This window comes from Oncorhynchus keta, chromosome 20 (genome assembly GCF_023373465.1).
Source record: "Oncorhynchus keta strain PuntledgeMale-10-30-2019 chromosome 20, Oket_V2, whole genome shotgun sequence".
In the NCBI taxonomy this organism is placed as follows: Eukaryota; Metazoa; Chordata; class Actinopteri; order Salmoniformes; family Salmonidae; genus Oncorhynchus; species Oncorhynchus keta.
In genome coordinates, this window is record NC_068440.1 from 31,255,169 (window position 1) to 31,543,526 (window position 288,358).

Consider the following 288,358-nt stretch of genomic DNA (forward strand, 5'->3'; position numbering starts at 1 on the left):
CCCAGGGCCTGGACAGCTTGCTATCGTTGACAGAAAAATGAATTCCCATGTTTATCAAGACCTTTTGAAGGAGAATGTTAGGCTAACTGTTCTCCAATTGAAGCTCAACAGAAGTTGGGAGATGCAACAGGACAATGATGCAAAACACAGAAGTAAATCAACAGAAGAAAATAAGCCTTCTGGAGTGGCCCAGTCAGAGTCCTGACCTCAACCCCATTGAGATGCTGTGGCATGACCTCAAGAGCAGTTCACACCAGAAATCCCAAGACTATTGCTGAACTGAAACAGTTTTGTAAAGAGGAATGGTGTTACATTTATTGTTTCTGTATTGTGGTTTTGTTTGTATGTGTGTTTCAGGATGGCTTCCTAAAATTCCCCCAAGCAGCTGATTGGTCGGCCCCATTGCTAATTGGAGCTGACCCCGCCCTCTCGTCAGAGGATACAGCTGTTTCCCATTGGACTCCTCCTGAAGCTAGAAAAGCCTGTGTTCCTTTGTTAGGAGAGAGCTGATTGTTGTGTCCTGTGTTAGTTTGTTGCTCAGAGAAAGAGAGCTTATTAGTATGTCCTGTGTGTGTCAATAGGGCGCAGTGTTTTTCATTCTTGAAATTGTTTACCTACGTTTGTATTCTGTTTCATTTGTTCCCAGGGGGGAAGGGGAAGGCAACTAGGGAGTGCTTCGGCAAGAGGCCTGCGGGCATACATAACCAGTAGTATTTACAGTCTATGCACACTAGGTAAGACCTGGGCGGACCACCCCCTGTATTTTGGTTAGCGCACCAGGAGGTGCTAAAAGGTTAGGTAAGTGGGTAGGCAGGTAAGATAGGAGATGGTAGGTTAGGTAAGTAGTGGGTAGGCAGGTAAGATAGGAGAGGGTAGGTTAGGTAAGTAGTGGGTAGGCAGGTAAGATGGGAGATGGTAGGCAGGTAAGTAGTGGGTAGGCAGGTAAGATAGGAGAGGGTAGGTTAGGTAAGTAATGGGTAGGCAGGTAAGTAGTGGGTAGACAGGTAAGATGGGAGATGGTAGGCAGGTAAGTAGTGGGTAGGCAGGTAAGATAAGAGAGGTTAGGTAAGTAGTGGGTAGGCAGGTAAGATAGGAGAGGGTAGGTTAAGTAAGTAGTGGGTAGGCAGGTAAGATAGGAGAGGGTAGGTTAGGTAAGTAGTGGGAGGGCAGGTAAGATAGGAGAGGGTAGGTTAGGTAAGTAGTGAGTAGGCAGGTAAGATAGGAGATGGTAGGTTAGGTAAGTAGTGGGTAGGCAGGTAAGATAGGAGAGGTTAGGTAAGTAGTGGGTAGGCAGGTAAGATAGGAGAGGTTAGGTAAGTAGTGGGTAGGCAGGTAAGATAGGAGAGGGTAGGTTAGGTAAGTAGTGGGTAGGCAGGTAAGAAATTAGAGGGTAGGTTAGGTAAGTAGTGGGTAGGCAGGTAAGTAGTGGGTAGGCAGGTAAGATGGGAGATGGTAGGTTAGGTAAGTAGTGGGTAGGCAGGTAAGATAGGAGATGGTAGGTTAGGTGAGTAGTGGGTAGGCAGGTAAGATAGGAGAGGGTAGGTTAGGTAAGTAGTGGGTAGGCAGGTAAGATAGGAGAGGGTAGGTTAGGTAAGTAGTGGGTAGGCAGGTAAGATAGGAGAGGGTAGGTTAGGTAAGTAGTGGGTAGGCAGGTAAGATAGGAGAGGGTAGGTTAGGTAAGTAGTGGCTAGGCAGGTAAGATAGGAGTGGAGAGGTTAGGTAAGTAGTGGGTAGGCAGGTAAGATAGGAGAGGGTAGGTTAGGTAAGTAGTGGGTAGGCAGGTAAGTAGTGGGTAGGCAGGTAAGATAGGAGATGGTAGGTTAGGTAAGTAGTGGGTAGGCAGGTAAGATAGGAGAGGGTAGGTTAGGTAAGTAGTGGGTAGGCAGGTAAGATAGGAGAGGGTAGGTTAGGTAAGTAATGGGTAGGCAGGTAAGTAGTGGGTAGACAGGTAAGATGGGAGAGGTTAGGTTAGGTAAGTAGTGGGTAGGCAGGTAAGATAGGAGATGGTAGGTTAGGTAAGTAGTGGGTAGGCAGGTAAGATAGGAGAGGGTAGGTTAGGTAAGTAGTGGGTAGGCAGGTAAGATAGGAGATGGTAGGTTAGGTAAGTAGTGGGTAGGCAGGTAAGATAGGAGATGGTAGGTTAGGTAAGTAGTTGGTAGGGAGGTAAGATAGGAGAGGGTAGGTTAGGTAAGTAGTGGGTAGGCAGGTAAGATAGGAGATGGTAGGTTAGGTAAGTAGTGGGTAGGCAGGTAAGATAGGAGAGGGTAGGTTAGGTAAGTAGTGGGTAGGCAGGTAAGATGGGAGATGGTAGGCAGGTAAGTAGTGGGTAGGCAGGTAAGATAGGAGAGGGTAGGTTAGGTAAGTAATGGGTAGGCAGGTAAGTAGTGGGTAGACAGGTAAGATATGAGAGGGTAGGTTAGGTAAGTAGTGGGTAGGCAGGTAAGTAGTGGGTAGGCAGGTAAGATGGGAGATGGTAGGTTAGGTAAGTAGTGGGTAGGCAGGTAAGATAGGAGAGGGTAGGTTAGGTAAGTAGTGGGTAGGCAGGTAAGATGGGAGATGGTAGGCAGGTAAGTAGTGGGTAGGCAGGTAAGATAGGAGATGGTAGGTTAGGTAAGTAGTGGGTAGGCAGGTAAGATAGGAGAGGGTAGGTTAAGTAAGTAGTGGGTAGGCAGGTAAGATAGGAGAGGGTAGGTTAGGTAAGTAGTGGGTAGGCAGGTAAGATGGGAGATGGTAGGCAGGTAAGTAGTGGGTAGGCAGGTAAGATATGAGAAGGTAGGTTAGGTAAGTAATGGGTAGGCAGGTAAGTAGTGGGTAGACAGGTAAGATGGGAGATGGTAGGCAGGTAAGTAGTGGGTAGGCAGGTAAGATAGGAGAGGTTAGGTAAGTAGTGGGTAGGCAGGTAAGATAGGAGAGGGTAGGTTAAGTAAGTAGTGGGTAGGCAGGTAAGATAGGAGAGGGTAGGTTAAGTAAGTAGTGGGTAGGCAGGTAAGATAGGAGAGGGTAGGTTAGATAAGTAGTGGGTAGGCAGGTAAGATAGGAGAGGGTAGGTTAGGTAAGTAGTGGGTAGGCAGGTAAGATAGGAGAGGGTAGGTTAGGTAAGTAGTGGGTAGGCAGGTAAGATAGGAGATGGTAGGTTAGGTAAGTAGTGGGTAGGCAGGTAAGATAGGATATGGTAGGTTAGGTAAGTAGTGGGTAGGCAGGTAAGATAGGAGAGGGTAGGTTAGGTAAGTAGTGGGTAGGCAGGTAAGATGGGAGATGGTAGGTTAGGTAAGTAGTGGGTAGGCAGGTAAGATAGGAGAGGAGAGGTTAGGTAAGTAGTGGATAGGCAGGTAAGATAGGAGAGGGTAGGTTAGGTAAGTAGTGGGTAGGCAGGTAAGTAGTGGGTAGGCAGGTAAGATAGGAGAGGGTAGGTTAGGTAAGTAGTGGGTAGGCAGGTAAGTAGTGGGTAGGCAGGTAAGATAGGAGAGGGTAGGTTAGGTAAGTAGTGGGTAGGCAGGTAAGTAGTGGGTAGGCAGGTAAGATAGGAGAGGTTAGGTAAGTAGTGGGTAGGCAGGTAAGATAGGAGAGGGTAGGTTAAGTAAGTAGTGGGTAGGCAGGTAAGATAGGAGAGGGTAGGTTAAGTAAGTAGTGGGTAGGCAGGTAAGATAGGAGAGGGTAGGTTAGATAAGTAGTGGGTAGGCAGGTAAGATAGGAGAGGGTAGGTTAGGTAAGTAGTGGGTAGGCAGGTAAGATAGGAGAGGGTAGGTTAGGTAAGTAGTGGGTAGGCAGGTAAGATAGGAGATGGTAGGTTAGGTAAGTAGTGGGTAGGCAGGTAAGATAGGATATGGTAGGTTAGGTAAGTAGTGGGTAGGCAGGTAAGATAGGAGAGGGTAGGTTAGGTAAGTAGTGGGTAGGCAGGTAAGATAGGAGATGGTAGGTTAGGTAAGTAGTGGGTAGGCAGGTAAGATAGGAGAGGAGAGGTTAGGTAAGTAGTGGATAGGCAGGTAAGATAGGAGAGGGTAGGTTAGGTAAGTAGTGGGTAGGCAGGTAAGTAGTGGGTAGGCAGGTAAGATAGGAGAGGGTAGGTTAGGTAAGTAGTGGGTAGGCAGGTAAGTAGTGGGTAGGCAGGTAAGATAGGAGAGGGTAGGTTAGGTAAGTAGTGGGTAGGCAGGTAAGTAGTGGGTAGGCAGGTAAGATAGGAGATGGGGCTTTGACATTTACTTTCTTTGCTTTAGTTTCGTTCAGCCCCTTTCCCCCAAATGTATCGTGTGAAGGAATAAATGACCAGTAAATGGTAAATTCTCTGCCTTTTGTCATCCTTACTCGCACCTACAGTCCCATACAGTCCCATACCTCTTTTACTCCACGGGGAGTTGAGTTGTAGCGTACGTAACAAATGGTCCAAAATTCCTCCTGACCGTTGTGTAGGTCTGATCCGCAACTACAGAAAATGTTTGGTTGTGGTAATTGCTGCCAAAGGAGGGTCAACCAGTTATCAAATCCAAGGGTTCACAAACTTTTCCCACCCTGCACTGTGAATGTTTACAGTGTGTTCAATAAAGACATGAAAACATATTTGTATGTTATTAGTTTAAACAGACTGTGTTTGTCTATTGTTGTGACATAGATGAAGATTAGATCAAATTTTATGACCAATTTATGCAGAAATCCAGGTATTTCCAAAGGGTTCACATACTTTTTCTTGCCACTGTAGGTCATGACATTACTTCTGAGGGTTGCACCATCCAAAGATAGATTAGAGGCAATTAAAGCTTTGCCTAAACCAAGCAGCACATGATGTCTGTTGGGTGTGGCTGGTTACTGTTGACCGTGGTTGAAAGACTATGCAGAGAGAGTTCAACCGCTGCAGGATTGTATTCATGGTAGAAAGATGGATGCGAGTGAAGTTGTGATATGGACTGATGACGCTGAGATGGAATTGGTCAAATTGAAACAAACAATGTCTACCCCTTGCTTGTGTTTGTCAGACCAAAATAAGCCCATGTCCATGTCCCCCATGCTGTGCACGCAATTATTACACAGGCAAGAACGACTCATTAGACACATGCGAGACTGCTAGACTATCAGAACATTCTGTTGACAATGTCTCATGTTACTCCGAAACAATGTACAATTCTTAACCCCTCAACTCTTCTCCCTACAGCAAATGCCGGTGAAGATGATGACTGGGACGTAGCTATTATAATTGACTGTAGCCCTTGAGAGACAATCCAGACTTTGAGTTTTTTGTAGATAGGTCTGCCCAGAGAAATGGAAAAAGGGGATAAATTAGTTGGTTATGCTGTGACTGTTTTGGAAACTGTGGAGAGTGCTCGACTCAATTCACACTTATCAGCCCAGGCGGCAGAACCTTTTGGCCTGACTAGAGCTTGTATTTTGTGAAAGGACATCTCTCTTCACATTTACACTGATAGAAGATATGCGTTTGGTGTTGTTCATGATTTTGGAACATTGTGGAAGGACAGAGGGTTTTTGACCTCGTCTGGAAAACAGATTGCACACAGTAACCTTGCTTCGTCTCTCTTACAGGCGGTCCAGCTACCCTCCTCTGTTTCTATAATCAAGTGTCAAACACATTCTTCCTCTAATGACAACATTTCTCTGGGGAACGCTAAAGCTGACCATGTAGCTAAATTGGCTGCTTCCTGTTCTGTTTCCCCCATCCTACAGATGGCAGCAGTTCCAGCTCCCACCAAGCCTTTCTCTGTTGATGACGTGGTTGCTTTGCAGGCAACGGTTGATGAGTCAGAGAGACAAGTGGGCTGGGTGCTGTCGTAAAGATACTACGGGTGTGTGGCTGGATGAGTGGAGCCGACCAGCCATTTTATTTAACCAGGTAGGCCAGTTGAGAACAAGTTCTCATTTACAACTGCAACCTGGCCAAGATAAACCAAAGCAAAGCAGTGCGACACAAATAACAACACAGAGTTACACATGGAGTAAACAAACATACAGTCAATAACACAATAGAAAAAAGAAGGGCAATAAATAGGCCATAGTAGTGAAGTAATTACAATTGAGCAAATTAACACTGGAGTGAAAGATGTGCAGATGATAATGTGCAAGTAGAAATACTGGTGAGCAAATGAGCAAAAAAGTAAATAAAAACAATAAGCATTGATTGTACAATGATGTAGGTAGATTGGATGGGCTATTTACAGATGAGCAGACCAGCCATGCCCTGTTGTGCTTTCCATTTCCTTGCCAAATTGTGTCATGGTCAAGACCATGTGTCAAAAGGAGAGATAAATAAATATTGGTGTACACTAGGTTCTACTGTGTTTGTAAGAAATGTTTGATTCGCATGACTAATATTGTTGAATGCTGCATTTCAGTATCCCCCACGTCCCATCTAAGGCCTGAAGGACCTTTTGAGCACTTTATGATGGACTTCGTTGAGTTGACCCCTCGTGAGGGGAACAAGTATTGTTTGGTGATTGTTGATGTTTTCTTTTTTTCAATTTAAAGTTTTAATTTTCAATCAACCAACAAAACACATTCCACATTCAGTGACAGACTTAAAAAAATAAAAATAATAATAATATATATATATTTTTAATTATTTTAAAAATTAAAAATGTCACGTTCATCATAGTGATGAGACCAAGGCGCAGCATGAGTAGAGTTTATAATTTTAATAAACTGAAACTCACCTAACAAAACAACAAACAAACAACTAACTAAACGTGAAGCTACTGATGTGCACTAAGGCAACTATACATAGACAAGATCCCACAACACAAATGAGGGAAATGGCTACCTAAATATGATCCCCAATCAGAGACAACGATAAACAGCTGTCTCTGATTGGGAACCATATCAGGCCAACATAGATATACAAAAACCCCTAGACCTACAAAAACCCTAGACATACAAAAACTAGAGTACCCCCCTAGTCACACCCTGACCTAACCAAAATATATAGAAAACGGGGTCATGGTCAAAACAAGGTCAGGGCGTGACACAGCAGCACTATCAAGGTTCTTGTTATTTCCAGCCTTAGCTGAGACGATGAGCAAATAATTTGTTTTTACAGCACCTTACACAACATGTAACATTTCCCTAATCACCCCATTCACTCTGTCCAATTTGAAATATAGTTGCATAGTGGAGACCAGAGTCTATCAAACTTGGGCTGTCTCTTGCGGAGGTCATAAGTGAGCTTTTCAAGAGGAAGAAAGTCAACAATCTGGGTTTGACTCATTGACCCCCAGGAGGGGTCATGACAACACAGGTGTCACTGACCAGGTGGTCACCCACCCAGGAAGGGGGCACCGAGAAAGGACACTGCTGTCATATGCTTTACATACATTTCATTAGGCTTTGCTTAGTCTGCTTTTTTATGTTCAATCCATTGATCAACAGTTATTTTACCAGCACTATCATTTAGTGAGTAAGATTCATTTTGCTTAGCAGTTTACCAGCACTATCATTTAGTGAGTAAGATTCATTTTGCTTAGCAGTTTACCAGCACTATCATTTAGTGAGTAAGATTCATTTTGCTTAGCAGTTTACCAGCACAATAATTTAGTGAGTAAGATTCATTTTGCTTAGCAGTTTACCAGCACAATAATTTAGTGAGTAAGATTCATTTTGCTTAGCAGTTTACCAGCACTATCATTTAGTGAGTAAGATTCATTTTGCTTAGCAGTTTACCAGCACTATCATTTAGTGAGTAAGATTCATTTTGCTTAGCAGTTTACCAGCACTATCATTTAGTGAGTAAGATTCATTTTGCTTAGCAGTTTACCAGCACAATAATTTAGTGAGTAAGATTCATTTTGCTTAGCAGTTTACCAGCACAATAATTTAGTGAGTAAGATTCATTTTGCTTAGCAGTTTACCAGCACTATCATTTAGTGAGTAAGATTCATTTTGCTTAGCAGTTTACCAGCACTATCATTTAGTGAGTAAGATTCATTTTGCTTAGCAGTTTACCAGCACAATAATTTAGTGAGTAAGATTCATTTTGCTTAGCAGTTTACCAGCACAATCATTTAGTGAGTAAGATTCATTTTGCTTAGCAGTTTACCAGCACTATCATTTAGTGAGTAAGATTCATTTTGCTTAGCAGTTTACCAGCACTATCATTTAGTGAGTAAGATTCATTTTGCTTAGCAGTTTACCAGCACAATCATTTAGTGAGTAAGATTCATTTTGCTTAGCAGTTTACCAGCACAATAATTTAGTGAGTAAGATTCATTTTGCTTAGCAGTTTACCAGCACAATCATTTAGTGAGAAAGATTCATTTTGCTTAGCAGTTTACCAGCACTATCATTTAGTGAGTAAGATTCATTTTGCTTAGCAGTTTACCAGCACAATCATTTAGTGAGTAAGATTCATGTTGCTTAGCAGTTTACCAGCACTATCATTTAGTGAGTAAGATTCATTTTGCTTAGCAGTTTACCAGCACTATCATTTAGTGAGTAAGATTCATTTTGCTTAGCAGTTTACCAGCACTATCATTTAGTGAGTAAGATAACTTCAGTCCTCTATAGACTCTACTGTCCCCCTCCTGACCAAGTCTGGACCACATTCAGTCCTCTATAGTCTCTACTGTCCCCCTCCTGACCAGGTCTGGACCACATTCAGTCCTCTATAGTCTCTACTGTCCCCCTCCTGACCAGGTCTGGACCACACTCAGTTCTCTATAGTCTCTACTGTCCCCCTCCTGACCAGGTCTGGACCACACTCAGTTCTCTATAGTCTCTACTGTCCCCCTCCTGACCAGGTCTGGACCACACTCAGTTCTCTATAGTCTCTACTGTCCCCCTCCTGACCAGGTCTGGACCACACTCAGTTCTCTATAGTCTCTACTGTCCCCCTCCTGGCCAGGTCTGGACCACACTCAGTTCTCTATAGTCTCTACTGTCCCCCTCCTGACCAGGGCCTATAAGGCTCTTGTCAAAAGAAGTGAAACATGCAGCTGTAGGCTTTTCAAGGATTTTAATGGAAGAAAACATTTTATCTTTGTATGAAAATTAGTGATAATTTGTATCCACTCTGCTGCTCCCAGCCTGGGTTGTTGACATAACATTTTATGTCATTTAGCAGATGCTCTTAACCCTAAGTCGCTATAGATAAGTGCCTTGCTCAAGGGCACATCGGCAGGGGCCACAGACACCTTCACTGGAGCTGACCTGAAAGCCTTACTGTACAACACCCAGCTAGAGGCCATCCACAGCAGCCTGGTGTTCAGCCTGCTGCGCGTGTCATCCTACAGCCAGGGGGTGCTCTGGGGCTAATGACAGTGGAGGAGTGACATTTCCCACATCAATGTGATGACCCACAAACCCAGTTTTCCAATATGAAATGCGAAATGAGACATACAGTACATTCAATTATATCAAGGTAGTAGTAGTACTGGATGAGTCTAGCCAATTTAATCCACTCCATGTCACCCATGTCTCAAATGGGCCCTTGTCTGGGCAAAGAGCTGTCCAATTTGGGACACAGATATTATTGATAGATTGTACAATCACACACTATCATGAGGAAAGTGAACTAAAGCTGTTTGGTCCACCCCCCTCTCTCCCGGGTCCTAGAACGCCCAGGGTGTCTCGGGCCCAACTCTAATGACCTGACTGGTGCGTCGGTCAGAGACTCTGGCTGCTCCCACCCCTACATGTCCTTTCTACAGGACGATACGAGGAGCTCAGCCATGACCAGCTAGAACACTGCCGACTGGACATCAGCAACATTAAAAGCAACTACAAACAAGCTACTGTTAGTTCCTTATCTAAAATAATGTGTTTATAAAGTACTTTTCATACATTTCTCTAAAAGCACTGATAATATAACACCAAATAAACAACTGTAGAAGATGTCTGTCTGTCTGTGCGTGCAGGAGGACAGTGTCCCAGTCCAGGGTCCAGGGCCCCATCAGGCCAGGTCTGCTCCTGTGTGGATGCCACCAGAGCCTCCCTTATTAGGCATGACTGGAGGAGGTACACAGACCTGTGAGTAGTACTACAGTATTCATTGTACACCTACCAAGTTTGATACTTTTATCTGAAATCGTACAATTCATTGGCTCTTACTCGCTAGAACAGTGTTTCCCAACTCCAGTCCTCGAGTACCACCAACAGCACAGATTTCTGTTGTAACCCCAGACAAACTCACCTAAATCAACTCACTGAGGGCTTGATGATTAGTTGACAAGTTTAACCCCCTAAGGTTGAAATCTAATTACCTTAATAAAAAACATTAAATGATGTCAGTTTAAGCTAGAGATATCTGTTTGTTTTTTTACATGGAATGTTCCTCTATCCACCGCATCTGCCGATGTCTCACTTCCACATCTGCGGTGAAAGGTGACAGAGCTAGAGCATCTGCAGTGAAAGGTGACAGAGCTAGAGCACCTGCAGTGAAAGGTGACAGAGCTAGAGCACCTGCAGTGAAAGGTGACAGAGCTAGAGCATCTGCGGTGAAAGGTGACAGAGCTAGAGCACCTGCGGTGAAAGGTGACAGAGCTAGAGCATCTGTGGTGACAGAGCTCGAGCATCTGCAGTGAAAGGTGACAGAGCTAGAGCATCTGTGGTGAAAGGTGACAGAGCTAGAGCATCTGCGGTGAAAGGTGACAGAGCTAGAGCATCTGCAGTGAAAGGTGACAGAGCTAGAGCATCTGCGGTGAAAGGTGACAGAGCTAGAGCACCTGCGGTGAAAGGTGACAGAGCTAGAGCATCTGCGGTGAAAGGTGACAGAGCTAGAGCACCTGCGGTGAAAGGTGACAGAGCTAGAGCACCTGCGGTGAAAGGTGACAGAGCTAGAGCATCTGCAGTGAAAGGTGACAGAGCTAGAGCATCTGTGGTGACAGAGCTCGAGCATCTGCAGTGAAAGGTGACAGAGCTAGAGCATCTGTGGTGACAGAGCGAGAGCGTGGTTTTTCAGACCATGAGACACCCCAAAAATTGGTCTTCTCACAAAACCGTCTCTAGCGTCCGAACGATTTGGCCTAAAAATATTACTAATATGCCTAATATGACCCCTCTATGGAAAGATGAGACTCTCATGATACACATACATGTTGGTTGTCTATGACTTGTCTGAAGTTCCCCCTGTACCAGTTTTAAAAAATGAATTGAAGTATATTGTATATGCACACTGTTTAGTGCCAAAATGAAGGGGTTAAATACAAAAATAACAAATGTTTCCTGATCTTTCTAATATCTCTCAGATATATGACAGACACTTCAGAAGAAACGTATTTTTAATGTTTTGGGGAACTATCTGTTGTTCCATGTAGTGAATCTGTTATTCAATGCGTTTGTATTGGCTCAAAGTGCTAAGGCCAAATACAATTTTCCCTCAAATATATATATATTTTCATTGGTACTTCAAGGGATCTTAAAAATCAAATAGCTAAATGATCCTTGGTATGACTTTCTTAAAACATTTCCATATAGCTTAGTAGAACCCCCCAGCTTAGAGAGGGCTTAGACTCTTATGGGTCAATCAGGTGTGCTTGCCTGGAGCTACAACAAAAATGTGAGCTTTTGGTGGTACTCGAGGGCTGGAGTTGGGAAACACATTTGCTCTCCATAAAAATGTATCAGATATCAACATTTCTCAGCAATCATTTCTCATGAGTCAAAGTAGATGAAAATAAACCCCAAATGTTCAAATCATTCCTCCTTTATACCTGTGAGTAGTACTACAGTACATCTTTGCTCTGATAACAATGTAGTAGATGTCATATATTTTGATCAATCATACCTCAAGAATCAAAATAGATTCAAACACACACCAAGTATATGTCAAATGGTTGCCAGATCTGTTATTATTGCCTCAGACAACTCCATATTTGGCATGACAACAAGCGACAAAGGAGTTGGCTAAAACAGAAACGGATTGAAACTGGCAACCAGGCCTATTCCTCCATTTCGTTCTGCTACATTTCTGGAAAAAAAACAAAATGTCACAAATAATATTTTGTTCCATTTTCGACACTTCATCTGCTGGGTGTCTCTGTCATCTCTCATTGTCTTGATGGATACGTTGATGTCGAGAGGTGACACCGGCAAGAATATGACAGCTATTGTATACTGTCTTTTCAAGATAGTTTTGACACCATGCTAGCTACGTTATTCTGTTATTCTTACTTTGCTGTTTTATTGTATTATTCTTTTTAATTTGCTGTTGACAAAGAGCTATTAAAATACAAAGCTAAGATAAATAACAAAAAGCATCAACACATTTCTAACTTTTATATGTATGACAAATGTTTTACTTTCTTCCACTATGTTCCTCAAAAGCATTTCTCTTTCCAACATTTTCGTTTTCTGTATTTTCGGTCATTTGGAGCTTCAGGACAAGGTAAGCCTCAGGTCACAGTGACGTTCAAACCCGGCCAAAGAGTAACCCTCACTTAATGACATTAAATACTTAAAAATCATACAATGTGATTTTCTGGATTTTTGTTTTAGATTCCGTCTCTCACAGTTGAAGTGTATGTAACAGTATAATTTTAAACCGTCCCCTCGCCCATACCCGGGCGCGAACCAGGGACCTTCTGCACACATCAACAACAGTCACCCACGAAGCATCGTTACCCATCGCTCCACAAAAGCCGCGGCCCTTGCAGAGCAAGGGGAACTACTACTTCAAGGTCTCAGAGCAAGTGACGTAACCGATTGAAACGCTATTTAGCGCGCACCGCTAACTAAGCTAGCCGTTTCACATCCGTTACACTCACCCCCCTTTTGACCTTCCTCCTTTTTCCGCAGCAACCAGTAATCCGGGTCAACAGCATCAATGTAACAGTATAACTTTATAGTCCGTCCCCTCGCCCATACCCGGGTGCGAACCAGGGACCCTCTGCACACATCGACAACAGTCACCCTCGAAGCATCGTTACCCATCGCTCCACAAAATCCGCGGCCCTTGCAGAGCAAGGGGAACTACTACTTCAAGGTCTCAGAGCAAGTGACGTAACCGATTGAAATGCTATTTAGCGCGCACCGCTAACTAAGCTAGCCGTTTCACATCCGTTACATGTACTTATGATAAAAATTACAGACCTCTACATGCTTTGTAAGTAGGAAAACCTGCAAAATCGGCAGTGTATCAAATACTTGTTCTCCCCACTGTACCTACAGAGTTTTCATCTGTATTTTTCGTAGCTGTCTACATACCACCACAGACCGTTGCTGGCACTAAAACCGCACTCAATGAGCTGTATACCGCCATAAGCAAACAGGAAAACGCTCCTAGTGGTGACTTTAATGCAGGGAAAGTTAAATCAGTTTTACCTCATTTCTATCAGCATGTTAAATGTGCAACCAGAGTGAAAAAAATTCTAGACCACCTTTACTGCGTGTAGTGATCGTGTTTGGTGTGGGGGGAGAAAATTAATTTATGCACCATAGCGCACGAGCGCAGCCGGTTTGGGTTCAGTGTAAGTCTATAAAAAAGCGGTCAGATGAAACAGATTTTTTTATATTTTAATTTTATTTTACTTGGCAAGTCAGTTAAGAACAAATTCTTATTTTCAATGACGGCCTAGGAACAGTGCCCCTGCCTGTTCAGGGGCGGAACGACAAATCCTCGACCTTGTCAGCTCGGGGATTTGAACTTGCAACCTTCCGGTTACTAGTCCAACGCTCTAACCACTAGGCTACCCGGCCGCCCGGGACTGCTTTGCTTGCACAGACTGGAATATGTTCTGGGATTATTCCGATGGTATTGAGGAGTACAACACATGGCTTTATCAATAAGTGCATTGAGGCTGTCGTCCCCACAGTGACTGTACGTACGTACATACCCCAACCAGAAGCCATGGATTACAGGCAACATCCGCACTGAGCTAAACGGTAGAGATGCCACTTTCAAGGAGCGGGACTCCCGCTATCCGAGGAACCATCAAACAGGCAAAGCATCAATACAGGACTAAGAGCAAATCGTACTACACCAGCTCAGATGCTCGTCGGATGTGGCAGAGCTTACAAATTATTACAGACTACAGGGGAAGCACAGCCGAGAGCTGCCCAGTGACACGAGGCTACCAGACGAGCTCAATAACTTCTATGCTCGCTTCGAGGCAAGTAACACTGAAACATACATGAGAGCATCAGCTGTTCCGGATGACTGTGTGATCACGCTCTCCTCAGCCAATGTGAGCAAGACCTTCAAACAGGTCAACATTCACAAGGCCGCAGGGCCAGACGGATTGCCATGACCTCTACTCTTGAGCATGCGCTGACCAACTGGCTGACCAAGTGTCTTCACTGACATTTTCAACCTCTCCCTGTCTAAGTCTGTAATACCAACATGTTTCAAGAAGACCACCATAGTCCTTGTGCCCAAGAACACTAAAGGTAACCTGCCTAAATGACTACCGACCCATAGCACTCACGTCTGTAGCCATGAAATGCTGTGAAAGGCTGGTCATGGCTCACATCAACACCATTATCCCAGAAACCCTAGGCCCACTCAATTTGCATACCACACCAACAGATCCAGAAATTATGCAATCTCTATTGCACTCCACACTGCCCTTTTACACCTGGACAAAAGGAACACCTATGTGAGAATGCTATTTATTGACTACAGTTCAGCATTCAACACCATAGTGCCCTCAAAGCTCATCACTAAGCTAAGGACCCTGGGACTAAACACCTCCCTCTGCAACTGTGGATCCTGGATATCCTGACGGGCCGCCCCCAGGTGGTAAGTGTAGGTAACAACACATCTGCCACGCTGGTCCTCAACGAGTGGTCTCCTCAGGGGTGCGTGCTCAGCCCCCTCCTGTACTCCCTGTTCACTCATGACTGCATGGCCAGGCACGACTCTCCCAAAACCAAGGCGATTTTGTTGTGGGTGCGTTATAGGCCGCCCAAGCAGAATGCATTATTTGAAGTTCTTGAAATTGTGTTGTCAAACTGTAATGATTCGCTGTTGAAGGAAATCATTTTGTTAGGGGATTTCAATACTGATGTCTGAAAAAAGAATAGCCAAACATACAATCTATTTATGCACTTTTGTAGATGACTTGCTCTGACCCAAATGATAAAAGATCCCACCAGAATATGTGAAACAGTGCAAAGTACAATAATCACAGAGTGGAGTAATAGTCTATGGAATCAGTGATCATTTTATTACATTTTGCACAAGGATGATTTTTAAAGATATATTTAAGTGTCACACAACCGTTCGAATCAGAGGACTCAAATACTGTGTTGAAAAGTTTAGGGAGGAAGTGGGAAAAATTGACTGGTCACCTGTTTAAATGTAGATTCCTTGATGTGGTGAATGTGATGGCTCCCATTAGATGGGTCACCTGTTTAAATGTAGATTCCTTGATGTGGTGAATGTGATGGCTCCCATTAGATTGGTCACCTGTTTAAATGTATATTCCTTGATGTGGTGAATGTGATGGCTCCCATTTGATGGGTCAGGGTAAAGCAGAGATCTATCCCTTGGTTTAATCATTTGATTCTAGAATCTATCCAAGGCCTTTGAGGCCTTTAAGACATTTAAAAACAGCATGATTTTGTCCTATATAAGCGTCACAGAAATTAAGCACAGAGCAGTTGTACATGAGCAAATGTATGAATATGTTAACAAACAGGGTCTAATGTATGATTTTCAGTCGGGTTTTAGAAAAACATACTCCACTGATTCATGTCTACTTTACTTGACTGACTTCATCAGGAAAGAGATTGATGAGGGAAATCTGTGTGGAATCGTACTGCTTGACCAAGAGAAGGCCTTTGATACAGTCAACCACTGTCTCCCAATCTCCAAACTGGAAACTTTAGGGTTAAGCAGTATCCCTCTAGGCTGGGTAAAGTCCTATTTATCAGGAAGGGAGCAAGTAGTAGAGGTTAATGTTATTGCTGCTAACGTGGTCTCAGGATTCTGTTACTGCTGCTAACGTGGTCTCAGGATTCTGTTACTGCTGCCAACGTGGTCTCAGGATTGTTACTGCTGCTAACGTGGTCTCAGGATTCTGTTACTGCTGCTAACGTGGTCTAAGGATTCTGTTACTGCTGCCAACGTGGTCTCAGGATTGTTACTGCTGCCAACGTGGTCTCAGGGTTCTGTTGCTGCTGTTGACATGGTCTCAGGGTTATGTTGCTGCTGCCAAAGTGGACTCAGGGTTATGTTGCTGCTGCCAATGTGGTCTCAGGGTTATGTTGCTGCTGCCAACTTGGCCTCAGGGTTATGTTGCTGCTGCCAACGTGGCCTCAGGGTTATGTTGCTGCTGCCAATGTGGTCTCAGGGTTATGTTGCTGCTGCCAAAGTGGTCTCAGGGTTATGTTGCTGCTGCCAAAGTGGTCTCAGGGTTATGTTGATGCTGCCAAAGTGGTCTCAGGGTTATGTTGCTGCTGCCAAAGTGGACTCAGGGTTATGTTGCTGCTGCCAATGTGGTCTCAGGGTTATGTTACTGCTGCCAACGTGGTCTCAGGGTTATGTTGCTGCTGCCAATGTGGTCTCAGGGTTATGTTACTGCTGCCAACGTGGTCTCAGGGTTATGTTGCTGCTGCTGTTGACGTGGCCTCAGGGTTATGTTGCTGCTGCCAACGTGGCCTCAGGGTTATGTTGCTGCTGCCAATGTGGTCTCAGGGTTATGTTGCTGCTGCTGTTGACGTGGCCTCAGGGTTATGTTGCTGCTGCCAACGTGGCCTCAGGGTTATGTTGCTGCTGCCAATGTGGTCTCAGGGTTATGTTTCTGCTGCTGTTGACGTGGTCTCAGGGTTATGTTGCTGCTGCCAATGTGGTCTCAGGGTTATGTTGCTGCTGCCAACGTGGTCTCAGGGTTATGTTTCTGCTGCTGTTGACGTGGTCTCAGGGTTATGTTGCTGCTGCCAACATGGTCTCAGGGTTATGTTGCTGCTGCCAACGTGGCCTCAGGGTTATGTTGCTGCTGCCAACATGGTCTCAGGGTTATGTTGCTGCTGCCAACATGGTCTCAGGGTCATGTTGCTGCTGCCAACGTGGTCTCAGGGTTATGTTGCTGCTGCCAACATGGTCTCAGGGTTATGTTGCTGCTGCCAACGTGGTCTCAGGGTTATGTTGCTGCTGCCAACATGGTCTCAGGGTTATGTTGCTGCTGCCAACATGGTCTCAGGGTTATGTTGCTGCTGCCAACATGGTCTCAGGGTTATGTTACTGCTGCCAACGTGGTCTCAGGATTCTAGACCTATCGGCTGCCTTCGATACTGTGAACCATCAGATCCTCCTCTCCACCCTCTCCGAGTTGGGCATCTCCGGCGCGGCCCACGCTTGATTGCGTCCTACCTGACAGGTCGCTCCTACCAGGTGGCGTGGCGAGAATCTGTCTCCTCACCACGCGCTCTCACCACTGGTGTCCCCCAGGGCTCTGTTCTAGGCCCTCTCCTATTCTCGCTATACACCAAGTCACTTGGCTCTGTCATAACCTCACATGGTCTCTCCTATCATTGCTATGCAGACGACACACAATTAATCTTCTCCTTTCCTCCTTCTGATGACCAGGTGGTGAATCGCATCTCTGCATGTCTGGCAGACATATCAGTGTGGATGACGGATCACCACCTCAAGCTGAACCTCGGCAAGACGGAGCTGCTCTTCCTCCCGGGAAGGACTGCCCGTTCCATGATCTCGCCATCACGGTTGACAACTCCATTGTGTCCTCCTCCCAGAGCGCTAAGAACCTTGGCGTGATCCTGGACAACACCCTGTCGTTCTCAACTAACATCAAGGCGGTGGCCCGTTCCTGTAGGTTCATGCTCTACAACATCCGCAGAGTACGACCCTGCCTCACACAGGAAGCGGCGCAGGTCCTAATCCAGGCACTTGTCATCTCCCGTCTGGATTACTGCAACTCGCTGTTGGCTGGGCTCCCTGCCTGTGCCATTAAACCCCTACAACTCATCCAGAACGCCGCAGCCCGTCTGGTGTTCAACCTTCCCAAGTTCTCTCACGTCACCCCGCTCCTCCGCTCTCTCCACTGGCTTCCAGTTGAAGCTCGCATCCGCTACAAGACCATGGTGCTTGCCTACGGAGCTGTGAGGGGAACGGCACCTCAGTACCTCCAGGCTCTGATCAGGCCCTACACCCAAACAAGGGCACTGCGTTCATCCACCTCTGGCCTGCTCGCCTCCCTACCACTGAGGAAGTACAGTTCCCGCTCAGCCCAGTCAAAACTGTTCGCTGCTCTGGCTCCCCAATGGTGGAACACACTCCCTCACGACGCCAGGACAGCGGAGTCAATCACCACCTTCCGGAGACACCTGAAACCCCACCTCTTTAAGGAATACCTAGGATAGGATAAAGTAATCCTTCTCACCCCCCCCCCCTTAAAAGATTTAGATGCACTATTGTAAAGTGGCTGTTCCACTGGATGTCATAAGGTGAATGCACCAATTTGTAAGTCGCTCTGGATAAGAGCGTCTGCTAAATGACTTAAATGTAAATGTAAATGTAATGTTCCTGCTGCCAACGTGGTCTCAGGGTTATGTTACTGCTGCCAACATGGTCTCAGGGTTATGTTACTGCTGCCAACGTGGTCTCAGGGTTATGTTGCTGCTGCCAACATGGTCTCAGGGTTATGTTGCTGCTGCCAACATGGTCTCAGGGTTATGTTGCTGCTGCCAACGTGGTCTCAGGGTTATGTTGCTGCTGCCAACGTGGTCTCAGGGTTATGTTACTGCTGCCAACGTGGTCTCAGGGTTATGTTGCTGCTGCCAACATGGTCTCAGGGTTATGTTGCTGCTGCCAACATGGTCTCAGGGTTATGTTGCTGCTGCCAACGTGGTCTCAGGGTTATGTTACTGCTGCCAACGTGGTCTCAGGGTTCTGTTGCTGCTGCCAACGTGGTCTCAGGGTTATGTTACTGCTCCTGCCAACGTGGTCTCAGGGTTATGTTACTGCTCCTGCCAACGTGGTCTCAGGGTTCTGTTGTTGCTGCTGCCAACTTGGCCTCAGGGTTATGTTACTGCTCCTGCCAACGTGGTCTCAGGATTCTGTTACTGCTGCTAACGTGGTCTCAGGATTCTGTTACTGCTGCCAACGTGGTCTCAGGATTGTTACTGCTGCTAACGTGGTCTCAGGATTCTGTTACTGCTGCTAACGTGGTCTCAGGATTCTGTTACTGCTGCCAACGTGGTCTCAGGATTGTTACTGCTGCCAACGTGGTCTCAGGGTTCTGTTGCTGCTGTTGACATGGTCTCAGGGTTATGTTGCTGCTGCCAACGTGGTCTCAGGGTTATGTTGCTGCTGCCAACTTGGCCTCAGGGTTATGTTGCTGCTGCCAACGTGGCCTCAGGGTTATGTTACTGCTGCCAACGTGGTCTCAGGATTCTGTTACTGCTGCTAACGTGGTCTCAGGATTCTGTTACTGCTGCCAACGTGGTCTCAGGATTCTGTTACTGCTGCTAACTTGGTCTCAGGGTTATGTTGCTGCTGCCAACGTGGCCTCAGGGTTATGTTGCTGCTGCCAACGTGGCCTCAGGGTTATGTTGCTGCTGCCAATGTGGTCTCAGGGTTATGTTGCTGCTGCCAAAGTGGTCTCAGGGTTATGTTGCTGCTGCCAAAGTGGTCTCAGGGTTATGTTGCTGCTGCCAAAGTGGTCTCAGGGTTATGTTGCTGCTGCCAAAGTGGTCTCAGGGTTATGTTGCTGCTGCCAAAGTGGACTCAGGGTTATGTTGCTGCTGCCAATGTGGTCTCAGGGTTATGTTACTGCTGCCAACGTGGTCTCAGGGTTATGTTGCTGCTGCCAATGTGGTCTCAGGGTTATGTTACTGCTGCCAACGTGGTCTCAGGGTTATGTTGCTGCTGCTGTTGACGTGGCCTCAGGGTTATGTTGCTGCTGCCAACGTGGCCTCAGGGTTATGTTGCTGCTGCCAATGTGGTCTCAGGGTTATGTTGCTGCTGCTGTTGACGTGGCCTCAGGGTTATGTTGCTGCTGCCAACGTGGCCTCAGGGTTATGTTGCTGCTGCCAATGTGGTCTCAGGGTTATGTTTCTGCTGCTGTTGACGTGGTCTCAGGGTTATGTTGCTGCTGCCAATGTGGTCTCAGGGTTATGTTGCTGCTGCCAACGTGGTCTCAGGGTTATGTTGCTGCTGCCAACATGGTCTCAGGGTTATGTTGCTGCTGCCAACGTGGCCTCAGGGTTATGTTGCTGCTGCCAACATGGTCTCAGGGTTATGTTGCTGCTGCCAACATGGTCTCAGGGTTATGTTGCTGCTGCCAATGTGGTCTCAGGGTTATGTTGCTGCTGCCAACATGGTCTCAGGGTTATGTTGCTGCTGCCAACGTGGTCTCAGGGTTATGTTGCTGCTGCCAACATGGTCTCAGGGTTATGTTGCTGCTGCCAACATGGTCTCAGGGTTATGTTGCTGCTGCCAACATGGTCTCAGGGTTATGTTACTGCTGCCAACGTGGTCTCAGGATTCTAGACCTATCGGCTGCCTTCGATACTGTGAACCATCAGATCCTCCTCTCCACCCTCTCCGAGTTGGGCATCTCCGGCGCGGCCCATGCTTGGATTGCGTCCTACCTGACAGGTCGCTCCTACCAGGTGGCGTGGCGAGAATCTGTCTCCTCACCACGCGCTCTCACCACTGGTGTCCCCCAGGGCTCTGTTCTAGGCCCTCTCCTATTCTCGCTATACACCAAGTCACTTGGCTCTGTCATAACCTCACGTGGTCTCTCCTATCATTGCTATGCAGACGACACACAATTAACCTTCTCCTTTCCTCCTTCTGATGACCAGGTGGTGAATCGCATCTCTGCATGTCTGGCAGACATATCAGTGTGGATGACGGATCACCACCTCAAGCTGAACCTCGGCAAGACGGAGCTGCTCTTCCTCCCGGGGAAGGACTGCCCGTTCCATGATCTCGCCATCACGGTTGACAACTCCATTGTGTCCTCCTCCCAGAGCGCTAAGAACCTTGGCGTGATCCTGGACAACACCCTGTCGTTCTCAACTAACATCAAGGCGGTGGCCCGTTCCTGTAGGTTCATGCTCTACAACATCCGCAGAGTACGACCCTGCCTCACACAGGAAGCGGCGCAGGTCCTAATCCAGGCACTTGTCATCTCCCGTCTGGATTACTGCAACTCGCTGTTGGCTGGGCTCCCTGCCTGTGCCATTAAACCCCTACAACTCATCCAGAACGCCGCAGCCCGTCTGGTGTTCAACCTTCCCAAGTTCTCTCACGTCACCCCGCTCCTCCGCTCTCTCCACTGGCTTCCAGTTGAAGCTCGCATCCGCTACAAGACCATGGTGCTTGCCTACGGAGCTGTGAGGGGAACGGCACCTCAGTACCTCCAGGCTCTGATCAGGCCCTACACCCAAACAAGGGCACTGCGTTCATCCACCTCTGGCCTGCTCGCCTCCCTACCACTGAGGAAGTACAGTTCCCGCTCAGCCCAGTCAAAACTGTTCGCTGCTCTGGCTCCCCAATGGTGGAACACACTCCCTCACGACGCCAGGACAGCGGAGTCAATCACCACCTTCCGGAGACACCTGAAACCCCACCTCTTTAAGGAATACCTAGGATAGGATAAAGTAATCCTTCTCACCCCCCCCCCCTTAAAAGATTTAGATGCACTATTGTAAAGTGGCTGTTCCACTGGTTGTCATAAGGTGAATGCACCAATTTGTAAGTCGCTCTGGATAAGAGCGTCTGCTAAATGACTTAAATGTAAATGTAATGTTGCTGCTGCCAACGTGGTCTCAGGGTTATGTTACTGCTGCCAACATGGTCTCAGGGTTATGTTGCTGCTGCCAACGTGGTCTCAGGGTTATGTTACTGCTGCCAACGTGGTCTCAGGGTTATGTTGCTGCTGCCAACATGGTCTCAGGGTTATGTTGCTGCTGCCAACATGGTCTCAGGGTTATGTTGCTGCTGCCAACGTGGTCTCAGGGTTATGTTACTGCTGCCAATGTGGTCTCAGGGTTCTGTTGCTGCTGCCAACGTGGTCTCAGGGTTATGTTACTGCTCCTGCCAACGTGGTCTCAGGGTTATGTTACTGCTCCTGCCAACGTGGTCTCAGGGTTCTGTTGTTGCTGCTGCCAACGTGGTCTCAGGGTTATGTTACTGCTCCTGCCAACGTGGTCTCAGGATTCTGTTGTTGCTCCTGCCAACGTGGTCTCAGGGTTATGTTACTGCTCCTGCCAACGTGGTCTCAGGGTTATGTTGCTGCTGTTGCCAACGTGGTCTCAGGGTTATGTTGTTGCTGCTGTTGCCAACGTGGTCTCAGGGTTCTGTTACTGCTGCCAACGTGGTCTCAGGGTTCTGTTGCTGCTGCTGCCAACGTGGTCTCAGGGTTATGTTACTGCTCCTGCCAACGTGGTCTCAGGGTTATGTTGTTGCTGCTGTTGCCAACGTGGTCTCAGGGTTATGTTACTGCTGCCAACGTGGTCTCAGGGTTCTGTTGCTGCTCCTGCCAACGTGGTCTCAGGGTTCTGTTGCTGCTGCTGCCAACGTGGTCTCAGGGTTATGTTGCTGCTGCTCACGTGGTCTCAGGGTTATGTTGCTGCTGCCAACGTGGTCTCAGGGTTATGTTGCTGCTGCTAATGTGGTCTCAGGGTTATGTTGCTGCTGCCAACATGGTCTCAGGGTTATGTTGCTGCTGCCAACATGGTCTCAGGGTTATGTTGCTGCTGCCAACGTGGTCTCAGGGTTATGTTGCTGCTGCCAACATGGTCTCAGGGTTATGTTGCTGCTGCCAACGTGGTCTCAGGGTTATGTTACTGCTGCCAACGTGGTCTCAGGGTTATGTTGCTGCTGCCAACGTGGTCTCAGGGTTATGTTACTGCTGCCAACGTGGTCTCAGGGTTCTGTTGCTGCTGCCAACGTGGTCTCAGGGTTATGTTACTGCTCCTGCCAACGTGGTCTCAGGGTTATGTTACTGCTCCTGCCAACGTGGTCTCAGGGTTCTGTTGTTGCTTCTGCCAACGTGGTCTCAGGGTTATGTTACTGCTCCTGCCAACGTGGTCTCAGGATTCTGTTGTTGCTCCTGCCAACGTGGTCTCAGGGTTATGTTACTGCTCCTGCCAACGTGGTCTCAGGGTTATGTTGCTGCTGTTGCCAACATGGTCTCAGGGTTATGTTGTTGCTGCTGTTGCCAACGCGGTCTCTTGTTCTGTTACTGCTGCCAACGTGGTCTCAGGGTTATGTTACTGCTGCCAACGTGGTCTCAGGGTTATGTTGCTGCTGCTGCCAACGTGGTCTCAGGGTTATGTTACTGCTCCTGCCAACGTGGTCTCAGGGTTATGTTGTTGCTGCTGTTGCCAACGTGGTCTCAGGGTTATGTTACTGCTGCCAACGTGGTCTCAGGGTTCTGTTGCTGCTCCTGCCAACGTGGTCTCAGGGTTCTGTTGCTGCTCCTGCCAACGTGGTCTCAGGGTTATGTTACTGCTGCCAACGTGGTCTCAGGGTTCTGTTGCTGCTGCTGCCAACGTGGTCTCAGGGTTATGTTACTGCTCCTGCCAACGTGGTCTCAGGGTTATGTTGTTGCTGCTGTTGCCAACGTGGTCTCAGGGTTATGTTACTGCTGCCAACGTGGTCTCAGGGTTCTGTTGCTGCTCCTGCCAACGTGGTCTCAGGGTTCTGTTGCTGCTGCTGCCAACGTGGTCTCAGGGTTATGTTGCTGCTGCCAACGTGGTCTCAGGGTTATGTTACTGCTGCCAACGTGGTCTCAGGGTTATGTTGCTGCTGCCAACATGGTCTCAGGGTTATGTTGCTGCTGCCAACATGGTCTCAGGGTTATGTTGCTGCTGCCAACGTGGTCTCAGGGTTATGTTGCTGCTGCCAACGTGGTCTCAGGGTTATGTTACTGCTGCCAACGTGGTCTCAGGGTTCTGTTGCTGCTGCCAACATGGTCTCAGGGTTATGTTGCTGCTGCCAACATGGTCTCAGGGTTATGTTGCTGCTGCCAACATGGTCTCAGGGTTATGTTGCTGCTGCCAACGTGGTGTCAGGGTAATGTTACTGCTGCCAACGTGGTCTCAGGGTTCTGTTGCTGCTGCCAACGTGGTCTCAGGGTTATGTTACTGCTCCTGCCAACGTGGTCTCAGGGTTATGTTACTGCTCCTGCCAACGTGGTCTCAGGGTTCTGTTGTTGCTGCTGCCAACGTGGTCTCAGGGTTATGTTACTGCTCCTGCCAACGTGGTCTCAGGATTCTGTTGTTGCTCCTGCCAACGTGGTCTCAGGGTTACGTTACTGCTCCTGCCAACGTGGTCTCAGGGTTATGTTGCTGCTGTTGCCAACGTGGTCTCAGGGTTATGTTGTTGCTGCTGTTGCCAACGTGGTCTCAGGGTTCTGTTACTGCTGCCAACGTGGTCTCAGGGTTCTGTTGCTGCTGCTGCCAACGTGGTCTCAGGGTTATGTTACTGCTCCTGCCAACGTGGTCTCAGGGTTATGTTGTTGCTGCTGTTGCCAACGTGGTCTCAGGGTTATGTTACTGCTGCCAACGTGGTCTCAGGGTTCTGTTGCTGCTCCTGCCAACGTGGTCTCAGGGTTCTGTTGCTGCTGCTGCCAACGTGGTCTCAGGGTTATGTTGCTGCTGCTGCCAACGTGGTCTCAGGGTTCTGTTGCTGCTGCTGCCAACGTGGTCTCAGGGTTATGTTACTGCTCCTGGCAACGTGGTCTCAGGCTTCTGTTGCTACTGTTGCCAACGTGGTCTCAGGGTTATGTTGCTGCTGTTGCCAACGTGGTCTCAGGGTTCTGTTGTTGCTCCTGCCAACGTGGTCTCAGGGTTCTGTTGTTGCTCCTGCCAACGTGTTCTCAGGGTTATGTTACTGCTCCTGCCAACGTGGTCTCAGGGCTCTGTTGTTGCTGCTGCCAATGTGGTCTCAGGTTTCTGTTGTTTCTCCTGCCAACGTGGTCTCAGGGTTATGTTGTTTCTCCTGCCAACGTGGTCTCAGGGTTATGTTACTGCTGCCAACGTGGTCTCAGGGTTCTGTTGTTTCTCCTGCCAACGTGGTCTCAGGGTTATGTTACTGCTCCTGCCAACGTGGTCTCAGGTTTCTGTTGTTTCTCCTGCCAACGTGGTCTCAGGGTTATGTTACTGCTGCCAACGTGGTCTCAGGGTTCTGTTGCTGCTGCTGCCAACGTGGTCTCAGGGTTCTGTTACTGCTGCCAACGTGGTCTCAGGGTTCTGTTGCTGCTGCTGCCAACGTGGTCTCAGGGTTCTGTTGCTGCTCCTGCCAAAGTGGTCTCAGGGTTCTGTTACTGCTGCCAACGTGGTCTCAGGGTTCTGTTGCTGCTGCTGCCAACGTGGTCTCAGGGTTCTGTTACTGCTGCCAACGCGGTCTCAGGGTTATGTTACTGCTGCCAACGTGGTCTCAGGGTTCTGTTGCTGCTGCTGCCAACGTGGTCTCAGGGTTATATTGCTGCTGTTGCCAACTTGGTCTCAGGGTTATGTTACTGCTGCCAACATGGTCTCAGGGTTATGTTACTGCTGCCAACGTGGTCTCAGGGTTATGTTACTGCTGCCAACGTGGTCTCAGGGTTATGTTGTTGCTGCTGTTGCCAACGTGGTCTCAGGGTTATGTTACTGCTGCCAACGTGGTCTCAGGGTTATGTTACTGCTGCCAACGTGGTCTCAGGGTTATGTTACTGCTGCCAACGTGGTCTCAGGGTTATGTTACTGCTGCCAACGTGGTCTCAGGGTTATGTTACTGCTGCCAACGTGGTCTCAGGGTTATGTTGTTGCTGCTGTTGCCAACGTGGTCTCAGGGTTATGTTACTGCTGCCAACGTGGTCTCAGGGTTATGTTACTGCTGCCAACATGGTCTCAGGGTTATGTTACTGCTGCCAACGTGGTCTCAGGGTTATGTTACTGCTGCCAACGTGGTCTCAGGGTTATCTTACTACTGCTGCCAACGTGTTCTCAGGGTTCTGTTGCTGCTGCTGCCAACGTGGTCTCAGGGTTCTGTTGCTGCTGTTGCCAAAGTTGGTCTCAGGGTTCTGTTGCTGCTGCCAATGTGGTCTCAGGGTTCTGTTGCTGCTGCTGCCAACGTGGTCTCAGGGTTCTGTTGCTGCTGTTGCCAATGTGGTCTCAGGCTTATGTTGCTGCTGCCAACGTGGTCTCAGGGTTCTGTTGCTGCTGCTGCCAACGTGGTCTCAGTGTTCTGTTGCTGCTGTTGCCAACTTGGTCTCAGGGTTCTGTTGTTGCTGCTGCCAACGTGGTCTCAGGGTTCTGTTGTTGCTCCTGCCAACGTGGTCTCGGCGTTCTGTTGTTGCTCCTGCCAACGTGGTCTCAGGGTTCTGTTGTTGCTCCTGCCAACGTGGTCTCGGTGTTCTGTTGTTGCTCCTGCCAACGTGGTCTCAGGGTTCTGTTGCTGCTGCTGCCAACGTGTTCTCAGGGTTATGTTACTGCTCCTGCCAACGTGTTCTCAGGGTTATGTTACTGCTCCTGCCAACGTGGTCTCAGGGTTATCTTACTGCTGCTGCCAACGTGTTCTCAGGGTTATGTTACTGCTCCTGCCAACGTGGTCTCAGGCTTCTGTTGCTACTGTTGCCAACGTGGTCTCAGGGTTATGTTGCTGCTGTTGCCAACGTGGTCTCAGGGTTCTGTTGTTCCTCCTGCCAACGTGGTCTCAGGGTTCTGTTGTTGCTCCTGCCAACGTGTTCTCAGGGTTATGTTACTGCTCCTGCCAACGTGGTCTCAGGGCTCTGTTGTTGCTACTGCCAACGTGGTCTCAGGTTTCTGTTGTTTCTCCTGCCAACGTGGTCTCAGGGTTATGTTGTTTCTCCTGCCAAGGTGGTCTCAGGGTTATGTTACTGCTGCCAACGTGGTCTCAGGGTTCTGTTGTTTCTCCTGCCAACGTGGTCTCAGGGTTATGTTACTGCTCCTGCCAACGTCGTCTCAGGTTTCTGTTGTTTCTCCTGCCAACGTGGTCTCGGGGTTATGTTACTGCTGCCAACGTGGTCTCAGGGTTCTGTTGCTGCTGCTGCCAACGTGGTCTCAGGGTTCTGTTACTGCTGCCAACGTGGTCTCAGGGTTCTGTTGCTGCTGCTGCCAACGTGGTCTCAGGGTTCTGTTGCTGCTCCTGCCAACGTGGTCTCAGGGTTCTGTTACTGCTGCCAACGTGGTCTCAGGGTTCTGTTGCTGCTGCTGCCAACGTGGTCTCAGGGTTCTGTTACTGCTGCCAACGTGGTCTCAGGGTTATGTTACTGCTGCCAACGTGGTCTCAGGGTTCTGTTGCTGCTGCTGCCAACGTGGTCTCAGGGTTATGTTACTGCTCCTGCCAACGTGGTCTCAGGGTTATGTTACTGCTGCCAACGTGGTCTCAGGGTTATGTTACTGCTGCCAACGTGGTCTCAGGGTTATGTTGTTGCTGCTGTTGCCAACGTGGTCTCAGGGTTATGTTGCTGCTGCCAACGTGGTCTCAGGGTTCTGTTGCTGCTGCCAACGTGGTCTCAGGGTTATGTTACTGCTGCCAACGTGGTCTCAGGGTTATGTTACTGCTGCCAACGTGGTCTCAGGGTTATGTTACTGCTGCCAATGTGGTCTCAGGGTTATGTTGTTGCTGCTGTTGCCAACGTGGTCTCAGGGTTATGTTACTGCTGCCAACGTGGTCTCAGGGTTATGTTACTGCTGCCAACGTGGTCTCAGGGTTATGTTACTGCTGCCAACGTGGTCTCAGGGTTATGTTACTGCTGCCAACGTGGTCTCGGGGTTATGTTGTTGCTGCTGTTGCCAACGTGGTCTCAGGGTTATGTTACTGCTGCCAACGTGGTCTCAGGGTTATGTTACTGCTGCCAACGTGGTCTCAGGGTTATGTTACTGCTGCCAACGTGGTCTCAGGGTTATGTTACTGCTGCCAACGTGGTCTCAGGGTTATGTTGTTGCTGCTGTTGCCAACGTGGTCTCAGGGTTATGTTACTGCTGCCAACGTGGTCTCAGGGTTATGTTACTGCTGCCAGCGTGGTCTCAGGGTTATGTTACTGCTGCCAACGTGGTCTCAGGGTTATGTTACTGCTGCCAACGTGGTCTCAGGGTTATGTTACTGCTGCCAACGTGGTCTCAGGGTTATCTTACTGCTGCTGCCAACGTGGTCTCAGGGTTCTGTTGTTGCTCCTGCCAACGTGGTCTCAGGGTTCTGTTGTTGCTGCTGCCAACGTGGTCTCAGGGTTCTGTTGTTGCTCCTGCCAACGTGGTCTCAGGGTTCTGTTGTTGCTCCTGCCAACGTGGTCTCAGGGTTCTGTTGTTGCTGCTGCCAACGTGGTCTCAGGGTTCTGTTGTTGCTCCTGCCAACGTGGTCTCAGGGTTATCTTACTGCTGCTGCCAACGTGGTCTCAGGGTTCTGTTGTTGCTCCTGCCAACGTGGTCTCAGGGTTCTGTTGCTGCTGCTGCCAACGTGGTCTCAGGGTTCTGTTGCTGCTCCTGCCAACGTGGTCTCAGGGTTCTGTTGTTGCTGCTGCCAACGTGGTCTCAGGGTTCTGTTGTTGCTCCTGCCAACGTGGTCTCAGGGTTCTGTTGTTGCTCCTGCCAACTTGGTCTCAGGGTTCTGTTGTGGCTGCTGCCAACGTGGTCTCAGGGTTCTGTTGTTGCTCCTACCAACGTGGTCTCAGGGTTCTGTTGCTGCTGCTGCCAACGTGGTCTCAGGGTTATCTTACTGCTGCTGCCAACGTGGTCTCAGGGTTCTGTTGTTGCTCCTGCCAACGTGGTCTCAGGGTTCTGTTGCTGCTGCTGCCAACGTGGTCTCAGGGTTCTGTTGCTGCTGCTGCCAATGTGGTCTCAGGGTTATGTTACTGCTGTTACCAACGTGGTCTCAGGGTTATGTTACTGCTGTTACCAACGTGGTCTCAGGGTTATGTTGCTGCTCCTGCCAACGTGGTCTCAGGGTTTTGTTGCTGCTGCCAACGTGGTCTCAGGGTTCTGTTGCTGCTGCTGCCAACGTGGTCTCAGGGTTATGTTGCTGCTGCTGCATGACTGAAGCAGTCTCAGCTCTTCTGATTAGCCGTTCCAGTACTTTCTATGCCCTCTAGCTTTGCTAGTCCTCTGAGGGAGAATCTCAATGACACTTTCCTCATGTTCTCTCCTCGCCTTCTTCTCAATACCCATTGGAGGAGAAGGTCAGAGAGCCGGGACCTCGGGCTTTCTCATCCAATGGGTTTTGAGAAGGAGTCGAGGAGAGCAGATGGGAGGAGTATGCAATTGAGATTCTCCCAGAGACTTTGGCCTTTTCTCTGAGATGTAGCTATGAGCTGACTGTACAGTATTGCTGCTGGAAGATCTCTCATGATCCTCCTACACATTGGCATAGTATGCTCTGACTGGACTGTTAAATATAGACAAGCAGCTCCTTGCTTCCAGTTTTGTCACTTCAGCTCAGCAGTGCCAGCCACACGTGGGCTACCCCACCACACAGCTCTGCAAAAGAGAGAGAGAGAGAGGGGGAGAGGAGAGGGAGAGCGGAGAGAGAGAGCGGTGAGGGAGAGAGCGGAGGGAGAGAGAGCTGAGAGAGAGAGAGCGGAGAGAGAGAGCGGAGAGAGAGCGGAGAGAGAGAGAGCGGAAAGAGAGAGAGAGACTCCTAACCCACTACGGGGGGAGGGGGGGAGAGGAGAGGGAGAGAGAGAGCGGAAAGAGAGAGAGAGCGGAGAGAGAGAGCGGAGAGAGAGAGAGCGGAGAGAGAGAGAGAGAATGAGAGAGAGAGATGGAGAGAATGAGAGAGAGAGAGAGAGAGAGAGAGAGAGAGAGAGAGAGAGAGAGAGAGAGAGAGAGAGAGAGAGAGACTGCTAACCCACCACAGAGGGAGAGAGAGAGAGGAGACTGCTAACCCACCACAGAGGGAGAGAGAGAGAGAGGAGGCTGCTAACTCACCACAGAGAGGGAGAGAGAGAGAGAGGAGACTGCTACCCCACCACAGAAAGAGAGAGGAGTTTGCTAACCCGTCACAGAGAGAGCGAGACTGCTGTCCCACCACAGAGAGAGGAGACTGCTGTCCCACCACAGAGAGGGAGAGAGAGGAGACTGCTAACCCATCACAAAAAGAGAGAGGACACTGCTAAGCCATCACAAAAAGAGAGAGGACACTGCTAAACCATCACAGAGAGGGAAAGAGAGGAGACTGCTAACCCATCACAAAAAGAGAGAGGACACTGCTAAGCCATCACAAAAAGAGAGAGGACACTGCTAAGCCATCACAAAAAGGGAGAGGACACTGCTAAGCCATCACAAAAAGAGAGAGGACACTGCTAAGCCATCACAAAAAGAGAGAGGACACTGCTAAACCATCACAGAGAGGGAAAGAGAGGAGACTGCTAACCCATCACAAAAAGAGAGAGGACACTGCTAAGCCATCACAAAAAGAGAGAGGACACTGCTAAGCCATCACAAAAAGAGAGAGGACACTGCTAAGCCATCACAGAGAGGGAGAGAGAGGAGACTGCTGACACATCACAAAGATGTAGAGAGAGGAAACTGCTAAGCCATCACAGAGAGGGAGAGAGAGGAGACTGCTGACACATCACAAAGATGTAGAGAGAGAGGAAACTGCTAAGCCATCACAGAGAGGGAGAGAGAGGAGACTGCTGACACATCACAAAGATGTAGAGAGAGGAAACTGCTAAGCCATCACAGAGAGGGAGAGAGAGGAGACTGCTGACACATCACAAAGATGTAGAGAGAGGAAACTGCTAAGCCATCACAGAGAGGGAGAGAGAGGAGACTGCTGACACATCACAAAGATGTAGAGAGAGGAAACTGCTAAGCCATCACAGAGAGGGAGAGAGAGGAGACTGCTGACACATCACAAAGATGTAGAGAGAGGAAACTGCTAAGCCATCACAGAGAGGGAGAGAGGGGAGACTGCTGACACATCACAAAGATGTAGAGAGAGGAAACTGCTAAGCCATCACAGAGAGGGAGAGAGAGGAGACTGCTGACACATCACAAAGATGTAGAGAGAGGAAACTGCTAAGCCATCACAGAGAGGGAGAGAGAGGAGACTGCTGACACATCACAAAGATGTAGAGAGAGGAAACTGCACTCTCGGCCCATGGGATAGGTTACACACACGTGCCAAAGAGCTGCTAGAGATAGATCGCCTAGTTGTTTTTGTTAAAGAAATATATTTTTCTATGGAAAATGAACAATGAATTTCAACATTTTGTTCCGGCTGTTCTGTTCTGTGAGAGCAGTGCATTCTGGTTCAGATGAGAACAGAGAAATATATGTACCCACAAGGCCACTGGGGAACTCTGTGTGCCTGAATCAATCTCTGTTCGATCTGCCCTCCCAATTGTATGGACTCCTGACTCCAACATCTGGGGCCACAGAAATGCAGTCCTACATACACACGAGAAAGAGAGAGGGAGAGTGTGTGTGTGTGTATGACTACAGAGTGCAGTTTCCTCTCTCTCTGCAGCTCTGCAATGGGTTAGCAGTCTTCTCTCTCTTTCTGTGATGGGTTAGCAGTCTTCTCTCTCTTTCTGTGATGGGTTAGCAGTCTTCTCTCTCTTTCTGTGATGGGTTAGCAGTCTTCTCTCTCTTTCTGTGATGGGTTAGCAGTCTCCTCTCTCTTTCTGTGATGGGTTAGCAGTCTCCTCTCTCTTTCTGTGATGGGTTAGCAGTCTTCTCTCTCTTTCTGTGATGGGTTAGCAGTCTCCTCTCTCTTTCTGTGATGGGTTAGCAGTCTTCTCTCTCTTTCTGTGATGGGTTAGCAGTCTTCTCTCTCTTTCTGTGATGGGTTAGCAGTCTTCTCTCCCTTTCTGTGATGGGTTAGCAGTCTTCTCTCTCTTTCTGTGATGGGTTAGCAGTCTTCTCTCTCTTTCTGTGATGGGTTAGCAGTCTCCTCTCTCTTTCTGTGATGGGTTAGCAGTCTCCTCTCTCTTTCTGTGATGGGTTAGCAGTCTTCTCTCCCTTTCTGTGATGGGTTAGCAGTCTTCTCTCTCTTTCTGTGATGGGTTAGCAGTCTTCTCTCTCTTTCTGTGATGGGTTAGCAGTCTTCTCTCTCTTTCTGTGATGGGTTAGCAGTCTTCTCTCTCTTTCTGTGATGGGTTAGCAGTCTTCTCTCTCTTTCTGTGATGGGTTAGCAGTCTTCTCTCTCTTTCTGTGATGGGTTAGCAGTCTTCTCTCTCTTTCTGTGATGGGTTAGCAGTCTTCTCTCCCTTTCTGTGATGGGTTAGCAGTCTTCTCTCTCTTTCTGTGATGGGTTAGCAGTCTTCTCTCTCTTTCTGTGATGGGTTAGCAGTCTTCTCTCTCTTTCTGTGATGGGTTAGCAGTCTCCTCTCTCTTTCTGTGATGGGTTAGCAGTCTTCTCTCTCTTTCTGTGATGGGTTAGCAGTCTTCTCTCTCTTTCTGTGATGGGTTAGCAGTCTTCTCTCTCTTTCTGTGATGGGTTAGCAGTATTCTCTCTCTTTCTGTGATGGGTTAGCAGTCTTCTCTCTCTTTCTGTGATGGGTTAGCAGTCTTCTCTCTCTTTCTGTGATGGGTTAACAGTCTCCTCTCTCTTTCTGTGATGGGTTAGCAGTCTCCTCTCTCTTTCTGTGATGGGTTAACAGTCTCCTCTCTATTTCTGTGATGGGTTAGCAGTCTCCTCTCTCTTTCTGTGATGGGTTAACAGTCTCCTCTCTCTTTCTGTGATGGGTTAGCAGTCTCCTCTCTATCCCTCTCTGTGATGGGTTAGCAGTCTCCTCTCTATCCCTCTCTGTGATGGGTTAGCAGTCTCCTCTCTCTTTCTGTGGTGGGTTAGCAGTCTCCCTCTCTCTCTCCTCTGACAGCAGCGGCAGTATCTTTAGGATCTTCATGGTGTTAGATGGTGTTCACTTCAATCTGTTTGTCATCAGGATTAATCTCCCAGCCTTCATTCCTCCGACATAGGACACAATTCTGTCAGATGGAAGAGAACACAACACAGAAGGGTGAATGACAGCTTTAAAAATGGGCGATTTTAGCAAAATCCAAAAAACTGCGCCCAGGCCCATGTTGTCCGTTTGCTGTCAGAAGAATCCTCCTCCCTGACAGTGCCAAGCTTCTTCAAAGTAATCCCAAAAGCATGCTTTGTTTTTCAAGTGCCCGGTCGATTTCCCAGCATCAATAAGCAACACTCACTGAATTAGTTCCTGAGGAATAGGCCTAAAACAAACTGCGTACAAAACAACAAACCCCTGTGACATGACTGCTGGGGGAAAGGCAGAGCAATGATTCCAGAATAGCACAGAGAGAGAGAGATGGAGAAAGAGAGCGAGCATTGCCTGAGACAAAGGACTATTTTAGAGCGGTTGCCTTCATGACAGGCAGATTCCTTGACACACTGAAGTTATACGGTGTGTTAGGTTAAAACGGTCACCCAGGAAGACAATCAAACCGGCTATAAATAAAGAGAAGCTTCACGTCTTTGCCCGAGATTCACACAGTGGGCTACTTTGAAGGCGAGAACACAGTGTTTGTGTGTGTGTGTGTGTGTGTGTGTGTGTGTGTGTGTGTGTGTGTGTGTGTGTGTGTGTGTGTGTGTGTGTGTGTGTGTGTGTGTGTGTGTGTGTGTGTGTGTGTGTGTGTGTGTGTGTGCTCAAGTCAGAATGGCTTGAGATGAGAAAGAATCACAGTGAGGAGACATTTCTTTATACCTTGAGTTGGTTGTTGGAGTGAGCTTCATAAGTACACTGTTAATACTATTCCCAAACTTAACAAAGTTAAGAGCTAAACCAATGTCTTCACTAGAGTTCTTGGCACCCTAACACCCAGCCTATGTGCAAAGTTTAGCCACAAAGAGACATCTCCAATGCATCCGTGACAAGAGGCGTCATGTACAATGTACACTAGATGGTCAAAAGTATCAAAAGCTCATCAAACATCCTGCTCGTCATTGTCATTCCAAAATCAAGGACATTAATATGGAGGTTGTCCCCCCCTTTGCTGCTATAACAGCCTCCACTCTTCTGAGAAGGCTTTCCACTAGATGTTCGAACATTTATGCGGTGACTTGCTTCCATTCAACCACACGAGCATTAGTGAAGTCAGGCACACAGTCTGCGTTCCAATTCATCCCAAAGGTGTTCGATGGGGTTGAGGTCAGGGCTCTGTGCAAGCCAGTCAGGTTCTTCCACACCGATCGTGACAAACCATTTCTGTATGGGCCTCGCTTTGTGCATAATGTAATTGTAGGTTGTAGCGTTAAGATTTCCCTTCACTGGAACTAACGGGCCTTGCACGGACCATGAAAAACACCAAACTTTACAGTTGGCACTATGCATTGGGGCACACGCCAATCCCAGATTCGTTCGTTGGACTGCCAGATGGTGAAGCATGATTCATCACTCAAGAGAACGCATTTCCACTGCTCCAGAATCTCATGCCAACGCTTGGCATTGCGCATGGTGATCTTAGGCTTGTGTGTGGCTGCTCAGCCATGGAAACCCATTTCATGAAGCTCCCGATGAACAGTTCTTGTGCTGATTTTGCTTCCAGAGGCAGTTTGGAACTCGGTGGTGAGTGTTTGCAACCGAGGAAAGAATTGCGCTACACGTTTCAGCACTTGGCGGTCCCATTCTGTGAGCATGTGTGGCCTACCACTTCGAGACTGAGCTCCTAGATGTTTTCACTTCACAATAACAGCCCTTACAGTTGACCAGGGCAGCTCTAGCAGGGCAGAAATATGACTTGTTGAAAGTCACTGAGCTCTTCAGTAGGAGCTATTCTACTGCCAATGTTTGTCTATGGAGATTGTTCGATTTGATACACCTATCAGCAACGGGTGTAGTTGAAATGTCAGAATCCACAGATTTTAAGGGGTGTCCACATACCTTTGGCCATGTAGTGTATTTTACAGTTGATGGTTTTTATTTTCCTGCCATCAGGCATGTATGGTATACCTCCAGATACATCATTTGAGGTGGATAATTAGGAAATAAAGAACAATGTGAATGCAGAGCAAATTAAGCTCAAAATAATATCAATTTATCTTGATTCTCTTGAAAAATAACAGCCTGCTCAGTCAAGATAAGCTTCCTCTCAGATAATTAAATTATTTCACCCTGTTAATTCTGCTGCCCCTATGGCCGTGAGCACTCAAGTTATAGGATTGGCTGGGGGTGTTTGACTGCTGCTCAGAATAAAATGTTCTCTCTGGCTTGATCTTTTAACAGCTTTCTTGGCTGGAATGTTTGGTTTTAAAATGGCAATCTGCCGATTGGTTCATATATACTGTATTGATTTTTTTTTAAAAGAATAAAATGTCAAAATAACTGTATAGCTTTCTGTGTCTAGATGGTTCAGTTACTGTTTAAAACGTGGGCTATAAAGGACTGTATTCATCCGTGCACACCGTAGGAAAACGTTTTTCAACAAAAACAAGCATTTCTTATTGGACAAATTCAGATTAGTCCCTCCCGGTTTCATCTCGTTTACTTGTGAACCAAAGGCATTCTACTTCAATGTTTCCAGGTTTGTAAAATGACTCAAGTATGATGCCAGATAGTAATTACAGCCCAGGGAATCATGGAATAGCAGGGGTGCAACTTTCACTGGGGACATGTCGTCCCCCCAGTTTTATCATTGGGATGTGATACAAAACGAGGCCACAGTGTGCTTCAGGACCATGCGGATGCCCCCGAGCGGTCGGGTGGACTTTGGAGTGTTTAAAAAAAGAAAACATGTAATGTCTCCCCCACTTCTAAAACCAAAGTTGCGCCCTTTCGGAATAGTACTAAACAGACATTACTGTTAATTAATAGACAGTAAAAAATTGGTTTCCAGGGTTTGGTCTTGGTTGGCCAACTCAGGGCTACCTCCCAATTATCTCTACTTTCTCCTGAAGTGTGCACTTGTTCACTTTGAAAGGAAATTACTGGAAAATAGAAACCCCCACCCATCCCATGCCAAAACCAATTTAAAAATTGTGGGAAGTAATGAGCGAGTGTACACTTCAGTAGGAAAGAGATAATTGGGACATACCCTACAGTGTAGAGAGAGAGGATTGTGAGCGTGACATGAAGAAAATTGTTTCCCATCAGATTTGATTAGTGTGGCCTGCTTTAAGGGGAGAGTAGCTGCACCCTGCTATGCCGAAACCTTTAGCGGCTATCACACACACAGTGCAACCTCTCTCAACTTCAGATGAGATGAGCTAAGTCTTCACTCACAGGCGAGGCCAGGGTGCACTCACAGTTTCTCCTTTGAGTGTCTGGGTAAGTGAAGGTGATGTGTTGAAGCACTACAGAAAGTATTCATGCCACTTGACTTATTTCAGTGTTACAGCATGAATTCAAAGTGGATTCAATATTTTAAATTCTCATCCGTCTTCAAGCTCTGTCAATTTGACTGTTTATCATTGCTAGACAGCCATTTTCAAGTCTTGCCATAGATTTCCAAGCTAATTTAAGTCACAAATGTAATTAGGCCACTCAGGAACAATGTTGTCTTTGTAAGCAACTTACAAGATAGATTTGGCCTTGTGTTTCAGGTTATTGTCCTGCTGAAAGCTGAATTCATCCCCCAGTGTCTGTTGGAAAGCAGACTGAACAAGGTTTTCCTCTAGGACTTTGCCTGTGCTTATATTGTAGCTGTATTCTGTTTATTTTTATCCAAAGAAACTCCTCAGTCCTTGCCGATGATAAGCATACCCATAACATGATGCAGCCACCACCATGCTTGAAAATATGAAGAGTGGTACTTAGTGATGTGTTGTGTTGGATTTGCCCCAAACATAATGCTTTGAAGTCAGGACAAAAAGTACATTTCTTAGCCAATTATTTTGCAGTATTACATACGTGTCTTGTTGCAAACAGGTTGCATGTTTTGGAATATGTGTTCCGTACAGGCTTCCCTTTCACACTGTCATTTAGGTTAATATTGTGGAGTAACTACAATGTTGTTGACCCATCTTCAGTTTTCTCCAATCACAACCATTAAAATCCTTGAGCAGTTTAATTCCTCTCCAGCAACTAACTTAGGAAGGACGCCTGTATCTTTGTAGTGACTGGGTGTATTGATACACCATCCAAAGCCTAATTAATAACTTCACCATGCTCAAAGGAATATTCAGCAACGTTTAATGTTTTCTAGATTTTTTCTTCAGGTTCAGCTTCAGACTACCTCATGAAGTTGGTTGGGAGAAAGTCAAGAGTGGGCAAAGCTGTCATCAAGGCAAAGGGTGGCTACTTTGAAGAATCTTAAATATAAAATATATTTTTTATACACTTTAACTCACTTTTTTGTGTTATTTAATCATTTTGATGTCTCCACTATTATTCCACAAAGTAGAAAATAATAAAAATAAAGAAAAACCCTTAGGAGTGTCCAAACTTTTGATTGGTACTGTATATAAATGTATGTATGAGATGGTGTAGTTATTCAAAACATTTTTTTTTTAAATTAACCCCATTTTCGTGGTATCCAATTGGTAGTTACAGTCTTGTCTCATCGCTGCAACTCCCGTACAGACACTGGAGAGAAGAAGGTCGAGAGCCGTGTGTCCTCCGAAACACAACCCAACCAAGCCACAAGCTTCTTGACACAATCCCCATTAAACCCGGAAGGCAGCCACCTGGTGACCGTGTCAGCGTGCACTGCGCCCGGCCCGCCACAAGAGTATAGTAGTGCGCGCCAAACCCTCCCCTAACCCGGACGACGCTTGGACAATTGTGCGCCACCCCATGGGTCTCCCGGTCGCAGCCGGCTGCGAGCCTAGATTCGAACCCAGAAGCTCTAGTGGCACAGCTAGCGATGCAGTGCAGAGAATGAGTCCATGCAACTTATTATACGATTTGTTAAGCACATTTCTACTCCTCTACGCCTCCTAATGTAGGCTTTTCATAACAATGGGTTGAATACTTATTGACTCAAGAAATTTCAGCTTTGACATCATGGGGTATTGTGAGTAGATCAGTGACATAAAATGTTTAATTCAGGCTGTAACAACAAAATGTGAAAAAAGTTCAGTGGTGTGAATACTTTCTGAAGGCACTAATTTGGCATGTCATTGATTTCTAATTTAATTGCACAACTTCATGGTTTTTGACAAGTCCACAGATTCTAAGGAGCAGGTGAAATGTATGTCTGAGCTCGAGGCAACGCAGAGAGAGCGGAGAGAGAGAGAGCGCGAGAGCGGAGAGCGAGAGGAGAGAGAAAGAGAAAGGAGAGAGCAGAGAGAGAGAGAGAGGAAATAGAGAGAGCGGAAAGAGAGAGCGGAGAGCGAGAGTGGAGAGAGAGAGAGCGGAGAGAGAGAGAGAGGAGAGAGAGAAGAGAGCGGAGAGAGAGAGAGGAAAGAGAGAGGAGAGAGAGAGAAGGGAGAGCAGAGAGAGAGAAGAGAGCGGAGAGAGAGAGCGGAGAGAAAGAGAGAGGAAAGAGAGAGCGGAGAGAGAAAGCGGAGAGAGAGAGGAAAGAGAGAGAGGAGAGAGAGCTGAAAGAGAGAGAGTGGAGAGAGAGAGAGTGGAGAGCAGAGAGTGGAGAGAGAGCAGAGAGAGGAAAGAGAGAGCGGAGAGAGGGGAGAGCGAGCGGAGAGAGAGCAGAGAGAGAGAGGAGAGCGAGCAGAGAGAGCGGAGAGAGAGCAGAGAGAGCGGAAAGAGAGCAGAGAGAGAGAGCGGAGAGAGAGCAGAGAGCGGAATTGTGAGCAGAGAGAGAGGAGAGCGAGCAGAGAGAGAGCGGAGAGAGAGCAGAGAGATCAGAGAGAGAGAGGAGAGCGAGCAGAGAGAGCAGAGAGAGAGCGGAGAGAGAGCAGAGAGAGAGAGCGGAGAGAGAGCAGAGAAAGAGCAGAGAGAGAGCAGAGAGAGAGCGGAAAGAGAGCAGAGAAAGAGCGAGAGGAGAGCGAGAGCGGAGAGAGAGAGCGCGGAGAGAGAGAGAGCGGAGAGAGAGAGAGAGCGGAGAGAGAGAAAGAGCGGAGAGAGAGAGCGGAGAGCAGATAGAGAGTGGAGAGTGAGAGCAGGGAGAGCGGAGAGATAGCGGAAAGAGAAAGGAGAGAGATAGGAGAGAGAGAGAAAAAAAAGAGAGAGGAGAGAGAGAGAGCGGAGAGATAGCGGAAAGAGAAAGGAGAGAGATAGGAGAGAGAGAGAAAAAAAGAGAGAGTGGAGAGAGAGAGAGCGCTGCATTTTATGTGTACTGCACGTGGCAGTCTCTTGGATCAGAGTTCTTCCACAGGAGAGAGCGAGAGCAAGTGATACAGAGAGCAAGTGATACAGAGAGCAAGTGATACAGAGAGAGAGATACAGAGAGAGAGAGATACAGAGCGAGAGAGGTAGAGAGCGAGAGATACGGAGAGATGGAGAGGAAAATAGAAGGGAGAGTAATAGCTGGAGAGTATCTTGTCATTCCTGCTCTCTCCACTCGCTCTCTCCCTCTCTCTCCGCTCTCTCTTCCTCTTTCTGCCCTCTCTCTTCCTCCCTCTCCCTTTCCCTTCTCTCTCTGCTCTCTCTCCGCTTGCTCTCTCTCTATGACATGCAAGCAGTTTTTTTTAATCAGCTGTATAGAAAGCCACATCAACAATAAGTGATGCAGTATTGGTATTTTTAGTGATAGGAGATTTGGTGGCATGGACACATACACAATAACAAAAGCTCATACCAGGTTGAAAGACAAAACTAATAATATCATATTTACAGTAATAATTGAATATGCAACAAGAGATGTCAGTTTCCTTAAATCTTTAATGTAAACAGCAGGTTGAGGGGCTTTCAGACCTAGATACGATCATCTGAAGGTATTAAATAATAAATCATATTAGAAATATCCACTCATGATTCGCTTTTAAATAAAATGTACATGAACCTCCAAATTTTGACGGCCACATAGATCTTGAAAACAAAACAAGTTCCCTTTATTAAAAACACAAACATCCCCAATACTGTCTACTTGGCAGCAGCACAAATATCACTATATTACACCATCAGCATAACAAAGATCTTTATTTATTTTGCTCAATATTGCTTCGGAATGTTACAGCAGTCGCAATCGAGCCTGATCGAACGTTATCAAGATGGAGGAAAGAGACAGGTGTACGTCTCAGGAAGCATGTAGCTATTAAAGTTGTGTGTTTGTTTGGGCTAAGCCAGTGTGTGAGTACACAGTATGCTCAAAGCAGCCGTGATATGGGGATAGAAGGCTTCAGGAACTTCAGAGGCAGTTTCCTATATTGTATTACAGTGCCAGGTTTCAGAACAACACACTTATTGTAACAGTCTAAAGACAGTATGTGAAGTATGGAGTAAGATACCTGGGAGAAAAACTCAAAATATACACTTCATCATCTTAAATACACTTGATCCTTTCTTCCTCTTAGAAACATTACCTTGCCACGTACATTACCTTGCCACATTAACATTGCCACGTAAATGTAAAACAGATTCTGTGTCTGAAATAGCACCCCATTCCCTACATAGTACACTACTTTATTCCCTATATAGTGCAGTTCTTTTAATCCTGGTCAAAGGTAATGCACTATATAGAGAATAGGGTGCCATTTAGGACACAGCCAGACTGTTGGCGATAAAAACTTAACGTCCCTCAACACCTCTTTACAGTCTCTTTATGAAATGAGCCATCTCACATCCAACGGCCTGTCGAAAGTCAACAAAACAAAACAGCCAAGCGTTTATCAAAGAGCTTTTCAACAACAAACCCCAAGCAAATGACATACGCTTCAGTGAAGGAGTGAAGAGTGAGCAGGTTTTAAGGTGAGAGGAACACTGTGACGACATCTTGGAGAGTGACGACCAAACAACAACGTTTAGAGACCATTGAGCCCGTTAGAAGAGCATGTCTGGTTTAGGACCCAAAGGACCCATATGGATGCTTCCTGGTTTGGTCTCCATGGTGATGGGATGGTTAAGTCAGTGGGTCGCAAAAAGTAATTAAGTGCTGCAAACCTATTAAACGCACCCTTTAATTAAAAAAGGAAGTTTGGCAAGAAGGAAGGAAAATTGTTCAATATAATCCTTTTTCTGTCGCTCATCATTTCATCATAATTTTTTTATTTTCCATTTTTTCCAGTTGCCGTTTTAGAAAAAAGAGAGTTGGTTGGTCCAGTCCAGGTGCTAAGTTATTTTGAATGGTTGGTTAGTTAGTTGCAGTCATAAACAAAGTCATAGTTGCTAGGTTCTTTGGGAATGGGGGGAGGGGCCTCTGGGATCTGGATGTTCTCCAGGTCGAGGAGGCGGAGCTTCATCTCCATGGAGAGTAGGGTGTCCATGTCTGACTTGGTGAAGTCACTGGTCATCTCCTTCCCCAGGAGGGCGTTCAGACCGTCCGTCCACACACAGTACTGAGGAGAGACAGGAGAGGATAAGTACGTGCACATACAGAGACAGACATACAGAGACAGACAGACAGACAGACAGACAGACAGACAACGCGCCCACCCCTGCACACACCTATAGCAGTGTATTAACATAAAGTGTCCTGTGTCATGCTGGAGAATGGACGACCTCCACGGACTTCCTCTCAGTCCATCTGTGAAAGCTGTCATTGGCTGGGTGACCGTGCCAGCTGCCTAGTGCTTACCTCATGTTTGTCCGGAGCGATGAAGTTTAAATACTCGTCTGACTCATATAGGACGGAGAAGGCCAGCTCCTGAACCTCCTGTAGTGAGAGAGAGGTAGAGAGAGGGGGAGGAAGGGAGAGAGAGAGAGAGAGAGAGAGAGAGAGAGAGAGAGAGAGAGAGAAAAGGAGGGAGTTAAAATGTACCACTGTCACTAACATGCTAATGAGCCGCTCCTCTCCTCTCCTCCAGTGTGTGCTTCCCTCCCGCTTTGACTCTCTAACACATTCCCTCCCCAGCCACTCCAACACCAGTTGTCTTGGCTGTCGTGTGCCGGCGCCACCTGCTGGGTGCCAGGGGACGGAGCATATCGAGCAGGGGTTCGGGGTACGAGCAGGGGTACGGTTGGGGGACAGAAAGGCACTTTGAGACATACTGTTGTCCAACACTAGATATTGAAATGCAGCCTAGGTCTGTGACTGCTCTGCCCGGGCCCAGAGAGGGGACTCTGCTCGTGTTCCCATTCATAAAGCCTAAACTTGGCCTAGGACACAGTCAGCCAGCCAGCCAGTCAGCCAGCCAGCCAGTCAGCCAGTCAGACAGCCAGTCAGCCAGCCAGCCAGTCAGCCAGCCAGCCAGTCAGACAGCCAGTCAGTCAGACAGCCAGTCAGCCAGCCAGTCAGTCAGTCAGACAGCCCTGTAGGCCCATTCTTTCAGAAAATCATATTCGCCAACAAAGTAATAAAGGTCCAGGTGAGAGAGAATCGGTGCTCCTTTGTCTTCCAGAACATATTTGCAGGACCTAATCATTCAGCGTTAGCAGAATGTATGGGTTTCTAATCAGTACTGAGAACCTATAGAGGCTGGGCCTACGTACCTGCTCAAAGGAAGGGCTAACAATTATTTGATCTTGGTTAAGATGTCTATACATAGAAGATCGAGGGATTTGGGTTTAACTAGGCTGACATGTCAACAGCCATCTTAAATGTGGGTTAATATTCCTTGATATTGTGCTGGCTATTATTTTATCATATAAGACACAGATACACTGACATATACTATATTTAAGCAATAAGGCCCAAGTGGGTTTGGTATATGTCCAATATACCACGGCTAAGGGCTGTTCTTAGGCACAACGCAACGCGGACCCTTATTGTTATTATAAATGAATAAATGTTTTGCCATACCCGTGGTATAACGTCTGATATGCCACGGCTGTTAGCCAATCAGCGTTCAGGGCTTGATCCACCCAGTTTATAATGTCATAAGACACAGCCAGACTAACAAATACTGTACTGTCATAGACACACTGACAGACACTATTATAAACTTGGCTAAAAAAGAATTGTCCCTTTTTCAGGACCCTGTCCTTCAAAGATAATTCGTAAAAATCCAAATAACTTCACAGATCTTCATTGTAAAGGGTTTACAGACTGTTTCCCATGCTTATCCAATGAACCATAAACAATTAATAAACATGCACCTGTGGAACGGTCGTTAAGACACTAACAGTTTACAGACAGTAGGCAATTAAGGTCACAGTTATGAAAACTTAGGACATTAAAGAGGCCTTTCTACTGCCTCTAAAAAGCACCAAAAGAAAGATGCCCAGGGTCCCTGCTCATCTGCGTGAACGTGCCTTAGGCATGCTGCAAGGAGGCATGAGGTGGCAGGTAACCTAGTGGTTAGACTGTTGGGCCAGTAACCGAAAGGTTGCTAGATTGAATCACCGAGCTGACAAGGTAAAAATCTGTCGTTCTGCCCCTGAACAAGGCAGTTAACCCACTGTTCCCTGGTAAGCCGTCATTGTAAATAAGAATTTGTTAAATTGCAATGTCTGTACTGTGAGACGTCTAAGACAGTGCTACAGGACGGACAGCTGACCATCCTTGCAGTGGCAGACCACATGTAACAACACCCGCACAGGATCGGTACATCCGAACATCACACCTGCGGGACAGGTACAGGGTGGCAACAACAACTGCCCGAGTTACACCAGGAACACACAATCCCTCCATCAGTGCTCAGACTGTCCGCAATAGGCTGAGAGAGGCTGGACTGAGGGCTTGTAGGCCTGTTGTAAGGCAGATCCTCACCAGGTAACAAGTCGCCTAAGGGCACAAACCCACCGTCGTTGGACCAGACAGGACTGGCAAAAAGTGCTCTTCACTGATGAACCAAGGTTTTGTCTCACCAGGGGTGATGGTCGGATTCGCGTTTATCGTTGAAGGAATGAGCGTTACACCGAGGTCTGAACTCTGGAGCGGGATCGATTTGGAGGTGGAGGGTCCGTCATGGTCTGGGGAGGTGTGTCACAGCATCATCGGACTGAGCTTGTTGTCATTGCAGGCAATCTCAACGCTGTGCATTACAGGGAAGATATACTCCTCCCTCATGTGGTACCCTTCCTGCAGGCTCATCCTGACATGACCCTCTAGCAAGACAATGCCATCAGCCATACTGCTCGATCTGTGTGTGATTTCCTGCAAGACAGGAATGTCAGTGTTTTGTCCAGCGAAGAGCCAAGATCTCAATCCCATTGAGCAGGTCTGGAACCTGTTGGATCGGAGGGTGAGGGCTAGGGCCATTCCCACCAGAAATGTCTGGGAACTTGCAGGTGACTTGGTGAAAGAGTGGGGTAACATCTCACTTCGGTAACATCTGGCAAAATTGGCAAATCTGGTGCAGTCCATGAGGAGATTATTTTGGTGTCAGTAGAAAGGTCTCTTTAGTGTCCTAAGTGAGATGTTACCTAAGTGAGATGGCAAATCTGGTGCAGTCCATGAGGAAATGATGCACTTAATGCAGCTGGTGTCCACACCAGATACTGACTGTCACTTTTGATTTTGACCCCTCCTTTGTTCAGGTACACAATCTTCCATTTCTGTTAGTCACATGTCTGTGGAACTTGTTCAGTTTATGTCTCAGTTGTTGAATCTTGTTATGTTCATAAAAATATTTACACATGTTAAGTTTGCTGAAAATAAACGCAGTTGACAGTGAGAGGACATTTATTTTTTTACTGAGTTTATAGGACACAGATACACTGACAGATACTGTTATATAAGACACAGATACACTGACAGATATTGTTATATAAGAGACAGATACGCTGACATACTGTTATATCAGAGACAGATACGCTGATATACTGTTATATAAGACACAGATACGCTGATATACTGTTATTTAAGACACAGATACGCTGATATACTGTTATATAAGACACAGATACGCTGACATACTGTTATATAAGAGACAGATACGCTGATATACTGTTATATAAGACACAGATACGCTGACATACTGTTATATAAGACACAGATACGCTGATATACTGTTATATAAGACACAGATACGCTGATATACTGTTATATAAGACACAGATACGCTGATATACTGTTATATAAGACACAGATACGCTGACATACTGTTATATAAGACACAGATACACTGACATACTGTTATATAAGACACAGATACGCTGACATACTGTTATATAATAATAATAATAATAATATATGCCATTTAGCTGACGCTTTTATCCAAAGCGACTTACAGTCATGTGTGCATACATTCTACGTATGGGTGGTCCCGGGAATCGAACCCACTACCCTGGCGTTACAAGCGCCATGCTCTACCAACTGAGCCACAGAAGGACCATGTTATATAAGACACAGATACGCTGATATACTGTTATATAAGACACAGATACACTGACATACTGTTATATAAGACACAGATACGCTGATATACTGTTATATAAGACACAGATACGCTGACATACTGTTATATAAGACACAGATACGCTGATATACTGTTATATAAGACACAGATACGCTGACATACTGTTATATAAGACACAGATACGCTGATATACTGTCATATAAGACACAGATACGCTGACATACTGTTATATAAGACACAGATACGCTGATATACTGTTATATAAGAGACAGATACGCTGACATACTGTTATATAAGACACAGATACGCTGATATACTGTTATATAAGACACAGATACGCTGATATACTGTTATATAAGACACAGATACGCTGACATACTGTTATATAAGACACAGATACACTGACATACTGTTATATAAGACACAGATACACTGATATACTGTTATATAAGACACAGATACGCTGACATACTGTTATATAAGACACAGATACACTGATATACTGTCATATAAGACACAGATACGCTGACATACTGTTATATAAGAGACAGATACGCTGATATACTGTTATACTGTCAGCCTTGTCTCAGGATGGTAAGTTGGTGGTTGAAGATATCCCTCTAGTGGTGTGGGGGCTGTGCTTTGGCAAAGTGGGTGGGGTTATATCTTCCTGTTTGGCCCTGTCCGGGGGTGTCCTCGGATGGGGCCACAGTGTCTCCTGTCCCCTCCTGTCTCAGCCTCCAGTATTTATGCTGCAGTAGTTTGTGTCGGGGGGCTAGGGTCAGTTTGTTATATCTGGAGTACCCCTCCTGTCCTAATTCGGTGTCCTGTGTGAATCTAAGTGTGCGTTCTCTAATTCTCTCCTTCTTTCTTTCTCTCTCTCGGAGGACCTGAGCCCTAGGACCATGCCCCAGGACTACCTGACATGATGACTCCTTGCTGTCCCCAGTCCACCTGGCCATGCTGCTGCTCCAGTTTCAACTGTTCTGCCTTACTATTATTCGACCATGCTGGTCATTTATGAACATTTGAACATCTTGGCCATGTTCTGTTATAATCTCCACCCGGCCCAGCCAGAAGAGGACGGGCCACCCCACATATGCTCTCTCTAATTCTCTCTTTCTTTCTTTCTCTCTCTCGGAGGACCTGAGCCCTAGGACCGTGCCCCAGGACTACCTGACATGATGACTCCTTGCTGTCCCCAGTCCACCTGGCCATGCTGCTGCTCCAGTTTCAACTGTTCTGCCTTGTTATTATTCGACCATGCTGGTCATTTATGAACATTTGAACATCTTGGCCATGTTCTGTTATAATCTCCACCCGGCACAGCCAGAAGAGGACTGGCCACCCCACATAGCCTGGTTCCTCTCTAGGTTTCTTCCTAGGTTTTGGCCTTTCTAGGGAGTTTTTCCTAGCCACCGTGCTTCTACACCTGCATTGCTTGCTGTTTGGGGTTTTAGGCTGGGTTTCTGTACAGCACTTTGAGATATCAGCTGATGTACGAAGGGCTATATAAATAAATTTGATTTGATTTGATTTATATAAGACACAGATACACTGACATACTGTTATATAAGACACAGATACGCTGATATACTGTTATATAAGACACAGATACGCTGACATACTGTAGATACACTCACCTTGTTCTGCTTCAGAGATCCCTTCTCCTTCATGTGAGGACAGTCCTTACCAGTCACCACCGCTTTCATGTCGGCCACGGGTACTATGGGAGGAGGAGGAAGAGGAGGAGAGGAACGGCAACATCAAGGAAAACATAATTTTATCCTCCTCATCATCAGTTAGTTTACACTACATTTTAGTCATTAAGCAGACACTCTTATCCAGAGTGACTTACAAGTTAGTGCATTCATCTGAAGATAGCTAGGTTAGAAAAACCACATATCACAGTTCTGTTGACATGCTGCATTAACTACTAACAATGTCAACAACAACCACCATCTTATTTAGCAAATGTCAGTTGTCTCTTTTTAAAGGAAAACTGACAGTTTGTTTGACCCAGAGCAGTACTGGTGTTGCTACAACTCACATTTTTCCTGTAGAGAGTCATGGGGCACCTCTCCCTGAGGGCTCTCCTCCAGATCTCCGTAGTGCAGGACTTTATGGTTCGGAGACAGTCGACAGTACCAGAACTTATCTATGGAGAGAGGGAGAGAAAACCAGGGTTTAATGTCTAGATCAGTGGATAAAAGCAAAAGCAAATCAGTATATGACGAGGGAGGAAAGGACCAGCATAGAAGACCTACAAACCTGTGAAACAGACACTAATACATCTAGATTCTGTACATACTGTATAGACCAGAACCACCCAAATCATATTGATGCTGTTTTCTAAAGGCTGCAACACCAAACACCAAAAGCCTAACACTATCCCATATGGACAGTTAGACACAGACAGTGAAAGTGGCACCTGAATCAGGTCAGGTGAGCGATGCTATCATGTGCCTGAGGTGGCTAGCGTTACTGAAGCCCTGGCACTGGGGTGCTATCGCCTGCTGGGCAGCTGGCACGCCTGAGCACCGTGGGCAGGGCTCCCGTAGAGCAAGACCTTTCACTTTATTCTCTACCCACCGTGCCAGCTCTTGCCCCGCCTTGGCACGTCCCTGGCAGAGCAGAGCTAGGCTGGCCCACGCATGGGCGGCACAGTCAAAATCCTAATGGCTGAGAATAGACATTTGGCAGCAGGGAGGCTGGCTGGTGCTGGTCTGTATGGAGTGGCTGTGTTGTGTCTAGTAGAGAGGTAGAGGGGTAGTGGTAGAGAGGTGTAGAGGTGTAGAGATCGAGAGGTCGAGAGGTAGAGAGGTGTAGAGGTAGAAAGGTGTAGAGGTAGAGAGGTGTAGAGGTAGAGAGGTGTAGAGGTAGAGAGGTAGAGAGAAAGAGGGAGAAGCCAACCGCCATTTAAGAGCTGTTAGATGAATAGTTAATATGGAAATATGATTTGAGAGGAAGCACTTGGAGAGTCCAGGGTGGAAGTGTGTGTAGATGGGAGGATAGAGGCGGTTGAAGTACAAATTATAACTCTTCAGTTGTGCTCACTCAGGTACTCTACAGTGTGGTGGCAGACAGCCAACAGCCTTTAGGCCCTGGGACGACATAGAGAATGCCTTTTAAATACTGTGCTGAGCCAGCTTCCAGCGCTTCTCACACACACACACTACCTTTGTGTGTGTGTGTGAGAGAGAGAGAGACAGAGATAGAGACTGAAGAGGACAGAGAGAGACAGTCTGGTCTCGGTTGGTGAGATGAAATCTTCACCGGCTGTTAAAAACTCCACATTATAGCGGTGCTAAGCGATAAGGCCTTTCCCTGTGGTCTCCTCCTCGCTCTCCCCTGTTCCTGCCATGCCGAGGCTGTTCCTGCCATGTCGAGGCCCCAGCCACAGCCAGTATGAAAAGGATATTAGGCTCAACACTCCCCAAACACTCCAATCGGAAGTGTACAAGTTTTATCCATGGTGCAGCTCCACAGTCCTTTACAGGGAAAGGATGAACAGGCTTCCATTCCACAGCCACAGTTAAATAAAGGACAGGGAGATATGGTCCCAAATGGCACCCTGTTCCCTATGTAGTACACTACTTTTGACCAGGTCCCATAGGATGCAATTTAGGACACAAACATACCCTATGCTTCTACTGAAAGGAGGTTTATTTATTTGACTGTTAATAAAAGCTGCGTAAAATGTTATGGGACCTGGGACGTTACATTGAAAAGGATGTATTCTGTAACCGTCTTTCACCTGGGGCGAGAACAAGCAAAGAAAGGATCCTCTCTGTCCTGAAAACTCAACCTTAATGTCCACGACGCGAACAAACACCCACGGCAAAAAAATAGTCACTGGCAGATACTACAACCACAATTCCCTTTAATACATCCGCAGCGCTGACTAATTTGGGTTCAACGGTTCTGAAGAGTCACGCTAACCGACCTCATGTCCATTCCAGAACACTGACATGACCAGGGGAGAGCTTTAGAAACCGGGCCGGGAATTGAATTAAGGCCGTTCCTCCATTACTGAAATTGATTCACGCACTTCAGAGCAATGAGACTCTGCGGTACTGTAGAGCTGGGGAGAGAAACTGTTCCAGACAACAAGGGTAAGTCGAGAGCCACACAGCTCAGATATTAGCCTGTCTTGGAAGCAATAGACCATCTCAGTTAGTTCCAGACACCTGGGGTATTCATGTATTGGCTCATTTTTGGAGGAGTAGCGGTTTGGCATGGTGTGTATGTGTGCTTGTGGGTGTGTGACAAAGGCTGCCAAATTCGGATATTTTTTCCCCTAATTGGTCTTTTGACCAATCCGATTAGCTCTGAAAAAGATCTGATGTGATTGATCAAAAGACCAATTAGTAGTAGAAAGGCTGCGTTTCCACAGAGAGTTTAACAAAGCAACCCAGACTTTTGAACAGCCTCCAAGGTTACCACTATGGCTCCATCAAAGCCAAAGGAGACTGCCCACTTAGAGAGGAATATGCTGCAGAATACAGAGAGAGCGAGACAGACAGAAAGAGGTGGTGGTGTGGTGGAGGAGGAGAAGAGAGCAGATTGATAAGAGTGGACTGAACAGAGAAAAGGGACAGTGTGGGAGGGAGGGATGTGTGGAAATAAAGGAGAGAAAGAGTGTTTTAATGGTGTGGTGGGGGTTGGTGAGCTGGCCTGAGAGAGAGTGTGTTTTAATGGTGTGGTGGGGGTTGGTGAGCTGGCCTGAGAGAGAGTGTGTTTTAATGGTGTGGTGGGGGTTGGTGAGCTGGCCAGAGTGAGAGCGTGTGTTTTAATGGTATGGTGGGGGTTGGTGAGCTGGCCTGAGAGAGAGTGTGTTTTAATGGTGTGGTGGGGGTTAGTAAGCTGGCCAGAGAGAGAGAGAGAGAGAGAGAGAGAGGAGAGAGAGAGAGAGGAGAGAGAGAGAGGAGAGAGGAGAGAGGAGAGAGAGGAGAGAGAGAGAGAGAGAGAGAGAGAGAGAGAGAGAGAGAGAGAGAGAGAGAGAGAGAGAGAGAGAGAGAGAGAGAGAGAGAGAGAGAGGAGAGAGAGAGAGAGAGGAGAGAGAGAGAGAGGGAGAGAGAGAGAGAGAGAGAGAGAGAGAGAGAGAGAGAGAGAGAGAGAGAGAGGAGAGAGAGAGAGAGAGAGAGAGAGAGAGAGAGAGGAGAGAGAGAGAGAGAGAGAGAGAGAGAGAGAGAGAGAGAGGAGAGAGAGAGAGAGAGAGAGAGAGAGGAGAGAGAGGAGAGAGGAGATAGAGGGAGAGAGAGAGGTATCCAATCTGTAGTAGTTACAGTCTTGTGTCATCGCTACAACTCCCGTACGGACTCGGGAGTGGCGAAGGTTACGGACTCGGGAGAGGCGAAGGTCAAGAGCCATGCGTCCCCCAAAACACAACTCAACCGAGCCGCACTGTTTCTTGACACAATGCCCACTTAACCGGAAAGCCAGCCGCAGCAATGTGTCGGAGGAAACACCGTACACCTGGCGACCTGGTCAGCGTGCACTGCGCCCGGCCCAAGTGCGCGATGAGACAAGGATATCCCTGCCGACCAAACCCTCCCTAACCCGGACGACACTGGGCCAATTGTGCGCCGCCCCATGGGCCTCCCGGTCACGGCCGGCTGCGACAGAGCCTGGCCTGGAACCCAGAATCTCTGGTGGCACAGCTTAGACCACTGCGCCACCCGGGAGGCTAGAGAGTGAGTGTTTTAATGGTGTGGTGAGGGTTGGTGAGCCGGCCTGAGAGAGAGACAAGGCACCTGTGTAGGATAGTGTGTGGGAGTGTGACACTGGGTGAGATATGAGGTTGTTTGGTGTAGAGGGCAGCGAATAATGTACACAGGCCAAACTCTCTCTCTCTGTGTGAGTGAGTGAGTGAGTGAGTGAGTGAGTGAGTGAGTGAGTGAGTGAGTGAGTGAGTGAGTGAGTGAGTGAGTGAGTGAGTGAGTGAGTGAGTGAGTGAGTGAGTGAGTGAGTGAGTGAGAGAGAGAGAGAGAGAGAGAGACACCCACCTTGCCTCCGGCGGCTGCTGATCTTCCTGAAGCAGGTTCCATCACACAGACGGTTGAGCCTCTGTTGTTTGATAAGCTCCATGATCTCTGGCTGGATCTTCTCCCGCAGCTCCCTACAGACCAGAGAGAGAAACAGTCAGAGACAGAGACCAGTCAGTCACACAGACACTCTGAGAGATGGGTTGCGTCAACATAACTTAACAGTTTTTTGTTAGTTGAGATTTAAAAAACAAACTTGAATGAATAAAGTGTAGATCAGCATTGAGACCAGGGTCTAACTTACAAGGGAGACCGAGGAACATGAACACAACATGTAACACACATCATGTACAATAATAATATCAATACAATATATACAACGAGATGAATCAAAACAAACACAACACTTACACATCACCTCCCGTAAAACTCCATGTAAACTGTCCAATGGAAACCAGCGAGTCTAATTTCAAGGTAGGCGAAGGCTATTCCATGAGCCGGTGGCCTAACAACTAAAAGCATTTCCCCCGGGTCAGTGGAGACCAGCGGGTCCTCCAGAACCAGCCGGTCCTCCAGAACCAGCCAGTCCAGAGAGTGGGTCTGAAAATAGCTGGATCTCCAATTAATTTGTGAGTTGTGTTAGTAGGGTAGACTCTGAAGTAACCAATGCTGGATCAGAGACTCCCAGCCAACAGAACTATACAATATGCAGTGAATGAAAATTGTCCACCAACGATAAAACGCAGTGCTGAGTGAAAGGTTTTAAAATGATATCACCATAATCAACTACTGGAGAAGTGTTGCTTGAACAATCTTCCTTATACTATCCAGTCAGGCAGGATTTATTTCTATAGACGAAACCAATCTCAATTCTCAGCCTTTTTTGTCAGTTACAAAGAGATGAATGTTACATGTTTTAACAGATAGACCAATGTTACTTATATAAATAGTGAAGAGAACGAGGCAAAAAATAACCTTTCTTGATATTGAGGAAACTAAATTGAATACCGTCAGTAAACACACAGTGTTTTGTCCGTTAGATAGTTCTTGAACCAATTGCAATATACCTGATTAAGGCCCATTTCAGACAACCTTTGAACAAGTAAGAAATGGACAACTGTATCAAACGTTATCTGTTACTGTGATTATCTCTCCTTCGACAGGTCAAGAAATAAGGCAGCACAATGACGTGTATAATTTAAACAACATCGACATCCTCAAAGACAAGTGTAGCTGCTGAAACAGTGCTATGTCCCGGTCTAAAACCAGATTGGTGCTCATTACGAATACAAATAGAAGTTAAAAAAGTTTGTCAAGGCAAGATACAGTTGAAGTGGGAAGTTTACATCCACTTAGGTTGGAGTCATTAAAACTTGTTATTCAACCACTCCACACATTTCTTGTTAACAATCTATAGTTTTGGCAAGTTGGTTAGGACATCTACTTTGTGCATAATGCAAGTAGTTTTTCCAACCATTTTTTACAGATGGATTATTTCACTTATAATTCACACTAAATTGACTGTGCCTTTAAAAAGCATGGAAAATTCCAGAAAATTATGTCATGGCTTTAGAAGCTTCTGATAGGCTAATTGACATCATTTGAGTCAATTGGAGGTGTACCTGTGGATGTATTTCAGGGCCTACCTTTAAACTCAGTGCCTCTGCTTGACAACACGGGAATAATCTAAATAAATCAGCCAAGAGCTCAGCCAAGAAGTATAAACACCATGGGACCACGCAGTCATCATACCGCTCAGGAAGGAGATGTGTTCTGTCTCCTTGAGATGAACGTGCTTTGGTGCGAAAAGTGCAAATCAATTCCAGAACAACAACAAAGGACCTTGTGAAGATTCTGGAGGAAACTGGGACAAAAGTATCTATATCCACAGTAAAACGAGTCCTATATCGACATAACCTGAAAGGCCGCTCAGCAAGGAAGGAGCCACTGCTCCAAAACCGCCATAAAGAGCCAGACTATGGTTTGCAACTGCACATGGGGACAACGATTGTACTTTCTGGAGAAATGTCCTCTGGTCTGATGAAGGAAAAATAGAACTGTTTGGCCATAATGACCATTGTTGTGTTTGGAGGAAAAAGGGGGAGGCTTGCAAGCCGAAGAACAACATTCTAACCGTGAAGCACAGGGGTGGCAGCATCATGTTGTGGGGGTGCTTTGCTGCAGGAGGGACTGGTGCACTTCACAAAATAGATGGCATCATGAGGTAGGAAAATTATGTGGATATATTGAAGCAACATCTCAAGACATCATTCAGGAAGTTAAAGCTTGGTCGCAAATGGGTCTTCCAAATGGACAATGACCCCAAGCATACTTCCAAAGTTGTGGCAAAATGGCTTAAGGACAACAAAGTCAACGTATTGGAGTGGCCATCACAAAGCCCTGACCTCACTCCTATCGAGAATTTGTGTACAGAACTGAAAAAGCATGTGCGAGCAAGGAGGCCTACAAACCTGACTCAGTTACACCAGCTCTGTCAGGAGGAATGGGCCAAAATTCACCCAACTTATTCTGGGAAGCTTGTGGAAGGCTAGCCAAAACATTTGACCCAAGTTAAACAATTTAAAGGCAATGCTACCAAATACTAATTGAGTGTATGTAAACTTCTGACCCACTGGGATGTGATGAAAGAAATAAAAGCTGAAATAAATCACTCTACTATTATTCTGACATTTCACATTCTTAAAATAAAGTGGTGATCCTAACTGACTTAAGACAGGGACTTTTTACTAGGATTAAATGTCAGGAATTGTGAAAAACTCAGTTTAAATGTATTTGGCTCAGGTGTATGTAAACTTCCGACTTCAACTGTGGCTCTGGCAAGGCAAGATAGTTTGTAAATTAGACGGTCGTTATCCAAGTCAGCCTTTGTGTAGCTCTTAGGGATAACCCCAGGAGTTCTGCAGTAAGTAGTGCAGAAAGACGCAGCAGATCAGGTGTGTCAGCCCCAGTGTATTATTATATATTTTTTTTTACATCGATCTTCAATAAGGCACTTACTTGATCAGAGTAAGGCATATCATGTTGCATCAATGTATTTGATCAATTTGGAAAAAGTCCTCAATATAGCTACATCATTGTCATCTCAGTTGAATTTTCAACAAAAATTATTTGGTTGGTTTATTTTATCTTCATTTGGGATAGGGGGCAGCATTTTCACGTTCGGATGAAAAGCGTGCCCAGAGTAAACTGCCTGCAACTCAGGCCCAGAAGCTAATATTTGCATATTATTAGTAGATTTGGATAGTTTCTAAAACAGTTTGAATGATGTCTGTGAGTATAACAGAACACATATGGCAGGCAAAAACCTGAGAAAAATCCAACCAGGAAGTGGGAAATCTGAGGTTTGTAGTTTTTCAACTCATTGCCTATCAAATATACAGTGTCTATGGGGTCATATTGCACTTCCTAAGGCTTAGATCAACAGTCTTTAGAATGTTGTTTGAGGCTTCTACTGTGCAGTGGGGGCGAATGAGAGCTGTTTCAACCAGGTGTCTGACTGAAGGCCATGAGCTGATCACGCACGCACCCGTGAGAGCGACCTGCATTCCATTTCATTTCTAAAGACAAAGGAATTCTCCAGTTGGAATATTATTGAAGATTTATTTTAAAAACATCCTAACGATTGATTCTATACATCGGTTGACATGTTTCTACCAACTGTAATATAACTTTTTGAACTTTTCATCTGAACTTACGCCTGGACTTGCCCGCGCCTGGTGAGTTTGGATTTGTTTGCGAAACGTGCAAATAAAAAGGAGGTATTTGGACATTATCGAACAAGTCAAACATTTATTGTGGAACTGGGGTTCCTGGGAGTGCATTCTGATGAAGATAATCAAAAGGTAAGTGAATATTTATAACGCTATTTCTGACTCCACAACATGGCGGGTATCTGTATGGCTTGTTTTTGTGTCTGAGCTCCATACTCAGATTATTGCATGGTTTTCTTTTCCGTAAAGCTTTTTTGAAATCTTTTTTTTCTTTTTTGAATTTAAAAAAAAAATCTGACACAGGTTGCATTAAGGAGAAGTATATCTATAATTCTGTGCATAATACTTGTATCTTTTATCAAAGTTTATGATGAGTATTTCTGTAAATTGATGTGGCTCTCTGCAAATTCGACAGATGTTTTCGAGGCCCAACATTACTGAACATAACGCACCAATGTAAACTGAGATTTTTGGATATAAATATGAACTTTTTCGAACAAAACATACATGTAATGTGTAACATTAAGTCCTATGAGTGCCATCTGATGAAGATCATCAAAGGTTAGTGATTAATTCTATCTTTATTTCTGCTTTTTGTGACTCCCCTCTTTGGCTGGAAAATGGCTGTATGTGACTAAGCTCTGACCTAACATAATCATATGGTGTGCTTTCGCTTTAAAGCCTTTTTCAAATCGGACATGATGGGTAGATTAACAAAAAGTTAAGCTTTGGTGTATTGCACTTGTGAATGTTGTCGAATTTCGCGCTCTGCCTTTTCAGGAGATGTTGTCGAGGGGTCCCTTAAAGCTTAAATGTAGTGGACACCTTCTAAATGTAGTGGACACCTTCTAAATGTAGTGGACACCTTCTAAATGTAGTGGACACCATCTAAATTTGACACTGTTAGACTGACTGGCCACAGACTGTGTGTGTGTGTGTGTGTGTGTGAGAGAGAGAGCCCCCCTCTCCACCCCATCCAATCCAATCCCCCCAGTCTCATTACCGAGGAGGGCGCTGCACAGTGCCCTGCTGTGATCCCTGTCATGTGGACTAACATGTAGGTTTCTCTGCGTGTTCTGTTTCTGGTATGAAAGATATGAACACAGCCCCTAACAGCTAGCCAAAATTAATTATACATACAACCTATTGACTGGGGAAACCTGCAGTGCCCACACAGTCCTACAGCTCACCAGCCAATCAGGACGCTGCTGTGGAGCTGACAGCCAATAAGAGGGCTGCTGTGGAGCGAACAGACAATTAGTGGGCAGTCCAATCAGATTTTCTCTTTCTCATTACGTCAGTTTCTCTGTGCCTTTCCCGAGCCGTTATTTTCACTGCAGCTCTGTGCTCTCAGATCATCAGTGGACCAGGGGTGACGTTTCCCCTAGGTACATATCTAGGATAATATCCCCTCCCACCCATTCAAACCTTAACCATTAGTGGGGAAAATGCTAAACTGGCTCAAGATCAGAGTCTAGGGTAAACGTCACCCTACTCTGATAACGAACTGTCGGGGAGAGGGGGATGCTAAGGAATGGATTCAGGTCCCATACATGTAATGACAGATCGTTAATTTTCTGTATAGCATTTGGTTGGGAATGATCTATATGGCTGGACACCCATAGTGAGATTGCCATTATCTGTGGCGGGGTCTGTGTCTCAGATGTTTTGGCACGGCCATTTCATAAATCAGATTCATTACAGCTCAAAGTCATTCTCTCCTTGCCTCTGAAAATCATCTGCAACTGAGTTAACTAAAATGAGCTCTTTCAAAGATAATACTCTGGAATGTAGTTGGAAGAGAGAGAGAGAGTAGTTGGAAGAGTATGAAGTGGCAGGGCCCACTGAGATGAGAATGGAATGCAAACACTCATGGAAATGCAGTTTATATAGAAGTGTGGAATATTGAATGAAAATTCTATAGAGGATTTGAGAATAAATTATGAATGACTTGTTTCTTCCCCTTCTATACATTAAGATGCGTACTAACACTTTCTCTCAAAAGTTTCTCCTGCATGTCATATTAATTCCTTATAAAGATCCTGTTTAAAATTAGCTAGTCGAATTTGAATAAATGCCTTTACAGAATGTAAATATTACACAGGTCTTTCTTTATAGCACATTGTAAACCTAACACTGGAACAACACTTGCCCAAACCTTTAACGTTTACCAGCCAAATAAAACAAAAAATCAGTCTACCCGGCAGAGCAAATCAAGTGCACCTAAAGGTCTACCGCTGGCCAATCAGATAACTCAGATCAACGTGTATGCACAGATCTAGTGTCATAGACTGTAAAAAGTTTCCTTGATGCACAGCAAAGTTGATGTGAGATTTCAAAGCTTTTAGAACCATGACCAGAGAGAGACAAAACAAATCCAACAAAGAGCTGCTGTTTTTATGAGTAAGTTAATGTTCAACAGTTTTATTAGCCATAAAATGTGTTTTTCCATAAGCTTGCATTGTTATTATTTGCGGCTTGTCTTTTTTCATTATCAAGGAATATTTCACTTTCTCTGGTCATAGACATTTTGGCCATCAGCTGGAAGACTGTCCCCTTATCTCAGCAGAGGGAGAGAGGAGGCTTCACTGCTGCCCCCTCCACTCAGACTGACCATCAGCTGGAAGACTGTCCCCTTATCTCAGCAGAGGGAGAGAGGAGGCTTCACTGCTTCCCCCTCCACTCAGACTGACAATCAGCTGGAAGACTGTCCCCTTATCTCAGCAGAGGGAGAGAGGAGGCTTCACTGCTGCCCCCTCCACTCAGACTGACCATCAGCTGGAAGACTGTCCCCTTATCTCAGCAGAGGGAGAGACCATCAGCTGGAGGCTTATCTCACTGCTTCCCCCCCTCCACCATCAGCAGACTGACCATCAGCTGGAAGACTGTCCCCTTATCTCAGCTGGAAGACTGTCCCCTTATCTCAGGAGAGATGAGGCTTCACTGCTTCCCCTCCACTCAGACTGACAATCAGCTGGAAGACTGTCCCCTTATCTCAGCAGAGGGAGAGAGGAGGCTTCACTGCTTCCCCCTCCACTCAGACTAACCATCAGCTGGAAGACTCCCTTATCTCTGAGAAGAACAACATTTTACAAAAAAAATCAAATCTGAGTGGTAGATCTCAGCTTGCATTTTGACTCAAAGGAATATTGACTCAGAAAGGAATATTGACTCAGAAAGGAATATTGACTCAGAAAGGAATATTGACTCAGAAAAGGTTGTTGACCACTGCTGCAGCCTAATAAGAACTTAATGGGGTACTGACTGAATACCATTTGTAGGCAAATCAGATTATAATGCAGATTTTCAATCATGAGGGGAACCGAATGCATGCGTCTGATGCAGCATATGTAAATAGCTGAATTTAGTTTTTTTTATGAAAAAGGGGGTGAAATAAAGGAGGGATGGAGGTCTATTAAATGTGTGTTAACGAGTGTTTCCTTTCTTCCACAGTCATATTGTCTCTCGTTCCCTTTGTTTCCTTTCTTCCACAGTCATATTGTCTCTCGTTCCCTTTGTTTCCTTTCTTCCACAGTCATATTGTCTCTCGTTCCCTTTGTTTCCTTTCTTCCACAGTCATATTGTCTCTCGTTCCCTTTGTTTCCTTTCTTCCACAGTCATATTGTCTCTCGTTCCCTTTGTTTCCTTTCTTCCACAGTCATATTGTCTCTCGTTCTCTTTAATTCCTTTCTTCCACAGTCATATTGTCTCTCGTTCCCTTTGTTTCCTTTCTTCCACAGTCATATTGTCTCTCGTTCCCTTTGTTTCCTTTCTTCCACAGTCATATTGTCTCTCGTTCCCTTTGTTTCCTTTCTTCCACAGTCATATTGTCTCTCGTTCCCTTTGTTTCCTTTCTTCCACAGTCATATTGTCTCTCGTTCCCTTTGTTTCCTTTCTTCCACAGTCATATTGTCTCTCGTTCCCTTTGTTTCCTTTCTTCCACAGTCATATTGTCTCTCGTTCCCTTTGTTTCCTTTCTTCCACAGTCATATTGTCTCTCGTTCCCTTTGTTTCCTTTCTTCCACAGTCATATTGTCTCTCGTTCCCTTTGTTTCCTTTCTTCCACAGTCATATTGTCTCTCGTTCTCTTTAATTCCTTTCTTCCACAGTAATATTGTCTCTCGTTCTCTTTAATTCCTTTCTTCCACAGTCATATTGTCTCTCGTTCCCTTTGTTTCCTTTCTTCCACAGTCATATTGTCTCTCGTTCCCTTTGTTTCCTTTCTTCCACAGTCATATTGTCTCTCGTTCCCTTTGTTTCCTTTCTTCCACAGTCATATTGTCTCTCGTTCCCTTTGTTTCCTTTCTTCCACAGTCATATTGTCTCTCATTCCCTTTGTTTCCTTTCTTCCACAGTCATATTGTCTCTCGTTCCCTTTGTTTCCTTTCTTCCACAGTCATATTGTCTCTCGTTCCCTTTGTTTCCTTTCTTCCACAGTCATATTGTCTCTCGTTCTCTTTAATTCCTTTCTTCCACAGTCATATTGTCTCTCGTTCTCTTTAATTCCTTTCTTCCACAGTCATATTGTCTCTCGTTCCCTTTGTTTCCTTTCTTCCACAGTCATATTGTCTCTCGTTCCCTTTGTTTCCTTTCTTCCACAGTCATATTGTCTCTCGTTCCCTTTGTTTCCTTTCTTCCACAGTCATATTGTCTCTCGTTCCCTTTGTTTCCTTTCTTCCACAGTCATATTGTCTCTCGTTCTCTTTAATTCCTTTCTTCCACAGTCATATTGTCTCTCGTTCCCTTTGTTTCCTTTCTTCCACAGTCATATTGTCTCTCGTTCCCTTTGTTTCCTTTCTTCCACAGTCATATTGTCTCTCGTTCCCTTTGTTTCCTTTCTTCCACAGTCATATTGTCTCTCGTTCCCTTTGTTTCCTTTCTTCCACAGTCATATTGTCTCTCGTTCCCTTTGTTTCCTTTCTTCCACAGTCATATTGTCTCTCGTTCCCTTTGTTTCCTTTCTTCCACAGTCATATTGTCTCTCGTTCTCTTTAATTCCTTTCTTCCACAGTCATATTGTCTCTCGTTCCCTTTGTTTCCTTTCTTCCACAGTCATATTGTCTCTCGTTCTCTTTGTTTCCTTTCTTCCACAGTCATATTGTCTCTCGTTCTCTTTGTTTCCTTTCTTCCACAGTTATATTGTCTCTCGTTCCCTTTGTTTCCTTTCTTCCACAGTCATATTGTCTCTCGTTCCCTTTGTTTCCTTTCTTCCACAGTTATATTGTCTCTCGTTCCCTTTGGTCCACAGTCATATTTTCTCTCGTTCCCTTTGTTTCCTTTCTTCCACAGTTATATTGTCTCTCGTTCCCTTTGTTTCCTTTCTTCCACAGTTATATTGTCTCTCGTTCCCTTTGTTTCCTTTCTTCCACAGTTATATTGTCTCTCGTTCCCTTTGTTTCCGTTCTTCCACAGTTATATTGTCTCTCGTTCCCTTTGTTTCCTTTCTTCCACAGTTATATTGTCTCTCGTTCCCTTTGTTTCCTTTCTTCCACAGTTATATTGTCTCTCGTTCCCTTTGTTTCCTTTCTTCCACAGTTATATTGTCTCTCGTTCCCTTTGTTTCCTTTCTTCCACAGTCATATTGTCTCTCGTTCCCTTTGTTTCCTTTCTTCCACAGTTATATTGTCTCTCGTTCCCTTTGTTTCCTTTCTTCCACAGTCATATTTTCTCTCGTTCCCTTTGTTTCCTTTCTTCCACAGTTATATTGTCTCTCGTTCCCTTTGTTTCCTTTCTTCCACAGTCATATTGTCTCTCGTTCCCTTTGTTTCCTTTCTTCCACAGTTATATTGTCTCTCGTTCCCTTTGTTTCCTTTCTTCCACAGTCATATTTTCTCTCGTTCCCTTTGTTTCCTTTCTTCCACAGTTATATTGTCTCTCGTTCCCTTTGTTTCCTTTCTTCCACAGTCATATTTTCTCTCGTTCCCTTTGTTTCCTTTCTTCCACAGTTATATTGTCTCTCGTTCCCTTTGTTTCCTTTCTTCCACAGTCATATTGTCTCTCGTTCCCTTTGTTTCCTTTCTTCCACAGTCATATTTTCTCTCGTTCCCTTTGTTTCCTTTCTTCCACAGTCATATTGTCTCTCGTTCCCTTTGTTTTGGTCTTTATTTGGACTGGTTAAAGAATAGGGCATCATGAGAAGATTTATGTCATGAATATTAGCAGCTATTTTCTTTCTTCAATCTCACAGGCGTCATGTTTTAGTCCTCTTTTTAACGAAGGATTGGTTACATCTACCTAATGAATATCACCGATTCCTTCCTTTCTCAGGCAGTAAAATCACTGATTCCTTCCTTTCTCAGGCAGTAAAATCACTGATTCCTTCCTTTCTCAGGCAGTAAAATCACTGATTCCTTCCTTTCTCAGGCAGTAAAATCACTGATTCCTTCCTTTCTCAGGCAGTAAAATCACTGATTCCTTCCTTTCTCAGGCAGTAAAATCACTGATTCCTTCCTTCCTCAGGCAGTAAAATCACTGATTCCTTCCTTCCTCAGGCAGTAAAATCACTGATTCCTTCCTTTCTCAGGCAGTAAAATCACTGATTCCTTCCTTTCTCAGGCAGTAAAATCACTGATTCCTTCCTTTCTCAGGCAGTAATAACACACACACACACACACACACACACACACACACACACACACACACACACACACACACACACACACACACACACACACACACACACACACACACACACACACACACACAATTGACTCACAGGATGGGGCGTGACTGGAAGTCTTCTTGGTTCATTCTCTCAGACTGGCGTATCTTCAGGATCTCAGTATAACTCAGGTTCTGCAGGCGACTCTTCAACTGGTCCAGGGAATTAGGCTTCTGTGTCAGCGCTCGTATGATCTGCTCTTTTACCACCTGCATCACCTGGGAGGAGAAGACAGAGGGGGATTTAGACGACGGGAGAGGTGGTAAGAACTTCGATGTCTGGATAGGTAGAGAAGGAAACCTAGGCTACACATTTGGGTCCGGTTTCCCAGACAGATTAATCTTAGACCTGGTCCAAAAGCATTCTCAATGGAGGTTCTTCTTTCTAGGACTAGGATGAATCTGTGTCTAGGAAACAGTCTCATGATGTGATATAAATACGCTGTTGTGCAAAGGCACATTAAATGGAGGAAAACAATTATTTACTCGCACACATACAGTTATATGAATACATATCACTTTCACATCACTGTTCGGAGCTTTCGGGGCAAACATCCCATCTCCTCAAAACGTTTGCTCTTGAGGACGTTTGCAGAGCTCCTGAGGGAGAGAGAGAGAGCCAAGGAACCTCTGGGAAACAGTCATTTAAACAGAGCACAAAACACGAGAGAATTGTATTTACTTTATTTAACAAGGCAAGTCAATGACGGTCTACCCCGACCAAACCCGGACGACGCTGGGCCAATTATGTGCCGTTCTATGGGACTCCCAATCACGTCCGGATGTGATACAGCCTGGATTCGAACCAGGGACTGTAGTGACGTCTCTTGCACAAAGATGCAATGACTTAGACCCCTGCGCCACTCGGGAGGTCAGAAAACATTTTTCTTGCTGCTCCAGTAAAGAGCCCTGGGGACTAATGGTGCGGATGGCAACTATAAACCCGGGTAGTTTGACTCCTGGAAGCTGATTGGCTGAAAGCCGTGGGATATCAGATAAAATACCAGAGGTATGATGCAAAATTACTTGTTTACTGTTCTAATTATGTTGTCAAGTTTTTAATAGCAATAAGGCATCTTGGGGTTTGTGGTATATGGATAATTTACCACGGCTAAGGGCTGTATATCAAGGCACTCTGCATTGCGTTATGCATAAGAACACCCCTTAGCTGTGATATATTTGCCATATACCACACCCCCTCGGGCCTTACTGCTTAAATAACCCACACACAGAAGCGTGTGCACCACTCACACAAGGGCGTCGGATTGAGTCACTAATGGTGAATAACTCCATTGCCAGTTTATGGGGTCAGAGGAGCACATCATGTGTGCTGGTAAGGGGATGGAGAGCCACTTCCCAGTAGATAAATCATAGAAGGTTTTATCAGTACACATTTTGTAATATAGTCCAGTGAATCTTCCCTCAGGGGGAAAGGGCAGGATGAAGGGGGCTAATTTTATACTGCCTAGCCTCCTGTAATACTCTGCATGCATCAGTGGAGAACATTCACTCAACGCATCCCTAACACTTGCTTATCCATTCGTATTGTTAGACTGTGGGAGAGAATCACGAGGCATGCCACTACATCAGAGATAGAAAGTCAGAGGGCACAGGATACTGTTGGATCCTTCACTCCTGGCTATAGCCACATTCTGCTGAATGGCTTCCTATCAGAACCACTAGATGACCTCCTGTCCTGCATATTATAATTACAGTATATAACTACAGTAGACTACTCTCCAGTATGTTTCATATTATATATAAATACCATATATAACTACAGTAGACTACTCTCCAGTATGTTTCATATTATATATAAATACAGTATATAACTACAGTAGACCAGTATGTTTCATATTATATATAATAACTACAGCATATAACTACAGTAGCCTACTGTATGCTTCCTATTATATATAGCTACAGTATATGACTGTTTCATATATCTACAGTACATAACTACAGTAGACTACTGTATGTTTCATATGATATATTACTACAGTAAATAACTACTATATCTTTCATTCACAGTACAGCACAGAAAGTCATCATTAAGGAAAGGAGATAAGGAAAGGAAGCTAGCCTGTGTATCTATTCACCAGTAAGATTATCTCAGCCTTTTGTTATGAAGTTGCACCCTCGTGCTGTTGTGATTCTAGAACAAGCTATAATCACACCCTCGTGCTGTTATGATTCTAGAACAAACTATAATCACACCCTCGTGCTGTTGTGATTCTAGAACAAACAATAATCACACCCTCGTGCTGTTGTGATTCTAGAACAAACTATAATCACACCCTCGTGCTGTTGTGATTCTAGAACAAACAATAATCACACCCTCGTGCTGTTGTGATTCTAGAACAAACTATAATCACACCCTCGTGCTGTTGTGATTCTAGAACAAACTATAATCACACCCTCGTGCTGTTGTGATTCTAGAACAAACTATAATCACACCCTCGTGCTGTTGTGATTCTAGAATAAACTATAATCACACCCTCGTGCTGTTGTGATTCTAGAACAAACTATAATCACACCCTCATGTTGTTGTGATTCTAGAACAAACTATAATCACACCCTCATGCTGTTGTGATTCTAGAACAAACAATAATCACACCCTCATGTTGTTGTGATTCTAGAACAAACTATAATCACACCAAACAATAATCATGTTGTTGTGATTCTAGAACAAACTATAATAATCACACCTCATGTTGTTGTGATTCTAGAACAAACTATAATCACACCCTCATGTTGTTGTGATTCTAGAACAAACTATAATCACACCCTCATGCTGTTGTGATTCTAGAATAAACTATAATCACACCCTCGTGCTGTTGTGATTCTAGAACAAACTATAATCACACCCTCATGTTGTTGTGATTCTAGAACAAACTATAATCACACCCTCATGCTGTTGTGATTCTAGAACAAACAATAATCACACCCTCATGTTGTTGTGATTCTAGAACAAACAATAGTCACATCCTCTGTAACCCATGTGGTGATTTATGACATTAGACACATACTGTAATTGTATCATTGTACTGTGATGGAAGGGACTGTCTGTTTCGATGGGTGGTGTGGGTTCCATCCTTAGTGAATGAAGAGTGTTGTAGGTATTTAGATGTAACCCCTCTTCCTAACAGGGTTCAATATGTTGGGAATCATCAATGAAGTGCAAACAAGTAATGAAGAATGATCCACACAGGGAAGGGAGGGAGAGATACTTTTTCTTGCCACTGTATATGTATGTGAACCCTTCAGAATTACCCAGATGTCTGCTAAAATTGGTAATCAAATTTGATCAGATCATCATCAAAGTCACAACAATAGACAGACATAGTGATCTTAAACTAATAACACACAAATTATTGTATTTTTCTTGTCTATATTGAATACATAATTTAAACATTCACAGTGTAGGTTGGAAAAAGTATGTGAACCCATTGACTAATAACTTATCCAAAAGGCCCTTCTTCGGACACTGTGTTAACTAACCTCCAGACGAGCTTCAATGCCATACAACTCTCCTTCCGTGGCCTCCAACTGCTCTTAAATGCAAGTAAAACTAAATGCATACTCTTCTACCGATTGCTGCCCGCACCTGCCCGCCTGTCTAGCATCACTACTCTGGACGGTTCTGACTTAGAATATGTGGACAACTACAAATACCTAGATGTCTGGTTAGAGTCTAAACTCTAACCAGACTGTAAACTCTCCTTCCAGACCCACATTAAGCATCTCCAATCCAAAATTAAATCTAGAATTGGCTTCCTATTTCGCAACAAAGCATCCTTCACTCATGCTGCCAAACACACCCTCGTAAAACTGACTATCCTACCGATAGTCAGCTCACTGGTCACCATAGCAGCACCCACTCGTAGCACGCGCTCCAGCAGGTATATCTCACTGGTCATCCCCAAAACCAACTCCTCCTTTGGTCGCCTTTCCTTCCAGTTCTCTGCTGCCAATGACTGGAACGAATTGCAAAAATCACTGAAGTTGGAGACTCATTTCCCCCTCACTAACTTTAAGCATAAACTGTCAGAGCAGTTTACTGATCATTGCACCTGTACATAGTCCATTTGTAATTAGCCCATCCGACGACCTCATCCGCATATTTCTTTTTTTGTTGCTCCTTTGCACCCCAGTATCTCTACTTGCACATTCATCTTCTGCACATCTATCACTCCAGTGTTTAATTGCTAAATTGTAATTACTTCGCCATTACGGCCTATTTGTTGCCTCCCTAATCGTACTTCATTTGCACACACTGTATGTAGACTTTTCTATTGTGTTATTGACTGTATGTTTGTTTATTCCATGTGTAACTCTGTTGTTTTTTATGTTGCACTGCGTTGCTTTATCTTGGCCAGGTCGCAGTTGTAAATGTGAACTTGTTCTCAACTGGCCTACCTGGTTAAATAAAAATAAAACATGAAATTGGATAAATATATAAAAAACACTCACAAAATGTTAGTTTGCTATTCACAAGAAGCATTGCCTGATATGAGCCATGCATCGAACAAAATAGATCTCAGAAGACCTAAGATCAAGAATTGTTGACTTGCATAAAGCTGGAAAGGGTTACAAAAGTATCTCTAAAAGCTTTGATGTTCATCAGTCCATGGTAAGACACATTGTCTATAAATGGAGAATGTTCAGCACTGTTGCTACTCTCCCTAGGAGTCACCGTCCTATAAAGGTGACTGCAAGAGCACAGCGCATAATGCTCAATGAGGTTAAGAAGAATCCTAGAGACAGCTAAAAATGTACAGAAATCTCTGGAACATGCTAACATCTCTGACAAGTCTACGATACGTAAAACACTAAACAAGAATGGTGTTCACGGAAGAAGTCACTGCTATCCACCAAAAATATTGCCGTACGTCTGAAGTTTGCAAAAGTGCACTTGGATGTTCCACAGCGCTACTGGTCAAATATGATTTGGACAGGAACTACAGTTGAGTTGTTTGGAAGGAACACACAACACTATGTGTGGAGAAAAAGAGGCACAGCACACCAACATTAAAACCTTATCCCAACTGTAAAGTATGGTGGAGGGAGTAAATCAACAACAGAATGGCTTCAACAGAAGAAAATACACCTTCTGGAGTGGCCCAGTCAGAGTCCTGACCTCAACCTGATTGAGATGCTGCGGCATGACCTCAAGAGAGCAGTTCACACCAGACATCCCAAGAATATTGCTGAACTGAAACAGTTTTGTAAAGAGGAATGGTCCAAAATTCCTCCTGACCGTTGTGCAGATCAGATCTGCAACGACAGAAACGTTTGGTTGAGGTTATTGTTGCCAAAAGAGGGTCAACCAGTTATTAAATCCAAGGGTTCACATACTTTTCCCACCCTGCACTGTGAATGTTCACACGGTGTGTTCAATGTAGACATGAAAACCTATAATTGTTTGTGTGTTATTAGTTTAAACAGACTGTGTTTGTCTATTGTTGTGACATAGATGAAGATTAGATCAAATTTTATGACCAATTTATGCAGAAATCCAGGTATTTCCAAAGGGTTCACATAAAAAAATTGCCACTATATATTTTTTACTTGTGTGAGTGTAATGTCTACTGTTAATTTATGACTGCTTATTTCACTTTTGTTTATTATCTATTTCACTTGCTTTGGCAATGTAAACATATGTTTCACATGCCAATAAAGCCCTTTGAATTGAATTGAAATTGACAGAGACAAAGGAGGGAGAGAGAGAGGAAGAGTATACACGTCTGTGTGTGTGTGTGTGTGGTGTATGTGTTGTTGTTGTTGTTGTTGTCTGTGGATAGAGGCGATTATAGTGCAGGATTCTGATCCAAAAAGCTTAGTGAAATCTTCCCAAAGAAAGACTGATCCATCGCCAGGGGTAAGAAATAAAAAATGGATAGAGGGAAGACAAGACATCACGAAAGGAATACAAATATGAAACAAGACGAGACAACACAGCACCCAAAAAACCTTCAGACTAAGGCTTCAAGGGTGTTTTTTTTGGGGGGGTGGGGGTGGGGGGGGGGGTAATCCTCTCAACAAAAAAAAAAAAAAAAAAAAAAAAAAAATTGGCATTAGCTCACAGAGAAACAAGTGAAAATGGCCCTACTTCAAATCCACAATTTTGGGCATCCATGCATACTGTTAGTGAGTGCCACAAAGAGGAATTAAAGGAATTAACCCATTTATAATTCCAGATTCGATAAGCCGGTGGCATCATCCCCCCTCCTACAAAATAAAAAACATAATTTTCCAGCTGATTACACTCTTTAATCCAGGTTTATCTTCTGGGATGCAAATATGTTCCGCTGTGGTAATCACAGGGCTCTGAGTAAAACTTGGCATAACAATGACCTTGGAAAACAAACAAAAGACAGGGAGGGGGAAAACAGCAAGATAATAACTGCACTGTCATGTTTCCAGATACAGTACGACTGGGTAGTTATCTGGAGCGCTGAACGTTTGAACCCATCTCTGTTACCTCAGGATTACGTAACCTTTTGTTGTTTAGATGTTTTGAGAGGTATGACCTCCCCTACTCCCTTCTATTTAGTAGACAGCATTCATCAGGCTCATGTTCATTAGGGAAAACATGTTGAAATAGGAAAGGTAATAATTCTGCACTGAACACATCCCTGAACTCTTCCCACCTCAAACTCTCTCTATTAGGCTGTTGGTCTCACCATACATTATTGTTGTTAATCCTAGTTCTCCTCAGCTGCCAGTAACCCCCAAAAAGCAGAGGTGAGAATTAGCCTGTCACTAATCATGGCCCTTTCCTCTCTCCACTCTCACTTAACACCCCACCCACCAGACAGTCAACAGGGGGAGAAAGATAGCCAACAGGGATAGATGCCAATACTATAAAGTGACATTCTTTCCAATGGCCTATTTTCATATCCTAGTGGAGGTACTAAACTACTCTCCTCTACACTCTTATCACCTTTCGGCCTTCAGGGGGAAGAAAACAGGGAAAAAACCTAAATACTCAGTTTCATCCTATTCTCTCTGGAAGAACAGAGTCATGATGGGAGGATACTTTAGAGACACCAATGTCTCCCATCTCCACCTTTAATGACAATCTTTTTCTTTTTTTCTTTCACCTTTATTTAACCAGGTAGGCCAGTTGAGAACAAGTGAGACCAAGATAAAGCAAAGCAGTTCGACACATACAACAACACAGAGTTACACATGGAATGAACAAAACATACAGTAGAAAAAAAAGAAAACAAAGTCTATATACAGTGCAAATAAGGTAAAATAAGGGAGTTAAGGCAATAAATAAGCCATGGTGGAGAAGTAATTACAATATGGCAATTAAACACTGGAATGGTAGATGTGGAAGTAGAGATACTGTGGTGCAAAAGGAGATAAATAAATAAATACAGTATGGGGATGAGGTAGATAGATGGGCTGTATACAGATGGGCTATGAACAGGTGCAGTGATCTGTGAGCTGCTCTGACAGCTGGTTCTTAAAGCTAGTGAGGGAGATGGGAATCTCCAGCTTCAGTGATTTTTGCAGTTCGTTCCAGTCAGTGGCAGCAGAGAACTGGAAGGAAAGGCGACCAAAGGAGGAATTGGCTTTGGGGGTGACCAGTGAGATATACCTGCTGGAGCGTGTGCTACGAGTGGGTGCTGCTATGGTGACCAGCGAGCTGAGATAGGGCGGAGCTTTACCTAGCAGACTTGTAGATAACCTGTAGCCAGTGGGTTTGGCGACGAGTATGAAGCGAGGGCCAGCCAACGAGAGCGTACAGGTCGCAGTGGTGGGTAGTATATGGGGCTTTGGTGACAAAACGGATGGCACTGTGATAGGCTACATCCAGTTTGCTGAGTAGAGTGTTGGAGGCTATTTTATAGATGACATCGCTGACGTCAAGGATCGGTAGAATGGTCAGTTTTACAAGGGTATGTTTGGAAGCATGAGTGAAGGAAGCTTTGTTGTGAAATAGGAAGCCGATTCTAGATTTCATTTTTGATGGGAGATGCTTAATGTGAGTCTGGAAGGAGAGTTTACAGTCTAGCCAGACACCTAGGTATTTGTAGTTGTCCACGTATTCTAAGTCAGAGCCTTCCAGAGTAGTGATGCTGGATGGACGGGCAGGTGCTGGTAATGATCGGTTGAATCTCACAGTTCTCCATAAAAAAATTATCTCTCTCTCTCACACACACACACACACACACACACACACACACACACACACACACACACACACACACACACACACACACACACACACACACACACACACACACACACACACACACACACACACACACACACACACACACACACCTGCCAGTCTCTGAGTCTGCATACAGGCTCATAATTAAGTCTCGTATTTATTCTCCAATTGTAATTACAAAATTACAAGTGATCTGTCATTCTGTCACATCAGTGGATTAACCATGGCCATTTGGTTTGGCCCAGGACAGGAGTGACAGGGGTGACATTGATGAACTTTGACAAGGTGTGTGTGTGTGGGGGGGGTTACATTTTGTTAGTCCCCCCGACGTCAAATGCTATTTCTAGGGGGTTTAGGATTAAGGTTAGAATTAGTGTTAGAGTTATGTTAAGGGTTAGGGTTCGGAACTAGGGTTAGTTTTAGGGTTAGAGTTAGGAGCTAGGGTTTGGTTTAGGTTTTTGGGTTAGGATGAGGAGTACGGATTAGGGAAAATAGTATTTTGAATAGGACTGAATTGTGTGTCCCCACAAGGTTAGCTGTACAAGACTGTTTGTGTTAAAAGTCAAGCAGGGGCTTTGCCATAATAATAGAGGAACAACTTACATCCCTACAGGAAAGGCAATGAGTGACTCATTTAACCAAATTAACCAAATACTTACTGGTTTCAATTCAAAATGACATCAGTTGTTGAGAACTAGGTCATCTATCTACTTTCAGATATCTGTGGTTTGTGACTCATTCACCCTCCCAAACGGACCCATCCCATAAGGCTCTGGTCAAAACTAGTCCTCTATTTGGGGAATAGGGTGTCATTAGAGAGGCAGCCCCAGTCCCATGGGACTGTCATTAATATTCAGTATTTAATGACACGTCTTGAGCAGGAAAACAATTCTGTTCTGTCCATGCGGCTCCACTCACACTAATTAACAGCTTGAATATTCATCCTATAGGAACACATGGTCCCTTCACAACATGGCGCTCATTATGAATAATTTATTAGACTCCGTTCAAAGACCAACCAGTCAGGCAGCGTTGCTCACAAAGCACCTTGACAGAGGTGAGCCTGACAGACTTCGGGGTCCTGTTCATTAAGCACCATATCGAAGAAAACAGACTGAAACAGGGAGGGACTACCTGGACTTGTCCAATAGGAAAGGCTCAGTTATGTCTTTGGTTACAAAACATTTTTTTAAAGTATCTGCCCTAATGAACATGACCCAGTTCTGAAGGTACATATTATCATTCCCATTCAGAATTCATCCCCCTATTTCTGAGAAAATTACAATGAACGAACGAACGAACGAGAGAGACATAAAAAGGCATGTTTTTTCATTGTACCGGGAAAGCTCTGAAATGCTGATGAATAGAATGAGTTGTGGCAATGGTATATACTTTACATGTTGTAGGTAAGTCACTGCACTTTCAATTATTTTCCCGTACATTATTCCTGATCCAACCTCACTGTTCTAACACAAGATAAAGTACTGGGCCAGTATTCTTAAAGCGTCACAGAGTAGGAGAGCTGATCTAGAATCAGGTACCTCCTGTCTATTTGATCTTATTTATGATAATCTAAAAGGCTAAACTGATCCTAGATCAGCACCCCTACTGTGAGACACTGAAAACAGGCTCCGATTGCATTTCTGGTTCTTTCAGTGTAAAGGCATGTGAATCTTTCTCAGTGCAGCAGTGTTACAGGCTTGCCCGTTCCCTCTCTCTCTTTGTCCCCTAGAGACCTGTTAGAGAGAGTCTCTCTGCTAGGAGCAAGCATATATGTCAATGCATCCTGGCATCTGTGTGTGTGTCTGTGTGTGTTTCTGTGTGTGTCTGTGTGTGTTTCTGTGTGTGTGTCTGTGTGTGTTTCTGTGTGTGTGTCTGTGTGTGTGTCTGTCTGTGTGTGTTTCTGTGTGTGTTTCTGTGTGTGTTTCTGTGTGTGTTTCTGTGTGTGTTTCTGTGTGTGTGTGTGGCTCTCCAGAGAGATCATTCCTTACGCTTCAGCGAGGTTCTGTTTATTACTGCTGCATGATGTTGCCATTTTTAATGCATGCAGAGATTGTTGTATAGGGAGGGTGTCCATGCAGAGATTGTTGTATAGGGAGGGTGTCCATGCAGAGATTGTTGTATAGGGAGGGTGTCCATGCAGAGATTGTTGTATAGGGAGGGTGTCCATGCAGAGATTGTTGTATAGGGAGGGTGTCCATGCAGAGATTGTTGTATAGGGAGGGTGTCCATGCAGAGCTTGCTTTGTATAGGGAGGGTGTCCATGCAGAGATTGTTGTATAGGGAGGGTGTCCATGCAGAGATTGTTGTTTAGGGAGGGTGTCCATGCAGAGATTGTTGTTTAGGGAGGGTGTCCATGCAGAGAAAACATGTTTAAAGGGAAGGTGTCCATGCAGAGAAACTGTCAAAAAAGGTATTCGTCAAGAATCAGCTGATCGTGGCAACAGAACAGAACATGTACTATAGCGTACTGTTTCACACACAAAGTTTTGTAGGCCGTCATTGAAATAAGAATTTGTTCTTAACTGACTTGCCTAGTTAAATAATAGTTAAATAAAAAATATAAATATATATATATATATATATATATATATATATATATAAACTCAGACAAAAAAAGAAACACCCCTTTTTCCAGGATCCTGTCCTTCAAAGATAATTCATAAAAATCCAAATAACTTCACATATCTTCATTGTAAAGGGTTTAAACACTGTTTCCCATGCTTGTTCAATGAACCATAAACAATTAATGAACATGCACCTGTGGAACGGTCGTTAAGACACTAACAGCTTACAGACGGTAGGCAATTAAGGCCACAGTTATGAGCATTTAGGACACTAAAGAGGCCTTTATACTGATTCTGAAAAACACCAAAAGAAAGATGCCCAGGGTCCCTGCTCATCTGTGTGAATGTGCCTTAGGCATGCTGCAAGGAGGCATGAGGACTGCAAATGTGGCCAGGGCAATAAATTGCAATGTCCGTACTGCGAGACGCCTAACACAGCACTACAGGAAGACAGGACAGATAGCTGATCATCTTAGCAGTGGCAGACCACGTGTAACACCTGCACAGGATCGGTACATCCGAACACCTGCGGGACAGGTACAGGAAGGCAACAACAACTGCCCGAGTTACACCAGGAACACACAATCCCGCCATCAGTGCTCAGACCATCTGCAATAGGCTGAGAGAGGTTGGACTGAGGGCTTGTAGGCCTGTTGTAAGGCAGGTCCTCATCAGACATCACCGGCAACAACGTCGCCTATGAGGGGCGGCAGCGTAGCCTAGTGGTTAGAGCGTTGGACTAGTAACCAGAAGGTTGCGAGTTCAAACCCCCGAGCTGACAAGGTACAAATCTGTCGTTCTGCCCCTGAACAGGCAGTTAACCCACTGTTCCCAGGCCGTCATTGAAAATAAGAATATGTTCTTAACTGACTTGCCTGGTTAAATAAAGGTTAAAAAAAATGTAAAAAATGAGCACATCTGGGAACTTGCAGGTGCCTTGGTGGAAGAGTGGGGTAACATCTCACAGCAAGAACTGGAAAATCTGGTGCAGTCCATGAGGAGGAGATGCACTGCAGCAGTTAATGCAGCTGGTGGCCACACCAGATACTGACTGTCACTTTTGATTTTGACCCCTTCAGGTACACAATCTTCCATTTCTGTTAGTCACATGTCTGTGGAACTTGTTCAGTTTATGTCTCAGTTGTTGATTCTTGTTATGTTCATACAAATATTTACACATGTTAAGTTTGCTGAAAATAAACACAGTTGACAGTGAGAGGACGTTTCTTTTTTGCTGAGTTTATATATGTGCTCTATTTAGGGAACAGGATGCCATTTGGAAGACGCAGTGAACTAAAGAAAAACATCATGGCCACAGGTCAGGTGACTGTTCAGCATCAAACAGAGTACACACAAACCACATCTCTGACTGATATGACTGGAAAGGAGAATACACACACACACACACACACACACACACACACACACACACACACACACACACACACACACACACACACATATCTGCAACAATTACGACACACACCCTGCCCATGTCTACTCAATCATTCATGAGTCCATGTTGTACATGTACAGCTACTCTCTACTCTCCCCATGTTAGACAACACAGCCTTCTGATTCAATCAATATCAGAATCTTCATCCATTTAAATGTCCTCCTCTGTCATTGCTATGTGCCACCAGACATCATATCCAAAACCTACCACAACGTGACATCTAAATGTAAAGCCATCTACATCCCTGTTCAAATAGCTAGCTGCCGATTGCTTGATGTAAATGTCTGTTGATTTCCCCAGCCGTTATTTGTGTGCACTGCGTTGGCCTTCTCAGCATGTGTAGACTGCCTGCTCTAACTGAGATGAGAGATGCCTCCTAGGGCCACGGTATACAGCAATGCCCCCACTCCCCTCCCTCTTTTGTCTCAATCACTCCATTCTCCCTGTATCTGAAAGGAGGGTGGAGGGGATATTTTATTGTCACATACAGTACCAGTCAAAAGTTTGGACACCTACACATTCAAGGGTTTTTATTAATTTGTACTATTTTCTACATTGTAGAACAATAGTGAAGACATCAAAACTTTGAAATAACACATATGGAATCATGTAGTAACCAAAAAAGTGTTCTTCTTTCTTAAAAACTTCTTATGGCTGCAGGGGCATTGAGTAGCTTGGATGAAAGGTGCGCAGAGTAAACGGCCTTCTCCTCAGCCCCAGTTGCTAATATATGCATATTATTATTAGCATTGGATAGAACACACTCGGAAGTTTCTAAAACTGTTTAAATGATGTCTGTGTGTATATCAGAACTCATATGGCAGGCAATCCAGGAACAGGAAGTGAGAAATCTGAGGTTGGTCGATATTCAACCCAGCCCCTATTGAATTCACAGTGGGATATGGATGAAGTTGCACTTCCTAGGGATTTCACTAGATGTCAACTGTCTTTAGAAACTTGAATGAGGCTTCTACTGTGTTGTGGAGCTGAATAAGTGCTAAATGAGTCAGGTTACTGGCAGAGAGCCAGGTCCTGGTCACGCACAATTCACATGATAGCGACCTGCGTTCCTTGGCTTCTCTACACACAAAGGAATTCTCCGGTTGGAACTTTATTGAAGATTTATGATAACAACACCCTAAAGATTGATTCTATAGTTAGTTTGACAAGTTTCTTCGACCTGTGATATAACTTTTTGAAGTTTTCATCCGACGTTCAGATGGACCTGCAGGAGCGTTTGGATTTGTATACCTAAGCCCTAAAAAAGTAGCTACTTGGACATAAATAATGGAAATTATCGAACAAATCAAGCATTTATTGTGGAACTTGGATTCCTGGGAGTGCATTCTGATGAAGATTGTCAAAGGTAAGGGAATATTTATAATGTGATTTCTGGTTTCTGTTGACTCCAACATGGCGGATAATTGTATTTATTTTCTGAGCGCCGTCTCAAATTATTGCATGGTTTGCTTTTTTCGTAAAGTTTTTTAAAAATCTGACACAGCGGTTACATTAAGGAGAGGTATATCTATAATTCCATGTGTATAACTTGTATTTTCATCTACATTTTTGATGAACATTTCTGTAAAATGATGTGGTTCTCTGCAATATCACCAGATGTTTTTGGAACTAGTGAACGTAACGCGCCAATGTAAACTCAGATTTTTTTATATAAATATGAACTTTATCAAACAAAACATACATGTATTGTATAACATGAAGTCCTATGAGTGTCATCTGATGAATATCATCAAAGGTTAGTGATTCATTTTATCTCCATTTTTGCTTTTTGTGACTCCTCTCTTTGGCTGGAAAAATGGCTAGGTTTTTAGTTTGTGGTGCTTTCGCTGTAAAGCCTATTTGAAATCGGACACTGTGGTGGGATTAACAACAAGATTACCTTTAAAACGGTATAAGATACATGCATGTTTGAGGAATGTTAATTATGAGATTTCTGTTGTTTTGAAATTGGCGCCATGCACTTTCACTGGCTGATGTCATATCATCCCATTAACGGGATTGCAGCCCTAAGAAGTTTTAAACAAGTACAAATGTATTTTAAGATTTGAGATTCTTCAAATTAGCCACCCTTTGCCTTGATGACAGCTTTGCACAAGCTTGGCATTCTCTCAACCAGCTTCATAAGGTACAGTAGTCACCTGGAATGCATTTCAATTAAAAGGTGTGCCTTGTTAAAAGATATGCTGTGGAATTTATTTCCTTCATAATGCATTTGAGCCAACCAGTTGTGTTGTGACAAGGTAGGAGTGGTGTACAGAAGATAGCCCTATTAGGCAAAATATCAATTCCATATTATGGCAAGAACCGCTCAAAAAAGCAAAGAGAAATGACAGTCGATTATTACTTTAAGACATGAAGGTCAGTCAATGCGTAAAGGTTCAAGAACTGAACGTTTCTTCAAGTGCAGTCGCAAAAACCATCAAACGCTATTATGAAACTGGCTCTCATGAGGACCGCCACAGGAAAGGAAGACCCAGAGTTACCTCTGCTGCAGAGGATAAGTTCATTAGAGCTACCAGACTCAGAAATTGCAGCCCACATAAATGCTTCACAGAGTTTTTGCAGGTTTTCCTACCTACACAGCATGTAAAGGTCTGTAATTTTTTTATCATAGCTACACTTCAACTGTGAGAGACGGAATCTAAAACAAAAATACAGAAAATCACATTGTATGATTTTTAAGTAATTAATTAGCATTTTATTGCATGACATAAGTATTTGATCATCTACCAACCATTAAAGAATTCCGGCTCTCACAGACCTGTTCGTTTTTCTTTAAGTAGCCCTCCTGTTCTCCACTCATTACCTGTATTAAATGCACCTGTTTGAACTCGTTACCTGTATACAAGACACCTGCCACACACTCAATAAAACAGACTCCAACCGCTCCACAATGGCCAAGACCAGAGAGCTGTGTAAGGACATCAGGGATAAAATTGTAGACCTGCACAAGGCTGGGATGGGCTACAGGACAATAGGCAAGCAGCTTGGTGAGAAGGCAACAATTGTTGGCGCAATTAGTAGAAAATGGAAGAAGTTCAAGATGACGGTCAATCACCCTCGGTCTGGGGCTCCATGCAAGATCTCACCTCGTGGGTCATTAATGATCATGAGGAAGGTGAGGGATCAGCCCAGAACTACATGGCAGGACCTGGTCGATGACCTGAAGAGAGCTGGGACCACAGTCTCAAAGAAAACCATTAGTAACACACTACGCCGTCATGGATTAAAATCCTGCAGCGCACGCAAGGACCCCCTGCTCAAGCCATGTCCAGGCCCGTCTGAAGTTTGCCAATGACCATCTGGATGATCCAGAGGAGGAATGGGAGAAGGTCATGTGGTCTGATGAGACAAAAATAGAGCTTTTTGGTCTAAACTCCACTCGCTGTGTTTGGAGGAAGAAGGATGAGTACAACCCCAAGAACACCATCCCAGACGTGAAGCATGGAGGTGGAAACATAATTCTTTGGGGATGATTTTCTGAAAAGTGGACAGGACGACTGCACCGTATTCGAGGGGAGGATGGATGGGGCCATGTATCGCGAGATCTTGACCAACAACCTCCTTCCCTCAGTAAGAGCATTGAAGATGGGTCGTGGCTGGGTTGTGGCTGGGTCTTCCAGCATGACAATGACCAGAAACACACAGCCAGGGCAACTAAGGAGTGGCTCCGTAAGAAGCATCTCAAGGTCCTGGAGTGGCCTAGCCAGTCTCCAGACCTGAACCCAATAGAAAATCTTTGGAGGGAGCTGAAAGTCCGTATTGCCCAGCGACAGCCCCGAAACCTGAAGGATCTGGAGAAGGTCTGTATGGAGGAGTGGGCAAAAATCCCTGCTGAAGTGTGTGCAAACCTGGTCAAGAACTACAGGAAATGTATGATCTCTGTAATTGTACACAAAGGTTTTTGTACCAAATATTAAGTTCTGCTTTTCTGATGTATCAAATACTTATGTCATGCAATAAAATGCAAATTGTTACTTAAAAATCATACAATGTGATTTTCTGGATTTTTGTTTTAGATTCCGTCTCTCACAGTTGAAGTGTACCTATGATAAAAATTACAGACCTCTACATGCTTTGTAAGTAGGAAAACCTACAAAATCGGCAGTGTATCAAATACTTGTTCAACCCACTGTACATACACACCGGATAGGGAAACCTTGTCAGGGTGGAAGGAGGCAAAGCAAACAGGCAGGTGCCATCACAAAAGGGCAGGAACAGGGAGAGGTTCAGAGAGAGGGGGTGTAAAGGGGTGGATAAAAAGAGAAAGGGTGAGAGAAAGAGGGTATAGATATATGAAGGTAGAGAGAAGTAGAGGTAGAGAGAGGTAGAGTGGTAGAGAGGAGTAGGTAGAGAGTGGTAGAGAGAAGTAGAGGGGTAGAGAGAAGTAGAGAGAAGTAGAAGGTAGAGGTAGAGAGTGGTAGAAAGTGGTAGAGAGAAGTAGAGGAGGTAGAGGTAGAGAGGGGTAGAGAGTGGTAGAGAGAAGTAGAGGAGGTAGAGGTAGAGTGTAGTAGAGAGAAGTAGAGGAGGTAGAGAGTGGTAGAGAGAAAGAGGAAGTAGAGAGAGGTAGAGAAAAGTAGAGGTAGAAGTAGAGGAAGTAGAGAGAGGTAGAGAAAAGTAGAGGAGGTAGAAGTAGAGGAAGTAGAGAGAGGTAGAGAAAAGTAGAGGAGGTAGAAGTAGAGGGAGTAGAGAGAGGTAGAGAAAAATAGAGGAGGTAGAAGTAGAGGAAGTAGAGAGAGGTAGAGAAAAGTAGAGGAGGTAGAAGTAGAGAGAGGTAGAGAAAAGTAGAGGAGGAAGAGGTAGAGGAAGTAGAGAGAGGTAGAGAAAGGTAGAGGAGGAAGAGGTAGAGGAAGTAGAGAGAGGTAGAGAAAAGTAGAGGAGGTAGAGGTAGAGGAAGTAGAGAGAGGTAGAGAAAAGTAGAGGAGGTAGAGGTAGAGGAAGTAGAGAGAGGTAGAGAAAAGTAGAGGAGGTAGAAGTAGAGGAGGTAGAAGTAGAGGAAGTAGAGAGAGGTAGAGAAAAGTAGAGGAGGTAGAAGTAGAGGAAGTAGAGAGAGGTAGAGTGGTAGAATATTTTATGTGAGGAAAAGAATGATGGAGAGGGAGGGAGGGAGAAAACCTGCCTGGAATGAGAATGTTTGGTGATCTGTGCTGGAGGAGAGGAGACTGACTGAAGGTTAGGTGACTTTTGTTCAATAACGAGCAGATTCTGTCAGTGTCAGGCAGAGCACACACACACACACACACACACACACACACACACACACACACACACACACACACACACACACACACACACACACACACACACACACACACACACACACACACACACACACACACACACACACACACACCTCTGACTGAAATGACTGCTGGAGGCGAGGAGATTGACTGAAGGTTTATGGGGAGGTGATGGGCTGTGCTCTATATCACTGCTCTAGCTAGCTGCCTCTCAAAGCTAGAAACATACATTCACCACCACTACACCTACCTCCAGTCCACCACATCCATCTCTGAGATGGAGCCCAGCTCCATATGAAAAATAAAAGAGTGGTCCCTTCAAAATTAGGCAATCCGGCTATTTCAGCCACACCCGAGCACACCGCCATGCAATCTCCATACACAAACATTGGCAGTAGAATGGCCTTACTGAAGAGATCAGTGAATTTCAACGTGGCACCGTCATAGGATGCCATCTTTCCAACAAGTCAGTCAAACGTCTGCCCTGCTAGAGCTTCCCCGGTCAACTGTACGTGCTTTAATTGTCAAGTGGAAACATCTTGGAACAACGGCTCAGCCGCGATGTGGTAGGCCACACAAGCTCACGGAACAGGACCGCAGAGTGCTAAAATTCCATCCGTCTTTGGTTGCAACCCTCACTACCGAGTTTCAAACAGCCTCTGGAAGCAACGTCAGCACAATAACTGTTCGTCAGGAGCTTCAAGAAATGGGTTTCCATGGAGGAGCAGCTGTACACAAGCCTAAGATCACCATGCGCAATGCCAAGCGACGGCTGGACTGGTGTGAAGCTCGCTGCCATTAGACTCTGGAGTAGTGGAAATGTGTTCTCTGGAGTGATGAATCACGCTTCACCATCTAACAGTCCAACGGACGAATCTGGGTTTTGGCGGACGCCAGGGGAACGCTACCTGCAGAGTAGTGCCAAATGTAAAGTTTGGTGGAGGAGTACTGTTAATGGTCTGGGGCTGTTTTCATGGTTCGGGCTAGGACCTTAGTTCCAGTGAAGGGAAATCTTAAAGCTACAGCATACAATGACATTCTAGACGATTCTGTGCTTCCCAATTTGTGGCAACAGTTTAGAAAAGGCCCTTTCCTGTTTCAGCATGAAAATGCCCCCATACACAAAGCAAGGTCCCTACAGAAATGGTTTGTCGAGATCGGTGTGGAAGAACTTGACGGGCCTGCACAGTCCTGACCTCAACCCCAACAAAAACCTTTGGGATGAATTGGAACACCGACTGTGAGCCAGGCCTAATCGCCCATCATCAGTGCCCGACCTCACTAATGCTCTTGTGGCTGAATGGAAGCAATGGCAGCAATGTTCCAACATCTAGTGGAAAGCCTTCCCAGAAGAGTAGAGGCTGTTATAGCAGCAATGTTCCAACATCTAGTGGAACGCCTTCCCAGATGAGTAGAGGCTGTTATAGCAGCAATGTTCCAACATCTAGTGGAAAGTCTTCCCAGAAGAGTAGAGGCTGTTATAGCAGCAATGTTCCAACATCTAGTGGAAAGCCTTCCCAGAAGAGTAGAGGCTGTTATAGCAGCAATGTTCCAACATCTAGTGGAACGCATTCCCAGAAGAGTAGAGGCTGTTATAGCAGCAAAGGAGGGGACCAACTCCATATTAATGCCCATGACTGTGGAATGAGATGTTGGACAAGCAGGTGTCCACAAACCTTCAGTCATGTAGTGTACTAAACACAATTAGAATATACTCAGTGGACACGAGGCCACATCCTAACATGCTAGCACAGCAGCAGGGAGACAATAGGTCAAGGAGGAGGCTTGCCTGCAGCCCAGAACCAGTAATCACCTATTTGCATAATCCAACAAGGCCAAACGTGAATGGAGTCTTCCAGACAAAGCAGATTATCCTGGGGGGTAGCTATAGCTACAGTAACCATCTCAAATCAAATGCTATTTGGAACATGCACCGAATAAAGCAGGTGGAGACTTTACCGTGAAATGCTTATTAACAAACCCTTTCCCAACAATTAAAATGTAAGAACAATTTGAAATAAAATAAGGAAATAGTTACAAAATAAAGTACCATCATCTAATTGTTTTATATATCTGTCAATGACAATATTACATTTGAAAGATGTATTACATTTGTAATGTTAGCAGAGCCTGGTATGATGGATAGCAGTAGTGCATTCCTCTATTTCTAGGAAACTAGGTGTGGTAGATAATGCTAAATATTATTCACAACAATGTGTACTATCGCCTCCACTTCCTATGTGGTGTCTGCGTTCAGAAAGAAGGCTTCAGAGAGAGATATTTAGGATCTGTGATCAGAAAGACTGCTTCAGAGAGACATATTTAGGATCTGTGTTCAGAAAGACTGCTTCAGGGAGACATATTTAGGATCTGTGTTCAGAAAGACGGCTTCAGAGAGACCTTTAGGATCTGTGTTCAGAAAGAATGCTTCAGAGAGAGATATTTAGGATCTGTGTTCAGCAAGACGGCTTCAGAGAGACATATTTAGGATCTGTGTTCAGAAAGACGGCTTCAGAGAGACCTTTAGGATCTGTGTTCAGAAAGACGGCTTCAGAGAGACCTTTAGGATCTGTGTTCAGAAAGACGGCTTCAGAGAGACCTTTAGGATCTGTGTTCAGAAAGACGGCTTCAGAGAGACAGATGTCGTATCTGTGATTGGGAGCTTTTAATCAGAAGGCTGAGATGGGCTGCTCTAACCTGATTACGCCTCACAGAGTCACAAACACACACACAGGCAGACTCAGGCTACCCAGCACAGCACTGCCCCATCTGTACTATGAGCATTGCTCTCCTCCTCTCTGCTCTCCTTCTCTCTGTTCTGCTCTCCTCTCCTCTCCTCTCTGCTCTGCTCTCCGCTTCCCTCCGCTCCGCTTTCCTCTCCTCTCTTCTTCTCTCTCCTCTCCTCCTCCGCTCTCTGCTCCGCTCTCCTCCTCCGCTCTGCTCCGCTCTCCTCCTCCGCTCTCTGCTCCGCTCTCCTCCTCCGCTCCGCTCTCCTCCTCCGCTCTCTGCTCCGCTCTCCTCCTCCGCTCTCTGCTCCGCTCTCCTCCTCTCTCTCTCTCTGCTCCGCTCTCCTCCTCTCTCTGCTCCTCTCTGCTCCTCTCTCCTCCTCTCTGCTCCGCTCTCCTCCTCTCTCTGCTCCGCTCTCCTCCTCTCTCTGCTCCGCTCTCCTCCTCTCTCTGCTCCGCTCTTCTCCTCTCTCTGCTCCGCTCTCCTCCCCTCTCTGCTCCGCTCTCCTCCTCTCTCTGCTCCGCTCTCCTGCTCTCCTCCTCGCTCTGCTCTCCTCCTCTCTCTGCTCCGCTCTCCTGCTCTCCTCCTCGCTCTGCTCTCCTCCTCTCTCTCCTGCTCTCCTCCTCTCCTCCTCTCTCTGCTCTGCTCCTCCTCTCTCTGCTCGGCTATCCGCTCTGCTCTCCTCCTCTCTCTGCTCTTCTGCTCGGCTATCCACTCTGCTCTGCTCCTCTCTGCTCGGCTGTCCACTCTGCTCTCCTCCTCTCCGCTCTGCTCTCCTCCTCTCCGCTCTGCTCTCCTCCTCTCTGCTCTGCTCTACTCCTCTCTGCTCTGCTCTCCTCCTCTCCTCTTCACTCTGCTACTCTCCTCTCTTCCTCTCTGCAGCCAGGCAACAATACAAACCCTCACCTCTCCTCCATTCCTCTCTCCATCCCTCCATTCTAATCAGCAGTCAGAGCCCACTCTCTACTCTCCCTCCCTCTCCTCTCCCTCTGTAGATGTGGGAAGAGCAAATCAGCCAGTTTCTTGTACTTACATGTAATTGTTAACTCCATGGCTGCAGCTGCTGCGCTCCAGAATGACTGACGGCAAAACCTTGGACGCACTGAGACGAAAGGAGCAGCTAACGAATGCAGCGAGGAAGAGAGAGGGTGAAGGAGAGGGGGATAGAGAGATCGGGGAGGGAGGGGAAGAAGCAGCAGATGGTCCCCTGGTAAAATGACAGAGTTGTGCTAACAGATTTTAAAGGCGCTAGCTGGGTATCTAGCCACGGGCGTGAGGCAAGTCGTTGTGGCGATCGTGGTCACGGAGGGCAATGCTCATCCTCCTGCCTGCTTGCTTGATGAGATCCACCTCCTCTCTCTACTGCCAGTCTGAGTGGACCACCAGGCAGCCCCGTTTATGTTGATCTCAGTGTTTAAGCCTGATTGGGCGCATTCCACGGTGGTATGAGCCAATAGGGTGGCAGCTGAGGAATCACATGGGCTGTGGTGGTGTGTGTGTGTGTGTGTGTGTACATGTGTATGTGTTTGTGTGTGTGGGGATGACAGGTTCAGAGACGGGGAGGGGAGGAGGAGACTGAGTGAGAGCCTGTACATCAGGACCCCTCTGCTTGGATGCACAGAGCTGGAGGTTTTCTAGTCGGGAGGCGTAGCAAGCCCCTCATCACACACAGCTGTTTGGATAAAGAGACAGAGAGGGCTGTCGTACATGACCGTTCTTCGAAATAGACACACACAAGTATGCAGGCACACGCACACGCAATCCCACACGCACCCACAGGCATAGAAGAGGCTCCCTTTTTCTAAAGTGGAGCCAGTGTAGTGCAGCAGCAGTAATTGGACTGGGGTTGCTATGGAAACAGAGGAAACAGTTTGTCAGATGGAGCGGACAGAGACCAGAACAGAGTAGAAGAGAGTAGGACAGAGTAGAGTAGAGCAAAACATAGCAGAGTAGAGTAGAACATAGCAGAGTAGAATAGAACAGAGCAGTACAGAAGAGAGTAGAGTAGAACAGAACAGACTAAAAGTTGTATTCTACTATACTCTTTTCTACTCTGTTCTGTTTTACTCTGTTCTAGTAGAAAAGAGTAGAACAGAACAGATTTGAACAGAGTAGAAACGGAGTAGAGTAGAACAGAACAACACACAACAGAGTAGCACACAGCAGAGTAGAGTAGAACAGAGCAGAGTAGAACAGAACAGGGTAGAGTAGAACAGAACAGCACACAACAGAGTAGAGTAGAACAGAACTGAGTAGAGTAGAACAGAGTAGAACACAACAGAACAGAGTAGAACAGAACAGAGTAGCACCCAAAAGAGTAGAGTAGAACAGAGTAGAGTAGAACAGACTAGAGAAGAACAGAACAGAGAAGAACAGAACAGAGAAGAACAGAGTAGAGTAGAACAGAGTAGAGTAGAACAGAACAGAGTAGAACAGAGTAGAGAAGAACAGAACAGAGTAGAGTAAATAAACGTGAAGGTGGGACTACAGTAGCCACACCACAAAAGAGAAGAAAATGGAGGATGCACAGACAAATAGCCCGTTCCAAATAGCACCCTATTCTCTTGGTAGTGCACTCCTTTTGACCAGGTCTCTGGTCTACAGTAGTGCACCATTTAGGGAATAGGGTGCCATTTGGGACACATTCAAAACTAACACACACAGTAGGAGAAAAGGATCATGTAAAGAACAGGAAGGGAATGCAGGACAAGATGTGGTTGTATTACCTTTTACACCTTAAAGCAAAATCTGGTCTTCATGGAAAATAAAATTCTGATTAAAAAAAAATAAGAATTGTGAAAATGTGAAAACCCCTGTCTTTGAAAGAAAACATACCCAGACACAACTAATGAATCACTGTTATGATCATTATTTGGTGAGAGTGCTGCTTTTGGAACCAAGCGCTATAGGAAACATTCTATGACCCACAGACAAACCATGGATGTCACCCATGGTCAGCTGACTACACAAAACAAACAGATGGACATGTCCAGAATGACCATCGGTGACACATGTTCAGAGCCATCTCTATATACAACTCTGCCGTTTCTCTGGCATAAGAATGACTATGGCCATATGTGCTGATGGGTACATTGTGACTGTTCTCCAGTCTGGCACAGCAGCAGGCTCTAGAGGCGAAAGAAACGCACACCTATTTAGGCGAGGTGCTGGCTAGCGGAATAGAACACTTCAAAAGATAAAGGAGAACCGCACACTCTAGGAGCTCAGATGCAAAAATATTTATGTCCAACTGTCTTCATCAGGGTTTTATGACAAACACTGCAGGTTGACTCATTTATATAGTGTCAAAAGACACACACAGGTGTCTGTAATCATGGCCGAGTGTGGCCTGATATCATTGGTTAATTCACATATATTAAAATAGCATACAAAAAACATAAATGGATGGCGTACGATCATAGATACAATTTGAATACATAAGCCTAGAAACATTTACAATGAACAGCAAAATCACAATAATCACAAGAATGGCTTCAGATCAAAGTCTACTTTGAGACCGAAGGGAGCAAGGGTCTTTAAGTTAAAGATCCAGGCAGCCTCTCGTTTTATGAATAACTTGTCGAGGTCACCCCCTCTCCTAGGGAGGGTGACATGTTCGATGACAATATAACAGAGACGAAATCGAGTGGTTTTCTTCCAAAAAGTGGGCCGCAACTGGGTAAGTCAAGTTTTTGCACCTAATGGTGCTACGATGCTCGGAGATACGTACTTTTAATTCGCGCTTTGATTTACCCACATATTTTTTCCACAAGGACAAGTTATAAGATAAATAACTGCCTTAGTGGAGCACGTGATAAAACCAGCAGCAGGCTCTAACTGAACCAGACAGATAGTCTCCATCTCCTAAACAAACACCAGCAGCAGGCTCTAACTGAACCAGAGAGATAGTCTCCATCTCCTAAACAAACACCAGCAGCAGGCTCTAACTGAACCAGAGAGATAGTCTCCATCTCCTAAACAAACACCAGCAGCAGGCTCTAACTGAACCAGACAGATAGTCTCCATCTCCTAAACAAACACCAGCAGCAGGCTCTAACTGAACCAGACAGATAGTCTCCATCTCCAGGGAAGTGAGGGATGGTGAGGAGGAGGAGAGGAGGAAGAGAGAAAGAATGTGGAGAATAATCTATCCCAATTCAATAAAGACTCATTCTCATCTTGTGAAGAGAAAGTGGTGTGTGTTATTGGATATTAGGATTCCTGGCACAGAGGGTGTGTGTGTGTGTGTGTTTCATTCTCAGGCGAGCTGTTCAATTCCGTCGGCAAAGGATGAAAAATCAACATAGCTTGGAATCACTGATCTACCATAGCATCTAAAACACCGACTTCAGTTTTACACTGCGAGGGGGAATATTTAAAATATATATATACAGTGAGAGAAAAAAGTATTTGATCCCCTGCTGATTTTGTACGTTTGCCCACTGACAAAGAAATGATCAGTCTATAATTGTAATGGTGGTTTATTTGAACAGTGAGAGACAGAATAACAACAACAAAATCCAGAAAAACGCAGGTCAAAAATGTTATAAATTGATTTGCATTTTAATGAGGGAAATAAGTATTTGACCCCCTCTCAATCAGAAAGATTTTTGGCGCCCAAGTGTCTTTTACACAGGTAACGAGCTGAGATTAGGAGCACACTCTTAAAGGGAGTGCTTCTAATCTCAGTTTGTTACCTGTATAAAAGACACCTGTCCACAGAAGCAATCATTCAATCAGATTCCAAACTCTCCACCATGACCAAGACCAAAGAGCTCTCCAAGGATGTCAGGGACAAGATTGTAGACCTACACAAGGCTGGAATGGGCTCCAAGACCATCACCAAGCAGCTTGGTGAGAAGGTGACAACAGTTGGTGTGATTATTCGCAAATGGAAGAAACACAAAATAATCTCCCTCGGCCTGGGGCTCCATGCAAGATCTCACCTCGTGGAGTTGCAATGATCATGAGAACAGTATGGAATCAGCCCAGAACTACACGGGAGGATCTTGTCAATGATCTCAAGGCAGCTGGGACCATAATCACCAAGAAAACGATTGGTAACACACTACGCCGTGAAGGACTGAAATCCTGCAGCGCCTGCGAGGTCCCCCTGCTCAAGAAAGCACATATACATGCCCGTCTGAAGTTTGCCAATGAACATCTGAATGATTCAGAGGACAACTGGGTGAAAGTGTTGTGGTCAGATGAGACCAAAATGGAGCTCTTTGGCATCAATTCGCTGTGTTTGGAGGAGGAGGAATGCTGCCTATGACCCCATGAACACCATCCCCACCGTCAAACATGGAGGTGGAAACATTATGCTTTGGGGGTGTTTTTCTAAACTAAGGGGACAGGACAACATGTACCGTCAAATCTTGGGTGAGAAGCCAGGGCATTGAAAATGGAACCGTGGATGGGTATTCCAGCATGACAATGACACAAAACACACGGCAAGGCAACAAAGGAGTGGTTCAAGAAGAAGCACATTAGGTCCTGGAGTGGCCTAGCCAGTCTCCAGACCTTAATCCCATAGAAAATCTGTGGAGGACTCTAACTGAACCAGAGAGAGCTGAAGGTTTGAGTTGCCAAACGTCAGCCTCGAAACCTTAATGACTTGGAGAAGATCTGCAAAGAGGAGTGGGACAAAATCCCTCCTGAGATGTGTGCAAACCTGGTGGCCAACTATAAGAAACGTCTGACCTCTGTGATTGCCAACAAGGGTTTTGCCACCAAGTACTAAGTCATGTTTTGCAGAGGGGTCAAATACTTATTTCCCTCATTAAAATGCAAATCAATTTATAACATTTTTGACATGCGTTTTTCTGGATTTTTTTTGTTGTTATTCCGTCTCACTGTTTAAATGAACCTTCCATTAAAATTATAGACTGATAATTTCTTTGTCAGTGGGCAAACGTACAAAATCAGCAGGGGGTCAAATACTTTTTTCCCTCACTGTATACAGTGGGGCAAAAAAGTATTTAGTCAGCCACCAATTGTGCAAGTTCTCCCACTTAAAAAGATGAGAGAGGCCTGTCATTTTCATCATAGGTACACTTCAACTATGACAGACAAAATGAGAAAGAAAATCTAGAAAATCACATTGTAGGATTTTTTTGCAAATTGTGGTGGACATAAGTATTTGGTCACCTACAAACAAGTAAGATTTCTGGCTCTCACAGACCTGTAACTTCGTCTTTAAGAGGCTCCTCTGTCCTCCACTCGTTACCTGTATTAATGGCACCTGTTCAATTTTGTTATCAGTATAAAAGACACCTGTCCACAACCTCGAACAGTCACACTCCAAACTTCACTATGTCCAAGACCAAAGAGCTGTCAAAGGACATCAGAAACAAAATTGTAGACCTGCACCAGGCTGGGAAGACTGAATCTGCAATAGGTAAGCAGCTTGGTTTGAAGAAATCAACTGTGGGAGCAATTATTAGGAAATGGAAGACATACAAGACCACTGATAATCTCCCTCGATCTGGGGCTCCACGCAAGATCTCACCCCGTGGGGTCAAAATGATCACAAGAACGGTGAGCAAAAATCCCAGAACCACACGGGGGGACCTAGTGAATGACCTGCAGAGAGCTGGGACCAAAGTAACAAAGCCTACCATCAGTAACACACTACGCCACCAAGGACTCAAATCATGCAGTGCCAGACGTGTCCCCCTGCTTAAGCCAGTACATGTCCAGGCCCGTCTGAAGTTTGCTAGAGAGCATTTGGATGATCCAGAAGAAGATTGGGAGAATGTCATATGGTCAGATGAAACAAAAATATATATTTTTGGTAAAAACTCAACTCGTCGTGTTTGGAGGACAAAGAATGCTGAGTTGCATCCAAAGAACACCATACCTACTGTGAAGCATGGGGGTGGAAACATCATGCTTTGGGGCTGTTTTTCTGCAAAGGGACCAGGACGACTGATCAATGTAAAGGAAAGAATGAATGGGGCCATGTATCGTGAGATTTTGAGTGAAAACCTCCTTCCATCAGCAAGGGCATTGAAGATGAAACGTGGCTGGGTCTTTCAGCATGACAATGATCCCAAACACACTGCCCGGGCAACGAAGGAGTGGCTTCGTAAGAAGCATTTCAAGGTCCTGGAGTGGCCTAGCCAGTCTCCAGATCTCAACCCCATAGACAATCTTTGGAGGGAGTTGAAAGTCCGTGTTGCCCAGCAACAGCCCCAAAACCTCGGGGCAACTGCTATGATGTTCCTTTATGTGCTCCGCCAATCTACATTCACCAAATGGACATACCATGTTGGTCAATATGTACCCAATGCTAGTTTGCAATGTGCCATTCTGCCTTGCTGTCACATGTCCATTAGTTTGGGTAGTGTGTGTGTTTAAGGGGAGTGGTTAGAAATACTGAAGAGTAATGATTTCAGTTGAAGTAAAAATGACCACTGTTATGTCCTGATGATGTTTGAAGTTCCTGCTGATATGTGAGGAACGTAGGAAGCATAATTATTAAATGTCGACACTAGAATAGTTCCAATTCCTGATCACTATTTGTTTAATTGTGTCAATTGTTTGTAAATAATTATCAATGACCTGTGAAATATATATTGATCAGTGAAGTTACTGTTAAACCCAACATATTCCACCATTAATTTAGAATGTTTGGTTATGGAAATGTTGATAATTAATTAATTATAATATACTGTCATGACGTTGCCCTGTTGGGTGAGGTTTATGACCCCCCATAAATACCGAAACCTTCTCCCTCCACCCTACAGAATGGACTCTTGGAAAGCCCTTTGTTTCCACAGAGAAAGTATGGTAACGTCAAAAGGTTGGGGAATGGGACAATATTTCCCTTTCTCAACCAGTTGAAAGTGTCCATTGGTACGTAAAGAATATGATGTCGGATCAGTCATTGTTTTGGGACATTATTACTGATGATAGGATGACATAAATTGTATCTTAGAAAGTCTACAAATTCTAGTTATCAGAATCACATGGAATTGTTGTGCAATTTAAATGTTTAAATATGAAACTATTTGTGAAAAGATGACATTTAATTTTATCCTTCTAAATAAGATAATTTTTTCATAGTAAAACGTAGGTCCAGTCAGTGGCCACACCCAAGTGAACAGACATTAGTTGAGAACTATGGAACACGCTCTTCTCTCCCTCAGTACAAAAGCCTGTTGACAGAAGCCAACCTTAGTTCCAGAAATGTTAGGACTGCTGTCCTAATGTTTAAAAGGGTACATTTTACACTGTGTGTGTCTCAACACACATAAAAACAGCCAGTGAGCTGTAGATTTGTGTATGTGTTATGATTTATGCATACACTTCAGTATATGGGCACATTTGAATACATTTTAAAAGAAAATGAACTAGAAATTCTAAGAATGCCTTGTAATTTACAAAATGTGAAGATTATGAGAAGGCTGGTAGTATTGATAAGCCTGTTAGGCTGCAGGTTAAATGAGAAATATATATGTTTAGGGAACGCATTTGTCTTAACTACTTTAGTGAATTAACTATGCCCAGCAAAGACCTGACTGCTTGGCGGGAGCAGGGGTACTAACACACTCAATTAGTGCTTATCCCCAATTATAATGTCACCTTCAGGCAGTATAGTACAGTATGCATCCTTATATTACAGGGTGGTACGGAGGGGCTGAGAGCAGAGTATGGAAGGGGGAAAGGCACAGGGTGGTACGGAGGGGCTGAGAGCAGAGTATGGAAGGGGGAAAGGCACAGGGTGGTACGGAGGGGCTGAGAGCAGAGTATGGAAGGGGGAAAGGCACAGGGTGGTACGGAGGGGCTGAGAGCAGAGTACGGAGGGGCTGGAATGGAAGGGGAAAGGCACAGGGTGGTACGGAGGGGCTGAGAGCAGAGTATGGAAGGGGGAAAGGCACAGGGTGGTACGGAGGGGCTGAGAGCAGAGTATGGAAGGGGGAAAGGCACAGGGTGGTACGGAGGGGCTGAGAGCAGAGTATGGAAGGGGGAAAGGCACAGGGTGGTACGGAGGGGCTGAGAGCAGAGTATGGAAGGGGGAAAGGCACAGGGTGGTACGGAGGGGCTGAGAGCAGAGTATGGAAGGGGGAAAGGCACAGGGCTTTGCGAGATGGTGAGATTGGTCAGCATTACCGGGCCTAAGTTGGCAAACAAACACATACAGACTTTGCTGTTTTAGGATGGGTGCCTTTACTGCAATGTTACACAGTGTGTTTGTCCCAAATGGCACCCTATTCCCTAAATAGTGCACTGCTTTTGAACAGAGCCCTATATCGGGAATAGGATGCCATTTGGGACACAGCCAATGATTCACATCATGATGCCTCAAAACAAGGCAGGGTGTTGAAGCTACAGAGGAGATTGGTGGTTAGTCAATACTGTACACACAACAAAATAGTACCTCTGTTCCTACAGTAATCTGATGATCTTGTGAAACAGCAACAGCCTACCTTACACTATCCACTATTCATTTGACAACAGGAAAAATGGAATGTTCATATGATGCTGTGTACAGTACTAGAATACTGATAGGATTGGCTTAGGTTTCCAATATCACGTGGAGTTTACATTTTCTATGCAATCTGACAGTCTGGCAAAAAAAAGACACAATCAGACTGAATCAGACTTCCACAGAGACAGTGACTGAATCAGACTTCCTCAGAGACAGTGACTGAATCAGACTTCCACAGAGACAGTGACTGAATCAGACTTCCTCAGAGACAGTGACTGAATCAGACTTCCACAGAGACAGTGACTGAATCAGACTTCCACAGAGACAGTGACTGAATCAGACTTCCTCAGAGACAGTGACTGAATCAGACTTCCTCAGAGACAGTGACTGAATCAGACTTCCTCAGAGACAGTGACTGAATCAGACTTCCTCAGAGACAGTGACTGAATCAGACTTCCTCAGAGACAGTGACTGAATCAGACTTCCTCAGAGACAGTGACTGAATCAGACTTCCTCAGAGACAGTGACTGAATCAGACTTCCTCAGAGACAGTGACTGAATCAGACTTCCTCAGAGACAGTGACTGAATCAGACTTCCACAGAGACAGTGACTGAATCAGACTTCCACAGAGACAGTGACTGAATCAGACTTCCTCAGAGACAGTGACTGAATCAGACTTCCTCAGAGACAGTGACTGAATCAGACTTCCTCAGAGACAGTGACTGAATCAGACTCCCACAGAGACAGTGACTGAATCAGACTTCCACAGAGACAGTGACTGAATCAGACTTCCTCAGAGACAGTGACTGAATCAGACTTCCACAGAGACAGTGACTGAATCAGACTTCCTCAGAGACAGTGACTGAATCAGACTTCCACAGAGACAGTGACTGAATCAGACTTCCTCAGAGACAGTGACTGAATCAGACTTCCACAGAGACAGTGACTGAATCAGACTTCCACAGAGACAGTGACTGAATCAGACTTCCTCAGAGACAGTGACTGAATCAGACTTCCTCAGAGACAGTGACTGAATCAGACTTCCTCAGAGACAGTGACTGAATCAGACTTCCTCAGAGACAGTGACTGAATCAGACTTCCTCAGAGACAGTGACTGAATCAGACTTCCTCAGAGACAGTGACTGAATCAGACTTCCTCAGAGACAGTGACTGAATCAGACTTCCTCAGAGACAGTGACTGAATCAGACTTCCTCAGAGACAGTGACTGAATCAGACTTCCACAGAGACAGTGACTGAATCAGACTTCCTCAGAGACAGTGACTGAATCAGACTTCCTCAGAGACAGTGACTGAATCAGACTTCCTCAGAGACAGTGACTGAATCAGACTCCCACAGAGACAGTGACTGAATCAGACTTCCACAGAGACAGTGACTGAATCAGACTTCCTCAGAGACAGTGACTGAATCAGACTTCCACAGAGACAGTGACTGAATCAGACTTCCTCAGAGACAGTGACTGAATCAGACTTCCACAGAGACAGTGACTGAATCAGACTTCCACAGAGACAGTGACTGAATCAGACTTCCTCAGAGACAGTGACTGAATCAGACTTCCACAGAGACAGTGACTGAATCAGACTTCCACAGAGACAGTGACTGAATCAGACTTCCTCAGAGACAGTGACTGAATCAGACTTCCTCAGAGACAGTGACTGAATCAGACTTCCTCAGAGACAGTGACTGAATCAGACTCCCACAGAGACAGTGACTGAATCAGACTTCCTCAGAGACAGTGACTGAATCAGACTTCCTCAGAGACAGTGACTGATTCAGACTTCCTCAGAGACAGTGACTGAATCAGACTTCCTCAGAGACAGTGACTGAATCTGACTTCCTCAGATGTGTGTGTGTTGAAAAGAAAATGTTTTTTATCTGAATAAAACAGCATTTTCTGCCTGTTACTGAAGCCAGGAGTTAAATAAGCAGTGAGACCAACCGAGGAGTTGATGTGTATTTCATGTCAGACAACAATGAGGAATTTAATTTGAAAGCCTAGGGAGATGAGCTCAATTCCCATCCCTCTCAATCACTGCTAAAATAAGACACGCCTCAAGGAAAACCCATCTGGAGAGACATGGCTGTGTCCCTATGTAGTGCACTTCTTTTGATGGGCTTTGGCCAAAAGTAGTGCACTATGTAGGGAATAGGGTATCACCTGTGAAGCAGCCCACAACTATGCATCTTAAATCAACTTCTGTACATTGAGGCTGGCTTTATATAGGCAGTGGCTACTATAACTACTCACTTATTCTAAAATGGATTCAATTGTTATTTTTTCCCCTCATCAATCTACACACAATACTCATAATGACATCACAATACCCCATAATGACTTCACAATACCCCATGTCAAAGCAAAAACAAGTTTTTAAAAATGTTTGGGGAAAAAATGAAATATCAAATTTACATAAGTATTCAGACCCTTTACTCAGTACTTTGTTGAAGAACCTTTGGCAGCGATTACAGCCTCGAGTCTTCATGGGGATGACTCTACAAGCTTGGCACAACTGTATTTGGGGAGTTTTCCCCATTCTTCTCTGCCAGATCCTCTTAAGCTCTGTTGGGTTGGATGGGGAGTGTCGCTGCACAGCTATTTTCAGGTCTCTCCAGAGCTGTTCGATCGGGTTCAAGTCTGGGCTTTGGCTGGGCCACTCAAGGACATTTAGAGACTTGTCCCGAAGCAACTCCTGCATTTTCTTGTCTGTGTGCTTAGGGTCGTTGTCCTGTTAGAAGGTGAACCTTCGCCCCAGTCTAAAGTCCTGAGCGCTCTGGAGCAGGTTTTCATAAAGGATCTTAATTCACTTTTGCTTGGCTTTCAGGCCAAAGAGTTCAATCTTGGTTTCATCAGAGAATCTTGTTTCTCATGGTCAGAGTCCTTTAGGTGCCTAATGGCAAACTCGAAGCGGGCTGTCATGCCTTTTACTGAGAAGTGGCTTCTGTCTGGCCACTCTACCATAAAGGCCTGATTGGTGGAGTGCTGCGGAGATGATTGTCCATCTGGAATGTTCTTCCATCTACTTAGAGGAACTCTGGAGCTCTGTCAGAGTGGCCATCAGATTCTTGGTCATATCCCTGACCAAGGCCCTTCTCCCCCGATTGCTCAGTTTGGCCAGGCTGCTAGCTCTAGGAAGAGTCTTGGTGGTTCCAAACTTCTTCCATTTAAGAATGATGGTGGCCACTGTGTTCTTGGGGACCTTAAATGCTGCAGAAATGTTTTGGTACCCTTCCCCAGATCTATGCCTTTACACAATCCTGTCTCAGAGCTCTACAGACAATTCCTTCAATCTCATGGGACCTTATATAGACAGGTTGTGCCTTTCCAAATCATGTCCAATCAATTTAATCGACCCCAGGATGCACCTGACCTCAATGTCGAATGTCATAGCAAAGGGTCTGAATACTGATGTAAATAAAGTATTTCTGTTTATAATTTTGAATAAATTTGCTATCATTTCTAAAAACTTGCTTTCACTTTGTCATTATGGGTTAGTGTGTAGATCCATGACATTTTTTTAATTGAATCTATTTTAGAATAAGGCTGCAATGTAAAGATAAAGATGGCGCCGAAGAACATGGCTGACATCTTACATTCTCCCAACTTATTTTTTAACTTATTGTGTACATAATGTTGCTGCTACCGTCTCTTATGACCGCAAATAACTTCTGGACATCAGAAAAGCGTTTACTCACCGCGGACTGGAAGAAACGTTCTCCTTTAACGAGTCCGACGAGAAGAAGATCCTGCTTTTACTGGAACGGCCCAGATTCACGCCTGTTACGTGAAGAAAAGACGCCGGAAAAGGGGACGCAGATCGGGGATCCTTCTGAGAAGCCAGAGGCGAGCGAGTAAACTCCCAATGCCTTCCATTCTCCTTGCTAACGTGCAATCGTTAGAAAATAAAATTGATGACCTACTATTAAGATAATCCTGCCATTGGGACATTAAACTGTAACATCTTATGTTTCATCAAGACGTGGCTGAACGAAAAAACTGAAAATATAGAGCTGGCAGGATTTTCCATGCACGGGCAGAACAGAGACGCTACCTCTGGTAAGATGAGGGGTGGGGGTGTGTGTCTAATATTAAAGAAGTCTCGAGGTATTGCTTGCCTGAGGTAGAGTACCTTATGATAAGCTGTCGACCAAGAGAGTTCACATCTGTACTATTCGTAGCCGTCTATTTACCACCACAAAGCGAAGCTGGCACTAAGACCGCTCTCAATCAACTCTATAAGGCCATAAGCAGAGAAGAAAATACTCACCCAGAAGCAGCGCTCCTAGTGGCCTGGGACTTTAATGCAGGCAAACTTATATCAGTATTCCCAAGTTTTACCAGCGTGTCACATGTTCAACCAGGGAATAAATCAATCCTAGACCACCTTAACTCCACACACACAGATGCATACAAAGCTCTCCCCCGCCCTCCATTTGGCAAATCTGCACCATCCAGAGCATCCTGACCGGTTGCATCACCGCCTTCTATGGCAACTGCTCGGCATCTGACCGTAAGGTGCTACAGAGGGTAGTGTGAACGGCCCAGAACATCACTGGGGCCAAGCTTCCTGCCATCCATGACCTATATAATAGGCAGTGTCAAAGGAAAGCCCATAAAATTGTCAGAGACTCCAGTCACCCAAGTTATAGACTGTTGTCTCTGCTACCGCACGGCAAGCGGTACCGGAGCACCAAGTCTAGGACCAAAAGGATCCTCAAAACATTCTACCCCCAAGCTATTATTCTACTGATCAATTCATAAAAATCGCTACAGGACAATTTACATTGACCTCCCCCCTTGTTACTGCTGCTACTCACTGTTAGTTTGTAACCTATGCAGAGTCACTTCGCCCCCACCTACATGTACAGATTACCTCAACTAGCCTGTACACCTTGCACACTGACTCGGTACCGGTTCCCCCTGTATATAGCCTTGTTACTGTTATTCTTATTGTGTTTCTTTTTATTATTACTTTTTATTGTAGCCTACTTGTCACGCCTTGGTCATAGTATTTTGTGTTTTTGTTATTTATTTGGTCAGGCCAGGGTGTGACATGGGTTTATTTTGTGGTGTGTTTTTGTATTGGGGTTCAGTAGGTATTGGGATTGTGGTTGAGTAGGGTTGTCTAGCATAGTCTATGGCTGCCTACGGCGGTTCTCAATCAGAGTCAGGTGATTCTCGTTGTCTCTGATCGGGAACCATATTTAGGTAGCCTGGGTTTCACTGTGTTTGTGGGTGATTGTTCCTGTCTTTGTGTTTGCACCAGATAGGGGTGTTTCGGTTTTTCACTTTTCATTATTTTGTAGTTTCCGCTTGTATTGTTTTTTCCTTCATTAAAATTATATCATGAATCATCATCACGCTGCATTTTGGTCCGATCCTTGTTCTACCTCTTCGTCAGAGGAGGAGATAGAAGAGAGCCGTTACAGAATCACCCACCCCACCCGGACCAAGTGGCGTGGTAACAGGCAACAGCGACAGCAGGAGCAGCGATCACAGGACTTCTGGACTTGGGAGGAAATATTGGACGGAAAAGGAGCCTGGGCTCAGCATGGTGAATATCGACACCCCAAAGAAGAACTGGAGGCGGAGAAAGCGGAGATGCGCTGGTATGAAGAGGCAGCACGGCGACGCGGATGGAAGCCTGAGAGTCAGTCCCAAAAATGTATTGGGAGGGGGCTCACAGGGAGTATGGCTATGCCAGGTAGGAGACCTGCGCAAACTCCCTGTGCTTACCGAGGGGCTAGAGAGACCGGACAGGCACCGTGTTATGCTAGGGAGCGCACTGTGTTTCCAGTGCGGGTGCATAGCCCGGTGCGGTTCATACCAGCTCTTCGTATTGGCCGGGCTAGAGTGGGCATCGAGCCAGGTAAGGTTGGGCAGGCTTGGTGCTCAAGAGCTCCAGTGCACCTGCACAGTCCAGTCTATCCAGAGCCACCTCCACACACCAGTCCTCCGGTGGCAGCTCCCCGCACCAGGCTTCCTGTGCGTGTTCTCGGTCCAGTTCCACCAGTGCCAGCACCACGCATCAGGCCTACAGTGTGCCTCGCCTCTCCAGCGCTGTCGGAGTCTCCCGCCTGTCTAACGCTATCAGAGCCTTCCTTCTCTCTAGCGCTGTCGGAGCCTCCTGCCTGTTCAGCGCAGCCAGCGCTTTCCTCCTCTCCTGCGCTGCCGGAGTCTCCCGCCTGTTTAGCGCAGCCAGAGCTTTCCTCCTCTCCTGCGCTGCTGGAGTCTCCCGCCTGTTTAGCGCAGCCAGTGCTGCCAGCCTGCATGGAGCAGCCAGAGCTGCCAGCCTGCATGGAGCTGCCAGCCTGCATGGAGCAGCCAGTGCTGCCAGCCTGCATGGAGCAGCCAGAGCTGCCAGCCTGCATGGAGCAGCCAGAGCTGCCAGCCTGCATGGAGCAGCCAGTGCTGCCAGCCTGCATGGAGCAGCCAGAGCTGCCAGCCTGCATGGAGCAGCCAGAGCTGCCAGTCTGCATGGAGCAGCCAGAGCTGCCAGTCTGCATGGAGCAGCCAGAGCTGCCAGTCTGCATGGAGCAGCCAAAGCTGCCAGTCTGCATGGAGCAGCCAGAGCTGCCAGTCTGCATGGAGCAGCCAGAGCAGCTAGATCTGCCAGTCAACCAGACTCTTCCAGATCTGCCAGTCAACCAGACTCGTCCAGATCTGCCAGTCAACCAGACTCTTCCAGATCTGCCAGTCAACCAGACTCTTCCAGATCTGCCAGTCAACCAGACTCTTCCAGATCTGCCAGTCAACCAGACTCTTCCAGATCTGCCAGTCAACCAGACTCTTCCAGATCTGCCAGTCAACCAGACTCTTCCAGATCTGCCAGTCAACCAGACTCTTCCAGCCAGCCAGGATCTGCCGGAGCCAACTACATGCCTGTGCTTCCTCTCAGTACTGGGCTTCCTCTCAGTCCCGGGCTTCCCCTCAGTCCCGGGCTTCCCCTCAGTCCCGGGCTTCCCCTCAGTCCCGGGCTTCCACCTCAGTCCCGGGCTTCCACCTCAGTCCCGAGCTTCCACCTCAGTCCCGAGCTTCCACCTCAGTCCTGAGCTTCCACCTCTGTCCCGAGCTTCCACCTCTGTCCCGAGCTTCCACCTCTGTCCCGAGCTTCCACCTCTGTCCCGAGCTTCCACCTCTGTCCCGAGCTTCCACCTCTGTCCCGAGCTTCCACCTCTGTCCCGAGCTTCCACCTCTGTCCCGAGCTTCCACCTCTGTCCCGAGCTGCCCCTCAGTCCAGTGGGGTCCTTGGTGAGGGTTATTAGGCCAAGGTCGGCGGCGAGGGTCGCCAATCAAAGGACGCGTTACAGGGGGACTAAGACTTGGTTGGAGTGGGGTCCACGTCCCGAGCCGGAGCCGCCACCGTGGACAGATGCACACCCGGACCCTCCCCTATGGGTTTAGGTGTGCGGCCGGGAGTCCGCACCTTGGTGGGGGGTTCTGTCACGCCTTGGTCTTAGTATTTTGTGTTTTTGTTATTTATTTAGTCAGGCCAGGGTGTGACATGGGTTTATTTTGTGGTGTGTTTTTGTATTGGGGTTTAGTAGGTATTGGGATTGTGGTTGAGTAGGGTTGTCTAGCATAGTCTATGGCTGCCTAAGGCGGTTCTCAATCAGAGTCAGGTGATTCTCGTTGTCTCTGATCGGGAACCATATTTAGGTAGCCTGGGTTTCACTGTGTGTTTGTGGGTGATTGTTCCTGTCTTTTTGTTTGCACCAGATAGGGCTGTTTCGGTTTTTCACTTTTCATTATTTTGTAGTTTCCTCTTGTATTGTTTTTTCCTTCATTAAAATTATATCATGAATCATCATCACGCTGCATTTTGGTCCGATCCTTGTTCTAGGAGATAGAAGAGAGCTGTTACACTACTTGGTAAATATTTTCTTCTTCTTGAACTGCACTGTTGGTTAAGGGCCTGTAAGTAAGCATTTCACAGTAAAGTCTACACTTGTTGTATTCGGCGCATGTGGCAAATAAAGTTTGATTTGATTTTGATTTGATTAATGTAACAAAATGTGGAAAAAGTCAAGGGGTCTGAATACTTTCCGAATGCACTGCATGTTCAGACCGGAAAACACCACTTCACATGGGACAATACACTACAGTAGCATTCCTATATGAGCTGACAAATCGAATGAAAGAAAGAAAGCCCTACTGGATCTGCATGACTTTGTTCAAGCCCTAAACAAACACACCTGTTTCAGCTAATCAAGGTCCTGATGAGCAGCTGATTAGTAGAATGGTCTGGAGAATAATCCGGGAGCAGGGTAGCTCTCCAAAAAGAGGGTTAGCTACCCCTGCAGAAGTATTACCCTTTGAAAATGAATACCATTTGCCATTTTAGTGGCCCCAGGCGGGAATCGAACCCATGATCCTGACATTGCAGGCGCCATACTTTAGTAACTGAGCCACAAAGTCCAAACTCACCTTGTTGAAGTCTTCGCTGGTGGCCCTCATCTCCTTCCAGGTCTTGTTGAGCAGCTGGATGCAGATGCAGAAGAACTCTTCGAAGGAGCGGTCGTGGGTGAAGAACATAGGGTGGAAATCATGACAGTTCTCACTGGCTGCGAAGACAGAGGTGGAGAGGAGGGCACAGTCAGAACATGTGTTTTAGAGAGAGGAGACGCGGGCACAGTCAGAACATGTGTTTTAGAGAGAGGAGAGGAGGGCACAGTGAGAACATGTGTTTTAGAGAGAGGAGAGGAGGGCACAGTGAGAACATGTGTTTTAGAGAGAGGAGAGGAGGGCACAGTCAGAACATGTGTTTTAGAGAGAGGAGAGGAGGGCACAGTCAGAACATGTGTTTTAGAGAGAGGAGAGGAGGGCACAGTCAGAACATGTGTTTTAGAGAGAGGAGACGCGGGCACAGTCAGAACATGTGTTTTAGAGAGAGGAGAGGAGGGCACAGTGAGAACATGTGTTTTAGAGAGAGGAGAGGAGGGCACAGTGAGAACATGTGTTTTAGAGAGAGGAGAGGAGGGCACAGTGAGAACATGTGTTTTAGAGAGAGGAGAGGAGGGCACAGTGAGAACATGTGTTTTAGAGAGAGGAGAGGAGGGCACAGTCAGAACATGTGTTTTAGAGAGAGGAGAGGAGGGCACAGTCAGAACATGTGTTTTAGAGAGAGGAGACGGGCACAGTCAGAACATGTGTTTTAGAGAGAGGAGACGCGGGCACAGTCAGAACATGTGTTTTAGAGAGAGGAGAGGAGGGCACAGTCAGAACATGTGTTTTATAGAGAGGAGACGGGCACAGTCAGAACATGTGTTTTAGAGAGAGGAGAGGAGGGCACAGTCAGAACATGTGTTTTAGAGAGAGGAGAGGAGGGCACAGTCAGAACATGTGTTTTAGAGAGAGGAGACGCGGGCACAGTCAGAACATGTGTTTTAGAGAGAGGAGAGGAGGGCACAGTCAGAACATGTGTTTTAGAGAGAGGAGACGCGGGCACAGTCAGAACATGTGTTTTAGAGAGAAGAGACGCGGGCACAGTCAGAACATGTGTTTTAGAGAGAGGAGACGCGGGCACAGTCAGAACATGTGTTTTAGAGAGGAGAGGAAGGCACAGTCAGAACATGTGTTTTAGAGAGAGGAAATGCGGGCACAGTCAAAACATGTGTTTTAGAGAGAGGAGACGCGGGCACAGTCAGAACATGTGTTTTAGAGAGAGGAGAGGAGGGCACAGTGAGAACATGTGTTTTAGAGAGAGGAGAGGAGGGCACAGTCAGAACATGTGTTTTAGAGAGAGGAGAGGAGGGCACAGTCAGAACATGTGTTTTAGAGAGAGGAGACGCGGGCACAGTCAGAACATGTGTTTTAGAGAGAGGAGAGGAGGGCACAGTCAGAACATGTGTTTTAGAGAGAGGAGAGGAGGGCACAGTCAGAACATGTGTTTTAGAGAGAGGAGACGCGGGCACAGTCAGAACATGTGTTTTAGAGAGAGGAGAGGAGGGCACAGTCAGAACATGTGTTTTAGAGAGAGGAGAGGAGGGCACAGTCAGAACATGTGTTTTAGAGAGAGGAGACGCGGGCACAGTCAGAACATGTGTTTTAGAGAGAGGAGAGGAGGGCACAGTCAGAACATGTGTTTTAGAGAGAGGAGAGGAGGGCACAGTCAGAACATGTGTTTTAGAGAGAGGAGACGCGGGCACAGTCAGAACATGTGTTTTAGAGAGAGGAGAGGAGGGCACAGTCAGAACATGTGTTTTAGAGAGAGGAGACGCGGGCACAGTCAGAACATGTGTTTTAGAGAGAGGAGACGCGGGCACAGTCAGAACATGTGTTTTAGAGAGAGGAGACGGGCACAGTCAGAACATGTGTTTTAGAGAGAGGAGAGGAAGGCACAGTCAGAACATGTGTTTTAGAGAGAGGAGACGGGCACAGTCAGAACATGTGTTTTAGAGAGAGGAGAGGAAGGCACAGTCAGAACATGTGTTTTAGAGAGAGGAGAGGAGGGCACAGTGAGAACATGTGTTTTAGAGAGAGGAGAGGAGGGCACAGTCAGAACATGTGTTTTAGAGAGAGGAGAGGAGGGCACAGTCAGAACATGTGTTTTATAGAGAGGAGACGCGGGCACAGTCAGAACATGTGTTTTAGAGAGAGGAGACGCGGGCACAGTCAGAACATGTGTTTTAGAGAGAGGAGGCGAGGGCACAGTCAGAACATGTGTTTTAGAGAGAGGAGACGCGGGCACAGTCAAAACATGTGTTTTAGAGAGAGGAGACGCGGGCACAGTCAGAACATGTGTTTTAGAGAGAGGAGAGGAGGGCACAGTCAGAACATGTGTTTTAGAGAGAGGAGACGCGGGCACAGTCAGAACATGTGTTTTAGAGAGAGGAGACGCGGGCACAGTCAGAACATGTGTTTTAGAGAGAGGAGACGCGGGCACAGTCAGAACATGTGTTTTAGAGAGAGGAGACGCGGGCACAGTCAGAACATGTGTTTTAGAGAGAGGAGACGCGGGCACAGTCAGAACATGTGTTTTAGAGAGAGGAGACGCGGGCACAGTCAGAACATGTGTTTTAGAGAGAGGAGAGGAGGGCACAGTGAGAACATGTGTTTTAGAGAGAGGAAATGCGGGCACAGTCAGAACATGTGTTTTAGAGAGAGGAGACGCGGGCACAGTCAGAACATGTGTTTTAGAGAGAGGAGACACGGGCACAGTCAGAACATGTGTTTTAGAGAGAGGAGGGCACAGTCAGAACATGTGTTTTAGAGAGAGGAGACGGGCACAGTCAAAACATGTGTTTTAGAGAGAGGAGACGCGGGCACAGTCAGAACATGTGTTTTAGAGAGAGGAGACGCGGGCACAGTCAGAAAATGTGTTTTAGAGAGAGGAGACGGGCACAGTCAAAACATGTGTTTTAGAGAGAGGAGACGCGGGCACAGTCAGAACATGTGTTTTAGAGAGAGGAGGGCACAGTGAGAACATGTGTTTTAGAGAGAGGAGAGGAGGGCACAGTGAGAACATGTGTTTTAGAGAGAGGAGACGCGGGCACAGTCAGAACATGTGTTTTAGAGAGAGGAGACGCGGGCACAGTCAGAACATGTGTTTTAGAGAGAGAGACGCGGGCACAGTCAGAACATGTGTTTTAGAGAGAGGAGACGCGGGCACAGTCAGAACATGTGTTTTAGAGAGAGGAGAGGAGGGCACAGTCAGAACATGTGTTTTAGAGAGAGGAGGGCACAGTCAGAACATGTGTTTTAGAGAGAGGAGACGCGGGCACAGTCAGAACATGTGTTTTAGAGAGAGGAGACGCGGGCACAGTCAGAACATGTGTTTTAGAGAGAGGAGACGCGGGCACAGTCAGAACATGTGTTTTAGAGAGAGGAGACGCGGGCACAGTCAGAACATGTGTTTTAGAGAGAGGAGAGGAGGGCACAGTCAGAACATGTGTTTTAGAGAGAGGAGAGGAGGGCACAGTCAGAACATGTGTTTTAGAGAGAGGAGACGCGGGCACAGTCAGAACATGTGTTTTAGAGAGAGGAGACGCGGGCACAGTCAAAACATGTGTTTTAGAGAGAGGAGACGCGGGCACAGTCAGAACATGTGTTTTAGAGAGAGGAGGCGAGGGCACAGTCAGAACATGTGTTTTAGAGAGAGGAGACGCGGGCACAGTCAGAACATGTGTTTTAGAGAGAGGAGGGCACAGTCAGAACATGTGTTTTAGAGAGAGGAGACGGGCACAGTCAAAACATGTGTTTTAGAGAGAGGAGACGCGGGCACAGTCAGAACATGTGTTTTAGAGAGAGCAGACGCGGGCACAGTCAGAACATGTGTTTTAGAGAGAGGAGACGGGCACAGTCAGAAAATGTGTTTTAGAGAGAGGAGACGCGGGCACAGTCAGAACATGTGTTTTAGAGAGAGGAGACGCGGGCACAGTCAGAACATGTGTTTTAGAGAGAGGAGACGCGGGCACAGTCAAAACATGTGTTTTAGAGAGAGGAGAGCACAGTCAGAACATGTGTTTTAGAGAGAGGAGACGCGGGCACAGTCAGAACATGTGTTTTAGAGAGAGGAGAGCACAGTCAGAACATGTGTTTTAGAGAGAGGAGAGGAGGGCACAGTCAGAACATGTGTTTTAGAGAGAGGAGAGGAAGGCACAGTCAGAACATGTGTTTTAGAGAGAGGAGACGCGGGCACAGTCAGAACATGTGTTTTAGAGAGAGGAGAGGAGGGCACAGTCAGAACATGTGTTTTAGAGAGAGGAGACGGGCACAGTCAAAACATGTGTTTTAGAGAGAGGAGACGCGGGCACAGTCAAAACATGTGTTTTAGAGAGAGGAGACGCGGGCACAGTCAGAACATGTGTTTTAGAGAGAGGAGGGCACAGTCAGAACATGTGTTTTAGAGAGAGGAGACGCGGGCACAGTCAAAACATGTGTTTTAGAGAGAGGAGACGCGGGCACAGTCAGAACATGTGTTTTAGAGAGAGCAGACGCGGGCACAGTCAGAACATGTGTTTTAGAGAGAGGAGACGCGGGCACAGTCAGAAAATGTGTTTTAGAGAGAGGAGACGCGGGCACAGTCAGAACATGTGTTTTAGAGAGAGGAGACGCGGGCACAGGCAGAACATGTGTTTTAGAGAGAGGAGACGCGGGCACAGTCAAAACATGTGTTTTAGAGAGAGGAGAGCACAGTCAGAACATGTGTTTTAGAGAGAGGAGACGCGGGCACAGTCAGAACATGTGTTTTAGAGAGAGGAGAGCACAGTCAGAACATGTGTTTTAGAGAGAGGAGAGGAGGGCACAGTCAGAACATGTGTTTTAGAGAGAGGAGGCGAGGGCACAGTCAGAACATGTGTTTTAGAGAGAGGAGACGCGGGCACAGTCAAAACATGTGTTTTAGAGAGAGGAGACGCGGGCACAGTCAGAACATGTGTTTTAGAGAGAGGAGAGGAAGGCACAGTCAGAACATGTGTTTTAGAGAGAGGAGACGCGGGCACAGTCAAAACATGTGTTTTAGAGAGAGGAGGCGAGGGCACAGTCAGAGACTTTGACACTGGATATTTGGATTTTAGGTGGAAAACTTACAGGTCAATTTACAGGTCGGCTGGCAAATGCTCAAGTTCGGCGTTACATTTTTAGGTTTTAAGGCGGCATCAGGGGATCTGAGGTTTAAAGACCGGAGACTGAGCCCGCATTTAATTAAATGAAGATCTCTTGCATGATAATCTATACATACATACTCCCCGAGGTTATGAGAACAAAGACATATCAACCCCGGTTATCAAACCAAGGCTAACCAATCCCTTATATCTGCATACTTGTATTTTAGATTCACTTGTCTTTCATTTTTCATTCACTGATGTTGCATCCCTGAATTTCAGCGTCTAAGACTGCCATGTGAGTACCGGGAACATGAACTTCAACTGGACTACATCCCAAATGGCACCCTTTTTCCCAAAAAGTGCACTACTTTGGACCAGGGCCCAAAGGTACACTCTAATCTAAAGTCAGTGGTATAAGGGCCATCAGTACAGAGATTCCCCACGGGAACAGATATACAGTAGATATACACATGTTGCCCCCTTATGATGAACTAAGACACTTCCATCCAGTTGATTACAGAATGAAAGCGATGGTGGGGGGCACACATGCTTGGCTCACGTTCCAGCCATACTTCAATACCCACATGTATGGCTGACTCATTCCTACACAGTTTGGACATGTATAGGCTTAAGTAGTGGGTGTATGCGTGTGTGAGAGCGCGGTATCGGAGCGCCACGTCTAGGTCCAAAAGGCTCCTTAAGAGCTTCTACCCCCAAGCCATATGACTGCTGAACAACTAATCAAATGGCCACCTCACTATTTACATTGACACCCCATTTGTTTTTACACTGCTGCTACTCTGTTTATTTTCTATGCATAGTCACTTTACCCCTAGCTACATGTACAAATGACCTTGACTAACCTGTACCCAAGCACATTGACTCGGTGCCGGTAGCCCCTTTATATAGCCTTGTTACTGTTATTTTATGTTTCTTTTTGTATTATGAGCTGATATGAGCTGATATAAAAGACTCCAGAAATTTTCCAGATGCACAAAAAGCATATTTCTCTCAAATTCTGTGCACAAATGTGTTTACATCCCTGTTAGTGAGCATTTCTCCTTTGCCAAGATAATCCATCCACCTGACAGGTGTGGAATATCAAGAAGCTGATTAAACAGTATGATCATTACACAGCTGCACCTTGTGCTGGGACTTGAAAGGCCACTCTAAAATGTGCAGTTGTGTCACACAACACAATGCCACAGATGTCTCAAGTTTCGAGGGAGCGTGCAATTGGCATGCTGACTGCAGGAATGTCCACCAGAGCTGTTGCCAGAGAAATTAATGTACATTTTAAAGAATTTGGCAGACCACGTGTAACTATGCCAGCCCAGGACCTCTACATCTGGCTTCTTCACCTGCGGTATCATCTGAGACCAGTCACCCAAACAGCTGATGAAACTGAGGAGTATTTCTGTTTGTAATAAAGCCATATTTTATAAAGCCAATCATCCTGATTGGCTGGGCCTGGCTCCCAAGTGGGTAAGCCTATGCCCTCCCAGGCCCACCCTTGGCTGCGCCCCTGTCAAGTCATGTGAAATCCATAGATTAGTCTAATGATGCTTTCCTTTTGTATTTTGTATTTTTTTTACCCCTTTTTCATACCAATTTCGTGATATCCAATTGGTAGTTACAGTCTTGTCCCATCGCTGCAACTCCAAGTTGCACTGCTTCTTGACACACTGCTCGCTTAACCCGGAAGCCAGCTGCACCAATGTGTCGGAGGAAACACCGTCCAACTGGCGACCGTGTTTGCGTACATGCGCCCGGCTTGCCGCAGGAGCCGCCAGAGCTCAATGAGACAAGAACATCCCGGCTGGCCAAACCCTTCCCTAACCTGGACCAATTATGCGCCGACTCATGGGTCTCCCGGTCGCGGCCGGCTGCGACGCCTCTAGCACTGCGCCACAGTGCCTTACATCGCTGTGCCACAGTGCCTTACATCGCTGTGCCACAGTGCCTTACATCGCTGTGCCACAGTGCCTTACATCGCTGTGCCACAGTGCCTTACATCGCTGTGCCACAGTGCCTTACATCGCTGTGCCACAGTGCCTTACATCGCTGTGCCACAGTGCCTTACATCGCTGTGCCACTTGGAGGACTCCTAAAGAATTTATTTGAATTGACAGGGAAAGTTCTTAAATGATCCAGAATGTGAACACACTATGGGCCTTTTCTGTTAACATTTCCACATGTATCTACAACAGAGACAGAGTTATTCTCCTGTACTGTGTGAGAAGATGAAGGCTCAGAATACGGCACAACTCTGATGGGAGGCTGTGTGAGAGGTTGAAGGCTCTGAATACTGCATGACTCTGATGGGAGGCTGTGTGAGAGGTTGAAGGCTCTGAATACTGTATGACTCTGATGGGAGGCTGTGTGAGAGGTTGAAGGCTCTGAATACTGTATGACTCTGATGGGAGGCTGTGTGAGAGGTTGAAGGCTCTGAATACTGCACGACTCTGATGGGAGGCTGTGTGAGAGGTTGAAGGCTCTGAATACTGTACGACTCTGATGGGAGGCTGTGTGAGAGGTTGAAGGCTCTGAATACTGCACGACTCTGATGGGAGGCAGTGTGAGAGGTTGAAGGCTCTGAATACTGTATGACTCTGATGGGAGGCTGCGTGAGAGGTTGAAGGCTCTGAATACTGCATGACTCTGATGGGAGGCTGTGTGAGAGGTTGAAGGCTCTGAATACTGTATGACTCTGATGGGAGGCTGTGTGAGAGGTTGAAGGCTCTGAATACTGCACAACTCTGATGGGAGGCTGTGGGAGAGGTTGAAAGCTCTGAATACTGCACGACTCTGATGGGAGGCTGTGTGAGAGGTTGAAGGCTCTGAATACTGTATGACTCTGTGGGAGGCTGTGTGAGAGGTTGAAGGCTCTGAATACTGTATGACTCTGTGGGAGGCTGTGGGAGAGGTTGAAGGCTCTGAATACTGCACGACTCTGATGGGAGGCAGTGTGAGAGGTTGAAGGCTCTGAATACTGTATGACTCTGTGGGAGGCTGTGTGAGAGGTTGAAGGCTCTGAATACTGTATGACTCTGTGGGAGGCTGTGGGAGAGGTTGAAGGCTCTGAATACTGCATGACTCTGATGGGAGGCTGTGTGAGAGGTTGAAGGCTCTGAATACTGTATGACTCTGATGGGAGGCTGTGTGAGAGGTTGAAGGCTCTGAATACTGTATGACTCTGATGGGAGGCTGTGTGAGAGGTTGAAGGCTCTGAATACTGCACGACTCTGATGGGAGGCTGTGTGAGAGGTTGAAGGCTCTGAATACTGTATGACTCTGATGGGAGGCTGCGTGAGAGGTTGAAGGCTCTGAATACTGCATGACTCTGATGGGAGGCTGTGTGAGAGGTTGAAGGCTCTGAATACTGTATGACTCTGATGGGAGGCTGTGTGAGAGGTTGAAGGCTCTGAATACTGGACGACTCTGATGGGAGGCTGTGTGAGAGGTTGAAGGCTCTGAATACTGCACGACTCTGATGGGAGGCTGTGTGAGAGGTTGAAGGCTCTGAATACTGTATGACTCTGATGGGAGGCTGCGTGAGAGGTTGAAGGCTCTGAATACTGCACGACTCTGATGGGAGGCTATGTGAGAGGTTGAAGGCTCGGAATACTGTATGACTCTGATGGGAGGCTGTGTGAGAGGTTGAAGGCTCTGAATACTGTATGACTCTGATGGGAGGCTATGTGAGAGGTTGAAGGCTCGGAATACTGTATGACTCTGATGGGAGGCTATGTGAGAGGTTGAAGGCTCGGAATACTGCATGACTCTGATGGGAGGCTTCATGTTGTGATTAAAGGGAATGGCTCCTTCCTTCTCCCTTGTTTCTCCCTCCTTCTCCTCCTTTCCAACCTCTTTCCTGCCTCATTTCTCACTTGTTCTCATCCTTTTTCCTCCCTTGTTCCCCTCCCCCCCTGTCCTCAGCCAATGGTGTGGCCAGAGAGCTAATCTAACTGTTTCCCGAGGGAACTCCATTAGACTGCATTAGACTGCATTACATACACTGGGAGGGAGAAATCACTGTGTGTTTATTGGGTTACCGGATTCATCATAAACTCCCCACCGAGAGCGAAATCTGGTTTCTCAGCTCAATCCATCTACAGTGCCTTCAGAAAGTAGTCATACTCCTTGAATTATTCCACATTTTGTTGAGTTACAGCCTGAATTTAAAATGGGATTAAATATATATTTTCTCTCACACATCTACACACAATACCCTATAACGACAAAGTGAAAACATGCTTTTAGAAATATTTAATTTACATACAGTACCAGTCAAATGTTTGGACACACCTACTCATTCAAGGTTTTTTCTTTCTTTTGACAATGTTCTACATTGTAGAATAATAGATATCAAAACTATGAAATAACACATGGAATCATGTAACCAAAAAAAGTGTTAAATATGTCAAAATATATTTGATCTTTTAGGTTCTTCAAAGTAGCCATCCTTTGCCTTGATGACAGCTTTGCACACAGGTTAAGTGTGCCTTGAATTCTAAATATATCACTGACAGTGTCTGGCTCTCATGAGGACCGCCACAGGAAACGAAGAACAGAGTTACCTCTGCTGCAGAGGCTAAGTTCATTAGAGTTACCAGCCTCAGAAATTTCAGCCCAAATAAATGCTTCCCAGAGTTCAAGTAAAAGACACATCTCAACATCAACTGTTCAGAGGAGACTGTGTGATTCAAACCTTCATGGTTGAATTGCTGCAAAGAAACACTACTAAAGGACGCCAATAAGAAGAAGAGACTTGCTTGGGCCAAGAAACCTGAGCAATGGACATTAGACCGGTGGAAATATGTCCTTTGGTCTGATGCAACATTTGCCCATTATTCTTTTCGAAATTCTTCAAACTCTGTTGTTGATCATTTCTAGACAACCATTTTCAGGTCTTGACATAGTAGATTTAAGTCAAAACTAACTCAGCCACATTCCCGGTCTTCTTGGTAAGCAACTCCAGTGTAGATTTGGCCTTGTGTTTTAGGTTATTGTCCTTCTGAAAGGTGAATTCATCTCCCAGTGTCAAGTGGAAAGCAGACAACCATTTTCCCCAAACATAACACTTTATATTCAGGACAAAAAGTTAATTGCTTTGCCACATTTTTTGCAGTATTACTTTAGTGCCCTGTAGCAAACAGGATTCATGTTTTGGAATATGTTTTATTCTGTACAGGCTTCTTTACTTTCACTCTGTCAATTAGGTTAGTATTGTGGAGTAACTACAATGTTGCTGATCTATCCTCAGTTTTCTCCTATCACAGCCATTAAATTATGTAACTGTTTTAAAGTCACCATTGGCCTCATGAAGAAATCCCTGAGCTGTTTCCTTCCTCTATAGCAACTGAGTTAGGAAGGATGCCTGTATCTTTGTAGTGACTGGGTGTATTGATACACCATCCAAAGTGTAATTAATAACATACCCATGCTCAAAGGAATATTCAATGTCTGCATTTAAAAAAACAATTGTTTTTGACCATCTACCTATAGGTGCCCTTCTTTGTGAGGCATTGGAAAACCTCCCTGGTATTTGTGGTTGAATTTGTGTCAGAAATTCACTGCTCGACTGAGGGAGTTTACAGATAATATTGATGTGTGTGTGTGTGTGTGTGTGTGTGTGTGTGTGTGTGTGTGTGTGTGTGTGTGTGTGTGTGTGTGTGTGTGTGTGTGTGTGTGTGTGTGTGTGTGTGTGTGTGTGTGTGTGTGTGTGTGTGTGTGTGGTACAAGGTTTGAGGTAGTCATTCAAAAATCATGTTAAACACTTATTGCACACAGATTGAGTCCATGCAACTTATTATGTGACTTGTTAAGCAAATGTTTACTCCTGAACTTATTTAGGCTTGCCATAACAAAGGGGTTAAATACTTTTCAGATTTTTCTTTTTAATATATTTGTAAACATTTAAAAAAAAACTAATTCCACTTTTACATTATCGGGTATTGTGTGTAGGTCAGGGACAAAAAAACTCTCCATTTAATCAAATTTAAATTCAGGCTGTAACAACAACATTTTGAAAAAGTCAAGGGGCCTGAATACTTTCTGAAGGTGTTCTTCAGTGATATTGCTACTAACACCTTAGACAAATAAAATGTTGATTTTGATATATTTCAATCAGCAAGGAAACTTGTAGGACTTTTTACGTAGGTAATGGTAAAGATACTATGCATAGATGATAAACAGCGAATAGCAGCAGTGTAAAAAAAACACCAATGAAAAACGGGGCTTTTTGATGAGCTGTTCAGCTTGGGGTTAGAAACCTTTTGGACCTAGACTTGGCGCTCCGCTCTCAATACACTGGGACAGGGTGGCTGCAGAGCTGCAGTCCTGGAGATCTCTACTTTGTGATGCATCCTGGAGTCTATTCAGTCATGTGAAATGTTCGGAACATTGCAGATAGAAATAGAATGAATAGAGCCAACACGATTTCCTATTCAATCTAAAAAAAACAAAAAATGTTCTACTCAATACTTTTCTATCTGAATGTTCTGTAACATCCTCCCTCCCACTATTCCCAACAGTGCACGGACACACCTCAGGTGACATTTGCTGGCATGTTCAGAACATGGTTATAACATGTTCATAACATGTTCATAGTGTCTGAACAACCTGACCTTTCCATCCCCATGCAGAGAAGTCATTTTTTTCTTCACGTTGTATTATTCATACTGTTACTCTCCAACTAGAGTAATGTCTCCTGAATGGTAACTGAATATTTAAATCTAACCAACACAATTCTCCCACGCAGAACAAATAATTGAAGAGATAAAGAATTCAATCTGGGCCATTCTATGCGTGTCAAGCGATATAAGTGAGAATAGGGCCTGCAAGGGAAGTCAGAAGCTAATGTGATAATGACCTTTGTATTGAAGAGTTACGCCCCAAAGTCTTGATTCTTACAACACTTGATACATTTAGATTTGTAATGGGTGTGTCACAACATAATGAATGGAACAAATACATTACTGCATACCACAGTATTACATAAGCAGTAACGCCCAACACATTACTATATACCACAGTATTACATAAGCAGTAACGCCCAACACATTACTGCATACCACAGTATTATATAAGCAGTAACGCCCAACACATTACTACATACCACAGTATTACATAAGCAGTAACGCCCAACACATTACTGCATACCACAGTATTACATAAGCAGCAACGCCCAACACATTACTGCATACCACAGTATTACATAAGCAGTAACGCCCAACACATTACTACATACCACAGTATTACATAAGCAGCAACGCCCAACACATTACTGCATACCACAGTATTACATAAGCAGTAACGCCCAACACATTACTACATACCACAGTATTACATAAGCAGTAACGCCCAACACATTACTATATACCACAGTATTACATAAGCAGTAACGCCCAACACATTACTGCATACCACAGTATTACATAAGCAGTAACGCCCAACACATTACTACATACCACAGTATTACATAAGCAGTAACGCCCAACACATTACTACATACCACAGTATTACATAAGCAGTAACGCCCAACACATTACTGCATACCACAGTATTACATAAGCAGCAACGCCCAACACATTACTGCATACCACAGTATTACATAAGCAGTAACACCCAACACGTTACTATATACCACAGTATTACATAAGCAGTAACGCCTAACACATTACTGCATACCACAGTATTATATAAGCAGTAACACACAACACGTTACTATATACCACAGTATTACATAAGCAGTAACGCCCAACACATTACTGCATACCACAGTATTACATAAGCAGCAACGCCCAACACATTACTGCATACCACAGTATTACATAAGCAGTAACGCCCAACACATTACTGCATACCACAGTATTACATAAGCAGCAACGCCCAACACATTTTTTTTTTTTTTTTTTTTTTATTTCACCTTTATTTAACCAGGTAGGCTAGTTGAGAACAAGTTCTCATTTGCAACTGCGACCTGGCCAAGATAAAGCATAGCAGTGTGAACAGACAACACAGAGTTACACATGGAGTAAACAATTTAGCAAGTCAATAACACAGTAGAAAAAAATGGGCAGTCTATATACAATGTGTGCAAAAGGCATGAGGAGGTAGGCGAATAATACAATTTTGCAGATTAACACTGGTGATAAATGATCAGATGGGCATGTACAGGTAGAGATATTGGTGTGCAAAAGAGCAGAAAAGTAAATAAATAAAAACAGTATAAAAACAGTATGGGAATGAGGTAGGTGAAAAAGGGTGAGCTATTTACCAATAGACTATGTACAGCTGCAGCGATCGGTTAGCTGCTCGGATAGCTGATGTTTGAAGTTGGTGAGGGAGATAAAAGTCTCCAACTTCAGCGATTTTTGCAATTCGTTCCAGTCACAGGCAGCAGAGTACTGGAACGAAGGCGGCCAAATGAGGTGTTGGCTTTAGGGATGATCAGTGAGATACACCTGCTGGAGCGCGTGCTACGGATGGGTGTTGCCATCGTGACCAGTGAACTGAGATAAGGCGGAGCTTTACCTAGCATGGACTTGTAGATGACCTGGAGCCAGTGGGTCTGGCGACGAATATGTAGTGAGGGCCAGCCGACTAGAGCATACAAGTCGCAGTGGTGGGTGGTATAAGGTGCTTTAGTGACAAAACAGATGGCACTGTGATAGACTGCATCCAGTTTGCTGAGTAGAGTGTTGGAAGCCATTTTGTAGATGACATCGCCGAAGTCGAGGATCGGTAGGATAGTCAGTTTTACTAGGGTAAGCTTGGCAGTGTGAGTGAAGGAGGCTTTGTTGCGGAATAGAAAGCCGACTCTGGATTTGATTTTTGATTGGAGATGTTTGATGTGAGTCTGGAAGGAGAGTTTGCAGTCTAGCCAGACACCTAGGTACTTATAGATGTCCACATATTCAAGGTTGGAACCATCCAGGGTGGTGATGCTAGTCGGGCATGCGGGTGCAGGCAGCGATCGGTTGAAAAGCATGCATTTGGTTTTACTCGCGTTTAGGAGCAGTTGGAGGCCACGGAAGGAGTGCTGTATGGCATTGAAGCTCGTTTGGAGGTTGGATAGCACAGTGTCCAATGACGGGCCGAAAGTATATAGAATGGTGTCGTCTGCGTAGAGGTGGATCAGGAATCGCCCGCAGCAAGAGCAACATCATTGATATATACAGAGAAAAGAGTCGGCCCGAGAATTGAACCCTGTGGCACCCCCATAGAGACTGCCAGAGGACATTACTGCATACCACAGTATTACATAAGCAGTAACGCCCAACACATTACTGCATACCACAGTATTACATAAGCAGTAACGCCCAACACATTACTGCATACCACAGTATTACATAAGCAGTAACGCCCAACACATTACTGCATACCACAGTATTACATAAGCAGTAACGCCCAACACATTACTGCATACCACAGTATTACATAAGCAGTAACGCCCAACACGTTACTACATACCACAGTATTACATAAGCAGTAACGCCCAACACATTACTACATACCACAGTATTACATAAGCAGTAACGCCCAACACATTACTGCATACCACAGTATTACATAAGCAGCAACGCCCAACACATTACTATATACCACAGTATTACATAAGCAGCAACGCCCAACACATTACTATATACCACAGTATTATATAAGCAGTAACGCCCAACACATTACTATATACCACAGTATTACATAAGCAGTAACGCACAAACAGAATGGAACAAATACATTATTGCATAACAAAGTGTTACCATAAGCAGTAACGCACAAACAGAATGGAACACATTGATTTGTAAATATACAGTTTAAATCTGACAGACCCAGATATCCTGGGACATTGGTACACTATTTCCCTTCATTCAGTTCTGTGTGTGTGTGCATGCGTGCGTGTGTGTATGTATGTGTGTGTGTGTGCGTCTGTGTATGTGTGCGTGTGTGTATGTGTGTGCGTGTGTGTGTGTGTGTGTGTGTGTGTGTGTGTGTGTGTGTGTGTGTGTGTGTGTGTGTGTGTGTGTGTGTGTGTGTGTGTGTGTGTGTGTGTGTGTGTGTATATGTGTGTGTGTATGTATATGTGTGTGTGTATATGTGTGTGAGTGTGTATATGTGTGTGTGTATATGTGTGTGAATGTGTATATGTGTGTGTGTGTGTGCGCGTGTGTGTGCGTATATGTGTGTGTGCGTGTGTATGTGTATGTGTATGTGTATGTGTGTCTCTCTTCAAGAGGTTAGACTCGAACAGAAATAGACCATATAGCGACATCCTCTAAAGAACAAACGGCCATCAATCTTCTAAACTGTCATCAAGGCAAAGGGTGACTACTATGAAGAATGTCAAATATAAAATAGATTTAGTTGTTTAACACTTTTTTGGTTACTACATGATTCCATATGTGTTATTTCATAGTTTTGATGTCTTCGCTATTATTCTTCAATGAGTAGGTGTGTCCAAATTCGACTGGTACTGTGTGTGTGTGCGTGCGTGTATACATACATACATACATACATACATACATACATACATACATACATACATACATACATACATACATACATACATACATACATACATACATATAATAGTTGAAGTCGGAAGTTTACATACACTTATGTTGGAGTCATTAAAACTTGTTTTTAAACCACTCCACAAATTTCCTATTAACAAACTATAGTTTTGGCAAGTCGGTTAGGACATCTACTTTGTGCATGACAAGTAATTTTCCAACAATTGTTTACAGACAGATTATTTCACTGTTTCTTCTTACCCACTGGAATTGTGATAACATACACTGAGTTGACTGTGCCTTTAAATAGCTTGGAAAATTCCAGAAAATTATGTCATGGCTTTAGAAGCTTCTGATTGGCTAATTGACATCATTTGAGTCAATTGGAGGTGTACCTGTGGATGTATTTCAAGGTCTACCTTCAATCTCAGTGCCTCTTTGCTTGACATCATGGGAAAATCTAAAGAAATCAACCAAGACCTCAGAAAAAAAATTGCAGACCTCCAAGTCTGGTTCATCCTTGGGAGCAATTTCCAAACACCTGAAAGTACCATGTTCATCTGTACAAACAATAGTACGCGAGTATAAACACCATGGGACCACGCAGCCATCATACCGCTCAGGTATGGTGCGAAAAGTGCAAATCAATCCCAGAACAACAGCAAAGGACCTTGTGAAGATGCTGGAGGAAACAGGTACAAAAGTATCTATATCCACAGTAAAATGAGTCCAACTAAACTTCTGACTTCAACTGCAATTGCAAAAGGGTTTTCTAATGATCAATTAGTCTTTTAAAATTATAGACTTGGATTAGCTAACACAATGTGCCAATGGAACACAGGAGTGATGGTTGCTGATAATGTGCCTCTGTACGCCTATGTAGATATTCCATTAAAAAAAATCTGCCGTTTCCAGCTACAATAGTCATTTACAACATTAACAATGTCTACACTGTATTTCTGATCAATTTTATGTTATTTTAATGGACAAAAAAAACACTTTTCTTGAGCCTGCTCTGGGAATGCCACAACCCATCTCCTATCTATCCTCAGCTGTGACTGAGTGGTCGGTGCCCTGGAGGTAAAAGTTGTAATCTCAGAGACTTCTGTTTGATTTCAAGGGTGGGCCACGAAGGCTCCAGAACATTGACGCCTGTCTGGACATAGCTAATTAGAGCTCAACAGACAGAGCAAACACTAGCCACACAGATATGACCACGGAGGGGAGAGGTGACAGACAGGGAGAGAGAGAGAGAAAGGAGAGGAAGAGGGGGTAGAAAGGGAGAGTGTGTGTGTCTGGGTGTTGGTCTGTGTGCGAGAGAGAGGGAGCGAGCATAAATGTGTGTGTGAGAGAAGGTAAAAGACAGCGTGTGAGTGTGGGACCTGCAGGCAGAGAGCCTTCCTGACATCTGTCTGAGCCCAGTGAGATTAAAGGGAGAGAGAAACAAGAGGAGGAACACAGAGGAGAGTCACCTTGGAGCGAGGGAGGGAACCAGCATGACAAATATACACTGAAAATGTGTCTTCCTCACTCCAATTACCACGCCAGCAGGCCTGGACGTAGGGCTGTGCAATATATCGAATTAATTCGATTCATTCAAATGTATGTTTTTTTCCCCCGCGATATTCCAAATGCCTGTTTTGCAGAATCAATGTTTTTGGTATTTTTCATTTTAATGAGTGTTTATGTGGGCTTGTTCTCATGTTGTATTTTTGGTCTCGTCTCGTTCGCTCATTCTGTGCTGTGCACCTTCCCATTTACACCAGAGATCTGTATGTAATGACTAGATGCTCATGTCTCCACTCTAACAATGGGAGTCGTTGTCCCAAAGGAGGGAAGGCAGGCGATAAGCTTAGGTTCAAAATAAACACATAAATGCATTGGGTTTATTTGACAGATTTTGGCGAGTGAAACCTCTCGCGTCACCTCCCCCTACCATTCACAACAACAAAGATGATTGATCACTTCTTTCTCTCTGACAAACTGTTAACTTGCTATTTGCATTTGAGGTTTGGTCCAACAGAATCGGCCATATGGACACCAACACATTGGGACATTATTTTACTCTAATAGAGGAGTTACCCTGTTTATGTTTCAACTCCTCAAATTTCGAGCAGCACAGACACTACTAAAACTGATGTACCAATGAACATTCATTCTGGAAAATGAATGCTCAGTTAGTTGCAAGTGCATAATGGTATCACGTATCGCTAGCAGCATTTTAGTCAAATAAAGATTGTTATACTAGTTGCTTAGCATAAAGCATAAAACAATTATATAAGGAATTGGCAACTCGTTCTCATTCTGAGAAACAAGGTAGAACCACTTGATTTCAACATCTGAACAAAGTGGACAGGCTGACATGCTGTTCAAACAGTTGGAGACGGACATAAAGTTCTGTTCATAACATTAACTGTTTCCTTTTGTTAGCGGAATTCAGAGCTTGTGAAATTATACTTGGATCCATGTTGGCTAAAATTGAAATATAAATATTAGTTGGCTACTGACTAACATGTGGGCTTGTGCTTGAGAGACTGTTTATGAAACCGGTGTTCATTTTTTATAATGCCTGCTACATTATTAGTGAATGTGCATTATGCATGGTTCTGGTTAAATTTGTAACAAAAAGTGTATTTTTATAGTCAGACCTGAAAGCCAGATCAGTGATTATTGTAAAAAGAAAAGCAGGTACAACTATTTTGATAAAATAATTAAATGATTAGTGGGTCTTATGCTTGTGGAAGGAATATATTCAGACTAGATATAATTTCACAAGCTCTGAATTCATTAGATTATTGCTGACTGTTTTAAATGCAGTGTATTTTACCTTTACAACAAAGCTTATTTAGAGAAAACATTAAGAAGACAGATATATATCGTGAATCGCCAATAAGTTAGAAAAAAAAAATGCAGATATGAGTTTTAGGCCATATCGCCCAGCCCTACGTGGACGTCACCTTGCGACAAGGGGAGTGTGTGTGTGTGTGTGTGTGTAGCGGAGAGCAAGGTGTGTGTGTGCATTCGTGTGTGTATGTGAGACGCAGCATCAGCAACACCTTTCAGGGCCAGTCAGTGTCAGGGCCAGTCAGTGTCCACGCTGGCAGGATACTTTTGTCCCAAGTTGCACCCTGTTCCCCATTTATAGTACTTCATTTAGTGCACTATGAAGGCAATGGGGTACCATTGCTCCCTACGGGCCCTGGTCAAAGGAAGTGCACTACAAAGGGAATAGGGTTTAATTTGGGACTCATCCATGGTGAACAGCTGAGTTTCGATTCCCCTTGTCATCAACAGAACTGTTTTTTAATGCTGCATTTAATGTGAGAACTCAGTTGAGTAAGATCAGTTGTATTTATTGCCATGTTGGCAATTCCATTTGAAAATTGAACTTTAAAACAGCAGGACTTAAATATTTGAACACAGTTGTGGTCAAGAAAGACGATTAGTTATCACACATGTACATGGTTTGATGCAAGGTATAGAGTAGTAACTGTTCAGGACTCTTCAGTAGTGCGTGGAGAAGAGAAGAGTCTACAAGACAGGTTAAGATGTATTAGATGGAGAGAAGGTGACTGACTGGACAGGGAGAGTTATCAGGGCTGGTAGGTAACCCAGTGTGGTGAAAACAACAGACCAGAGACTGAGACTTACAACAGCTCACACACACCCTAATATACATTTGAAGTTGGAGGTTTACATACACCTTCGCCAACTAAAATTAAAATCCATTTTTCACAAGGATCACCACTTTATTTTAATAATGTGAAATGTCAGAATAATAGTAGAGAGAATAATTTTTTCCAGCTTTTATTTCTTTCATCACATTCCTGGTGGGTCATACACTCTTACATACACTCAATTAGTATTTGGTAGCATTGCCTTGAAATGGTTTAACGTTGGTCAAATGTTTTGGGTAGCCTTCCACAAGCTTCCCACAATAAGTTGTGTGAATTTTGGCCCATTCCTCCTGACAGAGCTGGTGTAACTGAGTCAGGTTTGTAGGCCTCCTTGCTTGTACAAATTTTCAATAGGATTGAGGTCAGGGCTTTGAGATCAGGGCTTTGAAATGGCCACTCCAATACCTTGACTTTGTTGTCCTTAAGCCATTTTGCCACAACTTTGGAAGTATGCTTGGGGTCATTGTCCATTTGGAAGACCCATTTGCAACCAAGCTTCAACTTGAGATGTTGCTTCAATATATCCACATAATTTTCCTGTTTCATGATGCGGTCTATTTTATGCTGTGCACCAGTCCCTCCTGCAGGAAAACACCCTGACAACATGATGCTGCCACCCCCGTGCTTCACAGTTGGGATGGTGTTCTTCGGCTTGCAAGCCTCCCCATTTTTCCTCCAAACATAACGATGGTCATTATGGCCAAACAGTTCTATTTTTGTTCCATGAGACCAGAGGACCTTTCTCCAAAAAGTACGATCTTTGTCCCCATGTGCAGTTGCAAACTGTAGTCTGGCTTTTTTATGTCGGTTTTGGAGCAGTGGCTTCTTCCTTGCTGAGCGGCCTTTCAGGTTATGTTGATATAGGACTCGTTTTACTGTGGATATAGATCCTTTTGTACCTGTTTCCTCCAGCATCTTCACAAGGTCCTTTGCTGTTGTTCTGGGATTGATTTGCACTTTTCACACAAAAGTATGTTCATCTCTAGGAGACAGAACGCGTCTCCTTCCTGAGTGATATGATGGCTGCATGGTCCCATGGTGTTTATACTTGCGTACTATTGTTTGTACAGATGAAAGTGGTACCTTCAGGCGTTTTGAAATTGCTCCCAAGCATGAACCAGACTTGTGGAGGTCTACATTTTTTTTTCTGAGGTCTTGGCTGATTTCTTTTGATTTTCCCATGTCAAGCAAAGAGGCACTGGATTTGAAGGTAGACCTTGGGTGTGGTAGGTAGCCTAGTGTTTAGAGCGTTGGACATGTAATCAAAAGGTTGCAAGATCGAATCCCCGAGCTGACATGGTAAAAATCTGTCGCTCTGCCCCTGAACAAGGCAGTTAACCCACTGTTCCTAGGCTGTCATTGAAAATAAGAATTTGTTCTTAACTGACTTGCCTAGTTAACTAAAGTTAAAATAAAATAAATTAAAATACATCCACAGGTACACCTCCAGGTACACCTCCAATTGACTCAAAGCATGTTAAGTAGCTTCTATCAGAAGCTTCTAAAGCCATGACATCATTTTCTGGAATTTTCCAATCTGTTTAAAGGCACAGTCAACTTAGTGAATGTAAACTTCTGACCCACTGGAATTGTGAGTGATTTATAAGTGAAATAATCTGTCCGTAAACAATTGTTAGAAAAATGACTTGTGTCATGCACAAAGTAGATGTCCTTACAGGCTTGCCAAAACTATAGTTTGGTAACAAGAAATCAGATCAATCTCATGAGAAAAAAAAACAGGCAGAGAAATCAGATCAATCTCATGAGAAAAAACAGGCAGAAATCAGATCATTCTCATGAGAAAAAAAACAGGCAGAGAAATCAGATCAATCTCATGAGAAAAAAAACAGGCAGAGAAATCAGATCATTCTCACGAGAAAAAAAACAGGCAGAGAAATCAGATCATTCTCACGAGAAAAATCAACATCTATTATTCCACATCTGACAGCCGTGCCTGAATACAGAAAAAAATGATTCCTGAACGAAGAAATACACACACATCCATTCTAAACCACACAGCCCTGTCCAATTCAGAAATAAGAAGCAGACAAATCAAAATCACTTATTCCGGTGAATTATTATTTCAAATCGTTCTTCACATCTTTTCATTATGCGACTGCCATCCTCAAATACAGAGGAATAGAGAAATGTAGAGTATGCAAATAAACACACATCTCTTACAGTCTACTACCAACAGCTGTCCCGGACAGAACAAACAAACTCCGATTCTTCTTGTCTCACACACAAAGCCAACACTATTCTATTTCCTGCTCTGAAGGGAAAAAAAGACGTTGGAGCAATCTCAACATTACAATGCATTTAATCTACATCAAGCATTTTGTCAGAGCTGAGGAATGAGCACACCGTTTTTTCTACTTTATATTCCACTACATTAGCAGTCGGTGGAAAACAACCCATGCTTGTGTATGTGCGCGCTGTCTTTTCAAATATCTGCTTGTTTTCAGCACATGGAAGAGCTACTACGCTCATTGTCGATGGGATCCGTCTCAAAAGTGTAAAGTGGTGTTGTCCTCACCGTGTGACCTTACCAGGAGTACCCAGGCGCTATAGTTGTGGGCTGTAACTACGACCCCAGAGTTGTTCCTTGGAAAATAACAGTCAGGGAAAACTCTGGTGATAAGGAGTGGATGGGATTAGACCGTGCAGCTTTCACCTGTCAAGTCCCGTTAGATCAGAGCGGATGAAGGAAGAGATGGGGACAAAGTGGGAAGATAAACCTCTTTAGAAAATGTACATCATCCACCCTTTTACTCCTTCCACCCCTTTAGTCTCATCCTCTTCACCCGCTACAACATCCGTAAGAGGATTTACTGGCTAAAACCACAGGATTTAACTAGTCACTTCAAATAGGATCGTTCCTTTAAAAGCTAATGTTCAGATTCTCTGAAGTTCTAGCATCAAACCTATTGATGACCTTCTCAGTGGCAGAATTCATTCTAACCAGGCCTGAATCTCCATTGGCCAGGGTTTCACTCTTTAATCAATTGTAGTAACTACTTTTCTGTGTACTGGAAGTGATCCCATCAATGATGAAAGTAAGCTATAAAGCACTAAGTGAACCCAGTAAGAGGAAATGTAATGTATTGTCTAAACTTTGTGTGCTTTCATCCACACAGCAGCAGTCTATAAACTCAAATACTTTGGTCTCTGATCATTTATTCAACAAATTGCATTTTATTTGGATAATCATTGGGGAGAGTAGAACAAGCTTCTAAAAGCAACAAACTCCTTCCCTCTTCAACGCCAATTTCTCACTTGGAGGCAGACCAAGAAGACATTCACTCCATCTCTCACTACTGGTGTGTGTGTCCGTACCTTTGGCTGACACTGCTGCTTCACTAAGGAGATGACTGGAGTATCCCCTATGGCATTTTACTAACAGACTCCAAACACATCACACCTACAATCAGGTAGGTGACTGCGTGTGACTGTGTGTGTGTGTGTGTGTGTATTTATTCAACCTTTATTTATTTAAGGATGTGTTACTGCTAATCAGTTTGGGACCCTGCTGGAGTTCACAAGCACACAGCAGAGAGGAGCCTCGGAGGGAACAACCGTGACTGGACAACAACCTCACAGGTAACAGCTGATGACATCACTCAATTCCAAACAGTCAGACAAAACTGACATCACATGATTCATACTGGTTTGTGGTCACAAGACTGTGTTAACCCGATGAGCTAAAGCTTAGGCATTACTTCAGAGAGGATTCACGGTAGACATTGCATGTTGGCTCAAACGTAAACTACCTTAAAAAGTAAAGTTCTACGCTTCGCTCTACAGAATGATACCAGCATCCAGGAGACAGGTATGGAGAAGGCCATGGTAATTCTGAGACCTGCCCAGTCCTGTCTCTCCTGTCCTCTCCTCTCTGAACCCACAAATACAATCTGTCCTGTGTCTGAAGGAGAGGAAATGCCATGAATCAATAACCAGGACACTTTTCACTGCCACTACCAGCCGCCAATCTAAATAACGTCATAAATATTACATGGGCCTTTTGAATAGAAAAAGAACGAGAAAGAGAGAGAGACGCGGCCCGTCTGACCGCATGCCCGCTCGCCCGACCGCCCACCAGACGTTCCATTAACACCGGTTCTGGGGAAACATGCTGGGCTGCTGACAATAAATCTTTAAGATCTGCGGTGGGGTGCTGGAGAGGAGGAGAGGGGACCCCTGGAAGGGAACATGAATAATGCACACAGAGCCAAGCTGCAAGGTGACACACACACACACACAGCCCAGCAAGCTCGCCCAAACAAGCCCCATGCATACCCCTTAACTCCCAACCTGCTCACCACACATCTGCATACAAATATATAAATACAAACCAGAGAAGTACCAAAACAATATTTATTTATGGTGGCGACTGTGGCAGTAATTGAACCTCGGGTCAAATGGAAAAATTAAAGTGCAATGCACGTTGTCGTTGCCGTCTGGCACCCACCAAAGTCCCCAGGAAGGAAAACAGAGAAAAGCTTCTTTCAAACTGATCTGTTGACTTGAGAATGTTCCAGAATACCCTGCGTCCTTCATACGAGCTCTGACCCAGCAATCTGCTCTGCGGCGGTTGTTGTGGTCGTTGTTGTGGTGGTGTTGTCTGAGTGGGGGATATTAAGCCACAGCACCCGATTTAAAATGGCAGTAGGCTACAATAACCTCAAGGTATAAGCCAAGGGGTGTGTCCCAAATGGGACCCTTTTCCCCTATCGTCAAAAGAGGTTCACCATATTTTTTATTTAATTTGTTTATTTCACCTTTATTTAACCAGGTAGGCCAGTTGAGAACAACTTCTCATTTACAACTGCGACCTGGCCAAGATAAAGCAAAGCAGTGCGACACATACAACAACACAGAGTTACACATGGAATAAAACAAACATACAATCAATAATACAGTAGAGAAGTAAGTCTATATACAATGTTAGCAAAGGAGGTGAGATAAGGGAGGTAAAGGCAAAACACAAAGGTCATGGTGGCAAAGTAAATACAATATAGCAAGTAAAACACTGGAATGGTAGATTTGAGGTGGAAGAATGTGCAAAGTAGAAATAAAAAATAATGGGGTGCAAAGGAGAAAAATAAATAAATACAGTAGGGGAAGAGGTAGTTGTTTGGGCTAAATTATAGATGGGCTATGTATAGGTGCAGTAATCTGTGAGCTGCTCTGACAGCTGGTGCTTAAAGCTAGTGAGGGAGATACGCGTTTCCAGTTTCAGAAATGTTTGTAGTTCGTTCCAGTCATTGGCAGCAGAAAACTGGGAGGTGAGGCGGCCAAAGGAAGAATTGGTTTTGGGGGTGACCAGAGAGATATACCTGCTGGAGCGCGTGCTACAGGTGGGTGCTGCTATGGTGACCAGCGAGCTGAGATAAGGGGGGTTTACCTAGCAGGGTCTTGTAGATAACCTGGAGCAAGTGGGTTTGGCAAAGAGTATGAAGCGAGGGCCAGCCAGTGAGCATACAGGTCACAGTGGTGGGTAGTATATGGGGCTTTGGTGACAAAACGGATGGCACTGTGATAGACCGCATCCAATTTATTGAGTAGGGTATTGGAGGCTATTTTGTAAATGACATCGCCGAAGTCGAGGATCGGTAGGATGGTCAGTTTTACAAGGGTATGTTTAGCAGCATGAATGAAGGATGCTTTGTTGCGAAATAGCAAGCCAATTCTAGATTTAACTTTGGATTGGAGATGTTTGATGTGGGTCTGTAAGGAGAGTTTACAGTCTAACCAGACACCTAGGTATTTGTCGTTGTCCACATATTCTAAGTCAGAACCGTCCAGAGTAGTGATGTTCGACGGGCGGACAGGTGCAGGCAGCGATTGGTTGAAGAGCATGCATTTAGTTTTACTTGTATTTAAGAGCAATTGGAGGCCACGGAAGGCGAGTTGTATGGCATTGAAGCTCGTTTAGAGGGTTGTTAACACAGTGTCCAAAGAAGGGCCAGAAGTGTACAGAATGGTGTCGTCTGCGTAGAGGTGGATCAGAGACTCACCAGCAGCAAGAATATAGGAGATAGGGTGCTATTTGGGATGGAGGTTTTGCTCTATTAAAGAGTGGGATGGGATAGTGGAGGGACAGAGGGGATGGAGAATTATAGGCTAAAACTAAAAAGGCCTAAAAGACGCCTAAAGCACTGCCAGAATCCTGTTGTGTGATTCGCCTGGGTAGATGGGGAACTAAGAAGTCCAAAACCCACCGGAGGTTTATTGGCATTTCACAGCCGCAAACGAAAGTAAATGATCCGAGAAAAAAAACTTGTCACGGTTGGCGCAGAGATTAATTCCTTATCGTGAAGAGAAAGAGCTATGGCTTTGAATGTTTCTTTCTCCTCCACGCTAACACCAGAGTGTTTCATTTTCTCTTTTTTAAAGAAGGCAGACCATTAAAATTACCACTGCTTCCCTTTCGGACTTAATTTAATACTGTTTTGGGGTCAGTGGAGGGTTGCGTCTGTCTCTGCCCTCACACTTTTACAGTAAATCATTTAGAGACGTCCTAGGCTGCAGTGAGAGCTCAGGATGACTTCATCTAACTACCTCTACCCATCCTGTCCCAACTCCTTTCCTATAATATAACCTCCATTTGTGAACATTAAACCTCCCTGTTTCCATTTCCCTCCTAATTTCCATATGCGTGGATGCTCTGTTGAATTATACTGAGTGCAACTCCCAAGTGTCATAATGACACTTTAAAATGCTACGCTTCTGTCTGTTGGTTTGCCTTGAGACTGAATAAAGACGTGATGCCAAATTCTATATGTCGTCATCTTGTCACTAATAAAATGCTTTGCTGTACACTGAGGGCACAAAACATTATGAACACCTGCTCTTTCCATGACATAGACTGACCAGGTGAATACAGGTGAAAGCTATGATCCCTTGACGTCACTTCTTAAATACACTTCCATTCAGCGTAGATGAAGGGGAGGAGACAGGTTAAAGAAGGGTTTTGAGACAATTGAGACATGGATTGTGTGTGTGTGTGTGTGCCATTCCGAGGGTGAATGGACAAGACAAAATATTTAAGTGCCTTTGAACGGGGTATAGTAGTAGGTGTCAGGTGCACAGGTTTGTGTCAGGAACTGCAACGCTGCTGGGTCTTTCACACTCAACAATTTCCTGTGTTTATCAAGAATGGTCCACCACCCAATGGACATCCAGCCAACATGACACAATTGTGGGAAGTGTTTGAGTCAACGTGGGCCAGCATCCCTGTGGAACGATTTCAACACCTTGTAGAGTCCATGCGCCAATGAATTGAGGTTGTTCTGAGGGCAAACGGGGTTGCTCAATATTCAACTCAATATTAGGAAGGTGTTCTTAATGTTTTGTACACTCATTGTATATGCCTGGCTACGAAAGAATATTTAGTGTCACTGTCATCCCGTACCCCTCCCCCCCTCACCCTCAGTGTCTTTCTCTGTCTGGAATATGTCGTGTCCCAGGCCTTGACATGGACTGGGGGGGTTCTGGTGGGTTCCACTAATTCCATGCCATTAGTTTTTCAGCATCTTTTTTTTAGCATTTCATACACATATTTAACAATGTTATTGTGGGTGTATGTGACCAATAAAATGTGATTTGATCTAGGACAGCTACCTACCAGCCCCATATACCATCCATCCGCTTAGTGAAGCCATTATACAGTACAGTAGTCGTCAACATTTAACGCTCGAGGAAGAGAGGATAAGACATCCACAACCATGAGGTTTTTACACACATATAGCATGTCTGAACACAAACAAAAATGTGACCAACATGAACAAAAACATTTAGGACAAAATTATACATTAAATTTATTCAACAATTATAACACCAGGTGTTTGCCAATGACATCAAATATTTTTTGCTTGGGACACATGCCAAGTAGGCAGTAGGCACAAAAATAGGAGAAAGAAAAGCTGTGCGTGTTCCAGACTGTGATAAGAGACAAGCCTGTCAGACACAGACCAGTGGAGCGTACCTCCAGACAGATGGAGAGGAGAGGGGTGGGGGGGTTCACCCCTAGGGTGTCACCTAACACACAGGGCCCTCCTCCCCCCTCTGAGCTGTTTCAGCCCCTGTTAACACCTCACGCCAGGCTTTGGGCTCGATCTCATTTGAACTTCATCAAATCAGAAAGCTAACTGAATTCAATGTGGATTTATAAATCATTGATATAAAATCATTTATAAATCATTGAAGATAAATGTCAGTTTTCAACTCATATGATTGAAAATCAACGAATCAATTGAACACTGCCATTGACTTCTTGAAATGACTGACTTGAAATGGAATTGACCCCAACCCTGCTACACTGCTGCATAGTCCTACTGCATCTGCATGACCCCTTCCATGGCCACCAATATTAATGAGTATAAAGGCCATTAAAGTTAGAGTGCAGAGTTACACAAACTAACCAGAACCATGCATGAGCGAGCGTCTCGGTCAAAACTGATATGCGATTGTAATACGGAGAGTCCACAGCTGAATCGCAGAGGAAATCAGAGATTGGATATACGCTTTAAGGTTTGGATTTCAATTCAGACCCTCTGCTTCACAGATCCTTACCAAGAGGTGGTCTCTTTTTCATAACACAGTATCACTTCTAAAATTGGGATTTTTTTTATTTTTCGGTAGGCTACATTTCCAACCTTTCCATCCCACTAAGATGAAGTTAGCAGATAGGCCTCCTCTTCAACCTTACATGATGTACTAAGGAGTGGATAAGGGGTGTAGAAGTGTAGGGAGTCTTTTCTTGACTGGAACATGAGCCAGCTTTTTTCCCCCTGCGGGAGTGCGAGTCCCAGGCTGATTCAGTGTATTAGGAGGGGGAATAGGGCTCACTTGAAGTCTACTCACTTCATCAAGAATTGATGAACTCCAGCACAATTACAAAGTATAATGGGTCCCTTTATCTTCACTGCAGGAGACAGAGTTTACTCTTCTAGTCTGACTGAGACGGTAAAATGCTCTGGAGGGTATTTCCATCCCTCCAGAGCATTAGCATCCATCCCATATCTGGTATTCAGCACCCATACAATCCACAGAACGCCATTGTAAGTAAATCAGGGTCGTAGCAAAAACTTTTTCATCGTAGCAACAGAAAAAAAACATTTATTATTGGACAACTTCAGGTAATCCCTCCCTGTTTGGACAACTTCAGGTAATCCCTCCCTGTTTGGACAACTTCAGGTAATCCCTCCCTGTTTGGACAACTTCAGGTAATCCCTCCCTGTTTGGACAACTTCAGGTAATCCCTCCCTGTTTGGACAACTTCAGGTAATCCCTCCCGGTTTCGGTCCGTTTGGTTGCCTGTGAATACGACCCTATAAGCACACTATGATCTAATAGCGAGGCAATGATATGACACCAGGCAGGTGTTGAGGGGAGGGTAGTTAATACCAATAGAGACTTACGGAGTTCTCCCACTTTGAGGATTTCACACAGCATCTTGGTCAGCTCGATGCTGCTGCGGCCGAACGGACACTCGTGTTTGTCCTCACGACTGCTGTTCTCCAGAACAATCTAGAACAAGGAAAGAAAGTCACTCAATCTATCGATCCACCAACATTTTTGCAAATACTTTTGTCAAGTGTTTAACAACTACCCAGGCACAGACAGACAGGCACAGACAGACAGGCACAGACAGACAGGCACAGACAGACAGGCACAGACAAACATAAAATACATACAGACATGCACACAGAGACAGACAGATCTCAACAAGGGCCTTCAATGAACTGGAACCGTGTGACCCTTGACCTATTAATCCAGTGAAACCACACACAGAGGTCATAGTTGACAGAGATGATTCTCATGGAGAGAGTCGGAGCGGGATAGAGAACCCAGAGGCAGCAGAAGGTCACCAACAGGACAAGGAACTGGGACACAGCTAACTGGATTAGCCTATCTCCATGGTACCATCTTAATTCAATCAAAACCTATTTTATTTGTCACATGCACCGAAATACAAGAGGTGTAGACTAACAGTGAAATGCTTACCAGCCCTTTCCCAACAATGCAGAGTTAAATAGTAAGAATAATTTGCAAAAAATAAAAAATAGCAACACAATAAAAATAACGAGGCTATATACAAGGAGTACAGGTACCGAGTCAATGTGCTGGGGTACGAGAGAGGTGGGGTGATTGAGATAATATGTACAAGAGACTTGGCAATCAGGATAGTTAATAAACAGAGTAGGAGCAGCATATGTGATGAGTGTGAAAATGTGTGTGTGTGTGTGTGTGTGTGTGTGTGTGGCTAGAGTCCAGTGAGTGTGCATAGGGCCGGTGTAAAGAAAAATAGAGAAATACAAAAGGGGTCAATGCAAATAGTCCGGGTAGACATTTGATTAACTGTTCAGTAGTCTTCTGGCTTGGTGGTACAAACTGTTCAGGATTCTTTTGGTCCCAGACCTTCCACTCTAGTACCACTGGCCATGTGGTAGCATCGGAACAGTCTATAATTTGGGTGGCTGGAGACTTTGGCCATTTGTAGGGTTTTCCTCTGACACCTCCTGGTATAGGAGTATATTTTGGCCCTGGTATATATATTTTTTGATTCCAAGATGGCGTAGCAGTCAGACGTCTTTGTCCTCGTCTTGTCCCATGTGTATATCTTTTTATATATTTTTTTCTTCGCATACATTTAAAAATATATTTTTCTTAACCTCAACTTCAACATACAACATGCAATCCGCCTCACGTGCTGTAGATCTGCTATTTTCTTTACTTTTGAACCGGAACCCCCAACAGAAGCTAACTAGCTACTAGCTAGTAGTGGGCTAGCCACTGCTAGTGGTCCAGCTAATGTTTAGCCCGGACAACTCTTACCAGTCTACATAAGCGACTCAAACCAGAGCAAATCAGATTTATTTTTGTCCATATCTCCGGATTCCTACCGCAAGATCTGACACACTCCTGGCTAACGTTTCTGTCCTGAAGCAAGAACAAATTACCCTGTAGCTAGCCTTTTATATGCCCATCTCCCGGCTAGCCGAAGAGGTCAATCAGCCACTCCTTGGGCTACAATACCTATTTTGCCATTTGACCTAGACCCCCGCCGATTCCATCACGACCGGACTACTGACGTAATTCGCCCGAGGGGATTTTTCAACTGGCTCCTCCGTCGCGAAGTCCCCTGAAAGCCCATCTGCTAGCCGCGGCCCACTAGCTGTCTAGAGCACATCGGACTGTTAGCTGAAGAGGCCCATCGGACAAATTCTTTGGCCAATATACCTATTCTGCCAAATGGCCTGGACCCTTTTACCACACGGAGCCCTGCTGCTCCATCAGGACTAGTCTGCCGACGTAACAGCATGAGGGGGCTACAACAGACTTCTTCCCTAGTAACGTCCCTCTAAGGCCCTTCTGCTAGCTTGCTAGCCCCGGCCCGCTAGCTGTCTGAATCGCCGTGTCTCGGCCCGCCGAGCTACTCTCTGGGCCCCTATGATCACTCGGCTACGCATGCCTCTCCCTTATGTCAATATGCCTTGTCCATTGCTGTTTTGGTTAGTAATTATTGCCTTATTATTATTATTATTATTATTTATTATTTATTTCACTGTAGAGCCTCTAGCCCTGCTCAATACGCCTTAGTTAACACTTTAGTTCCACCTCCCACACATGCGGTGACCTCACCTGGTTTAAATGATGTTGTTTCTAGAGACAATATGTCTCTCATCGTCACTCGCTGCATAGGTTTACCTCCACTGTATTCACATCCTACCATACCTTTGTCTGTACATTATGCCTTGAATCTATTCTACCGTGCCCAGAAACCTGCTCCTTTTACTCTCTGTTCCGAACGTACTAGATGACCAGTTCTTAAAGCCTTTAGCCATACTCTTATCCTACTCCTCCTCTGTTCCTCTGGTGATGTAGAGATTAATCCAGGCCCTGCAGTGCCTAGCTCCACTTCCGTTCCCCATGCGCTCTCATTTGTCGACTTCTGTAACCATAAAAGCCTTGTTTCATGCATGTTAACATTAGAAGCCTCCTCCCTAAGTTTTTTTTTTCACTGTTTTAGCACACTCTGTCAACCTGGATGTCCGAGCCATGTCTGAATCCTGGCTTACAAAGACCACCAAAAACCCAGAAATGTCCATCCCTAACTATACCATTTTCCGACAAGATAGAACTGCCAAAGGGGGCAGAGTTGCAATCTCCTGCAGAGTTCTGTCTTAATATCCAGGTCTGTGCCCAAACAATTTGAGCTTCTACTTGTACAATTCTACCTTTCCAGAAACAAGTCTCTCACCATTGCCGCTTGCTATAGACCACCTTCTGCCCCCAGCTGTGCCCTGGACACCATATGTGAATTGATTGCCTCCGATCCATCTTCAGAGCTTGTGCTGTTAGGTGACCTAACAGCAGAAATAGTTGCAACCCCAAATTACTAGCCTGTTCAACCTCTCTTTCGTATCGTCTGAGAACCCCAAAGATTGGAAAGCTGCTGCGGTCATCCCCCTCTTCAAAAAGGGGAGACAATCTAGGCCCAAACTGCTACGGACCTATGTCTATCCTACCCTGCCTATCTAAGGTCTTCGAAAGCAAAGTTAAACAGATCACCGACCATTTCGAATCCCACCTCTCCGCTATGCAATCTGGTTTCAGAGCTGGTCATGGGTGCACCTTAGCCACACTCAAGGTCCTAAACGATATCATAACCGCCATCAATAAGAGACAATACTGTGCAGCTGTATTCATCGACCTGGCCAAGGCTTTCGACTCTGTCAATCACCACATTCTTATCGGCAGACTCAACAGCTTTGGTTTCTCAAATGACTGCCTCGCCTGGTTCACCAACTACTTCTCAGACAGAGTTCAGTGTGTCAAATCAGAGGGCCTGTTGTCCAGACCTTTGGCAGTCTCTATGGGGGTGCCACAGGGTTCAACCCTCGGGCTGATTCTTTTCTCTGTATACATCAATGATGTCGCTCTTGCTGCTGGTGATTCTCTGATCCACCTCTACGCAGACGACACCATTCTGTATACCTCTGGCCCTACTTTGGACACTGTGTTAACTAACCTCCAGATGAGCTTCAATGTCATACAACTCTCCTTCCGCGGCCTCTGCTCCTAAATGAAAATAAAACTTAATGCATGCTCTTCAATCGATCGCTGCCCGCACCTGCCCACCCGTCCAGCATCACTACTCTGGACGGTTCTGACTTAGAATATGTGGACAACTACAAATACCTAGGTGTCTGGTTAGACTGTAAACTCTCCTTCAAGGCTCACATTAAGCACCTCCAATCCAAAATTAAATCTAGAATTGGCTTCCTATTTCGCAACAAAGCATCAGTCACTCATGCTGCCAAACATAACCTCGTAAAACTGACTATTTACAGGGCCGTACACACTACCCTCTGTAGCGCCTTATGGTCAGATGCCAAGCAGTTGCCATACCAGACGGTGATGCAGCCAGTCAAGATACTCTTGTTGGAGCGAACCATTATGGAGAGCTGAGCATTAAATAGGTCTAGTTGCCAGGCTGACGTAGCAAGGACATGCACATTAAGAGAAGATGACACCCAGGCATTGACACCCAGGCTATACTCTATTTTTGAAGGAGTACATCAACCAAGACCATACGTACATTTATGACAGCTGGACATACTATGGTCAAAAGGATACAGGAAGAAAGATGGAAGCAAGATGCCTGATGACTAACACATAAAACATAAGCATGCAATGCATACATTATTTTTGGGATGTGAAAGGAGTTCTACCAACATAACCTAACCAAAAGCAGATATGAGCTTTAGTGGGCGTGAACAAGCAAGCTCGGAGATGAAAATAAAATAATGGAGAAAGGTCAAGGGAAGCTATTTTCATAGAGGGAGAGGACTCTATATGTTATACAAAGACAGAATCCTATAAAGGCAGGACTCTGTAATGTGAGAATTTAGTCTCTTTCCATGGAGGGGCTTGGCCCTGTTATGCTTGTGATTAGGGTCCTTCCATGGAGGGGCGTGGCCGTGTTATGCTTGTGATGGGGCCCTTCCATGGAGGGGCTCAGTTTTGCTACTTTGTATTAAAGTGTATATTTAATTCACAAGTTCTTGTAAGAGTATTATACAGTATTTCTGAGACAATTCTCCACGACACTCTCAGTGGTGCAGCTGTCAAACTTTGAGGATTTGAGGGCCCATGCCAAATCTTTTCAGCCTCCTGAGGTGGAAGAGGCATTGTTGTGCCCTCTTCATGACTGTGCTGGTGTGTGTTTGGACCATAATAGATCTTTAGTGATGCGGACACCGAGGAACTTGAAGCTCTTGATCCACTCCACTACAGCCCCATCCAGAGGTCAGACTAAGGACAGCAGCTATTGTAGGTTATTACAGTATCAGTCATTATACTGCATGTTATCTACCGCCAATGTCAAATCTCAAAGACATTCCAATCTCAATGTGACATTGGTTTGATTAAAAGATGTCTTTCCTTTGCGAAAGCCTCTCATCCATTTTAACCTTTAACGGTCCACTTGCACATGGCGTGGTTAATTCATAAATCAATTCCCCAATGTAAAAAAAACTCACTCCAATTATAATGTTGCCGCAGTGACAAGCCTACACCGGAAACCATTAGCATCCTTATCATCGTCGTGGTGACAGTTTAATTTGGGAAAATGGTGGTTGTTTTGTTACAGCAGCGGGCAGAGGAGAGGGAAGGGCTGGCCTGTATATGCATGTGTGGCGTGTGTTCGTTAGGTTTAATATTAGATGGACACTACGCCACCACCCTTTAAATTCCCCATTTATTTTCACCAGCCATTCACTGCCCTTCTACAAGGACACACACAGGCAGGCAGGCACACGAATAATCACTCATAGGCATGGGATGCCCACTAACCAAACCAATGCCACCTGCCCACAGTTTAGGCTGAGTTAAAATAATTCAGGATTAATACATAAACTGGATTTTATTAAGTTGCGTCCTAGTATAAAATGTATTTTCTTTGTCACTGGAAGTAGTAAACGGATGAAAAAAAATGGGCAGGATTCTTTTCTCTCCAGTGAATGTGTAGATTTGTTAAACGTAGCCATATGCCATAGTATTGGGTTGACTCAGTTCCAAGGCTACATATTGGCATGGTGTTTCATCAGACAGACTGCCTGGATAGAGCCCAGGGAATCTAGGAGAAAGAGCCCAGGGAATCTAGGAGAAAGAGCCCAGGGAATCTAGGAGAAAGAGCCCAGGGAATCTAGGAGTGAGAGAGAGAGAGAGAGTGAGAGTGAGAGTGAGAGTGAGAGTGAGAGTGAGAGAGAGTGAGTGAGAGAGAGCCCAGGGAATCTAGGAGTGAGAGGGGAAGGAGAGAGAGAGAGCCCAGGGAATCTAGGAGTGAGAGGGGGGGAAGAGAGAGAGAGAGAGAGCCCAGGGAATCTAGGAGTGAGAGAGAGAGAGGAGAGAGAGAGAGCCCAGGGAATCTAGGAGTGAGAGGGGGGGAAGAGAGAGAGAGAGCCCAGGGAATCTAGGAGTGAGAGGGGGGGAAGAGAGAGAGAGAGCCCAGGGAATCTAGGAGTGAGAGGGGGAGAGAGAGAGAGAGAGCCCAGGGAATCTAGGAGTGAGAGGGGGAGAGAGAGAGAGAGAGAGAGAGAGAGAGAGAGAGAGAGAGAGAGAGCCCAGGGAATCGAGGAGTGAGAGGGGGGGAAGAGAGAGAGAGAGACAGAGAGAGCCCAGGGAATCTAGGAGTGAGAGAGAGAGAGGAGAGAGAGAGAGAGAGAGAGAGAGAGCCCAGGGAATCTAGGAGTGAGAGGGGGGGAAGAGAGAGAGACAGAGAGACCAGGGAATCTAGGAGTGAGAGGGGGGAAGAGAGAGAGAGAGAGCTACTAACCCTGATGTAGGCATCCTGGTGGTGTCTGGCGAAGTACAACATGTTATCCAGAGCCAGCATCCCAGGAGGAATCTGAGTGAAGTCCATAGCAGGGTTCACATGGTTCTGATGAGAGAGTGAGAGTGAGAGAGAGAGAGATAAGACATCAGACAAACATGTTTGAACAAGACAAGAATGAGTCAGAACACTAAATAAGACAAGGTTGATTGGTAGACGAGCACCATGTCTGAGAATGAAGGAGAGGAGATAGAATGAGAGGGGAAAGAAAGAAGAGAGAGACAGAGAGACATGGAGGGGGTCGCAGAGATCCAGCTATGTAATTGTTCCTGACCGCCATCAGCTTCACAGGCAGAATGGAAGAACCACACACTTTTACATAACCTTCACCACATTTGAAGCAAAAGTCCAACTAAACCCACTTTCTCTTGGCCAGATCTACCTAGGAGACTAATACACTCTCTCAGACTACTGCACTCTAAATACAGCACTAGATCAACGTTACCAGACAGTCCCCTTAAAACTGTGTGTAAAAACATGCGTTTGTGTGTGTGTGTGTGCGCACACGCATGCTTTCATGTGTTCGTGCTTGCATGTGCGCAAGTGTGTGTGTACAAGCATGTTAAGTAAAGAGATATTTTCAGAGGTTTTCCGAACCACTGGAGGAAATGAAGTCAGGCCTTATCTTAGGGCAGCACACTGGGGTCTTAGCGAGCCGCAGAGCCCCTAACGGCTCAGGGACTTAGAGAGGAAATGAAGGGCTTAGTTCCCCCTCACCATGGATACGGCAGCAATATGCTACAGCTCAGAAACTACACACCCAGAGAGAGAGGGGAGGTAGAGAGATAGAAGAAAGAGAGAGGGGGGAGAGAAACCTCTCCCCCTCCCCCTCAGGTATTATGCTACTGTGTCAAGTAATTATCTTTTTGTTTTCGTGTAATTTGGTTGGCTCTAATTGTGTTGCTGTCCTGGGGCTCTGTGTGGTCTGTTTGTGTTTGTGAGCAAAGCCCCAGGACCAGCTTGCTAAGGGGACACTTATCCAGGTTCATCACTCTGTAGGTGATGGAAGGTTTGGGAATCACTACCCTTTAGGTGGTTGTAGAATTTAACGTCTATTTTATGGATTTTGATAATTAGCGGGTATTGGCCTAATTCTCTCTCGCATATATAGACATCAAGCACTCTACAATATGGAGTCCACAGTATCTCCTCCCAGACACAGACAGAGTGCATCATGTCATCTTCTAAACCAATTAACAACAGTCCCTGGGGGCATAGCTGTAGTCTTCTGTGTGTGTGTGTGTGTGTGTGTGTGTGTGTGTGTGTGTGTGTGTGTGTGTGTGTGTGTGTGTGTGTGTGTGTGTGTGTGTGTGTGTGTGTGTGTGTGTGTGTGTGTGTGTGTGTGTACTGTTTGACGTGGCTGTGGTCCTGTGAAGCTTTAGAACCAGAAGGTTTGCGTGTTCCTGAAGAATGTGAGTTTCTGCATAGTTGTGTTATCACATCAAAGACACACAGGGTTGGATTCAGCTGCCATGTCATCCCCTTATCTGACAGTGTCCCAAGTCCTCTTTCTACTAGTTTAGGGAAAGAGCTCCACTACTGAGGAACATGTCTTGCCTATGGGTCTGCTGTACTGAGACCAAAACTAATCTAGTTAGTCCAACAGCTGAAGTTTTGGGGATGCAGAGTGTCATGACTGTCCTGTGAGGATCACAATGGGTCAGATAAGCTAAGGCAGTGGCTGACAATAACCAGACCCTCTCCCACCCGTAAAGGGGGGGAGGGAACTGTGTGGGTTTTGACAACTGCACACTCGGTCGTAAATTTAAGAAGGAGAGAACTCTCTCTCTACCCTTTAGTATCAACCAAATTAATGCCTTTGTCTAGAGAGACTTTTGCCTGCCCAAAACTCTGAACATCCAAAAAGTGAATATTGGAACAATATTTTTAACAGAAGGACGTGGGGAATGGTCAGTGGGTAGATGTAGAAAACTAATGTCATATTGTTTGTTATTAAAAACTGTATGTACCAAATACTGTAACTTGGAAAGGATACTCCCTGTATCTGTCAAGCTTTCATTCAATATGTTGTGAAGATAAAAATGTGATTTTAGTTTTCTAATAAGATACTTGTTTTTGAGAATACTTTGCACAGTAACTAGCCACGCCCCGAGTGAGGTCAGAAAAGTGTGTCAGTGTGATGGAACCGCCCTTTTCGACCAGAGTGCTTTTAAAAGGACTGGCTAAGAATGAACATATCAGACCAGAACATTGCCTGGTTGCTGCTGTGCATGTAAAGTGGTCTGAATCCTGAATAATCAACACGAGGTATAGGCTAGAAGCTCACTTCCTAGACAAATCACTGGTACGGCTGATTAGCTGCTAGATATCGAGAAAAGCGAACATACTAGACTGCAAACCAGCCCTGCTATGAGTCTCAAATCACTGTATGCTCCTAGTCTCATCCCAGAGGGAAACCGTTGACACGGCTGGCTAAACATCATCCTATGAGCATCATTTCTGCACATCCAAGAAGGTTACGACCGTTGAGAATGACACGACAAGATGAAACCTAGTTTCTTGAAGCCCAGTCGCGGTTGTGTACTATACTATATGCCATTTAGCAGACGCTTTTATCCAAAGCGACGTACAGTCATGTGTGCATACATTCTACGTATGGGTGGTCCCGGGAATCGAACCCACTACCCTGGCGTTACAAGCGCCATGCTCTACCAACTGAGCTACAGAAGGACCAACACACTCAACTGTGTGTGTGCGTGTGTGTATAACTTACAATGAAACCTAGTTTCTTGTAGTCACGAGTGTACATGGACTTCCTCTTCTCGATGCTGCCACTGTTGTTCGGCTCACATTCCACATCGAACGCAATCCTGCGCAGCTCAAAGATGATGTCTCTTTGGGCCTAGGCAGATAGAAGAGGACAAAAACATTAAGATATACACTGAGTATACAAAACATTAACTCTTTCCATGACAGACTGCCCTGATGAAAGCTATGATCCCTTATTTGTGTCACTTGCTAAATCCACTTCAAATCAATGTAGAGGAAGGGGAGGAAACAAGTTAAAGAAGGATTTTTATCCTGGAGACAATTGAGACATGGATTGTGTATGAGTGCCATTCAGATGGTGAATGAGCAATACAAAATACTTAAGTGTCTTTGAACAGGGTATGGTAGTATTGCCAGACGCACCACTTTGTGTCAAGAATTACAATGCTACTGGGTTTTTTCACACTCAACAATATTCCATGTGTATTAAGAATGGTCCACCACCCAAAGTACACCCTGTCAACTGTGGGAAGTATTGGAGTCAACAAGGGCCAGCATCCCTGTGGAACACTTTTGACACCTTGTAGTGTCCATGCCCCGACACATTGAGGCTATTCTCAATATGAGGAAAGTGTTCCTAATGTTTGATATACATCAAAATTGGCAAATCATTAGATGACATAGGATTATTCCAAGGTAACTATCCTTACATAGTACTTCCACATTTCACTGATAATTCTCAGGTAGAGAGATAACGTGCTAATCTCTTATACTCTTGGGAAAACCTATAAAAAGGGTGCTTGGAACAAAACAATAGATTCATTTGTGGATATTTCACTGGTAAATACTATTTTATAAGGCCTATGTGCCCAACAGCTCTCGAGGGACATCGAGTTGAGAGGCCTATTGTACCTGGTCCTGAGGGTCCATCTTGGTCATCATGCGGTCCTCTAAGAGGTTAAAGGTCAGAACCTGCAGCACGTACAGCTGGTGGGCCATCTCATCATTGATTGGCTTAGGGCTCCGGATCACGTTCTAGAGGAGAGAGGGAGAAGAAGAAAGAGCAAAGGAAATAAATAAACAGGGATATAGAGAGTGAAGAGAGAAAGAGGGAGAGAAAAGAGATTAAAGGAGATGGGGCGAGGAAAGGGAGATGGGGCGAGGAAAGGGAGATGGGGCGAGGAAAGGGAGAGGGGGCGAGGAAAGGGAGAGTGGGCGAGGAAAGGGAGAGGGGGCGAGGAAAGGGAGAGGGGGGGCGAGGAAAGGGAGAGGGGGCGAGGAAAGGGAGAGGGGGCGAGGAAAAGGAGAGGGGGCGAGGAAAGGGAGAGGAAAGGGAGAGAACCAGAAGGAGCAACAGAGAGACGAGAGAGAGAGAGAGAGAGAGAGAGACAGAGAGTGAGAAACAAGTGATGCAGAGGAGAGGTACAGATGGAGGGGATTACTGGAAACACTTACACTCAGTATGATGGAACGCAGCTGCTTCTGGGCTAGAATGTGGGCCATCTCCTACACATACAGAGACAGACAGAGAAACAGACAGAGAGGGAGGGAAAAAAGGGAGAAAGAGAGAAAGGAAGATAAAAAGAGAAGAGCAAGAAAGAAAGGGAGAGAAAGGATAGAGAACAGGATAAGTAAAAAGAGAGAATGACCGAAAGGAAGAGAGAATGTGAGAGAGGGAGAGAGAGAGAGGGAGAAAGTGAGCACACAGTTACATTATGATGTACATACCCTTACACAGAAAACAAATGGTTCTTTCAGGAAGCTCTATATCAGAATAAAAGTGGATTATGTGCCCAAAATATCAATGTTCTTCACTGAGACACCATGAACTTCTCTAGACTATAAAGTGTCTCCGAGTCTACGCTGGATGAGCTAGACTTCACAGCCAGGTGGTGGTTGATATAAGTCCGGGACATTTTAATGACACACTTAATCTGCTAGAGAGGCTACAGAAGGTCGCTAATCAAAGTACACTTACTGTCAGAGGACAATCAAGGATGTTCACACTGCTCTCATCAAACTACCATTACGAGTGCAGTGAGGAAAGAAGAGGAAGAGGCAAAAAAGAAGAGGGTGATTCGAGACAGAAAAGAGGCAGGAAGGTATATGTCAGATAGTGGTGCAGGCAGCAACTCTTGTAACAAGGCAGACTGTCAGCAACATTAAGAGACTTGACACTTAAAAACACAAAGCCAAACCTTTTTGTTCCCATTAACTTGTGGCCAACTGCTGTTTCAGTCTCTCACCCTGCAAGTGAGATGATGCTCTAGTCTAACATATGCTGGCCTTCCTCTATGGCTTTACAACACAGACAGGTCATGTATGTAGTAGTCAGTCTAAAACAGTCAAACTCATTCCATTCAGAGTGGCTGCAATTTAGTTTTTTCATTTCAATTAAGACCAAGACAACCAGGTGAGGGGAGTTCCTTACTAATTAGAGACCTTAATTGTTTAATCAAGTACAAAGGAGGAGCGAAATCCCGCAGACACCAGCGGCCCTCCGTGGAATGAGTTTGACACTTGGTCTTTTTGATTTTATTTTATTTTATCTTTATTTAACTAGGCAAGTCAGTTAAGAACAAATTCTTATTTTCAATGACGGCCGTGGGTTAACTGCCTGTTCAAGGGCAGAACGACAGATTTTGTACCTTGTCAGCTCGGGGATTTGAACTTGCAACCTTTCAGTTACTAGTCCAATGCTCTAACCACTAGGCTACCCTGCCGCCCCATCTAAAAAGGTAAACTACTGGATTGGTTTACACCTGCAACAACGTCTACTTCCTCAGTAACACTTTATGATCGTATTGATGAATAACCCTTTATAAATGCTTACAAATCTTTAGAAATTATTGTAAATGTTTGCAAATCTTATAAATGATAATCTCAAATCTTATAAATGATAATACCTTGCTGATACATGTTTCTAAATGTTAATAAAATGAAATAGTATTTATTAGTGTATGAATCACATTACAAATGCATATTCATTAGTTGTTATATAGTTACCACTTCCTTCAGTAGTCTATAGCTGCAACAAAGACGCACCATTGCTCAATACACGTCAACATTTTTTTTGTGGAAAAATATTAAATGATAAAAATGTTAAACTAATTTGAGCATGGATCATTTTTTATCTTCCACCTAATGTGCTGCAAAGGAAGGGAGATGAGTGTGTATCAGGCATCTTTAACCCCGTTCCACTCTATTGGGTGGACCCATTTCTGATGACAGCTAGGCTTCGTCTGATTGGCTCAGAGCCCAGTGCGTAATAGGCAAGCCCACGGAGCAGAACGGTGGGTGATGTCATCAAGCTGAGAGAGATGAGAGAGAGTGTGTGATCCTAGTCCCTTCATAGCACAACTTTCTACCAGGGCCCATATGGCTTTGGTCAAAAGTAGTGTACTACATAGGGAATAGGGTGCCATTTAGGATAGAGAGGACAGGGGTCCTGCTTGGCTAGGCAGTGTTATGATGCTCATCGATATTCAGGACAGAGGTATAGGGGGACAGTGATCGCCCCATATGAAGACATATTACTGCACCGTTTAAGGCAAGGACGACAGGGGCACACAAGGATACGAACAGACAGGGACACACCACACGTGACACTAGAATGAACAAAAACATGCAAACACAAGACTATAATGTACATACACCCAGCTAACCTTGTGGGGACACACAATTCAGTCCCGTTCAAAATCTTATTTTCCCTAACTTCTAACTCGAATCCTAAACCGAATTCTAACCCCAACACCAATTGTAACCGTAACCCTCCTCCTTGCTTCCCGGTGGGAACCACACATGCAGAGGTCATCCGTTCACCTACTCTACGTCTCTCAAAAAACATGGCGGTTGGAGACAAAAATCTAACATTTGGATTTCCACTGGTCTAATGTCCATTCCTCGTGTTTCTTGGCCCAAGCAAGTCTCTTCTTATTATTGGTGTCCTTTAGTAGTGGTGTTAGTGGTATCTTTGCAGTAATTTGACCACGAAGGCCTGATTCACTCAGTCTCCTCTGAACAGTTGATGTTGAGATGTGTCTGTTACTTGAACTCTGTGAAGCATTTATTATTTTAACTGCATTTATTTGCAGTTCAATCTAATGAACTTATCCTCTTCAGTAGAGGTAACTTCCTTTCCTGTAGCAGTCCTCATGAGAGCCAGTTTCATCATAGCGCTTGATGGTTTTTGTGAATGCACTTGAAGAAACTTTCAAAGTTCTTGATATTTTCAGGATTAACTGAACTTCATGTCGTTAGTCTTTGCTTATTGGAGCTGTTCTTGCCATTATATGGACATTGTATTTGACCAAATAGGGCCATCTTCTGTATAGCAACCCTCCCTTGTCACAACACAACTGATTGGCTCAAACGCATTAAGAAGGAAAGAAATACCACAAATTAACTTTTAACAAGGCACACCTGTTAATTGAAATGCAATCCAGGTGACTACCTCATGAAGCTGGTTGAGAGAATGCCAAGAGTGCGCAAAGCTGTCAAGGCAAAGTGTGGCTACTTTGAAGCATCTCAAATATAAAATATATTTGGATTTCAACACTTTTTTGGTTACTACATGATTCCATATGTGTTATTTCATAGTGTTGATGTCTTCACTATTATTCTACAATGTGGAAAATAGTCAAACTAAAGAAAAATCCCTGAATGAGTAGGTGTGTCCAAACTTTTGACTGGTACTGTATGCATGTATGTATGTATGTATGTATGTATGTATGTATGTATGTATGTACGTATGTATGGATATACTGTACGTGTGTGTATGTATGTACGTATGTATGGATATACTGTACGTGTGTGTATGTATGTACGTATGTATGGATATACTGTACATGTATGTATGTATGTATGTACGTATGTATGGATATACTGTACGTGTGTGTATGTATGTACGTATGTATGGATATACTGTACGTGTGTGTATGTATGTACGTATGTATGGATATACTGTACGTGTGTGTATGTATGTATGTATGTATGTATGTATGTATGTATGTATGTATGTATGTATGTATGTATGGATGGATGGATGGATGGATATACTGTACGTGTGTGTATGTATGTATGTATGTATGTATGTATGTATGTATGTATGTATGTATGTATGGATGGATGGATGGATGGATGGATATACTGTACGTGTGTGTGTATGTATGTATGTATGTATGTATGTATGTATGTATGTATGTATGTATGTATGGATGGATATACTGTACGTGTGTGTATGTATGTATGTATGTATGTATGTATGTATGTATGTATGTATGTATGTATGGATGGATATACTGTATGTATGTATGTATGTATGTATGTATGTATGTATGTATGTATGTATGTATGTATGTATGTACTGTACGTATAGATATAGAGATAGATATTTCTATCTATCTGAGGGTGTGTAACCTACCTGTCTCTTGTCTTCCGGGGCCTTGAGGAACAAGGCGTTAATCACAGCGATGGTGTATGTCTGAATGTCCTGATCAGTCCTGTCATTAGATGGATAACACAGAACCATGCTGTTCAGAACCAATCACACACTACAGGTACAGAGATACTGTTAGATGCTTCCCAAATGGCACCCTATTCCCTACATAGTGCACTACTTTTGACCAGAGTTCCATGGGCCCTGGTCAAAAGTAGTCCACTATATAGGGAATAGGGTGCCACTTGGGACACATCCACTGTATTTATCTGCCATGTTTCTCAAAAGGGTTACTTTACTTCCCTGGTCTTTCTGTTAAAAGGATCCGCCTCCTTTTTTCAATTTTCGCCTAAAATGACAAACTCAAATCTAACTGTCTGTAGCTCAGGCCCTGAAGCAAAGAATGCATATTCTTGGTACCATTTGAAAGGAAACACTTTGAAGTTTGTGTTAATGTGAAAGGAATGTAGAATAATATAACATTATAGATCCAATAAAAGCTAGTACAAAGAAATAAACAACTTATTTTGTATTTTTTTGTACCATCATCTTTGAAATGCAAGAGAAAGGCCATAATGTATTATTCCAGCCAAGGTGTGATTTAGATTTTGGCTACTAGATGGCAGCAGTGTATGTGCAAAGTTTTAGACTGATCCAATGAACCATTGTATTTCTGTTAAAGATTTTGTATCAAGACTGCCCAAATGTGCTTAATTTGTTTATTAATAATTTTTCATGTTCAAAAATGTGCACTCTCCTCAAACAATAGCATGGTATTATTTCACTGTAATAGCTACTGTAAATTGGACAGTGCAGTCCACTGCAAATATCAGATATGTCTATATCCTAGAAAATGTTCTTGTTACTTACAACCTCATGCTAACCTACGTTAGCTCAAACGGTCCCGTGGACAGGACACCAATCCCAAAGAAGTTTTAAGAGTACTTCCAATCATGGACACTGGAGAGTTTAAGTTAATTAAATCAATAGAGATAACATGGATGAAACAGTTACCCCACTACTAGTCTTTGTATCAAGCATCTAAGAGTAGGAGTGCTGATCTAGGATCAGTCTCTCCTTTTAAATCATGAGGTAAAAGGTTATATGGACATGTGGGGACCTGATACTAGTTCAGCACTCCTACTCTGAGACACTGAATAAGGCCACAAATGTATTTAGTAAAATCTTGCTATAGGTTAGTGTTTTACGGTAATCTGATCCTAGATCTGCAGTTAGAGACAACGTATATCTGTGGTATATAACATAGATAGATGACTGTGCGGCTCTCACTCACCCCTGCAGATGGGGTATAAGCTGTCCGATTGTGATCTCTTGCGCCACCTTCTGGTAGAGGTCCTGACTGTTGAGCACCATGGACTCCAGGATGGCCAGAGACCGCTGCAGCACAGCCGTGTCCATGGCTGACTTGTTCACGTAACCTGCAATCTGCGACAGATAGGAGGGGTGGTTTAACTGAATTCAAGACAGACATCCTGAATAAAACCATAGGTATCATTATGCAGAGGTTATGGGAGCTCTACCTAAGACCTAGACAGCCTGAATAAAACCATAGGTATCATTATGCAGAGGTTATGGGAGCTCTACCTCTTATACATTTATAGAACGTTTACAAACACAACACAACATCCTCCTTGTAGCCGCAAGAAGTCTCAAGGACTAGAAGTCTCAAGGACAAGAAGTCTCAAGGACTAGAAGTCTCAAGGACAAGAAGTCTCAAGGACTAGAAGTCTCAAGGACTAGAAGTCTCAAGGACTAGAAGTCTCAAGGACTAGAAGTCTCAAGGACTAGAAGTCTCAAGGACTAGAAGTCTCAAGGACAGTTTTCATGGACTAGAAGTCTCAAGGACTAGAAGTCTCAAGGACTAGAAGTCTCAAGGACTAGAAGTCTCAAGGACAGTTTTCATGGACTAGAAGTCTCAAGGACTAGAAGTCTCAAGGACTAGAAGTCTCAAGGACTAGAAGTCTCAAGGACTAGAAGTCTCAAGGACAGTTTTCATGGACTAGAAGTCTCAAGGACTAGAAGACTCAAGGACTAGAAGTCTCAAGGACAGTTTTCATGGACTAGAAGTCTCAAGGACTAGAAGTCTCAAGGACAAGAAGTCTCAAGGACTAGAAGTCTCAAGGACTAGAAGTCTCAAGGACTAGAAGTCTCAAGGACTAGAAGTCTCAAGGACAGTTTTCATGGACTAGAAGTCTCAAGGACTAGAAGACTCAAGGACTAGAAGTCTCAAGGACAGTTTTCAAGGACTAGAAGTCTCAAGGACAGTTTTCATGGACTAGAAGTCTCAAGGACAGTTTTCATGGACTAGAAGTCTCAAGGACAGTTTTCATGGACTAGAAGTCTCAAGGACAGTTTTCATGGACTAGAAGTCTCAAGGACAGTTTTCATGGACTAGAAGTCTCAAGGACAGTTTTCATGGACTAGAAGTCTCAAGGACAGTTTTCATGGACTAGAAGTCTCAAGGACAGTTTTCATGGACTAGAAGTCTCAAGGACAGTTTTCATGGACTAGAAGTCTCAAGGACAGTTTTCATGGACTAGAAGTCTCAAGGACAGTTTTCATGGACTAGAAGTCTCAAGGACAGTTTTCATGGACTAGAAGTCTCAAGGACAGTTTTCATGGACATGTTAAAAAACATACAGTTAAACCAGTTGCCAATGTTGTAAACAGTTTGTGAGCAGACGGGCACCTTCTTGATGAAGGCAACAGAGAAGGTATCCCAGGAGACGATGCCGTGGTCCATGAGCTCCACGAACGCCGTCAGCGTGAACGACAATAAGTCGCCAAAACTGGAACACAACAACAACAGCCAATAGAAACATCTCTGCCACTGACACCGACACACACGTACAGCTGCACGGCGCAAAGCAGCCAATAGCCTTGGTCTCAGGGAGAGGAGAGAGGAGGGGAAAGGAGAGAAGCCACAGCCAGGTATGCTGAAGGCACAGAAAGGTGAGGAGCTTTACTGCGGTCCCTGATGGGGCAGACAGATGACTCAGTCCTTCAGGAACAACAGGAGGCGCCAGAGAGCCAGTAAGAGCCAGAAAGCACAAGGCAGCAGAGCTACGGAGCACTCATTCAATAATCATTCTCATGCAATTACATTGATGTTAGTAGAGACGAGTCAACATCACAGTAGGGCCGAGCGAGGCTACTTCCTGGAAGATAATTATCCAATGGTCTGAATACAACGTGTTTCAATCTATTATGTTCAATCCCTCCGATAGAAGTTCACAGGAATATGATTCGCCTACATAAATCTCACAGAAATATTCAAATGACAGGAAGACTATGTCAAATAAATGCTGTTTTTTTATTTTTAACATTTTCTGAATTACGTAACTGTGATTACAGTCATATCATAAACCTGAAATATAACTCAGCGACCTATATTGTAAATACTGCTCCCTGCAGTCCGATTTTATTAGTGCTTCGTAATTTAATAAAGTTGGCCAATAGTCTCCAATGCATGACTTGAAAATAATATTTGAAGTTTAAAGAAAACTAAACATGTCATATGTAACTTCATATGTACAAACACATTTTATCAACACATACAATTAGATTTTGTTTTACTTAGGCATAAAAAAATCTACTTAAATATGTAAACCCTGTCTCACAAATATTTGGTTAATAAGACACTGGCAGAACCAGGCGTCTCACAGGCTTGGCAACAGAGGGACAAGCAATTAACACATTGGGTTAATAACAGAACAGACAACATCATGGCTCACATCTCAGACACACCCATTAGTAATAATTCATTAGTAGTACCCAGTCCACAGTTAGACTGGGGTGAGTAAGCATTTTCACATGACAGTGGGCATGACGTGATGTGTGAAATTATCATGTTAATATAATACATGGTTCTTCTAAAATGACAATTCTCGAACACCATAGACCTGTTCACTCTAAAGAAGTTAAAGATGCCAGAATGACATGCTGATGAGACGTCAGAGTGTTGCCTAACAGAATGACGTCTCTACAGGATGAGTATGTATGGTGTTGGAGAACGACAGAATATTCATGTAAAGGACTGCCGTGAGACATCAATGACCACCCACCACCACCCAACATTAAAAGTTCCCAACATGTGGGGGTGTATTAATTAGTGCAAAACGTAGAAAAAAATTATACAAAAATTGCAATTAAAACTAGTGTTTTTAAAATCGGACAAGTTCAGGTAGGTACCTCCCTGTTTCAGCCCGTTTAGTTTCTGTTTGGTTACTAGTGAATACACCCCTGAACACCATTGTTATACGTTTAGGAGGAGCACCAAGAATCCAAGAAGAAGAATCTCTGAATTTGGACTGTGGGTTTCTTTATGGATCGTTGTCATGGTGCTCTTAAAAAACAACATCCCACGTGAAACAAGAGACTGTAGCTTCAGTTCCCTTTCAACCTCAAATTGCCAAAAAGCACAATAAGAGAAGAAAGATGTTTCAGTTACATGGAACACAGAATATGCGTTCCAAATGGCACACTATTCACTAAAAATAGTGCAGTATATCAGGAACAAGGTGCCATTTGGAACATAGCCAGAGAAAAACTAAAGAAACAAGTTTGATTTGAAGATGAAAGCCAGCGACGGCGACCATGTTGTTTCCCAGTTTAATAGAAACACCAGGGCCTGAGTTTTAATCATGCAGACTCAGTTGCCGGGTAGATTAGAGGGAAGAGTACAAAGCCAGCCAGGGTATCTGACTGGGGAGGGGAAGGGAGGGCTTACCATGGCTTCATTATCTTCTGTAGTTTCTGATAGCGTCTGCAAAGATTTAAGAAACTTTTGTGTCAGGGGAGAACACAATGACCACAGAAGAAGGAGCTCAAGTCATAGTGGAGAGAGGTTACAGTTAGACAATAGAACACATTGCCCAGGTGTGTGTGTGTGTGTGTGTGTGTGTGTGTGTGTGTGTGTGTGTGTGTGTGTGTGTGTGTGTGTGTGTGTGTGTGTGTGTGTGTGTGTGTGTGTGTGTGTGTGTGTGTGTGTGTGTGTGTGTGTGAGAGAGAGAGTTAGACAATAGAACACATTGCCCAGGTGTGTGTGTGTGAGAGAGAGAGAGAGAGAGAGAGAGAGAGAGAGTTAGACAATAGAACACATTGCCCAGGTGTGTGTGTGTGTGTGTGTGTGTGTGTGTGTGTGTGTGTGTGTGTGTGTGTGTGTGTGTGTGTGTGTGTGTGTGTGTGTGTGAGAGAGAGAGAGTTAGACAATAGAACACATTGCCCAGGTGTGTGTGTGTGTGTGTGTGTGTGTGTGTGTGTGTGTGTGAGAGTGAGACGGTGGATGATAATGTGTGTGTGTGTGTGTGTGTGTGTGTGTGTGTGTGTGTGTGTGTGTGTGTGTGTGTGTGTGTGTGTGTGTGTGTGTGTGTGTGTGTGTGTGAGAGAGTTAGACAATAGAACACATTGCCCAGGTGTGTGTGTGTACAGACAGACAGACAGACAGACAGACAGACAGACAGACAGACAGACAGACAGACAGACAGAGACACTACATGCTTTAACACGATTTAACAAGACGGAAATCTATTTTGAGACAAACTTGGATCATGCGGACTCCGTAAATCTCCAGCTAGATCTGAATATCATCTTGTTCAGTGACAGGAAGTCTGTCACTAAAGTAACATCATTCCCCAGGGATCCTAAATGTTTGGCAGTTGATGTTACAGCACTGTACATTCTCAGCAGTTCTGGAACCTGCATGTTATGTTACTAGACCAATAGGGGGCGCAACACTTCTTCAATTGACTGATTCAGCAGCCCACATTAAAACAGCATGAAGTCATGCCCCAGACTGGGTTATTAGAAAGTACTGCTCCCTGGTGTCTCTTTCTCCTAAGCCTGTGAATGATCATCTTACGCTAGCTGGTTGTCAGGAATGTCAATGGGGATTGTAGAGTTATAAACACAGACACACACACGCCTGTACTTTCAAACTCTGGGGATAACAACTGTTGACGCATGAGTAATCTACATAAAAACAGATTTAAAGAAATACGCCTGAGGGGGCAGTATGCATCGTGGGAGAATTATGTGGGCAGCACAGCTTATGGGAGGACAGAGGCGGAGGGAAAATGATTAATAGGGAATGAATATGCATTGATAACATGTAAATACAGATCATTTGGGACACACACACTGAATGTAACTAGGGTGGGCCTTCACCTCTCTGTACACAAATGGAGGATACTCTACTAGTTGCCATTGTAGAGGACCGATACACTAACAGAATGGAAGGTACTAGTTCACATTGTAGAGGACAGATACACTAACAGGATGGAAGGTACTAGTTCACATTATAGAGGACCGTTACACTAACAGAATGGAAGGTACTAGTTCAAATTGTAGAGGACAGATACACTAACAGAATGGAAGGTACTAGTTCACATTGTAGAGGACAGATACACTAACAGAATGGAAGGTACTAGTTCCCATTGTAGAGGACAGTAACACTAACAGAATGGAAGGTACTAGTTCACATTGTAGAGGACAGTAACACTAACAGAATGGAAGGTACTAGTTCACATTGTAGAGGACAGATACACTAACAGAATGGAAGGTACTAGTTCACATTGTAGAGGACCGATACACTAACAGAATGGAAGGTACTAGTTCACATTGTAGAGGACAGATACACTAACAGAATGGAAGGTACTAGTTCACATTGTAGAGGACAGATACACTAACAGAATGGAAGGTACTAGTTCACATTGTAGAGGACAGATACACTAACAGAATGGAAGGTACTAGTTCACATTGTAGAGGACAGATATACTAACAGAATGGAAGGTACTAGTTCACATTGTAGAGGACAGATACACTAACAGAATGGAAGGTACTAGTTCACATTGTAGAGGACAGATACACTAACAGAATGGAAGGTACTAGTTCACATTGTAGAGGACAGTAACACTAACAGAATGGAAGGTACTAGTTCACATTGTAGAGGACAGTAACACTAATAGAATGGAAGGTACTAGTTCACATTGTAGAGGACAGATACACTAACAGAATGGAAGGTACTAGTTCACATTGTAGAGGACAGATACACTAACAGAATGGAAGGTACTAGTTCACATTGTAGAGGACAGATACACTAACAGAATGGAAGGTACTAGTTCACATTGTAGAGGACAGATACACTAACAGAATGGAAGGTACTAGTTCACATTGTAGAGGACAGATATACTAACAGAATGGAAGGTACTAGTTCACATTGTAGAGGACAGTAACACTAATAGAATGGAAGGTACTAGTTCACATTGTAGAGGACAGATACACTAACAGAATGGAAGGTACTGGTTCACATTGTAGAGGACAGATACACTAACAGAATGGAAGGTACTAGTTCACATTGTAGAGGACAGTAACACTAATAGAATGGAAGGTACTAGTTCACATTGTAGAGGACCGATACACTAACAGAATGGAAGGTACTAGTTCACATTGTAGAGGACAGTAACACTAATAGAATGGAAGGTACTAGTTCACATTGTAGAGGACAGTAACACTAACAGAATGGAAGGTACTAGTTCACATTGTAGAGGACAGTAACACTAATAGAATGGAAGGTACTAGTTCACATTGTAGAGGACAGATACACTAACAGAATGGAAGGTACTAGTTCACATTGTAGAGGACCGATACACTAACAGAATGGAAGGTACTAGTTCACATTGTAGAGGACCGATACACTAACAGAATGGAAGGTACTAGTTCACATTGTAGAGGACCGATACACTAACAGAATGGAAGGTACTAGTTCACATTGTAGAGGACAGATACACTAACAGGATGGAAGGTACTAGTTCACATTGTAGAGGACCGATACACTAACAGAATGGAAGGTACTAGTTCACATTGTAGAGGACAGATACACTAATAGAATGGAAGGTACTAGTTCACATTGTAGAGGACAGATACACTAACAGAATGGAAGGTACTAGTTCCCATTGTAGAGGACAGATATACTAACAGAATGGAAGGTACTAGTTCACATTGTAGAGGACAGATACACTAACAGAATGGAAGGTACTAGTTCCCATTGTAGAGGACAGATATACTAACAGAATGGAAGGTACTAGTTCCCATTGTAGAGGACAGTAACACTAACAGAATGGAAGGTACTAGTTCCCATTGTAGAGGACAGATATACTAACAGAATGGAAGGTACTAGTTCAAATTGTAGAGGACAGATACACTAACAGAATGGAAGGTACTAGTTCACATTGTAGAGGACAGATACACTAACAGAATGGAAGGTACTAGTTCACATTGTAGAGGACAGATACACTAACAGAATGGAAGGTACTAGTTCACATTGTAGAGGACAGATACACTAACAGAATGGAAGGTACTAGTTCACATTGTAGAGGACAGATACACTAACAGAATGGAAGGTACTAGTTCACATTGTAGAGGACAGATACACTAACAGAATGGAAGGTACTAGTTCACATTGTAGAGGACCGATACACTAACAGAATGGAAGGTACTAGTTCACATTGTAGAGGACAGATACACTAACAGAATGGAAGGTACTAGTTCACATTGTAGAGGACAGATACACTAACAGAATGGAAGGTACTAGTTCACATTGTAGAGGACCGATACACTAACAGAATGGAAGGTACTAGTTCACATTGTAGAGGACAGCAACACTAACAGAATGGAAGGTACTAGTTCACATTGTAGAGGACAGATACACTAACAGAATGGAAGGTACTGGTTCACATTGTAGAGGACAGATACACTAACAGAATGGAAGGTACTAGTTCACATTGTTGAGGACAGATATACTAACAGAATGGAAGGTACTAGTTCACATTGTAGAGGACAGATACACTAACAGAATGGAAGGTACTAGTTCACATTGTAGAGGACAGATATACTAACAGAATGGAAGGTACTAGTTCACATTGTAGAGGACGGTAACACTAACAGAATGGAAGGTACTAGTTCACATTGTAGAGGACAGATATACTAACAGAATGGAAGGTACTAGTTCACATTGTAGAGGACAGATATACTAACAGAATGGAAGGTACTAGTTCACATTGTAGAGGACAGATATACTAACAGAATGGAAGGTACTAGTTCACATTGTAGAGGACAGATACACTAACAGAATGGAAGGTACTAGTTCACATTGTAGAGGACAGATATACTAACAGAATGGAAGGTACTAGTTCACATTGTAGAGGACAGATATACTAACAGAATGGAAGGTACTAGTTCACATTGTAGAGGACAGATATACTAACAGAATGGAAGGTACTAGTTCACATTGTAGAGGACAGATACACTAACAGAATGGAAGGTACTAGTTCACATTGTAGAGGACAGATACACTAACAGAATGGAAGGTACTAGTTCACATTGTAGAGGACAGTAACACTAACAGAATGGAAGGTACTAGTTCACATTGTAGAGGACAGATACACTAACAGAATGGAAGGTACTAGTTCACATTGTAGAGGACAGATACACTAACAGAATGGAAGGTACTAGTTCACATTGTAGAGGACCGATACACTAACAGAATGGAAGGCACTAGTTCACATTGTAGAGGACAGATACACTAACAGAATGGAATGTACTAGTTCACATTGTAGAGGACAGATACACTAACAGAATGGAATGTACTAGTTCACATTGTAGAGGACAGATACACTAACAGAATGGAAGGTACTAGTTCACATTGTAGAGGACAGATACACTAACAGAATGGAAGGTACTAGTTCACATTGTAGAGGACAGATACACTAACAGAATGGAATGTACTAGTTCACATTGTAGAGGACAGATACACTAACAGAATGGAAGGTACTAGTTCACATTGTAGAGGACAGATACACTAACAGAATGGAAGGTACTAGTTCACATTGTAGAGGACAGATACACTAACAGAATGGAATGTACTAGTTCCCATTGTAGAGGACAGATACATTAACAGAATGGAAGTTACTAGTTCCCATTGTAGAGGACAGATACACTAACAGAATGGAAGGTACTAGTTCCCATTGTAGAGGACAGATACACTAACAGAATGGAAGGTACTAGTTCACATTGTAGAGGACAGATACACTAACAGAATGGAAGGTCCTAGTTCACATTGTAGAGGACAGATACACTAACAGAATGGAAGGTACTAGTTCACATTGTAGAGGACAGATACACTAACAGAATGGAAGGTACTAGTTCACATTGTAGAGGACAGTTACACTAACAGAATGGAAGGTACTAGTTCACATTGTAGAGGACAGTTACACTAACAGAATGGAAGGTACTAGTTCACATTGTAGAGGACAGTTACACTAACAGAATGGAAGGTACTAGTTCACATTGTAGAGGACGGTAACACTAACAGAATGGAAGGTACTAGTTCACATTGTAGAGGACAGATACACTAACAGAATGGAAGGTACTAGTTCCCATTGTAGAGGACAGATACACTAACAGAATGGAAGGTACTAGTTCACATTGTAGAGGACAGATACACTAACAGAATGGAAGGTACTAGTTCCCATTGTAGAGGACAGATACACTAACAGAATGGAAGGTACTAGTTCCCATTGTAGAGGACAGATACACTAACAGAATGGAAGGTACTAGTTCACATTGTAGAGGACAGATACACTAACAGAATGGAAGGTACTAGTTCACATTGTAGAGGACAGATACACTAACAGAATGGAAGGTACTAGTTCACATTGTAGAGGACCGATACACTAACAGAATGGAAGGTACTAGTTCACATTGTAGAGGACAGATACACTAACAGAATGGAAGGTACTAGTTCACATTGTAGAGGACAGATACACTAACAGAATGGAAGGTACTAGTTCACATTGTAGAGGACCGATACACTAACAGAATGGAAGGTACTAGTTCACATTGTAGAGGACAGATACACTAACAGAATGGAAGGTACTAGTTCACATTGTAGAGGACCGATACACTAACAGAATGGAAGGTACTAGTTCACATTGTAGAGGACAGATACACTAACAGAATGGAAGGTACTAGTTCACATTGTAGAGGACAGATACACTAACAGAATGGAAGGTACTGGTTCACATTGTAGAGGACAGATACACTAACAGAATGGAAGGTACTAGTTCCCATTGTAGAGGACAGATACACTAACAGAATGGAAGGTACTAGTTCACATTGTAGAGGACGGATACACTAACAGAATGGAAGGTACTAGTTCACATTGTAGAGGACAGATACACTAACAGAATGGAAGGTACTAGTTCACATTGTAGAGGACAGATACACTAACAGAATGGAAGGTACTAGTTCACATTGTAGAGGACAGATACACTAACAGAATGGAAGGTACTAGTTCACATTGTAGAGGACAGCAACACTAACAGAATGGAAGGTACTAGTTCACATTGTAGAGGACAGATACACTAACAGAATGGAAGGTACTGGTTCACATTGTAGAGGACAGATACACTAACAGAATGGAAGGTACTAGTTCCCATTGTAGAGGACAGATACACTAACAGAATGGAAGGTACTAGTTCACATTGTAGAGGACAGATATACTAACAGAATGGAAGGTACTAGTTCACATTGTAGAGGACAGATACACTAACAGAATGGAAGGTACTAGTTCACATTGTAGAGGACAGATACACTAACAGAATGGAAGGTACTAGTTCACATTGTAGAGGACCGATACACTAACAGAATGGAAGGTACTAGTTCACATTGTAGAGGACAGTAACACTAACAGAATGGAAGGTACTAGTTCACATTGTAGAGGACAGATACACTAACAGAATGGAAGGTACTAGTTCACATTGTAGAGGACAGATACACTAACAGAATGGAAGGTACTAGTTCACATTGTAGAGGACAGATACACTAACAGAATGGAAGGTACTAGTTCCCATTGTAGAGGACAGATACACTAACAGAATGGAAGGTACTAGTTCACATTGTAGAGGACAGATACACTAACAGAATGGAAGGTACTAGTTCCCATTGTAGAGGACAGATACACTAACAGAATGGAAGGTACTAGTTCACATTGTAGAGGACAGTAACACTAACAGAATGGAAGGTACTGGTTCACATTGTAGAGGACCGATACACTAACAGAATGGAAGGTACTAGTTCACATTGTAGAGGACCGATACACTAACAGAATGGAAGGTACTAGTTCACATTGTAGAGGACAGATACACTAACAGAATGGAAGGTACTAGTTCACATTGTAGAGGACAGATACACTAACAGAATGGAAGGTACTAGTTCACATTGTAGAGGACAGTAACACTAACAGAATGGAAGGTACTAGTTCACATTGTAGAGGACCGATACACTAACAGAATGGAAGGTACTAGTTCACATTGTAGAGGACAGATACACTAACAGAATGGAAGGTACTAGTTCACATTGTAGAGGACCGATACACTAACAGAATGGAAGGTACTAGTTCACATTGTAGAGGACAGATACACTAACAGAATGGAATGTACTAGTTCACATTGTAGAGGACAGTAACACTAACAGAATGGAAGGTACTAGTTCACATTGTAGAGGACAGATACACTAACAGAATGGAAGGTACTAGTTCACATTGTAGAGGACAGATACACTAACAGAATGGAAGGTACTAGTTCACATTGTAGAGGACAGATACACTAACAGAATGGAAGGTACTAGTTCACATTGTAGAGGACCGATACACTAACAGAATGGAAGGTACTAGTTCACATTGTAGAGGACAGATACACTAACAGAATGGAAGGTACTAGTTCACATTGTAGAGGACAGATACACTAACAGAATGGAAGGTACTAGTTCACATTGTAGAGGACAGATACACTAACAGAATGGAAGGTACTAGTTCACATTGTAGAGGACAGATATACTAACAGAATGGAAGGTACTAGTTCACATTGTAGAGGACAGATACACTAACAGAATGGAAGGTACTAGTTCACATTGTAGAGGACAGATACACTAACAGAATGGAAGGTACTAGTTCACATTGTAGAGGACAGTAACACTAACAGAATGGAAGGTACTAGTTCACATTGTAGAGGACAGTAACACTAATAGAATGGAAGGTACTAGTTCACATTGTAGAGGACAGATACACTAACAGAATGGAAGGTACTAGTTCACATTGTAGAGGACAGATACACTAACAGAATGGAAGGTACTAGTTCACATTGTAGAGGACAGATACACTAACAGAATGGAAGGTACTAGTTCCCATTGTAGAGGACAGATACACTAACAGAATGGAAGGTACTAGTTCACATTGTAGAGGACAGATATACTAACAGAATGGAAGGTACTAGTTCACATTGTAGAGGACAGTAACACTAATAGAATGGAAGGTACTAGTTCACATTGTAGAGGACAGATATACTAACAGAATGGAAGGTACTGGTTCACATTGTAGAGGACAGATACACTAACAGAATGGAAGGTACTAGTTCACATTGTAGAGGACAGTAACACTAATAGAATGGAAGGTACTAGTTCACATTGTAGAGGACCGATACACTAACAGAATGGAAGGTACTAGTTCACATTGTAGAGGACAGTAACACTAATAGAATGGAAGGTACTAGTTCACATTGTAGAGGACAGTAACACTAACAGAATGGAAGGTACTAGTTCACATTGTAGAGGACAGTAACACTAATAGAATGGAAGGTACTAGTTCACATTGTAGAGGACAGATACACTAACAGAATGGAAGGTACTAGTTCACATTGTAGAGGACCGATACACTAACAGAATGGAAGGTACTAGTTCACATTGTAGAGGACCGATACACTAACAGAATGGAAGGTACTAGTTCACATTGTAGAGGACCGATACACTAACAGAATGGAAGGTACTAGTTCACATTGTAGAGGACAGATACACTAACAGGATGGAAGGTACTAGTTCACATTGTAGAGGACCGATACACTAACAGAATGGAAGGTACTAGTTCACATTGTAGAGGACAGATACACTAATAGAATGGAAGGTACTAGTTCACATTGTAGAGGACAGATACACTAACAGAATGGAAGGTACTAGTTCCCATTGTAGAGGACAGATATACTAACAGAATGGAAGGTACTAGTTCACATTGTAGAGGACAGATACACTAACAGAATGGAAGGTACTAGTTCACATTGTAGAGGACAGATACACTAACAGAATGGAAGGTACTAGTTCACATTGTAGAGGACCGATACACTAACAGAATGGAAGGTACTAGTTCACATTGTAGAGGACAGATACACTAACAGAATGGAAGGTACTAGTTCACATTGTAGAGGACAGATACACTAACAGAATGGAAGGTACTAGTTCACATTGTAGAGGACAGATACACTAACAGAATGGAAGGTACTAGTTCACATTGTAGAGGACAGATATACTAACAGAATGGAAGGTACTAGTTCACATTGTAGAGGACAGATACACTAACAGAATGGAAGGTACTAGTTCACATTGTAGAGGACCGATACACTAACAGAATGGAAGGTACTAGTTCACATTGTAGAGGACAGTAACACTAACAGAATGGAAGGTACTAGTTCACATTGTAGAGGACAGTAACACTAATAGAATGGAAGGTACTAGTTCACATTGTAGAGGACAGATACACTAACAGAATGGAAGGTACTAGTTCACATTGTAGAGGACAGATACACTAACAGAATGGAAGGTACTAGTTCACATTGTAGAGGACAGATACACTAACAGAATGGAAGGTACTAGTTCCCATTGTAGAGGACAGATACACTAACAGAATGGAAGGTACTAGTTCACATTGTAGAGGACAGATATACTAACAGAATGGAAGGTACTAGTTCACATTGTAGAGGACAGTAACACTAATAGAATGGAAGGTACTAGTTCACATTGTAGAGGACAGATATACTAACAGAATGGAAGGTACTGGTTCACATTGTAGAGGACAGATACACTAACAGAATGGAAGGTACTAGTTCACATTGTAGAGGACAGATACACTAACAGAATGGAAGGTACTAGTTCACATTGTAGAGGACCGATACACTAACAGAATGGAAGGTACTAGTTCACATTGTAGAGGACAGTAACACTAATAGAATGGAAGGTACTAGTTCACATTGTAGAGGACAGTAACACTAACAGAATGGAAGGTACTAGTTCACATTGTAGAGGACAGTAACACTAATAGAATGGAAGGTACTAGTTCACATTGTAGAGGACAGATACACTAACAGAATGGAAGGTACTAGTTCCCATTGTAGAGGACAGATATACTAACAGAATGGAAGGTACTAGTTCACATTGTAGAGGACAGATACACTAACAGAATGGAAGGTACTAGTTCCCATTGTAGAGGACAGATATACTAACAGAATGGAAGGTACTAGTTCCCATTGTAGAGGACAGTAACACTAACAGAATGGAAGGTACTAGTTCCCATTGTAGAGGACAGATATACTAACAGAATGGAAGGTACTAGTTCAAATTGTAGAGGACAGATACACTAACAGAATGGAAGGTACTAGTTCACATTGTAGAGGACAGATACACTAACAGAATGGAAGGTACTAGTTCACATTGTAGAGGACAGATACACTAACAGAATGGAAGGTACTAGTTCACATTGTAGAGGACAGATACACTAACAGAATGGAAGGTACTAGTTCACATTGTAGAGGACAGATACACTAACAGAATGGAAGGTACTAGTTCACATTGTAGAGGACAGATACACTAACAGAATGGAAGGTACTAGTTCACATTGTAGAGGACCGATACACTAACAGAATGGAAGGTACTAGTTCACATTGTAGAGGACAGATACACTAACAGAATGGAAGGTACTAGTTCACATTGTAGAGGACAGATACACTAACAGAATGGAAGGTACTAGTTCACATTGTAGAGGACCGATACACTAACAGAATGGAAGGTACTAGTTCACATTGTAGAGGACAGATATACTAACAGAATGGAAGGTACTAGTTCACATTGTAGAGGACAGTAACACTAATAGAATGGAAGGTACTAGTTCACATTGTAGAGGACAGATATACTAACAGAATGGAAGGTACTGGTTCACATTGTAGAGGACAGATACACTAACAGAATGGAAGGTACTAGTTCACATTGTAGAGGACAGTAACACTAATAGAATGGAAGGTACTAGTTCACATTGTAGAGGACCGATACACTAACAGAATGGAAGGTACTAGTTCACATTGTAGAGGACAGTAACACTAATAGAATGGAAGGTACTAGTTCACATTGTAGAGGACAGTAACACTAACAGAATGGAAGGTACTAGTTCACATTGTAGAGGACAGTAACACTAATAGAATGGAAGGTACTAGTTCACATTGTAGAGGACAGATACACTAACAGAATGGAAGGTACTAGTTCACATTGTAGAGGACCGATACACTAACAGAATGGAAGGTACTAGTTCACATTGTAGAGGACCGATACACTAACAGAATGGAAGGTACTAGTTCACATTGTAGAGGACCGATACACTAACAGAATGGAAGGTACTAGTTCACATTGTAGAGGACAGATACACTAACAGGATGGAAGGTACTAGTTCACATTGTAGAGGACCGATACACTAACAGAATGGAAGGTACTAGTTCACATTGTAGAGGACAGATACACTAATAGAATGGAAGGTACTAGTTCACATTGTAGAGGACAGATACACTAACAGAATGGAAGGTACTAGTTCCCATTGTAGAGGACAGATATACTAACAGAATGGAAGGTACTAGTTCACATTGTAGAGGACAGATACACTAACAGAATGGAAGGTACTAGTTCACATTGTAGAGGACAGATACACTAACAGAATGGAAGGTACTAGTTCACATTGTAGAGGACCGATACACTAACAGAATGGAAGGTACTAGTTCACATTGTAGAGGACAGATACACTAACAGAATGGAAGGTACTAGTTCACATTGTAGAGGACAGATACACTAACAGAATGGAAGGTACTAGTTCACATTGTAGAGGACAGATACACTAACAGAATGGAAGGTACTAGTTCACATTGTAGAGGACAGATATACTAACAGAATGGAAGGTACTAGTTCACATTGTAGAGGACAGATACACTAACAGAATGGAAGGTACTAGTTCACATTGTAGAGGACAGATACACTAACAGAATGGAAGGTACTAGTTCACATTGTAGAGGACAGTAACACTAACAGAATGGAAGGTACTAGTTCACATTGTAGAGGACAGTAACACTAATAGAATGGAAGGTACTAGTTCACATTGTAGAGGACAGATACACTAACAGAATGGAAGGTACTAGTTCACATTGTAGAGGACAGATACACTAACAGAATGGAAGGTACTAGTTCACATTGTAGAGGACAGATACACTAACAGAATGGAAGGTACTAGTTCCCATTGTAGAGGACAGATACACTAACAGAATGGAAGGTACTAGTTCACATTGTAGAGGACAGATATACTAACAGAATGGAAGGTACTAGTTCACATTGTAGAGGACAGTAACACTAATAGAATGGAAGGTACTAGTTCACATTGTAGAGGACAGATATACTAACAGAATGGAAGGTACTGGTTCACATTGTAGAGGACAGATACACTAACAGAATGGAAGGTACTAGTTCACATTGTAGAGGACAGTAACACTAATAGAATGGAAGGTACTAGTTCACATTGTAGAGGACCGATACACTAACAGAATGGAAGGTACTAGTTCACATTGTAGAGGACAGTAACACTAATAGAATGGAAGGTACTAGTTCACATTGTAGAGGACAGTAACACTAACAGAATGGAAGGTACTAGTTCACATTGTAGAGGACAGTAACACTAATAGAATGGAAGGTACTAGTTCACATTGTAGAGGACAGATACACTAACAGAATGGAAGGTACTAGTTCACATTGTAGAGGACCGATACACTAACAGAATGGAAGGTACTAGTTCACATTGTAGAGGACCGATACACTAACAGAATGGAAGGTACTAGTTCACATTGTAGAGGACCGATACACTAACAGAATGGAAGGTACTAGTTCACATTGTAGAGGACAGATACACTAACAGGATGGAAGGTACTAGTTCACATTGTAGAGGACCGATACACTAACAGAATGGAAGGTACTAGTTCACATTGTAGAGGACAGATACACTAATAGAATGGAAGGTACTAGTTCACATTGTAGAGGACAGATACACTAACAGAATGGAAGGTACTAGTTCCCATTGTAGAGGACAGATATACTAACAGAATGGAAGGTACTAGTTCACATTGTAGAGGACAGATACACTAACAGAATGGAAGGTACTAGTTCACATTGTAGAGGACAGATACACTAACAGAATGGAAGGTACTAGTTCACATTGTAGAGGACCGATACACTAACAGAATGGAAGGTACTAGTTCACATTGTAGAGGACAGATACACTAACAGAATGGAAGGTACTAGTTCACATTGTAGAGGACAGATACACTAACAGAATGGAAGGTACTAGTTCACATTGTAGAGGACAGATACACTAACAGAATGGAAGGTACTAGTTCACATTGTAGAGGACAGATATACTAACAGAATGGAAGGTACTAGTTCACATTGTAGAGGACAGATACACTAACAGAATGGAAGGTACTAGTTCACATTGTAGAGGACAGATACACTAACAGAATGGAAGGTACTAGTTCACATTGTAGAGGACAGTAACACTAACAGAATGGAAGGTACTAGTTCACATTGTAGAGGACAGTAACACTAATAGAATGGAAGGTACTAGTTCACATTGTAGAGGACAGATACACTAACAGAATGGAAGGTACTAGTTCACATTGTAGAGGACAGATACACTAACAGAATGGAAGGTACTAGTTCACATTGTAGAGGACAGATACACTAACAGAATGGAAGGTACTAGTTCACATTGTAGAGGACAGATACACTAACAGAATGGAAGGTACTAGTTCACATTGTAGAGGACAGATATACTAACAGAATGGAAGGTACTAGTTCACATTGTAGAGGACAGTAACACTAATAGAATGGAAGGTACTAGTTCACATTGTAGAGGACAGATACACTAACAGAATGGAAGGTACTGGTTCACATTGTAGAGGACAGATACACTAACAGAATGGAAGGTACTAGTTCACATTGTAGAGGACAGTAACACTAATAGAATGGAAGGTACTAGTTCACATTGTAGAGGACCGATACACTAACAGAATGGAAGGTACTAGTTCACATTGTAGAGGACAGTAACACTAATAGAATGGAAGGTACTAGTTCACATTGTAGAGGACAGTAACACTAACAGAATGGAAGGTACTAGTTCACATTGTAGAGGACAGTAACACTAATAGAATGGAAGGTACTAGTTCACATTGTAGAGGACAGATACACTAACAGAATGGAAGGTACTAGTTCACATTGTAGAGGACCGATACACTAACAGAATGGAAGGTACTAGTTCACATTGTAGAGGACCGATACACTAACAGAATGGAAGGTACTAGTTCACATTGTAGAGGACCGATACACTAACAGAATGGAAGGTACTAGTTCACATTGTAGAGGACAGATACACTAACAGGATGGAAGGTACTAGTTCACATTGTAGAGGACCGATACACTAACAGAATGGAAGGTACTAGTTCACATTGTAGAGGACAGATACACTAATAGAATGGAAGGTACTAGTTCACATTGTAGAGGACAGATACACTAACAGAATGGAAGGTACTAGTTCCCATTGTAGAGGACAGATATACTAACAGAATGGAAGGTACTAGTTCACATTGTAGAGGACAGATACACTAACAGAATGGAAGGTACTAGTTCCCATTGTAGAGGACAGATATACTAACAGAATGGAAGGTACTAGTTCCCATTGTAGAGGACAGTAACACTAACAGAATGGAAGGTACTAGTTCCCATTGTAGAGGACAGATATACTAACAGAATGGAAGGTACTAGTTCAAATTGTAGAGGACAGATACACTAACAGAATGGAAGGTACTAGTTCACATTGTAGAGGACAGATACACTAACAGAATGGAAGGTACTAGTTCACATTGTAGAGGACAGATACACTAACAGAATGGAAGGTACTAGTTCACATTGTAGAGGACAGATACACTAACAGAATGGAAGGTACTAGTTCACATTGTAGAGGACAGATACACTAACAGAATGGAAGGTACTAGTTCACATTGTAGAGGACAGATACACTAACAGAATGGAAGGTACTAGTTCACATTGTAGAGGACCGATACACTAACAGAATGGAAGGTACTAGTTCACATTGTAGAGGACAGATACACTAACAGAATGGAAGGTACTAGTTCACATTGTAGAGGACAGATACACTAACAGAATGGAAGGTACTAGTTCACATTGTAGAGGACCGATACACTAACAGAATGGAAGGTACTAGTTCACATTGTAGAGGACAGCAACACTAACAGAATGGAAGGTACTAGTTCACATTGTAGAGGACAGATACACTAACAGAATGGAAGGTACTGGTTCACATTGTAGAGGACAGATACACTAACAGAATGGAAGGTACTAGTTCACATTGTTGAGGACAGATATACTAACAGAATGGAAGGTACTAGTTCACATTGTAGAGGACAGATACACTAACAGAATGGAAGGTACTAGTTCACATTGTAGAGGACAGATATACTAACAGAATGGAAGGTACTAGTTCACATTGTAGAGGACGGTAACACTAACAGAATGGAAGGTACTAGTTCACATTGTAGAGGACAGATATACTCACAGAATGGAAGGTACTAGTTCACATTGTAGAGGACAGATATACTAACAGAATGGAAGGTACTAGTTCACATTGTAGAGGACAGATATACTAACAGAATGGAAGGTACTAGTTCACATTGTAGAGGACAGATACACTAACAGAATGGAAGGTACTAGTTCACATTGTAGAGGACAGATATACTAACAGAATGGAAGGTACTAGTTCACATTGTAGAGGACAGATATACTAACAGAATGGAAGGTACTAGTTCACATTGTAGAGGACAGATATACTAACAGAATGGAAGGTACTAGTTCACATTGTAGAGGACAGATACACTAACAGAATGGAAGGTACTAGTTCACATTGTAGAGGACAGATACACTAACAGAATGGAAGGTACTAGTTCACATTGTAGAGGACAGTAACACTAACAGAATGGAAGGTACTAGTTCACATTGTAGAGGACAGATACACTAACAGAATGGAAGGTACTAGTTCACATTGTAGAGGACAGATACACTAACAGAATGGAAGGTACTAGTTCACATTGTAGAGGACCGATACACTAACAGAATGGAAGGTACTAGTTCACATTGTAGAGGACAGATACACTAACAGAATGGAATGTACTAGTTCACATTGTAGAGGACAGATACACTAACAGAATGGAATGTACTAGTTCACATTGTAGAGGACAGATATACTAACGGAATGGAAGGTACTAGTTCACATTGTAGAGGACAGATACACTAACAGAATGGAAGGTACTAGTTCACATTGTAGAGGACAGTAACACTAACAGAATGGAAGGTACTAGTTCACATTGTAGAGGACAGATACACTAACAGAATGGAAGGTACTAGTTCACATTGTAGAGGACAGATACACTAACAGAATGGAAGGTACTAGTTCACATTGTAGAGGACAGATACACTAACAGAATGGAATGTACTAGTTCCCATTGTAGAGGACAGATACACTAACAGAATGGAAGGTACTAGTTCCCATTGTAGAGGACAGATACACTAACAGAATGGAAGGTACTAGTTCCCATTGTAGAGGACAGATACACTAACAGAATGGAAGGTACTAGTTCACATTGTAGAGGACAGATACACTAACAGAATGGAAGGTCCTAGTTCACATTGTAGAGGACAGATACACTAACAGAATGGAAGGTACTAGTTCACATTGTAGAGGACAGATACACTAACAGAATGGAAGGTACTAGTTCACATTGTAGAGGACAGTTACACTAACAGAATGGAAGGTACTAGTTCACATTGTAGAGGACAGTTACACTAACAGAATGGAAGGTACTAGTTCACATTGTAGAGGACAGTTACACTAACAGAATGGAAGGTACTAGTTCACATTGTAGAGGACGGTAACACTAACAGAATGGAAGGTACTAGTTCACATTGTAGAGGACAGATACACTAACAGAATGGAAGGTACTAGTTCCCATTGTAGAGGACAGATACACTAACAGAATGGAAGGTACTAGTTCCCATTGTAGAGGACAGATACACTAACAGAATGGAAGGTACTAGTTCCCATTGTAGAGGACAGATACACTAACAGAATGGAAGGTACTAGTTCACATTGTAGAGGACAGATACACTAACAGAATGGAAGGTACTAGTTCACATTGTAGAGGACAGATACACTAACAGAATGGAAGGTACTAGTTCACATTGTAGAGGACCGATACACTAACAGAATGGAAGGTACTAGTTCACATTGTAGAGGACAGATACACTAACAGAATGGAAGGTACTAGTTCACATTGTAGAGGACAGATACACTAACAGAATGGAAGGTACTAGTTCACATTGTAGAGGACCGATACACTAACAGAATGGAAGGTACTAGTTCACATTGTAGAGGACCGATACACTAACAGAATGGAAGGTACTAGTTCACATTGTAGAGGACAGATACACTAACAGAATGGAAGGTACTAGTTCACATTGTAGAGGACAGATACACTAACAGAATGGAAGGTACTAGTTCACATTGTAGAGGACAGTAACACTAACAGAATGGAAGGTACTAGTTCACATTGTAGAGGACAGATACACTAACAGAATGGAAGGTACTAGTTCACATTGTAGAGGACAGTTACACTAACAGAATGGAAGGTACTAGTTCACATTGTAGAGGACGGTAACACTAACAGAATGGAAGGTACTAGTTCCCATTGTAGAGGACAGATACACTAACAGAATGGAAGGTACTAGTTCACATTGTAGAGGACCGATACACTAACAGAATGGAAGGTACTAGTTCACATTGTAGAGGACAGATACACTAACAGAATGGAAGGTACTAGTTCACATTGTAGAGGACAGATACACTAACAGAATGGAAGGTACTAGTTCACATTGTAGAGGACAGATACACTAACAGAATGGAAGGTACTAGTTCACATTGTAGAGGACAGATACACTAACAGAATGGAAGGTACTAGTTCACATTGTAGAGGACCGATACACTAACAGAATGGAAGGTACTAGTTCACATTGTAGAGGACAGATACACTAACAGAATGGAAGGTACTAGTTCACATTGTAGAGGACAGATACACTAACAGAATGGAAGGTACTAGTTCACATTGTAGAGGACCGATACACTAACAGAATGGAAGGTACTAGTTCACATTGTAGAGGACAGATACACTAACAGAATGGAAGGTACTAGTTCACATTGTAGAGGACCGATACACTAACAGAATGGAAGGTACTAGTTCACATTGTAGAGGACAGATACACTAACAGAATGGAAGGTACTAGTTCACATTGTAGAGGACAGATACACTAACAGAATGGAAGGTACTGGTTCACATTGTAGAGGACAGATACACTAACAGAATGGAAGGTACTAGTTCCCATTGTAGAGGACAGATACACTAACAGAATGGAAGGTACTAGTTCACATTGTAGAGGACGGATACACTAACAGAATGGAAGGTACTAGTTCACATTGTAGAGGACGGATACACTAACAGAATGGAAGGTACTAGTTCACATTGTAGAGGACAGATACACTAACAGAATGGAAGGTACTAGTTCACATTGTAGAGGACAGATATACTAACAGAATGGAAGGTACTAGTTCACATTGTAGAGGACAGATACACTAACAGAATGGAAGGTACTAGTTCACATTGTAGAGGACAGATACACTAACAGAATGGAAGGTACTAGTTCACATTGTAGAGGACAGATACACTAACAGAATGGAAGGTACTAGTTCACATTGTAGAGGACAGATACACTAACAGAATGGAAGGTACTAGTTCACATTGTAGAGGACAGATACACTAACAGAATGGAAGGTACTAGTTCACATTGTAGAGGACAGATACACTAACAGAATGGAAGGTACTAGTTCACATTGTAGAGGACAGCAACACTAACAGAATGGAAGGTACTAGTTCACATTGTAGAGGACAGATACACTAACAGAATGGAAGGTACTAGTTCACATTGTAGAGGACAGATACACTAACAGAATGGAAGGTACTAGTTCACATTGTAGAGGACAGATATACTAACAGAATGGAAGGTACTAGTTCACATTGTAGAGGACAGATACACTAACAGAATGGAAGGTACTAGTTCACATTGTAGAGGACAGATACACTAACAGAATGGAAGGTACTAGTTCACATTGTAGAGGACCGATACACTAACAGAATGGAAGGTACTAGTTCACATTGTAGAGGACAGTAACACTAACAGAATGGAAGGAACTAGTTCACATTGTAGAGGACAGATACACTAACAGAATGGAAGGTACTAGTTCACATTGTAGAGGACGGTAACACTAACAGAATGGAAGGTACTAGTTCACATTGTAGAGGACAGATATACTAACGGAATGGAAGGTACTAGTTCACATTGTAGAGGACAGATACACTAACAGAATGGAAGGTACTAGTTCACATTGTAGAGGACAGTAACACTAACAGAATGGAAGGTACTAGTTCACATTGTAGAGGACAGATACACTAACAGAATGGAAGGTACTAGTTCACATTGTAGAGGACAGTAACACTAACAGAATGGAAGGTACTAGTTCACATTGTAGAGGACAGATACACTAACAGAATGGAAGGTACTAGTTCACATTGTAGAGGACAGATACACTAACAGAATGGAAGGTACTAGTTCACATTGTAGAGGACAGATACACTAACAGAATGGAATGTACTAGTTCCCATTGTAGAGGACAGATACACTAACAGAATGGAAGGTACTAGTTCCCATTGTAGAGGACAGATACACTAACAGAATGGAAGGTACTAGTTCCCATTGTAGAGGACAGATACACTAACAGAATGGAAGGTACTAGTTCCCATTGTAGAGGACAGATACACTAACAGAATGGAAGGTACTAGTTCACATTGTAGAGGACAGATACACTAACAGAATGGAAGGTACTAGTTCACATTGTAGAGGACCGATACACTAACAGAATGGAAGGTACTAGTTCACATTGTAGAGGACAGATACACTAACAGAATGGAAGGTACTAGTTCACATTGTAGAGGACAGATACACTAACAGAATGGAAGGTACTAGTTCACATTGTAGAGGACCGATACACTAACAGAATGGAAGGTACTAGTTCACATTGTAGAGGACAGATACACTAACAGAATGGAAGGTACTAGTTCACATTGTAGAGGACAGATATACTAACAGAATGGAAGGTACTAGTTCACATTGTAGAGGACAGATACACTAACAGAATGGAAGGTACTAGTTCACATTGTAGAGGACAGATACAATAACAGAATGGAAGGTACTAGTTCACATTGTAGAGGACAGATACACTAACAGAATGGAAGGTACTAGTTCACATTGTAGAGGACCGATACACTAACAGAATGGAAGGTACTAGTTCACATTGTAGAGGACAGTAACACTAACAGAATGGAAGGTACTAGTTCACATTGTAGAGGACCGATACACTAACAGAATGGAAGGTACTAATTCACATTGTAGAGGACAGATACACTAACAGAATGGAAGGTACTAGTTCACATTGTAGAGGACCGATACACTAACAGAATGGAAGGTACTAGTTCACATTGTAGAGGACAGTAACACTAATAGAATGGAAGGTACTAGTTCACATTGTAGAGGACAGATACACTAACAGAATGGAAGGTACTAGTTCACATTGTAGAGGACAGATACACTAACAGAATGGAAGGTACTAGTTCACATTGTAGAGGACAGATACACTAACAGAATGGAAGGTACTAGTTCACATTGTAGAGGACAGATACACTAACAGAATGGAAGGTACTAGTTCACATTGTAGAGGACAGTAACACTAACAGAATGGAAGGTACTAGTTCACATTGTAGAGGACAGATACACTAACAGAATGGAAGGTACTAGTTCACATTGTAGAGGACAGATACACTAACAGAATGGAAGGTACTAGTTCACATTGTAGAGGACAGATACACTAACAGAATGGAAGGTACTAGTTCATATTGTAGAGGACCGTTACACTAACAGAATGGAAGGTACTAGTTCACATTGTAGAGGACAGATACACTAACAGAATGGAAGGTACTAGTTCACATTGTAGAGGACAGTAACACTAAAAGTAATTCCAAGAGGCAGAGAGACTCTTTGTGGTCTATCAGGGCTGACCTTGCATGGTGCAGCCCTTTGCATGCGAGCAGCTAACTAGGAAGTCTCTCTGGGCTGGGGCGGCATAATGAGGATGGCATGGAGCAGAACAGTGTGTGTGTGTCACTATTTGGCCCAGTGTGTGTGTGTGTGTGTGTGTGTGTGTGTGTGTGTGTGTGTGTGTGTGTGTGTGTGTGTGTGTGTGTGTGTGTGTGTGTGTGTGTGTGTGTGTGTGTGTGAGACCGCTGAGGCCCTGTAAATCATGTGTCCAGAGCCCTCAGGCTAGCCATCCATGAGAGGCTCCTGGGAATGACAAGCATTTGTTTGGATTCAGGGCCGTTCAGTACAGTAGAGTGGAAACAGATCTGGGGGACTGGAGACATCTGACTGTGTGTCATTGAATGGGGGGTGGAAGTGTGTGAGAAAGAGATGGTGTGTGTGTGCACATGCAAATATGTGCATCTTGTGAGAGTCTCCAATGTGCGTTTTGACTCCATAATCACTCTATGCTCACACAGCATGGCCCTGGCTCTCTCTCTCTCTCTCTCTCTCTCCCTCCCTCCCTCCCTCCGCCAATCATCAAGGACAACAACCACCTGAGCAACTGCCTGTTCACTCCTTCATCCCGAAGGCGAGGTCAGTACAGGTGCATCAAAGCTGGGACCGAGAGACTGAAAATCAACTTCTATCTCAAGGCCATCAGACTGTTAAACAGCCATCACTAACATTGAGTGGCTGCTGCCAACACACTGACTCAACTCCAGCCACTTTAATAATGGGAATGGATGGGAATTGATGGAAATTTATGTAAAAAATGTATCACTAGCCACTTTAAACAATGCCACTTCATATAATGTTAACATACCCTACATTACTCATCTCATATGTACAGTGCCTTGCGAAAGTATTCGGCCCCCTTGAACTTTGCAACCTTTTGCCACATTTCAGGCTTCAAACATAAAGATATAAAACTGTATTTCTTTGTGAAGAATCAACAAGTGGGACACAATCATGAAGTGGAACGACATTTATTGGATATTTCAAACTTTAACAAATCAAAAACTGAAAAATTGGGCGTGCAAAATTATTCAGCCCCTTTACTTTCAGTGCAGCAAACTCTCTCCAGAAGTTCAGTGAGGATCTCTGAATGATCCAATGTTGACCTAAATGACTAATGATAAATACAATCCACCTGTGTGTAATCAAGTCTCCGTATAAATGCACCTGCACTGTGATAGTCTCAGAGGTCCGTTAAAAGCTCAGAGAGCATCATGAAGAACAAGGAACACACCAGGCAGGTCCGGGATACTGTTGTGAAGAAGTTTAAAGCCGGATTTGGATACAAAAAGATTTCCCAAGCTTTAAACATCCCAAGGAGCACTGTGCATATTGAAATGGAAGGAGTATCAGGCCACTGCAAATCTACCAAGACCTGGCCGTCCCTCTAAACTTTCAGCTCATACAAGGAGAAGACTGATCAGAGATGCAGCCAAGAGGCCCATGATCACTCTGGATGAACTGCAGAGATCTACAGCTGAGGTGGGAGACTCTGTCCATAGGACAACAATCAGTCGTATATTGCACAAATCTGGCCTTTATGGAAGAGTGGCAAGAAGAAAGCCATTTCTTAAAGATATCCATAAAAAGTGTTGTTTAAAGTTTGCCACAAGCCACCTGGGAGACACACCAAACACGTGGAATAAGGTGCTCTGGTCAGATGAAACCAAAATTGAACTTTTTGGCAACAATGCAAAATGTTATGTTTGGCGTAAAAGCAACACAGCTCATCACCCTGAAAATACCATCCCCACTGTCAAACATGGTGGTGGCAGCATCATGGTTTGGGCCTGCTTTTCTTCAGCAGGGACAGGGATGATGGTTAAAATTGATGGGAAGATGGATGGAGCCAAATACAGGACCATTCTGGAAGAAAACCTAATGGAGTCTGCTAAAGACCTGAGACTGGGACGGAGATTTTGTCTTCCAACAAGACAATGATCCAAAACATAAAGCAAAATCTACAATGGAATGGTTCAAAAATAAACATATCCAGGTGTTAGAATGGCCAAGTCAAAGTCCAGACCTGAATCCAATCGAGAATCTGTGGAAAGAACTGAAAACTGCTGTTCACAAATGCTCTCCATCCAACCTCACTGAGCTCGAGCTGTTTTGCAAGGAGGAATGGGAAAAAATTTCAGTCTCTCGATGTGCAAAACTGATAGAGACATACCCCAAGCGACTTACAGCTGTAATCGCTACAAAGTAATAACTTAAGGGGGCTGAATAATTTTGCACGCCCAATTTTTCAGTTTTTGAGTTGTTAAAAAGTTTGAAATATCCAATAAATGTTGTTCCACTTCATGATTGTGTCCCACTTGTTGTTGATTCTTCACAAAAAAATACAGTTTTATATCTTTATGTTTGAAGCCTGAAATGTGGCAAAAGGTCGCAAAGTTCAAGGGGGCCGAATACTTTCGCAAGGCACTGTATGTGTAAATACTGTACTCTATCATCTACTGCATCTTGCTATCTTTATGTATCACTAGCCACTTTAAACTCTGCCACTTTTATGTTTACATACCCTACATTACTCATCTCATATGTATATACTGTACTCGATACCACTCATTCATATATCTTTATGTACATATTCTTTATCCCTTTACACTTTTGTGTATAAGGTAGTAGTTTTGGAATTGTTAGATTACTCGTTTTTTATTACTGCACTGTCGGAACTAGAAGCACAAGCATTTCGCTGCACTCACATTAACATCTGCTAACCATGTGCATGTGACAAATCAAATTTGATTTGAAGCCTCTCTCTCATGCTCAACCAACTCTCTCTCCCTCTCCCTGCCTGCCTCTCAACCCTCTCCCTCTCCCTTCCGGCCTCACAACGTTCTCCCTCTCCCTGCCTGCCTCACAACGTTCTCCCTCTCCCTGCCTGCCTCACAACGTTCTCCCTCTCCCTGCCTGCCTCTCAACCCTCTCCCTGCCTGCCTCTCAACCCTCTCCCTGCCTGCCTCTCAACCCTCTCCCTGTCTGCCTCTCAACCCTCTCCCTGCCTGCCTCTCAACCCTCTCCCTCTCTCCCTGCCTGCCTCTCAACCAACTCTCCCTCTCTCCCTGCCTGCCTCTCAACCAACTCTCTCCCTCTCTCCCTGCCTGCCTCTCAACCAACTCTCTCCCTCTCTCCCTGCCTGCCTCTCAACCAACTCTCTCCCTCTCTCCCTGCCTGCCTCTCAACCAACTCTCTCCCTCTCTCCCTGCCTGCCTCTCAACCAACTCTCTCCCTCTCTCCCTGCCTGCCTCTCAACCAACTCTCTCCCTCTCTCCTTGCCTCTCAACCAACTCTCTCCCTCTCTCCTTGCCTCTCAACCAACTCTCTCCCTCTCTCCTTGCCTCTCAACCAACTCTCTCCCTCTCTCCTTGCCTCTCAACCAACTCTCTCCCTCTCTCCTTGCCTCTCAACCAACTCTCTCCCTCTCTCCTTGCCTCTCAACCAACTCTCTCCCTCTCTCCTTGCCTCTCAACCAACTCTCTCCCTCTCTCCTTGCCTCTCAACCAACTCTCTCCCTCTCTCCTTGCCTCTCAACCAACTCTCTCTTCTTACCTCTCAACCAACGCTCTATCCTTGCCTCTCAACCAACGCTCTATCCTTGCCTCTCAACCAACGCTCTATCCTTGCCTCTCAACCAACTCTCCCTCTCTCCTTACCTCTCAACCAACTCTCTCCCTCTCTCCTTGCCTCTCAACCAACTCTCTCCCTCTCTCCTTGCCTCTCAACCAACTCTCTCTTCTTACCTCTCAACCAACGCTCTATCCTTGCCTCTCAACCAACTCTCTCTCCTTGCCTCTCAACCCTCTCGCTCTCCTTGCCTCTCAACCCTCTCGCTCTCCCCGCCTCTCAACCCTCTCCCCGCCTCTCAACCCTCTCCCCGCCTCTCAACCCTCTCCCCGCCTCTCAACCCTCTCCCCGCCTCTCAACCCTCTCCTCGCCTCTCAACCCTCTCCTCGCCTCTCAACCCCCTCCTCGCCTCTCAACCCTCTCGCTCTCCTCGCCTCTCAACCAGCCTGCCTGCCTGCCTCTCTCCGCCTGCCTGCCTCCCTCTCCATGCCCCTCAACCATCTCCTTCTCTCCCTCTCCTTGCCGCTCAACCAACTCCCTCTCCCTGCCTCTCAACCCCCTCTCTCTCCTCCTTCCTCAACCCTTTCTCTCACTCTCTCTCCCTGCCTCTCAACCCGCTCTCTCTCCCCTCTCTCACCTCCTTCCTCTCAACCCGCTCCCCCACGGGGTTCCAGTCAACATCACGGCTGAGAAACTCCACCTCAGCAAAACGCCACTGCCTGCCCTTGCCATAACCTTCAGCTGAGACAGAGTCTACTTCCCGAATGGCACCCTAGTCCCGTCATAGTGCACTACTTTGCCCTGAGCCGTAGTAGAGCACTGAGGAATAGTTTGTCATTTGAGACATAGCCAACTTCCCAGGCCCAAAGCCCAGCGAGACAGACCACGCTTTATTTATAGAACCCTGCTTGGGGATGGGGTGGGGCCGCCAGGGGTTTGGTTGGGATGAGGTGGAATGGATTGTGGGAGGGTATAATTGTAAAAAAAAAAAAAAAAATGTGATTCTCATTGACTGTACTTATAAAATGACTTAATAAAACAATTGTGCACAAAAAAAGAGAACACTGCTGGGTCAGGACCGGCTCTGTCTGGATAATTTGGAGCTTGTCGGTTGTTGTAAGTAGGAGTGTCTGAAAGTGTAAAGCTCAGAGAAACATTGCAGCTGTTCCTCAGTCCAAGCGCCTTGTCTAAAGCTGTGTGCAGCTGTCAGAGAAAGCAAGGCTGGCACTTTGACAGCATCAGCATCACACGACACGTGTACACAAGATTCTTTATCAGTTAGTCATTGGGGTCAAATATTTTCCCATGAGGATACTATGAATTCAGGTGCTGCACTAGGGTCAGTTTTTGCCCCTACCCTCTCAGGATAGACAGTGCACCTGCAAGGGCTTCAGTTCCCCAAAACCTGATCTGAGACCTGCTGACTGAACACACCTAAGGTTGTCTGTAGTACTGTGTACCACACTGGGGCTGACCCTGGTACAGACCACGTCACCCTGTGGTACTAAATCCTCCAGAGAACCTCAGAGCCCATCCACTCCATAGACTCTACATTAGTTGGCAGATAGGAGATGAGATATGTGACTCAGTGGCTTTTACTGGGGGCAAGTCAGCTAAATCTGAGGTGGAGAAAGGAGGAGAGAAGAAGGGAGGAGAGAAAAGAAAGTACGTACTCTGTGCCGCTCTCCACCATCTGTGTGAGCAGTGAGATGCCGTCCAGGTTGATGAACTCTTGGGCGAAGGTGACGTCTCTGGAAGAGTTGGCCAGGTCCTTTAGGGCCTCTAGCTTGGCATCCATACTAGATGACTGGATCCTCTCGTGGAGCTGGCCCGCCATCTGAGACTGGAGAGGAGAGGAGACAGCCGGGGAGAGGACAGAGACAGGGTTAAACACTGACCATATACACATGTTGAGTAGTTGTCTGAGACTGGAGTTAAAAGGATAGAGAACAGTGTACAGTGTAGGCCTGGCAAAGGGGGAAGACGGAGAGAGTTTTGCAGTCAACATACACAGTACACAGAGCCAGTTATTGACTTCACTGGCTTGAAGTGCTGGTAAAGACTGGTGTCGTTTCTCCCATAACGGATGGAGCTGATCGTACAACGTGTGTAAACTAAGTCAGGGCTTCCCTTTTGGCAGCCATGGCTTCAACACAGACTGTTATTGGCTTCAAGGGATAAACCAGGCCACAACAAGTATGTAGAGAAGGTGAAAAAAGTGCTATCTATCTAACCCTCTGCATGGGCCTGTCTGAAGAGAATTCCACCTCAACAGCAGACACCATTCCAGGCTCTGGAAGAATAACCTCTCAATCTATCTGAGGGATTAGAAGACCAAGGCAGGAGAAGTGGACAGGAGAGACTAAGATGTCATGGTAGGGATGGCAGACACTCTGTCGCAATACAGTTTCTAACACAATCATCATGTTACAAACAGGAAGGAATGATGGCCTAATGGTTGTGTGAGTTGAATAAGTAGTACATCACTCAACTTAACCCTAAACTGTGTCTTTCCACTTAACCTTAAATTCTCCAATACTCTGAAAGGTTTCAGTTAACTTTACTATGGAATTTGATGTTCAACTTCCCTTTCAAAATGGAGAAAAAGGTACATATATCACAAGGAGATGTAGCGTTTTAACATTAAACTATTGCAGCTCCATGAAGAAAGACTCCCTTCCTCTTTCAGTATGTTTGAGGAAAAACTAAATGACACATAAACCCAAACTTACAGGAGATGTTGTCAGTCGCAGTATAGAACCATTCTTTATGTCATTGCGATTCTGCGAAGACAGGAGAGGGACAACTTAGAGGTGATTTATAACATTAAATACTGAGGTGGATTATTATTGTTTAGTACAATATGACAAAGCTAACAAGAAAGTTGAAGCAAACCTTTTCTGTGATGTAGAAATTAGTGGAATCAGCATTTTGCAGAGCAAAGTTTTCGTGGTTCCCCAAAGACCATCTGAAGAAGAAAATGTAAAACTTTAAAACGCATTTGAGCTTTGAATTGGAAGAACAGTGCATCTCTCAATGGCAGATAAAAACACCCAGTAGGATTAGTATTTAAATATATTACATAAACACAACTACACAGCATTATCAGAGATGCAGTGTAATCAGAGATGCAGTGTAATCAGAGATGCAGTGTAATTAGAGATGCAGTGTAATCAGAGATGCAGTGTAATTAGAGATGCAGTGTAATTAGAGATGCAGTGTAATCAGAGATGCAGTGTAATCAGAGATGCAGTGTAATCAGAGATGCAGTGTAATCAGAGATGCAGTGTAATCAGAGATGCAGTGTAATCAGAGATGCAGTGTAATCAGAGATGCAGTGTAATCAGAGATGCAGTGTAATTAGAGATGCAGTGTAATCAGAGATGCAGTGTAATTAGAGATGCAGTGTAATCAGAGACAGCAGAGTAGAGACAGAGACAGCAGTGTAATTAGAGAGAGAGAGAGAGTGTAATCAGAGAGAGAGAGAGAGAGAGAGAGAGAGAGAGAGACAGAGAGAGAGAGAGTGTAAGAGAGAGAGAGAGAGAGAGAGAGAGAGAGAGAGAGAGAGAGAGAGAGAGAGAGAGAGAGACAGCGAGAGAGACAGCGAGAAAGAGAGAGAGAGAGAGAGACAGCGAGAGAGACAGCGAGAAAGAGAGAGAAGAGAGAGAAAGAGAGAAAGAGAGAGAGAGAAAGAGAGACAGAGAGAAAGAGAAAGAGAGAGAGACAGAGACAGAGAGAAAGAGAGAGAAAGAGAGAGAAAGAGAAAGAGAGAGAAAGAGACAGAGAGAAAGAGACAGAGAGAAAGAGACAGAGAGACAGAGACAGAGAGAAAGAGAGACAGAGAGACAGAGAGACAGAGAGACAGAGAGACAGAGAGACAGAGAGACAGAGAGAGAGAGATAGAGAGAGAGAGAGAGAGAGAGAGAGAGAGAGAGAGAGAGAGAGATAGAGAGATAGAGAGACATATTTCCTTACCCTTCGCACACCTCTTTGATAATGGCTGAGAGGGGCTTTTTCTGAGAAAATAAGAATGAGAAATGAGAAAGTATAGTTCATCCTCATTAGAAAACACGATATCCTTTAAGTTCAGCTACTTCAATGGAAGTGGGGGAACAATGACTTTATATTATATGAGATGAATTCAAATAGAACCACAGAGCATTCCCAGATCTGTTTGTGTCATCTTGCCAACACACATGGTCATTGTCACACCAGTTGGCAAGATGGCACAAACAGATCTGGGACCAGTCTACGTTTCTAACATCATGCAGGGCGGAGTGGTACAGTGGTCAGTGGTCGAGGAGCTGGACAGCATGGTCCAAACCCCATGTCAAAACAGGTCTAGGTCCCAAATGGCTCCCTATTCCCTACATAGTGCACTACTTTTGACCAGGGTGTCATTTGGGATGCACCCCAGCTGTTCTGCTGTTGAATCAACAACCATCTGCACATCATTATAGTTCCATAGTTCCATTTCAATGGTACCGTGTATAACTATGAAGTCCCTCTCCCGACAGAAGGGACAAAGGGAGGGGGTGTGTTGTTTGTTTTTGGAAGAGTTGTGTGTTTTAGTGACAGCCAGTATTTTATTTATTCATTTCACCTTTATTTAACCAGGTAGGCCAGTTGAGAACAAGTTCTCATTTACAACTGCGACCTGGCCAAGATAAAGCAACGCAGTGCGACACAAACAACACAGAGTTACGCATGGAATAAACAAAATGTACAGTCAATAACACAATAGAAAAGTATATATACATTGAGTGCAAATGAGGTAAGATTAGGGAGGTAAGGTAATAAATAGGCCGTAGTGGTGAAATAATTACAATTTAGAAATTAAACACAGGAGTGATAGATGTGCAGAAGATGAATGTGCAAGTAGAGATACTGGGGTGCAAAAGAGTAAGATAAATAAATTAAAGTATGGGGATGAGGTAGTTGGGTGGGCTATTGACAGATGGGCTATGTACGGGTGCAATGATCTGTAAGCTGCTCTGACAGCTGATGCTTAAAGTTAGTGAGGGAGAATCTCCAGCTTCAGTGATTTTTTGCAATTCGTTCCATACTAAAGTATTAATTTTAGTGTAAACACACGCACGAAACCTTAGCAGCAAAAAGTGGGCGACATGTCCACTAGCACCCCAGCCCCAGCTCTCTTCTCCCCCTTTCCCCTCTCCCCTTACCCCCTGGTCAACATGCATGGAACACACGCACAAAACCTTAGCAGCAAAAAGTGGGCGACATGTCCATTAGCACCCCAGCCCCAGCTCTCTTCTCCCCCATCCCACTCTACCCTTACCCCCTGGTCAGAGGCTTACTCCCTCCCAGCTGCTCCAGCCCCTCTGAGCTACACTAGCTAGCTTTATCTCATTAACATGTTCAGTACTTAGATCAATTCTCTGACGCTAAACAAGCAAATGTTTGGGTAGCAGCCTGGGAGGCACAGCAGCAGAGTTCTGGAGAGAAATAAACTGTGGTGCTGCACGATGGAGTGACGCAGAAGTTCTCTCTGAAGAGGCCCTTTAGATTTATGCAGAGCTAGTCTCAATGGGCTCCAGAGCACCGAGCAGAGCTGGTTTAACACAGTAAGAGTGACTCAGTCTCCAATGGAAGCAGGCAGGCATATGCTGCTAAAGTACAGAGGAGAGGATATATGGAGAGATGGAGGGAGGAGAGTAGAGAGAGGGATGAGAGGGAGGAGAGAGGAATGAGAGAGGGAGGAGAGTGTAGAGGGAGGAGAGGGAGGGAGGAAGGTGAGATGGAGGAGAGGGAGTGGAGTAGAGAGGGAGGGAGGGGAGTAGAGAGGGAGGGAGGGGAGTAGAGAGGGAGGAAAAGAGAGGGGGAGGAGAGGAGAGAGGGAGGAGAGGAGAGAGGAAAAGAGAGGGGGAGGAGAGGAGAGGGGGAGGAGAGGAGAGAGGAAAAGAGAGGGGGAGGAAGGGAGGAGAGGAGAGAGGAAAAGAGAGGGGGAGGAAAAGAGAGGGGGAGGAGAGGAGAGGGGGAGGAGAGGAGAGAGGAAAAGAGAGGGGGAGGAGAGAGGGAGGAGAGGAGAGAGGAAAAGAGAGGGGGAGGAGAGAGGGAGGAGAGGAGAGAGGAAAAGAGAGGGAGGGGGAGAGATATGGAGAGAGGGAGGAGAGATCGAGGGAGGAAGGATAGAGGGAGGGAGGGAGATAGGGGAGATAGAGGGAGGGGAGATAGAGGGAGGGGAGATACAGGGAGGGGAGATAGAGGGAGGGGAGATACAGGGAGGGGAGATACAGGGAGGGGAGATACAGGGAGGGAGATAGAGGGAGGGGAGATAGAGGGAGGGGAGATAGAGGGAGGGGAGATACAGGGAGGGGAGATACAGGGAGGGGAGATACAGGGAGGGGAGATACAGGGAGGGGAGATACAGGGAGGGAGATACAGGGAGGGAGATACAGGGAGGGGAGATACAGGGAGGGGAGATACAGGGAGGGGAGATACAGGGAGGGAGATACAGGGAGGGAGATACAGGGAGGGGAGATACAGGGAGGGGAGATACAGGGAGGGAGATACAGGGAGGGGAGATACAGGGAGGGGAGATACAGGGAGGGGAGATACAGGGAGGGAGATACAGGGAGGGAGATACAGGGAGGGGAGATACAGGGAGGGAGATACAGGGAGGGAGATACAGGGAGGGGAGATACAGGGAGGGAGATACAGGGAGGGAGATACAGGGAGGGAGATACAGGGAGGGAGATACAGGGAGGGGAGATACAGGGAGGGGAGATACAGGGAGGGAGATACAGGGAGGGAGATACAGGGAGGGGAGATACAGGGAGGGAGATACAGGGAGGGAGATACAGGGAGGGGAGATACAGGGAGGGAGATACAGGGAGGGAGATACAGGGAGGGAGATACAGGGAGGGAGATACAGGGAGGGAGATACAGGGAGGGAGATACAGGGAGGGAGATACAGGGAGGGATATACAGGGAGGGAGATACAGGGAGGGAGATAGATAGATCGAGAGGGAGGGAGGGAAATGCAAATGCATCCAACAAATGTATAGTCACAAGCTTGATGTAGTCATTGCATGTTATGAATATGGGATCAAATACTGCATTTTTACTACTATAATGCAGATAAGTGAATGTCCCAATACTTTTGGTCCCGTAAAAATGGGAGACTATGTGCAAAAAGTGGTGTAATTTCTAAACGGTTCACCTGATATGGATGAAAATACCCTCAAATTAGAGCTGACAATCTGCACTTTAACCTCATAGTCATTGTTTTACTCAGAAAACTTTGGGGGACCAAATAAAACCACCTGCGGGCTGGCCGCCAGTTGGGGAATGCTGCTCTAGGCTCTGAACAAGACTCGTGTCTGCACTAATCAGTCAGTCACAGGACTAGCATCACATAGGAATATCACCACTGGTTGTGAGACAATGTGTGAAAGCAGTACAGGCAGTCTATTGGGCAATGGACCTCTCTTTTTGATCAGGCACTGACCTGGTCTATCTCCATGAGCTTAGGGAAGGCCCCTGGCCACTCAATGGCCACCTTGACGATGTCGGAGGGCGGTGGCATGATGGCGGTGGAGGGGTATGGAGGTGCCTCTCACTGTCTCACTGAGGAGCTCTCATCCAAACCTGCAGGGGAGAGAAACAGACAGAGGGGGGTCACGTTATTCAATGGACAGAATAGAATAGACTAGAATTTATCCATTTGCTCTTAAATTCTAAATGTGTTGCTGACACAGCACTACGATACAGTAGCAATCCAACCCACTGCACGAAGAGGCACACTCACACAGTCTATATTCAAACCAAGTGACATCAATATTCAAAAGTTCACAAGGTCAGTGATGAAATATTCATGAGAGTTATGATGGAAAGTAAAAGATACCTTAATAGAAAATGACTCACGTAAAAGTGAAAGTTACCCAGTAAAATCCTACTTGAGTAAAAGTCTAAAAAAGTATTGGTTTTAAATACACTTAAGTATCCAAATGAAATGTATAAATCATTTTTACACTCCGTATATTAAGCAAACCAGACGGCACACATTGAATGACTAATATATATTTTTTACAGATGGCCAGTGTCATTTAAATGACACTCCAACACATATTTTACAAACAAAGCCTTTGTTTTTAGTGAGTCTGCCAGATAGATGCAGACGGGGATAACCAGGGACGGTCTCTTCAATTAAACCATTTCCTTGTCCTGCTAAGCATTCAACATGTAACAAGTACTTTCAGGTGTCAGAGAAAATGTATGGAGTAAAAAGTACATTAATTTATTTAGGAATGTAGTGAGGTAAAAGTATCAATAGTAAAGTACAGATATCCCCAAAAACGACTTAAGTCAAAATACTATAAAGTACTACTTAAGTACTTTACACCACTGACTAGGGCACAGCTTCCTTAAGTGTATTCATTACACTCACTTATACAGATCCCAGATCAGGCCAAATATTGCAATAGCAAAAGTGCAGTTGGCTTGTTCTGCATCCCAAATTGCACCATAGAGCTCTGGTCAAAAGTAGTGTAGAAAACATTAGGAACACCTTCCTAATATTGAGTTGCACCCCCTTTTGTCCTCAGAACAGCCTCAATTCATCAGGCCATGGACGCTAACAGCTGTCGAAAGCGTTCCGCAGGGAAGCTGGCCCATGTTGACTCAAATGCTTCCCACAGTTGTGTCATGTTGGCTGGATATCCTTTGGTTGGTGGACCATTCTTGATAAACACAGGAAACTGTTGAGTATGAAAAACCCAGCAGCATTGCAGTTCTTGATACAAACCTGTGCACCTGACACCTACTACCATACCCCGTTCAAAGACACTTCAATATTTTGTCTTGTCCGTTCACCCTCTGAATGGCAGACAAACACAATCCATGTCTCAGTTGTCGCAACGATTAAAAATACGTCTTTAACTCGTCTCTTCCCCTTCATTGACAGTGATTGAAGTGGATTTAACAAGTGACATCAATAAGGCATCATAGCTTTCACCTGGATTCACCTGGTCAGTCTGTCATGGAAAGAGCAGGTGTTCCTAATGTTTTGTACACTGGGTGTATATAGGGAGTAATTGGGCACAACCATATAAGACTGTACCAACAAATAGTACCGACAAATTGTAAACAAACAAATGGATTGACAAAGAAACTGTCATCAAGCATTTCACTGCAAAAAACTTTGTCCACAATAGCCTGTATGTACGATACCCAAGAAATTAAACCACGGCATAACAGAAAGAGTCAGAGTGGGCCTCCACAGTGGTGATGCTACTAAACTTGACCTCAGCAGCTCATCTCCAGGGGCCAGGGTGTGTCGTGCTTGGCTCTGGGTGATAAGAGCAGTGGTGTGACACAGGGCAGGCAGCATCAGAGGTGTTACAGGCCTGAGGAGCATTAGCAGACACACACACCCACAATTCTCACACACACACACACACAAAAACTCACACCCACAACTCTCACAACTCTCACACCCACAACTCACACCCACAACTCACACAACTCTCTCACACACACACCACTCGCACAAAACTCACTCACACGCACAAAACTCACTCACACGCACAAAACACTCACACGCACAAAACTCACATGCACACTTGTGTGCGCACACTCATGCTCACTCAGACACACACATTTTCTCTCTGAGACACACACACACCTGGCAGTGAACAGTAATCCTGTGTGACTCAGGCCAGGGATGAAAGCGCTGAGTATTACTGAGAAAGCAGAAAGAAAGAGGTTTAGCAGAGAGATGGATGGAGAGATGGTCTGATTCCCCCTGGCTTTCTCAGATAAGACTGGTTAAATTGCCATCTGCACTCAGAGAAGACTGGACACAGACTACGGAATATTTGATTTCAAACCACAAGTGAGGACTTCATCATATGACGACACCAAATGTCCATCCAAAATGGAAATAGTGTATACGGAGTACTGTAGATATAGAATACGTACCAAATGACACCCTATAACTTAGGTAGTGCACCACTTTTGCCCCCTAACCTATGGGCTCTAGTTAAAAGTAGTGCACTACACAGGGAATAAATAGGGGTCCCATTTGGGACACAGGCAGTATACCAAGCACTGTAGATATGCAAAACCCAGCCAAGCAACATTGTGTTATTTATTCAGTATTTCAGTCTGGATCATCTTCGCTCCTAAAGGAGAAGCCCCTTTACATATTTAATCCTCTTCCACATGGACCCAGTCCCCCATGGGAGGGATCAATAACACCCTATTCCCTATGAGCTGCACTACATTTAACCAGGACCTATTAGAGCTCTGGTCAAAAGAAGTGCACTATATAGCGAATAGAACTTTTGACCAGGGCCCTATTAGTGTACTATAGGAATAGGGTGCCATTTGGGATGCACACGTGTGGAGCCTTCGTCTCTCGCTCTGTTTATTCAAACCTTCCCTACGTCTCTCTCCCTCTCTCCCCCATGCAGTTTATTCCAACCTTACGTCTCTCTCCCTCTCTCCCCCATGCAGTTTATTCCAACGTCTCTCTCCCCCATGCAGTTTATTCCAACCTTACGTCTCTCTCCCCCTCTCCCCCATGCAGTTTATTCCAACCTTACGTCTCTCTCCCCCATGCAGTTTATTCCAACCTTACGTCTCTCTCCCCCATGCAGTTTATTCCAACCTTCCCCATGCAGTTTATTCCAACCTCTCCTCCATGCAGTTTATTCCAACCCACGTCTCTCTCCCCCATGCAGTTTATTCCAAACGTCTCTCTCCCCCATGCAGTTTATTCCAACCGTCTCTCTCCCCCATGCAGTTCATTCCAACCTTACGTCTCTCTCCCCCATGCAGTTTATTCCAACCTTACGTCTCTCTCCCCCATGCAGTTTATTCCAACCTTACGTCTCTCTCCCCCATGCAGTTTATTCCAACCTTACGTCTCTCTCCCTCTCCCCCATGCAGTTTATTCCAACCTTACGTCTCTCTCCCCCATGCAGTTTATTCCAACCTTACGTCTCTCTCCCCCATGCAGTTTATTCCAACCTTACGTCTCTCTCCCCCATGCAGTTTATTCCAACCTTACGTCTCTCTCCCTCTCTCCCCCATGCAGTTTATTCCAACCTTACGTCCCTCTCTCCCCCATGCAGTTTATTCCAACCTTACGTCTCTCCCCCCATGCAGTTTATTCTCCCTCTCTCCCCCATGCAGTTTATTCCAACCTTACGTCTCTCTCCCCCATGCAGTTTATTCCAACCTCTCTCCCTCTCCCCCATGCAGTTTATTCCAACCTTACGTCTCTCTCCCCCATGCAGTTTATTCCAACCTTACGTCTCTCTCCCCCATGCAGTTTATTCCAACCTTACGTCTCTCTCCCTCTCTCCCCCATGCAGTTTATTCCAACCTTACGTCTCTCCCTCTCTCCCCCATGCAGTTTATTCCAACCGTAAGTCTCTCTCCCTCTCTCCCCCATGCAGTTTATTCCAACCTTACGTCTCTCTCCCCCATGCAGTTTATTCCAACTCTCCCTCTCGTCCCCCATGCAGTTTATTCCAACCTCTCTCCCCCATGCAGTTTATTCCAACCTTCCCCATGCGTTTATTCTCTCCCTCTCTCCCCATGCAGTTTATTCCAACCTTACGTCTCTCTCCCCCATGCAGTTTATTCCAACCGTAAGTCCCCATGCAGTTTATTCCAACCTCTGCCCCATGCAGTTTATTCCAACCTTACGTCTCTCTCCCCCATGCAGTTTATTCCAACCTTACGTCTCTCTCCCCATGCAGTTTATTCCAACCTTATGCAGTTTATTCCAACCTCCCCTCTCCCCCATGCAGTTTATTCCAACCTTAAGTCTCTCTCCCCCATGCAGTTTATTTCAACCTTACGTCTCTCCCCCCTCTCTCCCCCATGCAGTTTATTCCAACCTTACGTCTCTCCCTCTCTCCCCCATGCAGTTTATTCCAACCTTACGTCTCTCTCCCCCATGCAGTTTATTCCAACCGTAAGTCTCTCTCCCTCTCTGCCCCATGCAGTTTATTCCAACCTTACGTCTCTCTCCCCCATGCAGTTTATTCCAACCTTACGTCTCTCTCCCCCATGCAGTTTATTCCAACCTTACGTCTCTCTCCCCCATGCAGTTTATTCCAACCTTACGTCTCTCTCCCCCATGCAGTTTATTCCAACCTTACGTCTCTCTCCCCCATGCAGTTTATTCCAACCTTACGTCTCTCTCCCCCATGCAGTTTATTCCAACCTTACGTCTCTCTCCCCCATGCAGTTTATTCCAACCTTACGTCTCTCTCCCCCATGCAGTTTATTCCAACCTTACGTCTCTCTCCCCCATGCAGTTTATTCCAACCTTACGTCTCTCTCCCCCATGCAGTTTATTCCAAAAAGATAGTCGTCATGTCATCTGCCTGGTCTGGTGTACTGTGAATGTGTAGCTCATCCCATAATAAGCACAGCCCTTGTTCAGGGCCCATTGCCATGGGAGCCATAGCTTCAGTCGACACTAGCAAGCTGCATCTTTACTTCCATCCAGGTTGTCACAAAGGCAGTCGGTCACCTTTTGTTTGTTGTCATTTGAATTTACCGAAATGCATAAGAACCACCAGTCTTTTTTCCACCATTCAAATACATCTGAGGGAAATAGCGGACTCTCGGTGTAAACATTGGTGTGTGTGTGTGTGTGTATGTGTGTGTGTGTGTGTGTGTGTGTGTGTGTGTGTGACTCAAAAAGACAGCCTTTCTCTGCAACTTAATTACTACCATTATACTGTTATCAGTATCATTTAATTATTATTTAATTCATTATTACCTCTAAATATTGGTCTAGTATGCAAATGTAGAAATGTCAGATTGGAGAGGATTGTCACATTTTCATATTGACAACTTACCTTTCAGACAAAAGAAACATGCCATTTCACTACTGCATTTACACTTTGTTTCTGTTTTTTCTTTGTCATTCGGTTTTGTAAATGTCCATTTTGTTAAAATGTATGTTACTGTTGTCTTAGGCTTATAAGACCCTGTGTAAAAAGGGGAGGCCACAATTCTGTTTGTTCACTTTGTTAACATGGATATACTTCTTAATAAAACCCATTATTATCATCATGGCATTATTAGGATTATTATTATTATTCAGGTTATTACTTCTAAATATGAATCTACAAATTAAGAAATGCCAGGTTGGAGAAGATCAATCGCATATTCTAAATAAAAATATACGCCTACCTAGTCTGTTACTGTTTTTGCAACAAAACAAAAATTCATAGGGATCCTATTTCGACACGCAGTTCGCCTGCTATTAGGGCAAGTTCATCTACATGAAAAAAAAAGTTCAGAAATGTGTTTTTCACAAAAATTAATGTAGGCTTATTTAAAACAGTTTTGCCGGATATTTTATCTATGGTGTTCATCTGTAACCGTTAGTTACACGGTCATTTTTACCCGGTTATTAATTTACCATCACAGGCCTACATGTCTGTGGCCTTCCTGACCTGCAGCTGGCTGTGTTGATGAAACCAGGCTCCTCACCGAAATCACTGACTCTCTCCGTTCACGCCTCTCCCTTGTTTATGCTCATTCAGAGAAAATTGTGTTCTTGTCCTCCGCTCTAGGAAAGCGGAGGGTGGCAAAGAGAGAGAGACCACGAGAAAGAACACAGGAGTATTGTCTTGATGAGCACAAGCTGGCCAATTCTGTGAGCAGAGGAGCATGATTGCGCAGACACACACACACACACCCTTTCAAGAAAAAATCAATTCATCCTGTCAACAAGTTCAGCCTGTCAATCAGATCTGTCATGGTCTTTCAACACAGGAGCAGCAACAGTGGAAGTGTCACAGTCAACCTCAGAAAGCTCAGTGCACCCATCTTCCTTCCTTTCCCCTTACAACAGGAGCTCTGTCAGACACTTGAGACTTTGGCTGTGTCCCAATTGCACCCTATTCCCTATATATCTCTGGTCAAAAGTAGTGCACTACATAGGAAATAGGGTGCCATTTGTGATGCACTCATCACAGAGAGAAGCAGTATACAGTAAATCTAGTGGAGGGGATGGGTTGAGGAGAGGGGCAGTCAGGGCTGCCAGGAACACTGTCATTCTGCTCTGGGTTCATTTATAGGCATCAAGACTGCACTGGGATACACAGCAGATATGCCAATCAAGATTTACTCTGTGTGTGTGTGTGTGTGTGTGTCTCATACCCGGGAGGCACACATCTTTGCCTCACGTATCTCTGCCTCATATTTTATCCACTTCACAATGCAAATTGTAGTTTTGTTATTGAGCAAGCAGCTGTAGTTGATACCCTCAGGAATATGTGGACCTGTACAACACAGTTCTGCCAGAGGAGCTAATAAGACATAAGTGTCTCTCTTTCCTTCTCCCCATGCCCCTGTTCCTCATGCCATCTCTCTGCTCCTATTTCAGTCTTTGCCTCCTCTTTAGGTGTCCTGCTCTCTCATCCTACCCTGACGACTCACACTGAATTGTTTCCTCTGCTCTCGCTACATGCTTCAGTCTGAGACTGACGTCATTGAAGTCGTTTGAGGTGACGAGGGGGTTGTTCAAAACAAAGTCAATAGCGATTGGAACGTCTCTAACCAATCGTCATCGAAGCCCATGACGAATTTTCAAACCGTGGCTTTACCCATGTGTTCTGGCTCTGGCCCAACCCATAGCAAGGAGTCTGGGTAGCCAAGCAACACTCTTTCTCTCTCTGTTCCTCCCCATCTTTATTTAAAACATTAGGGATTGAAACGGTGCAGCTGTACTGTCTCTAAACCAATAAAGCTCTGTAGGATCAGATCCATTCCCTCTCACACAAATGTCCAGTCCTTCACTTGGTTTCATTAAAGTAATGTACTGCATAACATAACGAGCTGGCTAGACATCAAATCATTGTTTATCAGGGTGAATGGACCTTCTAAGGACAGTAGCAAAGCACACTGACTGACTGGCAATAATCCTGATGGAACGTGCAACCCGAATGGCACCCTTTACCCAATATAGTGCACCACCATTTTGGACCAAGACCCATAGGGACACCACACTAATAGGCCTCTGGTCAAAAGTGCACTACATAGGGAATAGGGTGCCATTTGGGCTGTAGCCATAACCTTAATAATAATCATTGATTTGGTATGATGGATGAGGATGTGGAACTGGGTCAGACTATAATCTGACAAAACGCCCACTGGCACCATCACCTGTGGTAAATCAGAGTGACACGTGCAGCGAGAAGGTCACACCACTAAAGTGACATTAATCCACTGGATTATTTCAGACACGGAAAGAGTGACTTTACAACAACAAGAAAAAATAAATCACCCCAAGGTCCTGAAAATCAAAAAGTACACAACTGGAACAACGTATCAATACAGGAGTTGGTAAAGAGGGGACGAGAAGGAAGAGGGAACGCGCCAGGTTTCTGCTCAATTATTTATGAGGTAACATAAGAGGTCTTGTCCTCTGCAGAGAGGAAGGAAGGGGAGAGGAAGAGGGAGGAGAGTTCTGGGAGGAGATGGAAGGGAGAGAACGAGAGAGAGAGCGAGGAAAAAGATCGGCTGGAGTGTCGAGTGAGGGATCAAGAGGCAAGACAGAACATTTTAAATTTGACTTCACTACCAACAAGAGGGCTTTGTTGTTGCCCATTTCCTCCTACTAAAAAAATGGATGTAGGCCTACCTGTTTGACATGCTATAGATTTGTCAGTATATCCAAATCCTCCAATACGGTCACCATGCACGCCATAAAAACCTCAGTGTTTGGGAAGGACTTGGTCTGTTCTGTTAAAACCAGAGCTCAAATTGAGTGAGGATATGCCATATTCGTTGTGAAAGAAAAGGGAAAAAACTATATCTATTGTTTGCTTTATATTTTGAAATTGTACACAACACGTATCCAGATGATACCAAGCGTTCTAAAATAATGCTTAACTCGACGATTCCTTGTGCTAGAAACCAGCATATGGAGATGTATTGATTCCTCTATGACAATCTAAAGCTGAGCTGCGGCCTTCGATATTGGAGGACACAAAAAAAAGAACATTTTATTCTGTCCCTATTATTTAAGCTTTTCATTTTCTGAAAAGAGAATATGGTTAAAACCAAGCAGCTTTTAGGGAAACCAGCAGTTGAAGCTTACATTTTTCTTCATCAGTCAAACCTCTGTCAGGGTGGAAGGGCAACTTCTGAAAGTGCCATGCTAAGATTCATAAGGATGTCTAATAATTAATTATTTGCAAACAAGACACTCTGGTTTGGCATTGGAGAAATATGCCTATTTCTCTGTGTTTTCTTCCCTGAAACTTCCATTTTCATTATCCACCTTTCTTGAGACTTTTTCAGAGCGATATTTTCTCGATTGCAAGGAGTTTTTCTCCAATCAATCATTGCACAAAGAAAAAGAAAATACAATTCATAGAGACATTGGTGATTTTAACCTGTTACTCCTACCCCCTACTTTTTCGAACATTCTGTTAAAAATCACACAACATTTCAGCGCCCTGCCAGATGTGCTAGTAATTGTTTAATTTGTAGCATAGGCATGTGGATTGGGTTGCTACTATGTTCTGATCTGCCAACTATTAGCGAAGATTTCTTTTTTCCTTTGGGCGGCAGAACGTCCAGGGCCTGTTTGCCTTTGGGCGGCAGAACGTCCAGGGCCTGTTTGCCTTTGGGCGGCAGAACGTCCAGGGCCTGTTTGCCTTTGGGCGGCAGAACGTCCAGGGCCTGTTTGCCTTTGGGCGGCAGAAGTCCAGGGCCTGTTTGCCTTTCCAGGGCCTGTTTGCCTTTGGGCGGCAGAACGTCCAGGGCCTGTTTGCCTTTGGGCGGCAGAACGTCCAGGGCCTGTTTGCCTTTGGGCGGCAGAACGTCCAGGGCCTGTTTGTTTGGGCGGCAGAACGTCCAGGGCCTGTTTGCCTTTGGGCGGCAGAACGTCCAGGGCCTGTTTGCCTTTGGGCGGCAGAACGTCCAGGGCCTGTTTGCCTTTGGGCGGCAGAACGTCCAGGGCCTGTTTGCCTTTGGGCGGCAGAACGTCCAGGGCCTGTTTGCCTTTGGGCGGCAGAACGTCCAGGGCCTGTTTGCCTTTGGGCGGCAGAACGTCCAGGGCCTGTTTACCTTTGGGCGGCAGAACGTCCAGGGCCTGTTTGCCTTTGGGCGGCAGAACGTCCAGGGCCTGTTTGCCTTTGGGCGGCAGAACGTCCAGGGCCTGTTTGCCTTTGGGCGGCAGAACGTCCAGGGCCAGGCCTGTTATGCCGATATAGTTTGGGTTGGACATGCACACGTGATTTATTCTCGGTACGGGACCTCCCATCTACTTTTCACCCCTGCAACCCATCGACTACCTCATACCCCTGCACTTGACTCGGTACAGGAGTCCTTGTATATAGCGTTACTATTTCACTAAACTTGTCTTAGTTTTTAACTCTGCATTGCTGGGAAAGGGCTTTATACACTATAATTAATATTTGTAGGCCTCCTTGCTCGCACACACTTTTTCAGTTCTGTCCACAAATTTTCTATGGGATTGAGTTCAGGGCTTTGTGCTGGCCACTCCAATACCTTGACTTTGTTGTCCTTAAGCCATTTTGACACAACTTTGGAAGTATGCTTGGGGTCATTGTGTTACGTTCGTCGATGGAAGGGAATCAGACCAAGGTGCAGCGTGGTAGGCGTAATATTTGAATTTATTAAATGAACACCAAAAAAACAACAAATACAAAATGAAACATAACGTCTAGTAGGGCTAAATAGGACAGTACCAAAAACAAGATAATATATGATATAATAATAATAATATATGCCATTTAGCTGATGCTTTTATCCAAAGCGACTTACAGTCATGTGTGCATACATTCTACGTATGGGTGGTCCCGGGAATCGAACCCACTACCCTGGCGTTACAAGCGCCATGCTCTACCAACTGAGCCACAGAAGAAGGACCACTAGATCCCACAAACTAAGGTGGGGAAAAGGCTGCCTAAGTATGATCCACAATCAGAGACAACGATAGACAGCTGCCTCTGATTGGGAACCATACCAGGCCAAACAAAGAAAATGGAAAACTAGATTGCCCACCATAGTCACACCATGACCTAACCAAAATAGAGAATAAAAAGGATCTCAAAGGTCAGGGCGTGACTCATTGTCCATTTGGAAGACCCATTTGTGACCAAGCTTTAACTTCCTGACGGGAACATCTTGAGATGTTGCTTCAATATATCCACATAATTTTCCTCCCTCATGATGCCATCTATTTTGTGACATGCACCAGTCCCTCCTGCAGCAAAGCACCTCCACAACATGATGCTGCCACCCCTGTTCTTTACGGTTGGGATGGTGTTCTTCGGCTTGCAAGCCTCCCCCTTTTTCCTCCAAACACAACAATGGCCATTATGGCCAAACAGTTCTATTTTTCCTTCATCAGACCAGAGGACATTTTCTAGCCATCTAGGCAGAGTTGAAAAGAAAAAGCCACATCTCAGACTGGCCAATAAAAGATTAAGATGGGAAAAAGAACACAGACACTGGACAGAGGAACTCTGCCTAGAAGGTCAGCATCCCGGAGTCACCTCTTCACTGTTGACATTGAGACTGGTGAGTTCTTTGTTTCCGGCCATTTTGAGCCTGTAATTGAACCCACAAATGCTGATGCTCCAGATACTGAACTAGTCTAAAGAAGGCCAGTTTTATTGCTTCTTTAAACAGTTTTCAGCTGTGCTAACATAATTTCAAAAGGGTTTTCTAATGCTCAATTAGCCTTTTAAAATGATATACTTGGATAAGCTAACACAACGTGCCATTGGAACACAGGAGTGATGGTTGCTGATAATGGGTCCCTGTACACCTATGTAGATATTCAAAAAAAAAAATGTATCTTCCGTTTCCAGCTACAACATTAAAAATGTCTGTTCTCTAATTCTGATCAATTTGATTTTAAATGGACAAAAAAAACAGATTTTCTTCTAAAAACAAGGACATTTCTAAGTGACCCCAAACTTTTGAACAGTAGTGTATAAACCTCTTTGACTTTCCTAAACAGCTGGGGGTACTGTGGGCTGACACCTTGTATAGATTTCAAAAGAGCCTAAACCCCAGCGCTCCATCTGACACCTCCACAAAGGGCTGTGGCTCACCAAGGGGCCAGGGTGTGTCACCGTGCTACAGACAGCTTAAAAGGAGCCAGGAACCTTTATCTGTGTAAGAAACAAAGGCCACAGAGAGATGGAGTGACACAGACAGGCACAGTGAGTTATCATCACCTACGAGACGGAAACACACACAGAGAGATGGAGTGACACAGAGACACACACATGATGAAACACCCGCTACAATTATGACACCATCACAAACCGTAAGAGACACACTGAAACACCTGCTTTAAGCCAGTTCACACACGGCCACGCTCTAGCCATGCTTTCAGTGTCCGGTTACACCATGAGGGAGTGTCTCACACAAACACACACAGTTGGCCTAAGTACTGTCGTTTTAATTCACACAGAAGCACCCACAGGAAAATCCCTCGTAAGAGCTCATTGAAAGTTAGATTTATTCTCTTTGCCCTGTGAAACTGTGCCCACATACCCCTATCAGAGTTCCCCCTGGGTGGTAGACAAAACAATGAATAATGAAAGGAGGAAGAGAAACAGAAAGAGAGGAGGGCACTGGAGGGAAACATGGCAGAGCTGCAACAAAAGGGAACAGGACATGTTGTGAGTGACAGGCAGCACATTACAAGTTGAACATCATTGTGAGAAATCATGTGGAGAAATCATCAATTAATAAAACATTACTCATTCCCTCTCTCAAAGAGCATCTCTTTCAGTCACACCCAGTTTGCTAAAGACAGTTGGCAATGACAGACAGGCACACACACACACAAACAGGACAGCAGTGGAGAAGGTGGAAAGTTATGTTCCTCCGTGCACATATCACCGACAAACTGAAATGGTCCACGCACACAGACAGTATGGTGAAGAAGGTGCAACAGCGCCTCTTCAAGCTCAGGGGGCTGAAAAAATGTGACTTGTCACCTAAAACCCTATCACCGCCTGGTACGGCAACTGCACCACCCACAACCACAGGGCTCTCCATAGGGTGGTGTGCAAAACGCGTCACCGGGGGCAAACTACCTGCCCTTCAGGACACCTACAACACCTGATGTCACAGGAAGGCAAAAAAGATCATCAAGGACAACAACCACCCAAACCACTACCTGTTCACCACTCTATCATCCAGAAGGCAAGGTCAGTACAGGTGCATCAAAGCTGGGACAGAGATAGAAGCTGTTTTTCAATCTCAAGGCCATCAGACTATTAAACAGCCATCACTAGCACAGAGAGGTGGCTGCCTACCTACAGACTTGATATCATTGGCCAATTTAATAAATGGAACTAGACACTTTAATGATGCCACTTTAAGAAGGTTTACATATTTCGGATTACTCATCTCATATGTACACTACCGTTCAAAAGTTTGGGGTCTGTCACGTTCTGACCTTATTTTGTTATGTCTTTGCTTTAGGTTGGTCAGGGCGTGAGTTGAGGTATGCTGTCTATGTTCGTTTTTCTATGCTGTGTTTTGCGTTTGGCCTGGTATGGTTCTCAATCAGAGGCAGGTGTCGTTACTTGTCTCTGATTGAGAATCATACTTAGGTAGCCTTTTCCCACCTGTGTTTCGTGGGTGATTGTTTTCTGTCTTTGTGTCTTTCTGTCTTTGTGGTCACCAGACAGGACTGTTTCGTGTCATTCTCGTTACTTTTGTTTTAGTGTTCTGAGTTTATTTAAGATCATCATGAACACGTACCACGCTGAGGCATCGGTCCTCCGATCATTCCTACTACTCCTCCTAAGAAGAGGAGGACAAGCTTTACAGGGTCACTTAGAAATGTCCTTGTTTTGAAAGAAAATTTTTAAAAATTGTCCATTAAAATGAAATAGATCAGAAATACAGTGTAGACATTGTTAATGTTGTAAATTACTATTGTAACTGGAAACTGCAGATTTTAAATGGAATATCTACATAGGCGTACAGAGGCCCATTATCAGAAACCATCACTCCTGTGTTCCAATGGCACGTTGTGTTAGCTAATCAAAGTTTATCATTTTAAAAGGCTAATTAATCATTAGATAACCCTTTTGCAATTATGTTAGCACACCTGAAAACTGTTGCCCTGATTTAAGAAGCAATAAAACTGGCCTTCTTTAGACTAGTTCAGTATCTGGAGCATCAGCATTTGTGGGTTCGATTACAGGCTCAAAATGGCCAGAAACAAATAACTTTCCTCTGAAACCCGTCACTCTAAGAAACTGAAGATCTCGTACAATGATGTGTACTACTCCCTTCACAGAACAGTGCAAACTGGCTCTGACCAGAATAGAAAGAGGAGTAGGAGGCCCCAGTGCACAACTGAGCAAGAGCACAAGTACATTAGAGAGTCTAGTTTGAGAAACAGACACCTCACAAGTCCTCAACTGGCAGCTTCATTAAATAATACCCACAAAACACCAGTCTCAATGTCAACAGTGAATAGGTGACTCCAGGATGCTGGCCTTCTAGGCAGAGTTGCAAAGAAAAAGCCATATCTCAGAATGCCCAATAAAAATAAAATATTAAGATGGGGAAAAGAACACAGACACAGGGACAGAGGAACTCTGCCTCAGCTGATGTCAAAGTGTTGTACAGAAACCCAGCCCAAAACCCCAAACAGCAAGCAATGCTACTACTACTAACTACTAATACCTGTGTCTCAGCAGGCTACTAAACTACTACTAACTGTCTAAGCAGGCAACTACACTACTACGACTGTCTAAGCAGGCAACTACACTACTACTACCTGTCTCAGCAGGATACTACACTATTACTATTACTGTCTAAGTAGGATACTACACTACTACTGTCTAACTACAGTACTACTACTACTACTGTCTAAGCAGGCTACTACAGTACTATTCCTACTGCCTGTCATTGTCTCAGCAGGCTACTACACTACTACTGTCTGTCTCAGCAGGCTACTACTAACTGTCTCTGTCTCAGCAGGCTACTACAGTACTACTACTGACTGTCTCAACAGGTTACTACTACCACCTGTGTCTCAGCAGGCTACTACAGTACTACTACTGACTGTCTCAACAGGTTACTACTACCACCTGTGTCTCAGCAGGCTACTACAATACTACTACTGACTGTCTAATCAGGTTACTACAGTACTACTACTAGTCTGTTTCAGCAGGCTACTACAGTACTACTACTACTGACTGTGTAATCAGGTTACTACAGTACTACTACTGGCTGTCTCTTTCTCAGCAGGCTACTACAGTACTACTCCTACTAACTGTCTCAGCAGGCTACTACAGTACTACTCCTACTAACTGTCTCAGCAGGCTACTACAGTACTACTCCTACTAACTGTCTCAGCAGGCTACTACAGTACTACTCCTACTAACTGTCTCAGCAGGCTACTACAGTACTACTCCTACTAACTGTATCAGCAGGCTACTACAGTACTACTCCTACTAACTGTCTCAGCAGGCTACTACAGTACTACTCCTACTAACTGTCTCAGCAGGCTACTACAGTACTACTCCTACTAACTGTCTCAGCAGGCTACTACAGTACTACTCCTACTAACTGTCAAAGCAGGCTACTACAGTACTACTCCTACTAACTGTATCAGCAGGCTACTACAGTACTACTACTGACTGACTGTCTCAGCAGGCTACTACAGTACTACTACTGACTGACTGTCTCAGCAGGTTACTACAGTACTGACTGTCTCAGCCTACTAACTGTATCAGCAGGCTACTACTGTCTCAGCAGTACTACTACTGACTGACTGTCTCAGCAGGTTACTACAGTACTACTACTGACTGACTGTCTCAGCAGGTTACTACTACTACTACTACGGTCTCAGCAGACTACTACTACTACTGTCTCAGCAGACTACTACTACTACTGTCTCAGCAGACTACTACTCTACTACTACTACTGTCTCAGCAGACTACTACTACTACTGTCTCAGCAGACTACTACTACTACTGTCTCAGCAGACTACTACTACTACTGTCTCAGCAGACTACTACTACTACTGTCTCAGCAGACTACTACTACTACTGTCTCAGCAGACTACTACTACTACTACTACTACTACTACAGCAGGTTGTTACTAGTAACTGTCTCTTTCTCAACAGGCCGTTTTGTTTCACAAACATGCCCTTGTTTCTAGTGCAGCAAGCAGGATATCCTGTCAGTAGTCTGTGCCAAAGGGCCGACAACAGCTCTCACAGCAATTAACAGCACTGTATTAACTCAGCCGAGGCACACAACACGCCTGCCGAGGGGACAGTAATTTGGTAGGGAATAGGGTGCCATTTGGTAGGGATTAGGGTGCCATTTGGACAGGTATGGGGTGTAGTAAAATGAAAACAGTGAACCCAGGCAGTGAAACCAAAAGGGGTTCACCAATAACAAAGTGAGTCAGCAACAATATACATTTCATTGTCACTATCCTGAATAAAATAAATGAGTCATAGAAAACGTTTGCGTCAATCCAGAGGTGTGACTAAACAACTATAACAGCCAAATCCATATCTAATGAGCTGCACAGCCAATGCTTTTATTTAGATTTCTGTCTGTTATGTAGTTGTCTAAACAATCAATTTATAGCTGACCTGTCAGGGGAAACCAAACTGGTAAACTCATGGGTAGTACACTCAAAATGACTGTCCTGGTATCGTGATTTATAATAATTATAATACTGTAGTCTGAATAGGGTCAGTGCCCAGGGGGGTTAGAGGGCACAGGGGGTGGGGAGGGCAGAGGAGAGCGGCCCTAAAATGAGGGCCCTACCCTTCTGCCCAACGCACCCTACTCCAGCCTGAGTAGTGAGTACACAACAAGAAGAGAAGACCAGGGACTCACCCGGAAACCTTGACGACAAGCAGGTAGCGAGTTCAACCCGCGGGTCCACTCTCCAATAAGTCTTGTTTCAGATCCACAACAAAACAAAACTAAACAAAATCCCCACTAACACTAGCTAGCCACAAATACAATAAGCGTCCTACAATGTTCAGCAGTCACAAGAGCAAGGGTTTTAAACTGAACTTCAAAGTGCCTCTCCTTGGGCACAGAGACAGAAAAAAGCAAAAGAGAGAGAGGTTAACAGAAGGAGGAAGTAGGCGTTTGTCTAGAGAAGAGGAAACAGGTCTGTAGCAAAATAGAACGTTGAAAAAAAGCAGAAAAATTCAAAGACAAGACAACCGTTGGAGAAACAGCTTACACGACTTGCTCACAGGAAGTTACCTCAACCTGAAAAACATTGTGTCACACAGCTATACTGTACTCGTACATGTACTGGTCAGCATTCAGCAGGGCACAACAGTAGGGAACGTTCAGATAGAAAATACATTATTTAGAATAAACATGCCTCTAACACGTACAATAAGGAATCACGGCAGCTCTATTTATGTCATTTCTATCTGGAACATTCCACAGTGTTTGCCTACTGAACATTACCCTGGTGTGGGGTCAACATAGTCTAGTCAGAGCTCTGAGCAGAGGGAGCCATGTTCCATTACCCAATACCACAAGGGTTTCGTCCCAAACGGCATCCTATTCTCTATGTAGTGCGCTACTTTTGACAAGGGCCCATCAGTAAGGAGGAATGCACTAGATAGAGAATAGGGTGTCATTTGGGACATAGCCAAGCTCTCACTTCCACCTCTGGCTGCCCTATTGTCTCACTGATGCCATAGACTATAAGAGCCAAAACCTGACAGGATCTTAACATTTACAGCCTCATTGAACTAAGCGTTGGGACTGACGTCTTAGTTGGGAAGTCTCAGTGAAGTTTGACCAGACCTGGGTTCAAATGGTATTTGAAATCTTTACAAAAATACTTTGAGCATTTGATCGTCTACCTGGAATGTTATCGTGGTGGGGTTTGCACTCGGGACTATTCCTTTGGTTCCATTATGCCAGGCAAGCTCAATCCAGCGCAGATACAGTATTTGAAAGAAGACAAATGCTACTGAACCCAGGTCTGGTGCTTACAGCTACTTCACTGCACCCATTACAAGTGTCGGGGGCTGACGTCTTAGTTGGCCAGTGTCAGTGTGTGAAGTCTGACACACAGCATATGTTTAACCCACCCTAGGGTTAGTGAGGCCCCAACTCCCTCGAGTCCCTACTCATCTATACCACAAAGCCAAATACTGGAGTAGTCGGTTTTCTAGCAGATTTTTACCTGGGATCAGATTCAAAACTAACACATCTGGCTCTCTGAGTATCTGAGCTGTCAAGGCCACAGAGACCAGAGAGAAAGAGAGAGAGAGGCGGAGAAAGTGATGGAGAGAAAGAGAGCGATGGTAGAAGGGAGAGAAAGAAATAGGAGGCAGGCAGGTGAAAAGGGCAAATGAGCTCAGCAGTTTCATAAGACATATAACATTTCACCACAATCTCTCCTTTTCACAGCATTTAACACCACCACCTGTTTGACATTTACAATTGTTATTATACAATTGTCCCAGACAGAACAGATCACAGGTTGTCAGACAGGCACATATATCCCAGCTAACAAATGTTGGTTCCCAGAACATTGTGGCAGCGTTATATGTCAAAAAAAATACAAAAAAAAGAAGTTACAGAGAATATCCGTATAAGGGAAAGTCGCAGGAACATTCTGTGTTAGCTGGGATTTCACTACACCTTATTGAGTCATTTGTGTTTCAGCAGTTGGGGCCTACATTCAGTGCATTCCCGTGCGAGGGGGAAATCTTCTGCTATGCTAATTGACAAGACTGAGCGGTCGTGATTCACATACCGTGTAGCTACACAATTCTAGATACCACAAAACCAGAGGCGTTACTGTCATAACATGTGTTTTTAGCAGGCTAACTCATTTAAAGAACTGGAACATCTCACTGGAGCATTTGGGTATGGAAAGCTACTCTTCTCTCAGGGCGTAGCCAGGGATGCACACAGCGCCACAGTAAACCACTACTTCATCGCTCCCCAAAGTACTTTTCCACACGACAGTTCTGAAAACGGCCTGCTCCCTCCTCCAGCCCTGCTCACCACAGAGCTATCGTAGAGCACTAGTTAGCCACCGTCTCCATGGAGATGAGCCGATTATGCTAAGGAAACCAATTAGCCTACAGCAATGTACTGTACTGTTCCTCCCATACTCTCCCGAGCAGGAGCCTTGGGGGGGCCTGGGAGAATAGGGGGAACTTGTCCCCACTCAGAAGAGTCCTTGACAGGGAAGGAATGTCACACGGTTAGGGATGCTCTGTGGGAAGATGATAATAAAAATGAACTGTGCTTCCAGAGCGGAAACATGCCCACACAACAAAAGTTCTAACTGCAAGTGCCAAGCTGCACACATAACAAGGGCTTTACTAGCTAGTATGTTCTTTGTTAAAATAATACAATGGTAGCTAGTACCGGAGGGTGTTTTTGTTTAAAGAATGAGATATGATATGATGCATCTCCCATTGGAACTCTACCAGCCTACACATAAGCATCAGTTACCCAATCACAACATTGTTTTGGTCTATGATGAGTGTTAAATGTCGGCGTATCCTTCCGGTGTAGTTATAGTCGATCCATAACGGGGCCTCCTAACGCAACATTTTCTGCTCTATAATCCAACTGCTAAATCAGTGCATTTAGAGGGCTCTCGAGAGGCACAGCGGTCTATGGAACTGCATCTCAGTACTAGAGGCATCACTACAGACCCTGGTTTGATTACAGGCTGTTATTGGGAGTCCCACAATTGGCCCAGCGTTGTCCGGGTTAGGGGAATTTGGGATAGGCTGTCATTGTAAATAAGAATTTGTTTTTAAACTGACTTGCCTAGTTAAATAAAGGTTAAATAAATGTTGTTTTTTTTAAAGGGGGGCATCCCAAACAGCACCCTATTCCCTACACAGTGCCCTACGGACCCTGTTCAAAAGTAGTGCACTAAATAGGAAATAAGGTGCACTTCGGGACACATTTAGAGTCTGTAGTGTATACCAACTGAAACAGACATTACATAAGATAATGTCACAGGTTGTCTCTCTAAGCTGAACATAAATGTGCAGTGTTCAAACCCAGATCCCTTTAGATTAAAAAATAATAATATGCCATGATTACGTAAGGCAATATCGCTCAATAGGGAGGTCAGGGGTATGAGCTTTAAACATAACAGTGGAGCTCAATTAGGAGTTTGTAAAGTGAAAGGCCTTCCTACTGCCAGACAGTCACAGAGGATGATGAACTGATGGAGAGAGTGTTAGAGGAGAGGGAAAAAGAGAGGGGGGAGAGAGAAATAAAGAGAGGGGGAGATATGGGGAGAGTGGGTGTAGGGATAGAGAGATTTTTGTTTATTTATTTTCCCTTTTGTACTTTAACTATTTGCACATCGTTACAACAATGTATATTGACATAATGACATTTGAAATGTGTCTATTCTTAATATATGCCATTTTAGCAGACGCTTTTATGACTTACAGTCATGTGTGCATACATTCTACGATGGGTGGTCCCGGGAATCGAACCCACTACCCTGACGTTACAAGCACCATGCTCTACCAACTGAGCTACAGTTCTTCTGAAACTTGTGAGTAATGTTTGCTGTTGATTGTTTATTTCACTTTGGTTAATTATCTAGTTCACTTGCTTTGGCAACGTAAATATATGTTTCCCATGCCCATAAAGCCCTTTGAATTGAAATTGAATTGGGGCGGGGGGGGGGGGCAGAGCGAGAGCAGGAGACAGACAGGACTCATGCTTTAGAGTCACTCTGACTGTGTGACCTTCTGCTGCAGGGCTCATCAAACCAGGTCTCTCTCACACATGCACAGACACACACTTTACAGTATAATATGTTGACTACTGATATTGATTACTGCATTGTTGGAAAAGAGCCCGAAATAAAGGCATTTCACTATACTTGTGCACATGACAATAAAACTTGAAACTCAGACACAAACACTGTGGGCAGAAGGCTAATTAGATGGGCAGCAAGGGGTTAACTTAAGACACAGCCAAAGCACAAATGTGTGTGAGTGTATGAGAGAGTGAATATCAAGTGTCTTGAATAGGACTGTTGATGTGACCATATTACCGCCACACCTGCGGCCACGAGTCATGAAGGCAGTCAAATTCCAGTCACGGTAACTAGGCTTCTCCAAGTACTGATGCTGCTCATGGTCATTGGTAGCCTACCAAACTTGCTAACTGCCTGGTACTCAGCACTCTATTGTCCCTCTAATAACTCTGACATCAATGCAAATGTAATCAAAAAGTCTCATCAAACATTTCATGAGAGCCCATGAGTTCATGTTGCGGAACATTTCTATAGGCTATGCAATTGCGTGAGAAAACAGAGTGATGGCCTCTACTAAAAAGAGGAGGATCCCATCAGCTTTCTATAGGCTAAGCATTCTATATTTATTTCTCAACTTTCCTAATTTTAAGCTGATTGCTTATATTTACAACAGGAGTATAGCCTACCGGGCTGACAGGTAAATGAATGACGGGAAAAGCGTCCTCCATCCGCTTTTTAAGTGCATAGATGAAATGGATTTTTTCCTGCTGCCCATTTCAAGACAGGTGCATGATAATGGTCCATTCTAAATCAAAACGGCACACATATATTATTTAGTATATGTAAAGACAAGATTAAATCAAGAATAGTCTGATGGGTGACAATATTAGCCTATCACTTGTGAATGATATAAACTCAACACAAAAAAAGAAATGTCCCTTTTTCAGGACTCTGTCTTTCAAAGATAATTCGTAAAAATCTAAATAACTTCACAGATCTTCATTGTAAAGGGTTTAAACACTGTTTCACATGCATTTGTTCAGTTTATGTCTCCGTTGTTGAATCTTATGTTCCTACAAATATTTACACATTAAGTTTGCTGAAAATAAACGCAGTTGACAGTGAGAGGACGTTTCTTTTTTTGCTCAGTTTATTACCACTTGTGAATGATACCCAGCATAAGAAATCCATTTTTTGCGACTTTTTCCAAATAATAGTTGCACACCACATGTTGCCTTGCTCATAGACCTATATGTTTTGATAAGGTTTGTATCACAACTAAAGTGGCAAAAAAGCATCTTAAAATTAAGCACATTAATTCATTTTACAAGAGGTTTAGAGTCCACCTGGCATACATAAGCAACGAGTGAGTTTCAAGGTTGGGGAAGATAATAAAAATGCACTTTTATAATAAAAGCAATACGTTCATAATCACATTTGCCATCACTTTTGATAATGGTGTTTTCAAGCTAATGGAACATTTGCACTTATAGCCTGCTACCATGTGAGCATTGCTGGGCTTATAATGTGAAGAAATAGCCTGATATTTATATAAATTTTTAAGCTAAATGTTCTGATCTGTTGTGTCAGCCACATTGCGTAAAAAAATGTTTTTGATTCTAGTGGTTCTATTAATTTGGGATCTATTGCATCCCACAACTGTCCCAGACTGTTTGGAATATTTATTTCTCGCACAGAATAGGTCCACTTTTGTACTATGGGGGATAGTAGATTGACATAGACTAGTGCTTTTGCTTTTCGTTAGGCCTACTCATCTTGTTGGCTGACGAAAAGTGAATGTGGACAATTTTTCCAATATGCACCTCGGAATTGGATAAGGACACACGTAGTTGCGTGCCCGATGTGTCCGTCTTCACTTGTAGCCTGTGAGAAAGATCTGATCATGTGATGGAGAGCACACAGAGCACACAGCACTCAGGGAGAAAGGCACAACAAAGGCATGGATTTTTTTTAGGGTGCATTACAGCCACAAAGGGGATGCCGCCGTGAAATTCTAGGAATTATCAAGTGACAAATGAATGAGAGACTAATGATGTGTGCACAGCCTGCGCAAAAAAACAGAGCAGGCATAGACACATCAGGATCTAACATAAGGACAACTCAGCTATTCTGTTTGTCTGAAATAGACTACATTTTCTTCATATCATGCTTCTTTAGACCTGTCTAAAATAAATAAAGAATTCATTGTGAAGGTGTAGGCTATATTACATGGATTTATTAGACTTTTTTAAATGTAGATGTTGCAAAGGTCTGTATCAGTGTCTTCTAGGCTGTGTGGAAGCCAGATGCTAAATGTGTTTGTTAATTAACGTGAGACCGACAGTTATTTGCTTGACAATCACCGACCACCACAGCCCTAGTCTTGAACAATGAGCGCTATGCATGAAACTGAGGCAAATCTGGCTCAGTCACCAGTCACTAGTGTCTGTCAAACCCAATAAAGACTTGTAGGGAGTAGGTGAGAAAGAAACAACCCAACTAGGGCTTGGAGAGGGGACAATAATATTCTCACCACATTTACTGAAACGCAAAATGGACGGCTCTTATTTGTAGAGGAAAGGAGTGCAACACCAAACGCCTCGGCCCATAGCGTGTACAGACGTTACAAGGGTTTTATCAAAAGCAACTCTGGATCTCGCACTTAATAATACCTCAAGTATAGCTTAAGGGAACACTGTCAAAAGGACCCTTACTTTCCTCCTCCAATTTCACAGGATTAGGGAAGAGTCCTCAGTCTGACCTACAGAACAACATTTTATGGGACTGTATATAAATCAAACCCAATTCTGATAATTGTGGGGTTGCTATTTGGAATACTCCCAGAAGACTCAAGGCTATCGTAACTGGGAGAGTAGTGAAGGGGCTTGGAAAGTAGGTCCGACATGTTTGAGGAGGAGCAGCTCGGGGATATGGAATGTGAGCTCTTATCACACAGCACGACCACCACCAGGCCTATCTGGATCTCATCCCTGGGGGTCTGGAGTTTTTCCTAGTCAGGTCAGGAAAAAAAAAATCTGGGTCCTCAAAACAGACATAATTAAATATTTCAACAACAAAAAGACAGCTACAGTATATTGCCCGTGTAGAAAATGGGGTTTACACACATCCCAATACTATCAAGAGGACTGCGTTTATTAGCCTCATAAGGCCTGAGGATGCCAAGGCAGTAGATGACTACTGTATGAGGCCTGGATTTTATGAGTCTCACTGGAATGCTTTATAATGTGTTTGACCTCAATTAAACTCACTTTACCATGTCCCCACACTGCTGCTAGATCAGTTAGGCCCTGAAAACACAATACCCCTCACTCTACCATGTCTCCACACTGCTGAGGTTAGGCTCTGAACACACAACACCCCTGTGCCATCCGTTTCTAAACCAAGGAAAGCCATAATACCAGAATAAAATGTGCTTTCTACTTTGTCGCTATAGGTGAGAAAACCATAATACAGATGTTTAATATCAAGTCATTTAAAAGTACATTGCAGTTTAAGAGACTTGAGTAGCACTTGTGTTTCTGTTTCTCTCAGGCTCAACTAGAGGTTGACCGATTAATCGGAATGGCCGATTAATTGGGGCCGATTTCAAGTTTTCATAACAATCGGAAATCTGTATTTTTGGGCGCCGATTTAATTTTTTTAAATATATTTTTATTTTATATTTGTTATAACTGACTTGCCTACTTAAATAAAGGTAAGAACACATTCTTATTTTCAATGACAGCCTGGGAACAGTGGGTTAACTGCCTTGTTCAGGGGCAGAATGACAGATTTTCACCTTGTCAGCTCGAGGGATCCAATCTTGCAACCTTACAGTTAACTAGTCCAACCCAATAACGACCTGCCTCTCTCTCGTTGCACTCCAAAAGGAGACTGCCTGTTACTCGAATGCAGTAAGCTAAGGTAAGTTGCTAACTAGCATTAAACTTATCTTATAAAAAACAAACAATCATAATTACTAGTTAACTACGCATGGTTGATGATATTACTAGATATTATCTAAACTTGTCCTGCGTTGCATATAATCTGACTAAGCATACAAGAATACAAGTATCTAACTGAGCGGTGGTAGGCAGAAGCAGGCGGGTAAACATTCATTCAAACAGCACTTTTGTGCGTTTTGCCAGCAGCTCTTTGTTGTGCATCAAGCATTGCGCTGTTTATGACTTCAAGCCTATCAACTCCTGAGATGAGGCTGGTGTAACAGAAGTGAAATGGCTAGCTAGTTAGCGCATGCTAATAGCGTTTCAAACGTCACTCGCTCTGAGCCTTGGGGTGGTTGTTTCCCTTGCTCTGCATTGGTAACGCTGCTTCGATGGTGGCTGTTGTCGTTGTGTTGCTGGTTCGAGCCCAGGGAGGAGCGAGGAGAGGGACGGAAGCTATACTGTTACACTGGCAAGACTAACACCGGATTGGTGTTGAAAAATCATAAATCGGTCGACCTCTAGCCTCAACACAACATCAGGTGGAACACCATCAGGTGGAAAACCATCAGGTGGAACAACATCAGGTGGAACACCATCAGGTGGAACAACATGAGCACTTGAGGGGGAAACATGAAAAGTGGTAGTGACTTTCCTGACCCACTCTTCCTCTTGAGGGGTATTCATCAAACCTCGCCCTGCAGGAGCATAAGTCAGCAACCTCCAAGGGGGGGCGAGCCACCCGGAAAATGTAAATGCACGCTCGGCTCGACCCTTCTTCTTTGAGAGGGTGGGAGGAGGGGGCAGGACCACACAGCACACAAAAGCACTCCCGGTTCACGTGACCTACAGTAGGCCTGGGATGAATGGGGATTTTTGGCTTTTGGTCTGTGGAGGGAGTCATGGGAACAGGGGACTATTTCTATTGACCTTTCAGGGGAGGAGGACACGGTGGTGGTGGTATGTAGAGGTGGGATAGGCGTAGGAATATCAGGAAAGACCAACAGCAGAAAAACCTCCATTCATTAGGAGAAAACCACCCCCATAGTGGAGTGACCATGACCGATCATGATCTCTCTCTCATCCCACTCCCTCTGCAGTGCAGTGCTACAATAAGTGGGCGGCTTTTCTGATGAGTGCCGGGGAAAAAAACAGTTTAACATTTAAAAAAATGAACATATTCTATTAATAAACCCTTAATGACACGGATCAGCTTATGAAACAGTGGTTCCATTGGGAGGAAAAAACAATGCATTAAGTCATCTGTCCAACAGCACCATTTGAACATTGCGTAATCAGTGCGTGTAACTGTAGGGCAAAATCAATACTACCCTCTCTCTACAGTGGTGCCTCAGCCTCTGCTTTCACTTTATCTGGCACACACACAGCTCAGTGCTAGCCTAAACCATGTAGGCCAGTCCATAGGACTGATTGTCCTGGTACAATCCAGCTGCCAATTGTGATGTTTCTATATATTTGGCTGTATTCTGTGGCTTCCCGTATGATTCAGAATTTGCTCAAATTGATCTGTAATTTAAGATTTTTTTTTATACAAAAAGCATTACAAGTGTATTGGAGTCTTGATTTTGTCCAAAGTAATGGTTAGCTAAATGTGGTAAATTGACAAACGCACACTTTCTTTAATCACAATGTCAACCTGTTTTGACATGGTATTGTTGTTTTTAGATGTACAGTACCAGCCAAAAGTTTGGACACACCTACTCATTCAAGAGTTTCTTAATTTTTTATATTTTCTAAATTGTAGAATAATAGCAAAGACATCAAAACTATGAAATAACAGTGGAATAATGTTGAAACCAAAAAAAAAGTGTTATACAAAATGTATTTGAGATTCTTCAAAAAGTGGCCACCCTTTGCACACACTTGGCATTCTCTCAACCAGCTTCATGAGGTAGTCACCTGGAATGTATTTCAATAAACAAGTGTGCCTTGTTAAAAGTACATTTGTGGAATTTCTTTCCTTCTTAACGCTTTTGTGCCAATCAGTTGTGTTGTGACAAGGTATGGGTGGTTTACAGAAGATGGCCCTATTTGGTAAAAGACCAAGTCCATATTATGACAAGAACAGCTCAAATAAACAAAAAGAAATGACAGTCCATCATTACTTCAAGACATGAAAGTCAGTCAATCCAGAAAATGTCAAGAATTTTTTACGTTTTCAAGTGAGGTCACAAAAACCATAAAGCACTATGATGAAACAAGCTCTGATGGAGACTGTCACAGGAAAGGAAGACCCAGAGTTACCTCTGCTGCAGAAGAGAAGTTCATTGGAGGAGTTAACAGCCTCAGAAATTGCAGCCCAAATAAAATGCTTCAAATCGAATCTTATTGGCCGCATACACGTGTTTAGAAGGTGTTATTGCTGGTGTTGCGAAATGCTTGCATAGTTAAAATAACAGACACATCTCAACAACTGTTCAGAAGAACCTGCGTGAATCAGGGCTTCATTGTCAAATTGCTGCAAAGAAACCACTACTAAAAGGACACCAATAAGAAGAGACTTGCTTGGGCAAAGAAACACGAGCAATGGACAGTAGACTAGTGGAAATCTGTCCTTTGGTCTGATGAGTCCAAATTAGATTTTTGGTTGCAACCACCATGCCTTTGTGAGACGCAGAGTAGGTGAACAGATTATCTCTACATGTGTGGTTCCCTCCGTGAAGCATGGAGGATGAGGTGTGATGGTGCTTTGCTGGTGATGCTGTCTGTGATTTATTTAAAATTCAAGGCACACTTAACCAGCATGGCTACCACAGCATTCTGCAGTGATACACCATCCCAACTGGTTTGTGCTTAGTGGGACTATCATTTGTTTTTCAACAGGACAATGATCCAACATCTCCAGGCGGTGTAAGGGCTATTTGACCAAGAAAGAGAGTGATGGAGTGCTGCATCAGATGACCTGGCCTCCACAATTACCCGTCCTCAACCCAATTGAGATGGTTGAGTTGGACCACAGAGTGAAGGAAAATTAGGCAACAAGTGCTCAGCATATGTGGGAACTCCTTCAAAACTGTTGGAAAAGCATTCCAGGTGAAGCTGGTTGAGAGAATGCCAAGAGTGTACAAAGCTGTCACCAAGGCAAAGTGTGGTTACTTTGATGAATCTCAAATATAAAATATATTATAGATTTGTTTAACACTTTTCTTGTTTACTACATGATTCCATGTGTGTTAATTCATAGTTTTGATGTCTTCACTATTATTCTACAAAGTAGAAAATATTAAAAAGAAAAGAAAAAACATTGAAATGAATAGGTGTCTCCAAACTTTTAACTGGTACTGTTTATATGAGGTATTTTGATTGTTTTCCGTGTATTTTGAACCCTTTCAGACAACGCGACTATAATCACGATTAAAAAGTGTGCACTAAAATTACACGAATGTAACTGATTAACTCTGACAGCCCTACTAATAGCTGATGTACTCGAAGCAAGTAAGCCTCGTCTGAGCCAGAACGGCCCATATGGAGGAGCCGATCTCCTGTTGCTGGAGCGTGAGGCAACTTGATCTACAAGTACACCCCCTTGACATGACGCTAGTAATAACTGTACAATACCAAAAATAGTTAGGTATAAGCAATGGTTCTATCACATCACCTTCAACCAAGCAGCCATGTTAGATCAGAGATTTCTTCAAGGAAGGGAAGAAGGATGTGTTGTTAAACATGGCCTGAATATGAATAGGATGTTAAAAACAAAAATGAGAGACACCACTTCCTCAAATGGCTAAAATTACTCAGCAGACCACAGAGAAAACCCTGATGCTCGTAGTCTATCATTACTTATTCCACTGTGGTGAACTGCAGGAGGATGCAGCTCTAAAAGGCTAAACCAGAAGTAGAAACGGGCACTCAAACTCTTTTCGAAACTGAGAGAGTCAAACTCTTTTCGAAACTGAGAGAGTCAAACTCTTTTCGAAACTGAGAGAGTCAAACTCTTTTCGAAACTGAGAGAGTCAAACTCTTTTCGAAACTGAGAGAGTCAAACTCTTTTCGAAACTGAGAGAGTCAAACTCTTTTAGAAACTGAGAGAGTCAAACTCTTTTCGAAACTGAGAGAGTCAAACTCTTTTCGAAACTGAGAGAGTCAAACTCTTTTAGAAACTGAGAGAGTCAAACTCTTTTCGAAACTGAGAGAGTCAAACTCTTTTCGAAACTGAGAGAGTCAAACTCTTTTCGAAACTGAGAGAGTCAAACTCTTTTCGAAACTGAGAGAGTCAAACTCTTTTCGAAACTGAGAGAGTCCTCAGCAGCCCGCCTGGGTGATGTCACCGCCCAAGCTCTTGGTCACCTCCATGGTGGTGAAGATCTCAGCGCAGGTGGGGTGGATGCCGATGGTGTTGTCTCTTTTCGAAACTGCTCAGAAAAAAACTGTTGAATGCAACATTTAGCATTTAGTTCGTGGGATGTAGCCTAGCCTATGTACAGCAAGCAGAAGATCATATGTGGCCCAATGAAAATAAAAGTCACCCATCAAGTCTTTTCATATAGTATTTATATTGGTGCTAACAAGAGGCGAAAGGCTTATAGTTCTGTGAAGTAAATAAATAAAACTAGACACTAATGTACTTGTCCTTTTGCTCAGTTGTGTACCGGGGCCTCCTACTCTTTCTATTCTGGTTAGCGCCAGTTTGCACTGTTCTACGAAGGTACGAGATCTTCAGTTTCTTGACAAATTCTCACATGGAATTGCCTTAATTTCTCAGCACAAGAATAGACTGAAGAGTTTCAGAAGCAAGTGCTTCGTTTCTGGCCATTTTGACCCTGTAATTGAACCCACAAATGCTGATGCTCCAGATACTCAACTAGTCTAAAAGAAGGCCAGTTTTATTGCTTCTTTAATCAGAACCGTTTTCAGCTGTGCTAACATAATTGCAAAATAATTTTCTAATGATCAATCAGCCTTTTAAAATGATAAACTTGGATTAGCTAACACAATGTGCCATTGGAACACAGGAGTGATGGTTGCTGATAATGTGCCTCTGTACGTCTATGTAGATATTTCATTAAAATAATCTGCCGTTTCCAGCTACAATAGTCATTTATAACATTAACAATGTCTACACTATTTCTGATCAATTTGATGTTATTTTAAATGGTAAAAAAAAAGCTTTTCTTTCAAAAACAAGGACATTTCTAAGTGACCCCAAACTTTTGAATGGTAGCTTATATTTTTTACAAATCAATAATTGGAGTGAAAGAGCAGAGGGATTAAGCAAGCACAATACTGTCGCAAAACGCTTAGCTTCACTCATTTATGGAGATGAAAAAGAACACACAACCCAAGCCTAAAATAAGCTAATCCCCCCCGAGGGAACCAGCAAACAAAAACATTATAATTGCGACTGCACTTCACGTGCCAGTACACCCTTCTTCTTCTTGCCCAACAACAGGCTGATGCGTCTCCAACAGACACACAGGGTGCGTCTCAAACAGCATAGGGCTCTGGTCAAGGTAGTGCACTCTATAGGGAATTGGGGTGCCATTTGGAACGATACTACAGTAAAGTGAATAGGAGAAGAGACCCAGTCATTCTGCTGTAGAGTTTTAATATATATGTCATAACAACCATAAATCTACACAATTGTAACTGTGTGAATACAGTGCATTTAGACAAGAGCTTTATTAAGGCTTATTAAACAATAGTAGCTCAATAACTAAGCTCTTATGAATTGAGACTATTCTGAAGAATAGCCAAAGCATAAATCCATTTTCCAATTGAAATAAAGAGAGAGAAAGTGTGCAAGTCAGACAGAAAGACAGCAGCAAACAGAGACACATGCTTGTAAATATTGCACACTTCTAGTTGATGGGAAGAAAATGGGAATACAGCCTTAAAGTCAGTCAGTCAGCCAGCCATACAGTCAGTCAGTCAGTCAGTCAGCCAGCCAGTGCTGAAGATATACTGTCCCATGTCACCGAATCCCTGTTGGTTTCTGCTACCCTAGATTGAGACCTGAAAGAGCCCGAGCGGGGAACGTTTGGGATTGATTTGCTGCTATTTTTACATGTCCTACTTGAAATAAAGGCTTCAGAGATAGTCAGAGACCGTCGGCCTCAACATCAGTGGGAGCCCTGAAAGTGTTTATCGAAATCAAATGGTAAGTCAAAGGAAAGTCCTTCAGAACCTGAATAAGGGGAATCTCTTTGCTACAGCAGTGTAAATGACACAGACTAGTGATCATCAATGTATTCAGGAGTTGTCATGACAAGGCAACGGAGAGAGACATATTCCTCCTCTCCTTCCACCCCATTCCCACTGTAACAGGAAAATATTGCATTCTTTAGAGCAACAAAAATAAACATGCTGTAAGCCACACACACACACACACACACAGTGCATTTTATAAACAGAAAGGTCGCCTCAGTTCACCTTGGTATGCAGGAGGATTCACACAGCAGCAGTTTCATTTCTCATTGGCCCATAAATCTAAATGGGACATACAATGGTTATTGTTAAAAGTGTATGTGTCTCAAATGGCCCCCTGATCCCTTTGTAAGTGCACTACTTTTGACCAGGGCCTTATGGGTCCTCCTGCTCTGTCGGCCCTGGTCAAAAGTAATGCACAATAAAGGGAATAGGGTGCCATTTGGGATGCAGACATGTCTTTGAGAATAAAGCCGAGGCAGGCTATTATCCTCTAGCTATTAGAATTCCAACTAGCTGTGATGACTGATCACAGGCAGTAATACTCTGCAGTAGCAGTGACATTATACACATGACGGTGCATTACAGCACTGCCTCCAGGGCTTCTGGCACTGTCATGCCTTACTGAAGTCCCTCTTGAATCTGAAGTTAATACTTAACGTAAACAAAACTAAATCCATGCTATTATCTAGGTCCCATAACATCTAGGTCACATAACGTTGCCTGAAGTGACCTTGAAATTACTAGCCTGAACAGAGCACAAATCGAAAGGAGTTCCCTCTGGTAAATATCTTGACTAACCTGTACCCGCACATCGCCTCGGTACCCCTCTACATAGCGCCGTTGTTATTTTATTGTGTTACTTTAGTTCATTTAATATATTATTTCTTAACTCTTATTTTTCTTTAAACTGCATTTTGGTTAAGGGCTTTGTAAGTCAGCATTTCACAGTAAGGTTGACACCTGTTGTATTCGGCACGTGACAAATACAATTTGATCTTGGTATCTGGCTAGATGATAAATATGCATGTTACTGAGCTGGTAAAGAAATTGATGATCAACATGTGATTATTTTTACAGAAATAGAGCATGTCTGTCTTTTGATAATAGAAAGGAAGTTGTCCAGGCAATTTTTTGTCTGTTTTAGATAACCAGGATATAATCTAGAGGCATGCAGAAGCTTCCACACCTAAACCTCTAGATGCTGTTTTCCCATTGTGCCCTTAGATTCATCACTGGCAGGGTCGCCTAGTGGTTAGAGTATTGGACTAGTAACCGAAAGGTAACAAGATCGAATCCCCGAGCTGACAAGGTCAAAATCTGTCATTATGCCCCTGAACAAGGCAGTTAACCCACTGTTCCTAGACCAGTTAACCCACTGTTCCTAGGCCGTCATTGTAAATAAGACTTTGATCTTAACTGACTTGCCTAGTTAGATAAAAATGACTGGTGACGGTTTTAGAACTCACCATTGTGTATTGTATCAAAAGGTGTGTTGGGCCTCTGTACGTAGCAGCATTCTCTTCTGTTACTTTACAAAGCGCTCCTGCAGAAACGGCCAACGTATCTGACCACACTGGTCAAGGTCACCATAGAATACAGTACAAGAGCAAAATATTGGATAGTGCAAGAGGTTCCAAGGGTGGCTTCTGATTTAGGGAGAGACGGTACTAGTTTTTGTGCTCCACAGATGTGGATCATGTTGCAGGGGAGGCTCAGGCTTGATTGCCTGTTGGCCTGTAGGGAATGTAAAACATTAGTGGGGAATGATCTAAGTGAGGTAATTTAATACTTTTATTGTGTTTTGTATTGATGTGTGTGTTTGTATTGCGCAGGCTCATTTGAAAAAGAGACTTGGTCTCAATATGACACCCTGTTAAAAAATAAAGGTTAATAAATCAAATGCAATTAACGTGCTGGTCCCAAACATCCTCCCATTCACAGGACACACACGCCCACTGTGGAGGACCGACACAGTGCAGAGGGATCTTGTCAGGAGAGACAGCTCTGCATCTCTCCCTCCCCCCACTCCCCCTGCTGTGGTGCAGGATGCTGTGAATGGCCACAGTCACCAGCGCTCACCAGACAGAGAGTCACTCTGTGACCAGCACTGGAGACAAGACAGAGTCTCAATCTGTGACCAGCACGGCAGATCAGGCAGAGGGGAACAAAGAAGATACTGTGATCTTCAATCACATGGACGCTCATAGTGCTAATGGAGGCACATAAACACACCCTCTCATTCTGCCAGCTGTCCTCCTACCGCTCCCTGGGCCCCCTTGGCCCCCCAGCTGTGACTGATACCCCCACCTCCAGCAGGCTTGGGTGAGTTCCAGGGAGGCCTGGATTTTACAAAACACAGCAGTCACCCCCACCGAGTTCCCCCTGTACCCCCATCCCTGCTGCCAGAAGTAATAGGACCACAGTGTAATTCCTCACCCCTGCAGATCAGGCTCACTGAACAGCTAGTAGCTAGCTACATGCACCACCTTGAACAACCCTCCACCTCAATCATCTCTGCCAATAGCCCAGGCTGTGTGGGGCCCTAGCTATGTCAGAGAAGTGATACTGAAGACTGCTGGCTGGGGACATTTAAAAGCGGGAATCCTTCATGTGCAATATTACAACAAAAGAAGTTACTGCAAACAACCAACACAGTTTTTTCCCCTCTGACATCATTACACAACCGATAGAAGAGCACAACGTGTATATTACAAATAAAAACAAAACACCCTTAGTTCAGCAACAAAAACAAGAGTGGTGGTGGGGCCGGCCATTGGTGCCGTTTTCCCCCCCTACTGCAGACGCCATCTTTTACTGCCACTTACCTCATGCCGCCATTGTTTGCTTTACCACCCTCATCTCTATACCCATGCTTTTACAAAGCCAATAAAAACAAACCATTTGTCACATGGACAGAATCCAAAAGGAATAAAATAAATGTGTGTATTTATTGTACACGTGTAGTGTGTGTGTGTGTGTCAAAGTCATGTATGAGATATGTGTGTGTACACACACACACACACAATTTAAATAACAAAACGATTAAATAACTCATATGGAATCATGTAGTAACCAAAAAAGTGTTAAACAAAAAAAAATATATATTTTATATTTGAAATTCTTCAAAGTAGCCACCCTTTGCCTTGATGACAGCTTTGCATACACTTGGCATTCTCTCCACCAGCTTCATGAGGTAGTCACCTGGAATGCATTTCAATTAACGGGTGTGCCTTCTTAAAAAGTTAATTTGTGGAATTTCTTTCCTTCTTAATGCGTTTGAGCCAATCAGTTGTGTTGTGAAAAGGTAGGGGGTTGTATCCAGAAGATGGACCTATTAGGCAAAATATCAATTTCATATTTTGGCAAGCACAGCTCAAAAAAACAAAGAGAACGTTTCAAGAACCTTATAAGTTTCTTCAAGTGCAGTCGCAAAAACCATCAAGCACTATGAAGAAACTGGCTCTCATGAGGACTGCCACAGGAAAGGAAGACCCAGAGTTACTCTCTGTTGCAGAGGATACGTTTATTAGTTACCAGCCTCAGAAATTACAGCCCAAATAAATGCATCACAGAGTTCAGACACATCTCAACATCAACTGTTCAGAGGAGACTGTGAATCAGGCCGTCATGGTCGATTTTCTGCAAAGAAATCACTACTAAAGGACACAAATAATAAGAAGAGACTTGCTTGGGCCAAGAAACACGAGCAATAGACATTAGACCGGTGGAAATCTGTTCTTTGGTCTCATGAGTCCAAATTTGAGATTTTTGGTTTCACCTACTCAGCGTCTTTGTGAGGTGGTGGTGTGATGGTGCTTTTCGGCAGGGTGCTAGCCATGGGCCCTCTGACCACACGGCAGGGTGCTGGACCTGGGCACTAGGGTTGCATCCCAAATGGCACACTATTCCCTTCATAGCACAATACTTTTGACCATTGTTCTATGGGCCTGGGTTAAGTTGGGCACCAGATAGATTTGGGATGCAGCATAGGCCTTTCATCCCTCTGCTTCAGTCAGACTAAAACAGGGATCATCAACTAGATTCAGCTGCGGGCAGATGTTTTCTTGAGCGGATGGTCAGGGGGGACATAATTACAAATAATTTATAGACTCAAATTGACCACAAGAAGCCCAAACAGATGAAATATTTTACTAAAACATTTGTTTTCATACACTGAGCAGAACACCTGCTCTTTCCATGACACCAGATGAATCCAGGTGAAAGTTATGATCCCTTATTGACATCATCTGTTAAATCCAATTCAATCCGTGTAGATTGGCAAAAAGGGGTGCAACTCAATATTAGGAAGGTGTTCCTAATGTTTTGTACACTCAGCGTATATCTCTCTATTATACGTGGGAATACTTTGGAACAGATGTCCCCAAAAAATAAATCACTTGGAGCTGATTCGCTGTTGTTTTTAGTCTTTAATCTCCATCAATTAAAACAATTAATTGGGGGGCAAAATGTAAAAATAAATCACGTGGGCCAAATCCAGTCCGTGGGCCGTCAGTTGAGAAACCCTGGGCTAAACCGTTCATTGGGTTGGCAGAGGGCTGTTATTCTTTCCTCTAGTAACATTTATACGACACTGCTCAGGGCACTCACACCCTCCACTTATGGTGCAGTAGTTTCATGCGATTGAACTCTAGTCTATTTTGGGATATGAACATCATGAACATAAAGAGAATTTAAAACAACATAATTGTTGTTTTTTTCTGGGTTAATTATTGCATGTAACCCATACTTATGTGTAACAGGGAGAGAGAACAAATATGAAGAGCAAGGCCTCTATGCTGTGCTTCAAACTGAGCTCTCATTGCAACGGGTAATATGTCATTATAATGATGTCATCAAATAGCATCCATTTGTCACAATGCTGTGAATTCAGAGGAACAACAGATCTTGTTTGACAAGAGGCCAGACTCTGGCCAGACTCATATGAATATATTGAGAAACAACCACAGCAAAAGGGGTTGTAAGATGACACTGTTTGTTGCCTTGTTTCCTGCAAAGTATCCGTTTGTACAGGAAATAGATCAGATCACATGATGCAGCAACAGGAAGTGGTGGCTCACCTTCCACTAGTCTGGGGCATTCCCCCTCCTCCACCCCGTTCTAAGGACACACTCTGTCCTGTTTTTCTACTGGGGCTCCTTCCTTCCTTCCATCTAGACTGTCTGTTTGGATTCAGAAAAGCACAGACCCTTTAGACAGATCTCAGTCTGCCCCTCCAGGCAAAGAGACTACCTTCAACACACAAGCCTCCAGCCCAGCCAGCCAGTCCTAGACTATTAGAGCTGCAAGTGCTGCTGCTGGCATCAAAAGCACTGTCCCTCTATTTGTAGACACTCAGCTCTGGGGAGTGTGCAGAATCTGACAATCGGTGACAAAGTTCCACAGCAGGTGGCCTGCAGATGTTGTGGGGGGATTGACTTGCCAACAATGGTGACAGTCAGGGACAGTGAGAATTCCAGTTCAGCAAAATAAGAAAAGAAAATGCCTTGAGGGTCCTCTTCCATCCAGCTGCAATGTTGACCCAAACACAGGCTGTTCCCTACATAGTGTACTAGCTTTGACCAGAGCCCCTATTGGCCCCTATTCCCAACACTGTCTGCTCTGCTGTAGCAACCTCAGAAGATAAATCCACACAAGGAAAAGAGAAACAAATCTCCTCACAGCTAGCCCCCCCCCCCATGCTCCAGTTGGCCCCACCAGGAGTGTGTGTGTGTGTGTGTGTGTGTGCAGGGGTAAGCCAACTTCCACAGATGTTGCTGTAATTGAATACACCTCTGCCTCCTGGGAGAGCAAGGGATGTGACAGACAGGGGGAGGGGGGCAAAATCACCCTGGCAACGAGTGATACATAATCCAAACCGGAGCAGTTGTTATGGCTCTCGATGTTCTAATCTGGAGTGTCCGGCAGATGCTCTGTGAGCAGATTCAGAATCACCACACAGGCAGACAGGCTCCTCATTTGAGGACAAAGATGAATATTACAGAGGCGTCAATCCCCCCCCCCCCCCACCACCGGGTGAAGAAAAGCGTGAAGGTGTGAGTTTAAACAGGCAGAAAATGACTGGTTGAAAATACCAAAGATACAGAGAAAACATCACAGATTCTGTATGCGTCCCAAATGGCACCCTATTCCCTACATTATAGGGCACTACTTTTGAGCAAAGCCCTATGGGCCCTCGGCAAACGTAGTGCACTACACAGTGAATAGGTTGCAATGCTATTTGGGACAAACCCACTGCTTTTCTTGAATGTTTTTATGATCTGCCAGATTCCAGGTTTTGTGAGCTGATGTTAAACTCAAGGTCAGCCTGCGATGAATGACAGAGTCAACTTAAGACAGTGTATCACTGCCCTGGGAGCATGACTCCACCACAACACAACACACACAGTAACAGTCTTATCTAGCTTTCCTGATATCCAGAATTCAGGGTCAGTATAAAGATCACAGCACCACAGAGGAAGTATGAAACAAGCTCTCACGTTGAAAGCATTAACACATTTGTAGACCTAATCAGTGTTTGAAAATGAATATCTGCAGTTAATTTAGCTAGTACTACATCCTTAAAACAAATCTCTGCAATATCTCTCTAATATTAGTCTCTTTCAAATAAAACATCTATCTTGGTATCATAATTATTAAATGCCAGCCTTATGCAATTTTCTTTCCTTGATGTGGTAAAAAGGAGCCCATCAATTTGGTTTGCGTACGTAGTGTTGTTTCATTAGGCTATGGCCTCATTTGCATAGCCAGACCTTACTGGAGTGGTAATGAGAAACAGATCAAAGAGATAACAAGAGGGTCAGTCAAGGGAGGGGGGGAGGAGGAAGAGACACACACAGAGATAGAGAGCCGAGCAACCTGGTCCATCCCTCCATCCAATCTAACGCTGTGCTTTATTTCCAGTTCATCTCATCTCTATTTCCAGTTCAACTCGGACGGCAGAGCTACAGCATAGGGAGAATGTGATGTAGTGCTCTCCGTCAGGGTAAGGGACAGGCCTGTGAATCACTGTCAGGGTAGAGTCACACTCAGAACAGAGGCTATATAGACGACAGTAGAGACGGGATCAGAACAGAGGCTATATAGTCCACAGTAGAGACGGGATCAGAACAGAGGCTATATAGTCGACAGTAGAGACGGGATCAGAACAGAGGCTATATAGTCGACAGTAGAGACGGGATCAGAACAGAGGCTATATAGTCGACAGTAGAGACGGGATCAGAACAGAGGCTATATAGTCGACAGTAGAGACGGGATCAGAACAGAGGCTATATAGTCGACAGTAGAGACGGGATCAGAACAGAGGCTATATAGACGACAGTAGAGACGGGATCAGAACAGAGGCTATATAGTCCACAGTAGAGACGGGATCAGAACAGAGGCTATATAGACGACAGTAGAGATGGGATCAGAACAGAGGCTATATAGACGACAGTAGAGACGGGATCAGAACAGAGGCTATATAGTCGACAGTAGAGACGGGATCAGAACAGAGGCTATATAGACGACAGTAGAGACGGGATCAGAACAGAGGCTATATAGTCCACAGTAGAGACGGGATCAGAACAGGGGCTATATAGTCGACAGTAGAGACGGGATCAGAACAGAGGCTATATAGACGACAGTAGAGACGGGATCAGAACAGAGGCTATATAGTCCACAGTAGAGACGGGATCAGAACAGAGGCTATATAGTCGACAGTAGAGACGGGATCAGAACAGAGGCTAAATAGTCCACAGTAGAGACGGGATCAGAACAGAGGCTATATAGACGACAGTAGAGACGGGATCAGAACAGAGGCTATATAGTCGACAGTAGAGACGGGATCAGAACAGAGGCTATATAGTCGACAGTAGAGACGGGATCAGAACAGAGGCTATATAGACGACAGTAGAGACGGGATCAGAACAGAGGCTATATAGACGACAGTAGAGACGGGATCAGAACAGAGGCTATATAGTCGACAGTAGAGACGGGATCAGAACAGAGGCTATATAGTCGACAGTAGAGACGGGATCAGAACAGAGGCTATATAGTCTACAGTAGAGACGGGATCAGAACAGAGGCTATATAGACGACAGTTGAGACGGGATCAGAACAGAGGCTATATAGACGACAGTAGAGACGGGATCAGAACAGAGGCTATATAGCCGACAGTAGAGACGGGATCAGAACAGAGGCTATATAGCCGACAGTAGAGACGGGATCAGAACAGAGGCTATATAGTCCACAGTAGAGACGGGATCAGAACAGAGACTATATAGTCGACAGTAGAGACGGGATCAGAACAGAGGCTATATAGACGACAGTAGAGACGGGATCAGAACAGAGGCTATATAGTCCACAGTAGAGACGGGATCAGAACAGAGGCTATATAGTCTACAGTAGAGACGGGACCAGAACAGAGGCTATATAGACGACAGTTGAGACGGGATCAGAACAGAGGCTATATAGTCGACAGTAGAGACGGGATCAGAACAGAGGCTATATAGTCCACAGTAGAGACGGGATCAGAACAGAGGCTATATAGTCGACAGTAGAGACGGGATCAGAACAGAGGCTATATAGTCGACAGTAGAGACGGGATCAGAACAGAGGCTATATAGACGACAGTAGAGACGGGATCAGAACAGAGGCTATATAGACGACAGTAGAGACGGGATCAGAACAGAGGCTATATAGTCGACAGTAGAGACGGGATCAGAACAGAGGCTATATAGACGACAGTAGAGACGGGATCAGAACAGAGGCTATATAGTCGACAGTAGAGACGGGATCAGAACAGAGGCTATATAGTCGACAGTAGAGACGGGATCAGAACAGAGGCTATATAGACGACAGTAGAGACGGGATCAGAACAGAGGCTATATAGTCGACAGTAGAGACGGGATCAGAACAGAGGCTATATAGTCGACAGTAGAGACGGGATCAGAACAGAGGCTATATAGTCGACAGTAGAGACGGGATCAGAACAGAGGCTATATAGACGACAGTAGAGATGGGATCAGAACAGAGGCTATATAGACGACAGTAGAGACGGGATCAGAACAGAGGCTATATAGTCGACAGTAGAGACGGGATCAGAACAGAGGCTATATAGACGACAGTAGAGACGGGATCAGAACAGAGGCTATATAGACGACAGTAGAGACGGGATCAGAACAGAGGCTATATAGTCGACAGTAGAGACGGGATCAGAACAGAGGCTATATAGTCATCTGACAGTAGAGACGGGATCAGAACAGAGGCTATATAGTCTACAGTAGAGACGGGATCAGAACAGAGGCTATATAGACGACAGTTGAGACGGGATCAGAACAGAGGCTATATAGACGACAGTAGAGACGGGATCAGAACAGAGGCTATATAGCCGACAGTAGAGACGGGATCAGAACAGAGGCTATATAGCCGACAGTAGAGACGGGATCAGAACAGAGGCTATATAGTCCACAGTAGAGACGGGATCAGAACAGAGACTATATAGTCGACAGTAGAGACGGGATCAGAACAGAGGCTATATAGACGACAGTAGAGACGGGATCAGAACAGAGGCTATATAGTCGACAGTAGAGACGGGATCAGAACAGAGGCTATATAGTCTACAGTAGAGACGGGACCAGAACAGAGGCTATATAGACGACAGTTGAGACGGGATCAGAACAGAGGCTATATAGACGACAGTAGAGACGGGATCAGAACAGAGGCTATGTAGTCCACAGTAGAGACTGGATCAGAACAGAGGCTATATAGTCGACAGTAGAGACGGGATCAGAACAGAGGCTATATAGTCGACAGTAGAGACGGGATCAGAACAGAGGCTATATAGTCGACAGTAGAGACAGGATCAGAACAGAGGCTATATAGACGACAGTAGAGACGGGATCAGAACAGAGGCTATATAGACGGGATCAGAACAGAGGCTATATAGTCGACAGTAGAGACGGGATCAGAACAGAGGCTATATAGTCGACAGTAGAGACGGGATCAGAACAGAGGTGTGTGCAGCTATTAACATACCGTAAATACCATAGTATATAGACAAACAAAAGCAGGCTAGAGAAATGATGCCAGGGGGCTTGGATGTTGTTTTGGGGGCCTTTGTAATACGCCCTGAGGGGAAACACTAAAAGGAGCTTTACATTAGCAGAAGGCATTTTAGTGACCAGGGAGCGTGATCCTCCTGGCATTTTAGTGGAGAACTCTGATAACCACTGAATGAATATACTATGACCTTTATCTTGTGGCAGTGTCTGTGCATCACAGGAGCAGACTGTCTTCCTCCCGGTCAAGCCAGCAGGATCAAGGCTGGATTTCTCACTGATCAGTGTACATCAGCAGTCCCCTTCATAATATTTTCATGTGGAGATCGACGACAGCGATGGAGAGAAGGGAAAAAAAAGAGAGAAAGGGAGAGGTTGAAGAGAGTAGGAGCGTGACGAGAAGAGGGTCGCTCCTATGAAGGCAACAGTAGGAGAGACCAGTGACCGATACTCTAACACACACGGAGTCCACAGCTGGAGTCAACCTGTGTGAACGCCTGGGTTGTACACCAGCATGCTCCAGCTAATCGAGACCACATGTATATAACAGAGAGAAATATGATCAACACATCCAACATCATCCTCATACACTCACAACACCACCTACACACACCAGAGAGAGAAACCACACACGCGCACCCTGCTACCCTATACTTACGTATACGTATAAAATGTTCATCTGACTGGTTCGTACTACAGGGAACTAAATACCAAAACATTAATCTGACTGGTTCATACTACAGGGAACTAAATACCAAAACATTAATCTGACTGGTTCATACTACAGGGAACTAAATACCAAAACGTTCATCTGACTGGTTCGTACTACAGGGAACTAAATACCAAAACACTAAAACGTTCATCTGACTGGTTCATACTACAGGGAACTAAATACCAAAACGTTCATCTGACTGGTTCGTACTACAGGGAACTAAATACCAAAACACTAAAACGTTCATCTGACTGGTTCATACTACAGGGAACTAAATACCAAAACACTAACACGTTCATCTGACTGGTTCGTACTACAGGGAACTAAATACCAAAACGTTCATCTGACTGGTTCATACTACAGGGAACTAAATACCAAAACGTTCATCTGACTGGTTCGTACTACAGGGAACTAAATACCAAAACACTAAAACGTTCATCTGACTGGTTCATACTACAGGGAAGTAAATACCAAAACATTAATCTGACTGGTTCGTACTACAGGGAACTAAATACCAAAACGTTCATCTGACTGGTTCGTACTACAGGGAAGTAAATACCAAAACATGAATCTGACTGGTTCGTACTACAGGGAACTAAATACCAAAACGTTCATCTGAATGGTTCATACTACAGGGAACTAAATACCAAAACACTAAAACGTTCATCTGACTAGTTCATACTACAGGGAACTAAATACCAAAACATTAATCTGACTGGTTCGTACTACAGGGAACTAAATACCAAAACGTTCATCTGACTGGTTCATACTACAGGGAAGTAAATACCAAAACATTAATCTGACTGGTTCGTACTACAGGGAACTAAATACCAAAACGTTCATCTGACTGGTTCATACTACAGGGAACTAAATACCAAAACACTAAAACGTTCATCTGACTGGTTCATACTACAGGGAACTAAATACCAAAACACTAAAACATTCATCTGACTGGTTCATACTACAGGGAACTAAATACCAAAACACTAAAACGTTCATCTGACTGGTTCATACTACAGGGAACTAAATACCAAAACGTTCATCTGACTGGTTCATACTACAGGGAACTAAATACCAAAACACTAAAACATTCATCTGACTGGTTCATACTACAGGGGACTAAATACCAAAACACTAAAACGTTCATACTACAGGGAACTAAATACCAAAACGTTCATCTGACTGGTTCGTACTACAGGGAACTAAATACCAAAACACTAAAACGTTCATCTGACTGGTTCATACTACAGGGAACTAAATACCAAAACACTAAAACATTCATCTGACTGGTTCATACTACAGGGAACTAAATACCAAAACGTTCATCTGACTGGTTCATACTACAGGGAACTAAATACCAAAACATTAATCTGACTGGTTCATACTACAGGGAACTAAATACCAAAACATTAATCTGACTGGTTCATACTACAGGGAACTAAATACCAAAACACTAAAATGTTCATCTGACTGGTTCATACTACAGGGAACTAAATACCAAAACGTTCATCTGACTGGTTCGTACTACAGGGAACTAAATACCAAAACACTAAAACGTTCATCTGACTGGTTCATACTACAGGGAACTAAATACCAAAACACTAAAACGTTCATCTGACTGGTTCATACTACAGGGAACTAAATACCAAAACGTTCATCTGACTGGTTCGTACTACAGGGAACTAAATACCAAAACACTAAAACGTTCATCTGACTGGTTCATACTACAGGGAACTAAATACCAAAACACTAAAACGTTCATCTGACTGGTTCATATTACAGGGAACTAAATACCAAAACACTAAAACGTTCATCTGACTGGTTCATACTACAGGGAACTAAATACCAAAACGTTCCATCTGACTGGTTCATACTACAGGGAACTAAATACCAAAACGTTCATCTGACTGGTTCATACTACAGGGAACTAAATACCAAAACATTAATCTGACTGGTTCATACTACAGGGAACTAAATACCAAAACATTAATCTGACTGGTTCATACTACAGGGAACTAAATACCAAAACACTAAAACGTTCATCTGACTGGTTCATACTACAGTGAACTAAATACCAAAACACTAAAACGTTCATCTGACTGGTTCATACTACAGGGAACTAAATACCAAAACGTTCATCTGACTGGTTCGTACTACAGGGAACTAAATACCAAAACACTAAAACGTTCATCTGACTGGTTCATACTACAGGGAACTAAATACCAAAACACTAAAACGTTCATCTGACTGGTTCATACTACAGGGAACTAAATAACAAAACGTTAATCTGACTGGTTCGTACTACAGGGAACTAAATACCAAAACACTAAAACGTTCATCTGACTGGTTCATACTACAGGGAACTAAATACCAAAACGTTCATCTGACTGGTTCGTACTACAGGGAACTAAATACCAAAACGTTCATCTGACTGGTTCATACTACAGGGAACTAAATACCAAAACATTAATCTGACTGGTTCATACTACAGGGAACTAAATACCAAAACATTAATCTGACTGGTTCATACTACAGGGAACTAAATACCAAAACACTAAAACGTTCATCTGACTGGTTCATACTACAGGGAACTAAATACCAAAACACTAAAACGTTCATCTGACTGGTTCATACTACAGGGAACTAAATACCAAAACATTCATCTGACTGGTTCATACTACAGGGAACTAAATACCAAAACATTCATCTGACTGGTTCATACTACAGGGAACTAAATACCAAAACACTAAAACGTTCATCTGACTGGTTCATACTACAGGGAACTAAATACCAAAACACTAAAACGTTCATCTGACTGGTTCATACTACAGGGAACTAAATACCAAAACATTCATCTGACTGGTTCATACTACAGGGAACTAAATACCAAAACATTCATCTGACTGGTTCATACTACAGGGAACTAAATACCAAAACACTAAAACGTTCATCTGACTGGTTCATACTACAGGGAACTAAATACCAAAACGTTCATCTGACTGGTTCGTACTACAGGGAACTAAATACCAAAACACTAAAACGTTCATCTGACTGGTTCATACTACAGGGAACTAAATACCAAAACACTAAAACGTTCATCTGACTGGTTCATACTACAGGGAACTAAATACCAAAACACTAAAACGTTCATCTGACTGGTTCATACTACAGGGAACTAAATACCAAAACACTAAAACGTCCATCTGACTGGTTCATACTACAGGGAACTAAATACCAAAACGTTCATCTGACTGGTTCGTACTACAGGGAACTAAATACCAAAATATTAATCTGACTGGTTCATACTACAGGGAACTAAATACCAAAACGTTCATCTGACTGGTTCATACTACAGGGAACTAAATACCAAAACGTTCATCTGACTGGTTCGTACTAGAGGGAACTAAATACCAAAACATTAATCTGACTGGTTCATACTACAGGGAACTAAATACCAAAACGTTCATCTGACTGGTTCATACTACAGGGAACTAAATACCAAAACACTGAAACGTTCATCTGACTGGTTCATACTACAGGGAACTAAATACCAAAACATTAATCTGACTGGTTCGTACTACAGGGAACTAAATACCAAAACACTAAAACGTTCATCTGACTGGTTCATACTACAGGGAACTAAATACCAAAACATTAATCTGACTGGTTCGTACTACAGGGAACTAAATACCAAAACACTAAAACGTTCATCTGACTGGTTCATACTACAGGGAACTAAATACCAAAACGTTCATCTGACTGGTTCATACTACAGGGAACTAAATACCAAAACGTTCATCTGACTGGTTCATACTACAGGGAACTAAATACCAAAACATTAATCTGACTGGTTCATACTACAGGGAACTAAATACCAAAACGTTCATCTGACTGGTTCATACTACAGGGAACTAAATACCAAAACACTGAAACGTTCATCTGACTGGTTCATACTACAGGGAACTAAATACCAAAACGTTCATCTGACTGGTTCGTACTACAGGGAACTAAATACCAAAACATTAATCTGACTGGTTCATACTACAGGGAACTAAATACCAAAACGTTCATCTGACTGGTTCATACTACAGGGAACTAAATACCAAAACACTGAAACGTTCATCTGACTGGTTCATACTACAGGGAACTAAATACCAAAACGTTCATCTGACTGGTTCATACTACAGGGAACTAAATACCAAAACGTTCATCTGACTGGTTCATACTACAGGGAACTAAATACCAAAACATTAATCTGACTGGTTCGTACTACAGGGAACTAAATACCAAAACATTAATCTGACTGGTTCATACTACAGGGAACTAAATACCAAAACATTAATCTGACTGGTTCATACTACAGGGAACTAAATACCAAAACATTAATCTGACTGGTTCATACTACAGGGAACTAAATACCAAAACACTAAAACGTTCATCTGACTGGTTCATACTACAGGGAACTAAATACCAAAACATTAATCTGACTGGTTCATACTACAGGGAACTAAATACCAAAACGTTACATACCAACTCTTCCACAGACAGCTGGAAACGGGTAGACCAAGTACATAACTATCAGTTAGAAAACTGGTTCAAATATCTGTGGGGAGGGATGGTCTGTGGGGGAGGGATGGTCTGTGGGGGAGGGATGGTCTGTGGTGGTGGGATGGTCTGTGGTGGTGGGATGCTAAAAACAAAACTCACGAACATCTGACAAACACTAAACTCATTAGGACCTAAGTCTTCTTGAGTACAACTGGTGTGTTAGTGGAATGGGCAAGGTGAACAGATCCTATCAGTTACCTCATTATTTATCTGTGAACTGTACAGTGTCTTAACTCCCTTATCTTACCGAATTTGCACTCACTGTATATAAACATTTGTTTTCTTTTTTTCTACTGTATTATTGACTGTATGTTTTGTTCATTCCATGTGTAAATCTGTGTTGTTGTATGTATTGAATTGCTTTGCTTTATCTTGGCCAGGTCGCAGTTGTAAATGTGAACTTGTTCTCAAATAGCCTACCTGGTTAAATAAAAAAATAAAAATAAAAACAGTCAACTCTGTTGAGCTGGCTGTAGGATAACAGAATGGCAAACCTACTTGAGGGGGCTTTGTTGCCCTTAAATCAGAGAGAGACAGACAAACAGAACGCAAGAGAAAAAGGAGGACTGTCAGGCGAGGTTTTCTACTCATAAATTGCGAAGGTTGCACTTGGAGGTGGGAGGGTGCCAAACTGCAGAGTATAATTTATGTGGACCCAGGCGCATTTGTGGTGAATCTGAATGAGGCCCCCCACCCCCTCTCTCAAAGTGGAGATCCCAAATCAGCACTCCTTTCAGTCAGAAATCTAATCTGGGGATATATAGTAGGTATCAAGCGTCTCGGAGTAGGGGTGCTGATTTGGATGTACACACAGGGTAGCCTAGTGGTTAGAGCATTGGGCTAGTAACCGGAAGGTTGAAGGTTCAAATCCCCGAGCTGACAAGGTACAAATCTGTCCTTCTGCCCCTGAACAGGCAGTTAACCGTGGTCCTTCTGTAGCTCAGTTGGTAGAGCATGGCGCTTGTAACGCCAGGGTAGTGGGTTCGATTCCCGGGACCACCCATACGTAGAATGTATGCATATATGACTGTAAGTCGCTTTGGATAAAAGCGTCTGCTAAATGGCATATATTATGTATGTATTATTAACCCACTGTTCCTAGGCCGTCATTGAAAATAAGAATTTGTTCTTAACTGACTTGCATAAAAAAAAATAGGTGATAATAATTCAGATTATTATGGACAGGGAGGACTTGATCCTAGATCAGCAGTCCTACTCAGAGACTCTTGTTTATTACATACCCTTATCTCCACATTGTTACTGTGCTTAAACTCAATTCCTATTCATCAATGAGGCTTATAATGGGATCCATTAGAGGGGAAAACCAAGGTTGGAACCATTAACATGGTGTCATTTTCAGGAAGACCCTTTAGGTTTAAGACATTTGTATTTAGTCGAGAAGTTGGCAGACGCCAACAAACCATAGCAAGCAAACCAGTTAAACACTCTTTTCCCCTGTGTGTGTGTGTGTGTTATAACCAGTAAAACTGCATTTCCCCTGTGTGTACATTCCTTTGACATACTGTTCTTCAGGTGTCTATAAAATTGATGATATTTTGCTGACACACATCACTTCTGGGCTGCTCGTCAAGGCCTTCCAGACCTGACACACATCACTTCTGGGCTGCTCGTCAAGGCCTTCCAGACCTGACACACATCACTTCTGGGCTGCTCATCAAGGCCTTCCAGACCTGAAACACATCACTTCTGGGCTACTCGTCAAGGCCTTCCAGACCTGACACACATCACTTCTGGGCTGCTCGTCAAGGCCTTCCAGACCTGACACACATCACTTCTGGGCTGCTCGTCAAGGCCTTCCAGACCTGACACACATCACTTCTGGGCTGCTCGTCAAGGCCTTCCAGACCTGACACACATCACTTCTGGGCTGCTCGTCAAGGCCTTCCAGACCTGACACACATCACTTCTGGGCTGCTCGTCAAGGCCTTCCAGACCTGACACACATCACTTCTGGGCTGCTCGTCAAGGCCTTCCAGACCTGAAACACATCACTTCTGGGCTGCTCGTCAAGGCCTTCCAGACCTGACACACATCACTTCTGGGCTGCTCATCAAGGCCTTCCAGACCTGAAACACATCACTTCTGGGCTGCTCGTCAAGGCCTTCCAGACCTGACACACATCACTTCTGGGCTGCTCGTCAAGGCCTTCCAGACCTGACACACATCACTTCTGGGCTGCTCGTCAAGGCCTTTCAGACCTGACACACATCACTTCTGGGCTGCTCGTCAAGGCCTTCCAGACCTGACACACATCACTTCTGGGCTGCTCGTCAAGGCCTTCCAGACCTGACACACATCACTTCTGGGCTGCTCGTCAAGGCCTTCCAGACCTGACACACATCACTTCTGGGCTGCTCGTCAAGGCCTTCCAGACCTGAAACACATCACTTCTGGGCTGCTCGTCAAGGCCTTCCAGACCTGACACACATCACTTCTGGGCTGCTCATCAAGGCCTTCCAGACCTGAAACACATCACTTCTGGGCTGCTCGTCAAGGCCTTCCAGACCTGACACACATCACTTCTGGGCTGCTCGTCAAGGCCTTCCAGACCTGACACACATCACTTCTGGGCTGCTCGTCAAGGCCTTCCAGACCTGACACACATCACTTCTGGGCTGCTCGTCAAGGCCTTCCAGACCTGAAACACATCACTTCTGGGCTGCTCGTCAAGGCCTTCCAGACCTGACACACATCACTTCTGGGCTGCTCGTCAAGACCTTCCAGACCTGAAACACATCACTTCTGGGCTGCTCGTCAAGGCCTTCCAGACCTGACACACATCACTTCTGGGCTGCTCGTCAAGACCTTCCAGACCTGACACACATCACTTCTGGGCTGCTCGTCAAGGCCTTCCAGACCTGACACACATCACTTCTGGGCTGCTCGTCAAGGCCTTCCAGACCTGACACACATCACTTCTGGGCTGCTCGTCAAGGCCTTCCAGACCTGACACACATCACTTCTGGGCTGCTCGTCAAGGCCTTCCAGACCTGAAACACATCACTTCTGGGCTGCTCGTCAAGGCCTTCCAGACCTGACACACATCACTTCTGGGCTGCTCGTCAAGACCTTCCAGACCTGAAACACATCACTTCTGGGCTGCTCGTCAAGGCCTTCCAGACCTGACACACATCACTTCTGGGCTGCTCGTCAAGGCCTTCCAGACCTGACACACATCACTTCTGGGCTGCTCGTCAAGGCCTTCCAGACCTGACACACATCACTTCTGGGCTGCTCGTCAAGGCCTTCCAGACCTGACACACATCACTTCTGGGCTGCTCGTCAAGGCCTTCCAGACCTGACACACATCACTTCTGGGCTGCTCGTCAAGACCTTCCAGACCTGAAACACATCACTTCTGGGCTGCTCGTCAAGGCCTTCCAGACCTGACACACATCACTTCTGGGCTGCTCGTCAAGACCTTCCAGACCTGACACACATCACTTCTGGGCTGCTCGTCAAGGCCTTCCAGACCTGACACACATCACTTCTGGGCTGCTCGTCAAGGCCTTCCAGACCTGACACACATCACTTCTGGGCTGCTCGTCAAGGCCTTCCAGACCTGACACACCGGTCCTCCAGGAATGAAGAAAAGTTAGATTTAGGAAAAGGATGTGAGACTAGATTGTTTTGTAGAGTTATGGACACATCAAGTGTGTGACACCATATCAATTTTGACAAAGATTTGTACATTGTCACGATTTGACTTCCAAAATGATCGTCAGATGAAAGCATACAGTACACTACAACTTGTGAAAATCAGTCAATCTCAAATCATAAGCCTCATACCAAAACTCCTTAAGGCAGAACATGTAGATGCAACAGAAGAACGATGTAACCGTGGGCAACTTTGAGGGCAGTCCTAATAATAACACTTTTTTGGTTACTACATGATTCCATACATGTTATTTCATAGTTTTGATGTCTTCACTATTATTCTACAATGTAGGAAATAGTAAAAATAAAGAAAAACCCTTGAATGAGTAGGTGTGTCCAAACTTTTGACTGGTGCTGTACATCAATCTGGCATGATGATACTGGCACTGCTGTGCCAACACACACACACACACACACACACACACACACACACACACACACACACACACACACACACACACACACACACACACACACACACACACACACACACACACACACACACACACACACACACTCTGGTTAATGGAGCATGGATGAGGATGAGGTGCTCCAGCCTGGTCTCATAGCAATAGACGTAACATAGTAAATGTAAATCCCAGGACACTCAAATTAGTATTATATGTTACGTTTTGTACGGTTAAATGGTCGGGGTGGATGAGTGGGCATATAACGCAAATGTCTATAACGCGAACATCTATCAACCCAAAGGTTACAAGTTTAAATATCATCACAGACAACTTTAGCATTTTAGCTAATTACCAAAATGCCAACTACATACTACTTTTTAGCTACAGTACTTTGCAACTACCTACCATGTTAGCCAACTCTTCCCTTAACCTAAACTTAAACCTAACCCCTAGCCTGGCTAACGTTAGCCATCTAGCTAACATTTAGCAAATTCGTAACATATTGCACGTTTGGCAAATTCGTAACATAAAATACAAATTGTAATTCATAACATATCATACAAAATGGGCGATGAACATGAACAAATTCATTCATACAAAATGTAACATACTAAAGGGAGTGTCCCAGATTTACATATAGAATCATATGAAAATGCTCTGACACCAGGTTGGGGGCTCAGAAACTGCATTGCCCTCTGGGAAAAGGCCTCTGGAATAATCAATAGTCAAAAACACACAAGACAGTCAGATGAAGCTCAAATAACATGAGAGTGGAGGCTGCTGGGGGGAGAACAGCTCATAATAATGGCTGGAATGGACTAAATGGAACGGCATCAAACTGTATTTGATACCATTCCACTGATTCCACTCCAGCCATTACCATGAGCCAGTCCTCCCCAATTAAGTTGTCACCAACCTCCTGGGGTGTGTGTGTGTGTGTCTTAGATCTCAAAACAACCATTTCTTGTAGGAGAGCATCAAAGCAGTTCAATATAATGATCCAATCTGTAGAAAACATCTGTTGGCAAACTACTGCCTGAATGCATCTTCTAGCCTACAATAATTCCCACAATGTGATTAATGACATTGAATTTACTGTGGTTCAAACGATAGCCTGCGTGCATGCATCTCCATCCCATAATGAAGACAAGTAAAACTGGAGGGAGTGAATAGGCTCAAAAACACCTGCATTGGAAGCAGGGGGAAATGGGGTGCAGACTTCTATTCTGTAATTCAGGTTTGTTTACACAACAGTGGCCAAAGCTGAATCTGGGACTTCTCTCCTGTAATCCAGGTTTGTTTACAGTGGCCAATGCAACCAGGGATAAAGTCTGGACAGGGTGTTTTGTAAACAAGCTATCCACTTGTGTTTCAACAAACAACGACTACATACGAGAACTCTTTCATTGGAAATCCAGTGCAGGGGAATTGTATACTGGCCGCGGACCCGCCAACTTCATGAGCCGCTGACCTGTTTTGAGCGAGCTTGTCAATCAACAGAGCAGCACCCAGAACCGCGGCGCCCACTCCTGCAGAAAAGTAGCCGACTGATAACATTTCCAGGGCGCCCAAACTATTCTACTGTATCAATGTACCAATAACAGATATACTGGCTACAGTAGCAAGTCGAACACCGACTTTTGACAATTTATTGAGCAGTTCATTCTGGCGTGTATCCTAAATATCCTAAACTAGTAGACGCAAAGAAGACACCGCATGCTTTCTATTAGGCTAAATGAAATTACGTTTTATTTTTTTACCAACCTGGCCAAGCGATGGAACTTCTCATGTAGCAAAACGCTGATGTTCAGAGTTTGTGTCACAGTCAGTCAGTCGTGCGTATTCTGTCCCTCTCCTCCGCTCCGCTCCAGATTATGTTTTCACTTCCTCTTTTTCTCTACCGTCTGCTGGTTGGCTCCTCTCCTCCGAGATTCGAGCAACGATGCTAGGGATTTTGACCAATTAAAACACAACAAATCCCGACAATCGAAGGGGCGACAGGACACTCCCCGTTAATGGGTTGCAATCAATGACTGTGTGGTGTCAATTCATATATTTCATCACTTTCTCTGATGTCCTTCATTTATTAGTAGGCGTCGGCCTATAACCGCATGGTCGGGACGGAATGCTTGTTAGAGATGTAGCCCAGAATATTATGTCAACATTGAACCTCGGATAAGCGCTGCAGACGGCTCAAGGAACAATGTATTTAATAATTCATAGCTATCGATTTATTCATACATAAAACAGACAGCATCTGGGGGTGGGGTGTTATAACCGTTATCTGAAACTGATGATAATAATAGACAATTATATAAAGAGTACAGTACAGTCAATACCAGACTTGATTAAATTCATGCCACCTACATCTACTTCCAATATCTAGGCTGCCCCGCAAGAGAGAAAGAGAGAGGAAGGGAGAAAGGGAGGAGGGGGGAGAGCGAGAAACGAGAGAGAGGGGGAGGGAGAGGGGGAGAGAGAGGAGAAACGACAGAGAGGGGAGGGAGAAAGGGGAGAGGGGGAGAGTTAAAGAGAGGGATGGAGAGAGAGGAAGGGAGTTAGACATCTATGAGTGATCTGAACTGGTGCCACTGTGCCAGGCACACAGCTCTCCTCTCCACAGTACAGCGTCAGGATTTAAATAGGATCATGTGCCTCTACTGTCTGTCTGGCATATAATTTGGGCTAATGGTGGCCAAACACCCATCCTTTCTGTGTGACTGAAACCCATGGCTTTCTCTCTGGTACTAGATCTGGTAGGACAAGATGAAGGAAGATATGAAATATGACAAGTAAAAAGATAGATCAGTAATGAGTGGAGTTGCGTAATATTTGATAATGCTCTGTCACATTAACTGTGTCAATTGTGAAAAAACAGACGCAGAAATGATATAAAGAAATCCTGTTTTATGCTATTATTCCATGTTAGGGGCCGATGCTATGGCAGTTTATGGGAAAGAAAAATTGCATACATAAAATGGAAGATAGTTCATGTTACTGATAGTCTGAAGAGCATCCACAGATGGACTATTAGTTCATGTTACTGATAGTCTGAAGAGCATCCACAGATGGACTATTAGTTCATGTTACTGATAGTCTGAAGAGCATCCACAGATGGACTATTAGTTCATGTTACTGATAGTCTGAAGAGCATCCACAGATGGACTATTAGTTCATGTTACTGATAGTCTGAAGAGCATCCACAGATGGACTATTAGTTCATGTTACTGATAGTCTGAAGAGCATCCACAGATGGACTATTAGTTCATGTTACTGATAGTCTGAAGAGCATCCACAGATGGACTATTAGTTCATGTTACTGATAGTCTGAAGAGCATCCACAGATGGACTATTAGTTCATGTTACTGATAGTCTGAAGAGCATCCACAGATGGACTATTAGTTCATGTTACTGATAGTCTGAAGAGCATCCACAGATGGACTATTAGTTCATGTTACTGATAGTCTGAAGAGCATCCACAGATGGACTATTAGTTCATGTTACTGATAGTCTGAAGAGCATCCACAGATGGACTATTAGTTCATGTTACTGATAGTCTGAAGAGCATCCACAGATGGACTATTAGTTCATGTTACTGATAGTCTGAAGAGCATCCACAGATGGACTATTAGTTCATGTTACTGATAGTCTGAAGAGCATCCACAGATGGACTATTAGTTCATGTTACTGATAGTCTGAAGAGCATCCACAGATGGACTATTAGTTCATGTTACTGATAGTCTGAAGAGCATCCACAGATGGACTATCCAAGTAAAGTGTTACCAACCCTAGCCTTTTCTCCTGCCTCATAAAATAGTGGTTCAATATGGAAGCTTTTCTTTCTTAACTTTGCCAAAGTGTCTACCTCAGAGCAGCAGTGTCTCAGTGATCATCTAGGAGATTCATGTCTGTCTCTGCTCAGAGAGCGAGAGAGAGGGCTACGTGGTGCAGCTGGGACACTGTTTAAATGCTGTTGATTTCTCTAAGGCCTTTGTCAAAGCGCCAGAGAAAGGAAAGGGGGGAGTTGCCATGGAAAGGAGGATAAGAGAGGGATGCTGAAAGGAGAGATCAAATGAAGCTTTGCGTTACTAGGAAACACCTTTAGGCCTAACTTCATGCAGAATCCACTAGAACACTAATCAAAGTTCAAATACGTCTTTCTCCCCTGAAGGACTGCTTAAAGTCCTCTAATTGGGGTCATTAAAATAAGATTTATAGTTTTGATAACACACGTCTCTAAATAGACATCCTATCATTAGAGAAGGGCAAAGTGGAGAACTCTTGATGTGGCCTGCAGAGTGTGTGTGTTACCGACTACAAAATGGCACATTAGTGAGTAACCTATTCTTCCCTGGGATTTCTGAGGACTTTCAAGATCAAAGGGAAAGTAAAAAAGGAAGGCGCACCACGGCACTCTTCATATAATTCATTAAAATTACTATTTTTATGGGATGTTCAATTGAAACAAACCTTAAAAACTCTTGATGCGTTTTGGCTGCGTGGCCTTCGTCAAGTGAAAGTGTTTTCTTTTCTCTACCTTTAAAAAGGAAACAGTGCTAACTACTGGGACATTATAGGGACAGTGGTAACTACTGGGACATTATAGGGACAGTGCTAACTACTGGGACATTATAGGGACAGTGGTAACTACTGGGACATTATAGGGACAGTGGTAACTACTGGGACATTATAGGGACAGTGCTAACTACTGGGACATTATAGGGACAGTGCTAACTACTGGGACATTATAGGGACAGTGCTAACTACTGGGACATTATAGGGACAGTGGTAACTACTGGGACATTATAGGGACAGTGGTAACTACTGGGACATTATAGGGACAGTGCTAACTACTGGGACATTATAGGGACAGTGCTAACTACTGGGACATTATAGGGACAGTGCTAACTACTGGGACATTATAGGGACAGTGATAACTACTGGGACATTATAGGGACAGTGGTAACTACTGGGACATTATAGGGACAGTGGTAACTACTGGGACATTATAGGGACAGTGCTAACTACTGGGACATTATAGGGACAGTGCTAACTACTGGGACATTATAGGGACAGTGATAACTACTGGGACATTATAGGGACAGTGCTAACTACTGGGACATTATAGGGACAGTGGTAACTACTGGGACATTATAGGGACAGTGCTAACTACTGGGACATTATAGGGACAGTGCTAACTACTGGGACATTATAGGGACAGTGGTAACTACTGGGACATTATAGGGACAGTGCTAACTACTGGGACATTATAGGGACAGTGGTAACTACTGGGACATTATAGGGACAGTGCTAACTACTGGGACATTATAGGGACAGTGCTAACTACTGGGACATTATAGGGACAGTGGTAACTACTGGGACATTATAGGGACAGTGCTAACTACTGGGACATTATAGGGACAGTGGTAACTACTGGGACATTATAGGGACAGTGGTAACTACTGGGACATTATAGGGACAGTGGTAACTACTGGGACATTATAGGGACAGTGGTAACTACTGGGACATTATAGGGACAGTGGTAACTACTGGGACATTATAGGGACGGTGGTAACTACTGGGACATTATAGGGACAGTGGTAACTACTGGGACATTATAGGGACAGTGCTAACTACTGGGACATTATAGGGACAGTGCTAACTACTGGGACATTATAGGGACAGTGCTAACTACTGGGACATTATAGGGACGGTGGTAACTACTGGGACATTATAGGGACAGTGGTAACTACTGGGACATTATAGGGACAGTGCTAACTACTGGGACATTATAGGGATGGTGGTAACTACTGGGACATTATAGGGACAGTGCTAACTACTGGGACATTATAGGGACAGTGCTAACTACTGGGACATTATAGGGACAGTGCTAACTACTGGGACATTATAGGGACAGTGCTAACTACTGGGACATTATAGGGACAGTGCTAACTACTGGGACATTATAGGGACAGTGCTAACTACTGGGACATTATAGGGACAGTGGTAACTACTGGGACATTATAGGGACAGTGGTAACTACTGGGACATTATAGGGACAGTGGTAACTACTGGGACATTATAGGGACGGTGGTAACTACTGGACAATTATAGGGACAGTGGTAACTACTGGGACATTATAGGGACAGTGGTAACTACTGGGACATTATAGGGACGGTGGTAACTACTGGGACATTATAGGGACAGTGGTAACTACTGGGACATTATAGGGACAGTGGTAACTACTGGGACATTATAGGGATGGTGGTAACTACTGGGACATTATAGGGACGGTGGTAACTACTGGGACATTATAGGGACGGTGGTAACTACTGGGACATTATAGGGACGGTGGTAACTACTAGGACATTATAGGGACGGTGGTAACTACTGGGACATTATAGGGACAGTGGTAACTACTGGGACATTATAGGGACGGTGGTAACTACTGGGACATTATAGGGACAGTGGTAACTACTGGGACATTATAGGGACAGTGGTAACTACTGGGACATTATAGGGACAGTGGTAACTACTGGGACATTATAGGGACGGTGGTAACTACTGGGACATTAATGGGACAGTGGTAACTACAGGGACATTATAGGGACAGTGCTAACTACTGGGACATTATAGGGGCAGTGCTAACTACTGGGACATTAATGGGACAGTGGTAACTACTGGGACATTAATGGGACAGTGGTAACTACTGGGACATTAATGGGACAGTGGTCACTACTGGGACATTATAGGGACGGTGGTAACTACTGGGACATTATAGGGACAGTGGTAACTACTGGGACATTATAGGGACGGTGGTAACTACTGGGACATTATAGGGACAGTGGTAACTACTGGGACATTATAGGGACAGTGGTAACTACTGGGACATTATAGGGACAGTGGTAACTACTGGGACATTATAGGGACAGTGGTAACTACTGGGACATTATAGGGACAGTGGTAACTACTGGGACATTATAGGGACAGTGCTAACTACTGGGACATTATAGGGACAGTGGTAACTACTGGGACATTAATGGGACAGTGATAACTACTGGGACATTATAGGGACAGTGGTAACTACTGGGACATTATAGGGACAGTGCTAACTACTGGGACATTATTGGGACAGTGATAACTCCTGGGACATTATAGGGACAGTGATAACTACGGGGACATTATAGGGACAGTGCTAACTACTGGGACATTATAGGGACAGTGATAACTACTGGGACATTATAGGGACAGTGATAACTCCTGGGACATTATAGGGACAGTGATTAGCACTGGGACATTATAGGGATGGTGATTAGCACTGGGACATTATAGGGACAGTGGTAACTACTGGGACATTATAGGGACGGTGGTAACTACTGGGACATTATAGGGACAGTGGTAACTACTGGGACATTATAGGGACAGTGGTAACTACTGGGACATTATAGGGACGGTGGTAACTACTGGGACATTATAGGGACGGTGGTAACTACTGGGACATTATAGGGACGGTGGTAACTACTGGGACATTATAGGGACGGTGGTAACTACTGGGACATTATAGGGACAGTGGTAACTACTGGGACATTATAGGGACAGTGGTAACTACTGGGACATTATAGGGACGGTGGTAACTACTGGGACATTATAGGGACAGTGCTAACTACTGGGACATTATAGGGACAGTGCTAACTACTGGGACATTATAGGGACGGTGGTAACTACTGGGACATTATAGGGACGGTGGTAACTACTGGGACATTAATGGGACAGTGGTAACTACTGGGATATTATAGGGACAGTGCTAACTACTGGGACATTATAGGGACAGTGCTAACTACTGGGACATTAATGGGACAGTGGTAACTACTGGGACATTAATGGGACAGTGGTAACTACTGGGACATTAATGGGACAGTGGTAACTACTGGGACATTATAGGGACGGTGGTAACTACTGGGACATTATAGGGACAGTGGTAACTACTGGGACATTATAGGGACGGTGGTAACTACTGGGACATTATAGGGACAGTGGTAACTACTGGGACATTATAGGGACAGTGGTAACTACTGGGACATTATAGGGACAGTGCTAACTACTGGGACATTATAGGGACAGTGGTAACTACTGGGACATTAATGGGACAGTGATAACTACTGGGACATTATAGGGACAGTGGTAACTACTGGGACATTATAGGGACAGTGCTAACTACTGGGACATTATAGGGACAGTGATAACTCCTGGGACATTAATGGGACAGTGATAACTCCTGGGACATTATAGGGACAGTGATAACTACTGGGACATTATAGGGACAGTGCTAACTACTGGGACATTATAGGGACAGTGATAACTCCTGGGACATTATAGGGACAGTGATTAGCACTGGGACATTATATGGACAGTGATTAGCACTGGGACATTATAGGGACAGTGATTAGCACTGGGACATTATAGGGACAGTGCTAACTCCTGGGACATTATAGGGACAGTGATTAGCACTGGGACATTATAAGGACAGTGATTAGCACTGGGACATTATAAGGACAGTGATTAGCACTGGGACATTAATGGGACAGTGATTAGCACTGGGACATTATAGGGACAGTGCTAACTCCTGGGACATTAATGCGACAGTGATTAGCACTGGGATATTATAGGGGATGGAGATGTGGAAGAAACATGAACATCGGCCGCTGCACAGTAGATCACCTGCTGGGTGTTTACGAACGCCGGCGATTCAATATGTACGGGACCCGTACAAGGCAAGCAGGTACAAGCTCCGCAAATCCAGTAGGGACGTAAAAAGACAAAGACTCAAACTTAAATTGACGTTGGCTATTCACACGGCCCTAACATTTCTGGACAAGAGGTACACCTTCACTACCGGTCAAACGCTTTACAACACCTATTCATTCAAGGGTTTCTCTTTCTCTTTACTTTTTGTTTTACTGTTTTCTACATTGTAGAATAATAGTGAATACATCAAAACTATGAAATAACACGTGGAATCATGTAGTAACCAAAAAAGTGTTAAAAAAATCTAAATAGATATTATGTTTGAGATTCTTCAAATAGCCACCCTTTGCCTTGAAGACAGCTGTGCACCCTCTTGGCATTCTCTCAACCAGCCTCACCTGGAATGCTTTTCCAACAGTCTTGAAGGAGTTCCCACATATGCTGAGCACTTGTTGGCTGCTTTTCTTTCACTCTAGTCCGACTCATCCCAAACCATCTCAATTTGGTTGAGGTCGGGGGATTGTGGAGGCCAGGTCATCTCATGCAGCACTCCATTACTCTGATTCTTGGTCAAATAACCCTTACATAACTCACAAAGACACAGCAGTTGGAATCAAACATCTCCTATTGGACTCTAGACCAAATAAAAAGTTATCACCGATCTAATGTCCATTGTTCGTGTTTCTTGGCCCGAGCAAGTCTCTTCTTCTTATTGGTGTCCTTAGTAGTGGTTTCTTTGCAGAAATTCGACCATGAAGGCCTGATTCACACAGTCTCCTCTGAACAGTGGATGTTGAGATGTGTCTGTTACTTGAACTCTGTGATGCATTTATTTGGGCTGCAATTGTTGAGGCTGGTAACTCCAATGAACGTATCCTCTGCAGCAGAGGTAACTCTGGGTCTTCCATTCCTGTGGCAGTCCTCATGAGAGCCAGTTTCATCATAGCGCTTGATGATTTTTGCGACTGCACTTGAATAACCTTTCAAAGTTATTGAAATTGTCCCTATTGACTGACCTTCATATCTTAAAGTAATGATGGACTGTCATTTCTCTTTGCTTATTTGAGCTGTTCTTGCCATAATATGGACTTGGTCTATACCCCCCTACCTTGTCATAACACAACTGATTGTCTAAAACGCATTTTAAAAATTCCATAACTTCACTTTTGTTATTTGAAATGCATTCCAGGTTACTACCTCATGAAGCTGGTTGAGAGAATGCCAAGGATGTGCAAAGCTGTCATCAAGGCAAAGGGTGGCTATTTGAAGAATCTCATATATAAAATACATTTAGATTTGTTTAACACTTTGTTGGTTACTACATGATTCCATATGTGTTACTTCATATTTTTGATGCCTTCACTATTATTCAACAATGTATAAAAATAAAAATAAAGAAAAACCCTTCAATGAGTAGGTGTTATAAAACTTTTGACCGGTAGTGTATGTGAGAATGCTGTTCATTGACTTCAGTTCAGCATTCAACACTATTGTTCCCTCCAAGCTTGACACCAAGCTCAGAGCCCTGGATCCTGGAGGCAGGCAGCCAAAAGGCTGTGAGGATTGGCAACAACACCTCCTCCACACTTACTCTTAACACAGGGGCCCCCCAGGGGTGTGTCCTCAGCCCTCTGCTGTACTCCCTGTTAACCTATAACTGTGTGGCTTTGCACGACACCAACATCAACATTGCTGACGACACCACGTTGTAGGCCTGATAGCCAACAACGACAAGTCAGCCTATAGGGAGGAGGTAAGAACTGGCATTGTGGTGTCAAGACAACCTCTCCCTCAACGTTAACAAAACAAAGGAGTTGTTGTTGACTTCAGGAAACAGAGGTAACACACCCGATCCACATAAACAGGACTGCAGTAGAAAGCGTCAGACGTTTTCAGTTCCTCTGCGTTCACTTCACCAAGGACTTGACATTGATCACCTCCACCATTCTTGTCAAGAGGGTGCAACAGTGTCTCTACTTCCTAAGGCAGCTGAAGAAATCCGGCATGACACTCGGGGTCCTCTCCAAATACAATCACTACACAATCGAGAGCGTCCTGACCGTTTGCATCACGGCCTGGTACGGGAATCGCTCCGTCCACGACCGCAAGGCCCTGCAGTGGGTGGTGAAGATGGCCCAGTATATCACTGAGACCGTGCTCCCACCCATCCAGGACATCTACTCGAAACGGTGCCTGAGGAAGGTCCACGGCATCAAGGACCCCACACACCCCAAGCCACGAGCTGTTCTCTCCCTTACCGGGAAAACAGTATCAGAGTATGAGGTCTGAATCCAACAGCCTCAGAGACAGTTTCTATCTACAAGCCATCAGACGGCTGAACACTGAAACTGGACTGACTCTCCACACCTTAGTACACACATACACACCCACTCACATCACTACTGCTAACAGACTCATATTATTATAGCTAAATACGGCACAATTGAAATAATTGCCCGCCCAAATCCCCATCCCCAAAACACATTCGACTATAAATTGTGCCTTCCCGTATTTTGCTAATGCTAAAATGTTTATTTTATTCTCCTGAGTCATTTACTTTCTGTTCGTATTCTCATCTTGTATTTCTTATTGTTGTTGCATTGTCGAGAAGGAACCTACAAGTGAGTATTGGATGGTGTACAACATGTGGGTCCTGTACATACAACTAATAAAACCAGAAATGTCAAATCATCTGGAAATGAACAGAAAACGACAGGCGATGTGCTGTGGTCAGAGTTGATAGAAGGACGGCCACTCACTAGGCGTCCATGTTGCTCAGTCTTGACCTTGTCCCTATCAATGAAACAAATCAAATGCATGCAGTTGAAAAATATTGGAAGAGGTACGGAAAAGACAAACACAAAGTGAATAATGACAAAATGAAGGAATGCTTTACTTGCATCTTCAAGGTTCATGTGAGGAGTCAACATAAAATAAACACACTGAAATACATTCTCTCCCTTCGTCCAATGAAACATGTCAATTCCAATCTCAATTTATTCCAAATACTTCTAGGATCGTAATAAACATTCAAACATCCAGCGGCCTCTTAAAAAAAGTGAATAAAGGAAAACATTTTGCTGCAATTTTCCCCACTGTTTTCATCGTACAGGCCTCTACAATCAAACTATTTCATACCTGCAATTTGACCAGGAAGTTGATGAAATGGTCACGTAAAACAGAAGAACGATCTCCACCAACATGCTGTTTGTGGAACATGTTTAGACTGAGACTCATACCTCTGGCCATTGATATGGTTCTGGTACTCCCTGTATATGGTTCTGGTACTCCCTGTATATGGTTCTGGTACTCCCTGTATATGGTACTCCCTGTATATGGTACTCCCTGTATATGGTTCTGGTACTCCCTGTATATGGTTCTGGTACTCCCTGTATATGGTACTCCCTGTATATGGTTCTGGTACTCCCTATATATGGTACTCCCTGTATATGGTTCTTGGTACTCCCTGTATATGGTACTGGTACTCCCTGTATATGGTACTCCCTGTATATGGTTATTGGTACTCCCTGTATATGGTTCTGGTACTCCCTGTATATGGTACTGGTACTCCCTATATATGGTACTCCCTGTATATGGTTCTTGGTACTCCCTGTATATGGTTCTGGTACTCCCTGTATATGCTACTGGTACTCCCTGTATATGGTACTGGTACTCCCTGTATATGGTACTTCCTGTATATGGTTCTTGGTACTCTCTATATATGGTACTCCCTGTATATGGTTCTTGGTACTCCCTGTATATGGTTCTGGTACTCCCTGTATATGGTACTGGTACTCCCTATATATGGTACTCCCTGTATATGGTTCTGGTACTCCCTGTATATGGTTCTGGTACTCCCTATATATGGTTCTCCCTGTATATGGTTCTGGTACTCCCTATATATGGTACTCCCTGTATATGGTTCTTGGTACTCCCTGTATATGGTACTGGTACTCCCTGTATATGGTACTCCCTGTATATGGTACTGGTACTCCCTGTATATGGTACTCCCTGTATATGGTACTGGTACTCCCTGTATATGGTACTGGTACTCCCTGTATATGGTACTCCCTGTATATGGTTCTGGTACTCCCTGTATATGGTTCTGGTACTCCCTATATATGGTACTCCCTGTATATGGTTCTGGTACTCCCTATATACGGTACTCCCTGTATATGGTTCTGGTACTCCCTGTATATGGTACTCCCTGTATATGGTACTGATATGGTACTCCCTGTATATGGTTCTGGTACTCCCTGTATATGGTACTCCCTGGATATGGTACTCCCTGTATATGGTACTCCCTGTATATGGTACTGGTACTCCCTGTTTATGGTACTGATATGGTACTCCCTGTATATGGTACTGGTACTCCTGTATATGGTACTGGTACTCCTGTATATGGTACTCCCTGTATATGGTACTGGTACTCCTGTATATGGTACTCCCTGTGGTATGGTACTGGTACTCCCTGTATATGGTACTGGTACTCCCTGTATATGGTACTGGTACTCCTGTATATGGTACTCCTGTATATGGTACTGGTACTCCCTGTATATGGTACTCCCTGTATATGGTACTGGTACTCCTGTATATGGTTCTGGTACTCCCTGTATATGGTACTGGTACTCCTGTATATGGTACTCCCTGTATATGGTACTGGTACTCCTGTATATGGTACTCCCTGTATATGATACTGGTACTCCCTGTATATGGTACTGGTACTCCCTGTATATGGTACTGGTACTCCCTGTATATGGTACTGGTACTCCCTGTATATGGTACTGGTACTCCCTGTATATGGTACTGGTACTCCCTGTATATGGTACTGGTACTCCCTGTATATGGTACTCCCTGTATATGGTTCTGGTACTCCCTGTATATGGTACTGATCTGGTACTCCCTGTATATGGTTCTGGTACTCCCTATATATGGTACTCCCTGTATATGGTTCTGGTACTCCCTGTATATGGTACTGGTACTCCCTGTATATGGTACTCCCTGTATATGGTATTGGTACTCCCTGTATATGGTACTCCCTGTATATGGTACTGGTACTCCCTGTATATGGTACTGGTACTCCCTGTATATGGTACTGGTACTCCCTGTATATGGTACTCCCTGTATATGGTACTCCCTGTATATGGTACTGGTACTCCCTGTATATGGTACTCCCTGTATATGCTACTGGTACTCCTTGTATATGGTACTGGTACTCCCTGTATATGGTACTCCCTGTATATGGTACTGGTACTCCCTGTATATGCTACTGGTACTCCCTGTATATGGTACTCCCTGTATATGCTACTGGTACTCCTTGTATATGGTACTGGTACTCCCTGTATATGGTACTGGTACTCCCTGTATATGGTACTGGTACTCCCTGTATATGGTACTCCCTGTATATGGTACTGGAACTCCCTGTATATGGTACTCCCTGTATATGGTACTGGAACTCCCTGTATATGCTACTGGTACTCCCTGTATATGGTACTCCCTGTATATGGTACTGGTACTCCCTGTATATGGTACTCCCTATATATGGTACTGGTACTCCCTGTATATGGTACTCCCTGTATATGGTTCTGGTACTCCCTATATATGGTTCTGGTACTCCCTGTCTATGGTACTGGTACTCCCTGTATATGGTACTGGTACTCCCTGTATATGTTACTCCCTGTATATGCTACTGGTACTCCCTGTATATGGTACTGGTACTCCCTGTATATGGTACTCCCTGTATATGGTACTGGTACTCCCTGTATATGGTACTCCTTGTATATGGTACTCCCTGTATATGTTACTCCCTGTATATGCTACTGGTACTCCCTGTATATGGTACTGGTACTCCCTGTATATGGTACTCCCTGTATATGGTACTCCCTGTATATGCTACTGGTACTCCTTGTATATGGTACTCCCTGTATAATAGCTTCATTCTTGTGTGTTTTATTTCTCATGTTTTGATCTTGTTACATAATTCTGTTGAGAAAGCTTGTCAGGAAGCATTTCACTGGAAGGTCTACACCCATTTTATTCAGCGCATGTGACAAATAACATGTCATTACCAATGCTGTTCGAGTTCCTCTCCTGAGGGGCCCTACATTCACAATCACCACTGCACGTCCATAGGATCCTATTCGGTATGATCTAATGGAGTAGAGGACTAATGAACTCATTAACCATATGAGGGATGGGACAAGTCATGCATTATTTAAAGGTGGAGGGAAGGAAGGCAGAGGGGAAGGCTGAACCAAAGAGGATCATCTAGTGTGGACTACATAGTGCACCATTGAAGCGACACCGAGCCATTGGGTAAGAACCACCGTAGCAGACAGACACTGCAGTCTGGTGTCGTCACCTCTCCCTGCAAGAACAATCCATGAAGGTTCCAACGGCTCAGTCAGACTAAGAACAGTCACTGGTTTTGGAGGACTTGTGGTGTTTCTTTTTCTTGTGTTTCCTCTTCTTGCTCTCACTGGTGGAGGAGGAGCTGTCAGAGGAAGAGGTAGCATCCTGCAGGAGCTGCTGCAGCTGCTGGATCCTGGAGAGAGGTAGGTGGGAGTAGGAGTAGGAGAGAGAGAGAGTGGGGTTGGAGAGAGAGAGTGGCGGTGGGGTTGTAGAGAGAGAGAGAGAGTGGGGATAGGAGAGAGAGAGTGGGGTTGGAGAGAGAGAGGGGGTAGGAGAGAGAGAGTGGGGGTGGGGGTTGTAGAGAGAGAGTGGGGGGGGGGGTTGTAGAGAGAGAGAGAGAGAGAGAGAGAGTGGGGTGGAGAGAGAGTGGGGTTGGAGAGAGAGAATGGGGGGTGGGGGTTGAGAGAGAGAGAGAGTGGGGGTTGAGAGAGAGAGTGGGGGTGGGGGTTGTAGAGAGAGAGAGAGAGAGAGAGAGAGTGGGGGGTGGAAAGAGAGGAGTGGAAAGAGAGAGAGAGAGAGAGAGAGAGTGGGGGTGGAGAGAGAGTGGGGGGTGGGGTAGAGAGAGAGAGAGAGTGGGGGTGGAGAGAGAGTGGGGTTGGAGAGAGAGAGAGTGGGGGTGGGGGTTGAGAGAGAGAGTGGGGTTGGAGAGAGAGAGTGGGGGGTGGGGGTTGAGAGAGAGAGAGAGTGGGGGTGGGGGTTGGGAGAGAGAGAGAGAGAGAGAGAGAGAGAGAGAGAGTGAGGGTTGGAGAGGGAGTGGGGTTGGAGAGAGAGAGTGGGGGTGGGGGTTGGAGAGAGAGAGAGAGTGGAGTTGGAGAGAGAATGCTATTTGGCCCTACACAGAGAGTACACAGCGGCAGAATACCTGACCACTGTGACTGACCCAAAATTAAGGATAGCTTTGTCTATGTACAGACTCAGTGAGCATAGCCTTGCTATTGAGAAAGGCCGCCGTAGGCAGACATGGTTCTCAAGAGAAGACAGGCTATGTGCTCACTGCCCACAAAATGAGGTGGAAACTGAGCTGCACTTCCTAACCTCCTGCCCAATGTATGACCATATTAGAGATACATATTTCCCCCAGATCACACAGATCCACAAAGAATTCGAAAACAAATCCAATTTTGAAAAACTCCCATATCTACTGGGTGAAATTCCACAGTGTGCCATCACAGCAGCAAGATTTGTGACCTGTTGCCACGAGAAAAGGGCAACCAGTGAAGAACAAACACCATTGTAAATACAACCCATATTTATGCTTATTTATTTTATCTTGTGTCCTTTAACTATTTGTACATTGTATATATATATATATATATATATATATATATATATAATATGACATTTGTAATGTCTTTACTGTTTTGAAACTTCTGTATGTGTAATGTTTACTGTTCATTTTTGTTGTTTTTCACCTTATATATTCACTTTGTATGTTGTCTACCTCACTTGCTTTGGCAATGTTAACACATGTTTCCCATGCCAATAAAGCCCTTGAATTGAATTGAATTGAGAGAGAGTGGGGGGTGGGGGTTGGAGAGGTAGAGAGTGGGGGGTGGAGAGAGAGAGAGAGAGTGGGGGGTGGCCGGGGGAGACAGGGAGTGGGAGTTGGAGAGACAGAGGGGGTAGAAGGGAGGGAAGAGAGTCAGATGGGTTAGAACCATTCGAGCAGAGGGGCAAGGTGTGAAACTGACACACAGTATCTTCTGAAAGGTGAAAAATATGTTTCATCAGACACACAAACGTCATGTACTCCTAACATCTGACTATTCCCTCCAGAATCAGAAGCCATCTCAGATTTCCACTCATTCACTCAGAAGTGTCCCTGGTTGTGAATCAAGTATATTATCAGCGATTGTCAGCTGACAGCTGGTGAGTACTGAGTATGTGTCATATGGGGATTAGGATGAGCTGAAAGGTGCTAAAGTGGGTCATCGAGAGAGAGACCGAGACAGAGAGAGAGAGAAACAGAGAGAACAAGACAGAGAGCGAGACGGAGAGAGCGATATAGAGAGAGCGAGAGGGAGACGGAGAGCGAGGGGAGAGCAGGGAGAGGAGACGACGAGAGCAAGAAGGAGACAGAGAGAGGGAGACAGAGAGAGGGAGAGACAGAGAGAGAGGAGAGTAGGAGACCGAGAGGGAGAGAGAGGGAGGCCGAGAGGGAGAGCGAGAGTAAGAGGGAGACAGAGAGAGAGGGAGACAGAGAGGTAGAGGAGACAGAGAGGGAGAGCGAGACAGAGAAATAGAGAGAGACAAGAGGAGAGACAGAGCGAGAGGGAGACAGAGAGGTAGACCGAGAGAGACGAGGGAGAGCGAGAGGGAGACAGAGAGGGAGAGCGAGAGGGAGATGGGGAGAGACAGAGAGGGAGGGAGACGAGAGAGGGAGACAGAGAGAGGAGAGCGAGACAGAGAGAGCGAGACAGAGGGAGAGCGAGACAGAGAAGGAGACAGAGGGAGAGTGAGAGGGAAACAGAAAGAGAGAGAGCAAAGGGGGAGAGCGAGAGACAGAGAGGGAGAGAGTGAGAGGGAGACAGCGAGGAGATGGAGAGAGACGAGAGGGAGCGAGAGCGAGACAGAGAGGGAGAGAGAGCGAGAGAGCGAGACGGAGAGCGAGACAGAGAGAGACAGAGAGGAGAGGGAGAGACAGAGAGGGAGAGCGAGAGACAGAGAGGGAGCGGAGAGAGGGAGACAGAGAGGACGGGAGAGTGAGAGAGAGACAGAGAGAGACAGAGAGGAGACAGGGAGACGAGAGAGGAGGGAGAGAGGACAGAGAGGGAGAGAGGAGACAGAGAGGGAGACGGAGAGCGAGAGGGAGACAGTGAGGGAGACGGAGAGCGAGACTGAGAGGGAGATGGAGAGTGAGACAGAGGGAGAGCGAGAGGGAGACGGAGAGCGAGACAGAGAGGGAGACGAGAGAGCGAGACAGAGAGGGAGACGGAGAGCGAGACAGAGAGGGAGACAGAGAGGGAGACGGAGAGCGAGACAGAGAGGGAGACAGAGAGGGAGACAGAGAGGGAGACGGAGAGCGAGACAGTGAGGGAGACAGAGAGGGAGACGGAGAGAGCAGAGGGAGACGAGAGAGAGAGCGAGACGGAGAGCAAGAGGGCGAGAGAGAGCGAGAGGGAGACGACGACCGAGAGGGAGACGAGAGTAAGAGGGAGACGGAGAGAGCGAGAGGGAAACAGAGAGAGCGAGAGGGAAACAGAGAGAGCAAGAGGGAGACAGAGAGGGAGAGGGAGACCGAGAGAGCGAGGGAGAGAGCGAGAGGGAGATGGGGAGAGCAAGAGGGAGAGCGAGAGGGAGACCGAGAGAGCGAGGGAGAGAGCGAGAGGGAGAGTGAGACGGAGAGCGAGAAGGAGACGGAGAGTGAGACAGAGAGCGAGAAGGAGATGTAGAGTGAGACAGAGAGCGAGAAGGAGATGTAGAGTGAGACGGAGAGCGAGGAGACGGAGAGCGAGACAGAGAGCGAGAGGGAGAGCGAGACGGAAAGCGAGAGCGAGACCGAGAGAGCGAGAGGGAGGCTGAGAGGGAGAGCGAGACCGAGAGAGCGAGACAGAGAGAGAGATGGAGAGATAGAGCGAGAGTAAGACAGAGAGGGAGAGTGAGACAGAGAGAGAGAGTGAGAGGGAGAGGGAGAGCGAGAGGGAGACGGAGAGCGAGACAGAGGGAGAGCGAGAGGGAGACAGAGAGAGAGCGAGAGGGAAACAGAGAGAGCGAGAGGGAGACAGAGAGCGAGACAGAGGGAGAGCGAGAGGGAAACAGAGAGAGCGAGAGGGAAACAGAGAGAGCGAGAGGGAGACAGAGAGAGCGAGAGGAAAACAGAGAGAGCGAGAGGGAGACAGAGAGAGCGAGAGGGAGACGGAGAGAGCGAGAGGGAGCAGAGAGAGCGAGACGGAGAGCGAGACTGAGAGAGCGAGGGAAACAGAGAGAGCGAGAGGAAAACAGAGAGCGCGAGAGGGAGACAGAGAGAGCAAGAGGAAAACAGAGAGGGAGAGGGAGACCGAGAGAGCGAGGGAGAGAGCGAGAGGGAGATGGGGAGAGCGAGAGCGAGAGGGAGAGCGAGAGAGCGAGGGAGAGAGCAAAAGGGAGATGGAGAGAGCGAGAGGGAGACGGAGAGAGCGAGAGCGAGAGGGAGACAGAGAGAGCGAGAGGGAGACAGAGAGGGAGAGCGAGAGGGAGACCGAGAGAGCGAGAGGGAGACAGAGAGAGCGAGAGGGAGACGGAGAGAGCGAGAGGGAGAGCGAGAGGAAACAGAGAGAGCGAGACGGAGAGCGAGACTGAGAGAGCGAGGGAAACAGAGAGAGCGAGAGGAAAACAGAGAGAGCGAGACGGAGAGCGAGACTGAGAGTGCGAGGGAAACAGAGAGAGCGAGAGGAAAACAGAGAGAGCGAGACGAGGCGGAGAGCGAGACTGAGAGAGCGAGGGAAACAGAGAGAGCGAGAGGAAAACAGAGAGAGCAAGAGGAAAACAGAGAGAGCGAGAGGGAGAGAGTGAGAGAGACGGAGAGAGGGAGAGCGAGAGGGAGACCGAGAGGGAGCAGAGAGAGTGAGACTGAGAGAGCGAGTGAAACAGAGAGAGCCAGAGGAAAACAGAGAGAGCGAGAAGGAGACAGAGAGAGCGAGGGGGAGAGAGTGAGAGAGAGACGGAGAGAGCGAGACGGAGAGCGAGACAGAGACCGAGAGAGCGAGACAGAGAGAGCGAGACAGAGAGAGCGAGACAGAGAGAGCGAGACAGAGATAGATCTTGTTTCAGGCAGCCAGCAGAGTAGCCAGCAATAAAATATGAATATATCAAGAAACCCAATGATCAAACAACTCAGAGACAGAGGCCTCCCTGTTCTTTGATTAGGCCAAAACTTTACATTTCCATTGATTCGGTATGCTCAGAGAGAAACAAGAGCGCTTGTGCAAGTTGCAAGACACTGAAAACAACCCAAACTTCCAACACGGCTGTTCCCAAGCTTCATTAATAATTCATCTGTGGAGCTGGAGGAGCATTGTTCTCGTCCACGTTGACATCATCCACCCAGAGGACAGTGAAGTAATCATTAGGACTGTTCAAGGCAAGGACTGTGAGGCAGAGCGGAGTCTACCACTGTCACATTTCACTCCGTCTCTCACACCATCATAACATTCATTTGATCAGCTCATAAGATCCTGTAGAACACACTCGGCCTCTCTCCTATCATACATCGCATGTTGCACTTTCATCAGTTCAGATGGCACTTTAAAACTTCTCCGTAGTCACCCAAGTTCGTTCAGAACCATTTTTAAACATACTTTTATTCACCCGTTTGATTAAGTGCTCTGACAGCTATCAGGATGTGATCGATTTAATTCAATTAGGGTGTTGACTTCAGTGTGTCCTCCGATGACCAGGGGGGTGTCCTCAGATGACCAGGGGTGTGTCCTCCGATGACCAGGGGGGTGTGTCCTCCGATGACCAGGGGTGTGTCCTCCGATGACCAGGGGGTGTCCTCAGATGACCAGGGGTGTGTCCTCCGATGACCAGGGGGGTGTCCTCAGATGACCAGAGAGGTGTGTCCTCCGATGAACAGGGGTGTGTCCTCCGATGACCAGGGGGGTGTCCTCAGATGACCAGGGGGTGTGTCCTCCGATGAACAGGGGTGTGTCCTCCGATGACCAGGGGGGTGTCCTCAGATGACCAGAGAGGTGTGTCCTCCGATGACCAGGGGGTGTGTACTCCGATGACCAGAGGGGTGTGTCCTCCGATGACCAGGGGTGTGTCCTCAGATGACCAGGGGGGTGTGTCCTCCGACGACCAGGGGGATGTGTCCTCCGATGACCAGGGGTGTGTCCTCCGATGACCAGGGGGGTGTGTCCTCAGATGACCAGGGGGTGTCCTCAGATGACCAGGGGGGTGTCCTCAGATGACCAGGGGGGTGTGTCCTCCGATGACCAGGGGTGTGTCCTCAGATGACCAGGGGGGTGTGTCCTCCGATGACCAGGGGGTGTGTCCTCCGATGACCAGGGTGTGTCCTCCGATGACCAGGGGTGTGTCCTCCGATGACCAGGGGGGTGTCCTCAGATGACCAGGGGGGTGTGTCCTCCGATGACCAGGGGGGTGTGTCCTCAGATGACCAGGGGGTGTCCTCAGATGACCAGGGGGGTGTGTCCTCAGATGACCAGGGGGTGTGTCCTCAGATAACCAGGGGGGGTGTGTCCTCCAATGACCCAGGGGGGTGTCCTCAGATGACCAGGGGTGTGTCCTCAGATGACCAGCGGGGTGTCCTCAGATGACCAGGGGTGTGTCCTCAGATGACCAGGGGGTGTGTCCTCAGATGACCAGGGGTGTGTCCTCAGATGACCAGGGGGTGTGTCCTCAGATGACCAGGGGTGTGTCCTCAGATGACCAGGGGGGTGTGTCCTCAGATGACCAGGGGTGTGTCCTCAGATGACCCGGGGGGTGTCCTCAGATGACCAGGGCTGTGTCCTCCGATGTGTCCTCCTCCGCAGAGGAGACATCTATCTAAACAGCAGAGGAGACATCTATCTAAACAGCAGAGGAGACATCTATCTAAACAGCAGAGGAGACATCTATCTGAACAGCAGAGGAGACATCTATCTAAACAGCAGAGGAGACATCTATCTAAACAGCAGAGGAGACATCTATCTAAACAGCAGAGGAGACATCTATCTGAACAGCAGAGGAGACATCTATCTGAACAGCAGAGGAGACATCTATCTAAACAGCAGAGGAGACATCTATCTGAACAGCAGAGGAGACATCTATCTGAACAGCAGAGGAGACATCTATCTAAACAGCAGAGGAGACATCTATCTAAACAGCAGAGGAGACATCTATCTAAACAGCAGAGGAGACATCTATCTGAACAGCAGAGGAGACATCTATCTAAACAGCAGAGGAGACATCTATCTGAACAGCAGAGGAGACATCTATCTGAACAGCAGAGGAGACATCTATCTAAACAGCAGAGGAGACATCTATCTAAACAGCAGAGGAGACATCTATCTAAACATCAGAGGAGACATATATCTAAACAGCAGAGGAGACATCTATCTAAACAGCAGAGGAGACATCTATCTGAACATCAGAGGAGACATCTATCTAAACAGCAGAGGAGACATCTATCTAAACAGCAGAGGAGACATCTATCTGAACAGCAGAGGAGACATCTATCTAAACAGCAGAGGAGACATCTATCTAAACAGCAGAGGAGACATCTATCTAAACAGCAGAGGAGACATCTATCTGAACATCAGAGGAGACATCTATCTAAACAGCAGAGGAGACATCTATCTAAACAGCAGAGGAGACATCTATCTAAACAGCAGAGGAGACATCTATCTAAACAGCAGAGGAGACATCTATCTAAACAGCAGAGGAGACATCTATCTAAACATCAGAGGAGACATCTATCTAAACAGCAGAGGAGTCATCTATCTGAACAGCAGAGGAGACATCTATCTAAACAGCAGAGGAGACATCTATCTAAACAGCAGAGGAGACATCTATCTAAACAGCAGAGGAGACATCTATCTAAACAGCAGATGAGACATCTATCCAAACAGAATGTTGATAATAAAACCAGAAGGTTGTTTCTTTTTCATTCTGTTTGTTTTCTCTGATCATGTCGTACATTGGGTCTTCGTGTGCCTACAAGAAAGAGATGGTTTAGGTACTTATTTACTAAATGTACAGGATAACACACATTGCAAACACTCCAATGATAACAAGCATGGCGAGATAAAACGCCATTCAGCTACTGCTCTTAGGCAACATTATTTCCCCCCATTCAATGCTCTCCTCTGCCACATCAGCATTTTAAAATCCGGTTGTTGTATCACAATGGAATGTATGAAAATAAGATACGCTTGCACTTATGTTAATCATTGCAGTGGCATCGTAGCAAGCAGGGCTACAGAACAACTGCACTGTGTGAATCTGCTGAGTCCAGAGGCATCCAGCTGCAGAGGATAGAGATGCTGGTTGCATCCCAAATGCCACCCTTTTCCCAATGTAGTGCACTACTTTTGAACAAATCCCTATGGGCCCTGGTAAAAAGTAGTGCACAAATGGGGAAATGGGTGTGATTTGGGACGCACCCTTACTGTATCCAGTTGCATCAAGCAAGCATGCTCATGGTCCAAGGCAGTCAGGCACCTAGACCTCCCCTCCAGGTTATGGTTGGGACCAGGTTATGGTTGGGACCGGGAGCAGACCTCCCCTCCAGGTTATGGTTGGGACCAGGTTATGGTTGGGACAAGGAGCAGACCTCCCCGCCAGGTTATGGTTGGGACCAGGTTATGGTTGGGACCAGGAGCAGACCTCCACACAAGGTTATGGTTGGGACCAGGTTATGATTGGGACCAGGAGCAGACCTCCACACAAGGTTATGGTTGGGACCAGGTTATGGTTGGGACCAGGAGCAGACCTCCACACAAGGTTATGGTTGGGACCAGGTTATGGTTGGGACCAGGAGCAGACCTCCCCGCCAGGTTATGGTAGGGACCAGGTTATGGTTGGGACCAGGGGCAGACCTCCCCTCCAGGTTATGGTTGGGACCAGGTTATGGTTGGGACCAGGGGCAGACCTCCCCGCCAGGTTATGGTTGGGACCAGGTTATGGTTGGGACCAGGTTATGGTTGGGACAAGGAGCAGACCTCCACACAAGGTTATGGTTGGGACAAGGAGCAGACCTCCCCTCCAGGTTATGGTTGGGACCAGGTTATGGTTGGGACCAGGGGCAGACCTCCCCGCCAGGTTATGGTTGGGACCAGGTTATGGTTGGGACCAGGTTATGGTTGGGACCAGGGGCAGACCTCCCCGCCAGGTTATGGTTGGGACCAGGTTATGGTTGGGACCAGGAGCAGACCTCCCCGCCAGGTTATGGTAGGGACCAGGTTATGGTTGGGACCAGGTTATGGTTGGGACAAGGAGCAGACCTCCCCGCCAGGTTATGGTTGGGACAAGGAGCAGACCTCCCCTCCAGGTTATGGTTGGGACCAGGTTATGGTTGGGACCAGGGGCAGACCTCCCCGCCAGGTTATGGTTGGGACCAGGTTATGGTTGGGACCAGGTTATGGTTGGGACCAGGTTATGGTTGGGACCAGGAGCAGACCTCCCCGCCAGGTTATGGTTGGGACCAGGTTATGGTTGGGACCAGGTTATGGTTGGGACCAGGTTATGGTTGGGACCAGGAGCAGACGTCCCCGCCAGGTTATGGTTGGGACCAGGAGCAGACCTCCCCGCCAGGTTATGGTTGGGACCAGGTTATGGTTGGGACCAGGTTATGGTTGGGACCAGGAGCAGACCTCCCCGCCAGGTTATGGTTGGGACCAGGTTATGGTTGGGACAAGGAGCAGACCTCCCCTCCAGGTTATGGTTGGGACCAGGTTATGGTTGGGACCAGGGGCAGACCTCCCCGCCAGGTTATGGTTGGGACCAGGTTATGGTTGGGACCAGGTTATGGTTGGGACCAGGTTATGGTTGGGACCAGGAGCAGACCTCCCCGCCAGGTTATGGTTGGGACCAGGTTATGGTTGGGACCAGGAGCAGACCTCCCCGCCAGGTTATGGTTGGGACCAGGTTATGGTTGGGACCAGGTTATGGTTGGGACCAGGTTATGGTTGGGACCAGGTTATGGTTGGGACCAGGAGCAGACGTCCCCGCCAGGTTATGGTTGGGACCAGGAGCAGACCTCCCCGCCAGGTTATGGTTGGGACCAGGTTATGGTTGGGACCAGGAGCAGACCTCCCCTCCAGGTTATGGTTGGGACCAGGTTATGGTTGGGACAAGGAGCAGACCTCCCCTCCAGGTTATGGTTGGGACCAGGTTATGGTTGGGACCAGGAGCAGACCTCCCCGCCAGGTTATGGTTGGGACCAGGTTATGGTTGGGACCAGGAGCAGACCTCCCCTCCAGGTTATGGTTGGGACCAGGAGCAGACCTCCCCTCCAGGTTATGGTTGGGACCAGGTTATGGTTGGGACAAGGAGCAGACCTCCCCTCCAGGTTATGGTTGGGACAAGGAGCAGACCTCCCCGCCAGGTTTTGGTTGGGACCAGGTTATGGTTGGGACCAGGAGCAGACCTCCACACAAGGTTATGGTTGGGACCAGGTTATGGTTGGGACCAGGAGCAGACCTCCACACAAGGTTATGGTTGGGACCAGGTTATGGTTGGGACAAGGAGCAGACCTCCACACAAGGTTATGGTTGGGACCAGGTTATGGTTGGGACCAGGAGCAGACCTCCCCGCCAGGTTATGGTTGGGACCAGGTTATGGTTGGGACAAGGAGCAGACCTCCACACAAGGTTATGGTTGGGACCAGGAGCAGACCTCCCCGCCAGGTTATGGTTGGGACCAGGTTATGGTTGGGACCAGGAGCAGACCTCCCCGCCAGGTTATGGTTGGGACCAGGTTATGGTTGGGACCAGGAGCAGACCTCCCCGCCAGGTTATGGTTGGGACAAGGAGCAGACCTCCCCTCCAGGTTATGGTTGGGACCAGGTTATGGTTGGGACCAGGTTATGGTTGGGACCAGGTTATGGTTGGGACCAGGTTATGGTTGGGACCAGGAGCAGACCTCCCCGCCAGGTTATGGTTGGGACCAGGTTATGGTTGGGACCAGGGGCAGACCTCCCCGCCAGGTTATGGTTGGGACCAGGTTATGGTTGGGACCAGGTTATGGTTGGGACCAGGTTATGGTTGGGACCAGGTTATGGTTGGGACCAGGAGCAGACGTCCCCGCCAGGTTATGGTTGGGACCAGGAGAAGACGTCCCCGCCAGGTTATGGTTGGGACCAGGTTATGGTTGGGACCAGGTTATGGTTGGGACCAGGTTATGGTTGGGACCAGGTTATGGTTGGGACCAGGTTATGGTTGGGACCAGGAGCAGACCTCCCCGCCAGGTTATGGTTGGGACCAGGTTATGGTTGGGACCAGGTTATGGTTGGGACCAGGAGCAGACCTCCCCGCCAGGTTATGGTTGGGACCAGGTTATGGTTGGGACCAGGTTATGGTTGGGACCAGGAGAAGACGTCCCCGCCAGGTTATGGTTGGGACCAGGTTATGGTTGGGACCAGGTTATGGTTGGGACCAGGTTATGGTTGGGACCAGGTTATGGTTGGGACCAGGAGCAGACCTCCCCGCCAGGTTATGGTTGGGACCAGGTTATGGTTGGGACCAGGTTATGGTTGGGACCAGGTTATGGTAGGGACCAGGTTATGGTTGGGACCAGGAGCAGACCTCCCCGCCAGGTTATAATCTCTCGGAGGACCTTGTGAAAATAGGACCGTGCCCCAGGACTACCCAGGACTACCTGACATGATGACTCCTTGCTGTCCCCGGTCCACCTGACTGTGCTGCTGCTCCAGTTTCAACTGTTCTGCCTTGTTATTATTCGACCATGCTGGTCATTTATGAACATTTGAACATCTTGGCCATGTTCTGTTATAATCTCCACCCGGCACAGCCAGAAGAGGACTGGCCACCCCACATAGCCTGGTTCCTCTCTAGGTTTCTTCCTAGGTTTTGGCCTTTCTAGGGAGTTTTTCCTAGCCACCGTGCTTCTACACCTGCATTGCTTGCTGTTTGGGGTTTTAGGCTGGGTTTCTGTACAGCACTTTGAGATATCAGCTGATGTACGAAGGGCTATATAAATAAATGTGATTTGATTTGATTTATGGCTGGGACCAGGTGCAGACGTTCCCACGAGGTTATGGTTGGGACCAGGTTATGGTTGGGACCAGGTTATGGTTGGGACCACGAGCAGACGTTCCCACAAGGTTATGGTTGAGACAGGACCAATCCTAGTCCTAGGGACACATTATATTCAACTAGTCAAAAGGCTTGATGATTAGTTTAAATAATCTCTTGTGGGCAGATTAGGTAAACATAAATGGTTTGCATCTTTGATTATATATTTGAACAAACCACGATTTCGTAGGTGTGTAGCATCGTTCACGTTTCGGAAGGGTAGGGGGCAATTCAGCCCACAGGAAGGGCGAGGGACGATTCAGCCCACAGGAAGGGCGGGGGACAATTCAGCCCACAGGAAGGGCGGAGGACAATTCAGCCCACAGGAAGGGCAGAGGACAATTCAGCCCACGGGAAGGGCGGAGGACAATTCAGCCCACAGGAAGGGCGGAGGACGATTCAGCCCACGGGAAGGGCGGAGGACAATTCAGCCCACGGGAAGGGCGGAGGACAATTCAGCCCACAGGAAGGGCGGAGGACAATTCAGCCCACGGGAAGGGCGGAGGACAATTCAGCCCACAGGAAGGGCGGAGGACAATTCAGCCCACGGGAAGGGCGGAGGACAATTCAGCCCACAGGAAGGGCGGAGGACAATTCAGCCCACGGGAAGTGCGGGGGACAATTCAGCCCATAGGAAGGGTAGGGGACAATTCAGCCCACAGGAATGGTAGGGGACAATTCGGCCCACAGGAAGGGTAGGGGACAATTCAGCCCACAGGGATGGTAGGGGACAATTCGGCCCATAGGAATGGTAGGGGATAATTCGGCCCATAGACTTGCCAGTAACTTGCAAAGAGAGAGGGTGGAGCTCCTCGTTCTAGCATCTCTTAACACGTATGGACCCAGAACTTCATAGAGCAGCTGACCAATTACACAAGACTTTAGTTCTGGGTTAACCGAGATGAGTTGAAAGATGGAGGAGACTCACCATTCTGAACTGCTCCAGGTTCTGGTTTCCTTTGATGAAGAAGGGACACTCTCGGTCCCCCGTCCTGTGTCCATAACGCTCCAACCTGCACAAGGGAGAAGTGTCATGTTGGTACCACAAGCACACTCCCTCCTGCTCTCTAAGAAATCACCAAAACAAGCTAGTGTTGGAACGTGGAATAGATTCATATACACCTGTTCATCACTTAGCCTACATCTAAATGCAATTCAAAATCAAAAGGAATAAATAGTCAAACATTTTCTAAAAGTATTATGGGGAACAGGTAAGACTTTGTAATTCCACAGGAATGTAGACTAACCTAGGACGCTTTACGAAGAAGAACACGAGGGGGGGGGGCAGCCTTTATTCTTTGAGGGACAAGCAGAACAGATGTGAATCTCTGCTACACCGACGTGACCCTGAACTCATTCAGAAGGGATGCTATCAAGCTAAGCCTAGAGTGTGTCCCCAAACGCACTTAATTCCCTTTATAGTGCAATTATTTTGACCAGAGCCCTATGAGTGTACCATGTACCCTGATCAAAAGTAATGCACTAGATAGTGAATAGGGTGCCATTTGAGACTAACCCCGAGCCACTTTCCTGTCTCTCTCAGTGGGGTTGGATTTAAGTGACAGTATTGAGGATAAGGACCAGGACTATCCAGTGGTGAAGACAACTCTCTTTGTCTTTCTGCTATACTTCAATAGAGCGCAGTACATGATCACATAAGCATGGATGGACCTCTGCCCACTTCAAGCTGTACATTTTCTAGATCTGTGATAGTGACCCACTTATAAAGGAGTGTCTATTTAATCCCAGTCAGTCGCAGAAGCACTACGTTTTTTAAGGTTATTTCACATCAGTGTGCTGTAGTTGAAGGAGGATGAAGAGAGGAAGCCACTACAGACAATTGAGATGCACCCTAAAATGTAGTTATCACAGGAGGTTGGTGACACCTTAATTGGGGAGGACGGGCTCGTGGTAAAGGCTGGAGTGGATTAAGTGGAAAGGTATGAAATATATCAAACACACGGTTTCCAGCCTTTACCACGAGCCCTTCCTCCCCAATTAAGGTGTCACCAACCTCCTGTGTTAACTACATTTTAGGGTGCATCTCAATTGTCTAGAGTGACTTCCTCTCCTCGTCCTCCTTCATCTTCAGCACACTGATGGTTTCCATGATGCCATTAAATTTGCTCTGTTCCGGACATTATTGTGAGTCGTCCTCTCCTGGTAGGTATTAATCTCAAATGGCACCCTTTTCACTATATAATGCAGAGGAAGGCCCAAAACATTGGAAAAGACTTCAGTCTATAGACTGTTCTCTCTGCTACCACACGACAAGCGGTACCGGAGCACCAAGTCTAGGTTCAAAAGGCTCCATAATAGCTTCTACCCCCAAGTCATCCGACTGCTGAACAGTTCATCAACTGGCCATCCGGACTATTTACATTGACCCCCCTTTGTTTTTACACTGCTGCTACTCTCTGTTTATTATTTATGCATAGTCACTTTACCCCTACCTACATGTACAAATGACCTTGACTAACCTGCCCCCCCCCCCCACCCCGCACCTTGACCCGGTTGGTTAAGGGCTTGTAAGTAAGTATTTCATAGTAAGGTCGACACCGGATGTAGTCATGCATGTGACAGATAACATGTGATGACTTTTTAGCAGGCCCCAGGGTGCCACATAATAACTGTGTGTTTCTACTCACACTGCATCACTTTCACCCCCTTCCCCTGAGGCATCCACAGCCCCTTGGTGGGGGCATGAGCCAGGACGTCTCTAGCATCCTCATTTCCTGGATCAGCAGGAATACAGTCCTCTGGTTTGTAGTCTTCCTAAAAAAAACAGCCCCTGTGTTTCAAGTAGAAGCAAGATGACACATATTCCAGTTTCCAGAGCAATCCCTTTACTGATAGCTAGCTCGCTACAGCTCATCTACAGTGCCTTGCGAAAGTATTCGGCCCCCTTGAACTTTGCGACCTTTTGCCACATTTCAGGCTTCAAACAAAAAGATATAAAACTGTATTTTTTTGTGAAGAATCAACAACAAGTGGGACACAATCATGAAGTGGAACGACATTTATTGGATATTTCAAATTTTTTTAACAAATCAAAAACTGAAAAATTGGGCGTGCAAAATTATTCAGCCCCCTTAAGTTAATACTTTGTAGCGCCACCTTTTGCTGCGATTACAGCTGTAAGTCGCTTGGGGTATGTCTCTATCAGTTTTGCACATCGAGAGACTGACATTTTTTCCCATTCCTCCTTGCAAAACAGCTCGAGCTCAGGATGGAGAGCATTTGTGAACAGCAGTTTTCAGTTCTTTCCACAGATTCTCGATTGGATTCAGGTCTGGACTTTGACTTGGCCATTCTAACACCTGGATATGTTTATTTTTGAACCATTCCATTGTAGATTTTGCTTTATGTTTTGGATCATTGTCTTGTTGGAAGGCAAATCTCTGTCCCAGTCTCAGGTCTTTTGCAGACTCCATCAGGTTTTCTTCCAGAATGGTCGTGTATTTGGCTCCATCCATCTTCCCATCAATTTTAACCATCTTCCCTGTCCCTGCTGAAGAAAAGCAGGCCCAACCCATGATGCTGCCACCACCATGTTTGACAGTGGGGATGGTGTGTTCAGGGTGATGAGCTGTGTTGCTTTTACGCCAAACATAACGTTTTGCATTGTTGCCAAAAAGTTCAATTTTGGTTTCATCTGACCAGAGCACCTTCTTCCACATGTTTGATGTGTCTCCCAGGTGGCTTGTGGCAAACTTTAAACGACACTTTTTATGGATATCTTTAAGAAATGGCTTTCTTCTTGCCACTCTTCCATAAAGGCCAGATTTGTGCAATATACGACTGATTGTTGTCCTATGGACAGAGTCTCCCACCTCAGCTGTAGATCTCTGCAGTTCATCCAGAGTGATCATGGGCCTCTTGGCTGCATCTCTGATCAGTCTTCTCCTTGTATGAGCTGAAAGTTTAGAGGGACGGCCAGGTCTTGGTAGATTTGCAGTGGTCTGATACTCCTTCCATTTCAATGTTATCGCTTGCACAGTGCTCCTTGGGATGTTTAAAGCTTGGGAAATCTTTTTGTATCCAAATCCGGCTTTAAACTTCTTCACAACAGTATCTCGGACCTGCCTGGTGTGTTCCTTGTTCTTCATGATGCTCTCTGCGCTTTTAACGGACCTCTGAGACTATCACAGTGCAGGTGCATTTATACGGAGACTTGATTATACACAGGTGGATTGTATTTATCATCATTAGTCATTTAGGTCAACATTGGATCATTCAGAGATCCTCACTGAACTTCTGGAGAGAGTTTGCTGCACTGAAAGTAAAGGGGCTGAATAATTTTGCACGCCCAATTTTTCAGTTTTTGATTTGTTAAAAAAGTTTGAAATATCCAATAAATGTTGTTCCACTTCATGATTGTGTCCCACTTGTTGTTGATTCTTCACAAAAAAATACAGTTTTATATCTTTATGTTTGAAGCCTGAAATGTGGCAAAAGGTGGCAAAGTTCAAGGGGGCCGAATACTTTCGCAAGGCACTCTATCAAAGTAATGATTTACCTGGCAGTGAGCAGTCATAATGACCTGCCCTTACTATACCTTAATGAATCCAGGAGGTTTTTCATAACTGCATAGAGGGGAAAAGAAAACAATGGTGGTGAGAATAAATATGATAATATACTTTGTGTTTAGGTAGGTACCCCTGTTCAAGTCAGGGGCAAAGCACCTTGTCGAGCCATGCTACAGAACCGATCTAGTTCAATTGTCTTTGCTGAAAGCTACAGTAATATAACAATGATAGGCAGTTTCTTGGTAAATCACAAGGCTGATCAACTACACTGTTATGTTTTATTCATTCACAAGTTCGTTACCACCGAAGCACGTGTGGTTTACTTAAGTCTTCACATGCTTCAGCTTTTGCACTTCTTGGTTCAGTTTTTGTCGCTTGTTTCTTGAGTTTTTCCACATCGTGTTTTGATTTATTGTGCCTTTTGCGGTCCCCTCTGTACTCCGAGTATAGCGATCTCTTTCGACTAGACATTGCAACAACATTGGATAACTGTGTTAAAAAAAGAACCCTTTAATTTTCAGTTTGATACGATTTCTCGAACACCAATACACTCGGGACAAGCGTAGTTATTTTCTGCTTCTGATGGCGCATCGCAGCGCCGTCTACATCTCAGAGAGAGTCGAGCCTGGTCCCAATTGAGGCTGTTTTCACCCTGGTTTTAATTTCTATGCCGGGTTTGAGCAGGTGTTTATTTGCGTATTATCATATACAGCCAGGACTATACTTTGAATAAAAAGGTGAGGTCTGTAGTGGTTTATAAAGTATTCATACTGTACCCTTCTTTTGAGTTGTATTGCAGTTACTCGAGAGTATTTCCAGCTACTAACTGTAGAATCAACTCTATAATATGCTTATAAACAGTCTGTATGTAGAGGTATTGAAGGGGCAGCCCGGGATAGATACATCTATTTTTGGACTCAAATTAATGATATTCTTCAAGAATCAATGACTATATATACACTGCTCAAAAAAATAAAGGGAACACTAAAATAACACATCCTAGATCTGAATTAATGAAATATTCTTATTAAATACTTTTTTCTTTACATAGTTGAATGTGCTGACAACAAAATCACACAAAAATTATCAATGGAAATTTATCAACCCATAGAGGTCTGGATTTGGAGTCACACTCAAAAGGAAAGTGGAAAACCACACTACAGGCTGATCCAACTTTGATGTAATGTCCTTAAAACAAGTCAAAATGAGGCTCAGTAGTGTGTGTGGCCTCCACGTGCCTGTATGACCTCCCTACAACGCCTGGACATGCTCCTGATGAGGTGGTGGATGGTCTCCTGAGGGATCTCCTCCTAGACCTGGACAAAAGCATCCGCCAACTCCTGGACAGTCTGTGATGCAACGTGGAGTTGGTGGATGGAGCTAGACATGATGTCCCAGATGTGCTCAATTGGATTCAGGTCTGGGGAACAGGCGGGCCAGTCCATAGCATCAATGCCTTCCTCTTGCAGGAACTGCTGACCCAGGGCCAACCGCACCAGCATATGATCTCACAAGGGGTCTGAGGATCTCATCTCGGTACCTAATGGCAGTCAGGCTACCTCTGGCGAGCACATGGAGGGCTGTGCGGCCCCCAAAAGAAATGCCACCCCACACCATGACTGACCCATCGCCAAACCGGTCATGCTGGAGGATGTTGCAGGCAGCAGAACGTTCTCCACGGCGTCTCCAGACTCTGTCACATCTGTCACGTGCTCAGTGTGAACCTACTTTCATCTGTGAAGAGCACAGGGCGCCAGTGGCGAATTTGCCAATCTTAGTGTTCTCTGGCAAATGCCAAACGTCCTGCACGGTGTTGGGCTGTAAGCACAACCCCCACCTGTGTACGTTGGGCCCTCATACCACCCTCATGGAGTCTGTTTCTGACCATTTGAGCAGACACATGCACATTTGTGGCCTGCTGGAGGTCATTTTGCAGGGCTCTGGCAGTGCTCCTTCTGCTCCTCCTTGCACAAAGGCGGAGGTAGCGGTCCTGCTGCTGGGTTGTTGCCCTCCTACGGCCTCCTCCACGTCTCCTGATGTACTGGCCTGTCTCCTGGTAGTGCCTCTATGCTCTGGACACTACGCTGACAGACACAGCAAACCTTCTTGCCACAGCTCGCATTGATGTGCCATCCTGGATGAGCTGCACTACCTGAGCCACTTGTGTGGGTTGTAGACTCCGTCTCATGCTACCACTAGAGTGAAAGCACCACCAGCATTCAAAAGTGACCAAAACATCAGTCAGGAAGCATAGGAACTGAGAAGTGGTCTGTGGTCACCCCCTGCAGAACCACTCCTTTATTGGGGGTGTCTTACTAATTGCCTATAATTTCCACCTGTTGTCTATTCCATTTGCACAACAGCATGTGAAATTTGCCAATCAGTGTTGCTTCCTAAGTGGACAGTTTGATTTCACAGAAGTGTGATGGACTTGGAGATACATTGTGTTGTTTAAGTGTTCCCTTTCTTTTTTGGAGCAGTATATATATATATAACTTAAAAATGTCTCAAACTGTTCAACTGGCAAAACCCATCAACTTGCTTTACTCCATTGTTTGTAAACAATATTATTGTAAACAAACCGTGTTCAAAACATGTACCATGTATCAAAATCAAGTACCCTTTAAAAAGTTATTTCTAGCACTTAATGAGAGACTTCTGTTTTCTGAAAACTGCCACTGAATACATTGCAACACTGACAGTCGACTTAGTGCCATCGGAAACTAAAATGGATAAAAAATATATTTTGAAAAAAACAGCAATCTACACACAATACCCCATAATGAAAAGTGAAAACAGGTTTCTAGAAATCGTTGCATATTTATTCAACATAAAAAACATACCTTATTTACATAAGTTTTTAGACCCTTTGCTATGAGACTCGAAAATGAGCTCAGGTGCATCCTGGTTCCATTGATCATCCTTGAGATGGTTCTACAACTTGATTGGAGTCCACCTGTGGTAAATTCAATTGATTGGACATGATTTGGAAAAGTACAAACCTGACTATATAAAGTCCAAAAGTTGACAGTGCATGTCAGAGCTAAAACCAAGCCATGAGGTCGAAGGAATTGTCCGCAGACCACCACAGTAGTGTCAAAAAACAGATCTGGTGAAGGGTACCAAGAACTTCTGCAGCATTCAAGGTCCCCAAGAACACAGTGGCCTCCATCATTCTTAAATGGAAGTTTGGAACCACCAAGACTCTTCCTACAGCTGGCCACCTGGCCAAACTGAGCAATCGGGGGAGAAGAACCTGATGGTCTGACAGAGCTCTAGACTTCCTCTATGGAGATGGGAGAACTTTCCAGAAGGACAACCATCTCTGCAGCACTCCACCAATCAGGCCTTTATGGTAGAGTGGCCAGACGGAAGCCACTCCTCAGTAAAAAGGCACGACAGCCCGCTTTGAGTTTGCCAAAAGGCACCCAAAGGACTCTCAGACCATGAGAAACAAGATTCTCTGGTCTGATGAAACCAAGACTGAACTCTTTGGCCTGAATGCCAAGCGTCCCGTCTAGAGGAAACCTGGCACCATCCCTACGGTGAAGCATGGTGGTGGCAGCATCATGCTATGGGGATGTTTTTCAGCGGCAGAGACTATGAGGCTAGTCAGGATCAAGGGAAAGATGAACAAAGCAATGTACAGAGATCCTTGATGAAAACCTGCTCAAGAGTGCTCAGGACCTCAGACTGGGGCGAAGATTCACATTCCAACAGGAAAATGGCACTAAGCAAAGACAACACAGGAGTGGCTTTGGGACAAGTCTCAATGTACTTGAGTGGCCCAGTCAGAGCCCGGATTTGAACCCAACAGAACATCTTTGGAGAGACCTGAAAATAGCTGTGCAGCGACGCTCCCCATCCAACCTGACAGAGCTTGAGAAGATCTGCAGAGAAGGATGGGAGAAACTCCACAAATACAGGTGTACCAAGCTTGTAGCGTCATAACCAAGACTCAAGGCTGTAATTGCTGCCAAAGGGCCTTAAAGTACTTAGTACAGAGTCTGAATTATTTTGTAAATGTGATGTTTTTCAAATTTATTTTATTAAAGTAGAAAAAAATGTCAACCTGTTTTTGCTTTGTCATTATGGGATATTGTGTGTAGATTGATTAGGGGAAAAACCCATCCATTTTAGAGTAAGGCTGTAACCTAACAATGTGGAAAATGTCAAGGGGTCTGAATACTTTCATAAGGCACAGTATCTTCATGAGTTCTATCATTCAACACAGTCATATTTCAATTGAGAAAGTTTATTTCAGAGAAGCAAAATGTAGAAGGAATATACATGTGAGGTCATTCAGGATTATATGCAATGATACAGACCCACACATTGGATTAATTACAACCAAAGAAAATCTTTGTTATAAATTGTGTTGGATCAAAGCAGCCATTACAACATGCAGTCTAATAGTAATTGTGAATATGAACTTACTAAAAGATAAAATGAAAACCATCAATAACAAGAAACAGAACTATTGTAAAATAAAAAAATGTAGTTAAATCGCATCACAAGTTTCAGGCCTATCGCCTATTTCATTATAAACAGTTGATGTGTCCGATTCACCCAAATATGATTCTCAAAACCATCAGTAAACAAACATGTGTTTGGCACAGTGATCATAAGATAGTAACAAATGATCAGCCCTACCTGGCTGGTGATCTAACAAGAGGGAGAGTTTCAAGAAGACATGCCTTGTGGAGTTCCCCAAAATAAACCCAGAACAAAATACAAACCAGAGGACAATAACCAAGTAATAAAGGAATTACTTGAGTGATGTGGTGGTGTGGGACCATTCCCAGTTGGGACAGTGGAATTCCTGAGTGATGTGGTGGTGTGGGACCATTCCCAGTTGGGACAGCTCTACAGAAGGGGGACCTCAGGGGCAGTTGGGGGGTGGCATGTGAAGAAAAAAAACATGCCCCTTTAATTCTCTCAACAGGTGGCGCTGTGGCACTTATTGACTGACAGCCGACTCCTCCCTCCTATAGCCTTGTTGTTCTGAATTCCAGCAGGGCCATTCTAAGCAGGCCAGAGAGAGACTGGTTCAGTGTCATGGCTGACTCTTGGGCCCATGCAACGGAGCCCAGTGTTTGTCAGTCATTCAGAGGGAGGAGAGGAAGTCTTTGAGTCCTCCCTTAGTCTTGGTCTTTTGGTTGTCCTCCAGCATGAGGAACCTCTTGAGGCGGGAGAAGGCCAACTTCTTCACACTTGCGGGCTTTGAGGCCGAGGAGGAACCGGGGGTCTTAGAGGTTGATCTGAAAATACAGGAATACTGTCAGAATCTGCAAGCTGACACTGATTAAAGGTTACAGAGCGACTGCCTTTAAAAAGCAACACATTCTTTGATAACAGCCTGTGTGGCATCAATATGAGTCAGAAACAGTTATTCTAGTGTCAAAATCGACTAATGTAAATAGGATAATCTTCCTCATGAAATCAGTCTCGTCTAAAATGGAGTTCGGAACATCTGTGCGTCACAACAGGTTGGGTTTTGATGTGACGATGTTCATTTGTCCACTTACATGGGGTGAACAGCTGCGGTGATTACTCTCTATCCAATCGCATCGACAGTGAGACAGACCTGCCCAGCAGCTCCGACTTTGTTTACATCAGAGTTTTGACAAATTGCTTACTTAGATGTACAATTGCTCAACTAAAACATCATTGGCGAAAACTTCAAAATGAATGACAGATTTCTTGAGTTATATTAAATTAATTTAGGGGATTTTGAGTAAGTGAAATTGGCTTCTACAGTGTCTCATATGAGAGACGAACATCATTAACCAAATGCGTAATTCATCAGGAAACACCTCCAAGATTGAAATCAATTGTTTCTAAATCGCTGTGTTCAGTGACCACACAGTGGCCATCAGTTGAGTGATACCATCTATTGCCCTCACATCTCAAGAAGTCCCTCAAAATGCAGATTTTCAGCTAAGCGAGATGTAGTCAAAAGAAGTAAAAATGGGTAACATTTGAGGTACCGGTGGCCTGGTATGGTTTGTTTACCTTGGCGTACTGCAGGGCGTCTTGTCTTTGGAGGCGTTGGTTCTGTTGGTGGACTGGGGAGTCTTGTGTTTGCCTGCGCTCCAGGGGGTGCAGTGGCTCTTGGAGAGAGTGGCTATGAAGTTCCTGTTGACGCCGTTATGCTTGGACGTGCTGTTACAGGTGTGGCATGTAACCACCTGGGACGGCGAGAGGAGGAGTGGAGTAAATTAGAAGTAATGATGTCTCTATTTACAGGTGGATTCACACAGGGAACATGATTCTCATGTGGAGATGACACAACGTGTCTCAAAAACAATTCTGGACGTTAATGTTTGCAAGTGACTAACCAAAAGTGGTTCACTCAGAGATGAAATCAAATATTATTGGTCACACACACATGGTTAGCAGATGTTAATGCGAGTGTAGCGAAATGCTTCTAGTTCCAACAGTTCAGTAATATCTAACAATTCCAAACAACTACCTAATACACACAAATCTAAAAAGGGGTGAATGAGAATATGTACATAAGTATATGGATGAGCGATGGCCGAGCGGCACAGGCAAGGTGCAGTAGAAGGTATAAAATACAGTATATACATGTGATATGAGTAATGTAAGATATGTAAACACTATTAAAGTGGCATCGTTTAAAGTGACTAGTGATCCATTTATTAAAGTGTCCAGATATTGGGTCTTAATAAAGTATATATATTAACTCCCAGATTAACTCCCTGGGCACCAGGAGCACACAGGCCCGGTCTCCCTGTGCTGAAAACCCACATCCAGACCACTTTTTTTCCATTCACACGTCAATAGAAACAGGATGACGATCATGATTGTGTTTTGACAGGTTATTGGGCTGAGCCTATTTTCAGCAGCTACACAGCCCCAGATGTCTAAATATAACCGTTTCTCTGATACACAGAATCACATCAATATTCCATACAACTACAGATTAAGTGCAATCCAATGCACTTTCAGAGCCTGGGTGGGTCACCTGCAGACTGCCCCATTCTGTCCATCCCATCCATTGTACTAACAAAATGTCCCCTGAGACCTGAGTGCAGAGGGGCCAGGGTGAGAGGCCAGAGTAAGAGGCCAGGGTGAGAGGCCAGGGTGAGAGGCCAGAGGGGCCAGGGTGAGAGGCCAGAGTGAGAGGCCAGAGGGGCCAGGGTGAGAGGCCAGAGTGAGAGGCCAGGGTGAGAGGCCAGAGTGAGAGGCCAGAGGGGCCAGGGTGAGAGAACAGGGTGAGAGGCCAGAGGGCCAGGGTGAGAGGCCAGAGTGAGAGGCCAGAGGGGCCAGGGTGAGAGGCCAGAGTGAGGAGGCCAGAGGGGCCAGGGTGAGAGGCCAGAGGGGCCAGGGTGAGAGAACAGGGTGAGAGGCCAGAGGGGCCAGGGTGAGAGGCCAGAGTGAGGCCAGAGGGGCCAGAGGCCAGGGTGAGAGGCCAGAGTGAGAGGCCAGAGGGGCCAGGGTGAGAGGCCAGAGGGGTCAGGGTGAGAGGCCAGCCAGGGAGGGGCCAGGGTGAGAGGCCAGAGGGGCCAGGGTGAGAGGCCAGAGGGGCCAGGGTGAGAGGACAGGGTGAGAGGCCAGAGGGGCCAGGGTGCGAGGCCAGGGTGAGAGGCCAGAGGGGCCAGGGTGAGAGGCCAGAGGGGCCAGGGTGAGAGGCCAGAGGGGCCAGGGTGAGAGGCCAGAGGGGCCAGGGTGAGAGGCCAGAGGGGCCAGGGTGAGAGGCCAGAGGGGCCAGGGTGAGAGGCCAGAGGGGCCAGGGTGCGAGGCCAGAGGGGCCAGGGTGCGAGGCCAGAGTGGCCAGGGTGCGAGGCCAGAGTGAGGGCCAGGGTGCGAGGCCAGGTGAGGGCCAGGGTGAGAGGCCAGAGGGGCCAGGGTGCAGAGTGGCCCAGAGGGGCCAGGGTGCGAGGAGGGGCCAGGGGGCCAGCCAGAGGGGTGAGGGGCCAGGGGGGGCCAGGGTGCGAGGCCAGGGTGAGGGTGGGGCCAGGGTGCGAGAGGGCCAGAGGGGCCAGGGAGGCGAGGCCAGAGGGTGGGGCCAGGGTGCAGATGGGCCAGAGTGGCCAGGGTGCGAGGCCAGAGTGAAAGGCCAGAGTGAGGGGCCAGGGTGAGGGGCCAGGGGGCCAGGGGCGAGGCCAGGGTGCCAGGGTGCGAGGCCAGAGGGGCCGAGGCCAGAGGGCCAGGGGTGCGAGGGGTGAGAGGCCAGAGGCCAGGGGGCCAGGGTGCGAGGCCAGGGTGAGGGGCCAGGGTGCGAGGCCAGAGGGCCAGGGAGTGCGAGGCCAGAGTGGCCAGGGTGGTGAGAGGCCAGAGGGCCAGAGGGCCAGGGTGCAGGGTGAGGGGCCAGGGTGAGAGGCCAGAGGGGTGGCCAGGGTGCGAGGCCAGAGTGAAAGCCAGAGTGAGGGCCAGGGTGCGAGGCCAGGGTGAGAGGCCAGAGGGGCCAGGGTGAGAGGCCAGGGGCCAGGGGCCAGGGTGAGAGATGGGAGGGTGCGAGGCCAGAGAAGCCAGAGTGGCCAGGGTAGGCCAGAGGGGCCAGGGTGCGAGGCCAGAGGGGCCAGGGTGAGGGGGCCAGGGGGCCTGTGTGACAGAGGGCTAAAAGGAGAAGGCGCTCATATAACCTGAGTGACGCAGGCAACCAGAGGCCCGACTCAGTCACCCCCCACCCCCCTTCTCACCCTCAGGAGGAAAACATTGGCTTACTAAACTCAGTTTCTCTCTGCATCTATCCTATATCTAGGTTACAAAATGGCCTGTGTGTGTAATATGGACTTTCAAGCATGTCCTCTTGTTGTGCTTCTACAGCAAATATTGTGTGCAAGTAAACAAAATGCAATGCAATCCAGACCTAACAGATGTACTGTATGGCTTTGGCAATGCACAATTTCAACATCACTGACAAGCACATGCCTAATGACATCCCAAACCCTCTGATACAGACACTAATTCATTTCCCTAAGGAAAACTGCATGCATCCATAGATGTTCCGAAACAGAAACAAATCACGCAGTGTCATAAGATTCCAAGTCAGGCTGGTGACAGTGCTGAATGCTGATGCTGTGGAAAAACTCCAAGATACAAAGCCATGTTGCTGCTGAGATTTGATTTGGCAGAGTAGAGTTTCACTGAACCAGTGATTACCTGAGTGAGAATGTTTACTACTGAGCCCTGCGTGTCCAGCCTTATAAAGCAGAGAGAAGCACGGAGGTCGAGTCCATCCGGAGCCCAACAGCTAGCCAGCCAATCGATCAACAGAAGGGGGTGGAGCCTGCAGATGGGTTGACTGTTGTCACTGGCAACAGTCATATATATCCATATATACACCCTCCAGGAAAACTCTGGATTAAAGTGCTGGGGAAAAAAACACTATGAAAACAGAGCGAAACTCTTGGATACCCTGAAAGCATTTAGCCGGGTTTGGTAAGGCCATATATGGAAGTTGGTCAATGTTGATATGCCCTAAAACGCACAACAATAAGGGGTGTCATTTTCATACATGATCCTAGGCAGGGGACTCCCGACAGAGAAATGACTGTTTTGACCAATTTGTTCAATCCATTTAAAAGGAACAGAAACACAATATGGATACCGTCATAGTGTTTGGCTAGTAGGTCGTTGATGGTGATGTTGAACATAGCTGGTGCACCATTGATGCACCTCTGCATTTGTGAAGATAATCATTGACGAGGCTTTGTGAGAGGCCTGCACCCAGCAACCTCACAGGTCTCATGACCTATTTTCTGCAGCTGTTTCAGTACAGCGCTACAGGGAGAGAGAGAAAGGAAAACTCCACTGAACTAGTTTCAATGTTTGGAATCACTTTGGAGTTTGTGTATTTTGGGGTAAACTGCACACAGAGACAATAAAAAGGTCTTCACCAGTTCATCTGACTGAGGAAGTAGATTAAGGGCCTCATTGCCAACATCCTGAAGTATCCCTTTAATCCTACATTTCAACTCATTAAGGAGTTTGAGAGCCCTATGACAGAGAGCGGCCAAGGGGGTGGGCGTGTTTAGGGTGCCCAGGTACCTGTGGTGGATAGGTTAACATCATCAGCTGGCAGGCGATACAATCTTCTATCTAGTGTGTCATGACGGCGCCTAAGAAAATGTATTTTGCACAGTGATCATTTGCACTTGGTCTGGTATGAACAATTGTTAAAGAGAACAGCTATGCTTTTATCTCCCTCCTCTAACTTAGCTCTACCTTTAACCAAATCATAAATCCACAATGAGAATAAAGACAACACACTAACCCTCCTCCAGAAAGACCTATCAATTAGGCCTAAACGTTTGTCGAATAGTGACGAGAATCATGATACCAACTCAAAATCTTGCCCAATCATCATTATCTATCGAATTGACCCCTAATCCATGTATCGTCTGTGTGCTGAGTACCTACACGTGAGACACTGGCTGAGGACATTGAGCCCAGTGCTTTCATCAGCTCATTCTATTCTGTTGATTCTGGCTACAGGGGTACAGACCTAGAGCAGTCTAGCTAGCAGCATGTAGACAGGGTATGTAGACTGAGGGGTCTAGACATCTGATAGTTTGCCAGGGATCAGGATATACAGCACCTAATATGGGCAGGCCAAGAATTTGAAGGGCAAACAAAACCACACAGAGGGGTCAATAAAAGACCAAAAAGATGAACCCTTCATCATTGAGTATGAACAAAAACGTGACTAGACAAAGGTCACCAATTTATGACCGAAAGTTGACCACTGCAAATGTCAATCTCCTCGAGCCACCAAAAGTAAACCCTTTTCACCATCCCAGAATGTCTGTCCATCACTTGAGTGAAAAAAAATCATGCCTAGAGAAAACTAATCAATTCATGACCAATAACTTGGCTGAACTGCAGGTGCAATCTATGCACTGTATATAAACAATTAAAGAGGCCTTGTGATGAAATGAGCTCAACATCTATTAACTCCAGTGTCAGGTTACAGTGGTGATAAACGGTAACCCTAGCAACATGGACTATTGGGTAAAGTTTCCCCTACGTACAGGTCTAGGATCAGCTCACCCAATCCAAACCATTAGATCAGAGTCTATCTTGGGGGTAAGTCCACCCTACTCCGCAGCAGACCTCCAGAGAGACCGGTCAAGTTTGCAATTTCTTTATAGCACATAGCCTAGATCCTTCTGGACTGACGATCAGGCTTTGAAATGTCAACAGCACCTGCTGGTTCTTTTAGACTTTAAATGATGCGATCAGCAGCAAAATACCCTGGTTCCACGTCTTTTTGACAGCACAAACAGATCTGGGACCAGATCAATAAAATATACCACAGATATTGTCTATGTGAACAGGGGTCAAAAGAAAATGTCTGTTCTCCTTGCATATTTCACAAGTTATTTTCCTTTGATCTAAATACAAAACATACAATTGATGAGTGCTCTGGTCAGTGTTCACAGATGAGTTGAGGGAATTATTGTCATGCACATTCAACTGGTACTGGTCACTGTGGGTGCTGAGGCTCAAGTCAGTATTAAGAGGAGTCCAGCCACAGCTCAACACCTGTCTGTCAGTCACCTGTCTGAGTAGAAGAGGAACTCTGAACATGATCAACCACGAAGCCACAGTGTGGACTGGTTCCAAGGCTACCAGTGTTTCACACTTTCCACCAACGCAGGCACTCTGGCAAGTTGCACACACATTGAGTAAATGTACCTACAAACTCAATGACCGACAGACAGCCAGCCACACCGGACCACAAATATAAGCCACATTATGCACACTGATACATACATAGGAAAACACACACCTACACAGAGAAGCACATTAAAACACATGCATGCTGACAAACACACACAATCCTGCAGATGGGCTTTTTGTTTTCTATTAATTGTGGGGGCAGGTATTCTAGTGGTTAGAGCGTTGGACTAGTAACCGAAAGGTTGCTAGATCGAATCCCCAAGCTGACAAAGTAGAAATCTGTCGTTCTGCCCCTGAACAAGGCAGTTTACCCACTGTTCCTAGGCAGTCATTGAAAATAAGAATTTGTTCTTAACGGACTTGCATAGTTAAATAAAACATTGGCCGATCTCCATGAATACTAATCCCCTTTTTCTCTCTACCTAACATCCCTCTCTCTCCCCCAGCCCTCCCTGTGCTACCCCAGGCCAGGCTGGTTGCTGTGCTGACCTTGTATCTGGGGCTCCAACAGGCATCATTGCCCTTGAGGATGCTGACAGATGCATAACGGGCTGGCTTTATCCAGATGTGGACGTCATGAGGTTTTCATTTCCAGAGGTAATGACAAGTGGTCAGAGTGGCACGTGTTGAATGGAAACAGGATGGAGTCTGGGTCCTTAACATTGCACCTGTGTCAAAATGAGTGCATTATGTAGAGGATATAGGGTGCCATGTTGGAGGCAGACAGTATTGTAGAAGGGCATTGACAGAATCTGTTGTGATGTAGGAAGGGGCTCAAGCAACATGCCCACCCTCCTGGATGCCCTTCTACTGCCACATTATACCTGGTTGGCATGCCAGAGTGGGGGCAGAGGGGTACCTGGTTGGCATGCCAGAGTGGGGGCAGAGGGGTACCTGGTTGGCATGCCAGAGTGGGGGCAGAGGGGTACCTGGTTGGCATGCCAGAGTGGGGGCAGAGGGGTACCTGGTTGGCATGCCAGAGTGGGGGCAGAGGGGTACCTGGTTGGCATGCCAGAGTGGGGGCAGAGGGGTACCTGGTTGGCATGCCAGAGTGGGGGCAGAGGGGTACCTGGTTGGCATGCCAGAGTGGGGGCAGAGGGGTACCTGGTTGGCATGCCAGAGTGGGGGCAGAGGGGTACCTGGTTGGCATGCCAGAGTGGGGGCAGAGGGGTACCTGGTTGGCATGCCAGAGTGGGGGCAGAGGGGTACCTGGTTGGCATGCCAGAGTGGGGGCAGAGGGGTACCTGGTTGGCATGCCAGAGTGGGGGCAGAGAGGGTACCTGGTTGGCATGCCAGAGTGGGGGCAGAGGGGTACCTGGTTGGCATGCCAGAGTGGGAGCAGAGGGGTACCTGGTTGGCATGCCAGAGTGGGGGCAGAGGGGTACCTGGTTGGCATGCCAGAGTGGGGGCAGAGGGGTACCTGGTTGGCATGCCAGAGTGGGGGTATAGAAGGAAAAGTAAAAACCCAAACCGGTCTCTGCATTAATACAGGTATATCATAAAATACAGCATACCTCCCAGCCATAGAGACACTACAACCCTACATAAAGAGACCTAAGACAACAAGCATGGAAGCAACACCATATGGTAGCAACATTATAGGGCACAGACAACAGTACCAAAGGCAAGAAGGTAGACAATACATCACATGAAACAGCCATAACTGTCATTAAGAGTGTCCATGATTGAGTCTTTGAATGAAGAAATGGAGATAAAACGGTCTTAATCTTAAATTGAAGAAGTTTGGAACCACCAAGACTCTAACTAGAGCTGGCCGCCTGGGGAGGAAAGGCCTTGGTCAGGGAGGTGACCAAGAACCTGTTGGTCACTGACAGAGCTCCAGAGTTCCTCTGCGGAGATAGAACCTTCCAGAAGGACAACCATCTCTGCAGCACTCCACCAATCAGGCTTTTATGGTGGTGGCCAGACGGAAGCAACTCCTCAGTAAAAAGGCACATGACAGGTTGTTTGGAGTTTGCCAAAAGGCACCTAAAAACTCAAGATTCTCTGGTCTGATGAAACCAAGATTGAACTCTTTGGCCTGAATGCCAAGAATCACGTCTGGAAGAAACCTGGCACCATCCCTACGGTGAAGCATGGTGGTGGCAGCATCATGCTGTGGGGATGTTTTTCAGCAGCAGGGACTGGGAGACTAGTCAGGATTGAAGAAAAATAAACAGAGAAAAGTACATAGATCCTGGATGAAAACCTGCTCCAGAGTGCCCAGCACCTGACTGGGGTGAAGGTTCACCTTCCAACAAGACAACGACCCTAAGCACACAGCCAAGACAATGCAGGAGTGACTTCGGTACATGTCTCTGAATGTCCTTGAGTGGCCCAGCCAGAGCCTGGACTTGAACCCGATAGAACAGCTCTGGAAAGATATGAAAATAGCTGTGCAGCAACACTCCCCATTCAACCTGACAGAGCTTGAGAGGATCTGGCAGAGAAGAATAAAAGAAATTCCCCAAACACAGGTGTGCCAAGCTTGTAGCATCATACCCAAGAAGAGTCAATGCAGTAATCGCTGCCAAAGGTGCTTTAACAAAGTACTGTTCATCTAAAACGCCCCGAAAGCAGTCACCCTCCCATCTCCCGGTGTCATCTTGCTGTTTCCACCCTCTCCGGGTGTCAAAGCCCTATGTTGCACTTCTCTAACGTCCCGTGCGACGGGGAAACAAGTGACACAGCAGCCAGGTTCCATTGACCCAGGTAAGCATCAATGAAAAACTCAATCCTTGCAGCGTGTAATGGAAACGGCAGCTATAGAAGAAATGTTCAAAACATCAACATATTTATCTGCTCGACAGGTGGATTTTTACTTTCGTCTTTATTGCAACAAAAGATGATTAAATGTGTTTTTCGAATACATTCTGATTGCCAAATCATTTTGACGGTGTGCTCCACCACACATGTATCTATAAATGCCTACTGCTTGCAAAATCCTATTCAAATTAATGTTTTTTTGCAGGACAAGTATTGTCCTGACTTTGTAGAATCTCTGACGTGCTTCACCTTGCTTTTCTGATTGGCTGGATGAAAGTTTCACCATCCAACTATTACACATCTACAGGAGTAAAGGATTCACAGTGGCACGGACTGTAGCAAACATTTCCTCATCTCTCTCCACCAGTTGCATAGATACACCAGATTAAAAAAAAAAGACCCACGAGCTTCACATCAAACAGAATTCCTCTTGAAACCTGGGGGCAACTAATGTGGAGTGATATACAATCAAGGGGCTTTACACCAGGAAATAAAAATACATGAGTAAATAGGCTACATATAACTCAACTCTATACAGAAGCTGTAACTAGAAAATAGATCTATAACTTCATTATACTAAAATACTTCCTACATTTACTGGCCAAATGGCCTAGTGAATGCCACTAACCAAGTCCTACTCAACAGCCATATAGGCCTAGGAAACATCTCCACTAATCCTAAAATTACAAACAGAAATCAGACACAAAAACAAAGCCCTCTTAAAGCTGGGATCTGTGACCCTTCATCTCGCTCTCCTTACATTATTTATCACCCTCTTCCTGAGCGAAAGACTTCTGTTGGCAAAGAATGACAAGGAGGGAGGGGGGTTGTGGAGTAAGAGAGAGGGTGATAAATCTAATCTTCCTGTCTGTCTCATCGGCAGCTCCCACTAGAAGGTGTTGACAAATACCAGGAGAGAAGAGAGAGAGAGGATTCTTCCAATTATCTTCAGAGTGCCTCATCTGCTTTAAGGGTTATTCAGTACACTCACAACCACGCATGTCTATGGGGGCCTCGCACGTACACAGCTTGTGGAGCTCTGCTACTCACTGCTACTTTGTCTGGCCGAGTGACCAGGGATCTCGAAGTTGAATGGTAAAAATATCTCTGTGAAAAATGCAGCTAAAGAGGATTCACTTACAAGTCAGACGAAAGGAGGGAAAATATCAACATCTACACAATAGAGTTATTTTGTTCAGGAAGCTCATCCAGAGTAACAATGAATTCATACTGATAATGAAGCCACTTGCTCTAGTACTGTTCAAATACACAGCGCTTTCTCTGGATGAAACTAACGCACATTTGAAGTGAAGTAAACCACACTTCAGGAGAGGTCCGTGGTCCCAAAAAACTACATACAGAGATAAAGCAATACAGATATCTAGCGGTATAATTTCCACTTGTGTACCTTTTGCAACCGAATTGGCCAAAATAACTACTCTCTCATCGAACTACTTGTGATCACAACTACTTTGACTCTGACGTAACCTAAGCGTTACCTTTGACTTTGTCCCTCTCGGTCTCCACTAACTAAATGCTTTCTGTTCCTCTGTGATCGTCATTGAGCTGACCTATCACAACCGGACCCTGGCTGCCTAGGGATTCCTCAGTGTTCCCGACCAGAGTGAGGACTGAGTCTCTACGGGTCCAGAGCTGCATACCAAACAAGACCTGTTCCTCAGTGTTCCCGACCAGAGTGAGGACTGAGTCTCTACGGGTCCAGAGCTGCATACCAAACAAGACCTGTTCCTCAGTGAGCCTGACCAGAGTGAGGACTGAGTCTCTACGGGTCCAGAGCTGCATACCAAACAAGACCTGTTCCTCAGTGAGCCCGACCAGAGTGAGGACTGAGTCTCTACGGGTCCAGAGCTGCATACCAAATAAGATCTATTCCTCAGTGAGCCTGACCAGAGTGAGGACTGAGTCTCTACAGGTCCAGAGCTGCATACCAAACAAGACCTGTTCCTCAGTGAGCCCGACCAGAGTGAGGACTGAGTCTCTACGGGTCCAGAGCTGCATACCAAACAAGACCTGTTCCTCAGTGAGCCCGACCAGAGTGAGGACTGAGTCTCCTACGGGTCCAGAGCTGCATACCAAACAAGACCTGTTCCTCAGTGTTCCCGACCAAGTGAGGACTGAGTCTCTACGGGTCCAGAGCTGCATACCAAACAAGACCTGTTCCTCAGTGTTCCCGACCAGAGTGAGGACTGAGTCTCTACGGGTCCAGAGCTGCATACCAAACAAGACCTGTTCCTCAGTGTTCCCGACCAGAGTGAGGACTGAGTCTCTACGGGTCCAGAGCTGCATACCAAACAAGACCTGTTCCTCAGTGTTCCCGACCAGACTGAGGAGTGACCTGTCCTTCCCGACAAGTGAGGGGTCTCCAGAGCTGCATACCAAACAAGACCTGTTCCTCAGTGTTCCCGACCAGAGTGAGGACTGAGTCTCTACGGGTCCAGAGCTGCATACCAAACAAGACCTGTTCCTCAGTGTTCCCGACCAGAGTGAGGACTGAGTCTCTACGGGTCCAGAGCTGCATACCAAACAAGACCTGTTCCTCAGTGTTGACCAGAGTGAGGACTGAGTCTCTACGGGTCCAGACATACCAAACAAGACCTGTTCCTCAGTGAGCCCGACCAGAGTGAGGACTGAGTCTCGGGTCCAGAGGTGCATACCAAATAAGATCTATTCCTCAGTGAGCCTGACCAGAGTGAGGACTGAGTCTCTACAGGTCCAGAGCTGCATACCAAACAAGACCTGTTCCTCAGTGAGCCTGACCAGAGTGAGGACTGAGTCTCTACGGATCCAGAGCTGCATATCAAACAAGACCATGTAGAAGCACTGCAGTTACAAAGAAAGGCATTATAAATTGTGATTGATTTATTGACATAGCAATCTGTTGGCTCGCACTCTGGCGGTTTCCCTCTACAAAGTTGATGGGAGACTAGTGGTTTGGAAGGGGAATAGCTGGCCACTGTACAGGAAAGGGGAGTACCCAACCTGACTTGAACACACTGGCAGTGACCAAAATCTGTCTTGCCTACCATGTACTGAAACGTACTGTGTGCTTATCATACTACATACAATCACCTACTATCAGCTGTTGTCAAACACGTTGTTGTGAACACATGATTCTCTTCCTCAGTAGTGTGCAGCAAATTCTACTAGATGAAAAGCCTGAACGAATATGACATCGTGGAATTTAAAGCACACTACATTTTCAAAATTTCACTTACTATAAAACTTTTTATTTTGGCATACCCAAAAAAGGTATGGGACACTGCCAGTATGGGACACTGCCAGTATGGGACACTGCCAGTATGGGACACTGCCAGTATGGGACACTGCCAGTATGGGACACTGCCAGTATGGGACACTGCCAGTATGGGACACTACCAGTATGGGACACTGCCAGTATGGGACACTACCAGAGTGCATTAGATGCTGCCAGAGATATTCAATGAGGCAAAGTTTCGGCCGATATGAGTCTTCATTAAGCCATTTTCAGCTCCGATATCTAGAGGGCCTTGTCAAATCAAAATGGTACTTTCCTGATTCTGTGTCCCTGATGGAGAAAACTGCCCTCTGACCACGCTACTCTTGACATACACTATGTATACACAAAAGTATGTGGACACCCCATAAAAATTTGTGGATTCTGCTATTTCAGCCACACCTGTTGCTGACAGGTGTCATGCAAGCACAGTCGTGCAATCTCCATAGGAACACACTGGCAGTAGAATGGCCTTACTTCATGAATCACACTTCACCATCTGGCAGTCCGATGGAGAAATCTGGGTTTGGCGGATGCCAGGAGAACCCTACCTGCACCAATGCATAGTGCGAACTGTAAAATTGGTGGATGAGGAATAATGGTCTGGGCCTGTTTTTCATGTTTCGATCGAGGCCCCTTAGTTCCTGTGAAGGGAAATCTTAACGCTACAGCATACTGTATAAGGACATTCTAGATTAAGCTGTGCTTCCAACTTTGTGGCAACAGTTTGGGGAAGGCCCCTTCCTGTTTCAGCATGACAATGCCCCCAGGCACAAAGCGAGGTCCATACAGAAATGGTTTGTCGAGATCGGTGTGGAAGAGCTTGACTGGCCTCCACAGTGCCCTGACCTCAAACCCATCGAACACCTTTGGGATTAATTGGAACGCCGACTACGAGCCAGGACTAATCACCCAACATCAGTGCCCGACCTCACTAATGCTCTTGTAGCTGAATGGAAGAAAGCCCCCGCAGCAATGTTCCAACATCTAGTGAAAAGCCTTCCAAGAAGAGTGGAGGCTGTTACAGCAGCAAAGACGAGACCATCTCCATATTAATGCTCATGATTTTGAAATGAGATGTTAGACGAACAGGTGTCCACATACTTTTGGTCATGTAGTGTAGTTTCCTTATCTGAACTGGCTTATCAGTGAAGTGGATGGAAACTGCAGAGGTAGAGACCAGGCACATATCAGAGAGGAAGAGGTGAAATGAGAGGGTTTACGCCGACCGAAATTAAGACCACAATTTTTGTATGGAGGTTAATGAGTGTCGTATTTGGTCAACAAAAAATGTAAATGTTAATTTGCTTAGTTGATCGAATAGAAGTTTTGTAATGGTTAGGTTGTTACGAATGCACTGATAAGTGAACGTGCGTGGCAAAAAAAAAAAAAAGTTGCGCCCGTTGTCCACGCATGCATCTGCCCTCTCATTGGCTGGAGTGGTCCCACCTGATCTCGCCTCCTCCCGCCTGCCTTCCATCTGTGAGGCCATGTATTTCCATTGTTAGAGTGGTTACTTAACGATCTTGTCAATATACTAGATAGTCTTTGGTCATATTCACTAAAAACTTAACAGAAAAAAGAGACCAAAGCGGGGAGGGGCTACCTGAACTTGTCCAATAAGAAACACTTGTTTTTGTTGCAATTTTTTTCTCTCCCTGTAGCAACATTTTTGTTACATTTTGCACAAATGATTACAAGTCTCACCAGAGATGATGAGGAGCCCCTGAACCTCCGTAAGATGTCCATCTGAGCCAGGCTGAGCCTCTTGCCCTTGCCCTCCCTCTGCAACACGCTCTGCACCCTCACCGATGCATGCCGCTTGGGATGCAGCCGCATGCGGTGGTTGTCTGGGCGACGCCACTGGAAACAGAAGGGACAGAGCTCTTCTTCAGGGATGGGCTGGAACTTGGCTGGAGCTGGGAGAAGAGAAGAGAAGAGAAGAGGAGAGGAGAGGAGAGGAGAGGAGAGGAGAGGAGAGGAGAGGAGAAGAGGGTCAAGCACAAGGAAGAATAAAGTACACATTGAGGGATGTGAAGTAATGTATGTGTTTATGGTACAGTCAAGTGGAGTATGAGGGTGTAGGTTAGGTCAGATGAAAAAAATATGTGAACTATGGTAAAGGGAAATGTACAAATTATAACAGTGCTGAGGCCGTCACATTTAACACAAAATAAACATTTGGGATAGAGTTGAGTGTCAAATGAAATATATTGAGTCCAGGGGATCATGAGTATGAAATAGTAAATAATTGTGATGAGAACTGTGCAGTACAGAGAGTGTGTGTCTCTCTCTCTCTCTCTGATGGGGACAGCTACCAGTACCCACCAGTGTAATTAACATGGGATTATAGTGTTTTCTTCCCTCATGCCTAGTGCCTACAGCACCATGTTGTATGTGCATTCTCATACCGTGCTTAAGCAATAGGTGTGATGAGCATAGGATAAATGCAAGAGAAATGAACTAGCCTAAATTATAACTGACAAAATGATTTTGCCAAGGTTATAGCTACTTCTTACCTTTCATTCTCTGGTGTCTCCCCCTGAGAAACAAAAACACAGAAGAAAAGTTAGGTTTTTGTTGTGAAACAGCTGTCACTTCATTATTGATCTGCTTAGATAGAACAGTGTTTCATCTGAGAAGACTCTCCCATAGCTTGGAGTTTGTGTTTTGGCTTGTTTTTCTTTCACAACACCTTGAGGGGCGTCAATGCAGAGTTTGAAGGTCAAGTTTACTTTTCAAAAATTCTGCCAAACCTGAATTTGTAAGTTAATGTTGATTCATCTGTAAACTGAAGCAAGACTCAAGGTGTGTTTTGATACTCTTGAAACACTCTTACTAAACACTCCTATTCAGTGTTGAAAATGTAAACACAATTAACTTTTAACAAGTATGCCTAACTCCAACCACACTGCTAAGGGACATTTGCTATTGTGGAAAAGGTTTGCCAAGGGCTTCCAACCAAACACCCGGGAGAAAAGCAAACAAGGATTTATCTACAATACAGGGCTTCCCACCTCCCTGTAGTCTGGGCTTTGTCTCTACTGTCTGCCTCTTATTTTGGACAAACAGTTGACTAGGCCTTTCCTAAGTCACGCTACAATTAGCCACAGTACACTACGCCAAAAGTGACTCATGATATTTGCAGTCAGGCAACAAACAGGGCAGCACGTGCAGCGGCGAGAGATGGGATAGGGGACCTCGCTTGGGGCTTTAATCTCACGCTGACCTGCCGAAGGACTGTCACGGAGACACTGACAGCGGTTTGCTAGTCACACACCGTGGCTATAGAGAGATGGGACTTTGGAACTGAAATCTGATGTTGGACAGCCTGACTCATGGTCAAGTCTCAGTAATGTCTCCAAACTACAGGCTGTATAGAAGTCTTTAGATTAGGCTAGAGGGGAAGGGCTCGTGTCACAAACAGGGGGTCATGAGGGGGAGAAGAAGACGGTGGGAACAAGTGGCAGTGAGATGCAGGAAAAGCGCTGGATGAGAACAACTAGGCGACAGAATAGTCTTCCGACAGGTGAACAACGTGATTCCTCATACTCCTCTGTTGGACTAACCAGCTTGTTCACATAATCAATTGACATTAGATCATTCAAACAATACAGAGGAACAGTTACACTTTTACAGAAAACATGATCAACTTCTGACTTCTTTTAACTTTGGGTCGATCATCTAATAACCAGAATGTAACATCTGAAAACTTTCAGAAGTGAGATCAACAGCAGTGACCTAATTCACATAACTACCAATCACTCCAGTTAATACAAACACTTCCAAATGGCCCCATTTAGTCACCAAACTCCCGATCCCTCCTGTCTCAAGCCTCCAGTATTTATGCTGCAATAGTTTGTCGGGGGGCTTGGGTCAAACTGCTATATCTGGAGTATTTCTCATGTCTTCTCCGGTGTGAATTTAAGTATGCTTCCTGTAATTCTCTCTCTCCCCTCCCCTCCCGGAGGACCTGAGTCCCGGGACCATGCCTCGGGACTACCTTGCCTGATGACTCCTTGCTGTCAACAGTCCACCTGGCTGTGCTGCTGCTCCAGTTTCAACTGTTCTGCCTGCGGCTATGGAACCCTGCCTGACCTGTTCACCGTACGTGCTACCTTGTCCCAGACCTACTGTTTTCGACTCTCTCTCTCTCTACCGCATCTGCTGTCTCTAACTCTGAATGATTGGCTAAGGAAAAACCGACTGACATTTACTCCTGTGATGCTGACCTGTTGCACCCTCGACAACCACTGTGATTATTATTATTTGACCATACTGGTCATTTATGAACATTTGAACATCTTGGCCATGTTCTGTTATAATCTCCACCCGGCACAGCCAGAAGAGGACTGGCCACCCCTCAGATCCTGGTTCCTCTCTAGGTTTCTTCCTAGGTTCCTGCCTTTCTAGGGAGTTTTTCCTGGCCACTTCTACACCTGCATTGCTTGCTGTTTGGGGTTTTAGGATGGGTTTCTGTACAGCACTTTGAGATATCAGCTGATGTAAGAAGGGTTTTATAAATACATTTGATTGATTGTCTGCCTGGTAGAGGCTCAATGAAAGACATCCCATCCCACTGTCCAGATGAGCCCCTGGAGATACAGAAAGGGGGGGCTCTCTTCCATGCTAATCTAGTTAACATTCTTCACATGAATTTCCTTTAAATGCATACTTAGTGGAAGATAAACACTGGCCCCTACTACCCAGTTAGAGCAGGGCAGAGCCCACTTTAGGCCAGATGCTATCAACAAAGAGTTTAAAGTCTGGAAATCAGCAAGGCTCAGAGTCTCTGGGCCTCTATGGACATTTGATACAATCAGAGTGTGGAGGAGAGAGAGCAACGCCCTGTTTACTAACCAAAGCTCAGAAATAATAACGCAGATGGTCCAATGCAACAGCTTGGCTATAGAGTGGCAGGGGAAAAGAGGGTGAGGGATGGGGGCAAGCCCCCCCCCCACACCCCCTGGTGGCTCTGCAGATGGTCCAATGCAACAGCTTGGCTAGAGTGGCAGGAAAAGATGGTCCAACCCCCTGGTGGCAGATGGTCCAATGCAACAGGTTGGCTAGAGTGGCAGGGGGAAAAGAGGGTGAGGGATGGGGGCAAGCCCCCCCCCACACCCCTGGTGGCTCTACAGATGGTCCAATGCAACAGGTTGGCTAGGTGGAGGGAGGGTGAGGGATGGGGGCAAGCCCCCCACACCCCCTGGTGGCTCTACAGATGGTCCAATGCAACAGCTTGGCTAGAGTGGCAGGAGAAAAGAGGGTGAGGGATGGGGGCAAGCCCCCCCCCCACACCCCCTGGTGGCTCTACAGATGGTCCAATGCAACAGCTTGGCTAGAGTGGCAGGGGAAAAGAGGGTGAGGGATGGGGGCAAGCCCCCCCCCACACCCCCTGGTGGCTCTACAGATGGTCCAATGCAACAGGTTGGCTAGAGTGGCAGGGGAAAAGAGGGTGAGGGATGGGGGCAAGCCCCCCCCCACACCCCCTGGTGGCTCTACAGATGGTCCAATGCAACAGCTTGGCTAGAGTGGCAGGGGAAAAGAGGGTGAGGGATGGGGGCAAGCCCCCCCCCCCCACACACACCCCCTGGTGGCTCTACAGATGTCAAGGCCCACAACTGGAGATTGCACGGTGTAGGGCAGCAGTCTGGGTCTCACGTTATGGGTCGAGGCAGGCAGGGGAAGCTGGGAGAGGCGCAATCCCTCAGGGTCAAGGGGTGAGAGAAGGGAGGGGGTGACACTGACCAATGAGATGGGCAGGTGAGGGTTGGAGGGGGAAGGGTGGTGGGGAGAGAAGTCATCGACAGTGACACCAAAGTGCATCGGCGTTATGCCTGTGACAGTCTAACGTGCTGCTTTGGTCAGCCTGGCCTCGGCCTGTCATAGCCCACATACCTCCCTCACTGGTTTTACAGGAAATATGAGTAATGACACGAACACTGGAAACAAACACTCCAGTGACGCATGGCTGAAACCATAAGTGGAGACACAAACAGCAAGGAGGAACTTGAGGGAACCTTAAGTACGGTATGCAGGATGACTGCTCTGTGGATAAATATGATAGAATGTCTGTATTCTACACATCCTTACAGGACATGCCACCAAGTTGCTGTGTTGAGGATCCTTTTCTCCGTACTCTCGTGACAGCTAGTACACAACATTTGTTTCTGTGTTTTGTTCCTCATGTAACCTATAACAAGATATGGTACCAATGAGTAGCCGAACACACAATTGTAGACTTCACATGTAAGAAAGGTCAAATCATCTGTGCTTGAGTGTGGCTCAATGGGTAACACCGACCACAACTATAGTTCTAATAGTCTATATCCCTTAGTCTACATCCTATATCCCTTAGTCTACATCCTATATCCCTTAGTCTACATCCTATATCCCTTAGTCTACATCCTATATCCCTTAGTCTACATCCTATATCCCTTAGTCTACATCCTATATCCCTTAGTCTACATCCTATATCCCTTAAACGCCACTCTGGACCTCCAAGCCAGTTCCACTGCATGTTTTATTGTTCCCCTCTAATCAGGGACTGATTTAGACCTGGGGTACCAGGTGGGTTAATTAATGATAAGTTAGAACAGAAAAGCAGCAGGCTCCGGAGCTCTTGGCATAAAAGTATCCCTGGTCTATATATTTCCAGAGTGCGGGGTTCACATCATGGTTATTTGTGTGCTGCATCTTCCCTATCCGTTTAACACAAAGAAAATCTATTATCCTTTCAAAAAATAAAAGGTCCAATCAGATTTTTTAAATAAAATTAATTAGACATTGTTTTTGGTGGAGTTCCCCTTGAATGGCTTAAAAAATTATCCATCCATTCAACATATATAACCCTCCAGGCTTGGACAGCTGTGTTATCAGTAGGATCTGTTCAACATATATAACCCTCCAGGCTTGGACAGCTGTGATATCAGTAGGATCTGTTCAACATATATAACCCTCCAGGCTTGGACAGCTGTGATATCAGTAGGATCTGTTCAACATATATAACCCTCCAGGCTTGGACAGCTGTGTTATCAGTAGGATCTGTTCAACATATATAACCCTCCAGGCTTGGACAGCTGTGTTATCAGTAGGATCTGTTCAACATATATAACCCTCCAGGCTTGGACAGCTGTGATATCAGTAGGATCTGTTCAACATATATAACCCTCCAGGCTTGGACAGCTGTGTTATCAGTAGGATCTGTTCAACATATATAACCCTCCAGGCTTGGACAGCTGTGATATCAGTAGGATCTGTTCAACATATATAACCCTCCAGGCTTGGACAGCTGTGTTATCAGTAGGATCTGTTCAACATATATAACCCTCCAGGCTTGGACAGCTGTGATATCAGTAGGATCTGTTCAACATATATAACCCTCCAGGCTTGGACAGCTGTGATATCAGTAGGATCTGTTCAACATATATAACCCTCCAGGCTTGGACAGCTGTGTTATCAGTAGGATCTGTTCAACATATATAACCCTCCAGGCTTGGACAGCTGTGTTATCAGTAGGATCTGTTCAACATATATAACCCTCCAGGCTTGGACAGCTGTGATATCAGTAGGATCTGTTCAACATATATAACCCTCCAGGCTTGGACAGCTGTGATATCAGTAGGATCTGTTCAACATATATAACCCTCCAGGCTTGGACAGCTGTGTTATCAGTAGGATCTGTTCAACATATATAACCCTCCAGGCTTGGACAGCTGTGATATCAGTAGGATCTGTTCAACATATATAACCCTCCAGGCTTGGACAGCTGTGTTATCAGTAGGATCTGTTCAACATATATAACCCTCCAGGCTTGGACAGCTGTGTTATCAGTAGGATCTGTTCAACATATATAACCCTCCAGGCTTGGACAGCTGTGATATCAGTAGGATCTGTTCAACATATATAACCCTCCAGGCTTGGACAGCTGTGTTATCAGTAGGATCTGTTCAACATATATAACCCTCCAGGCTTGGACAGCTGTGTTATCAGTAGGATCTGTTCAACATATATAACCCTCCAGGCTTGGACAGCTGTGTTATCAGTAGGATCTGTTCAACATATATAACCCTCCAGGCTTGGACAGCTGTGATATCAGTAGGATCTGTTCAACATATATAACCCTCCAGGCTTGGACAGCTGTGATATCAGTAGGATCTGTTCAACATATATAACCCTCCAGGCTTGGACAGCTGTGTTATCAGTAGGATCTGTTCAACATATATAACCCTCCAGGCTTGGACAGCTGTGTTATCAGTAGGATCTGTTCAACATATATAACCCTCCAGGCATGGACAGCTGTGTTATCAGTAGGATCTGTTCAACATATATAACCCTCCAGGCTTGGACAGCTGTGTTATCAGTAGGATCTGTTCAACATATATAACCCTCCAGGCTTGGACAGCTGTGTTATCAGTAGGATCTGTTCAACATATATAACCCTCCAGGCTTGGACAGCTGTGTTATCAGTAGGATCTGTTCAACATATATAACCCTCCAGGCTTGGACAGCTGTGATATCAGTAGGATCTGTTCAACATATATAACCCTCCAGGCTTGGACAGCTGTGTTATCAGTAGGATCTGTTCAACATATATAACCCTCCAGGCTTGGACAGCTGTGATATCAGTAGGATCTGTTCAACATATATAACCCTCCAGGCTTGGACAGCTGTGATATCAGTAGGATCTGTTCAACATATATAACCCTCCAGGCTTGGACAGCTGTGATATCAGTAGGATCTGTTCAACATATATAACCCTCCAGGCTTGGACAGCTGTGTTATCAGTAGGATCTGTTCAACATATATAACCCTCCAGGCTTGGACAGCTGTGATATCAGTAGGATCTGTTCAACATATATAACCCTCCAGGCTTGGACAGCTGTGATATCAGTAGGATCTGTTCAACATA

At 44.8% G+C, this 288,358-nt stretch overlaps 2 protein-coding genes, 4 long non-coding RNA genes and 1 pseudogene across 17 annotated transcripts in view; 3 read left to right on the plus strand and 4 right to left on the minus strand.

Moving 5' to 3' along the window:
* Nucleotides 1-4,448, plus strand: part of LOC127909955 (uncharacterized) — a 5,739-nt gene extending 1,291 nt beyond the window's left edge. Inside the window, exons 1-3 of one of the 4 annotated variants that reach the window (XR_008073151.1) lie at nt 1-942; nt 1,214-1,332; nt 1,524-4,448. The exon at nt 1-942 is cut by the window's left edge and continues 1,291 nt beyond it. This is a non-coding gene — a long non-coding RNA (uncharacterized LOC127909955). The remainder of the gene's footprint in view (nt 943-1,213; nt 1,333-1,523) is intronic. The other 3 variants (XR_008073154.1, XR_008073152.1, XR_008073153.1) reach the window with 3 other exon arrangements.
* Nucleotides 4,449-10,445: 5,997 nt separating this feature from the next.
* On the plus strand, nt 10,446-10,937 carry LOC127910121 (uncharacterized). The gene is made up of 3 exons (XR_008073978.1): nt 10,446-10,607; nt 10,638-10,667; nt 10,698-10,937. It is a non-coding gene; the product is annotated as an uncharacterized LOC127910121 (long non-coding RNA).
* A 28,573-nt stretch (nt 10,938-39,510) lies between these two features.
* elmo1 (engulfment and cell motility 1 (ced-12 homolog, C. elegans)) lies at nt 39,511-232,266 on the minus strand. 7 transcript variants are annotated; one of them, XM_052472647.1, is made up of 24 exons: nt 232,097-232,238; nt 221,116-221,226; nt 180,457-180,596; nt 176,961-177,001; nt 175,881-175,953; nt 175,718-175,768; nt 174,659-174,828; nt 147,640-147,675; nt 145,600-145,699; nt 144,184-144,335; nt 142,875-142,953; nt 139,431-139,472; nt 138,908-138,958; nt 138,365-138,487; nt 137,457-137,585; nt 134,666-134,770; nt 128,244-128,352; nt 99,508-99,644; nt 61,480-61,643; nt 51,055-51,167; nt 47,097-47,204; nt 46,690-46,772; nt 41,383-41,460; nt 39,511-41,143 (listed from the first exon to the last, which is right to left on the minus strand). In XM_052472647.1, exons 3-24 carry the CDS (start codon nt 180,532-180,534, stop codon nt 40,943-40,945), a joined length of 2,223 nt encoding a protein of 740 aa, XP_052328607.1. In that variant the 5' UTR covers nt 180,535-180,596; nt 221,116-221,226; nt 232,097-232,238; the 3' UTR covers nt 39,511-40,942. The 7 variants fall into 7 exon arrangements, with proteins under 7 accessions (XP_052328607.1, XP_052328606.1, XP_052328605.1 ...); XM_052472646.1 differs by lacking the exon at nt 221,116-221,226 and having other exon boundaries at nt 232,097-232,266; XM_052472645.1 differs by lacking the exons at nt 221,116-221,226; nt 232,097-232,238 and adding an exon at nt 196,860-197,088.
* On the plus strand, nt 107,781-108,517 carry LOC127909959 (uncharacterized). Of its 2 annotated transcripts, none has more exons than XR_008073161.1 (3): nt 107,781-107,845; nt 108,238-108,286; nt 108,336-108,517. It is a non-coding gene; the product is annotated as an uncharacterized LOC127909959 (long non-coding RNA). The 2 variants fall into 2 exon arrangements; XR_008073160.1 differs by lacking the exon at nt 107,781-107,845 and adding an exon at nt 107,883-108,041.
* A 13,212-nt stretch (nt 232,267-245,478) lies between the features above and the next one.
* On the minus strand, nt 245,479-262,223 carry LOC127909956 (retinitis pigmentosa 9 protein homolog; annotated as a pseudogene).
* A 3,768-nt stretch (nt 262,224-265,991) lies between these two features.
* Nucleotides 265,992-288,358, minus strand: part of c20h18orf21 (chromosome 20 C18orf21 homolog) — a 25,479-nt gene continuing 3,112 nt past the window's right edge. Inside the window, exons 2-5 of the mRNA XM_035759110.2 lie at nt 281,967-281,989; nt 281,155-281,366; nt 267,768-267,943; nt 265,992-267,013 (exon numbers count right to left, since the gene is read on the minus strand). Coding sequence (XP_035615003.1) covers nt 266,860-267,013; nt 267,768-267,943; nt 281,155-281,366; nt 281,967-281,989 — 565 coding nt within the window. The 3' untranslated portion in view covers nt 265,992-266,859. The remainder of the gene's footprint in view (nt 267,014-267,767; nt 267,944-281,154; nt 281,367-281,966; nt 281,990-288,358) is intronic.
* LOC127909957 (uncharacterized) lies at nt 273,910-278,717 on the minus strand. 2 transcript variants are annotated; one of them, XR_008073157.1, is made up of 4 exons: nt 278,581-278,717; nt 278,349-278,492; nt 274,758-277,916; nt 273,910-274,651 (listed from the first exon to the last, which is right to left on the minus strand). It is a non-coding gene; the product is annotated as an uncharacterized LOC127909957 (long non-coding RNA). The 2 variants fall into 2 exon arrangements; XR_008073158.1 differs by having other exon boundaries at nt 274,688-277,916.

Excerpts from the sequence above, each read along its gene's own strand:
- elmo1 (XM_052472646.1), bottom strand. The coding sequence starts at position 180,534 with ATGCCACCGCCCTCCGACATCGTCAAGGTGGCCATTGAGTGGCCAGGG. Across the intron at positions 174,829-175,717 it reads TGCGACTGACAACATCTCCT|TCTCAGATGGCGGGCCAGCT; the intron begins GTAAGTTTGGGT and ends TCTCCTCTCCAG. Across the intron at positions 46,773-47,096 it reads TGACTCTCTACAGGAAAAAT|TACCCGTGGCCGACATGAAA; the intron begins GTGAGTTGTAGC and ends CTCCTCCCATAG.